The 288,358-nt window shown below is 35.8% G+C and overlaps 2 protein-coding genes across 2 annotated transcripts in view; one reads left to right on the top strand and one right to left on the bottom strand.

The window, feature by feature from the left end:
- Rim2 (replication in mitochondria 2) overlaps positions 1-101,674 on the top strand; it is a 157,414-nt gene extending 55,740 nt beyond the window's left edge. The window contains exons 4-6 of the mRNA XM_069840598.1: positions 51,994-52,118; positions 66,268-66,481; positions 96,070-101,674. Coding sequence (XP_069696699.1) covers positions 51,994-52,118; positions 66,268-66,481; positions 96,070-96,383 — 653 coding nt within the window. The 3' untranslated portion in view covers positions 96,384-101,674. The remainder of the gene's footprint in view (positions 1-51,993; positions 52,119-66,267; positions 66,482-96,069) is intronic.
- A 23,327-nt stretch (positions 101,675-125,001) lies between these two features.
- Swip-1 (EF-hand domain-containing protein D2 homolog Swip-1) lies at positions 125,002-263,083 on the bottom strand. The gene is made up of 4 exons (XM_069840597.1): positions 262,793-263,083; positions 137,808-137,955; positions 131,557-131,691; positions 125,002-125,338 (listed from the first exon to the last, which is right to left on the bottom strand). Exons 1-4 carry the CDS (start codon positions 262,966-262,968, stop codon positions 125,177-125,179), a joined length of 621 nt encoding a protein of 206 aa, XP_069696698.1. The 5' UTR covers positions 262,969-263,083; the 3' UTR covers positions 125,002-125,176.
- Between the last annotated feature and the right edge of the window lie 25,275 nt (positions 263,084-288,358).

Raw genomic sequence — 288,358 nt, 5'->3', positions numbered from 1 at the left:
TGTACTTTATCTTGCTGATAAGTGAACCTTGTTGGATTTGTATTGCTTGTAATATGAGTACGTAATTCAGGTGTTTTGACATCCATGGATTACTATATAACACGGCTTATTTGTAGCGTAATGTGTTGGCCTTCACAACAGTAAATTATGGTCAACATGCAGTATCTTACAGCATGATATATAATTATATCACAGTCTAGTATATACTGTCATGAAGCTTGAGTTTATGAGGGGGCTAGAAACAATAGACTGTGCAGGTACTATTTCGCATTGTCTGTAATGAGGCGATGGTAGTGATCCTAGTGGTTAGCAACTATCTATGGATGCATATTTACTACGTATTGAGCTTCGTGACTGTAGATGCTATTATAGACTGTGATTATATTATGTATGTTCCTAATAGTACCGCGAACCATATTTTAGGACTCTCTGTTTTGTTGTGTCATTTTGTTGCAAATTGGTAACCTCCTTTTATTAATTTTTTGTATTTATGACCATTTCTTTTTTACTTAACCGATGCTCTGTGACTCAAGTAGTAAATGTTTTGAACTACAAATCCAGCCAATCACTCGGTTTCGATTCCCGGTGGAGAAATGGAAGTTTCTCTCCCGAATTGAATATGTGTGTGAACATTGTTTTGCGTACGTCCATTGCTGTTGTTGTAATCTACAGACTTTCATGATGCCGACCACATACCCAGGAAGATCCGTTATTAGAGTTTTTGATCCTTATGGAAATTATGAAACGGACGGAAGTGTCTTGCCCAGTCCTTAATAGTGTAATACAACGAGCCTATAATGGTAGTAATTAAGACGCGAGTATGTTTATGAAACGACCGTCTTAATTCCATTGCAGGTAAGATGTATACGACTGTTTTTGTTCGATCATACGTAATTAAATGTCTAAGTTTTTAGTTTTTTTACAATATAAATATCTTGCTTTGTTACTTTACTGATAATGAAACGGGTGACCATGAGTGTATTTTCAGCGTGTTCTCGACTGTTGCAACAGATGGAAGGCACGGACCGTAAGTGTCTTTTCAGCGTGTTCCCCACTGCCATAGATGGCAGGCGTGGACCACTTTTGCGTCTACGCAGTACGGTATTTGTTTTTTTGTTTTTTTTTTTTCAAGCCTTTTGTTTGGATATTTTAATTTCAAAGCAACACACATCAAAACACAGAAAATTAACTCAATTTATTAGCATATTATATTATCGCGCCTGCCATTTTGGATGGCCGATTTCAAGGCTTGAGGGTTGTTGCGCGTACGATATTAATCAATATCGCATATATGCTTAGTTGGAAATCATAGTTGGAATAACATAATAAATAAAAATACTTTAATGTATGTTATTAAGGTACAGTTATATCACATGAAATTAGCGTATTAGTATGTTCGAATAAAGAGGAACTTGATGTGATGAATTACACAACCCAAATATTGCGGTGTTGTATTTGATTTCACTATCCGTATATATTGTTTAAAATGCAGTACGAACTCCTAATGTTATAAATTTAATGTAATAAATTTTTGAGATAGTAATAATTTTAAAATTTTCATTTTTATTTACTTTGGCCAAATATTACGCAATGTTTTTCTTCATATTTATTACATACTTTATAGTTTTCAGATACTGTATAAGCAGTAGTAATGGAATTATCTCATCTACCATTAACGCGGTCTGCTTGCCATGTTAAGTAATTTAATTTACTATAATGTGTTCACTATGTATAAGTATAGGAGTATCGTTTTAGACGAGAAAACCCTTCTTTGCTCCCGTTCTTATTGTGGATAGTTACGGAAGGGTAAGGGAACTGAGGAGTAGGCTAATAGTCGAAGACTAATGTATATCATTTCTTTGTACAAGTATGGTAAGAGAACAATTAACAATAATAACCTGTGTATTATGTGCACAACATTGTTTCATGCGTACATTAGTAGTTACGTAATCAGTTGTGTTTTCCTTAAAGCTCTCACATTCGATTAGGCTTTTAGTCACTTTATGTACTCACCAGCCTCAAAACATCAGACTGCACCCTTTATTATTTTAATACATCATTGGTTTCAAGGACGCAAACACTTACCTGCATGTAGCACGAATGGTGCTACGGTAGCATGCCACCAGACTCTCAGCGTCTTTTCTGGAAAGTCATAATTGTCACCACATTTTTTCTATTATAATTACTTAGTTATCTTATCTTCTCGTCTATCTCCAAAAATAAAATTAAGAAATGTGCATTATTCTAACCATTAAGGCTCTCCTAGATGCATTATTTTTCTATAGTTACCAGCCAAAACACATTTAATAATGTGTTCTGCATCTTCCAAAATAAACATTTTGAAACAGACAACGCCTCTCTCCTGATTGTTTTCGTATCACAGACGATAGAGCGGGCGGTTTTGTAAGCATACGGTGTTCATCTCTTCGTAATTTGGCATGTAAAAAGGAAACAAATAACCATGTTGTGTATTATATAGTATTAACGAGGTACACAAGACACGGAAGCTGCTGCCTTTGTATTCTTCTCATTAGTGTGAGAATCTGCTTGGTAAGTCTTTCACTCGCTTCCAGCTGAAACTTATATATGGCTCTCTGAAGAGCCTGAAGTAATAACGTTCTCTGGAAAAAGGAATTAACTACAAAATCTTGAATTTGTGATGCAGAGCATCAGACATTGTAGATCTAATACAACAGCATTGCTCACAACGACATTCACATGTCTGTAGAGGGCGCTGTGTTTATTGGAGAGAAATAATATTTTGTCAGGAGGGAGATGTGTTATAAAGGATTCAATATATTGTATGCTGGGAACGGAAAAACAACGTAACTTGTGTTGCTATTCCAGGGACCGCCTTAATTACATAATGGCGCGATTGTAGCCACCGGCGTAGCTCGTCGACAAAGGCGCTTGCCTACTGATCCGAAGATGCGCTCGGGCGTCGGTTCGATTCCCGCTTGGGCTGATTACCTGTTTGGGGTTTTCCGAGGTTTTCCCCAACTGTAAGGCGAATGTCAAGTAATCTGTTGCGAATCCTCGGCTTCATCTTACCTTCATCAATTCCATCGACGTTAAATAACGTAGTAGTTGATGTAGCGTCGTCAAATAACCTACTAAACGGTCTTAGTGAGATTTTAGCTTTGACGGTGATATGTTCAGAAGAAGAATTTTGGTTATATTTCCACAGTGTGTTCTGTGATTCTGAAGATGGAAGTTATATGCAGTTCCGAAACGTTTTCTATTCGAAGTTTGGAAGTTCTCTATGTGTCCTCCACCTGCTGCACGGACAACATCGAGGCGATAGATGAATTAGCCCCAAACTCTTCTCAGAGTGCCTTCTTCCACTGAATTCACTGCCGCTATGATTCTGTTTCTAAAGTCATCCATATTAGTTAGTAATGACGGCATAAAAACACAGTCTTTGACGTAACCCAACCAGAAATCGCACGGTGTAATGTCTGGAGACCTTGAAGGCCAAGAGTTCGGTGCTAAGCCTTTGAGCCCCGTGCGACATATCCAACGTGTTCTGTGCTGTTTCTGAAAGAAAGGTTTACGGCCCTTTCTTTTTCGAGGGAAACACAGTTAATGGACAAACCTACCTCGAAATGCTGAAAAAAACTGACTTTTCCCACAACTTCATGAAGAAGCTAATGACTTCATTTTCCATCAAGACGGAGCACCACCACCAGTCGGTAGATTGGACAGTTTCTAAATGACACAATGCCTCAACGACTTACGTTGCGGAGCCACCATTTTGTACACGAGACCTATCACTAAAAGACATTTAATCTCAATTCATTGAAAATTCCGATATAACGGCAATCAGTAAATTTACCGGCTGTTGCGTTCAGCTATTCGGCTGTTATTGCATTGGGAGAGACATCTAGCATTGGTCATTAGAAACTCTGTGACGTGCAGTTTCAAGTGATATGTATCTCATTCACGGGCGACTCGTGATTGAAGAGATATAGGGCATTGAAATTGGGTCCATCTTTTTCTATACACGATGTATATTCTCTTCATGTAAAATCAGTCATGCTAAAAGTACCGAATTAATGCTATATGCCATATTAAGCACACATTTTTTAGAGTTTGCTTTAATATTTGTTTTTATGTATGCAAATACATTATTTTGTATTCATTCAAAAATATACTCAGACAACATTTGTGAATTGTAGTACTACTGATAACAACACAGTTTAGTTAAAATTTCTCATTAAACAACTGTGACAATTGTTGCGGAAAATGGATAGCCAGTTAATAATATGTGCAGTTCATATTCTAGTGTGTGTGTGTGTGTGTGTGTGTGTGTGTGTGTGTGCGCATGTGATACATATATCGTTTTAGTAAAATGTAAAAAAGAAAGAGTGCGTTCGCAAATGCTTGCTATACAAATGTGTTTTTCTGTACTGAACGTAAAAATAATATATCTTGTTGCCCTATTTTCGTTGGTTATTTTCCATTTACATAGCCCAATTCCAAATGTATACTGTGCATAAATATCATAATACAAGTTCAGAGCAGCTTTGTAATATGTAGGCCGCGTATAATAAATAATTTACGTTAGGTTGCATCTGGGAGTGATTTAAACGATCTAAATGTCAGCATCATTTATTCAATGCACGTGCATCTTTTATATCGTACAATTAATCTTATAGCATTAACATGATTAATAATGAAGTATTATCAATTATCATATAGAAAAAACTATGGTAAAATAGCCCCTTCCCTTTGTATTCAAACGACTGTACTATTGTATTGTAGTTGTAATCCCCTGGTAGAGGGGGGAAAGAAGACCTGATGGCCTTATCTCTACTAGATTAAATATATATATATATATAATATATACTATACTACTATTGCTATACTGTTCTGGGAAGGGCACCAGTGTCCTGTAAAATGCTCGTTGTTTATTTTCATGAGTGTCGTAGTCACCACTGTACTGTAGCTTAGGCGCGTTTGCCTGCTGATACCCTTGAGCTAATTATCTTTTTTGGTTTTTTTCCTAAGGTTTTCCGCAATCGTAAGGCGAATGTCAGGTAGTCTATGGCAAATTGTTGGACTCATCTCGCTATCACCAGTTAGGCTACATTGAAGCTAAGTAACCTAGTAGTTGATACAGCGTCGTTAAATAAACTAAAAAAACATGAGTTTTGAAGTAGCAGCAGCAGTGGTGGTGGTAGTTTTTTTTACGACGCTTTAAACTGCAGAGGCTATTATCTTCAAATGTAGTTGTGGATGAGAAATGGTCAGTGCTTTTTTCCTGCAGTCCTCTGTTACTGACAGAGTTACGGAAGTGCTGTAAATATAAAACGGGTCTTCTAGTTTTACTTTCCTACCAGAGAGAGTCATGATAGGAATTTCGTCACTCTTTAAAACGTATCGTCCTCGGCCAGATTGAAATCCAAACCATGGATCCGACGCCTAGTGTGATAATCGTTAAATCACCGAGAATAACGCGGATAAAACTACATGAACTTACCAGTGAAGTTACTTTCAGCATTAGGAAAAATTTGTCATATTCTATTTTTAAAGCTACAAACTAAATTAATCATCAAACACCTTTAAATAACAGAGAGACTGAAGCTCAGTGCAACATAAGTAGTGAATTTAAGTTGTACCCTGTGAAATAACTCTGCAGATTTTCAGAACGAATAGCATATTTTGTATGTAAATTAATCATCAAACACCTTTAAATAACAGAGAGACTGAAGCTCAGTGCGACGTAAGTAGTGAATTTAAGTTGTACCCTGTGAAATAACTCTGCAGATTTTCAGAGCGAATAGCTAATTTTGTATGTAAAAAAGGTGTAATACCATATTGGTGAAAAGTCAATAGTTTTCTGAAGAAGAAGAAAAAAAAAAGTTAAATTCTTTTTTCAAACGTTTAACATCCTCTAATTCTGTAACTGTTGCCAGTAGGATCGTGATTTTGTTCATATGGATAACAAATCTAATAAGGAATCATTTATCCCTCTGGCGTATTTCAATAGCGTGGACGGTTTTCGTGTAAATTTAATTTACAAACCACTAATTTGAAGCGACTGATCTATGCGACCAGCTTGTAACATTGTAGCCAGAAAAGGAGATGGGAGGTAGTTCACTAAGGCAGACAAACCTGAGTTCTTTTACCTCTTACATCTGTATTACGAGAAGAAAGAGTAGTGTTTTAGCGGCGATGTTGCCAGACTACTGAAACTTTCAACTTAATTTTCTAATTCTGCGGTGCTTGGGAAAAGTGATATGTCAGTTTTCACAAACCTTTTTTGATAATTTATTGACAACATACACTGGTTTATGTCGATTTGATTTTTTTCTGTATGAATTATTGTAATGGGAGGAATACCTATGTATTTTTTTCCAAGCGAGCAGATGTTCCGTAAGTTGTCAATAAATGATCAAAAAAGGTTTGTGGAAACTGACTTGTGTCACTTTCCCGAGCACTACAGAATTAACAGTGCATTTAATCACAAAACGTAATATAGATTTTTATTCATTTAACTGTACCCTATCGTGCCTTTCAATCTACAGGATTATTTCACTTCCATCATGTAAAGGTAAGTCAACATTTGCGCTCACTAATGGATTTTCAGGTGAGGGAGTCACTCCTTGTTACCATTGTTATTATGGGCAGTGTCTGAGAACCGAAGACAAGAGTGTCGCGTATACCTTTCACTTTTAAGTTCTTGTAAGAGAACTAGTGCCGTGCAATGTTCGGACATTAGAGAGGATATCAAGATCATATTACAGACTTCGTCCTACTCCATAGGCATCCACCAATGCGTAGAAGTGAAGCATATAAACTAAAATAACAAAATCTGTTGAAAACATGTAAGAGGCATTACGTTCGGTTCATGTTTGCCGAGTCTCTGTAGAACCGATAATCGCTTTGCGTTTGTTCAATCCTTCCCCGTCCTTTAGTTCCTAATCTCCAGCACCTTTATGCTGTAGCTGCATAAGGAAGCCTGGCACATACTGTATATTTCGACTGTATATTGCGAAGTTACGCATAGTAACAATAATGAGCGTAGGTAATTTTTGTTATTAATATGACTAAACATTCACAGAAATATACGTATAAGCAAACAAACAAAATATATTTAAAAAACGCATATGTTCATAGTACCGACTACTATAGTGCAGTGTTCAGACATGAGAGAGGAAACCAAGACATTATAAACTTTGTCGTATTCCATATGAAAAACCAATCGCAGAATATGTGCTCAAATCCTTTAGCCGTTCATAACATGAAGGAATGGGAGAGGAGAACAAAATATGTTTATAATATGGTTGAACAAACATGACAGGCCTTCTCCTGCAGATCGAACATCGGCTAATATTATTGTATTTATTAAGAGGTTGGATATGATAAGCTAAAATAATGTATAGTATGAAAATGAATATTTTATTTATAATAGGTTGGATGTTATAAGTAAAAACCATTTTGTTATTCCCACAACAATTACAATTACCACACCAAGACTTGCCTCAAAATAAAAGGAGCGTACATGTCAGCTGCCATAAAGCCTATTCCACTAACTCCTGAGAAAGCTTTGCCTCTTGTTGCAAAATGTTATCTCTAACTATTGTACAAAGTTGATCAAAATCTGTTAGATAGAAGAAAACTTATTAAATTTGTGTAAATTCACCCCTATAATTGAGTAGTTTCCTTTACACAAATATAATTAGAGCTACTATACAAAAAAAAATGTTACCCTTAACTACTGTACAATTTGATGAAAATCTGTTTCGTATGAGAAAAGCTACTAATTTTATCTAAATTCAACCCTACAATGGGACAGCTTCTTTTACACAAGTGTAATGAGAGTTTGTATACAAAAATATACTACCTATAATTACTGTACAAAGTTTAATGAAAATCTGTTAGATAGGAGAAAAGTTATTAATTTCCTCTAAATGCACCCCTTATAAGGAGTATAAGAGTTTGTATACAAAACAAATATACTACCTGTAACTACTGTACAACGTTTCATGAAAATCTGTTAGATAGGAGAAAAGTTATTAATGTTTCTCTAAATACAATCCTTGTTTCCATTGTACCAACGTAATCAGAGTTTGTATACAAAACAAATATACTGCCTGAAACTTTTGTACAGAGTTTTATGAAAATCTGTTACATAGGAGAAAAGTTATTGTCTCCAGATGCACCCCATAAGGGATAGTTTTCCTTATAAAAAGTTACCAAAGTTTGTATACAAAACAAATATACTGTACTACCTGTAACTGCTGTACAAATTTTCATGAAAAACTGTTAAATAGGGAAAAAGTTATTAATTTTCTCTAAATGCAACCCTTATAGCGGGTAGTTTCGTTTATACAAACGTAATCAGAGTTTGTATAAAAAAATGTACTACTTGTATAACTACTCTACAGAGTTAAATGCTAATCTGTTAAATAGGAGAAAAGATATTATGTCCAGCTAGATTTATGTTTTGGAATACTGTGTGTCGCCGACCTTGGCGGCTAGAAGTCGTCTGTGTGTAAGCAGAAAACGCTGCCGCCGGTCGCGGGGATCGACTGCTTGACAGCGGCTGCAGTCGGTCTGCCGTCGAGTGTAAAGCAACCTGAAATTTTCAACACAAAAATACATCTAAATATTGTAATACATATTATATCAATGTAAAAGTGCTACCATTAAGTCATTATATGATGTACAATGAGTGTGCAAAATTTCAGCTCTGTAACACTAACAGTTTCTGAGATATAGGTGCACATATACAAAATGTTGTTTCAAGAAAACCGTGTTTAAAAATTAACATAAATTTCTGACTTACCTACAAATCTATACTAATTATAATATTATCACTACTGTTTAGGCCTACATCATTACTGTTATTTACAACACTATCACTACTAGTAGTTACATCCTGGGCAACGTTTTCATTTTCATGTAGGTAGGTAGAGTTTTCTCTTGGAGGAACTAGACACTGAAGGGCAGAGTTCTTTCTCTCCATGTGGATTAGCTATTACTTCTACCTATTTTAAACGCTTATTGTGATCAAAAACACGAATTATATAACACAATAACACTGAAGAACTAACTCGAACACTAAATAAACTGTTATTTACTTCAAAATGTAAACACAAGAAGCAATTACATTTATTTCAAGTAAAGCAACAGGGCTAGCAATAGCTGTGCTACAAATAAACAAACTTTCCCGAAAATTCTATCATCATAGCAAGCATAGAAATTCACACTTCAGTGTAGGGACGTGACACTACTGATTTAAAGGACGTCCGCTTCAATTAAAAACTGTTTTTTTGTAGGTTAGACACATCGCAACATTATAAAACTATATAATTATATTCTTGATCAGGAAGATTCGGAGAATTTATTTCCGTTAAAAACAAAAAATTCAATTTTTTTTTTTATGATTCTGAGTACCTTGTCCCTTTAAATTTACTCCGGATTTTTTCACTTCAAAACACAAATTCAGACAAACGCATCACAACACATCCATTCACATTTAATGAGAGATGTTACCACTCCTGACTCGAATTGCAGCTTGCATGCTTGAATATGTTTGCGGCTTGTTTTCTTTATTTCTTCAAATAACTTAATGGTATTCTATATCGTTAGCTATCTATCTCTCATCAGATAGGTTTGTGTTATCACCCTCACTCCATCATTGATCACATAAGTGATCTGACGAGCTTGCTCGTGAATAACATTGTTACGCGATCCATGGCTAATAAAGCTAATAGGTCAATGGAGAGACAGCGAGACTCTATGTACTTGTTGTGTTCGATAGAGTGGCGTCACAGACGTCAGCCTTGAAGTTCCTAGTTTGCGCCACGACTCCACTGAACTGGCAGTTTCCTGGTTATACTATTTTTGTACAGTATTTTAAGTGAGGGCGTCATGCTTTGTTTATCAGTGAGTGGACGCGGAAGAAACGTGGAGAGGCAAGGAACAATCGCATATATAATCAGAATCAGAATGTTATTACTTATTAACATGTATTAGAGACTGTAACCATAAAACAAATTGCATACTATTAATGTACTGTAAAGGTAAAATTAATTCTATTACAAGCCCTGGAACCCACAGAGTAGCAGGAAGATAAAGGTTCCTCCTTTGGAACCGATAGTCTATTAGTAGTTGTAGGGATGTTAGTCCGTGCTCACCGCTTTTACTCCCAAAGGGAATTTCAGGTACCCAAATCATAGGGCAGTTTATCTTAAAACCATGTATTTTGTTGTACAGCTCCTGGATTTGATTTCATCCTCAATATTACCAGTGAAATGAGGTAAATAGTCTGTTCAAATTACTGGCATTCTATGGCAAAACTTATTTCCATTATATTTGTAAAAAAATGTTTCTTTTTTAATACAGTAGAACCCCGATTATCTGTCACTCTATTAACCGATCGGCGGATTATCCGACTTTTTCTCTTGGTCTTTATTTTCTACAGAAAAATATACACTAAGTACCAAATTACCTTTCGTCTCGTTTCTCTTATCTATACTCTAACCACGACGTAAATACCAGATCCCTTATCTGTGGCGCGTTAAGTATACCTCTTCATAGAACATCTCGTTATTCATCATCTTTTACAGTATCCACCTCGCGACAATGGAAGTATTAGGGGCTGCAAGACAATAAACACTTTTAAAAACAGCTTAAAAGATAACCTTCTTAGCATTTCACTCCAATCATACTGACTTAAACTATGGCTGTCTACATTGTTACTCCTTCCTTTAGACATGCATCCTGATAGTGCTGTATTTTCAAAATTGTCTCATAATAATCTCTTTCTATTATCTAACATTATTTGAAATATATTAACATTCTATGTATTTTAGCTTAATTCTGCTACATAGTTTGTATTTCAGTGCTTAATTAATAGTTCATAGTATTTTGTTGTTTAATTCGTGAATAACTCTTGTATACATGTAGCTCTTATCTAAATCAAATTGTTGAATTCTTTGTAAGTTAATACATATGTATGTATACTTTTTGCTGGTTGAGTGGAAGAGAAGGCCTTACGGCCTTAACTCTGCCAGCTAAAATAAATCATTATCATTATTATTATTATTATTATTATTATTATTATGTTTGTAAGATTTTTTTTCTAGAAAGGACAATTACAAGCCTTTACCATTATCAGCATGTATTAGGAATGCTCCCACTGCTGCAATAGAAACAGACTACTTGTTGGAGGCGGTGTTTTTCCCAATTTGTAAAATAGTCTCTACCTGCCTTCAAAGAAATGATCCCAAGAACTTGCACACAATTGCAAACCCGTGCACTATTCAGTCCAAACTGTTCGAATGGCCTTACTGTATGACTTCTATGCAAAATATCTTCCACAGGTGTCAAAACATGTTATGCTAAGAATCGAAAAAAAGTGCAGTTAATTGAGCTGTTTGAGAAAGGATAAGCTGCGGCTCATCTCGCATCAGAATACGAGATTGGTATTACAAATGTGCGCGATTTAATAAAAAAACAAGGATAAAGTGTTACGTATTACTGTACTTCATTGTGTTCTTTAGTTACAAGCAGCATACTATTGCGTATTGTAGTTTGTAGCATAGACTACAGTACGGCAGGAGCTTCAAATCACGGAAATGTAAAGGCCTATGCTCTTAATTTATGAAAATATTTTATGATATGGATTATCCGATTTTTTCGATTAACCGTTCAGTCTACCCCCTTATTACCACGGATAATAGAGGTTCTACTGTATTACAAAAACAATAAGATTTTTCAGCCATCATTAAAGAGTGCAAATTCTGAAGACAGAATACTGATACAGCAAAAATGCAAAATGTCAGATCAAGATCTTCACAGAAGTTCACGTTTTCAGCATTCCTTAAACCGAAAAGTCGTTTTTTATACACAACATTAAGTAGTTTGTATTTATAACAGTGCTACGGGATAATATCGATATTAATAATTAAAAACCTCTTCCGATAGATATAAAATAAAACTACCCATCGAATGAATGTAAAATGTAATCAATTGACTTGTTCCGATAGATATGCCGGAAGCACCGTTTCTGAAAACATTCGTTTTTTACTCTCCTACCATGTGATCGAGCTTAATAATTTAATTTAATTTAGTTTAGATATGACTATTATTATTATTATTATTATTATTATTATTATTATTACATAATTATTTTATTGGTGTTGTGAAGACGAAAAGAATTGTCATTGTATTATATTAATTATGTATTATATTGTCTTGTATTTGTAGTATTGTATTGCTTTGAATTGTATTGTATTGTATTGTATTAATTTTGTTATATTCATAGCACTGTAGTAGTAATTTTTATCATACTGGTTGAGTGGAAGAGAAGGCCGAATGGCCTTAACTCTGCCAGTTAAAATAAACCATTATTATTATTATTATTATTATTATTATTATTATTATTATTATTATTATTATTATTATTATTATTATTTAATACATTTCTCGTGCTCTCTTTCATAGCTTTCAAGATTTTTTTTATATAACCCAGTTCTGTTATAAGCATCTTCTAAAAATATCTGCTAATAAATTGATGCGCACTCGAATTGCATGCGGAGATTTTTTAGTACACACTTGAATTGCATGCTTGGGCGACTCTCATAAAGGAAAGGTGGAATCCCCGAAAGTGGCGTCGCAGTATACATATGTTTGAGAGTCTACTTCAAATTAATTTTGTTCCATTTTCGGGAATTCCACCTCTCCTTTATGTGAGTCGCGCCCACGCATGCGATTCAAGTGTGTACTCAAAAATCTCTGCATGCAATTCATTGTTTACATTTTTGGACCTGTAATAATCAAGAGAGCTGACTTATTTATGTGCTTACTAAGCGTATAAATAAGTCGGCTGTGCTTACTGAGCACATAAATAAGTCGGCTCTCTTCAGTAATGCAACACGATAGAGTGAGTGAAAAAACTACTTGTTCATAGTTGTAAATTATCTACATATTTATTGTATTAACAATACCTACTTAAAACTTATATATAGATGCATTCAACTGAAGGAGATTCATACAGCCAACTGTACTACCATGATGAATGAAAAATTAAGAAATTATTTGTTATTGTTGGTTTAAAATTTTTCTTTTAAATGACACTAATTAATAAGAGAAGGTGAACGTGTTGAAGAGAACAGAAACTCGTTGAAAAGAAATTTCAATTAATAATAATATAATGGTCTTATAAAACAATGAAATAACACCATTTTATTTTATCAAAAAGATATGTCAATGTCTGCTCAAAGTTCAATGAAGTAAAATATATACATATATGTGGCTTTTTTTAAACCGTGGGCTTACCAGTCATAGCTTATTAGTCTTAGATATAAAAATGGAAAGGGAAACGTTGCATATTTTTAAATTTGTGTATACCTGTGTAATGTGATGCCACACAATAATTCGGATGCCTCTTAGAAAATTGTGGCATCAACTCGGACATTTCTTTTTCTTAAGCAAGCACCGACATTGATTATCATTTTAGCAACAATGTGAGTAAATTCAACAAACCAAGCAATGACGTCACGAGAGTATTGCAGGCTTTTATTTCAGAGTAACTGATTAGAAATTTGGTATCTTATTTACTTATTTCGTCTTTATTCATGCTGTTGTACAATATATATATATATATATATATATATATATATATATATATATATATATATACACAGGGTGCTTGAAAAATACGTGGCATAATTTCAGGTATGTATTTCCCACATGTAGACAATCAAAATAGTTCATTACAACATGTGTCCGGAAATGCTTCATTTCCGAGTTATGGCCTTCACAACATTGAAATTCACCGGAACGTTTTTCTTTCCGAAGGTCGTTGTCATTATAGAAGATGTTCAAAATGTCCACCTCCTGCTTGAATACAGACCTCACATAGATGTCTCATTGACCTGCGAACACGATCCCAAACTCCAGGAGTATTGCGTATGTCCTCAGAACATGCCACAATTCGATTCCGAAGGGATTCCAAATCAGGCACCGGAGACGAATAAACCAATGATTTTAAATGGCCCCACAAGTAGAAATCGAGAGGGTTCAGATCAGGTGAGCGTGGAGGCCAAGCAATTGGGCCACCTCTATCTATCCATCGATCAGGAAACCTTCGATCCAAGTACCGGCGAGCCGTACGACTGAAGTGTGCAGGAGCGCCATCATGCAAGAAGTGAATGTGTTGACGATTGATCAGTGGAGTGTCTTCTAAAACATGAGGTATGGTGTTTTCCAGGAAGTTTGTGTACGCCTGCCCCGTAAGTCTGTTTACAAGTACATGGGGTCCAACTAATCGATCACCAATGAATATTGGCCCACATATTGAGGGAGAACCGCACCTGGTGATGAGATGGAACAGTTGCACGTGGGTTTTCATACGCCCATACATGCTGATTGTGGAAATTTGTTATGCCATCTCGTGTGAACTGTGCTTCATCTGTAAATAATACTAAGGCAGGAAAGTTCGGATTTACACCACACTGCTGCAAGAACCACTGACAGAACCTAACTCGTGCAGGGTAATCTGCTGGTGACAGGGCCTGTACACGTTGCAAATGATAAGGATACAATTGATACTCTTTCAACAGTCTCCAGACAGTCGTATGAGGAACATTGACTTGCAACGCTACCCTTCGTGTGCTGATAGAAGGAGTCATGTTCACAGCCTCCAGAATCTCCTCCTGTACTTCTGGAGTTGTAGATCTTGGTCGTCCCCTTCCCAAACCAGGAGAGTTAAATTTTCCATACTCGCACAGACGGTAATGGAGACGTACAAATGTCTTCCGATCTGGACATTGTCGCTGTGGGTACCTCTCCTGGTACAAACGACGAGCCAGCGCAGCATTGCCGTCCGCCTTACCGTACATGAAGTGTATCTCTGCCAGCTCTTGATTTGAACACATGTCGCACAGTCTAACGCGTACACAACACTGAATGTAACCTTCGCCTCGGAATGAACTGTCAGAGTTCCCTCTTAATGTCTCCTTTGATGGCAACGACCTGCGGAAAGAAAAACGTTCCGGTGAATTTCAATGTTGTGAAGGCCATAACTCGGAAATAAAGCATTTCCGGACACATGTTGTAATGAACTATTTTGATTGTCTACATGTGGGAAATACATAGCTGAAATTATGCCGCTTATTTTTTAAACATCCTGTATATGAAACTCGTTTATAATGTTACACAGTCATTGCATTCGTAAAAATTAGGGAACGAGCTGCGCTCTTTTTCTAAACACTAACTTATGCAGTAAAGTATGACATTATAAACTTACTAATTTCATTATACTATTGCAGCATGCCGTATGTCTGTATGTACAACGGTTTCCCTAAACTATTAATGGGGAATATTAAATCCGGGAGTGATGCACGTCGAATATAATAATGTGACATTAGTAAAAAAAAAATCTTTGTTTGAAGTCAAAGTATACACAGTGATAATTTGGCCCAAATAGAATGAACCTATTTTCTTCGTGATTTTTTGTATTATGGAGAACACAGGGACAAATGAAATTACAAAGAAATTATCTCCAAAGACAAATTTCTTATATACAGAATTATTACCACATATGCTTGTGATTTTAGTCTGTGTTTACTTCCGACGAGATAACTTCACAGGTAGAAAAAGAGCTCTCTTGAAGAATTAACAATCACTAGTTGTAAGCTCCTTGTGCCTGTGTGAATTTCCACAGAATTAATTAGAGTTACAAAGGTTTTTCGAAGTGACAATAGTGCTGAATTTGAAAATAAAGGATTTTTTTCTCTTTATACGAAGGAGTTCAAATGCTAGCACTGCAGCCTTGAGTGGGTTTATCGTCCGTTACCATTCCTTTAATTAATGCGTTTGTTGAATTTCGAACTGCCGCTTTCTTTGGTTATCGTGACTTTCCAATATGGTGCCATCGGTCAATTCGGCCGTGTAGGCTTAAGGTTCCGGCGGAATCCCAAAAAAGTATCCTTTTACTCCCACTCCAAAGCTTACCATCTTACCATGCTTCCTCCGACTAATGCATTCTGTTCACCAATCACAATATTACATCATACTATCAGCGTTTTCATTAATGCTATTGTAATTCATTATAATAATACTTAAAATTTTATTATAAACAATTAAAATCTTGGATATTCAAGTCACTTTTAAATACAGATTTCTTTAAAAGTAATATTAAAATTCATTACAATATACGAAGAATAATTTATAGTAAATTTGTACAAAATGAACGATGAAGTATTGAAAACATACAATTTATAAATAGCCTACAGTCGAAATTTTTTAAATTTTGGAGAATGCCTTTTGTGTGCGTTATAGAAAACGAAATTGTATCCTCTTATTATTTTGGTGCGCTGCAAATTATTTTATTTATGTAGGCCTGTGTCTTTCAATAACAGTTCAAGGAAATTAATTATAAATAGTAGGCTTGATATTGGCAATATGATGAACTGAGTTGTTTGCGAAACTCTTTAAAGAAATGTTAGGAAGTATGCGTCATCGTCCTAACATTACTCTTGCTTGAGTTCCTGCAATCTTTTAGTTATTTCGTGCTGTCGCGTTTATGTATTCTGCCTGCCTAGCAAATTTAATTATGACTTGTGATTCATGACTTGTATTTATTTATGTGAGAACTGTGTTTTACCCATACCTAATCTTGGGCTTTCTCGAGTTAGCATTAGACGAATAGATGACAACTCCCTTGACGTGGGTTGAGCACAACGCCAGGTCTTTGTCTAAGGCAGGTCTGGGCACCTGGAGCGAATCCAGACTCTAAACGGGGACGCTTAATATTCATCCGTGACGAAATCAACGCTGCGCGGTGTTCGGTGGGGAAGAAAGGAGTTGAAGAGAAGTCGTACTGTACTTCAACCACGAGAAAGTCTGAGGGGAATGAGACGCAGCGGGGTAATGCTGTGAATGAATGTTGATGTCATAAGGTCACACACGTGGTTACACGCATCTCCATTGGCTAACTCTCACAGCGCAAACGATAACACTGATACACATACCGATACTACCCTAGTTACAAAAATCTCTTGGTCTTTTAATCCCTCCATACAGGTAATAACATATGCAGGAGAGCGCATGTTTTTTAAACTGTCGTTATAACGGTAATATTATCTATCTACTTCGCTCCAATACATGACGCAATAGTAAGCACATTCCTTTCACGGTTAATCTCCTGGTTGGAGAACAGTATGTCTTCTGTGAGAGAGTAGAATCCGCTCTTGATGCCCAGTCCTGACCTAAGGTAACACAGGCTATCACACTGACAACATGCAAATTTAAATATCCATGGTGAGATTCGAAGCCACGACTGCAACCTCCGCGCAGTGTTAATGTGCACTTTCGTTATTATGACGTACACCGAGGCCAGCCGATAACTCAGTCCTTTTATGATTATATTATATTCCTTTATTATAATATCATTGATGAATGGTGACAGTTAAAATGTTATCGCTTATAGTTGAACTTTGGAGTTTATTAATGTGACTTGCAAAATCTTCTCAACGAATCGACTATATAATGATAAAATAGTCATTGTGGCATACAGAAAAGAGACGAAGGTCCAGACATTTATTCTCAGTTCATGTATATTGTATAAGGCCACAGTTCGATACTTTTTACTAAAACTTAATGTGTGCCTATTTCAGGTGCTAAAAAGTATTATGAAATTAACCTGGTTAAATGTTTAGTTCATATGGTACGAATTCGATATAATTAAAACAAAAGAATTCAGTATTGAAATAATCGTGCTGCTATTGGAACAGTAAACAAAGGAGTCCGAAAACACGCTTTATTCACTCGTCCGCTTTGAAAGAGCCATTGTTACGTTAGCTGACCTTGTGTCATACTGTATACATTCGTAACTAAATATAGGCCATTCGTTATCCCGTGAAACCTACCTGCGCGTCAGGGGAGAAAGAAATTGGACTGTGAAGCTTTCCTCCTCGCAATGCTTCATTTGCAGTTATCTAACCCATTTACCCCACCGTAAAGTTCTTACTGTAAATTACGCCGCACGCATGCATTTGGTTACACGAGATAACTTGCTTACGTTATGCATTTAATTAGTTTCTAACACACATTGACTAAGTGTTTCTTCCCTCAACTAACCATAGTACATAGGTATCTTATACACTGTTGTCACACTTGGGAATATACTAGCTGAAGCTTCGATGGCACTAATGAAGTAATGAAAGAATTACGAATTTACTTCAAATTGGATTTAGTTTGACTTACATCCGACTATGAACTGATATTTTATTTTTATATAGCTTCTTTAAAGAGATGCAATCAGTTTTACGAAAAAATCTGTGTTGTCAAGTGACATTCCTACGTTTTACATACTTACGGCTTTTAAGGAACCCCAAGGTTCATTGGCGCTCTCACATAAGATCGCCATAGGTCCTTATCCTGTGCAAGATTAATCTAGTCTCTATTATCACATTTCACTTCTCTCAAATCCATTTTAATATTATCCTCCCATCTAGTTTTACATATTTCGCAATAACCTAATTCGGTTTTTTATTATGTTACTATCAGGACGATCGGTATAATGCAATTGAAGTCGGAAACGCTTGTCGAGAGTTCACGAAGGGATTCACATCGCCGACAAATTCCAATGTTGAATTGGGTAAAATGATTTAAAATAATAGATTTTACTTTGTAGAATAATCGTTTTTGTATTTATAGAGATTAAGTTTTGAAACAGCATTGTATAGTATAACCAAAATCGTCGTTTAAATAAAATGTTGGAAGGCATGGTGAAGGTTTCTGGAATAAAATATAATTCCTTCGGTTTGTTCTTCCTCGACTATGAATATCTGATTTCATAAATTTGTAAGCATAAGATGCCAGTTTAACCTACTTCTTTCTTCATCATTAAGCTTTTGTTTGGTTTATTTGCTCTCGAAAATATCTTTGTTATGAACTCATAATCAGAATTCTTTATTGAACAATCATAGGCCTAGAATATTTTCTTACAGTCCTATTCATCAAGAACAGAATTTGATAGATAAAAACTCTTGTAGCTGTCACATAAAGATAGTTCCAAATTGTAATAGTCACTCGAATATAAGTGGTGATAACTGATTCTGTGTTCTCAACATGACAGAATATTGCAGATAGGACTTTGTTCAGTTGTGTGGGCTACTGTTATACATTGAGTTACGTTTTGCTGTAACAATCTAAAAATAAAAATAAATGGTAGTTTGCACCTTCGAAATATGTTTGTTATTCCATAATAATGAACTTACAAAAACCATGACAAAGTCTGTCAAGATAACCGAACTAACTGTCGGAACCTTGACCTTCCGTAAACCAGTTCGGTATTTTTTCATTCTTAATATATTTATTTACGGTTGAGAAGCTTTTGTCATCTAGTCTGCTGACAAAAAATCTGAAAGTTATAATTTATAAAACAGTTATATTACCGGTTGTTCTGTATGGCTTTGAAACTTGGACTCTCACTTTCAGAGAGGAACAGAGATTGAGGGTTTTTGAGAATAAGGTTCTTAGGAAAATTTTGGGGTTAAGAGGAATGAAGTTACAGGAGAATGAAGAAAGTTACACAACGCAGAGCTGCACGCATTGCATCCTTCACCAGACATAATTAGGAACATTAAATCCAGACGTTTGAGATGGGCAGGGCATGTAGCACGTATGGGCGAATCCAGAAATGCGTATAGAGTGTTAGTTGGGAGGCCAGAGGGGAAAATACCTTTGGGGAGGCCGAGACGTAGATGGAAGGATAATATTAAAATGGATTTGAGGGAGGTGGGCTATGATGGTAGAGACTGGATTAATCTTGCTCAGGATAGGGACCAGTGGCGGGCTTATGTGAGGGCGGCGGCAATGAACCTCCGGGTTCCTTAAAAGCCAGTAAGTAAGTAATATATTTATTTAATCTAAATGTAACGCTCCTTTCACAAATAAATATATATATATATATATATATATATATATATATATATATATATATATATATATATATAATGAACATATTACTCTTTAGCTACGTTTCATTTATCATTTAATCAACTAATCAATCCACTTACATACGTACGATGGTCATTATGGTGATCTTTGTACACTGCTCAAAAAGTTAGGGAGGCGCTATTTTCAAATAGCGTATAATTTTAACACTTCTTGCTAGTAAATCTAACCTTTACGTGTATTTCAAACCAACATTAATTTTATTCGTCACTTAAAGTACTTATTGAAGTTTCGTACACTTCATAAATCAGACTGAATATGGAGTTCCTGAAAAACATTTATAGTATTCTCTGAATCTTGGAGTGGCTAAGTGGCCAGACCTCCAGCCTGTTACGCAGGCAGCTCGGGTTTAAGTCCTGTCAGGTCTGAGATTTTTCACTGAAAAATTCCCCTGTTTCAGATTTCCTCGTAATCAATTCAGAAGTTGACGAATTATTATTTTAATCAAGATTGGTAAGTTGTATTAAAATTTGCTTTTTATTTGTATATAGATATATTGCGTGGGTCTTTTTTTATTTTGACGGATTCTGACGGATTTCCAGGTGTTAAACTGACGGGATACAATTTATGTGTTGGCAACACTGAGCGAACCTTAATGTAGTCAGCCAATGAGGGTTTGAGAATGCACCTAGCTTGAGGGTTAGCGCAATAGGTCATAACAGGTCGCAGTGCTGAGCCATAGTGCCTCCTCTCGTAAATTCTATTCCATTCTAATTCCATACTATCCTCTGCATAATGCATTCTTGCGTTATCGTGGTGTTGCAGAATAATTTCTGGACCTCTACTGCGGTAGAATCAATTATCCAACACCACATCGGCAGTGGAACCCTAGACCTGTCAAATCTATCCGTTTCCCGGGCCTGCAGCTTCTGCAAGATGCTCACCAGGGCGAAGTTACTGTATGCACGCAGACGTCCTTCACTGCATGTTAGCAGAAAGTGAGATCGTGGGTGTACTTAACAACACATTGCGTCAGTGACGAAGCTGCCAGTTTCTGTACCAAGCAAGCTTTTATTGATGTCTCTCATGGTGAGGTTGAAATGGATGGATCTTGGTACCCTCAGACCCACTTTTCTAAATCTGTTCCTCGCAGTTTGGTCAATATTTTTTTCTACATCGTTTGCAAGTCCTATCGACGCCACGTCTGTAGCTCAAGCGTCAGCGCGTTGTTATTCCATCCAGGCGGCCCGCGTTCGACCCCCAGTCAGGTCATGATGGAATTTATGGTGCGCAAATCAGACATTGCAGAGGATTTTTCTTGGGGTACTCCCGTTTCCCTCTATCATTCCACTAACACACGCCACATTCCCTTATTTCATCTATCATTTTCAATACTTTGAGAGAGTCTGTGGTGAAGTTTTGGGAATAGTATGGGTTTCCGACGCTGATATAGGAAGGACTTGGAACTGCAGGCTCTGCGGCTTATCACTAGTGACCGGATTTTTATGTAATTACATATTATATTCCTTTCAATCTAACCGTATATAAATAACAAATCTTTGCGAATCTTGTAATTACCATTAATATATTAAAATTTGATACTACATATTTTTACATATGAAGACATTATTACAAAAACAGCCCTATTCATTTTAATGAAATTGAGTTAAGGACACATTTGCTACTATTTCAAATGTTTATAGACTACAGAAACTACTCATATCAGTTGCAATAGCCACAAGGATAATCACCAGTTTTACGGAAACAGCTGACATGTGTTGGTCTATTTATTTTTATTGTTCTCTTGAAAAATAGCAATTTTGACAAGGGTTGTTTTTGTAATAATGTCTTCATATTTACCCCACATTACATATTATGGCTTGGTATTACATAAATCTACATATTTAGGGGTTTTATTCATTTTTACTTCTCTAAAAGGAAAAAAAAAACTTCTGCCGGGGAAGTTTACAATTTGAAATACACAGATTTAAAAAATCCTATTTACCTACCCAAGAAAGGATATATTTCGGGACGAAACATAACATTCTTAGTTCCAGGAAGTAATAGAAGCACTCACCCCATACCACCCACTGTAAATATGAGTGAACAAAAGGCAACCTTTCTCATACAACTACCTTCTATTGTAAAAATCTCATGCGGTGGAATGGGACGAGGACGACATGATTTGTCTCGAACTATAATTGTTCTGCACACGTCTTAACAAGCCGTTCCCATGCAATTTGCAACCTTACCCACCCTCTTCCTAACCCTTCCAGGGAAAACCCGTGTCAATTCTGGCATGAGCCGCAATAAAGTAGCCGACTTTTGAAAAGAAGCTGAAGTAAAGGAACAACCTGGAAAGATGTTCAGAGATTAAAATAAATAGCTTTTCAGGTTATTGCTTACTTTAAATTTAATAGACCTATACGGAAATGAGATTTTCCGAGCAATTAGAAAGTATGGTTCTCGGCTGGAATAATCCTACCCTTCTGAATGAGACAGGAATGTTACTTTTCAAACAACAGTTTGTAAATCCAAACAACAGTTTGTAAATCCCTGTAGTTTGAGATTTTAGTAGGTACTTTGTTTCTTACAGGGAGCAGCTAAAATGCAAGTGTCCCACATCTCTTATTTTCTTCTAATCCAGTAAAGCGAAACAGTGCTTGCAGTATTGTTATGTCATTCATTTCACTCAGTTCTCTAGTTTTAGTACTTACAGTATACAGTAGACAGTAAAGTGCAAGCGAGTTTATCTACTGCTTTTAACGAACTAAAATGGCCCCTGTATCTTCAACTCTTAACGACAAAAATAAAATCATGGATTGCAATGGACGACGCTTTCACTACAGATGGAAAAATAGTAATGTGTCAAGTGTGCGGTAAAAATGTCGGATGCTGTATGAAATCACAACTGGAGAGTCTTATCTTACCTATACCTGCCAGATATTGATATTAAATATTTTAATGATTTTACATATTTTGGTACATACTCAGCTTATTTTTCTTACATATTTCACACCTTGATATTACTATCAGGTCTCATCCACTTTGGTTTTTGTCATGTCTTGATAAGGCCGAATGCTTGGTCGGCTGGTGATTTATGTAATCATACTAGGTCTACTCTAATCAGTGTGCAATAACAGATGTTGTTTGTATCTTCAAATATACTTCACGATTTTTACAGTTGAACACATCCTCCCCTCATTTGTTTGAGCATTATGTTTGAGTAGTTTCTTGACGAATTCACGCAAATATAGGAGAATTAACATTCACATGTTAAACATTGAGACACATGGCGCGACACTAATATTAAATATTTTCGTATAAATTTTGTGAACGTAATTAAGGGTTCATATAGTTTGATATGTAATATTTTATTTGCTACGGTGTATTATTATTCATTGTTCGTGACACTTGTCCAAAGATACAAATTCAGATTTATTTATTTGTTTATTTATTTAATATATTAGGTTTTCACAATTGCAGCCCGAAAGAGCAGAAGTTCGTGCTCGGGTGCAGGCCAGTTTAGATTTACGAAACTGAAGAGCGTTCATTCAGCGAAATAACATTACTATAGAGTAAAATAAAGATAGTATTTAATAAATCTATACAAATATAGAAACTACAAAAGTACACCTGTATTAAGCTTCAATTTAAACTCAGCTTAAATAATTTGTATTTAGAAAGAAACTAATTTTGCCGGGTACAGTAATCATGTGAGTCAATTTTTAATTTATTTATCTGAGTTTGGTATTATTTCTGATATCGAATTTACATTTTTCGAAATTAAAATTAAGCTTTTCGAAATTGAGGTTGAAAATTTATAATAACACAATGCAGTACTTTTCCGTTGCTTTCTGCACAGGTGCGATGGCTGATATTAATAGATGAAGGAAGATAGTGCAGATAAACGGAACTAATTAATGAAGAGAGATAATACAGATATACGGAAGTATTTCAAAGGATCAGGAATACGTGTCTACGAGTTATGAAACCAATGGACTAGCCAGTAGACCAATGATATGCCGCGTTAGTTCATGTTACACATACAAGTTTATTACACTGCATGACTGCATTGCCATAATATAGCCTAAGTAGACCTGCATGAGAATTTGAAACATTTTAATAAAATGAGTTATTCTGAATTATTAACATTATCAGATTCTTCATTGTTCTATACAGACTTTTAACCAGTGCTGGATTTAGGCCTAGGCAACCTAGGCGGTTGCCTAGGGCGGCAATTTCCAGGGGGCGGCATTTTCTCTCCTTTCTTTCTTTCTTTCTTTCTTTCCTTTTTTTTCCATTTTCATTTAGCAGTAAAATTTGTTTTATAAACACTTGTTGGTAAATATTTTCTGAAGTTTGTTCTTGACTGCCTCCGTGGTCTGTTGGTCAGCATGCTGGCTTCTAGATCAGGAGGTCCCGGGTTTGATTCCCGGGCTCGGCTCTCAGTGAATGTTTCTTGACGAAGAAGAATTCCCTGGGTATCTAGAATCTGGAAATTTGTATGAATGTGAGTGTGGTTGTGAGTGTGCCGGGTTAATATTAATTAACCAATCATCACAAATATAAAAATACATCAGGACTGTCGCTGGGCAGTAACCTGAACAGACGTTTCAGCGTCACATTGTTGATAAGTAACTCCATCTGTTAGCACAACCATAAAGCATGTAATGCTATAGAGTTACCAACAACGAAAAAAGTTTGTTCTTGAACATCTTGTGGAAGTCGGAACCGAGCAAAATTGTATTAAACATTTTTATTTGATATATCTCAAAGAATAGCCTGAAATTACTGACATTGCTTAACGGTTTGCTCTGTATCATGCTTTCTCTTCAGCTACGACATTTGCGTTATCCAGGCGGCAGGGGCAAGGTCGTGATCCTAAACATCCAACAACTCGACATATCCAGTAAGAGTGGATTCAAAAGTTACAAGAAGACATATTCGTAGAGATAACTGTTGACGTTTCGTACAAGATGCCTCAAAACAATGATAAAGATTACCGTACTTAAAAATAATCATTAAAACTTTGAATTATTGTAAATTATCCTATATTACAAAATAATAGAGAATAATTGCCATTTACACATTTTTGTTTTGTCAAAATTTGTACTTGTCAGTTTTCTCCTACACCAATACCTACATCGGGAAAACCAATTTGACATGTGTGATAACTTATGGGGAAACGTAAGTCTTGTTTTTGAGAGAAGAGACGTGTACAGAGCTACCCCTATTAACCCATTTGATCCCAAGACACTTTCAATGATTGGAATATAAATATTTCAGAATTGCCCAAATTATTTTTTATTAAAAATGTTGGTGTTTCTTATATATTCCTACTTATTGACACATAAGAAACAAAATAAGATGATTATTGGTCCTCTCAAATCATTTACGCCGTAAATAATGCATGTTCCCATTTGGGAACAGTGGGAGTAAATGGGTTAAGGCGACTAATAAAATGTGAACCTATGAAGAGCTCAAATGCAAAACAAGTTATATCCCCAGAAAAGTTTTCTCAGAAATGAGCAAAATGTGCCATACAGTATTTTATCATTCTTTTTCATCATCCAATTCCTTCTATAGTAAACAAGATTTTAGAGCAAATATTGGCCTTCGATATTTTTCCTTCATCAAATTATTTAAATTTAAAAAGTGGATATGACTTGATTTGCACAGATCTGCGTGTATAACTTGTTTTGCACTTAATCGTGATGTGAAGGTAAAGAAGAAAAAAAGGTATCCCCGTAACATGCCATGAAGGCATTTGGGGGGCATGGAGGTAGAGCCCCATACTTTCCATGACTTCGGCACTAGAATGAGGTGGTGGTACTCAATTTTATAGGAGGCTGAGTGAACCTCGGGGCCGTTCTGAAAGTTTGGCAACGAGAAAAAATCCTGTCACCACTTGGGATCGAACCCCGGACCTTCCAGTCCGTAGCCAGCTGCTCTACCAACTGAGCTACCGGTTAATTTTGAATTTACTAGTACTGTAAAATATTGAACAAAGAATATGGTTATCAGTTCAAATAATAATTATACACATTATTTTCATAATATTTTACGAAATTACTGAAAAATATGACATTTTTTTTAAGATTGTCTGCTGAAATTTTCACATGAATAAAGACTAATTTACCAATGAATATGATACACATAGTTGTTATCATTGTAAATTATACACATTATTTTCATAAAATACAAAATTACTGAAAAATTCAACATTTTTAAGACTGCCTGCTGAAATTTTCAGAAGAATACAGACCTAATTTTGGATACAGTTTTAAAATGAGTGACAAAGAAAGCCCTTTCCAGACTTTAACGAATATTCTGTTCTTTTGGGGAATTTCTACACATGCTCTACAGGAGGTTGAAGATCAACACAATTATAGTACTCTGGATTCATCATGGTCTTTCCTAGCTGCTGGCGTTGACTGTAATTTCTTGTAGAAGGTCAGTCTAGGATCTTCTATAAAATTCAGTTCACTCCTTGCAAGAAGGTTATGAATATCCTTTATGTTGGGTGCAGATACCGGCCTCGAAGCATTTGTTGTTACAGGCGGGCGCTGCAAATGACCACATCCTTTCTTAAGTAGTGAAACAGGAAAGCCACTGTCATTGAAGAAAAACGGTTATTGATAGTTTCCTGTACTGTTTCTCTGTTTACTGTTAAAGAAGCAAATGGATCACTATACCTGCCTTTCTTTCTTCTTTGCCTGTCTGTTTCATTGCGTTTCCTCTTCCTGGAACCCACGTTTCCTTCCCCAACTGTCACCATATCTTCCATATTTTTTTCATTCCCTTGCCACTCACGTAAATACAACAGGTTCAGTTTCCTCTCACCACATTGACTGTTACAACGGTAGATAACAATTATTAACATTATTTTAAAGTATCAAAATTAAAACACCTGTTGCACATTACGTTAATAAAACGAAAGAATGGATATAGCTTAAACTGAAGAAAACAGCTTTTTGGATGTAATTTATTTTGAGTCAAACGCAGATTTTCATCATCCTGTCAACAGGAGGATATATCTTTTTCTGCACAGAATATCACACGTATAAACGCAGGGGCTCCTAAAGTAGTAGTACCAGCAGCCCATATCACATATATTGCTCATTCCTATGTTAAAATCGGTTGCACTTTGAAGAGAACAACCGCTAGGATCGCCACCCGTCCGCCTGAGACGAACACGAGATGGCAGTACAGTCGCTAATGCAATTCAAATGGGAGTTATGACGTGACTCCTTGGTAACAACTAGATGGCAGCATAGTAGACCTGACAAAAGTTGTAACCGTCAAAACCTATAACGCCGAGCAATCTGGGTATATAATTATGATCTAGGGTAGCAGCAAGAACTCGATTTTTTTAAAAATGAATATAACTTGTTTTGCATTTAAGCTCTTCCTATAATACGATGAAAGAGTAATGGAACGGAGAAAAATTCTCTCCGGCGCCGGGATTTGAACCTGGGTTTTCAGCTCTACGTGCTGATGCTTTATCCACTAAGCCACACCGGACACCCACCCCGGCGTCGGACAGAATCGACTCAGTTTAAGTTCCAACTCTTGGGTTCCCTCTAGTGGCCGCCCTCTGCACTACGTCATAGATGTCTATGAACGAAGGACTGAAGTCCACACATGTGCTGAGGTGCACTCGTTATGAGTGACTAGTTGGCCGGGATCCTATAATGTTTTTTTAAGAATACATTTGTGTGATGAAATATTAATAACGAAGCTATATTACATGAGCTTCAGTACCACTCTTTATGACTTAATTATTAAATACTGCTAATTTCACAACATACCTTTCATCAATCCTTACATTTCATAAAGTCGTTATTTTTTCGCCTATATTGAGTTTCTTCTCACTTCAGTACCGTCATCAGTGACGTTACACAATTTCAGTAGTTTTTTATTATTGTTTCATATTTTATAACTTAAATAATAATAGGTGCATTATTATTTTTACATTCCTGGACATAATGTTGATATAGACATGACTAGTTCAACATTGTGAAGTCCTAAGCGACATCGGTGGTGGTGGTGGTGGTGGTGGTGGTGGTGGTGGTGGTGGTGGTGGTGGTGGTGGCGGCGGTGAAAATACGTTTCCATAAGAACCAGGTACATAAATGAAATTTTATTAAATAATGGAAAATGACAACAATTTTGTTTCTTGAATAAAATGATTTTTCTGTATCCACTGACTGCTCGGATTCATGAAGTCTTCATTTGCAACACCGTGAATCACAAACTAAACGCAGCTAAGGCGTGATTTACAAAGTTTCTGCAAGACCGGTTCATCACGCAATGGGTACGTGAATTGTACGTTGTTTTTCGGCCTTGACTATGACCCAATGAGGCAGGCGAAGGCCATTTTACAAGCCGAGTGAGTGTTCACAGGAGTTATTTTAATACATAATTACGTTTACAGTCAATCATGACTCGTTTCAACATCTCCGCAGCTTGCACATTCCAATTGCGAGTAAGGTCACGTATTAAAAATATTACGTATCCACGGATACTGTTGTCATTACATCCGCTGCTCATGAGCTTTAGTTCAAATCCCGCTTTAACTGATGTAATGGGGTGTATTACATATGTCGTATTCATGGAGAAATTGAACAATTATGTACTAGTGCGCCACAAAAAAAAAAGTATATTTTAATTTGTAAGCAATTTGTAGAAATCTTATTCTACTACAGTACAAGACTTCGGATATCAGGTTAAATGCTATTTTTTTCTATAGTCATAAACTAAAACTAAACTACTCAAAAATGAATAGGATATTGCAATCAAAATAAAAAATCTTAACCACTTGTTATTTATTCTTACATATAATTAGATAATAAACTGAGTTGAAGGTTTTCTAGTGTATTTGTTACACAATACTACCAAACAGATAGAAGAAAAAAGAACTAGGGACAAAAGTTGGGATATATCTGTGTTAAGTATTAAGTACACTGTAATGTAGCACGTATGGGCGAATCCAGAAATGCATATAGAGTGTTAGTTGGGAGACCGGAGGGAAAAAGACCTTTAGGGAGGCCGAGACGTAGATGGGAGGATAATATTAAAATGGATTTGAGGGAGGTGGGGTATGATGATAGAGACTGGATTAATCTTGCACAGGATAAGGACCGATGGCGGACTTATGTGAGGGCGGCAATGAACCTTCGGGTTCCTTAAAAGCCATTTGTAAGTAAGTAATGTGACCCGAAGTCAATCACTAGAGTAATTATAGGCCCCTCATGGTAGAAAGTTTGGGCGCCCCTGTTCTAAGGGTTGTGACCTCTGCACACGGCCTCCAGAATCTGATCATGGATTACCTGTATGATATTTTCTCTCTTCTCATTTCCTCTGGAATTGTGTAAGGTTGTTAGGAATAAAAACATGTTCAGTAAAATACGAAGTGTATTATCAAAGTGATTTATCTGGAAGAAAATTAGCGGAAAAACTAAACGTGACAAAACTCACGTTAGTTCAATCTTAAAATTGAAGGAAAAAATTACAATTTATTGTAATTCCATTGAAAGACTGTGTGACTGGAGAACATACAGTATAAATGGACTAATTAATATTTTGAATGAAACTGTTTTAAAAAGTGTAATAAAGTGAAGCAGAGTTCAATTTATGTTTTTTCTGAAGTGGAAATAATGACTTGGAGGATAAAATAAAAAAAAAAAGTTCTATACACAACTTATTATAATTAACAATAAATTCGAAGTTCTTTCATTTTATATACGTAAAGCAGTTCGTATTTATTTGTGTAAAAAACATTCCCCCTGTTAAGCAGTCACCAATTTTACAAGAAACTATCAGTGGTCGTTTAATACAGATTTCACTGCAGAACACGACAATTATCTCTTGAATAAACTTAATTAAGAATACTGTTTTTTATCATCTCATTGAAAATGACAATGTGGATTTGGTTTAGATTTTCGAGACGTAATTTGAATTTTCGTGTAAAAAATGATGAATCAGGTTTTGCCCCTAATTTAACAACTTTCGGAACGCCGGGATCTAAATACATTGGTTTTACGCTTGTCAAAATTCAGACTTTGCATTACTTCGGGTTATTAAAGTTTTAAATGAGTGTACACACTTTACAGTGTGAATGTACAGAAGCAAGACTGTAATAATTTTCCTTTCGAGCATGAACGAAATTTTTCTTCGAATCCTTTCGATATTACCACAATGCGGAAGTAACGAAATCGTCAGCAGTGAATTCCGTCCGGCAAAGAATAAGACTATAGAACGCACCTAGAATTGTACCAGTCAGATAATACTGATAACGAGGAAGATTAGAATAAGAATGATAACGATAAGAATTGAAAGACAGGAAATATATAAATACAGATTCCAACAACATTAAATACCATACTTTATGTTTTCATTGTGACGAAAATCATGTGTTGTGTGGAATGTATTAATTTATGTTAAAATTTATGGATGTAGACTCACTCTGCAGTAAACCAAAATAATTTTATGATGAAAAATGAGTGGAACGGAGAAAAATTCTCTCCGGCACCGGGATTTGAACCCGAGTTTTCAGCTCTACGTGCTGACGCTCTATCCACTAAGTCACACCGGATTTCCATCCCGATGTCGGATCGAATACTCTGTTTGTTCCACCTCTTGGGTTCCCTCTAGTGGCCTACCCTCATGCACTGCGTCATAGATGTATGACAGTAGGACAATGTCCACACATGTGCAGAGGTGCACTCGTTATGAGTGACTAAGTGGCCGGGATCCGACGGAATAAGCGCCGTCTCACGAAGTGATTATTTTTCGCATATCATATTAGGCTATATTATTATGATGTATACCGAAGTACGTACGATATTTCCGTGCAGATATTCTGCGTCATCTTTCATCATATGATGACGCAGAATATTTGCACGAAAATATCATATGTACTTCGGTACATTATAATAATATACAAAATAATTTTACATCTTGATTACAAAACTTTTAACACTATATCACTTCGGAATATGTATTATATGTCTTTCTCGTGTTAAATTCCACATTACACTACACAAACACACCCCCACAGGAAACAAAAAAAAAAAAAGGCGCCAAGACCAGCAACAGCCAGTTCTGAAGAAGGTCGATAACAGACCGAAACATATTTAACCAGGTACGATAGAATTTAACACGAGAAAAACATATTAATACATATTCCGAAAATAATTTTGTTTTTAGACATTTCGCATATCGTCGGTGTTCCTGCAATAACTCCTATGTAACATGTTTATCCATTTTCAGATTTTTGCTCTATTAAATGACTTAAATAGTGATACAGCAAATAATAAAATCTTCCTTGTATGTAGTTATATTTCTTTGTTTCGAAAATGCAAGAATTCACAATCTCCTATGTATGTTAGCCATAAGTAGAATAAATGTGTTTTTTCTTCGGTACTGAAAAATTTTATGTTTTGCACTGCAGGAACAACAACATTATTCTTATGTGCTGTTTTACTAAGTTATTTATATGCGGCATTTCTGCTTAGGTCTACGTTAAAATTCTTTTCCATGCAGTCGAAGTGTGCCAGCTTATTTGCAATGTAGGAGCGCAGAGTTACAGCTTTTATGGTTATTTTAATGATACTACTACAGTTAAACACTGTTACATGTTGAAATACTGCATGTAGGCCTATATTTAATTCTCAGAGTGATATGAATTGCATTAATTTATATATTATATGGAATATTACCATACTGCGTAATTCAAAAGGTTTCTATTTCTTAGTAGTAATGGGTTCATTGCAGATGCGCACTAAGCCTCCCCACCCCATTTAGGCCAATAAATTGTTCAGTCTCTAGACATTTTGACCTCGACGAGAAATGGTCGATATACTTTGCCTGGAGACCTCTCATACGGAAACAGAGTTCTTCCGCATTCTGTAAATCCACTCAGAAAGACCCCATGCTAAGTATTTTCATAAGAAACCTCGCCGAGGGCGATGGTTTCAGCTCGCGAACCTCGGATTCAGAGGGAAGCATGATAACTACTAGACCACCGAGAAGTACAGGTGGCGCGTTAAAGTAACCAATATCGAACACGTGACCGCGTTTTCTAGCTGTTGCTCAAGAGCATATTGATGAGGGACTGTTAAGGTGCATCTACACAGTTCAACTTTTCTTTCAACTTTAAGCATTCAAGCAATGCGTGCAAGAGTGCATTCAATTGTGCATGCTTTTTTTTTTCACAAAAAATTTGAGAGCACATGCGTCAATTGAAAGCTACCCATCGCCGGTGGGTATCTTGTGCGTATTTCGTTCAACAGTAGCATGTAGCGAGCAGCTGATTGCTTTAGGTGGCCGTGAATAAACTGAAAATTCTTTTGTTTGGTGATACTGGACCTTTGAATGACGGAAAGTACGATTTGCTTTATTGAAGATTATTGCAAATACGAGTGTCTGTGGAGTGTTCAACCACAATTTTGCGAATGAAGTAGGCCTAAGTATTGGATTGATATTTAATATTTATTAATTAGTATACTGTATATACGTAGTGAAGATGACGTTCAATACAGTGCACCGTGTAGACACAAAATCTGCATGCATCTTAATTGAACGTTCGTTTTCAATTTGATTCTTTCAATATTCTCCCCAGATTGCATGCGTAAACGCATGAAAAATTGAACAGTGTATATGGCCCTTAGGTATTATTTGTCCAGCTGAATAACTTGACATGCATTTCTTTTGGTTCGGTTCTAAATAGGCTACATGTTTTGAGTTCAGAGAAAATGACTCTTAACTACAACAGATCGAGACAGTATTTGAACTTCCACGAAAGGTAATACGTATTAAGCAGATAGATAAATAAGTTAAATTTTGGAGTAAACCTGTTCAGTTCTTTTTAAAATAAAATTCGGCATCTTACTGGTACATGTGAATGGGTGAATTATCAAATTAGTCTTATGTTGGAAATTAGCACTACCTGATCGGACTTCTGTTAAAAGTTGCTGCATTTGGAATGTTCTTTCTAACTTAATATGCTTCCGAAAGTTTTTGATAAAATCTTATTTTTTTAATCGTTGTGTATATTATGTTAGAATGCCTACTTAAGTCCATTAATTGCTTGAGATGAAAACTTAAAACTTCCGAAAATATGACATTATACCATAGATAATAGACTATACAGGGTTTTCAAATTGAATGAGGAGATTTTGGACCACCTTATAGGCCTACATTTTTTAGTATCATCTGAAAGAGTGTCTTATTTGTTTTTCTATGCATTACTTATTTGTTTTATACAGAGGCACTATTGTTATAATTTTGTTTTTAATTAATTTTGTTACTGTTTTGGAATATGAAAGAAAGTTTGATATATCTGAATTCATTATTATAAACTGTCAAATTCATTGTTTAAACTGCATAATAGTTGCACAGTTCATTAGTATTCTGAATCCTCGTGATCAATTGCAGTTCAGCAGGAAAAGAAAATTAATAAATTATATTAGTAGATGAAATCAACATAAAGCAAGAAGTTCTTAACAGGAAGTGATGGAATTATGGTCCTACGAGGATATAGTGAAAGAAAACTTACACTTATCCGTCATCATCAGGATCTCAATAAATTCTCTCATTTTCTGTTAAGGACATTTTATTTCGTGTTAATTTAATCAAAAACTGCTTTCGTAACACAATAACAACTAACAAAATGTATCAACAATAAAATTGTAAACATAATAACCATAATCATAGTGCTACCATATAAAACAAATGAAGTGTTGCACAAAGAAGGACATAATTCTGTGGTGTCTGGGTAAAGGGAGATAAGTCATAAAAATGAGTTCGGAGATAAATGAAAATTAAACTTGGAACCCTTATTACAAATAATTTTCTACACAAATAAAACACATCAACTGCTTGTATTCTTTGATTTTTGCACACCCACTTGTATAATTTAACTTGTATGTTCATCTGGGGAACAAAATTCCACCTGGACAAAAAAAAAAAAATGACTTATACCCCTTTACCCGAACACCACAGAAAACATTTAAAAAAATAGAATGTAATTTAAGAATGTTCTCTACAATGTCATAACTCGCACAATTTTATTATAGTAGCAAACGTATTTGGAATATTAATTTCTAAATACAAGGTGTCTGTGCTCTTTCTTCAAAACCTTGTATGTAATAGGCCTATCGGTCCATTTCTAATTCTGTATACATGTATGTCATTTAAATTTTGTGCAGTCTTCTTGTGGGACGATAAACGATAACTTTACTTCGTGTCGTATCGAAGCTACGATTGATTCTTACATTGTCGTAAAATTCCTTTTAATGTCATCGCGATTGTAAAATTGTAGATAATTGTACTTAAGCATCCTAATCAGTTGTAGGAATAGTGTTAATGAAACTTGCATGAGTTTACCAACGAAACACGTTTTTGCCGAGTGGTGATAAATGCTGCACTGTAATTATGTAAAATGTAACATTTACATGTGAATGCATTTTTGTTTACCAAGTGATAACTTGATAACGCAATCTGAAGTATTGTTAAGACCTACCAGTTGTCCTACGTTTCACCTAGCGCTGAAATAGGAAACTTTTTTCTTATGTTTAGTTATCTTTCTGGAAAACATAAAGCGTATGTCATAAATTTCATACCGAATGACCATATTTCTAACTTGAAATTACAGTATTCAGATGTATACATTTTATTTGTATCTGACAAGATCGGAAGTGACCTTGTTCTAGGTCGTGAATTGTGAGATGTGCGCAGACGCGAAAGTATTGATTTTTTCCGAGGAACAATAATGTCATTGACCTTGTGTAATCCCGTTAAGCTTGGTGTAACTTTGATTATTGAATTCGACATTGAAAAACGAGATGACAAATTGAATTTATTTGAATATTATTTACAATTAACGCTAATTATTATAGTAACAGAACATAACCTTCTGCGACACTATTGGATTTCCAGCCTCCGTGACTTTTCGCTAATTCTCTTTCGATTGCATATCCGAGAATAATCGATACTTGCGATTTTATAACGGTACAAAGCTGACTCCTTATTGGCTGAATACCTGTAAGCTGAGTTGTCATTGGCTGAAAACACCTGAACTTTAATGAGTAGGTGTACTTTAATGACATGCATTAAAGAACTGCTACCAGATGTATAATTACTACATTTTGGCATGGTCGAGCATAAAATTAATTGATTAATCTTTACTGTGTTGTTCGTCTTGTTTCTATAATCATATTTATTGAAAATATAAATTTGAAGCACTGTACGCAGCTTTAGTTGGTTTGGTGTGCTGTTACCTGCTCATAGTTTTTTAGTTGTATAAACAAAATGGATTCAAACATAATAGCTGTGGAGTCGTAATATTGTCCGATTGCGTGGTTATGTCGCAGGGTTGTCGAAATGGGGGAAATCACGTGACAGTTACTTAACTGGTCTCTTATCTTTGAATTATTTTAAACAGTTGTATAATATTACGTAGACATCCAATTCCGTACAGCAAATATTTTCAGGAAAGAGTCTAACAAATAACAGTCCAACCACTATCCTATATAGAGGGGCCAGCAGAAACGGGTGGGGGGGGGGGAACTCGATATGCGACCCATATCAGTAGGGCTGAAGTAAAGTGTTGGTATCAGGGTAGTAAATAATTTCTATATACATTGTTCACAAAATGCGTCGCGTTGCCGGGTATGTCTACTGTCTGTAAGGAGCAGAGAGAGTGAACATCCGACTCTCCTCAATAGTAGACCTGCTTAAGTGACGTGAGGTTGTTTCAGAATGCCGAAACAAAAGTCCAACAAAGAACAGATAATAAGAGGACTGAATTCTCAACATGGGGAAAATGTATTTGACTTAATTGATGATTATTTTTTTTGTAAATTTATTATTTGTTTCGAGTTAATCAATTTCAAACACAAATAATCCTGTAAATGTAAATTCTATTACGAGTTCATTCATACGGAGCGGACTGTACGAGCAGCGACTACCGTAACTAGTTGCGCGTGCACACAAGCATTTTGTAAACAGAGCTCTACGTACGATGCAGCGTATCCTATAACCAATACTTTTTTTTCAGCCTTACTGATCACATACAGTATATAAGAGATTGGTCATCCCATGTTTAAAACGGTAACATGTAGAGAACAACCACCAGGATCGTAACTGTCGATTAATAACGACCGCTAGATGGAATTACAGTTGCTCCATGTAATTCAACTAGGATTTATAACATGACTGCTTGTACTGTCGCTAGATGGCGTCATAGTGATATTGATAAAAGTTGTTGCCTTCAAAGCCCGTAAGAATGATCCATCTGTAATACGTGATCTGGGATGCGATATACACTCGGTCGGAGTAGAAATAGTATATACAGTGGGGTCGCGACACGCTTGATGTGAAAAACGTGGACGAGCCTGTAGAGCGCGAGGTAAAACGCGGCATTTTAGATCCGTACTCCCCGGCGTATTGCACTTGTCTAAATTTCAATAAATCAATGGCATGCACACAGTCATCATCTTATTTCACTAACCTTTGTTACAGTATTTGCTGAAAGTGGTGTCCATTAGCATTCAGATGTTCCCTACATTTTGTGATGAAATTTGAATTCACACGCAGAAGTTCTTTCGTTATTCTTCTAATTTCTGTTCTTATATTGTCTTTTAGTTCATTAATGGTGTGTGGGATATTTCTATAGACTATATTGTTTTAGTGTTTCCCGCAAATAATTGCACACGGTAAGATCTGGGGAACGTGCGGGCCATAACCCTGTAGAAATAATTCTATCGTCAAATACTTTCCTTATAGCCTTCAAAGAAGCATCTGCAGTATGGACTGTGGCAGAATCTTGTTGAAAATATTCATGTTGTCTCTCATTATCAGATAATTGAAGACATTATTACAAAAACAACCCTTGTCAAAATTGCTATTTTTGAGGAGAACAATAAAAATAAATAGAATAACACATGTCAGCTGTTTCTGTACAACTAGTGTTTATCCTTGTGGTTATTGCACCTGACAGGTGTCATTTTTGGAGTCTATTAACATTTGAAGTAGTAGCAAATGCGTCCTTAACTCAATTTCATTAAAAATGACTAGGACTGTTTTTGTAATAATGTATTCAATTGTTAAAAAAAGACTGTGCTAGTATTTACGTACGATACCTCTCTGAATTTACGGTATCTTAAAAAGTATTGGTCTTATTACTCGATTTATTGTTACGGCACACCACACCAATTTTTTCATCATGCAGGGTAACTTCGTGAATTAATCGCGGATATTCTGTGCCCCAGAATCTATTGTTTTGTGAACATACATAACCACGTAAACGAAACCATGCCTAGTCAGAGAAAATAATTAATACCGTCAACAGTATTTTGTAAAACCGAATTACAGAAATTCATTCGACTTTCGTTATGCGGCCGTAATTCTTGGACTACAGGGTAGGGTTTCAATTTTAAAAGTTTAATATACCGTATGGGCTGAAGTTTTTGATACGCCACTTCTTGTGCAATACGACGTAAAGATTTATTAGGAGAACGTTCAAGTGATGCACCAATATTAAGTTTTGCTTGTCTTAGAACCCTTCGTTTTGGCCTTCGAATTTTAGAGTTCAATGATCCTGTTTCTCTTAATCTAGGACAAAGTTTCGAACTGTACCTGTATTTGGAGATCGAATATCGGGGAATTTTTCTACAAATTTCCTACACACTTGTCGGCATGAATCTGTTTTGACATAAGTTTCGTACATAAATATTCACTGTTGCAGAGTAAACTTTTCAGCCGGAATTTCAATTATATGAACAAATAACTTAATGCACAGCACACATCTTTTATCACTAACATCTCAGACTGTACTAAGCTGTGGCAACGACCGCTAACATACAGACCCGCGCTGCCGTGAAGTATGAAGTAGACAGTGGTTGGAAGCTTTCCGCGTTCTTCGGATCAAGTGTGACGCGACCGCATTCTATAAAAGCGACTGAAATAAAGTACAGAGACATCATTTTATTTTTACTTCAATTTTATTGTACCTGAGTTTTTGAATGTACTTCACTCCCACCCCTTCTACTAAGGAAGTTCCAACTCCACACAGAACCAAGACCGCAGATAGTAAGCAGTACTGAGTTACTAAGTATAGTACGTTCCAGAAATATGTTCGCGTTTTCCAGTGACGAAAGAGCTTTCAATATTGAATCATATTTTCGCACAGGTACTGTCCGTTTGCCTACGTCGCATCCCGATTTCCCCCACCTGCTTCTGCTCGCCCCTCTGTAATAGCTGGGCTGTCTTAGCTCTTTTCTGAAAACATTAATTTCTCTCAGGAATTGGAAGTTTACGTAATATTATACAGCTGTTTAATTTAACTTAAATAAAAGGGCCTCGTTAAGTAATTAACTGTCACGTGATTTCCTCCCTTTCTACAATCCTGCGGCATAACCACTTGGACGGACAGTAGATAGCATGTCTGAGTAATTTTATATTTTCGGGTCGGGCAGAAGTGAAGATTGAATTTACAGTACGTAGAGTAGGTACAGAATTATTTCAACATGAGTTACTAGTACGAAGGACGAAACTGGCAATTGGAATTAGATGCAATAGTCTATAGTGCAATAATATGCACAAAAGAACTGAAGCCTGTATTGAAATGAACGGCCACCATTTTCAAAATTGTGTTTAAATATTCATATTATGATTATTTTTCAATTCAACTTCTTTCTCTATATTGTACGCTAATGTGCTGTAGACAGTATAATATACACTGCATAATGAATACGTTCGCATGGATAACTCACTTCGTGAGTAAAAACACTTATTCTTAATACAGTACTGTACTTTGATTAAAGAAAAACCTAATGAAAATTATCAAAATCAAAATCGCGATATTTCCTAGTTTACGTAAATGGATGAACTACTTTTCTTCCTTCCTATACCCAGTAGAGTGATTTGTGTTTTACGCCAGTATCATCGAACTCCAGTCTTGGAGGGGGGAGCAAGCGGTGTTTCCGGTTCTCTAAAGGTATAGATATGTTAATATTAAAAATGTTAGTAAAAATAAAATGATGTCCCTGTATATTAACGCTGTTATCATAAGCTATTATTGAAAAGCCATTATTATGGAATAAAAACATACACCGAGTGAAAATATGTACAGTATACTGTACTGTTGAAAGATAGTTGTCGGGAAGTAGAAGGTACAAACTTAATAAGTTCCTGATCAAAGACATGCTATAGGAACTGGTATTAAATATGGAAATAATGAAATCCAACATTTGCAGGAGTAATTACGATACATTCTTCCACAACCTCTATAGACATGCATTAAGTTACACAGAATATGAGCGTAAGTGAAACAAAAGGAGTGGAAACTACTGCAATAATGAACAAACAAAGAAAAAAAAAATCTGAGGAACAATTCATAAATTTAATTTTTTTCTTTTTTTACTCGTACGGCTCCAGATATACCGAAACATTACAGGCTGAAGATGGTGCCAGAAGCCGGTGTAATCGATCGTTAATTTTCCCGCTCCATTGCCAGTCATATCAGTATAATTTTGAATATTTTTGTTCTTACTTACATTTTGTGACATTACAGTCTCTTAAGTGTACTATTGTTTTTAATTTATTGCTATATACTGGCCGTTACTCAGGAGAAGACGAGCGGAAAGAATGTGACCTTCTTGACTATCGCTGCTGATTATTATAAACATCGCTCAGATAAGCATCCCAGTAGCCAGGTTATTACTCGTGCAGGAAACATGAGTAACAATGCGTATGGAAATTAAAGCTAAGTTGAACAGAAGGAGACCTAATGTTTCCACTTACTGCAGTACAAACATTGCACTTGTTGTCGTACGTTATCTGCTTACACCCCTTCCTCCTCAGTCCGCTCTCGTCTTCTCTTGAGTCACCGACAGTAGTTACAGTGTGTTACTGAAGTAAACTTTTATGTACGCCATTTATGTGATAAAGTCATGTAAGGAAGTGTGTGGGCGATTTTTTATAGAAATTTTACGTCCAGTCAATTTCATATAGAGGTACAGTAGATTAGGAATACGGATTTTCTAAACGATAAAATTCCAGAGTGAAATCATGTTCTAACAGAGAAAAATTCTGATCAAGTTGAAGGGATATTAGAATCTTCTGCAAAGAAATATCTACATACGTCGTCTTGAAAAATACATGAAGTTTCACTGCATTATTAAAAAAAAATTGGCGTATGGTGGTGTAATTGCAAGATAAGTGAACCTATAATTATTTTAAAATACTGTAAGTACAGAGAGATAACGGCACAGAAATGTGTCCTTTTTCTGTTGAATAGTTGTCTGAATTTAGCGTTAATGTGTCTATTTTCAGCAAGGTACTATTTCGTCATATATTGGCTGGGATTTTTTGTGGAAGTATTGAGACACTTGTTCTATGAAAGTGTCATTGCTAGAGGGTTATGCCCTGCACGTTCTCAACAAGAATAATCCGGATACCATAGAAGAACTGAAAGAAACTATCAGTACAGAAATTAGGAGAATTAAGGATGAAGAACTTCGCGAATGATTGCAAATTTAATTATAATAATACATCAGGAATGTCTGACTATAGACAGACACACTTAGAACAGCTCCTATAACACAGCTTAGTAGGGTTACTCATTAAGAAATAAAAGTAAAATTGTGTGGGTACTAGTATTGATCAAAGTTGTACGGGTAGAAATGCGCGAAGGAATTATCGATCCATAAAACCTGACGCAATCTATAGTCTATGAAGTTCCCGCGTAGTTTTGGCCAGTGTTGTCCGCGTAAATTAAAAATTTAAATTATGGTTTATTTAACGTTCGCAACTGCAGAGGCTATATCAGCGTCGCCGGTGTGTCGGAATTTTGTCCCGCAGGAGTTCTTTTACATGCCAGTAAGTATATTGACAGCCTGTCGCATTTAAACACACTTAAATGCCATCGACCTGGGGTCGAACCCGCAACTTCCAACACAGGAGGCCAAATTTGAAGAGTCCACTGCAAGAATGATGGATGTCATTTGAAATACATTTTGCAGGAGAAGCAGTTGAAAGTTTGAAATTCTTAGCGCTCAAAGCTTAACTGTAATTTTCCGATCATTGCTGGACAATGACTATCAGTGTTAATGCCATATAACTGTCTATGTACATTCTATATGTCTTAAGCTATGCATTGACGGTCTTGGTTCATTTTCGACAAGAAAGTGACATCCATCATTCTTGCAGTGGACTCTTCATTTATAATTGAAGGGTTCAGAGCCATAATGGGCCAAGCGCCATATATTAGAAACGAAGAAAACAAAGGCTAAAATTAAGTGATTACCTGATTACCATAATTTAATTAAACATATATAGTAAGTAATAAAGTATGCACATTAAAATTAAGTGACATGTCAATCTTCATTAAACTGTAATATTCAGTTAACCCTTAAATTGGAGAAACTTCATTTATCAGACTAGTTTATTAAACCGTGTCGTACTGTAAAGAAAACAACTATCGCAATGTATTTTCCTGCCATTTTTCTCTATTCTATTCAAATTATAGTATATAGCCTATTAACCTGTTGTATCCTATAGGATACTTTTCGAATTTAAGGGTTTAAAGGTTGCTTTCTCCGTTTTTAATAAATGGCGCTTGGCCCACTATGGCTCTGAACCCTTCAATTGTTTAACAATTTTACCAGCACTCACGAGAAATTATTCAACTATCGATAAACTTTTACAAGATCCAAAAGAACTACTCTTGTTTCTTATCCAGGTGTTACATATTTCCTACCAAGACAGCTGGTAAAAGGGGGCAGAAAATCATAGTTCTTTAACCATAAGACAAAAGTCCCGATCGAGTGAGTGGGCGGTTTAACAGAGGGAACTTCTTCTCGCAATTTCTAATTAAATGCACCCTTGGCGGTACCTTCACAACGTGCTTGTAATATTGAGCAGAGCTGTTATAGCCTGTAGACTTCCATAAGGGAAAGTTCGTATCCGCGTTCTATTCCTTGCTTGCTTTCTTACGATTTTTTCTCGTATTTTATCCATCTGATTCTTAATTTAATATTTGCAGTTAACATTTCTGAAGTTAGTTGATTTTAATTACAGATGATTACAAGTATTATGAACATTTGTCGTTATAACGTCAATTTGTTCTCCTATCGGATAGAATGAGTACGAATTCGGCCTCCCCAATATTTGGATGAAGGCTGGTTCACAATAAACCGGAAACGACGAGAACAATAATGTTAAAACAAATACATCTAAATGTGAGCGTTCACAGTAGTTAATTGTGTATGTTCACATTTAAATACATTTATTTTAACTATTTCCGTTCTCTTTCTCGTCGTTTCAGTTCCTGGTTTATTGTGAACCAGCTTTAAGTCGCCATCTACCAAAAATCATACTATGCATTTTGTCGTCTATCGGTATGATGGGGTATAATGGACTATAAAGTCACTTCATAAACAGTATATATATATATATATATATATATATATATATATATATATATATATATATACAGGAATAATGAATAAAACTCCGCCATTTAATTTGTCATTTGACTTGCAACCACTATGACGCTTAGAAGAAAAAGAAGGAGAGAAAGTACCACTGGTGCACCTTGTTACGGAGAGTGTGAAAGGAATCCCCTTCATACTGCTGCTGGCCACATCCAGACCGTTAGAAATGGTTTAAGAAGTGCTGGAAAAAGATCCCAAAGGGCCGTTCATACAGACATCCTTACAGATAATTGTGGGACCGTGTCCAGAAATTTCAGGAGACTATAGCCAGAAAAACATGCCAAATCCAAAATTTACCTAATATGACTTTGTGCCTGACACGTTGTGTTTTGCATAAGCTATAATAATAATAATAATAATAATAATAATAATAATAATAATAATAATAATAATAATAATCCGTGGCGCTACAGCCCGTGGAGGACCTAGACCGACCAGCCGGCTGCTGGCCTCACGCCCACTTGCCGAAGCAGAGGTGGACGATCATCCATTCAGAATGGAGGTATCGTGTGGTTAGCACGATAATCCCCCCCAGCCGTTTTAGCTGGCTTTCGCAACCGGATTTCGCTACCTACTGTAGCTCCCCAAGTGCATCACGATGCTGGGTAGGCACCAGTCACATACACTGGCCGAAATTTCATGAGAAAATTTCTTCCCCCATGAGGATTCGAACCAGCGTCCATTCCGTAACGCGAGTCCTAGGCAGGATGCCTTAGACCACGACGCCACGGCGCGGGACGCATAAGCTATCATCCTATAAAAATAATATCCCTAGTCCGACTCTAAGGGTGTTATGCATAGACATTTCGCTAGCCCGCGCTACGAGCGTACTAAACTAGCCCTGGCTATCGAGTGATTACTTGTACAGGATTCATAGCATATATCGCTAACACTGGTTTATGAATACAAAAACGTTAGTTCGCTGATCATCCACCGGAAGCCCGCGCTAAGAATATGTATGAATATGGCCCCGCCTTTGTTTTTAATCATACAAGTATTTATATCATTCTTAAATTGCAAGCCTATGTAGTTTTCTTGCTCTTCTAAACAATTTACTTCAATGGACTTGGGATGTTTGTCAGTTCAGGTCTTCAATTAATTGCTAATGTCACTTACTGGATGCGATAGCGACAGTTATGGATCACATTAAGTTCTTCCAAGCTCGGCGTTTACATTATCCATTTTCCTGTCCCCTGCAGTTCGTCCTTTGACTTTGAATTGATAAAAACCGGCAAGATTCGGTTTCTGTATCTCCGCAGTCGATTCGATTCGTAGTTTCCGCGACCCATTATGACGTTTAAGCATTTCACTCGATGTGTGTACAGTACCGTATTTCAATCACAGTTCACAGTTCTTGGGATAAGAAACGCGTGATAAAAACGTGTGCGACATGGGGGGGAATAAATGTAACAACGTGATGTCTGTTTATGTATCAGGATTCTGTAGTAAGCTGCAGTTGTTTTACAGATTTGAACCTCATGAGTGACACCAATAAAGCTTTATATTAATTTTTTTAGTGAAGGAAAGAACGGCTAGTTGATGTATTCTTGCACAATAGGAAATGGAGAAAAAATATTCTCATTAAATTAGCGTTTTATATTTGAAGTCTTGATTTAATAGTAACCCTGAAGTTACTTATTGTGTTTTGTATTCCTGTTTCTTTTTAAATCTTTTAGTCATTGAATTGAAATGTATTAGATTGTGTCGCAGACTTCTTTATCAAATTATGTTGAAATTGAAATAGGAGCATTCAAAACATGCAACAAAATGGTATGCTTACAAGATGTACATGTGTGTAAATATGCGTTACAAGAGCGGTATGTTGAAGTTTTCATGTTCGAGGAAAAGTTTGAAAAAGCGAAACGTAGTTGAGCTTTTTTAATTTCCGAGAATTGAAAGAAAACATACCGCTCGTGTATCGTACATTATTTTGTGCGAAGATCGTTTATTACATACCTGAAAGAGGAATTTCTAATTAGTTGCAATGAAATCTCCATCTTGGTTTCTGTTCAATGACGGCAAATTTGCAAAACAAAAATATCTATCTTCAACATTGTTGCTTTAAAATGTTTTCTGTGTTTACTATACTCCAGCAGGCCGTGATATACGTGTGTCTCCCCCCCCCCCAGTCTATAAATGCGAACTTAAAACAAACGGTAAGGTTATGTAATGATTTATTTTTCATTTTGATATTTTAACAATATTATTTATGTAACATATTGCAGTAATAACATCGGCAAGTTGATTTGTTGATTTTTTCACGGCTTCCTCAATGTTACTTACATCACGAATGCAGTAACTTTAGTGGAGTTGTAGAGTTTACTTAATTTTTGCAAATATTTAAAAACAATAATTAACAGTGCAATTTAGGTGAAATTGCAGTGGTAAGTTTCCAATTTATAATTATTACTATATTGAACGTCTCTAAAAATAATATGTTAAAAGCCTAAAGCAGTAAAAACCAATATGTCACTTGAGCGGTAAGAAGAGGGAAATTGTTATGTGTGTTAGGTTGGGAATACGGAATGTGGAATTTTAGACTTACCGTGGATTGGTTTTGTGCGGAAACCAAGCAAATACGCACGATCTCGCACAAATATAGTTTATGAATAATTCAATTTGTACATAATTATATTTTTACGGCCTTGACTGAAGTATATAGCCTTCTTGTGTATAAACAGCTTTTTTCTAAGCTTTCATATCTAAACGAATAACACAACAATACAATTTAAACGTACAGACCGATTATTTAGTCCTGACAGCTCGACGATGCGAAAGAGGAGAAGTAATAGGAGTAGTGGGGAGAGTTCCGGAGTAGAGGTAAGGGCGAGCGGTCAGTAAAGAAATACAGTACAGCTTAACTGTACTAGAAACATACCGCTCTACCGCACGCATGACATCCGATCACTTTGAAGGCAATAACCCAAACATCCCTTGGCGTTACTAAATGGACTCGCCTGACCCAGGCGCACATTACCGGCGACTATTATTCTATTTGGAAATGACTGCTATATTTATTTTATGATTTGTGATTTATTCGCTATATTTCTTTTATATTTATTTATTTTTGTTTTGTGATTTACTCGTGAAGTAGTCCCTGGTAAACAACACTATCAGAGTTAGTTCTTTTTTTTTTTCGTTTATTTGGGGTTATTGAGAGTTGAAGGAAAGTTCATTATTATTTTGGGTTGTAATTGATATTGATGAATGATGAGAGTTGAAGAGATCACGTTGACTCCTGAACAGCTAGTGGAGCAAGTAGGCCTACTGCTCTGTGGAGACTGTTAACGGAACAACAAGGGAAGCTGCAGACAAGTTTCATCGTCGTCATTCAGACATTCCAAAACCATCACACCAATGCATAGACAGTTTAATACACGCATTTAAAACATCGTTTAGTGTGCTCGACATGAAACTAAGTGGTCGTTCTAAATCGGCTATCGACGAACAACATTCAATGGATGCGATTGCAAAAAAGATGTCGGTCAGCCCTAAAAGATCAGTGCGGTATGTGACTCCAGAGAGTGATATTAGTAAAGAATATGCTCGCAGAATGTAAATATGGAGAAGAATGGAGCGTGTGAAATGGACAGACAGAATAAGAAATGAAGCTCTGTTGGAGAGAGTGGGTGAAAAAAGAATGATGCTGAAATTGATCAGGAAGGAAAAAAGAAATTGATTGGGTCACTGGCTGAGAACAAACTGCCCTGAAAGATGCACTGGAAGGAACGGGAGAGAGTTAGGGGCAGAAGTACCATTGTAGACGACATTAAGGTATATGGGTCATATGCGGAGACTAAGAGGAAGACAGGAAATAGGAAATATTGGAGAATACTGGGTTTGCTGTGAAAGACCTGCCATTTGGCAGAACACTATACATGTTCGCAGAATACTGAAATCGGCACGTTTCTACCCCTACAAACTGCAGCATGTAGGCTACACACAATGCAAGACGATTATCCACGGAATGCCCATTCTTTCTGGATCGGTATGCTCGTACACAAAATGCGTGATATTGATCCCAAAGAGAACTCAATTCAGTGAATTCAGTAACCCAAATGTTAAAAAAAAAAAAAAAAAAAAAAAACAGTGGTGTGGTGGTGTGGAATAAAAGGCGATATGATTGTGGGACCATTATTATCTTACGGAAATGTGAACCAGTACACATTTGGCGAATTTTTGGACGGCAGTGCAATGCACTTCCTATATGATTTACCACTGAATAAACGGATGAGAATATGGTTTCAGATAGATGGAGCCACAGCACAGCTATGACAGTTCGTGATACATTGACATGTTCAGTGTATACTGGATTGGACATTTTGGAGTTCAGTTATGACCTCCACAGTCGCCAGATATGTGGAACAACATGTTTTTCAGACGGAGCATGCTTCTACTGATGAATTCAAACAAAGGATCACGCATGTTATCAAAGATTTCACAAGCAACACTTTTAAAAGATTGACAGAGAAATGTCAGGATCGAGTGAGGCACTGACAGAGAAATGTCAGGGTCGAGTGAGGCACATAATCTTTAAGTAAATGTATCACACTGTGAACAGAACATTTACAGTAGTGTACTGTGCAACTGCACTGATAAGAATAATTTTTACGTGGAAACCTATTCATGTTTACCTGAGAGTAGTACAGTCTAAGAACTTAATTAATAATGTTGTGCTGTACGGTGTTGCATAGTAGAATGCTAAGAGATTTTGTTCCAAAGAAAATAATTTGTTGTGTCAACATTTGACATTTCAAAATATTGTTTTCCCCATTTGCCAAGTAACTTTTGTGTCACACGGTAGTTTATGTACCGCCTAGTACCGATAATGAGTAATTTTTAGTACATTATTTAACGACGCTTTATCAACATCTTAGGTTATTTAGAGTCTGAATGAGACGAAGGTGATAAAGCCGGTGAAATGAGTCTGGGGTTCAGCACCGATAGTTACCCAATAGTTACCCAGTATTTGCTCATGTTGGGTTAAGGGAAAACCCCGGAAAAACCTCAACCAGGTAACTTGCCCCCATCGGGAATCGAACCCGGGCCACCTGGTTTCGCGGCCAGACGCGCTAACCGTTACTCCACAGGTGTGGATGGTAATGCGTAATCAAATTATGTATTTTCACTACATAAGTGTACTGTCGGTAATTTTATCTTATGATTAAATACTGCAGATTCTAATATTAATTATGCATTTTGATCAGTTAGCATATGGACCAACTAGTAAGTACTCAGTTTTTTCTGTCATAATTTCACCATTTCTACATTTATCTTCTTATGTAAAATGATGCAGACGGACCATGCCATTATGATGGGCTTGGATGAAATCCAAACAAAAGTGAATGAAAGTCTACATATTGTAAAGAGAAAATTTTAGTGCTTTCGTGGTGTGAGTTCTCGTTATGACATATCTGAACAGAAATGTGAGACGTTATGCACACAGTCTTTCTAATAATTTAAATATGAAAGTACATCTGATTTTGCTTATCACAAGATAATATACATTATGCGTGACTTGGCAAGACTTTCTTGTTGATAAAGTTCCCATATGGTTATCAAGAGACAAATAGCATAAATATATTCCAGTATTTTTATGTGTGTTTTATAAACAGATAATATGTGGCAGTTCTAGATCAGAAAACCGGTTAATATTGGACCTACAGTTCACGCAGGGGTCATTCCAGTCTTGATTATGAGGAGGGGATGTTTGAAGGAGATCATTTGCGTCATTGCTGTTCATAACATCGTTCTATGATCTTAGCACTTACTCAAACTGATCATTAACATGCAAAGTAACACTTCATAAACGATAGGATAATAATCGTAGAAGTTTTGCATCTTTACTTTGATGCCTCAACTGCAGTATACTGCATTCTTTCAAGAATGCAGATTGAATACAGCTTTACTGATCTGTAATGTTTATTTGCGTCTGTTCTTTCTTTCTTTTGCCAAGGTTTGGACTTTCTGCCATTGCGCAGACTCCCGTAACGTAAGGTGAGCACAAAGTCAAGGTGTTTCAAAGACAATGCAGAACATAATTATAATTAACAGGAGAACATTCGTGTTTAAGCTTAAGATTGTATCTTCACCTTAAGACTTAATTGTTACCAAGTAATGTGAAGCGTTCATTCACAAACTAAAGTAAACTCTTTTCATTTAAATTTCCTTTGTTTCGTGCCTTAATGTTTTCGACAAGATATTGCAGGAATTTTCATCTACGACACAAGCTTGAATAAAATATGGTATTAAATGTGATGATGGTTTATGTATTCCATATTTCAAAGATGTGTGGGACTAATGAAGATGCCACACTATGCAACGATTTGAACAGTTGGCTCCGTTAGTAGGCCTACTCATAATATGAGAACCAAATTTCCACATGCAAATTGCACGGTTTTAAATACAGTATAATACAGTCGCAGAATAGTGCGATAGTTTCTACAAGAACATGAATATTTTGCTTCTATATTTGAGGAATTGTTCGAAACGTTTAGGGAGAATACGGGGCTTATAACACAGAGAAATACTGCTGTATGTAAAATATTATGTTCATGCGCGTATTCGTGAGACTGTTAAAAATATTAATATTTAATATTGTCTCATCTCTCAACGAACAATGTTGCACTTCTGCAAATGATCCATTGTGCTTGAATAAAAATATTTCATTTTGTTAGGTTCATTGCTGTTTGCTGACGATCAAGTTATCATTGCAACATCAGAAGATGAACTGCAACAAGCCGTCCACAACTTACAAATAACTGCTTCAAAATTTAATATGGAAATATCAACCGAAAAAAACCAAAAACATGGCTTTTTAGGAAAAGATCCAGTTCCATCCAAAATCATTATAAATGGCACATTAATAGAACGTGTGAATTCATTCAATTATTTAGGTTATAATCTATCATACATCACTGATGATGATATAGACAACAAAATCTCAAAATTTCTAAAAATTGCTGGAACCATCAACAGTGTATTCAAACCTTCCCAAGTACAAAGAGATACAAGGCTGAAAATCTACAGAACTCTCGCACGACCAGTTCTGGCTTATGGCAGTGAAGCATGGACACTAAGAAAATGCGACGAAAGACGACTAACAACTGCCGAAATGAGATTCATGCGAAAAACTGCTGGATACTCTCTTCTCGACCATCATCGGAACGTAGATATTCTGAAGGAATTAAAAATTGACTCTATTGTCCATTATCTGCAGCAATACCAGGCTTCAGTGGCAGACACATGTCAAGAGGATGGATCGCTCTAGATGGCCCAGACAGATTTTGTCATATGTCCCAAGAGGTCGAAGAAATTTAGGAAGACATAAGAAACGCTGGCAAGAGACCGTAACATCCACTGGGGTCTAACACTTGAAGGCTGCTGCTGCTGCTGCTGATGATGATGATGATGATGATGATGATGATGATGATGATGTTCATTGTGCAGAGTAATTAATACACTAGCTGCAAACTCCAGGAGTCAAATTGCTGACATTCTGTGAAACTGATAGCGAATGAGTGTCTGTAGGTATATTTCTGAGAGTACTTGTGTGTATGTGTGCGTGCGTGGGTCACGCGAGCACGCATGCTCGAGTTTCTTCTTCTTCTTCTTATTTGGTATTACAGCCCAGGTGGGCCTTAACCTCCTCTATGGCTCTCTTCCATCCTTCTCTATCCATCGCCAACTCCCTCCAATTCCTTATTCCTAATCTATTCACATCCACTCGTACACAGTTCCACCATCTTGTTCTCGGTCTTCCTCTTAATCTGGTTCCATCTGGGTTGTTATTGAAGACAATCTTCACTTTCCTTGTTGTTTCCATCCTTGTGACGTGTCCCAACCATCTCAGTCTTTGACATCTTATGTGCGCCTCCAAATCCGATTCCTTGTACAGTTCGTATATCTCATTATTATATCTGGCTCTCCATCCATCCACTGTTTCAATTGCTCCGAATATCCTTCTTAAGACTTTCCTCTCAAATACTGCTAGTTGTTTGCATGTATTTTTATTCAGAACCCATGTTTCTGTACCATATGTTATAATGGGTCTTATTAGGGTTTTGTAAATCTTGATTTTGATTTCTCTAGATATTATTTTATTTTTAACAATTGGTAAAAGTGAATAATATGCCCTGTTAGCCAGATTTATTCTTTTTTGTACCTCATTCCTTAGGTCATTATTTGCTGTCAATATTGATCCGAGATATGAAAATTCTTTTACTTTTTCAAACTTATATGTTCCCATTTTAACTTCCTTCACTTGATCATTTTGTCTTTTGGTGACTGACATAAATTTAGATTTCTTTGTATTTATTTTAAATCCCAGCTGCTCGAGTTTCTTAAAAATATTAAATGTGAGTCTTTTTTTTTTTGGATAGTAAGTAGCCTATATCGTGCACTGTGAGTTTGCATCTTAATCTTGCTTTAGCTTTGTCATTTTTATTCATCTTCTTTTTATATTGCTTGTATTATTTTATTTCTATTTCTCTTGTTTGTTTTGTAATTATATTCTTTATTCTGTATATTTAAATTTAAATAAAAAAATAAAATAAATAGTAGTATATGTGCGTCCACCAAACATGTCATCAAGATTTATGGAGTCTTATTGCATTAACAACCTCTAAATTTTCTTCTAAATCAGACAAAAATATTTCGCCTAATGAATGTTGTCATAGAAATTTGACTGCCTTGTCAAAACTACCCTAAATCAATTTATTCAAATACTGGATACTGTTGTTATAAAACTTGACAACGTTTTCATACGAGTAGAATAGACTACTTAATTTGCTTTTGATATTGCTTTCTTTTGATGTTTAAAGTTTTGCTGAAAATGATGCAAAAGTACGTTATTTTCTTTAATTCAGAGTAATTCTTCTGTATTAGAAATGTTAACGGATTGTAGTTTTAAAACCGTCTTATTAAGTAGTTCTAATATGCCATATATTAACATAAGATACAATCCGTTTTCTGGATTTTTAAAGCAGGTATTTCTTACGCATTTTAAAATATATTCATTTAGCATTTATGCTGCTTCCCATATTAATTCACCAAAATATAGAAGTTTTATCTAAATTCTAAATCCTCTTATCTGCACTAAAATACTTTTCACATCATTTTGAACAAATGTTTAAGAATTTCCAGTTTGAACCGTCAGCTCTAGTTCCAGTAATTAACACCGAATACTATCAGCAAAATGTATAATAATAATAATAATAATAATAATAATAATAATAATAATAATAATAATAATAATAATAACAAATTGAAAGTTTCTATGAAAATTTAAACATTCTACTAGTTTACGTTAAATAAAGAAAGTAATTAAATCTGTTCATTTTAAATTGATACCAGTACCAAATTTCACATTGTGCTGTTATATTCTATAAATTCTCTTCAGGACTCAGCCGGGGCCCTGCACTAAAGTAATGTGAAGAAAATGGGGGCCTTATCATCAAAAAGGTTGAGAAACACTGTAATACGGGATACATAATTTTCTTGTCGCAGCTGTATTTGGAAAAGATTTATACATATAACGATATCTTCTTTTTTTTTTTTTTTTTTACAGGTTTCGTAGCTTGTACTGCTACAAATCCTATATGGTTTGTGAAGACAAGACTTCAGCTGGATTACGCTAGAAATGGTCACAGGATGACGGCAGCTCAGTGTATCAAGAGTATTTATAGGACAAAAGTACGTATTTAAATCTTTATAGGCCTAATTAGTTATTATAATATGGTCAACTTGTGATCATCTGTCTATCAGTATGCTTTTCTTCTCATATCCAATTTTTATAACGATGGAGCGTATAAAACAGATGAAATACAATAGTTACTTATGATACAGGTCGACCGAATATTCTGCACTCGAACCGAGTAAAATTCCCTCGCTGCGACTGATGCAGTCTCGCTATTTACGGCGACTAACAAGATATGTCAGCAAGCAATTTCAAAAGAAAAAAAAATATTACTGCGCTATTGTTAAAAAATAAACGGACTTTAGGTTAAAAATATGTAGAATATAAGGCATTAAAATAATATTTCTATGTAAAGTGACTATGGAAACGACCTTAAAAATCAGCGAATAAATCAGCCCAGTTCAGAAGGAAAACAATTCAGAATTTATAGTTTTGATAAACTTTCATTTTAAACTTCATGTTGCTCTGAAAAATTCAAGGATCATTGAAATTGCTTCAAATTCTGCTAATAATGTTTTGAATGTACTATAAATTTCAAATTTGTGTGTGTTAATTGGATTTTTCACAGCAACATGGAGCTTCAAAATGCAGTTTTCTCAAAACTTTAAATTTCGAGTTGTTTCCCTTTTGAACTGATCGTAGATATAAAAAAGTATAACACGTTCCATATACCATATTTCGATAATTCCGCTCAAGAAACATTTCACAGAACATTATCCGTTCTGACTATATCCTGCAGAGGATTCTTGGGATGCGTATCGCAGTGCTACTGCCAATATCTGAAAAGACAAATATGTCAGTTTTCGTAAGGTTGAGGATCATTGACAGGTTAGGTTTGGTTTGTTGAGGCTTTGGTATGTCTTGCATAGGCCTATACGCTTTTTGATAGAAAGGTAAATAGATTTACCGTCGACCATATCAAAGAAAGATATTTACTCTGGATCATAACAAAGAAAGCGAAATAACATCCACCTTTCCGCGAAGTACATTGCCATGGAGATACCATTGGACTACGTCATCATTGTGTGTGAGAATATTGGACAAAGTCAGCGGTTGCGAGGTAGCATATAAGAAATGAAGATATTTGTGATGGTTTGGGTGGATTTATAGTTTTCGAAGTTATTACATGGTGTGTCTAGAGTGGTGTGTTACAATTTTGAGGTTATTTTCAATAATTTTAAGTACTTTTTTCTCTACCGTGTGTGGTGTATGAGGATGTAGAATTTTCATCAAAATTTGGTCCAAACATCACTAAACATCTGTAGACTACCATCTTGACGTATTTTTTTATGCACCTTCCTCTGTCTTCTTCAGAACAGCCTCTTTGCTATCCCTTATAGTCACCACACCACTATATTGAATATGAATTGATTGCTGAACCTGTAGTTACTCGGACGAAGTATTTACATTTGGTACTAGTAATATGTACAATCGTCGAAGAACTGCAGAGGGAGGGGGGTATATGCTTGTCCCTCCGCTCCCCGACCCTCAGCCTGTAGCCGCACATACCCGCTAACGTACTTAACACCCGTTATTCCAGTTACCTTGCTTAACACCTGTAAGGTCGAGTATACACAACTCTAGCCGACGAAACGCACGCTGAGTTACATCCACAGACGCACATCTTAAAAATGGACCCACAACAAAGGCACAATGCTCTACCGACCAGCGCTCCATTACTACTAAATGGTTTTTTTAGTTAAACAACACGTGTGCTGAAAGGCAAGCCCCCTCTCAATGGTTTCAGATATAGCAGCGTTTAAAAACCGTCAGGGATATTTGCTACATTCTTTATTTTTCATCGTAAATTAAAATGTATTTGATTTTCTGCCATTTTCATAGTTACAAAAACTTGAAATTGCACTTGTGAGATATGATTCATGAGTTGTAAAAATTGCTATGTTCAGTAATTTTAAAGAAACAATTCAAAAATTCATAAATATGTTATTTTTGCAACGCTTGGATATGTTTCTATATTTATAGTACAAGGAGAGTGATACTGAACAAATTAAGAAGTGTAAAAAACTATTGAATCACATTTGTAACCTTTGTATTATATCGTATTGTCTCATCTTTGTTTTAATTTTCTTTCAAAATGAAACCTGGAAATTCTTGGTTTTTAGCTCATGGAATCATACGTAATCAAATAGGTTGATATGTTTAGTAATCTGTATAATGTTTTATTATTTAGATATACGTGTACATTAAGGGAAAATTTATGTTTTGATCACGTGGTGTACATGCTGTTTGTTTTAACGACCGGGAGTAAATTGTTGCAGAGAAGCGACTATAAGCGTTTGAAATGTGTAAAATTAAATTATGGTTTATTTAACGACGCTCGCAACTGTCGAGGTTATATCAGCGTCGCCGGTGTGCCGGAATTTTGTCCCGCAGGAGTTCTTTTGTATGCCACTAAATCTAGTGACGTGAACCTGCTGCATTTAAACATACTTAAATGCCATCGACCTGAGGCGGGATCGAACTCGCAAGCTCGGGTACAGAAGGCGCTATACCAACTGTGCCACTCAGGACGACTTGAAATGTGGATGTGGAGAAGAATGGAATGTGTGTAGTGAACATGCAGAATAAGAAATGAAGCTGTGTTGGAAAGAGTGGGTGAAGAAAAAACAAATGCTGGAACTGATCAGGAAGAGGAAAATAAATTGGTTGGAACACTGGCTGAGAAGAAACTGCCTACTGAAGAATGCACTGGAAAAAATGATGAACGGAAGAAGAGTTCGGGGCCTAAGAAGATGATAGACGACATTAAGATATACTGTATGGATCATATGCGGAGACTAAGAGGAAGGCAGAAAATAGGAAAGATTGGAGAGCGCTAGGTTTGCATTGAAAGACGTGCTATTTGGCAAAACACTGTGGATGGATGGGTGGATGGATGGATGGATGGATGGATTGATTGATATCTGACGTTACTATTTAAGTTCACTGGGGCTATGTTATTGAGTGCATGCGCACAGATTGCAAAGGAAATATCATAGCAACAAAGATTGATGTATGCGATAATAATGATGTGTTTCATTGTTACATTATATTTCTCTCCCATAGGGAGAAATATTGTGGGACCATCGGATCTATGCCCCTTCAGCGCTGTCGTCGTTCTTGGAAAAGTTAACGCCTCTACTTACCCCATTCCACTCGTTTCTCTCCCACTACGTCAAACAGCAGGCCACGAAACTTGCCGAATAGGGATGTTGCCAAACTTCCGTCAAACAGTGTCATGTCTCTTGAATATTGCTTCTAATAATGTAAGGTTAATTATTACTTATTCATAATTTAATTTAAGTAGGTCTAATGACGCTGATTGACTTATGCAAAATGCTATTACTTGCTTAATAATACTGTTTTCACCACTCCGTGCTACAATATTCATGTTGAGTTGACAACACTGGACTGCAAGTGCAAATAAACTGTCCCGCAAGAAGGCTCAAAATTGTGAGTAGTGGGGGAGAGAAAGAGAGAGGGATGGAAAAAAGAGAAATAGGAATACAGGGGGAGAAATGAATTGCCGAGGCTGAAAAGGAATTAATGTTCAGTTCGCATATCTTACGGGGGCACAGATCCGATGGTAGGACTATACTACTTTATGTCCCTACGGAGGAAATGTTATATATTAATTCTCTCCGATTTTGGTAACCTAGAAACCGTCATTTACTCCCGGTCGTTGATCTAGTTTAGTAGAAATCTCGGTACACATAGCATGCAAGAAACCAAGAATACTGGAAATATACAGTAGATTTCCGTGGTAGCATCGAAATTCATTTTTTGTCAGTATCACAATACTGTCGTATCTCTGATGAGAAGAAAAAAAAAACACTTGTATCGTAGATTTTGTGTTTAGTATCTTCTTTGACATTATACATCGCTTAGGACTAAATTTAGATCACATATGGGCCTATTTTAAAAATAATAAACAGTAAACTTTAAGTGTTTTAAAATATTTGTCTTTCTTCTATGACACTTCTAATCTTTGAGCATTAATTGACGGAGATACACAAAGCCAGTGTTGACTGTTGGTGTTTATATTTAGAGATGATTACTTGCACATTGTCAATAAAACTCTATTGTAGTTGTCATTGTGTGTAAGAGGTTTTTCATTGATTCTTTGTGTAAGGCCATCAGCCCACATAATGAATTCAGCATTGTAAACAGCCACGCTTTTACCGCATGATAGTTGTTTGTTTACCAATTGACATGACTCCGTATTTCCCTTCTGATTTGCATTTTTAGACGCTGCGAAGAAGATACTCTAAATACATCTACAAATGAAGAGAGATTAAATTTTAGGTGTTGGCAACCAAAGCGTTCCGAGATAGAAAATGGAGTCCGAAACGAGAACAGTTGTCTTTCATATGGCGACCAAAATTTCAAGGCTTCATACCGTGATGGTTACACGTACACACACACACACACACACACACACACGCGCGCGCGCGCGCATAATTATGGTACTTTAGTGTAAAAAAAAATTCAAAGAAAATAAACTTAGAACTAGTACCAATATCTGCATTGAGCGTGTCCACGTTCATCGAACATTTTAAGTGAGAAATCTCAGGTCGTTTTGGGGGACTTACTACCCTGCAGAATCAACGAAAACAGGTTTCATGCTCGTCCAAAGAAGCAAATGGATATTTCGGTCTGAATCAACTCCGATTATCAGGAAGAAAGTACTGCTGCCATATCGCAGTTCCGGAAGATCAAAGACGCAATTGCAGAATTGGAGTGAATATTAAAAACACCTCTATCTAACTAGTACTATTTAAAAGTAATAAAAAAGTATCATATTTTGCTTTATTTCGATTATAATAGGCTATATACAGAGCGGTCTATGAGATTGTGTACGGCACTCGGCGGCAAGGATCCCGGCCTCAGAGCTTGTCATTCCTGATGAACGGAGTCCGCTACAGTCACACCACAGTCTAGCATATACAGTCACGAAGCTCAATATGAAGTAAATATCCATCCACAGATAGTTGCTAACCACTAGGATCGCTAATGTCGCCTCATTACAGACAATGCGAAATAGTACCGGCACAGTCTATTGTTTCTAGCACCCTCACAACTCAAGCTTCGTGATTGTGTAAGATCAGCTTCGTGACCTCCCTAAAACGAAACGCGATCGTTCCAGAATTTTTTTCTTCCGTTTTTACAGGTTTTCGTTTTACAAAGAGTTGAATAGACTACTGCAATATGCTCACTGTAGGAAGAACACAATGAAGAAATAATTTGAAATAAAAGTTACTACAGTAGATACAAAGTGAATTTTATTTTCATAATTATTAACTTACGTAATTTCAGACTCTCTCTCCCTCCCTCCCTCCCTCCGCGCCCTAGTTTCTTGGCTCCCACATTTCCTTTAAACTGCATTGCCGCGAATTTTCTTGAAGGGAACGTTGTAGGATTTCCTTCGCGTCCTGCATCAATTCAGAGTGTGAATTGCGTCCTGATCCATCAGTTGTGTAACTGAATTTGTGTTTGATGGAAAATAGATTAGCTTCACGTTAGACAAATCAATCCTTGGATGGCAGGTAGCATTCTCTAAAAACAGTATGATCTTACGACCTTGACGTTTCATTGCTCCATTAAAATTATGAAGCCCCTCTTCCATGATAAAACTGGTCATCTAGACTCTTTTATTAAATCGCACAGTTCTACGTTATCCCCACTGTTATTTAACACTGTATTGGCATTTTAACACAAAACTCGGAAAAAATAAACGGAAATGAGAAACTAAATTGACACTACACTACAATTATTCACAGTTTTATTCTACTCGCACTGTCCTTTATCATGGTATTGGTTTGTTAGCACAAAACTGAGAATAAATGAAAGTAAATAAAAGAGGGTTGGAAGAAGTAAGGGTGCAGGATGCCAGTAACCTGTCAGGATCCTTGACAATAAGCACAGAATAGTGACATGGTTAGAGAAGCTTCACCGCCAACGCCTGACAATGAACAGCGAAAGTCTTCCAGGTCATTGCATGTATAGTCACACAAAAAATTATGTCTTGCTTCGTACAGTATTATCGCAAAATTAAAAACAGTTTTCCGTTTTAAAGTATTATTTTACATAGGAAATCATTCCGTTCCCAAATTTATTTTCCGTTTGTGCAGGTTTCCTTTTTATAGAGGGTACGTTTTAGCAAGGTTTTGCTGTATTAGACTGTAGTCACACGGTACAGTCTTTCTCTCTCTGTCCCTGCCTTCTCTCTTTTTCCCTGCCTTCTAGGACACAGCACATGGTCACATTGCAACTGATAGCTGCTGTTCAGTTACATATGAGCTCTTTTGACGTTTGTAGTGATGTACATGTACGTCTTAGTTGAAGATTGAAGATTAATATGGCACTACAAAAGTTAACATTACAACAAAGGATTTATCTTGTCGAGTATTACTTGATAACGAAGAATTGTTGACGACGTTTTGCAACGCAATTTCCTGGTGTTCCCGTTTCACATAGGACTACCGTATATTAAACCTCGTATAAAAGTTTAGAGAAACGAGGTCATTTCTGAATAAACGTGGAAAGAGAAACCCAAGTGTACTTACTGAGGAAAAACTCGATGAGATAGAAGAAAGGTTAGAACATTCTCCTCGAAAATCTCTCTGCTCGCCGTCTCTCACAAGAAACGCGTGTTTCGAAAATCACAGCATTTCGAGCCACTAAAATTCTTAAATTTAAGCCCTATAGAGTGACAGTAGTGCATGAATTACAGCCTACAGATAATGTGAGTCGTGTAAATTTTTATAGCTGGGTTTTACAAAGTGTTGCCGATGTCGTTGTGGATCCTACAGTAATTATTTTCACAGATGAAGCATGGTTTCACTTACATGGCCATGTTATAACGCAAAACAATAGATATTGAAGTACAGAAAATCTTCATCTCATTCATAAAACTCCTTTACATGATGAGAAAGTTGCCTATGGTGCGCTATAATTGCACATAGGATTATAGGCCTTATATTTTTTTGACGATGCAATCAATGGTGACAGATAGACTTACAGAACACAAATACTCAACCCATTTTTTGAACAGTTAACCAATATCGAGTGTTAAGACTGGTTCACAATAAACTGGAAACGAGAATCGGAACGAAAACGGTAAAATTGTTAAAATGTATACATTTAAATTTGAGCATTCACAATTAACGAAAAGCTTGCCGGAGACCGAGATCGGGAACGGAGAGTTGGCCAAGTTTCAACTTTGGCGTTCACGTTTCCGATCACAGCCCACTAGATTCATTCTATTGCCATCTAAAAGCTATTTTGTCGTCGTATATTTTGTAGCAAGAAGACCGTGACATAACCTATGCATTATTTTGTTCTGTGCTGTGCATCATGGAGCAAGTTTTATTTGATGAGATTCTAATATTGAGTGTTGAGGAAAATCCTCACGTTTACGATAAGCGGCTCGCCTCGTATAAAGATGAGAAAATGAAGGAGAATACGTGGTTTTCAATAGCTGCATCTTTGAACACCGATCGGAAGCGAATCATATTTTATTACTGTATTGGTTGTATTACACACTACATATTCACGCTTCAATTCAATAACTACTGTTGTGTTCATTTTTTGTTCTATTACAAATGTTTCTTCTCTAATTATTTTACGTTATGGTAGACTTAAAATAGGTTGTGATAATAAAGATGCATGGGCATATTTATAGTACCGTACCTAATGAAATGTTTCAGTTGAAATTTCGAAGTTGGTTAACCTGTGTTTATGTTGGCTGCCTTGTACTCATGAGAGAACGCCATTGGTCAATTATACACAACTAACATCAGAATGCGTAATATCGACTTTACATATCGTTATTGACATACATATCGACATGCATAGTCGTCTACGTTCTCGGTTTATTGTGAATAAAAAATTTTCATATTCACGTCCTCTGCTTCTCGTTTTCATTTTGATTCTCGTTCCCGGTTTATTGTGAATCAGCCTTTAGAGTGCTTATTTTCAACAGGATTCAGCAACTGTCCATACAGCAGCCGAAAAATTGTATTTGATAAGCGAAATATTCAAGGACATGGTTATTAGTAGAGGATTATGGCTCTCTGGGTCCCTCGATTTGTCAGCCTGCGATTTTTATTTTGGGGAAATCTAAAAAATAAAGTATACAAAGGCAATCAGTACACAATCCGTGAGTTAAAAGACAGTATTATACGAGAAATCAGGAGAATTCAGAAGACGAACTTGCACGTGTAAATGTCAATTTCCTTCGGAGATGTCAGGAATGTATTGCAGCAGAGGGACTTTATTTTCAACACCTTCTGTAGTCAAGGTTAATAAACAAACAATATGAATACTGTAATTTTAATAGCCAATTCTAGCGACTGTAGCGGACCCCGTTCACCGGGAATGAATAGCGCTGACGCCGGGCCCGCTTGCCGCCGAGTGCCGTAGAGAATACCATAGACCGCTCTGTATATAAGATTGTATTTTTTTTTTTTTTTTTGTTCACCTGAAAAACATTCTATGTTACACTTAGGTCGTTCCTCCGTAACAGCAATATGTAAAAATCATTCAGAAGGGTGCAGAATAATAATAATAATAATAATAATAATAATAATAATAATAATAATAATAATAATAATAATGCCCCTTATTAGCCGTTAAAAATATAAATAACTCCACTAAATCTCAGTACAATAAAAAGTGATTGGAATTTTGGAAAATGGAACAAAAACAGATTTTACAATACGCATTGCTGTTCAAAATCGACACTAAAATGTACGAGCTTGACCAACTGACAAAGGAAAGAAGACATAAGGTCATAAAATTTCCTCCCACCAATGCCTATATAGTGCAATTGAGCTTGTATGGTCTCCAGTTAATTGGGTTGTTGCAAATGATAATAAGTAAAGCCCGGATGTTAGGCAAAATACCTTTTTTTAAACTGAGTGTATGTATGAAAGGCCTATTAAAGATAAACACGTTTCCACACATTTGAGGACGATAGGCCCAATTTTTATTTCGCCTTTTTTAGCTCCCGTTGCCTATTTTAAGGTTAATTGCCCTTTTTTACGTCTTATTGTACATTTTCTAAATTGTAATGCATTTAAAATAAACCGCACATAAATTATATCAAAAAAACAAAAAAGAACGGTTGTACAAATTAAAAATATATATTCACCTGACACAAATATTTGCTGAGAATCTTATTCTCCAGCAATACATATGTTTCCAAGAAGTCGTAAACTTTTCTCCTTACCGATTCCATCTTTTATGCCACTTAACAAAGATGTTTGAACAGTATAACCCTCAGTGCTGAGGTCACTTCGGGATTTACCAGCGAAAGAAAAGGGATGAGGTAAGTATTAAAAACAAGTCTCCAGGCCCCGTTACTGTTATCTCTTGCACGCAGAAGTCACTCGTACTTCGAAATCTCTAATCCCTTCTCACACCCCTCTTTTTGAGATAATACACAGTCGGTTTTTCCCGATCTCTGAAAGAAAGTAGAGACAGTCCTTCTGAAATAAGTTGTTTTAAGTTTGCTCCAATCACTTCAGTAGAAATAGAAAGATCTTTTTCCACCATTGAAAACTTTCTCTCTAACAGGCGGTTCACTATGATAGTTGACAACTTAGAAAAGGATCTTGTTGTGACATGTAACCAAGGAAAGTGACTACCGTATGGGATGGTTTATTAAGTATTTGTCTATTTTTTGTCTGTTTCCATGAATAATAAATGCCTATTTCACTTCCTATTTTTACTATTTTTAGTGCCTATATGCCTGCCTATTTTAACAATAGTAATATGCGTTACAAGAGCTGTATGTTGAAGTTTTCATGTTCGAGGAAAAGTTTGAAAAAGCGAAACGTAGTTGAGCTTTTTTAATTTTCGAGAATTGAAAGAAAACATACCGCTCGTGTATCGTACATTATTTTGTGCGAAGATCGTTTATTACATACCTGAAAGAGGAATTTCTAATTAGTTGCAATGAAATCTCCATCTTGGTTTCTGTTCAATGACGGCAAATTTGCAAAACAAAAATATCTATCTTCAACATTGTTGCTTTAAAATGTTTTCTGTGTTTACAATACTCCAGCAGGCCGTGATATACGTCTGTCTTTTTTTTTCCCCCAGTCTATAATGAGTCTGAAATCTTGTTGATTTTTTCACGGCTTCCTTAATGTTACTTGCATCACGAATGCAGTAACTTTAGTGGAGTTGTAGAGTTTACTTAATTTTTGCAAATATTTAAAAACAATAATTAACAGTGCAATTTGGGTCAAATTGCAGTGGTAAGTTTCCAATTTATAATTATTACTATATTGAACGTCTCTAAAAATAATATGTTAAAAGCCTAAAGCAGTAAAAACCAATATGTCACAAGCGGTAAGAAGAGGGAAATTGTTATGTGTGTTAGGTTGGGAATACTGAATGTGGAATTTTAGACTTTGCGCGGATTGGTTTTGTGCGGAAACCAAGCAAATACGCACGATCTCGCACAAAGATCTTTTTCCACCATGAAAAACGTTCTCTCTGACAGGCGGCTCACTATGACAGTTGACAACTTAAAAAAGCATTTGTTGTGACATGTAACCAAGGAAAGTGAGTACCGTATGGGATAGTTTATTAAGTATTTGTCTATTTTTTGTCTGTTTCCATGAATAATAAATGTCTATTTCACTTCCTATTTTTACTATTTTTAGTGCCTATATGCCTGCCTATTTTAACAAAAAAGACTCAGACGAGAATAGTGACGATGAAGGCAATGTGATAAATTGATAATGGCAATAACGAAACCGCGACGAGCCATTAGCAGTATGGATTAATTTACATTTTTTTAATAAGCCCGTGTTTAGGAAGTTATTTTTGTGACCACGTTTCACATTAAGGTTAATGTGCTTGCCGTCAATGCGAATGTCAGGGTGGGGGGGAGGGAGGGAGAGAAAAACCAAGCGACAACATTGCGTAAGCATTTACGTTTCATTGGCTGTTACGGAAACTTCTTCCCATCTAAAAAAAGAATGTAACAATGTTATCCCTTTGGCCATCCCTGACTTGGCAAACAAGTTATACTGATAGTGGCGAAGTTAAACGTAGATCACACGTCACTACCTTTGCTGCCCAACTTTTCTTAAATACATTTTGTAGTTATTTTCGCATTAGGGTTTCAGATGATGAAACTCAAGCTACAGATTACTTATCAATTACCTGTTAGAAATAAAACGGAGAACAAAACGTTAAACTACAGAAAGCGGAAGTACTGTTTCAAAGAAAGAAGAAAAATAGAGCACATTGTGAAGTTTATTATCTCCTTCGAGAACTACGATGAAGGGAGGGGAATAATGTTATAGATAGACCTCAGATTTTAGGCTAAATGCCTAGTTTTTCTTCTATAATAGTACATTATGCAACGAGCCTATAATGATAGTAATTAAGAAGCGAGTATGGATGTTTATGAAACGAGCGCAAGCGAGTTTCATAATTTTCATACGAGCTTCTTAATTACCATTATAGGCGAGTTTCATACGACTTTTTATGCTCGACCATATTTCTAACTTGAAATTATTCATTTTATTTGTATCTAACTGACCTTGAGCAATACCTCGTAAATTGTGAGATGTGCGCAGACGCGAAAGTATTGATTTTTTCCGAGGAACAGATGTCCGCATTGACCTTGATAGCCTATAAGAATCTACAGAGTAAACTAAATATTAATTTTGATATAACATTGAAATTAAATTAGACATTGAAAAACGAGATGACAAATTGAATTTATTTGAATATTATTTACAATTAACGCTAATTATTATAGTGACAGAACATAACTTCTGCGACAGTATTGGATTTCCAGCCTCCGTGACTTTTCGCTAATTCTCTTTCGATTGCATATCCGAGAATAATCGATACTTGCGGTTTTATAACGGTACAAAGCTGACTTGTCATTGGCTGAGGTTTTATAACGGTACAAAGCTGTCTTGTCATTGGCTGAACACCTGTACTTTAATGAGTAGGTGTACTTTAATGACATGCATTAAAGGACTGCTACCAGGTGTATAATTACTTCATTTCGGCATGGTCGAGCATAAATATCTTTAGGTTTTATATAAAATATGAACATTTGGAAGGGGTTTAATGGTCTCTAAAATGCCTATTTTGCCCATTATTACCTATTTTAAAGTTTTAGAGCCTAAAAATGTCTATTTATATTTTGTTAATGTGTGTTCTTAATTTTTTCGCGTAGCAATGAATGAGAAAGCTTTGAATATTATGAAGTGAGTTTGGTTCAAAGACTCTGTAAAACATATGGTTATACGAAAGAAGAAATTAATAAAAAGTAATTTGTTTTGTTGAGCGCCTGAGCAGACAATAGGAATGTGATGAATGGAGAGAATATACTTCTCCGTAAAGAAATCAGCATGCCAAATGTTGCTAGATTTAAATATGTACCCATTACGTAGATATAATTGGGTAGATTTTTTTCCACTTAAAATAAGGAATAACAAATCAAACCTACAAAGCCAAAAATAATCTAAAAATAGGAGCAAAAGAATTATATAAATAACAAATAAAAAGACAAAGGCAAAGTGTCACAACAGAAAATTTAGAGAAAAATGTTGTTTTGTATCTCAGTGCGAATTAAATAATGTGTTAAATTGTAAATTCATTCGTAAATTAATTAATTAAATTGTAATATTAACATTTCTGTATCAGCAGCCATAGAGCAATGAGGTCGATGAATTCATTAATAATAAAATTATTCATGTTTTAAGACATTACAAAAATGAAGTTTCTAATCACAATTTTTTGTTATTTTTGTCAATGTATACCGTAATGCATAGTTCTCACGAATTAATTGCATTTTTATAGTTATTGTAGTTTGAGTGGATAGAAACACGTTTTAGGTGCCTAAAACAGCATTTTCAGCGCCTATTTTGAAAAATTTAGAGCCTATTTTAGGCGCCTAAAAGTTACTTTTTAAGGGCCTAAAAGTCCGAGGTATAGTTATAAGAACTTTTTGCAAGTATCAGGAAGATTATTTTTTAACCGTTCTTTATTGCGTTGGTCCCAAAGATAGTGCAGTTTATTTTTAACGTCGTCTTCAGAACTTTGCATTGCACTAGCAATTTCTGCTACAGTCGACTGCCTTTTACTTTTTGTTATAGCAATCAGCATTTTCAAATTCCATAAGCACTGGCTTAGTTCAAGTACAGTAGTGGCAAAAAAAACCGGACCGACCCTTGTAGCTGATTTCAGAGCCTTCTTCACTCCAGAGCACGATAGACTGGTAACTATGACTTTCGTGGTTCTAATCTTGCCTGGGAAGGAAACTTTTTTTTGTTCCTTATTCAAATTTATTCCCAATACGTTTCGATTGCTGGTAAAATTCATGTTCTGGGAATAATAAGTTAATTAAGTAGTAAAATATCGCTGCAATCAAAAAGTATTGGGAATAAATTTGAATAAGGAACAAAAAAAAGTTTCCTTTCCAGACAGGATTCGAACCACGAAAGTCTTAGTTACCAGTCTATCGTGCTCTGGAGTGAACAAGGCTCTGAAATCAGCTACAAGGGTCGGTCCGATTTTTTTTTTGCCACTACTGTACATCTATTACTTTTCTGCCCTAATTAGTTTTCGAAACTGACATTTTTATTATAACGCTTTAAAAAAAACTTGCAATATACTAAAATGATAACTAATAGTACTATCCTCATAAGTATTGTTGTAAACTCTCCTGTTTATGCTATAAAAGAATTAAAAGATGACATCACATTAAACACTAAAATATATAGAAACAATGCGTAGTATTGTTGTCTACACATGGGCTGTAGCTGTGTATGATATGTTGGAGTTTACTCCTTAAATTTTACTTCTTTTGTATGGGTTTTATTCAGATATTATCACGTTTCCCATCGTTGGCGACCCTGTTTTATTGTCGACAGAATATCTAAATATGTAATAGCTTCTTGTACCATTTCTGTTTCTGAATGGAGACTTGTAAATTAACAAATTAATATTGACAAGTGAAATATATTAAATTGAGTATTAATAAATTCCACCCAATTTTGTCGTCTCATTATGCGAGTTTTGCTTCACAAGATCGTTTCGATATCTTCAAGAAGTATCTGTGTTTTAAAATTAAATTTGTCTCATTTGAATACTTTTAATTCACAGGGTCTGTTGGGTTTTTACAAAGGAATTACTGCTTCATACTTTGGAATTTCGGAGACAGTGGTCCATTTCGTTATCTATGAAGCCATCAAGGCGAAGCTGATATCATATCGATCCGGTCTGCCAACAGATGCGAAGTCATCTAGAGATTTCCTCGAGTTCATGATGGCTGGTGCGGTATCGAAGACCATTGCATCTTGCATCGCCTATCCTCATGGTAAGTAGAGAATGAAAATAGAACTGCAATAGAATTTTCATCTCGTTGCAAGGCTTCACCTGTAAACCGAGTTGAGTTTGAAAGAAAGTTGTTTCTTATTGGTCATTTGTTGATCATGTGAGATAAGATACTTGTGAACAGTAATACGACTGTAATCGTTCCATGGCACTATCGAGGATTTTTTTTAAATTTTAATCGATTATTTCAGTACTGGTAACTCTAAAACATAGTTTCCATAATGAAAATTTTGTGTTGAATTTAACGAGTTACAACAGTTACCACTTTCATAATATCAAAGAGGGAATTTCTCAATTTTAATTGTGAAGCTGGAAGTACAGAAGAGAATCTTTTGTGTGCATGCATAATATATAAAGTATTAACTTGCAATATATTGTACACAAAATGAAAAGCGAAAATGCAGGAGCTTACTTCGAAGATATTATCAAACATTCGTTGCCGTGAAAGTAGTTGAATGGGCTCTGCTTGTCTTTTTTTTTTTTTTTTTCATTCAAAGTAAATAGTTGTTTAGAATTATCATTAATTTATTAGTTTTACTTTATCGCAGATTTTGGAAATAATTGCGTATATTTCTTTATAATCTAGCCTTTCTTTAATAATAGAAAATACATGATTTATGCACACATTCCAGAAATCGCTTTCCTGACCTGATTGCTATGTTTTACGGCAATTTTAAATCATTGTTTCTGTGACGACGCATATACTACAAAATACTCATTAATTAATATCTATACTAATAATAAATCTGTAGCCGAAATTTTTCTGGTAATTTTCGATTTTCCAAAAATAATTGGTCCTAACATATATAATTAACCACCCTGAAACCGAAAATCGCATTTTTGAAATGTTTGTTTGTATGTCTGTCTGTATGTTTGTTACCTTTTCACGCGATAATGGCTGAACCGATTTATATGAAAATTGGAATATAAATTAAGTTCGTTGTAACTTAGATTTTAGGCTACATGGCATTCAAAATACTTTATTTAAAAGGGGGGTTATAAGGGGGCCTGAGTTAAATAAATCGAAATATCTTGCTTATTATTGATTTTTGTGAAAAATGTTACATAACAAAAGTTTCTTTAAAAATGATTTCCGATACGTTTTATTCTTTACAAAATTTTGATAGGACTGATATTTAATGAGATAAATGAGTTTTAAAATTAAAATAACGCCATCTAAGACGGAGCAATGAAATAACAAATGACTTCGTCTATAAGGGGCCTTGGGCAACAACAATCGAAAGCTATTAAACTATTCCTATGCACAGAAAATTTGATAGGCTTTTTTGTACATTCGTTTTCTGTATTTGTTAAAATAATATTTATGTACACACTCATTTTAATCTCAGAGAATTAATGAACAAGGAGAGTGTATTGATTTAGTATGCAGTAATAGTACGTTAGCTTAGCAATCCATTATTTTATAATCCAAATTTTAACTATGCTCAATTGAATCGTGTTAAAATACATAAATTAGACTATATATGCAATAAATGCAATGCAAAAAAAAAAAATGGGTAATGAGCCAAGCAGATTATGTTGCGCTGTTGTAAAGGTTGTTGCTTCTGAGATTCAAGAGCCCCCACAACAAATTAAAAACTTTCTTATCGGAGTACATCCGTTATCAACGCACTTCTTATATAATATAATATAATATAATATAATATAATAATAAATATGTAGCCGAAAATTTTCTGGTAATTTTCCCTTTTCCAAAAATAATTGGTGTTAACATGTATAATTATTCATCCTGAAACCGAAAATCGCTTTTTTGAAATTTTTGTTTGTGTATCTGTCTGTCTGTCTGTTTGTTTGTTACCTTTTCACGCGATAATGGCTGAACGGATTTCGATGAAAATTGAAATACTATATAAGTTAAGTTCGTTGTAATTTAGATTTTAAGCTATATGGCATTCAAAATACTTCATTTAACGAGGCCTGAATTAAATCGAAATATCTCGCTTATTACTGTTTTTTTTTTATGAAAAATGTTACATAACAAAAGTTTCTTTAAAAATGATTTCCGATAAGTTTTATTCTATGCAAAATTTGGTAGGTCTGATAGACTTTTAAAATAATAATACAATACGTTTTCACCGCTGCCTCAGATTGTAGCGTTGTTGTTCCTGCAGTAATTCCCATGTGCAAAATATAAAATTTTTGAGTAGGAAGAAAAAACACATTTATTCATTCCATGGCAATGGTACATAGGAGATCGTGAATTCTTACATTTTCGAAAGAAAGAAATATAATTACATATCATTGTTTATGCTGTATCACTATTTAAGTTATTTGAAGGTTTCAGGACCATAGTGGGCCAAGCGCCATTTACTGAAGACGTAGAAAACAAGGGTTAAAATTAAGTTATTATCATAATTCAATGGAACCATATAGCAAGTAATATAAAGTATACACAATAAAACTAAATGATATGTCAATCTTCATTAAACTATAGTTGCGTGTAATAACAAATAAGAAACATGTTAAAGGAATTGTCATTGCACCAAATGAGTGGTCTCTGGACCAAAATCATCGCAGTTTAATTATTTAAATACAATTTCAATTAAGTAACATATTAAACGATTTATCCTTCTAACAAACACGAATGTTCCCTGGATCAAACGTCCTATTTTAATTACGTAATTACTTTATATTTATTTCTAACAGGTGCAGCGGAGCGCACGGGTACGGCTAGTTACAAATAAGTATATATATGAAGGGTTCAGAGCCATAGTGGGCCAAGCACCATTTATTAAAAACTGAGAAAGCAAGATTAAAAGTTACTGAATACCATATTTTAATGAAGATTGACATATCATTTAGTTTTAATGTGTATACTTTATATTACTTGCTATATGTTTCCATTAAATTATGGTAATAACTTTATTTTAACCATTGTTTTCTACGGTTTTAGTAAATGGCACTTGGCCCACTATGGTTCTGAACCCATCATATAGCATCATTTCCTCTCAAATGGTTGCTGGCCAAGTGTAAGCAATTCAAATGGTGGGGCTACAATTCTGTATAAATATGAAGCTATTACGTAAGAACTTAAAAAGAATAATTATCACCAGCGAATTCAGAAAGGAGATGCCCGCAAATGTTAACTTCTATATTCAATGATTGGTATGATATGAAAATGTTATTATCTTATACTGTCTTCAGGTTCTTAAACATTTTTCCATTACGGCAGCGTCAGCAAATATAGTACGTTTAGAACTTGTAGAACGCGTCTTATCAACCCCCACCCTCTAATTCACCTGTACCGGCAGGATTTGTTGACATGTTTCAGTGTACTCATTCATGTTGTTACCAGCACAGCAACGTCTTAATAAGAAATAATGTATCTTTCAAAGGCAGTAGGTGAATCGAAGAAGCCAAGGAAATATTATTTTATAAGGGATGGGAAGAACAGTACTTTCTTGTCAAGAAGAGGAGAATATTAAATGTCTATTGTGCCAAAATTGTTAGTAGTTTCCTAAAATAAGAAATGTGCAGCAGCATTATGAAAATATGCACTATATGCATAGCTGTGTACATCAAACGTTAACTGTTCAATTTTTATTTAATTAAAATTTAATCCTCTTTTTTGTACAACATGTAGCTCTTTCCTTTTTTACTTATAAATGAATATATATGTATTATATTTACGCAATTTTCCATAATAATTTCGACATAAAATTCATCATAATGATAATATAAGTTGCTGTATTTACAAGCTTTGTACCTTGTCAGGTGCTGAGCGTGCTAAACAACTTTTAGAACTAAAAAACAAGTTTTGTGATATAAATAAATCAGATACAGCCAACAATAAACCAAATACAACAATAGGGCAGGAATTCATGAGACAAAACATGATTGAAGACATATAAAGTTACGTGGGAAATTGCTAAAGAAAATCGCTTACGGAGGAAGAATTGTTTAAAAAGTGCCTCATTAAAGTAGCACAAGACGAAAGAAAAGACGAATTCTTAAAAAGGTCGTCATGATGATAATGAATAATATCTAAAATTTTCTGGCGAGTTCATTGTTAAAAAAATACTCTGAATAAATTTTAGTTTTTAATTCCTGTTGTTTTTAATACATAAACTACTTTTGTTATCATTAAGGATAGCAATGAGTTTGTGGTGTTGCATATACGAGCCACTACTGAGCAGTTGCAAGGAGGATTTGAGATAATCTAGCGTATGAGGTGAAAGCTAGGTGCTTTGCTGCTACCACTGTAGAACGGCTAAATATATAAAATGTCCACCAGTCTTATGGTATAAAAAGTAAAATTATTTGCTAGAAAATGTGCTACGTTAACGCATTACTTCAAACATAAAAGTAGGCCGAAATGGCTTTTGAACAATCTGTAAATTCTAAATACAACATAAGAATACCAGATAATTTGTGAGCAGAGAGATTTCGCGTAGGAACGATGAGAAAACGAGTTTTGCCAGTACTCAGCTGTGTAATTCATTGCGTGAAGCCGGAGTAGAATGACCTTGGAATTTCGCGCCAGGAAGTCATTACACAGACGCGTCAGAAGTTAATAATGGTGACATAAAAATAGAATGTACGAGATACAAATTGGTCAAGTTTGCGCAGTTATAAAATATATATACAGGGTGTGTGTGTATATATACTTTAAAAATCAGAAAAGAATCACACAGTTCTAGTTCTCTCTTTGTCAATTAGAAAGTCGTATGCTTTAGGATTAAACTTTCTTACTGAAGCCATGACGGTATACTCAGAGATCTTTCCTCTATAGTCATTTAGACATCGCAACGAAAACACAATATTGCTTAGTACTAGACATGACAAATATAACACGCATTGCATAATAAATAATAATGAATAATGATGATGGTAATAATAATATAACATCGAAAGTTAGTTACAGTAAATGTTTAAAATTATTTAAGAGTATAGCCTAGATTCCAGAAGTAGGACATTTAAGAGAATCGGATATCTGTCTTTGCAGACCATAATAGATATACAGTTCAATAGAACGAAAACTAGACATATAGCCTAATAGTATACTTGAATTGCTAATTATTCACAACATTGAAAGGAATATTTGCAGATCTAATCATTTCACATAGCTCCCTAATAAGAAACACTGAATTTCCTTGTGACGAATTCGATACTGATAGAATTTCTGTTCTTCAGTTGATAGAAAAACTTTCAGAATATTTAAGTGCCTTCTACAGTGTCTCTTCACAAAACAAATTATTACCATCTGCATAGAAATATTTTCCCTCAGAGTCTTTTACAAAGCTGTACAAGATATTTGCTTCCTTCACGTTCGGCAAAATTAAAAATATATTCCACTTCCACTAAGGGTGTACATCAGATTGCCAAGAAAACTCCTCTTTCTATAGTCTTATTATGAAAACTACAAACCTATAAAAATGGTATCAGGTACAGAAAACGACAGATGCCAAAAGGGATCTGGAAAACTATGTTAACGGAATTATTTTATTTTATTTTACTCGTAGTTACTTCACGTAGGTTTTTTCAAAAGAGTAGTGGTTTGAATTGGTTCTTTATCGAAGAAAAATGTATGTTTTATCCATTGAAACCAAGATATACATCGAAACGTGTAATTTTCTTTCTGAAAATAAATTGAATTCCAGGTTAAAATGCACCTTTTTGTTTGGTTTCGACGTGGTCTGCAATCTAAGCAGTAATATACGTACTTTCGTAGAATTGGCTCGATACTAATTCACATTGAACAAGCAAACGAGCTTTAAATATGTCTGCAAAGTTTTGCAGTGCCTGGCAGTGTTTGGATGTTATACTTTAAATCTGCCGAGCATTTCGGGGATGGGGTTCGTCTAATGACGTGGCAGAGGGTTCTTAATGTCCTTATTTATTTCCTCTGTGGAAGACACGCACGTCCATAACGATTTGTTGATGTCGGGAAAGTGGATACAGTATTTGCTAAACATTTCTTTGTGTATACAGCGAACTATTTTCTTTGTTGTATGAATCCGTTGTTCAGAGTTATAAATTAATTTGTACATACATAGTGATTTGTAACACTGGTTTATTTTGATTATCATACATGCGCTGTATGCTTTTTACGCCTAGAATATACTTCACAATGTTTGCAATGTGTTTTGGTATAGGATAATCATTTTCAGACAGCCATGTTGTACATATCCTTTAAAACGTTTAATTCAGTATCGTATATTTGAATTGTCTCGAACATATATACAGAGTGAACACAAAGTCTTTCCCTGATTATAAACATTACTGAGAAATTACGCTAGATATAAGGATGTGGTTTTCAGAAAATGATACCTCAACTTGCAAAGTTTTAATGCGTACACTTGGACATGTGCTTCGGTTGTTGCCTGGAGAACGTCTGTTCGATACTCGATTCCATGCCATGTTTTCACGAATGTTTCTTCAGTCACCATCGCTATAGCATCCCTTATTCAGGTCTTCAGAGTTTAAACATCATAAACTGGTGATTTATCTTTGTGTACCAAAAAAGGCGAGAAGGGTTATGTCCGGTGAACGTGCTGGCTATGGTATTGGACAATCCCATACGATCCATCTGTTTAGAAAGTTTTCATCCAAGACTGATGAACATATAAGCCCCAGTGTGATGGTGCACCAGCTCATTAAAACACAATTCATGGCTGAAATTTCTCTCTTGTGCGACATGAAGCTTCAACATATACTTGTAAATTCGTGCTGTAATTGTGAACCGAGCAAAAATGAACGGTCCAATAACCTTGTGCATTAAGCCGCAACAAACATTGACTTTTGAGCTGTCCCTCACATGCTCTTAACATCTCACTATCCCAATCCGAACATTGTGCTTGTTTGCTGTTCCGGAGGTGTGAGAGGTTGCCTCATCATAAAAACAACTTTGTTAAAATACGCTTTGTACGCGTGCAACTGCAGCCATTTGTGCAAAATTTTAACAGCGTACCCCAGATACACCAAGTTGCACGACGCGTCGATTATTTTGGGTTTGTGCTCACAGCACCAACAGTCTCATTAGTCACTCCAGGTCTACCACTTCTCTAGTCTTAAACACTATTTCGGAAATGTCGCTGAACTGTAATGGACGACTTCGTTTCTTGACATCGCAAAACGTAGTGAGCTTTTTATGTTTAGACGCCATTTTGATACTGAACTTTGCTGTACCGCAGTGCTACCATTAAGGAAAGAAAACTCTATAAATCGGACTGTGTAATCCCACAACTTTCATTTTTCTATCTAAGATTGTTCGAAATCAGGGAAAGACTCTTTTTTAAGTTACAATTGTTCATAATCATTATTAATCTCTTCGTCTCTGTGTTCATTCTATGTTATTATGATGTTTTCAGTATGAATATATTTTCGTAAGTGGAGACACACGGTTGCACAGACCATGTGTATTTAGTATCGGCATGAAATATCTCGCCTAACAAAGTAGAAATCATTCTCGCTTCTCTAGAGCGGATACTATGCTATCTTTTAGATCTGAGATTTGCTGGTTCAACCTTAAGGGAGATGGATTTTAAATGGCGATGAAATCTTTAGCTAGGCTTCCCCCCGGGAGAGAAATAAAGTTGAGAGAACCGTGTTGTAGATATATGGCACGCAGAAGAACTCTGTTCATAATACGGGGTTTCAAGGAAAATATGTCGGCTGTTTCTCACCCACGTTAAATTTCGACGCCGAATATTTTACTACAAACTAAGTCTAAATACGTAACAGTAACAGAATGAATTCTCATGTTACTGTAATTTCACCGAGTTACAAATTTACACTCTGAGCTGCAGTTTGAAATGCCAAGGAAACTAACTTCGAAGCTTCAAGACGTGGATAAATTGCGTGATGTAATACTACAGTCGATATTTGATAGTACCACTGCTTAAGACCACATCATCAATTCCGTTGTAGACTATTATTTTCAAGATTTTGTCACGATAACGCTGCACAATACGTGAGAAGCTTTGACTTTACCGATTGCTGTAGCTCATATTTTGGCCAGGACAAATTAAAATTTGGTCTAGTGTGTTTAATAAAACTTACAGCAGAGTCCGTATAGGCTAGCTGCTGTCTGATGCTTTTCCAATTCACTGCGGGCTAAAGCAAGGAAATGCACTATCACCTTTACTTTTTAACTTCGCTCTAGAATATGCCAGGAAAGTTCAGGATAACACAGAGGGTTTAGAATTGAACGGCTTACTTCAGCTTCTTGTCTATGCGGATGATGTGAATATGTTAGGAGAAAATCCAGAAATGATCCGGGAAAACAGAAATTTTACTTGAAGCAAGTAAAGCGATAGGTTTGGAAGTAAATCCCGAAAAGACGAAGAATATGATTGTCTCGTGACCAGAATATTCCACGAATTGGAAATATAAAAATTGAAGATTTCTCTTTCGAAGAGGTGGAAAAATTCAAATATCTTGGAGCAACAGTAACAAATATAAATGACACTCGGGAGGAAATTAAACGCAGAATAAATATGGGAAATGCGTGTTATTATTCGGTTGAGAAGCTTTTGTCATCTAGTCTGCTGTCAAAAAATCTGAAAGTTAGAATTTATAAAACAGTTATATTACCGCTTGTTCTTTATGGTTGTGAAACTTGGACTCTCACTTTGAGAGAGAAACAGAGGTTAATGGTGTTTGAGAATAAGGTTCTTAGGAAAATATTTGGGGCTAGAAGGGATGAAGTTACAGGAGAATGGAGAAAGTTACACAACGCAGAACTGCATGCATTGTATTCTTCACCTGACATAATTAGAAACATTAAATCCAGACGTTTGAGATGGACAGGGCATATAGCACGTATGGGGAATCCAGAAATGCATATAGAGTGTTAGTTGGGAAAAAGACCTTTGGGGAGGCCGAGACGTAGATGGGAGGATAATATTAAAATGGATTTGAGGGAGGTGGGATATGATGATAGAGACTGGATTAATGTTGCACAGGAAAGGACCGATGGCGGGCTTATGTGAGGACGGCAATGAACCTGCGGGTTCCTTAAAAGCCATTTGTGTTTAATAATGTACTGAACTTTTTGACAATAGTTTGTACACAGAATATCATATAATTTATTAATTGCTGTTTAGGTATCAAAGAATCTTTTCGTATTTTCCTTTTGTGATCGGAACTAGAGTTCATATTCGGTCCTAGTCGTAACGATGATCTTTCAGAATACGGGCGTTTGCTTATAGTAATTTGAAGAACGTTTACAAAGAACAGTGTGCCAGTCGCATATCCCTGAACTGAATGGGTTCTAAGAATAGCATGCGTAGTAGCAGTCTGGACCAAATTGTTGCATCGTCCGTGGTCATACCTTACCTTTGGATCGTACACCCCCGTAGAGTAGACTTTTCGAGGTCATGAATTCTAGCGTCTTTACTGCCAGATAAACTTAAACCGCAAAGTATGCTTTAAATCACAGGTAATAATAAGATGCCTACACATATTTTCTTATTATACGTTTTACGCGTTTCACAACAATTCAGTTCATTGTCATGTTAGAGCGATATTTCTATTTTTATACTTGAGCCATAGTGTACAAATAAGACAGGTGGAAATTAAATAATTTACTTTGCACTCAAATAAGATTAACTTTCATTTCTAGCGTTTCATGCAAAAGACTTCTTATGAACCTAATGACGAATATTAATAAAGTTGCATAAGCAAAACCGTCGAGAAGAATACTATTCTACTACGAAAATCGATATATAAACGTTTGTATTGCTAATTTTTAATAGTGACGTTTTAACTACAGTACTGACTTCTTGTGTAACCAACAATACTGTGAAAGTAAACCGTCGAAAAAGAATAGTTACTTACGTAACTAGGACAGAAGTGATATTTTTGTGTAGGAGTGAGAATTTCGAAACGAGTGCGCGAAAGACACTTCATACTAGTTATGTGCAGTATTTTTTTTTTTGGCTCAACTGCATGGAAATTCTGTGTGAATTAATGAACTTATTAAATAAATTACAGACTGTTGAGATTTCTGTAAGCTAGGAGTCACGGCCTAGTAATACAACGTTGTCTTTAAGAAAGATGAAATTCCCTGTTAACCATTTTATCCAAAATAACAAAAGACTGAAGGGGTAAAGACCGCAGATTGCATCGCTTTCTCTAGTGCAGAACAGAATAAAATTTATAAGATGTATCGAAATTTCTAATATATTTATATAAAACGCAGTAGTAGTATTTATTTATTTAACCTGGTAGAGATAAGGCCATCAGGCCTTCTCTGCCCCTCTACGAGGAGATTACAACTATAATAGAATAAAATTACAATTAATATTACATTTACAATTACAATAAGAATTAAAGTACGACAAGATTACCTGATTAATGAAAGCTAGACAATTTATCATGGAAGTTAAGAACGAAGAATATTTTTGTATTTACTGAATTACAAATTAAACCTAGAATAACAAAATTCTATAGTGATGAAATTACCATATACTGAGATATTTTGTGACAGATTAAGGGAACTATTTACAAGAAACCATGTCTGAACGAGTCTCAATTACTGACCAAGTGACTAGTAAGTTTGCGTTTGAATTCGATTTTATTTCGACAGTCCCTGATGCTAGCAGGTAACGAATTCCAGAGTCTTGGTAGGGCTATTGTGAAAGAGGATGAGTATGAGGAGGTGTGATGGGATAGTATTGTTAGTATTGTTTCATAGAGAGAGCGTGTGTTCAGATTGTGGTGGGAAGAAAGGTATGTGAAGCGAGACGACAGGTACGAAGAAATAGAAGAGTTCAAGATTTCGAAGAGAAGGAGAGGTGAATGTAAATTTCTTTTCTTATCTAGTTTAAGCCAACCTATTGTTTCCAGGGATGGAGTAATATGATCATATTTACGAACATTGCTTACAAAACGTACACACAAATTATGAGCACGTTGAAGTTTCGTTTTGTTGTCGCTGGAAAGGTTAGTCAGTAAAATGTCAGCATAGACAAAGTAGGGAAATACAAGCGTCTGCACAAGGGACTTTTTTTTAAGCAAGAGGGAAGATGAACATTTATCCTTTTTAGCACATGTATAATAGAATATACTTTTCTGCAGGTTTCTGTGATTTGCATGTCCCAGTTGAGATTATTATCCATGTAGTAGTAGTAAGTATAGAAAGAAACATATTAATTGCGATTTCGATTTTTCGGTTTTTTAAGGTTCATTTGAGTTTTTTTTTTTTCTTCCCCCAACAAAATTTACATAGGCTATATGATTCTGATGATCATGATTCTGAAAGTCATCTAAGAAATTATGAATTTAGAAGTAAGAAAAGAAAATAGATAAAAACTAGTGTTGTGGGATTTAATCGATTAATCGATCAATTTCTGTTGTAAGATTAATCGATCAAAAAAATATTTAATCGAATAATCGAGTCGATTAAAATTAATCGGTTGTAGTTGATATTAATTATTATCTTGTTAATACGAACTCATACAAAAACTTCCGACAATATTTCTCTCTCGGAAATTGCTTACTTAAAAGCACAATAGTACTGTTATTTTCTAACTGTAAACCAGGTAGCGCAGGGAAAAATCTTTGCACAAATACTTCGGAAAGAAATGGAGATACAGTGACCTAGTCTACCTCTATTGAAAGTTGAAACACAATGCGAAACCCTTATTAAGTCTTATGGTTTTCCAAGAAAACTTCCAACTTGTCAGCTCATCTTCCTAGTATATGAAATACATACTTTTCTGGGATTCGTCCACATCATCCCTTATAAAACAGCCATGTCTACACTGTATGCAAGTGAGAGCGTAATTAATTACCTTCTTCTCTTTCTAAAATCTGGTAATTCGATTACAATAGTAGGTGCCAGTCTTCTGTTTCGACCGCTGTACTTTTGCAGTTGCAGTTTCTGTACTGAGTTTGTATATGAAGATTGTGTGTTTAGTTTGATAAAGAAAAAAAAATTAGTTTTCTGTGGTTTGTGAAAAGTGTAAACTCCATTATGTCATATGAGAATTTGAGATGTAAACTCGGTGAAACGTTTGGATTTAAATTGAACGATCGTAGATAAGTGTTTGACAGAAAAGAAGTTTTTTTTTCGTGTTTAGTGATGCCGGAAATATTGTTACTAAACGTAGAGCGGCACTTAATTTGGAGCATGTGAATGCACTCACATGTTTAATAAAATCATTGATGAAGCAGTATTAACTGGGTGAGTCTTCATACTTTTTGTTATTTATGTTTGTCTCAAAAATTACCTTAGAAATTGACACAATAAAGTGTAAGCCTCACAATAAATATATTAGTAAGTAATGAAAATAGTTGTTTTGTAATGTAACGATATAATATATACAGATATAGAACATTTAATACTTATGCTTATCACCGAACACAAATTAAATTTAACAATAATTGTATATTACAGTATATTAAAACATTTTTTCATTTCGATTAATCTATCGATGTTTGCTTATGGAGACAAGGGGATTAATAAGTATGAAGTGCTTCTATTAACTGAGGCTTTTGTTGTGTTAATTGCAATCAAGGGCACTCGTACATTTCACAATTTATTTTTGAAAAATAGGTTGTGGTTGAAGCATTGAAGTACAGATAATGCACGTGCTCTGTCGCAGCTAAATGTTATGAGTGTTATGACTATTGACGGCAGATTGGGTCACTTCACTTTAAGCACAAGCACAATATTTTTTTCGCCTCCGTTGACAAAAAAATGTATCTCTGGGTAGATAGATCTCATTTAAATGAAATTTAGCATGCTTATTATACACATTTGTAAGAAACTACTGAATAAATTATTTCAATCTGTTACAGAAGTAATTCTGCAACATGTTCCATATATTAATATAGAAAAACATAAAGGTAATTTTCTGTGAATGGAAACTCACGATATCACCAAACTTTGTATGTAATGTCTTATGTACATTATTAATAACCTGAATCTATAATATTTACAACTTGTGCTTTAATTAATTTTTTTTCAAGTTTTATTGAATTTTTAAGTTTTGAATTTTTTACATGCAGTATTTAGCAGAGAGGGTTAAGTTCTTAGATTCAGTATCAAAAACATAATATAATAATAACCACAAACAATTTCATACAATTCCATGCAGTAGTTCCTGAGAAAATGCACCTTTTATAAAGAAAAATTTAATTAGAGAGAGACTGAGTATAAAGAATGGAGTAATCACTTAGGAATGTCAAATTCAATGGGTTAAAACTAAAATTATAATAAAGATATCACAATAAAAGAACTTGTACATGATTTACCAATGTATTGATGACCTGAATCACAAATAATATCGAAATTTCATGTCTAAATGCATGTTAACACCACTTAAATTATGTAAGTTTACGTCTCGTAACCACGACAGTTAATACTGCAGCAGTAAGCTGTAAGTTTGGATGTTAGACCCTCAGTTTTTGTTGTTTTGTAGGCTGATGCACTTCAATCCGTTATATTGTCCTTGTGGTGTACTATAAAATTGAGTTTATAATAAATTGCTGCACTGTAATCTGGTGTAGCTACGTATTTTTGCACATTCGAACTGACTCATTCTGGATTTATGCTGGGACAAGTGATCTCTGTGCCAAGGCTTATCTGACACAGTCGACTTTGTTTGTTACTCGTGTTGGTGTTTGTTTTTCACAGATAAGACAATTTATAAACAAAGTTCCTGAGATTAGATTTGAACCTGTTCCTTGTAACAGTGATTTCTCCCTCCACCCCCCCCCCCGAAAAACGAACCGAAAAAAGCAAATCCTGTGCAGAAACATTGCCAAGATTATGCGCATTGTCAGCCGATCTTCGAATTTACTCCAAATGTAGGATTAACTGAAATGTTAGTTCTAAAGTTTTGGTAAACGTATAACTTAAATACTTACTAAGATAAATGTTTTAAAATTGTAACACTATTTTTCTCAGATTTTTCGTTTTCTAAATACCTCAATTTATTATGCAGTCACGGACATAAGTATTGGAACAATATTGACAATGAGTTATGTTTATATTTACTACAGATTGAGAGGTATTGGTTTCTTTGAATATGAAGTATTGTATTGTATATTGTAATTGATTGCCAACATTTACATCCATGTAATGTGGACTTCACAATGTTTGTATCCGGTGCCACAATTACGTTCATTACATATATACCTTATATAGACGCTCTTTAAATTGATCAATTATTTCCATCTTAAAAAAAACCTAACAACTTGATTTAGGTCATTCGACAGTTCTCACCTTTAAAAACTTAACAACTTGATTTAGATCATCCTAAATTGCCACTTTTACGACTCTGTTCTTGTTTCCGATCTCACTAATTTTCTACATATTATACTTCACCATCCTAGCTAGCCTCCACCCCCATACTCCTTACCTATTTTATTACCTCTAAAAAACCTTTGAATATGAAGTGTATTCTTCTCTTCCTGTTGTACTGGACATTAATCTAAAACGATATTCTAAAACGCTCTTCCTGTAGGACAAAAAATTATTATCCTTTTCACGTTATGCTTTCTACATCTTGATTACACAACTTTTAACACTGTATCACTTCGGAATATGTATTATATGACTTTCTTGTGTTAAATTCTATCGTACCTGGTTTACATGTTTCGACCTTTTATGAGTCATCCTCAGAACTGGTCGTTGTTGGTCTTGACTCCTCTTGTTTTGTTTCCTGTGAGGGTGTGTTCCTGTGACAACATAATACGTAAGACAAAACATAAGAATACAACACAAACACAAGAACACAAAAAATACATCACACTAACATACGAAAACAAAAACACACACAAAATTGCAACCTCATACAAGAAATTAAATTACAGCATTGCATACAGAACAAATAACACTCTACAAAAACATCTCAACATACAAACAACACAAACTAGCAAATACAACCACACAGGCGTATATAAACTCAAATGTAACACCTGCAACAACTTCTACTTAGGACAGATAGGCAGATCAATTCAAACACGTTACAAAGAACACATCACAGCCATAACAAAATTACAAAACACCTCCACATATGCAGAACACATCACAAATGCTAACCAAACCCACAGAGACATCAACACAGACATGGAAATATTACACATCCAACCAAAAAGCCAGAAACTAAACACACTAGAACAAAATGAAATATACAGACACACGAAAACACAACCCAACGAAATTCTCAACACACAACTCAATTTCAGAACACACAGACTCTTTGACTCTACATTACACCACACGAACACATCCTCACAGTAAACAAAACAAGACCAACAACGATCACTTCTGAGGATGACCCATAAAAGGTCGAAACATGTAAACCAGGTACGATAGAATTTAACACAAGAAAGTCATATAATACATATTGCTTTCTAATAGGACAAAAATATTGGACTAGCCTACACCCTTGAGTTAGTAAACAGACCCCTTAAATTAATATGCACAGTACCGGTACTTGGTAGGTCTCGTGTTGTTCAGTACGTATTCTCCTCTCCATAGAGACAAAGTGTGCTTCGTCATTACTCGATCAGTAACGATTACAGTGAACATGGAACATAAAGGAACGGAGACCAGCCCTGAAATTATAAATATAGTATTAAAGCTATTCAAACGGGGCAAAACTTACGCAGAGATCACAGAATCAGTACAAAGAAGTCGAACAACAGTGTTCAACATTGTTAAACGAAGACGGTGCAGAATCAATCCAGAACTGGCAAACCATCGAAGCTAAGCCCCAGAGAACAGAGGAAAATAGTGCAAAAAAAATCCAATGATTTCTGCAGTGGAGATTACAGCACAGCTGAAGGAAGATGTGATAAGGACGGTCATGGTAGAAGTGTTCGGAAGGTTCGAATAAGGCTGGATACAATGCTAGAATTCCCAGACGAAAACCATTTGTTTCTAAGGTGAATCAAAAGAAACGCCATCATTCTGGTAGACAGTGACGTCTCCAGGATCAGGGCAAGGGGGGTGCGGATGGGGTGCGAGTTGTAAAAATGTGGTACATAAAAAATCCAAAATGTTCTCTCATGCACTTGCGCGCATACTATACATCTGTTTATTAATATTACTATGTATTATTATTACTTACTTACTTACTTACTTACTTACTTACTTACTTACTTACTGGCTTTTAAGGAACCCGGAGGTACATTGCCGCCCTCACGTAAGCCCGCCATTGGTCCTTATCCTGAGCAAGATTAATCCATTCTCTATCATCATATCCCACCTCCCTCAAATCCATTTTAATATTATCTTCCCATCTACGCCTCGGCCTCCCTAAAGGTCTTTATTATTATTATTATTATTATTATTATTATTATTATTATTATTATTATTACACTAGTCTACAAATTTTAACTTTGAAAATTGTGCCGAAATGAAACATTGTTACTATCCACATATTTGCCATGCTGAATCCAAAAATGGAAGCCATTTTTCAGCACCACCCTCAGATTTTCAGTTATTACCCTTATTACACATCTGAAAAGTTGGATACTATCTAAGCAGTTCCACATTTTTAATATCTAATGCAGAATGTATAATCATTGTCTTCCACTGATATAGTGGTATTAGTACTAAAAAATGAAGTATCCTTTATGTTGTAATGATGTAAACGGCTACTTACATTTACGTAGTGGAAGGCAGGCATCGCTTTAAAATACTTTTTTGTGTATCTTGTAGTATTCTCTCTTTGTATGAACCAGCAGTAAACTCTCATCATAGATGGGTCCCATCTCCTTTATAACGCTGTTCCATCTGTAAAATGTCTTGATGAAAGCGTTCCCTTTATTTGTCACGCACTGCGCCCAAGTTTTTAGGAAAAATATCTAAATGAGAATGCAGGAAGTGAATTTGACAGGCATCCTGTATCCAAAATTCTTATAATTTTGAAAAAGATTCTGAACTAGTTCATCATTATTTTCTTCCTTCTTGTTGCCGAGGAACCCATTCACAACACTTTTATATGACTCCCAAGCTGCACTTTCGTTTGGAGTTAATTTTTTCTAAAAAAAAAAAATTGGTCACCCATCACTTTTTTAATCTGAGGTCCAATGAATATTCCTTCTTTTAACTTTGTATCACTCAAACCAGGGAATATTCTTCGTAGATATTTGAAACCTTCGCCTGTTGTGTCCATACCTTACATAAAGTTCATAATGAGCCCTAATTTAATGTGTAAAGGATGGAGATATATTTTTTTGTGGGTCAACTAAAGGTTTAAATTTTACATTATGTTTCCCAGGAGTGAAATCTTCTCTTCTTGGCCATTCCTTGACTCTATAGTGATGTTGAGTATCTCGGAATATTTAGTGAATCCACTCTGCATTCCATGTAGAAGACTTTAAGATCCCGCAAATATGCCAACAATGGTTTTCATATTTTAATGGCTTCAAGAATACGACACATGTTTTTGTATGTTTCTTTCATTGCTGCACTGTATGCTACAGATGTGGAGGGAAGTTTATTGCCATTGTGTAACAAAACGGCTTTCAGACTAATTTTAGAAGCATCTATAAATAACGTCACTCTTCAGCATTATGTGTAATATCTAGTTTTGATCAGTCCATTTACATCGCTGCATGCACAAACTCCAGAATCTGTGACTAATAAAAATGGTAATAGATCCTTATTTATGTTTCTAAATACTGAAACATTAGCATCTTTATCCAGCACCTTCCATTCCTGAAGACGAGATCCCAGAAACTCAGTCAGCTGTTTAGTTAAGTACAAACCACGTATACCAATCATTGAGTTCCATTTATGTTATTAAATGCAGCTTTTCTTCTCTCTCTTCATCTGTAATGTAGACGTCATCCCTTGATGTAGAGGGCTGCATATCATCAGATGACGTTATGTCAGATTCCGATTCTTCTTGCTATGTAGAAGGTGGAATGGGAACAGGTAAATTTTCTCCGTGGGGTATTGGTCTTATAGCTGACGGGAGATTAGGATACTGAATGAGTCTCTTATTTTTTTTTAAGAAAATCCAGTAACATTGATTAAGCAGAAATAACAATCATCTTAGTGGTTTTTTTGTTCACACCATACCATTGGTTCGGAAAGTTTTTGCAACTACGCCTTTGCTTCTTCATTTCATTTCACACAGAACAGCTCACACTACTAACAAAACCTCTACACTCGAACTAAACAAAGTACAGACTGTCTCAGTTTTCATTACCAGGTACCCTGTAAGTCTATCTTATATTTCAAGTATCAACAAACCATGATTCAGATGTGTCAAGTGAAGAGGGACTTGATATAATGGATAGAAACCAAAGAAGCGCTACATGTATACTAGGTATTGAAAAATGTGTATAAATTCTATATTTGCAACATTAAATTATTGAAATTTATTTCATGTGTACGTATGCATACATCAAAATTAAACATAGGCACCTGTGGCTTCCACCAATTTCCTCAAGCGGCCGGTAATGGAATCCACAGTTTTCTGGAGTAAGTTGATGATAATGCCCTGAATCTGTGCTTCCAATTCTTTATAGTCTCTGGACGGATTGTGGCATTCCTCCCTTTCTCCATATGGCACCATCTCGAACGAAAACAACGGAATTCCACACTTCATAGCGAGCAGCAATCTGCGCTCTCACTCGAACAAATAGGTGATCGACCATTTTTGCTATTGTTGCGCGAACCGCCCCTCATGGCCACCATCTATACTATGGACGAGCAAAAGTTCATACTCCATTTAATGATCTATATGTAGCCTACACATAATTTTCATTATGGTTGCATCGATATTAAAAATTCTACAGCCAATTAATTATACCTAGTTACTTCCCGCCCGCACTGTATTTATAGCTGTCCATAAAATGTAACATTGTTGCAGTGCTCAGAAACCTGACGTGATGGAAAAAATCTGATTACATATTCGTAATCAGCGCATCAGACTTGGTAATAATCAGCATTCTGTTTGTCGGCACAAAAAATGTTGTAGACTAGTGTTATTATTATTGGTCACCATATCCATAACGATATATTAAGGGACGTAGTTTTTTCACATCCAAGAAATTGTTTGTTTTTGTTCTTCAAAATAACTTATGCCTAGTAGTTTTTTTTTTTATAAATTGCCCTTTGGGGTGCGGAAAGGGGTGCTCCGATTTTTATGGGGTGGTTGCGAACCCTTTCGCACCCCCCTAGCGACGTCCCTGCTGGTAGATGTTGAATTTACTTTCATCAGACCACAAAAGCCCCGAAAGTCAGTAGTTTTGTTTATGTACTCATTTGCAAACTGAAAGCGTTTCATGTAGACCTTTAATGGTTAATATTACAAAAATTAACTGTTTGTTTCAATCGTAAATATGAATATACAATTCCGAAACTGAAAACTATGAGACCTAATATTAATTTGCATTTAAGTGGGATGTATGTAACTGAAACTAATCTGTGTTTGTTTGGAGTGGCCAAACCAGTTTACTACGCAGCAGGAACTAGTATAGCGGCAATAGCTGTCTTCGTGGCGTGTGCGTAGTACTCGCGAATGGTTGGCGGGATGTGGTGGGCTTGTCATCTGCTGTGGCGTGACGACTCCTCGGTCAGTTCATGCGCCATGCATTTCACAGGACATTTTTAGCTTTGCGTTCAATGCCATGTCATAAATACCGAAACATACTGCAGGACGTTGAGGACATAGTAGCCATTACAATAATGCACGTCTCAACACGTCCCACGTTTTCCATACCGGTACCCTGTTTGAGATTCAATAGACAATGACTAGTTTAGAACTTTTTAACATCATCATTAGACCTCGGATTTTAGGTAAAAACCTATTTTGTTCCTCATGATATATACAAAAGAAAAGTTGTATATATACGAATTATGGAAATGTATGTTCGAAAATGGTGGTCCTATACAACCTAAAAATACCTTATTTCATGTTAGAAACTATTTTTACCTAATTTTACATTTTCCAATTTCTACAGTTGATAATATGGAAACGCTGTGTAATTCTGTATGCCAGTCGTGCCTTGACAACAATCGCAGCTATTAATCTACACTGATGCAGCCCCGTACATGATTGCTGCCGTTAAATTACTTAAATTATTTTACCCTGCCTTGCTCCATATTACTTGTCTTGCCCATGCCATGAATCGCGTAGCTGAGACGATACGGCTTGAATATCCACAAGCGAATAAGCTGGTTTCCACAATTAAAAAGGTTTTTATTAAAGCACCTACGAGGATTCAATTATTTCAAGAACCACTTCCCAATGTGCCACTTCCACCAGAACCTATTCTTACCCGATGGAGAACATGGTTACAGGCCGTGGAATATTACAGCAAGCATTTGGAGGACATTAAGAACTTCGTTTTGAAACTGGAGGAGGATGCAGTGAGCATTACTTCAGCTAAAAAACTTCTACAGAACCCAACAATTGCCCGGGATATTGCATTCATCAAATCACATTATGTATTTCTGGTCCCCATTATTAATGCTCTAGAGTCTTCAGGCAAACCGGTCTACACGCAACTGGGATTGATAGAAGAGGTGACAGAAAAAATCAACTTGGTTGCTGGTTATGTTGGTGAAAAAGTTTCTGAAAAACTCAAATCAGTGCTTCAAAAAAACCCAGGACAGTTCTCCGCACAGTTGCTGACATCTTGGCTGGCAAAACACCTGAACATGAATGTGCTGTTCCCGTGCATCTAATACCAACATTTAAATATGCTCTGGTGTCATCAGTTGATGTGGAACGCTCGGCATATAAGATGGTGTTATCTGAGAAGCGATGCAGTTTCTCAATGGAAAAGGTGTTAGTTGTTTACTCTGGCTCTAATTATGGACATGTACAATGAAATAATTTGTAATGGGAAATGAAATAATGTCATTTTTTTCACGTATTTTTGTAATTTTAGAACCTATTTTAGGTATCTAATTTAAGATTTTTAGGACCTAAAAGTCCGAGGTCTAAATTCATCATCATCATCATCATCATTACTAGACAGTGGTATTTTATCACTTACGTGCACTTTCTGCGGACCTGAGGTTTTGTGGAGTTGATTTGTATGAGGCAGAAACATGGACATTACGACGAAGTGAAGAGAAACTGTTGGAAGCATTTGAAATGTGGATATGAAGAAGAATGGAACGTGTGAAATGGACAGAGAGAATAAGAAATGGAGCTGTGCTAGAAAGAGTGAGTGAAGAAAAGTGCTGAAATTGATCAGGAAGAGAAAAAGAAATTGTCTGAGTCAATGGCTAAGAAGAAGCTGCCTATTGAAGGTTGCATTGAAAGGAATGCTGAATGGGAAGGAAAAAGTTCGCAAAAAATATCAAATGATAGACTTTAAGATTCATGGATCGTATGCTGAGACTAAAAGGAAGGCGGGAAAGAGAGGAGATTGGAGAATACTGGGTTTTCAGTGAAGGACCAGCCCATAGCGGAAAACTATAAATGAATTAATATTTCAGTGCTTATAGCCTCATTTTAGTAATTTTATTGTTAAAACAGCAAGACTTTCATTTCGATCTTCCCTTTCCTAACAACGGTTACATGAAAATATTCTGTGGCTTGCAGTTAGTTTATTACGGTATGTCTTTAGTCTTTCCCAAGGTCGGATTTAACGTATATTTGTTCGGAAAAAGTTTTTTTTTGTCTTATGTTAAATTTTATATTACCCTGTTAACATGTTTCAACCTGCTATTGGCCATCATCAGAACTGATGATGGTATAGTGTTAAAAGTTGTGCAATCAAGATGTAAGTTATATGGCCTGGTGAAAATGCCGCTCATTCTATACAATTTTCTGAGCCACTTCTTCCGCATGTTAGATATTAATTACTGTATGTAATGACGAGCTTTCTTATTTCTCACACCGACAGTATCGAAGTATGGTAGGAAGAAAATTATAGGACCCCGTACAGTATGTTTACGAGGCAAAATTTGATAGCCTAAAGAAGCAGCATGTGTGACTGTGTCCTGTGCAGAATGAGCTGGGGCGTTGTCATGAAGCAAAAGGACCCCCCTTGGACAGCTTCCCGCGACGCTTCGTCTTGATAGCCTCCCGTAACCTCGTCAGGAGTATTCGGTAGTATGCTCCTGTGATGGTTTGCCCCTTCTGAGCATAATCTGTCAGCACCATACCTTGGATGTCCCAAAAAACACTCAGCATCACCTTGCCTGATGATGGTTGGGTCTTCGCCTTTTTCGGCGGCGGTGAATCCACGTGTTTCCACCTCCCGTATTCTCCTGATATGGCACCCAGTGACTTCTTTCTCTTTCCTCGGATGAAGAAACCATTGCGTGACAGGAATTTCCAGAATGACGACGAGGTGATTTTTGAGGTGGAACGTTTCCTGAACAGCCAAAATGCAGACTTCTACAACCAAGGCCTTCGTAAAATCATCCATCGTTGGGAAAAATGTGTCGCTTTGAAGGGTGAATATGTAGAAAAGGACTAACACCATCACAAAGTTTCATGGTCGCAGCTTCATTTTTTCGAGGTGATAATTAAAACTTTATGACTACCCCTCGTATTTGCCACAACAGTATTTCAAGTAAATGAGCCTGAATTTCTTACAAGAAGGGAGAAAACACTAATCCGTACCGATTTTTTTTTGTTCCAACCCGCAAAATGGAATAAGTAAAAACATGAAATTGTAAAATTAAATACAGAAGATTTCGTTTCTAATAATATTGGTTATTTCCGCATAAATAAAATTCAGTGGGCGCAGCTTCACATTTTGATTACAAATTCACAGTAACATGTTATATAGACACAAATTGAACGTTACAAAAATTTGCGAACCACTTGTTCAGTCTTGAGGTAACGATTGAGACTTATGCCCAGAAGTTGTGCCTTGACATGTTTCAATCCCGCTTGAGCTGATTACCTGGTTAGGTTTTCTCGGACATTTTCCTCAAATGTAAGGCGAATGTCAGGTAATACTACGGTGAATCCATGGACTCAACTCATCAGAATTCCTTCGCGCTATCATTAATTTAGTCGACGCTATAAAACTTCGTAGTTAATACAGCGTCATTGAATAATATTAAACATAAACAAATAAATAAGGATTTTGGACTTAAAAATGCGCAATCATTGTCCTCGTTTTAAGGTGTCAAATACGTAACATTGGAACTTGCGGCAAAAATACTGTAAGAATAGTGTTAAGCAATTTCTTAAATTCATTAAGTGAGAGAGAACGCAAGAATTTGATAACTCGTCATTTTAAACGCACTAAATCCTGGGCATATCTAACGAACATTTGAACGGAGTTACGCAATAAGAGACCAACCGATAAAAAGCTGTTTTCGAAATGTTGACCATTGAAGTAAATCTGGTTATTTATTAAACATTTTACACAAGAATTGAAGCGTCGGCTGGAACAACGTTATAAGTAATGTTACATTTGGTAAAATTTACAGGAGCAGCAAAAATGTGTACACGTACAACGTTGTTCTTATGGGGTAGCAAACTTTTGAATGGACAAATTTCACGTACTGCATTGATGGACAGTTGCAAGCCAAAGAGTATAGCAGGGTAACATGACATACAACATTATTACACGGAAACACGCCGAATAAAAATTTTGTAACTTACAACGTTGTTCTAGCCGACGCTTCAATTATTGTAACACAATACAAAAATACCTACCACAAATAATAATAAAAAAAGGCTAACCGATTTTTAATAACAGACCAGCAGTTGATTTAATATTGCGAAGAAATATAAATAAATGAATTTTATGCAATAAAAGAATTTCGCTTATAAATGTCAACAGAATGATATCGCACTCTTGATTTTTTCTGAGTTAAATAATCAAGTCCGCAACAGATTTCTGTAAATTTCTCCATTTTTTTCAAATTGTCGGTTGGTCTATCATTGCATAACTCCGTTCATTTGTAAGTCCTCAACATCTTTTAATACTAAAAACATTCTTCATACTTCCTCGTCTCTTTTTTGTCAAGAGCTTAAGAGGTTACGCCAAGTTCATGGTTGATATTAATAACATTATAACTCACTGTACACAAAAAAGTGCAAGTTATATATTCCGTAGTAAATTATAATGTGCATATAAAAATATACGACTCAGTGTTGTACACAAAATGCTAATACTCTTAATGCTTCGTAGTTACGATAACGGAAGTGGTGAAGGAACGCCCTCAAAGTGTATAATGTAAATTATGTGTGCATTCAGCCTTTAGCCTGTCTTTGGCGCAGGTAGAGAATAGTGTGATGTTTGTGTTTCTGGCACACGTACAGATCAGTACCCCAGTTACGTGTCTTTAGCATTCCTGTTTGTTGACATCATGTTTTGAAATCCGATTCTGCGCGTCGCGAGATAGTTTTTCTGCCGTTAAACTACCATCTATCTTAACTACATCTTTGTAATCTACTTTATGTGTATTATTCGTGAAAAATTGCCATATTTCTCTTTTGAGATGCCAAAGTTCGCTTTCAACGTGATCCTGTTGCTTCCTTTTTATTTTCTATTTTATTTTTATTGCATATCTTGGTAGAGTGAATAAACTGATCGGTTCAGCTTTGTACATCACCATTTTTAAAGCTTTCCGTTAGATTTTATGCGTCAAGCTTGTATAATTCATTTCGCCACTATTTATAAACGGAAGCTTTTTCGAAGTTAGTATCGATCAATGAATGCATCGGATCTGAACATAAAATATTGTGCACGACCATAGGCGCCGACTTTGGGGGGGGGGGGGTGCAAGGCACTTTCTGCCCCCTCACGTTTTGAGCCAGGGGCGTCGCCCCCAAATAAAATTAATAGGGGGCCTCGCCCCCCCCCATTTATTCATTTCTCAATGTCCATGACAACCATTGTTACATAAATTGCAAGATTTGCACTACCAAAACTAGGTACATTTATTTCTCTTCGGTGTGTGTATATATATATATATATATATATATATATATATATATATATATATATATATATAAAGTTACAGGCATTCCTTTTATTGATGTTTTAAGTGAGTGTATGTACAGGGACATCATTTTATTTTACTTCAATTTTTATTGTACCTGAGTTTTTTAATGTACTTCACTCCCACCCTTCTACTAATGAAGTTCAACCGTCCTCCACACAGAACCAAGGCCGCATATACAGTCATAGTAGCGTTACGGTCATAGTAAACAGTACGTTCCAAAAATATGTTCGCGTTTTCCAGTGACGAAAGATCTTTCAATATTGAATCATTTTCGCACAGGTACTGTCGTCCATTTGCCTACGTCGTATCCCGGTTTTCCCCACCAGCTTTTATTCGCCAGCTAGTGGCTGGGCTGTCTTAGCTCTTTTCTGAGAACATTAATTTCTGTTAGGAATTGAACGTCTACGTAATATTATACAACTGTTCAAAATAACTTAAATAAAAGGGCCTTGTTAAGTAATTAACTGTCTCGTGATTTCCTCCCTTTCTACGACCCTACGACATAACCACTTGGACGGACAGTAGATAGTATATCTGAGTAATTTTATATTTTCGGATCGGGCAGAAGTGAAGATTGAATTTACAGTACGTAAGGTACTCTTTTATAGAGTAGGTACAGAATTATTTCAACATGAGTTACTAGTACGAAGAACGAAACTGGTAATTGGGATTCGGTACAATAGTCTATAGTGCGATAATATGCACATTAGAACTGAAGCCTGTATCGAAATGAACGGCCACCATTTTCAAAAATGTGTTTAAATATCCATATTATGATTATTTTTTAATTTAACTTCATTCTCTATATTGTACGCTTATGTGCTGTAGACAGTATAATATACACTGCATAATGAATACGTCCACATGGACAACTCAGTTCGTGAGTAAAAACATTATTGTTAATACTGTACTGTACTGTATTTTGATTAAACAAAACCTAATGAAAATGATCAAACTCAAAAGCGCAATATTTCCTAGTGTACGTAAATGGATGAACTACTTTTCTTCCCCCCTATACCTAGTAAAGTGATTTGTTTGTATATTACGTCAGTATCATCGAACTCCAGTCGTGGAAGGGGGTAGCAAACGGCGTTGATCCAGAGGTATAGGGAAGTTAATATTAAAAATGTTAGTAAAAATAAAGTGATGTCCCTGTATAAAATTTACAGTATATGATGTGAAACACATTCGAATTGAACAAATACCTTTCGAATTGGGATGATCGTGATGGGGGCGGTAGTGGCAGTTGAATGAGTCTAGTGACAGAAGACGTGTTTAATTACACATGCTATATAAGACACGTGTATCTCAATTATGGTAACACTATATCATGGGTTATGAATGTCACTAACATGTTACAAAGTTTGTAGATTCATTTTCCATTAATATAAAAAAATTAATAACTGCCGAAAATAGTATGTCCCAGTCTGAATTTTTTACAATACCTATGTAGAATAATATAGGCTATTATTAGTACCTCTGGACAGTTTGGTAAGAATCAAAGAAACTGCTTTTGAAAATGTTTTAAACTTCTGCTCATATATTTAATTTTTATTAGGAACTGGACGTACATTGAAAGAAGTCTGGATATGCACTGTGGAAAAAAAAAAATTCCCTTCTTTCTTGTGAGATAAATACTTGACGAGTTATTAACGAAAAACTTGCTTAAAGCATTTTTTCTTATTTCATAATGAGTACATTTTGGAGGCTCTTATTTTCAGAACTATTGGCTACAATTGAAAGACTGTATTGAATTGGCTTGTCTTGGCAGTAATAGAAGAAGTACACAAAATGTCATTGAATGACCCTTTACTAACATCTTTTTAAACAATCCTATAACACAATGTGGTTATATCTTTGCTTACATTAAGAGTATCGACATGTGTATTGCTGCATGCAATATAACTAATAGTTACTGTAAATAATACAAAAGTGAGCAAAGAAATATTATAACAAATTTAATTTTGATCCATATCAACATTACGATAACAAATCATTGCGGTTCTGTCAGGTAATGTTTTCAAGACAGATAGTTTCAGCTGGATGTTGACCAAGTTGTGAAGATCAGCAGGAGGTCCTGTTTTGTTTGTGAGATTTAAGTTGGCAGGTCATAGCGTTTTACTATAATTAACCCTGAACTTTGTAATGTAACTGTGACTCTTTATATAGTGTAAAATTTAAATGCATATCAATTGTTTTGCAACACCTGTATGTTAACAATAAATAAATTTTAATTTTTTGCCTGATTTTGTTTTTACCGACACTTTGAATGGCATGGACTGTTGAAAGCAAGAAAAAAAACTGTAAAAAAATTGAGAAATGCTATGGTCAAAATTCTTACAGTGATCATTGATTCAATATCATCATCATCATCATCATCATCATCATCATCACCATCATCACCACCACCACCACCACCACCACCACCACCACCACCATCCTCATCCTCATCCTCTTATCATGTCCTCCTTTTGGAAGGTCGATTCCATTCGTCTGTCTTCCCAAGCTTTTTTCCTGCTTATTTCATCCCACTTCTATCCCATTCTTGTAAACCGTAGTATAACTAAAAGTCAGTAATACAGTAATATTATAAATGTGACCATACAGCTGTAATATTGACTTTTATTTATTATCATATGTAAAACAAAAGTTTGTCACAGTTCTATTGCTATTTGCCCACCTTTAGTGTTTCCACAACTGTTTTAATGGTTTTGTGCTGCTGCAGTAATATTTGTACCTATTACTCTTTCATTTGCAGGTATTGTAAATTTCGGTTTCATTTCTTCTTTAATCTATGAAATTTATTCGATTTCCATACATAAAAACACTGTACCTTTCAATTTTGTAATCGTCTATCCCTTCAGTATAAGCTCTCTTCTAAACATTTTACTGAAATCAATTACTATTTCATCATAATAACCATTACATAACATTTTTATTCTCTTCCACATTACTCATTGAGCCTCACTTACGAATTCGAATTTTCATATCCCCGGTAATAAATATTCTCATATCGTAGTTGTGATTAAAAAATAATGATGCCATATTTACTCGTATAATAAACGCACTTTTCCTCCATAATTTTTGGAACAAAAATTCAGGCATATCAAAGTAGAGAGACGTCTGATTCATTAAGTCATTCATTATTCATTCATAGTGTTCTGCCCAAGGGCAGATCTTTCACTGCAAACCCAGCTTTCTCCAGTCTTTCCCATTTTCTGCTTTCTTCTGCCCCAAACTCTTCTCCCATTCACCATTCCTTCCAGTGCATCCTTCAGTAGGCATTTTCTTCTCAGCCAGTGACCCAACCAGTTCCTTTTCCCCTTTCTGATCAGTTCCAGTATCATTTTTTCTTTACCCTCTCTTTCCAGCACAGTTTCATTTCTTATTCTGTCTGTTCACTTTACACATTCCATTCTTCTCCATATCCACATTTCAAATGCTTCTATTCGCTTCTCTTCACTTCGTCGTAATGTCCATGTTTCTGTCCCATAAATGCCACACTCCACACAAAGGACTTCACTAGACTCTTCCTTAGTTCTTTTTCCAGAGGTCTGCAGAAGATGCTCCATTTTCTATTAAAAGCTTCCTTTGCCATTGCTATCCTCCTCTTGACTTACTGACAGCAGCTCATGTTACTGCTTATAGTACACCCCAAGTATTTGAAGCTGTCCACTTGCTGTACTGCCTCATTTAGAATTCGTAAGTTTACCTTCTTTATTTTTCTTCCTATGACCAAGGTCTTCGTCTTATTTGCATTTATCTTCATCCCATACTGCTCACAGCTGTTATTTAGCTCCAATAGCATATCCCTTAGTGTAATCTCCTCTTCTGCTAACAACGCCATATAATCAGTAAATCTTATGCACTTTATTCTTCTTCCTCCTACTATCACTCCTCCCATGTTCTGAAAACAGTGTTTCTCTAAATCCTCCAAGTAGATGTTGAACAGTGTTGGTGATAAAGAGCATCCTTGTCATACGGCTCTCTCTATATCATTTCCTTCAGACATTTCTTCTCCTATCCTGACTTTGACCGTTTCATATAAAGGTTACTAAATAGCCTTCTTTCTTCAATCCACACCAATTTTCTTTAGGATCCCCTTCAGTTTATTACAATCAACTCTGTCAAACGCCTTTTCTAGGTCCAAAATACTATATACCCTTCTTTATTCTTTTCTAGGTATCGCCAATTGTTCATAGCAGTCCAGTTGAATCTCTCATACCTTTTCCCTTTCTGAAGCCAAACTGCTTTTCTTCCAACTCAGAATATAATCGTCGATTTAGTATTCGCAGGAGAATCTTTGCTAGTGTAATATCAAGCTGATAGTCCTGAACTCCTTACATTTCTTGGCATTATTTTTCTTCGGTATTGGAAGGAACACAGTCTCCGTAAAATCTTCAGGCTATTCGCCTTTCTCATATATTTCATTGCATAATGATAGAATTTCCTTCTATTAACTATTCTATTAACTTATTGTTGCCTTAAAATTTTGAATCAACATATGCAATGTATACAATATTACAATTTTATATTACTTGTACCTAAGACATTTGTAGAAAATTGGATGCCTAAATTATGTGGGCATAGCTTTTCTTAATGTTAACAGTACTGAGAAAAAATGAGGTGCATACCTCAATGGGTGATATCAGTTATGTGAGTAGAACAGTATTTTATTTAAAACGTTTTGTTCATTTTTACAGAAGTGGCACGCACAAGACTGAGAGAAGAAGGCACCAAATACCGCTCATTTTGGCAGACATTGGCTACTGTAGCTCAGGAGGAAGGATACCGTGGTGTTTATCGTGGTCTTGGGACACAGTTAATCCGCCAGATTCCTAACACTGCCATCATGATGGCCACATATGAGGCTGTGGTGTATACATTAACAAAGTACTTTGGTTCCCCTGCCTCCGAGTTCTACACTACTTCGGAAGTAGCTTCATCAAAAAATAGTACAACACGATGTGATGATGTAGTTAATAGACCTGCACAAGAACATGAGTTGGCACAATAACTTTTGTTGTAATTTGTACATATATACATACACAATAGTTGCAAAGTACAGAATTATTCTATTGAACCTCATAGTTTATACACAGTTTATAGATTTTCGATTTATTACAAACCAGAAAAGTTTATATTAATTACAAAAGTATCTTCATAGCCTATCCTTTTACTGTATTTGTTACGTAATGCATAAAAGATAATTGTAATTTGATGTGTGGCAATTTTCTGCCTATATTATTCGTCTTCCTGAAGTTCTTCCTTTGTAATTGAATTATATTATCATTTTTATAAACTTTCTTAAGTATTGAGATTTGATTATTTCCTAGTATTTTTTTTTAAGTAATCACATATAATTGTTACAGAATAAAATGCGATTCAGTGCTTTATTTAGCTTAGAAATGTTTTTAAACATAGTATTTAAAAATTTGTTAATCAGAAACTGTGAACTTAGTGGCCATTTTACGTACAGTTTCAAATTGAGCATGATTCACTGAACTATGAGAATTGATAGATGATTTTGCACATTGTTGTATTTGTTCCTGTAGTTTAGTTTAAGTTCAGTTATGATAATCAAGCACAGTATTTATTTTTAATCTGAATATATCAGATAGCTGTTGCTGATATAGAATTTAATGGTGTCATTAGGCAATAAAAATTTATCAATATGCATTTGTCTAGTGCCCTCTATTTCTCGAATTTATTTATGCAAAGTTACTTGAAATAGAATAATTTTCTGAGCTACATGTAATATTGTTTAAACTTTTTGGCAAAAAAATACATTAGGTAAGATATATGAAATTAATACAGTATTTAGGAAGACTGCACATATTTTTTTTGAAATTGCGTGATTTTGACCATCTCTGGTACAGATATATAGTATTCGTTTCAATTCCTTATTTCAAATTTAATGTATATGCTTTATAATTTCCCTTTAGTTTAATTGAGGAGATCCAAAATCCGTTAAGTCCACTTCCAATCGTAACTGAGTTGGGAATGGATTCATACTCTTGCAAGTGGAGCTTTAAGCCTGGTCTAAGGCTTTCCAAGAGTATGAATCCATTCTAAACTCAGTTACAATTGAAGGTGGAATTAGGATTTTTTTTTTTTTTTTGGAGCTCTTAAATTATGTTTATTTAGGCAACAAAAAGTACTTTTAACGTTCACCATGTTGTTAGTAAAGTGGATTACCATAATTTTATTTAAGTACCAGATAAAATCCTTCAGTAAGTAAAGAGATCAACTTAATGCCTTTATTTGCATTTTCACGTCATGAATGTACTCGAAAAAATATTATCTTTCTAAACTGCATACATTAATTTTGTCGTTACTTGAAATGAAGAGTTACCATTTATTTATGTGTGGATTAATTTATAATCGGGATATGAAACTTATCTGAATAAATGTGCTCTTCATTAATACTGTAGATGGTTCTGAATGTATTTCTATATCAGCATTCAGTTTCTGAAGTTAAGAATAACATCGTAACAGTTAACTGAGCATTATTATTATTATTTTTTTTTTTTTTTTGATCTTGTGTTGTTCTTGTACAAAGGCAGGTATTTATAAATTTATTATTTTTGTGTACATATGTAACATACTTATTGCAAAGCCCCTTAAAAGTAAATAGTGAAGGATATTTTCAACTGAAATGTTACCGTTCTTATGTGTAAATATGTCCATATACTCCAGTTTATAATGGACTCTCAGTTCTTCATTTAACACACCATCATCATTTTGATTCATAATAGTTTTTCTGTATTAGTTTTTAGTAAATGTCACCACTGGGACTTTTATTCATATCTGTATATAATTTCATAGATTTGATTATATATATATAGGAAGTGTTACTTACATATGAGCACATTTGAAAGTACCTACTTTGACTTAGTTGGGTCGCGTTTATGTATTTTTATTTCAAAAATAGATTTATAACAATTACGAGGTCCTATTCAATTGTATGGAGGATTATATATATGAGAATGTAGGATCATTAGTTCTATGCCCATTAAAAATACAGTAGCATATTAGAATGGAATTCGACAGCTAAAATGAGATTTGCATGACCTGGCTGCAAATTCGTCAACTTTATATTAATAGTAGTTTTAGGGTTATGTACTAGATTTCACTACATTTTCCTTATTGATGCAAATCAAACTTTATCTTAGTAATTGACCATAATGAGAGAAAAAACACTTTCATGTAGGAGTTACTTAAAATATTTTGACTGTAGTTTCAACAGATAATAAAGATTACGAAATTCCTTCGTTTTACTTTTGTGGAATGATTTGTAAATATAAAAAATAATGATCATACAGGACTCATTGAACAGTTTATTTGTTAGTCATATTCAAATGTCAATTCTTTCATTGCTTTCTGAAAATATAGACGATTTACATTTGGCTTCATGAAAATAATCTGGTTAATTTCTTCTAGTTGATATTAGCTCTAATAGACTTTAATTTAAATTGAGGTGGACCATATAATCTTTTGACAAATTACTTGAAATTATTCTACACTATAATGATAATGAAATGTTGAAGACTCCAGACGGAATTATTGTTCATACTTTACGAGAGTTGACAAATAAATTACATGCATCTGGCACGCTTTTGGTAGTCCTCTATAATACACGATATCTTATCATTTCTTATCATTTGACTTGTTAATCTACATTCTTTCAGCAGGTATTTTATAATCAGTACGAATGGTTTCAGTGCGTTTCTTATTATGAATTCATACTGTAATGGAACATTATATTCGCAAGCTTATCTGTAATATTTATTCTATCCTTACCTCTTTATTATAGTTCGTATTTGTCTTTAAGTTCAGTTATTTTTAAAATCTTGATGTGTTACCTGCTTATTGCACACTTGTTTTTGAAGCAAGTATCACAGTATGTTTAAATACCATGTTAAAATTGGATTCAGTATATCTCATGTTATGTTACTATAATAAGAACGAAGTCATTTTGCTTTATGTAGAGAAGAAATCAGTTTCAAGCATTGCTTGCACTGACAGATGTTTACAACTTTTGTCTCCATATATATTTTTTTATTTAGGCCTAACTTATGGAATTTAAAATTTCTTTGAAATTATAAATTGAAGACTTTTTCCCCCCCAAATCACGTTGTATTACATGTTATAAAAATTCTCTATAGGATAGACAAAGTACATGTATTGAAATCTAAAAAAAATTGTCAAGTTCTCTACTATCTATATTATATTATTATTTGTACAAATACATCATAGTATACTTTGATACTTCAGGTAGTTAGGATCTGTAATGTCTTGCATACTTCATCTATCTAGTAATTGTATAATTAAATGACCTTGCTTATCTGTTTTAGGGAACAATAATTAGTACTTGAATTTGCAGGAATTAAGGAACAATATCCACTGATAACTTTGGTATAGGCTAATCTTTTAATATGTAGGAATATGCAGGTATCAAAACTGGAGTAATGAATTCATATTCAATTTATTTTTGGTTCTTTATTGTCTCGTTTAAAAATCTACAGTACTTATAATTCGGCTAAGACTACGAGTTAAATTAAGGTTGTACAATAATAGTTTCATTAGACAACTTATAACGTCATAATTAACGTAATTTATTAATGTAATTTCACATATAATAAATTAGATTTGCCTGTGATATTGATAAGAAGTTGGAATGCTTTATATTCATAGTTGAGCTTGAACACTTGCCCATCCATGATTTTTCATAACGATGTATGGTACCACCACTTTGCTAAATTGAACAAAACATTGTGTGGGAACGTATATAACTTTGATAGACAACAGAGATATGTGTAATAGTATTTAACAAGACTGAGGCTACACTTTTAATTTTAGGGGCTCAAATATTGTACATTTTTAGATGTAATGTATGAGAATGACTGTGAGAGTAGATGGCTTGTTTTCTGTACTGTAATGGTAATGAGATCGAATCTCTGTTGCTCATTGAATCCTGTGTGATAGTGATGATGAAAAGAGTGTGTGAATTTTTCTGTGATAATTAAAGTAGTCAAATCTGTTATATGAATGGACTTGGAGGAATATTAGTTACAGTATATTTCCCGTCAAAATTATATTTTTTAAATATTTAGTTCAAATGTCAGTTTATAGAGAACATTTTTTATGCAGGAAGGTGTGAATATTATGTTCATAATACTGTAATTGATTGCGGCTTATCTGTAACTTTGGTGTCATATTACGATTCCTATGAAGCTTTGTATTGATGCAAGATTTTTCTTAATTTAGCTGTAGGAAATTAAGTACATTTTGATTTTATTTTCCATGATTTCACATACAAGCTAGACTGCACAAATTACAGTGTGATTAAAAATCTTATATATAATTGTAACATTCTCTGTTGCAGTTTTACGTAAGAACATTATTATGATGATATGATGATTGTTATTTGAAGGCTTTCATTAAGAATTTTGAGCACTTTATTTCCTGAAACTTTGCTACACTAGCCAATTGTTTGGATGACCTAAGGAATTTGCATAATTTACAAGACTACTTAATTTACTATGTTATTCTGCCGCTCAATTTTTAAATATTTTCTGGGTTATTTTACTTTCTTAAAATATTTATTTTACATTGTGGAAATTAAAAAAAAAATAATACCACAGTACAAAACATCTAATCTTTCAGTACTTCAAATCCCAAAATATTACAGATCGTCATAATTGAGCTATAAATTCCAAGAAGTTATTCTTCCAAGTCTCAGATCTCTGTAATGAAAGCCTCAGAATGTATAATTTTGGTTCTGCACAAGAAATTGCAAATATTGAATTATTTCAAAATTTTACTGAAGATTGAATATATATTTTTATATTGATTGTTGAATATTTAAAATCAAAATATATATATATGAAGCACACTGCATACTTGTTTGTACTTTCAGCAAAGTTATCGAAACAGTTCAGTGAAAGTGCCACACTTTTCTTTCAAAAACATTTTGTTAATTACATTTCAATTTGTTGTTACAACATCATAGAATATAATCAATCTTTCATGTTTACTTTAAGTCAAAGTATACACATTGTAAATATATTTTATGAAGCAATTTCTGTGCATTCAATTAGTGCATTCCTAGCATTCACAGTTGCACTATTAAACCGATATTATTATATTAGAAAGACTGAATATATATTTAATAGAGATGTGTAAACATCCGTGAAGTGAATGTAAATTGTGTTTCAGGGAATGTGATGTTATAATATAGTTGTATTATAAATAACGCTGTAAGAACCAGTTTTGAAATAAACAGAATAAATTTTAAAGCCTGAATGCCAGTTTTTTAATCTGAAATGTAGTGTCTTCATTTTTTTTTTAATATTAATTTCGTATCCAATACGTCAAACGTATTTGTTATATTTAGCTATGCTTATGAATATTTTCATGCATTCATTTTATTAGAGTTAGTAATCATACAAGAGCATGATATTTGCAACAGATTTTCATTATTTATATTGGGATCCTTAACCTCCTGCTACTCAGTGTGTCTGCATGTCCTGTAATACCGGTACTTTTACGTTATTTATTTAGTTTAGTTTTTTTTTTTTCTAGGGAAAAATATAATTTATTCGGACTTTCTCTGATTATTAGAGATAAAATAAGAAAGTTCGAGTAAATTATGGAAAAAAATCATCAACTATTGTAACCAAAAAGCTAATCACTGAGAGTTCGAATAATAAACTTATAACTTGGTATTACTACTTATCTATATTGAAGTTTGGATGCTCTGGCATTTGTTCGATTTCCACTTGGGCTGATTCACTATGTAATATGATTTTTGTGCAGGAAAGAAAGGGGTTGCTCTAGAAATACTTTGAACACTACATACAAAATGTTTATACAGCCAGTGCTGACGTACTGTGGAGAAATTTTAATTACTTCACCTTTCATAAACGAAATAGAACGTGTTCAAAACCAAGCTCTCAGGCTCATCACTGGTGGAATCAAAACAACTCCAATAGATTCTATGAGATTCCTCACTAATATTAACAGCATCAAAATGACAACAGAAGAAAAAGCACTGATTCAATATGAAAAACTTATCAGATTACCAGGAAACAATTGGCATTCATACAGTCCTCTCCGTAGATTGAAAACTCAAAAAAGTTTCATATCCATGGTTCAAGAATTAAAACAGAAAATCAACGTCCCGAATTTAAAAGGAAACTTACAAATTAAACCAAACCCTTTAACACTATTAAATACAGAGTATAATCTAAATTTAACACAAGAAATACTGAAATCAGAAATAAACACTGAAATAATGAAACAATTGTCTTTAGAGAGAATTAATATTAGGTACCCTCCACAAAATTGGCTTCATTTATACACCGATGGATCCTTGATCTCCAGGGAACAAGGTGCCGGTGCAGGTGTTACGTGCTGTCTCTTCTCACTTTATAGATCTCTTGGATATGGAACAACAAGTTTTGATGGAGAAATCACTGCAATAAGTGAAAGTCTCAGGAATCTTCTCTGCCACATCAATAAATTTAAAAATGCAGTTATATTGTCGGACTCCAAAGCAGCTATTCTATCAATAGTCTCTAGACACACACCTTCATCTCAAATAGCAGAAATAAATAAAATGCTCTCTCAACTAATAACACTCAATAAAAAAATTGTATTCCAATGGATACCATCCCATTGTGGAATCCTGGGAAACGAGAATGCAGATGCATTAGCAAAGAAGGGCAGCACTGCTACTTACAGACCTGTTACTAAATCTACGTATTCCTCTGTGAAAAGATTTATTAAATCTACATACTCAGACTTCAACAAACAAAATTTGATAACACAATCTCAAGGGAAAAAATGGAAAACACTGCATCATAATCCACAGTTGATTCCCGATTTACCACGCAAATCGTCTGTAGCTGCATTTAAATTGGCAACAGGCCATGACTGTTTGGCCAAGCATCTGCATAGAATTGGAATATATCAGTCTCCTAACTGTCCATTGTGCAACTCAAATCAAGAAATGGATTCAGAACATCTCAAAATCTGTGCGTCAGTGGCTAACCATGACAATATCTTTGAAAAAATATTGGAGTGCAAGAGGTCAAATGACTTTAGTCAAATGCCTGGCATTAGAAAACAACAACATGATTTTTGTTTCTGGGTAATGAGTGACATTTTCCAATTGTTTATGCCTAAAAAGTATAGAAGGTGTGTACTATTCATCTCAAACTTTGGTTTTGTGGCCAGGACAATGGTTTTTTGAAATTCGACTGTAAGATAAGTGATTAATGTCAGAAAAACAACATGTGAATCAAAATTAAAACGTAATTGCACTCAACTTATACAAAAACCAATACATTACATTAGAGATGAGTGGTTTTTCGAGATTTACGTTCATATACATTACTTTCACGAATTAACCCCCAAATGTCTCCTATCATGTTCTCATTGTACTGTCCTTGGTAGCAATGTTCAAAGTCCATTATATCCCAGTGGAAACGCTCATCTTACTCCTCCAAATATGCTCCCATATTCCCCTTGAATTGACCAAGGTGAGCAGCCAGGATATTAACTTAGAGGGACATCCTGCATCCCATTATGCAATACTTCTTCAACCAACTGCACGTAATTTTCGTCCTTATGATTGCCAGGAAACCCCGAACCACTGCAACAAATTATTCCAAACTGCTTTCTCCTTCCTAGAAAGCATATTTGGGAATTCTTTGCTTTCCATAATCTTCTTATCTGTGGTCCAACGAAGAGATACCGGCTCTGATCTTTGCCTCAGATAGCTGAAGGGGACAGACTGGTAAGGTAGGTACTTGAAAGCTGTCAATTCCTTATCAAGAACTTAACGAATTGTTTTATCCCCAACTGGCATTCCAAAATATGCCTTGTAGGCCTCACACATTATGGAAGGTGCTTTAATGGAGCACTTTTTTGTTCTTAGTTTGATAAATGGGCCACGAACATTGCATCTACTGGATGCTTATATCCGTTAGATGCCATCTTTTAAATATAAATTAATCTGGGTAGTGTATATTAATGCACAAGTCTGTATGTTAGTTCTAACACACTCAGCACTGGATCTATCTGAAAGTAATAAAAATAGGACATCTAAGAAATTAAAATAAATATTGGTATAAATATATCTAAAAAATCAATGTCTCAATCATAAAACCAAAGTTTGGGGGGGAATAATTAACATTGACTACCCTTTCCAGACATAATCTATTAGAAAATAATACTTAAAACCCAGAAACAAACAAAACATTAAAATTTGTTACATAGTGTTGTTACCTGATTGGACTTTTTCCGAGGTTTTCCCTAACAGTAAGGCGAATGTCAGGTAATTATGTCGAATCCTCGGCCTCATCTCACTATCACCAATTCCATAAATGCTAAATAACCTAGTAGTTGATATAGCGTCATTAAATAACCAAGTAAAGAAAAAGTTCGGAGTTAGAGAGGCATACAGCATTGTAAAGTACTGATTGGTATTGATTATGTAAATCATGCTGACAAAAACAAGTTTTATTCTAAGACTACCCTTTAAAACCCAAATGTAAAGAAGGTTAAACTTGCGAATTCGAAATGACACAGTGGTACAAGTGGATAGCTTCAAATACTTAAGGTGCACTGTAAGTAGTAACACGAGCTGCTGCCAGTAAATCAAAAGGAGGATAACAATTGTAAAGGGAGCTTTTATTAGAAAAAGAAGCATCTTCTGCGGATTTCTGAAATGAAATGTGGCATTATAAGGAGGCAGAAACATGGACATCACAACGAAGTGGAGAGAAACGACTACATCTTTTCCACATGTATTTCAGAAAGCGTCATTTATATTTCAGATTAATCAGTTTTATTTCAGAAATTGTTGCATTTCAGATTAATCAATTTAATTTCAGAAAAAGTAAATTGCATTTCAGAAGTTTGAATCCAATCTTATAACAGTTTTTTGTAACACAGACATACAACATATTCCACAGTTATCTTGAATCACCATTTAATTTGTGTAATGCAATATAAATTAAAAACTGCAGGAAAGTCACAGATCTAATGATATACACTATCACACAATATAAATAAAATGATTTACATGGCAACACTTTGTAATATAATCCCTACATACACTTTTTCCGGATGTATTTCAGATACCACCAGTATCATTGGATCACAAAAGTACCAGGTATTACAATACAGTAATTTTATGAAATCTGAAGTTTCTTTGTTTTTCTCGGATGGGATGTTATTATTAAAAAGATATTTGGAAGTGCCAGCTGGACAAATTTTAAACATCAGTGTGTTAAGAAATCTGTGCCTTTATTAAAAATGTTATTTCATTATGCAGTTAATCTGAAATACACTTGATTAAACTGATAATACAAATTATATTTTCTAAAATACATCTGACTTATCTGATATACAAATGATGCTTTTTGAAATACATGTGGAAAAAATGTAGTAGCATTTGGAATGTGGATATGGGAAAGAATGGTGCATGTGAAATGGACAGACAGAATAAGAAACGAAGCTCTGCTAGAAAGAGTGGATAAAGAAAGAATAATGCTGAAACTAATCAGGAAAAGAAAAGGGAATTTGGATGGCTTTCTGGCTAAGAAGAAATTGTCTACTGTAGGATGCACTGGAAGGAATGGTGAACGTAAAAAAAAATGTTGCAGAAGAAGATTTCAGATGATGGATCATACATGGATCATATGCTGAGATGAAGAGGAAGACAGAAAATAGAAAAGATTGGAGAATGCTGGGTTTGTAGTGAAAGACTTGTCCTTGGGCAGAACACTATGAATGAATGAATGTTTGATTTTACACTGATAGAAGTCATTTAGAACATATATCTCCAAGTTATTAGATAACGTGAAAGTTGACGAATATGTCTTTAAAAATATTATTGAGAGTTTTATCGACTTTTTTTTACCATAAGTAAGAAGATCGGCCTTGTTGTACTTGAATTAATTCCATGCAAAAACTACGAAGAGATAGTTCAGATATCAAAAACTGTAGAGAGCAGTTATTGTATGATAATAGTGAAAATATGGCTGGGAATTACTAAGGTTTTCAATCACTAGTGCTTATAGAAAAGAATCTAGCACATTTTATACTTCAGAAAACCAGGAATACATGCTACTAATGCATCATCTAATTCTGCAACATTGTTTGGTATACCTCCTGAATGGCATAATATTATTTTTTGTTGCTTCCACTTTCAGATGGGAAATATTACAAAAATATGTAGGCTAACTTGTATGCTCAAATCACAATCTAATACCAGATAGTCAACAAAACTTGAAGCTGTAAGAGAGATGTTTACATGTATTAATAAATCAGAAATGCAATAAGTATTCTAACAATCAGCTCAACAAATGCAATAACAAAGACTGACGCTGCCTCATTTTTGAAAATCATACAGGAATTTGAGTTCATCATTATGTATTGTTTCTGGTGTAAAGTTGTTGTTGTTTTCTAATGCCAGGCATTTGACAATAAAGTCATCTGACCTCTTGCACTCCAATATTTTTCAAAGATATTATCATGGTCGGCCAATGAAGCACATATTTTGAGGTGTTCCGAATCCATTCTGGTATAAAGTACTGGTAGTAAGTGTTATCAATTGTGTCAGTAAACTTTTTCAAAAACAAAATATTACAATCGATCTCTCTGTCAAACATATTCATGATCTTACGAACTTCTTGTTAAAGTCAACCAAGGAAATCAGTGAGGACAAGAATATTGCTGAAAATATAGTTTAGGATCTAGACTTCAGACATATTGGACAGTGAAAACGGAAAATAATATTTGATCAAGAGAGTGAAGGTGAGAGACCTCAACTCTCAGTCACTTTTGTAAATAATAGACAGAATTATTTCTGAACTAAACTGGTTTAAAGGAATAGAAAAACTTAATTCTAAGTTCGGTTTTCTACATGGTGCTCAATTGGATTCATTGTCGACAGAAGAGCAGAAAGCATATGCCAATGAATTATGAAATCTATACATAAAGAAGAAAAAAAGAGATTTGAGAATTCTGGGGGTTTTCAATAAAGGACTTGCTTTTGGGCAGAAAACATTAATAGAAGATTTTGTTAGAGTAAACTCATTCTAGAACTGGAAATGAAAAAGACTACACCTGCAAAACTCCCTTTTTTCATCTACAGATACTATTTTCAATATAAGAAAAGCTCTCAGAAGTTTTCTTACAATGCCAGTTTCATTTTCTTTAAATGAAAAACATACCTATGTTCGTAGCATAATAGGGTGTAGTGTAATTGAATAAAAATATTTACAAAAAGTCATAATAAAATATTGGAGTGCAAGAGGTCAAATGACTTTATTGTCAAATGCCTGGCATTAGAAAACAACAACAAAAAGTCATAAGTTTCTGGTAAGTTTCCTAATTTTCCTTGATATTAATTTAAAATGCAATTTTTCTAAGGGTGTCTTGATTTATTCTTTCGGATGGACCATGTCTATTTCGTTACTCAGCTGCAGAATAATAATAGTTAATAATAGACAGACAGATATATTCCATAATATTCTTACATTTACTTCATAGCATAGAATAAAGAACATGTCCAATTCTTATGTTTAACATATAAAAATGCAAATATGAAATATGAACAGAATTAATAGCTTAATAACAATAACATATTATACAATGCAATTTGTTTACCATAATAGTATTAAAATATTTATACAGTACTGTGAAATGTCAAGAATTCATCTACAGAATAGAAAGTGTGAGATATTAAGTAATTTTTTAGTTTTACCTCAAATAATGCAGTGTTTTGGTATGATCCCTTATGTCTTCAGGAAGACTATTGAAAATTTTTATCGCCATGTAACATACTCCCTTTTGATGGCATGATAAATTTGATGTTGGCCAATACTTGTAATAATAAAAGCAAATCTTTATTTTCCAGAATGTCATTCCGGTGCATTCCATACCACTGATAATAGGTCAAACAGCAAATTACTAATTTAAGCATTATCACTACAGAATATAAACTAACCTCTAAGCTTCATTATGATGAGTTGATAACAAAATCATTTGTAGTTTTTTACTGTAGTTTTACTTTTTCTGTGCTTAACAGTCAATTTAATATTTTTTAACTTGTGTCCTATTCATTTTATTACAATTACGACAAAAAGGCCATAGCATTATAATGGGCACCCAACTAAGTCTTTGCCTTGGTGAAAGAATGTCTAGCTTTGCCACTGGTTGCAGTTAGACTTATGTCTAAGGTTTATATCTTTGTCAAACATCTACATACAAGAACTTGAATTATGGAGCTTTTTCAGGTAAGGAGAAATATGTTGATCTATAACTCATATCAGATTACGTGTTTTAATAATTATAAATTCTTTAAAGTTTGAGATATGTCAAAAAAGTGATAAAGCAAATGATGACTCTAATAATAATAGGCCTATATGCAATACTCATATATTTTAAACGTGCTATTGTTTGAATAGTGCAGACATCTCTGGTAAAATCTAGACTCTTTATAATGACTCAAGCATTGAGCTGCTATTGCATGCACTGACTTACAGTTGATACAGCAGTTATCTGTTATAGAAACGATTAAATTATTTTGGCTTGGTTTGGTCCAGGCATTCTCAACCTGGTGCTCTTTTAATGACATTTGGTGTTCTCAACATGTGAGTAAAATAGTGCTCGAGAGGACAAACGCTGCTGAAGTCTTTTTTCAATTCAATCTTTGTTGTTTGAGTCGAAACAGTGTTCTCATCCATCCATTATAATATCTTAGAGACCTGAGAGGCCTTTCCGTATTTCATGGTGTGTAAGTATATTGTTATTAGCTTGTTTTTAGGGAAGTAAATGGATTTTACTGTGGTAGTGTTGGTTGCTATTGACGATGGGATTAAGTTACATTGCTGCTCTAAGGAAGTAAGTGAAAATATATTTCTTTCAACAGTAACATAGCAACAAATACAAGAACACTCAAAACTGGACGATCTCCCAACAGATCTGATATTAAATCATGTAAAATTAAGAAATATGTTTTTATTGCGTAAAATGTGGGAGTCGAAAAAAACATTATATACAATTCGTGAGTTAAGTAGAATTTGCTAGCCTCAGACTACTTAATTGCAGCCCTTCCTATTGCTCAGGTGTAAACTCGTCCTTCACTAGTAAAAACTACTTACTTCCTTTAATACATAAGTAACTATTAATCCAATGTGGACTAAATAAGAAAAAGCAATCTTCCTGCTACAAATCCTGTAGCAGTTCTTAAGGAAGCAGTAGAGGATCCGTCTGCAAAGTGTAAACTCAATTTTTGTAAGACAATTGGTGATGAGTGTATCTTTTTTGCAGTGTTTCCAAACATCTAAACCAGGGGTCGTCAGCACAGAGCATGCTGGGGCTAGTCTCTATTACCCGCGGAAAACGCAGTATAGCTGGTAGCGGGTATGCTCTCATCTCTCCCTGTTACACAACAGTGCACACGGGACAGCACTGCATACCCTTTGCACATTTCAGCGAGTGCTGACGACCACTGATCTAACCAATGACTCCATACCTCTTTGGGTCTGTAGAGAAACTGCTCAAAGATCTCATAACTCGTTGTGTGAAACCTGAGCTTTGAAATGTTGAGGAGTAAATTTATTGTTAGTTTATGTAAAAAAATAAAAAAAAAAAATTGATTCTGAACAAAGAAATAGACATAAAATTTGAAGCATAGCATTTGCTTGGTCAAATGGAACACACTATAAATGAATAACAAAAAGTGGAGTTTCTTAATGAGTGCTGCTGTGTCTTAACTGGTGATTCAAGAAAGAAGCCCTTTAAAGTACAAGACTGTGAGAGGTCTCTCTTCATTGGATCCGTACGTCACCCAGCTCAGCATTCATCAAAACTTGGACAGAAAAGATTTTGTTTCGTTTTAGAGGAACTTCATAGTGCCATCCTCATAAATGATGTTTGTACAGAAAGCATTAAAAAGAGATATATTTTCTTTAGCAATCTTAAGAAGACTCAGCTTCAAAACATATTCCGCATTTGTGAGCAGTCTATTGAAACAGGTCTTGACTTCAACCATCTTTGGGAAGTAATAAAAATTTTCTCTTCTGCTGTCCCATGGCAATGTAACTGCTGAAGGGGGTTTTTCAGTCAACAAATCATTGCTGATTGAAAACTTGCATGAAAAAAACAGTAATTGCGCAGTGACAAATCCATGACGGAATTCAAGTCAGGTGGAATAGAAAAAATGAACATTAACAAGTAGATGTTGGGTTATGTGAGAGATGCAAGAAAACATTACGAAGACTACTTCTTGAAAAAGGTGAAAAGTGAAGAGATGAGTAAACAGGCAGAGAAGGGAAAGTTGAATTTGAAGTGAAACAACTAGAAAAGCAAAGGAGGATCCTAATGACAAAGTGAACAAAAGAAGGAATTAATTGATAGATGAATTTTAAATACTATTATAGTCACAATCATGCCATGGTATGAAAGAAAAATTTCACAACCTCAAACGGGAATCGACCCTGCGACTTCCTGTTCTCCGGTCAGGCGCTCTACCACTGAGCTATCGAGTTCGTCTCACGCCACAGGCTTGGAATTATCCTTTCATGCTGGCGACTCTGTTATAGAGTACTGTCCATAGCGTCTGATCTAGTCAGCACTGCTTATGGGTTGAAAGAAACTTTACAAATGTAATCTTCATCATACCATGGTATGATTGTGACTATAATAGTATTTAAAATTCATTAATATGTCACATCAACGGACGTGTATACGTCACCAAACATCGTAAGATGAAGATTATAATTGATAAGAACTTAATAGAACTGAAAAAGAGGAAAGACTCACTTTTATAAAATAACAACTATGGGGAACACAGTAGGTAGAACTTAAAATGAGAAGGATTCAATCTGGCATCGGAACTTGAATCCAGTGTGGCTTAGTGGATAAGTGTCAGCATGTAAAGCTGGAAATCCTGGTTTGAGTCTTGGTACTAGAAATAATTCTTCTCCATTCTACCGATTCTTCATCATATGAACTATAGTGGCTTACGTGTATGTTATTAATTTTATAGCATTGTTAATACTGTATCAATTTTTAATTATTATGTACAGTGAAACCTCTCATTTACGGACACCGAAGGGATGTAACAATCTGTCTGCATCTGGGAGGTGTCCTTTATTGGGAGGGAGGTTCCCCAATCTAACAGTAAATTTATAATATGCATTATGTATCCCTTCACGCTTTAAATGAAATGTATTACTGTAGTTTAATTCTAAATATAGTATACTACAGTAAATTCTTTGCAATTTTGAACTACAGTAGATAAGACCGTAAAAGGAAAATACAGTATTGTGCTATGTAATTTTACGTCTAAAATTATGCAGTACTGTAATTTACAGTTTTCAACTTAACCTTTACATTAAGGTGCCATATCTCTCGAAACAGAACAACTGATTGAAGTGAAGAGAATAATCCTACTAACCCTATCATGTATCGAATTCACTATCGCAGAAACCTTGGACCTATCAGGCAGCTCAAATTTTATTACTCTGCTTATCCACCCGCTTCCAGCTAACAAGGGGTAGCCAGCTGGGCTAGTGGTAGCCTACGAGACCTTTTTTGTCTTCTTTCATGTAAAGGAATTTCTGTACAGTTCTCAAAACTAAATTTTCCATTTTTGTAACACATTAGGTCTTGAAAACCAAGTTCTGTCCGCAGTCAGAAAGTAAAGCAAGCTTTAGGACTGTTAAACAGCTGTCCATGTCCGTGTCTGAGTGTGTCCGTAAACGAGAGTTAAATTTATCATTATTTCTATATTATTTCAGTTGGGACATAAAAATGTGTCCGTACTTGAGGTGTGTCCATATCTTGGAGGTATCCGTAAGGAGAGGTTTCACTGTATTTTTATATATGTTTTTCAACATAAACTCTATTGTACACAGTAATAGGTACTGTAGTAGTGTATTTGTTACCTGTGTAGTATTTTTACTTTAGTTTGTTTTAACATATATTTTGCTTATAATTATACAGTATATTCCGAATCTCAGCTCTGATCAATCAGATAGCATCACAATGTTCTGAATTTCAGCAATGACGTCATTGGTGCTATAGCAGCACATCCATCAGCTTGCAGAGGTGGTGGCTGTGTCAGTCATCTGCCATCAGTGATTCTGATTGGTTCTCGTAAAGGACAGGAATTGGCAGACGAATGACACTTGCACTGTTTTGTCATGGTGGTGTGTTCTGCTTGTTGTTTGTAATGAGCGCTATGTAAAAAAAAGTAAGTTAAAGGTTTATGAACGAAAATGTAAACAATTAATTGATTAACTAGTGGACTTACTCGTGTTAATTATGTAAGATTTGTCCAGCTTACAGCTGTTTCAATGCTTCACGCACCATCCTCAGAGCCTACTAGATCACTAATTAACACGAGTAAGTCCACTAGTTAATCAATTAATTATAATTAATTGATGAACTAGTGGACTTACTCGTGTTAAATATGTAATATTTGTCTGGCTTACAACTGTTTCAGTGCTTCACGCACCATCATCAGAGCCTACTAGATCACGGCATCATCTCGAACTTCTCTGCCTGTTAAGAGGGTGTGTTTTATTGTTGGAAGGTGTTGAAGTGTGGAGTCGAATAGTGTGCGTGTACTGAAATTGATCTGTGTATTGAGGATTTGATCGGGGTGTGTTTTAGTGTGTTTCTATATTTCGTATTGTTCTAGTGTGTTGAGTTTTTGGTTCTTGGGTTGTGTGTGTAGGATTTCCATGTCTGTATTTATGTTATTTTATGTATGGTTAGTATTGGTTATGTGATCGGCGTATGTAGATGTATTGTGTCCTCTGGTTATAGCTTTAATGTGTTCTTTGTAGCGTGTTTGGAATGATCTGCCTGTCTGTCCTATGTAGAACTTGTCGCAACTATTACATGTGAGTTTGTATATACCTGTGTGGTCGTATTTATTTGTGTTTTTTGTGTATTGAGATGTCTTTGTAGTGTGTTTTCTATTCTGTATGTTATGTTGTATTTCTGTTTTTTGAATGAAGATGCGATCTTATGTGTGCTTTTGTTTTCATATGTTAGTGTGATGTATTTCTTGTGTTCTTGTGTTTGTGTTATGTTTTGTGTATTTTTGTGTTTGTTAAGTTTTTGTTGTGTCTTCCTTATGATGTTGTCTATTATGTTTGGATTGTACGCGGTGTACGCAAGATTCAAAATGGAATTAATTATATTCAAGTGTTAAAAGTAGTGTACACAAGATTCAAAATGGAACATGTAAACATTCCAGTTATTACTACTGGATCAAGAAATAAATTGTTTGTGCTCTCTTTTATTTGAGAGAGAGCAATTGCATGAAAATTTCGCAAAATCTTGCTAGCATAGCTCATATAACAACTCACACATGATAGCCCTTGAACCCTCAAGCAGTTTTGTTTCTATTTTGCTGAAGCATGATGTCATTGATGTCCATTGGTCTGGTAAGATTCTGAATATGCAGATCGATTGTGAAATAAAAAAAATAAGGAAAAATTTTAAAATCACATGAGGATAAAATAAGACAGGTATTTTAAGTTAATACACATTTTTTGTAATTTCTGGGGAAATTGAATAGTTAGAGAAGTAAATGATTTGTGAATCTAAAATTAATTGTCAGAAAAGTCAAGGAAAAAATTAGAAAATGCCGTAGGAACTAGTGTCCTGCAATGTCCGAACATGAGACAGTAAGCAAGATATAACAAAATTAGTCTTATTCCATATGAAAAACTAATTGCAAGATATATGCTAAAATCCACAAGTGGTTAAAACATGAAGCAGTGGAGTGGAGGACAGCGAATATTTTCATAACAAGGCCTAACAAACATGATGGCCGCCTTCTGCAGAGCAAACATCGGTGAATATCAAACTTCACCACACTCGACAAACTTGGACCGAACATAGCGCCTGTAATGCATGATGCTAGTAGGAACCATGTTAAGAAGTAATTCTAATCACACATAAATAATGTTAATAAATGGTTCGATGAAATAATAAATCCTCCTTTTTTCTCGAATAAAATTATAGGCCTATCCATTCTGCATAAAGAAAAGCATGAAATCTCTATCTGATAGCATCAACAATTTAAAAAATATCTAAGTTAATGATTTAATAGCATTGAGTAACTATAAAATGGATAAACAATTCACTTATAAAGAGTAAGATATCATATGAAATGTAAATTCTAATTATTATTATTTTATTTAATCTCGTCTTTAAGTTTACACATTATACTGGGATCACTTTTCTTTTTTCTGCATTATTGTGCTCCAAGTGGAAGCTTGAACACCTGCAGAGTTCTAACACATCAGTACAGGCTGTTACAAAAAAAACATTATAGTGATTCCATTCCTCAAATGAGGTATAGAAATTCTTAAGACCCGCTCCCATTTAGTGGAATTGAACCGAATCGAATCAAAATGAAAAGTCTGCTGCCACTCACATCTAATGGAATCGAACCGAACAGTACTTTTGTGTTTTGTCATACAAAAGGGAATAATTCTACACAAGATTTATTAATTTTTCTTCGTTGCATATTACATTGTGATTTTTGTATACGTACTATTTCAGCAATAGCTTTGAATAGTAAACAAATTTATTTTTTTCACGAAGGCTTCACGAGAACTTAGGGCCATACCCGAAGCAAGAAATTCTATTCCGGCAGTGGAATAAATATTCTCGCTCATGAATTCTGTTCTGTTCGATTTGCTTTGATTTGACGCACCGCTTTCTGCGATCTTCCATTTAAATACATTGTGAAGAGAAATTCTGTTCGATTCAATTCTGCTAAATGGGAGCAGGCCTTTATATATTCAGAAATTTAAAATAAATATTACAGTCCAGACACATGGTCTGAAGACATTAATTCGTCAATTTCAGCACAGAAACTTTTAATCATAAACAAAACAAACGTTCAGTTCAGTTAGCCTACTTTTTTTTTTTTTTGCAACACTTTGTATATGAGACTGCCTCCGTGATCTGTTGGTCAGCATGCTGGTTTCCAGATCTGGAGGTCCCGGGTTCTATTCCCGGGCTCGGCTCTCGGTGAATTTTCTTTGAAAGAAGAAAAATTCCCTGGGTGTCTAGAGTCTGGAAATTTGTATCAATGTGTGATTGTGAGTGTGCCGGGTTAACATTAATTAGCCAATTATAAAAAAAAAAACATAAAATACATCAGGACTGTCGCTGGGCAGTAACCTGAACACATGTTTCAGCATCACATTGTTGACAAGTAACTCCATCTGGCAGTACAACAATGAAGCGTTATGATGCTGTAGAGTTACCAACAAAGAAAAAAAAACTTTGTATATATCTGGGAGCAACAGTAACAAATATAAATGATACTCGGGAGGAAATTAAACACAGAATAAATATAGGAAATGCGTGTTATTACTCGGTTGAGAAGTTTTTATCATCCAGTCTGCTGTCAAAAAATCTGAAAGTTAGAATTTATAAAACAGTTATAGTACCAGTTGTTCTGTATGGTTGTGAAACTTGGACTCTCACTTTGAGAGAGGAACATAGGTTGAGGGTGTTTGAGAATAAGGTTCTTAGGATAATATTTGGGGCTAAAAGGGATGAAGTTACAGGAGAATGGAGAAAGTTACACAACGCAGAACTGCACACATTGTATTCTTCACCTGAATATAATTAGGAACATTAAATCCAGACGTTTGAGATGGGCAGGGCATGTAGCACGTATGGGTGAATATAGAAATGCATACAGAGTGTTAGTTGGGAGGCTGGAAAAAGACCTTTGGGGAGGCCGAAACATAGATGGGAAGATAATATTAAAATGGATTTGAGGGAGGTGGGATTTGATGATAGAGACTGGATTAATCTTGCTCAGGATAGGGACTAATGGCGGGCTTATGTGAGGACGGCAATGAACCTCCGGTTCCTTAAAAGCCAGTACGTAAGTAAGTATATGAAGAGTACAGGAAAAGAACGTGCTTTGTCCACTTTAGCAAATTGTTCAAGAGAGCTGGAATACTACTCTACACAGCATGTAAAACTCATTAAAAAGAATACGAAAAAGGCATGTTCTTTCTTCGTACTTTTCACATATCATACTTTTTTTTTTTGCAGCTGCTTTATCACTGAGGAATAAGGAAAACCTATTACCTTGTATTTATTATAAATAAGGAAAGCCATTGTAAGTGCTTATTCGGTTATGCATTAAGGTAGGCCATGTCTCAACTCCTTTTTTTTTTTATAGAGAGACTGGTGCCCCATGTACCACAGCACCGCCATGATGTTGATAAATTTGGCAATGCTGTGCAAAGGCTGACTAACATGCTTTGGTCTATTGTTGCGAATTACATAATTTAACAGCATTGATCAAGAAGGTACGGTATAAATTTGCGGTTGCTTAATGCTTCTGTAATGTGATAACTTACTACTTGTTGTCATCGAACTTTCAGAAATCTGTATTCTCGATTTAATAATATAGGCTATAATCTTCACTGAAAATTACAGCTGATACGATTTTTGTTCCTTTTGTAACTTGCTGTATATTTTTATCAATTTGAGATGCCTAGAAAGTGCTGTGTTCCTGGGTGCAACTCAAATTGTGACACCAATATCAGATTAAATGGCACTGTTTCTATGTTTTCCTTCAGTTGTTTGTGCCAATCACTTCGATTAAAAAGACATAATTCTATATGAAAACTGGAGAAAATAAGATTACACAATTTTAAAATTACTATTGAGATTCCCTAAAAAAAAAGAGACGATATGTGCCCTGCAAGTTCCCGAATTTGCCATCGTATTTACATAAGTAGTAGCACACCAAGTGAACAACGAGATCCTGATTCCCGGAGAGAAGATATTAGAAAAAGAAATGAACAAAAAGTGATGGAATTGGAGAAAGAATATATAGTAGGTGATTTCAGTGCGTTTGTTAGCCATTTCACTGAAAAGTTAAAACTTTGTTAGTGGTAGCACAAGCAAGGTGATCAGTGTGTATGGTTTTACATATTGAACATTGACATAAGTGAAAACGTCACTTCCATGCTTAGTGTTATATACAGTATTATGATAGATAAGAATTTGAATTTGGAGGTATTTTTAAAAGATAACGAAATTCTAGTCCTATTTCCAGGGGCTCCTATACTAAGTAAATGGACAGAACTAGACAGGTTACTTTTGAAGTATTATAACCTTAGTATACACTTTGTAGAAGTACAGACAATAGATAATGCGGTTTGAGCAAAGCAGTGGAATTAGCCGAGCTTGAGGATTTTCCTAATAAGACAACACTGCAACTTGTGAGTGACCAAGTGAAACTGATATCAGGTACCAAGAAACAATATTCGTCTGCATGTATACAGTGAATTAATTAACTATTTTTATTCAATCTTGTCAAGTACCTGTTTAGAAAATTATGAGATATCAAATAGCTGTGGAGTGCTGTACGTATGTGGTTATGTGTCACATAGTGTCTATCAGGTTTTGAATTGTGAGCTGTGTGTAGATCTGCTGAGAGAGGAAAAGTGAACTGAAGTGAATGATACATATTTTGACCATTTACAGAGAGAAGGGCTATCTGTGTCAACAGATTTGGTTGCTTGTATCTTTTTCCACGTGGCCTCCATGTTCCAGCACATTATTAACTCTCCAGAATTAGCCACCAAATTTTTTAAAGTAGGTCAGCAAAGAAATATCCTTGTTAAATTATCAAAACTGAGCTTGAAGAACAATGTTGTTTACAGTGACATAGATGAATGCAACTGTGATCAGGAAGTGAAGGACTTAATTTAATTTCGGAAGCAGTGATGAAGTTTGTGAATATTGTGTTAAAGAATTGTGTAAATAATGAAACTGAACAAAGCAGCAAGAAAAGAAAACTACAGCCCCTAGGGTATTAGAAGGTATAGTATGCAATACCTTATTTAAAATTACGTATTAATATATCTCTAAGGATTTGAGATTAAGTTTTTTTTTTTTTTTTTAAGTATTACTTCATTGCAATGTTGTGATTTATACATGGAAATATTTTGTCCTCTGATTTGTTCATTAGAATTGTCGTCTGCTGTAGGACTACCACTTGACAGCTCTGCTGTGTTGCCACATCTATGAACATGGCTTGTAAATTTTAAGATGGCAGTGACCACAGTGATAATAGTTATATTTCCTTATACTGTGGCCATACCATTGTTGAGCAACTTCCTGCTCAGTTAACGTCAGTATTTCATTGTGGGTTAACGCCAGTATTTTATTGTGGCTATTGAATATATTGTGACTTTTATTAGTAACAACAATGTAATTTATTCGTCACAACAATAATTCCTTTCTACAATTCGCCTTAAACGCTCTCGTCAACAATTGGATTTTCACTCAACACAGCATTCGTTATAGCACTCCACCGACGACAATGACAATTTACTTGGACTAGTACGAACAACAATGAACTGTTAATCTTAACTAATATGTACAAAGCACTATTTACAAATCAGAACTATCAGTTCTCAGTTCACAGTTCTTCTATCTCAGTCACTCGAGTTCACAGTATCTCGACAGTTCACTGTACTCGAACTCGGGTCCCTCCAACTGCGGTCCACTGCACTCGAACTCAGGTCCCTCCAACTGCGATCCACTGCACTCGAACTCAGGCCTTCGGATGCTGACGCAGATGCGGACGCACACTCGAGTCGAACTCCGGTTGGCTTGACTGGCTTGCTTGCTCTGGCTTACTCACTGACTAAATAACTGAAAAAACTGCTCGAGTTCGCTGGCGCTTCTTCTTTTATAGCAAAATCATAGTTGCGAGAAATTTCTACAGGTGTGTAGAGAATTATCTGGATATCTCCACTTCGACGGACTTCTCGAAGAGTCGGGAAGGTCCGTTTCCCATTCACTGCGTTAAGTAGCAGCTGCGCGCGCAGCCTCCCCTCGCGTGTAGACCCCTTTCCCCACTACTCCGCCGCGCGCCAACCCTTCGTGCTCCGCGCGATCTGCTTTCTTGCGGGACGCTGGTCGTGAGTTCGATTCTCACGTCGCTGTCACAATATGTTTAACATACATATACCTTATTTCATGTAATTATTTTACAGTGTAGAAGAGTGGTTAGGGGTGGATGGTTAATAAACCTGCCTGCAGTATTTTAGTGAACAACAAGAATTTAAATTTTTGCACCTAGATACAAATTCCAAAGACAAATCTCGTATCGTGTGTGAGATGTGCGCTAAGTTTTTCAGTGTCACACAGAAGAAATGACAACCAACATGCATTAAGACGCTGAAAATTCGAAATATAGCTTGCTCGTGTAGTTTTTTTTTTTTTTTTTTTTTTTTTTTTTTTTTTTTTTTTTTTTTAAACGAGCAAACTGCCGAAGTTTGCGCTACCGGTCACTCTCTATATACCTTGGCTACCGGTAGTGAAGGGTGTACGAGTAGCCTATTACGCTGTGATACATGGACATAGCTTCCGTACCGTTACATCAACAATAGTAAAGAAGCTATAAACCGAAGTATTCTGCAGCACGTACTGCTAAGCGCTAAGCGTGTATAACGTGTTAGCTCCGTTTTCTCTGGAGGATGTGGAGCACGATGTGCTTGTTATTACACCTAAGACTCCACACCTAAGACTCCTGGAGCTAATAGAGTGGCGTTGTTCTCTCGGTGATGATTGTCATAGTGAAATTACAGCTTTAGTATTGACTCATTTAACAAGAAATCTGAGGTGTTCCCTGCGTTAGTGGGATACTTCCTTCCCAAAAATGACAATAAGTTTCTAAAATAAATGAATTCGCTTCAGTGTCAGGTGGGACTTCTGAACTACAATGCTCATTGTAAGAAAAGGTAATCTAAACTTGCGCTTTGCAAAGTAAGATTGTAGGACTTCGTGCCAACAACACTAACACGAACTTTGAAGGGGGGGGGGGAATGTACTAGGCTATTTAACAAAGGCATCAATTTAAGTTGGATAAGAAAGTACGGCAATTGACATTGGTTATAGCGCACATAATATCTTGCACAATTGGGTAAAACTTGATAACTCCCCACACTAGGGTTACCAGATGCCCTTGAGTGAGAAACAGTACAGACTGGTTCAAAAATCAGGACAAAGGCTGAACACAAAACATTTGAATCGTGAATTACAGAAGCCCTGCATGTTCATTTGAGTAAGTTTTTCAGGAGGCACAAAAAACTGATTACGGCATCTTTAAAATCGTTTAGACCTAGTATTTTGAAGTGACTATTCTTTTTATTAAATCATAATAAGTTCTAGTGTTTGACACAGCATGACTTCAAATTTTGTGGCAAACCAACAGGTGAAAGTGGTATGATGTTTTTCAACATTTAAAAAAAAATAATTGCAACACTTTCTACATTGGACAGACAGACAGATCATTCCAAACTCGATACAAAGAACACATTAAAGCAATAACCAGAGGACACAATACATCTACATATGCCGAACACATAACTAATGCTAACCACACATACAATAATATAAATACAGACATGGAAATCCTACACATACAACCCAAAAACCAAAAAGTCAACACACTAGAACAATATGAAATATACAGACACACTAAAATATACCCTAATCAAATTCTCAACACACAGATCAGTTTCAGAACACACATTATTTGACACAACTCTTCATCACATGAACGCACCCACACAACAGGCAGCGAAGTTGAGATGGCGCCGAGACACAGAAGGCTCTGAGGATGGTGTCAAGTAGCACCAAAACAGCTGTAAGCCGCACATGCTTACATAATTAACACGAGTAAGATCGCCATTTAATCAGTTATTTATATTCAAGTGTTATAAGTAGTGTACGAAAGATTCAACATGGATTTCATACACATTACATTACAATTAATTAGAAAATTGCAAATAAACCAGAAATATTGCTTTAAAATTAGAAAAAAAAAGGCATTTATTATTGAATTAGTAACAAATACCTTAAAAAGGCAAAATAAGCAAAATAAAAATTGGCCCTATCACTTTGATTTACCCCAAATCACCCAGTAAAATAGGCATTTTGCCAAACATCTGGGCTCTACTCATGAGTATTCGGATCACTGCACATTTCGTAATGAGAGTCCTAGACATCATGCCTTAAACAAGGTATGTCAAAGCGCCTGTATTACATGCTCATACTACAAGCAATACAAGTCCAACAAGATTCACTTTTTAGCAATACAAAGTACAGTCATCACTCTTAAGGAAATGTTGTGCAGGTTCTTGAGAGCACACAGTGCAGGCGCCTTGACATCCCTGCCTTAGACAATGACGATCCCTATACAGAGTGATTCAGACCACCCTTAACAGTAATTTATTTCTGAAACTAATGCATTAAAATTTTCGAAAAAAATATTTATTACTAAACCACATGTGAACTTTCACTTGAGCTCAATTTCATCAATCAGCTCTAACAGGAAGTACGGTCAGTGGCGTATCACTTTAAAATTTCAAATGGGAGTATGGGTCAAATAGGGTGCCTTTTCGTACGTTTTCCCCTACTTCCTGTTAGAGCTGATTGATGAAATTAAGCTCAAGTGAAAGTTCAAATGTGGTTTAGTAATAAATATTTTTTTCTCGAAAATGTTAATGCATTAGTTTCCGAAATAAATTACTGTTACGGGTGGTCTGAATCACCCTGTATAGTAACTAATTTATACTCACGTGCTGGCCTTTATTCTGTAGCGTTTACTCTCTTCAGTTGCACTGGTACTTTATTTTAAAATTTTTTCATCAGCAGAAGTTATTCAGTGTTGGCAGAAAATGAGCAACATAATTATGTGACCCACAGCTTTAGGGGCCTACCTCGGAGGAATCCATTCATTATATCATTGCTCTTTAAAATCCATTGGCCTCTACTGGATTTCAGCCTATGAATTCAGGATCTGATTGCTATAGTACGGTAACCACTAGCCTAAAGTAGTGACTGTTTATTAGAATAACATGTTGAAAAAAAATGTGAGTTGTTTTGTATGAGTTTGAGGTTTTTCGTAATACATTAATTTGACTCAGAATTTACAGAATTGGATCCCGAACTGTGGCCTTCTAATGGGAACTACATTGCCACGAAAAAGTGCATCAGGTCTATCAATTGTATCAACAATACACTGAGTTGACCTGCCAGAGGAATATAACCGATTCCACATCCAAGATGAACAACAATAGCAATTTCTTCTACAAATTGCCAGCGATCAATGGGGGGAGATATCCAGACTTTACGAATGGATGATTTGCCACAAACTAGTTAATTATACCACTGTGTCACTAAATATTGTTATCTTCATAATGTGAAAATTTCGCATGGAAATTACCAACTCTAAATTTCATATGCTTGTACTCTACTACATTTTGCTTAAAGTAAAGACATCAACAAAATTTAATGTTTCAAACTTTGGTAACAACTTCTAAATTTCATCTAAATTTTACCAAATTTTGGGGATATTGTTATTTTTTTAATATGGAACAAGATAGGCTGGTACCAGTACTTCCTATTCAAAAAAAAAATTGTGCGAGATCGTGCGTATTTGCTTGGTTTCCGCACAAAACCAATCCGCGGTAAGTCTAAAATTCCACATTCAGTATTCCCAACCTAACACACATAACAATTTCCCTCTTCTTACCGCTTAAGTGATGTTTTGATTTTACTGCTTTAAGCTTTTAACATATTATTTTTAGAGACGTTCAATATAGTAATAATTATAAATTGGAAACTTACCACTGCAATTTCACCTAAATTGCACTGTTAATTATTGTTTTTAAATACAGTATATGCAAAAATTAAGTAAACTCTACAACTCCACTAAAGTTACTGCATTCGTGATGCATATAACATTAAGGAAGAGGTTTGTTTTAAGTTCGCATTTATAGACTGGGGGAAAAAAAAAGACAGACGTATGTCACGGCCTGCTGGAGTATAGTAAACACAGAAAACATTTTAAAGCAACAATGTTGAAGATAGATATTTTTGTTTTCCAAAATTGCCGTCATTGAACAGAAACCAAGATGGAGATTTCATTTCAACTAATTAGAAATTCGTCTTTCAGGTATGTAATAAACGATCTTCGCACAAAATAATGTACGATACACGAGCGGTATGTTTTCTTTCAATTCTCGGAAATTAAAAAAGCTCAACTACGTTTCGCTTTTTCAAACTTTTCCTCGAACATGAAAACTTCAACATACCGCTCTTGTAACGCATATTACTATTATAAGGACCACTCCAATATGTATTTCTTAATTAAAGTTACATTCACGTTGAGTATTCAGAAGTATATGAAATACTTTTAGTGGCTACCAGGTTAGCAGAATGTGTACTTTTTATAGTCTGAAGTGCTTTTGTGAAATTATTTATTTGAATAATACATGTTATTAATATATAGATAAAATTACATAGGTAAATTTATTAACAACATTTATTAAAAATATATGTGCAAAAACATTGTGCTATAGAAATAAGATACTCTTGTGCCTTATGAATATAAATGCTAAAATAATGGAAGAGCTCACTTTCAAAATTTAGCATGTTTTCGACACACATTTTATTTTGAAAATAATGTTATTTAAAAAAAATATTTTTATAACAAGTTATAATTTAACATTTAATAACAATTAAAAAGAAATTAAAATTATCTTAACCTTTCATCTAACTATAAACATTTTGTGGAAAAGAAAAACTGAAGAAATTTTACGTTGTTGAATATTTGCATTTTGAGAAAAGTTCTTCTATTGTATAATTTTAATTGATTTTAACTGCTAATAATTAAATAGTACGCAGCTTTATTCTTAGACAAGTTTTCAATTGAAACGAGAAACTAAGCTGTAGTATTAATTCAGTTACACATTTACTTTATCCTATTAATATCCATAAAATTCTTATTAGTTTTTTTCTGCTCTCTTCCTGATCATTTTGTTCTTACTTCTCTTTCTCCCCTCACTCTCTCCAGTATTAACACCCATCCGCTATGTCCTGAACACTCGTAAGCAATAAATTAACCTACAATCAGACTTAAAAATAGGGAAGTGAAATCACTGTTACGAGTGACATTATTTGCATGCATGAAGCACTTCTCATTTCACGAAAGTCAATTTCATTTGTATGGTACAAAAGCTGGTAACCATGTTATGTGCTGTGTTAGCACCATAAAGTTAAAAAAAAAAAAAAAAACTGTATCGCAGAACTATAAATCTTCTCATCTTCATGTTTGTACTCTCAAACCTACACTTTTTACATCTATATTTTTTTTATATCTCTTAAACATAATCCTATTTTAAGTATGAGGAGTATACAGAGGAATCCAGTTTACAAATTTAACTATGTTACCGGTACCAATTTAGATGTTGACATAAAATAATTCCTGAATACATTCTTATTTCCAAATGCTTAATGCTAATTCACATTTTTTTCATTGTTCACTTTCTGTTCCTAACAAACCAAATTTTTATTTATTTTTATGGGAGAACATTCATGTTACTTTCATAATAAGGTTGTTTTATAATAATATTTATTAAAAAATACTGACATTGAAAATATAATACTAAGAGAGTTATAGGCCTATGTACAATGAAACTTCTTATCACATTACATATATAACATTTTAAAATGATGTCTGTGATAATGGTAATAAACCTTTCTTCTATAAGCTTAAGGTACGCTGATGTATTTGGCATTAAGTCAAAATATATTATATTCTACTTCCATTTTTAATGCCACTAGCCAACTCTTTCATTCAGCACTTAATTTAAGCTTGCTGGTAATTCATCAATAGTGGTTTTTATTCAAATTGTCAGTTTTTCATGTTGATCCAATTGTTTCCTGATTGTCGCTCTGAAAGAGAGCTGCCTTCTGTTTAAAAGCTATTCTCCTTTGTGCTTTTTCTTCTTCCTCTCGTTTGCGTTCCTCCTGTTCTTGACGAATTTCATCTTCAAACTTGCTCGTCTTCTTTAGTTCCTCAATCTGAAATGTGGAATAAATAATAATTAATGTTAGAATTGAAGGTGGTTCATTATTAATCTTTTTTAAGTGTTCTGTTTTTACATTTATAAGTATGGGATGTCTCACTTGCTCTCAACCCCAGATTTTCGCTTATATTAATCACAGTAGGCCCTAATTTAATAAAACTTGCTACGGACATGCCTTGATGCGTGGGAAGTGTGGTGACAATGAGAATTAGCCACAGTCTTTCTAGGCATGCGCATGCGCGAGTTGGCCATTTTATGCTATCCTACAGTTGTTTGCTTGCTTATATGCTACAGTTTTTTGCAAGATTGTGGTCTTGTAGCCTTGTTGTGAAGCACCTGATATAGAGACAGTGTGGTATTCCCAGAATACCCGGATATGGGCTAGTAGAAATCCTTAGACCGTGCACAACACACCGCTTCATGATGTTAAAATTGGTGTACGGTTAGGCTGACCAGATGTCCCCGGTGTTGAGTTGCTGTCCCTGGGGAGCAAATGTCCCCGCTTTTGTCTCCGGAAATTAATTTTTTGATTTTGTTTCAATAACATTTTACACATAAATATTTAAGGATCCTGATGGAACTACTGCGATTCATGCACATTTCTGAATGCTTTTCAGTATCAGACAGAAGAACCAGTGAGCACAGTATGACATATTCTGCACTCTTTGAGAAGAATATTGCATTTTTGTCTTTGGTCATCCTAGCATTCGCGTTGCACGGAAGTGTTAGAACTGCCGCAGTATCCATTTGTAAGTACCAGTAGTTAAAAAAATGAGAAATTTTGTGACAAACCAACAGGTGAAAGTGGTATGATGTTTTTCAACATTAAAAAAAATAAAATAAAATAATTCTATTTGAAAATCTTCTCAAAATAATCATGTGACTTCCAGTCAGTAATTCATCAGTTGAAAGACTATTCTCCACAATGAACTCAATCTGGGCTGATGAAAAGTAAAAAAAGAAAGTTGAAACAGTTAAAGCTTTGTTAGGCCTACAACTCCTACAAGTGAAAAGAAACTTTCATTCCTCATTTGAAGAACTTAGTATGAAGCTGTGTAGGAATGAACAGATCCTTAAAAAGATACATTCTTCAGACAAGTACTTGTAAAATGTGTGTGTTAGGGTTCAGTTTGTACAATATTATGTGAAAGACTTCCATGCATGCGTCAGTACTCAAATTGAATTCTTAGTGACTGTAATTATCTTTATATAGGAGTTATGTGTTTTTATGTATTTAATTCATAATTTTAAGATACTCTACAAATTTAGTGTGTATCTAGAAGATGAAGAAAGTTAGCTTCCCTTATGAAAAGGTTGCCAGATTTGACAAAGTGTATTACATATAATTTGGAAACAGACCTAAAAGGTAAAATGATATGCATTTGAAACAATGAGGGAATCGAATATACAAAATGTCAGAAAAATTTACACCTAAGTAGCGTTTGTGCTCATTTACAGTTAAGAAAGGGGAAAAAAATATCATCAGATAGGTTAGAATGATATGAATGTCATATACTGCGAGAAAAATAATAGTACGGATTTATGTATTGGCATTGATATCTAAACCAATCAACAGCCATCGGTTAAGATAACTTGAAATTTCCATTATCACACCCATACAAATGATTTCTCAATATCTGAACCGATCCTTTGAGGGCACTAATGGCTATTTCCTTCACAATGCTGTGTGTTAGCCCCAGGTTGTTACATTTGTTGGCAAAGAAGGAGGGTATGGTACCTCGTGCTCCCACCATCAGACCTATTACATCAATGTGGGACAGGTTATATTTATCTTTACATGTATTTTCTGTAACATTTCAATGGAGAGTGTCTAGGTAAGCGTTTGTGGTTTTTCTTGAAATTGCCAATGTCCCCTGTTGGACCATAAAAAATCTGGTCAGTCTATGTATGGTGTGCTGTATCAAGACCCACATTATTAACCCCATCTTTCACGAAACGATAGTAGATACTGCAGAGGACATGAGAATCTTCACTGAATTTGTAAACCAGTTGGACGACGAGGAACTTCGTACTGGCTATTTTCAGCAGGATGGCGCCATTAGTCACACTTCCAACATCAGCATGCGAGAAATCAAGTCTTTCTTTGAAGACAGAATCATTTCAAAGGGACTTTGGCCACCAAGATCGCCTGATCTTACCCCACCACCGGACTTCTTCTTATGAGGCATGCTGAAAAGGAGAGTGTATTGCAACAAGCCACGGACTCTTATGCAAATGAAAGACAACATTTGGCAGGAAATTGCTGCTTTGACTCCCAATATGTTGGAGAAAACTTTCCGTAACATGGAGAGGCGTGTGCAGACATGCCTTGATGCTCATGGCGATCACTTCCAACATTTTCTTTGATGTTACCACGCTTCTCACACACGTGGTATGTCCGTAGCAAATTTTATTAAATTACGACCATGACTTTGATTTATATAAGCGAAAATCTGGGACCGAGAGCAAGTGAGACACCCTGTGCATCATTCCATATGTTTTAAAACTAATGCCTTTAGGTTTTTTTCATACAACTATGCCAAATTATAGTTAATAATATTATTTTTCATACATTATATAGACAACAGAATTTATATAGGTCTATTAAACATGTTAAACATGTCGTTCATGAAGAGAAATGCACACTCGTTTCTTTTATCTCATTATTAGATCTATTAGTATACCGGGTACCATATTTATAACATGCATAAAATGTCCAAGAGTCGTATATTTCCGTCTACACACTCATGAAATAATTTGGCTTCTGCTTAATTCATTTCACCAAATTGATATTCTGAAATTTTTTGGGAAAAGGAAATACATGAAGTTTAATATACCATTTCGCACATACCTCTGGGAAAAGTAACATTTTCATTTCATGTATTTCGATATAAGTGAATGAATGTTATTAAAAATCTAAAGCTATGACATTACATAATAATCTACCAATATCCCTTCACTTTAAATTATGTACACCAATTTGAAAATGAGGCACTTACGGTTTTCTGAAATAAATATTACGAGTATAATGACTCACCCAATGTACAAAGTACGGAAATGTGTAGAACATGTTATTAAAAAACTATAATCTATTTAATACATGCCTACGTTTTCGAAAATTTGGTTGAGAGGGAAGGCATTCCAAAAAATTAATTTGTGTTAAGTTTACTCTGCTACATTGTGTTCTGTAGATCTTAATCGTTCAGTTCAACTCTAATTTTGAAGTCATAATTTTCCAGCCCATTTTGCGGGGTATTATTTATAACATATCTATCCTACTATGACTCTGATGACAAGTCAAAATAATTTCTTGATTTATAATCTTTGCATTGTTGTTGTATCTCTGTATGGAGTGTGTCAGCGCTGCTAGTAACATACCGGTATTCTATGATTTCGCATTTGTGCCTTTTAAAATGAGTTTCATAGATATTTTTGCCTCGATTTTTTTTTCCCTGAATGAACCGTTTCTGGAAAAATATCTCCGTGTTTGATACCTGTCTGTCAGTGTTATGGTGATTCCTTATGGTAAAATAATACGTGCTATATAATTGTGTGTTAGCTAGTCCTTCTATTTTCTTATTGTTCCATTCGTATGCTACATATCTGCAGTGCTTGGGAAAAGTGACATAAGTCAGTTTTCACAAACCTTTTTTGATAATTTATTGATAACTTACACAGGTTTATGTCGATTTGATTTTTTTTCTGTATGGATTATTGTAATGGGAGGAATACCTATGTATTTTTTTCCAAGCGAACAGATGTTCCGTAAGTTGTCAATAAATTATCAAAAAAAGGTTTGTGGAAACTGACTTGTGTCACTTTTCCCGAGCACTACAGATATTATATACGTTATGTCTGTTATTGCTGTAACTAAATCCTATAGGTATTGAAACAAAAGTAGCAACCTGATCTGAACCTACCTCGCGTGAAGACAGAAAACTGCTGCTGTAATTACTCAAATAAGCTGAAGAACGTAAAAGGGGTGGTTATCGCAGTCGTGATTCAGGGGTGTGCAATTAAAATCTGCCGGGATCGAACCCGCAACTTCGACCATATGAGGCCAGTGCTATACCAACTACGCTACTGGGGCCGACTAAAATCTGCTTCTGTTATAATGTTGGGAAGTGTAGGCTATTATTCTCTATTTTTGACTGGAAATACTTTTTTCGGTTATGGAAAGCTGCTACTAAAAAGCACGAATCCTTGGCACATTATTATTATTATTATTATTATTATTATTATTATTATTATTATTATTATTATTACCTCTGATTGAGGTTCTGGCTGATATGTAGGGCCTACACCTATTATCAGGCAGTAAATCTCACTTGACGATAAGTTTCAGAGGAAGAACAAATTGTCTGTATGGATCTGAAGTTTGATTAGTGTAATATGTATCCAGTCAGCGATGTATGCAATGGAGGGGGGAAAGACCACCCTACCCTATTATCTCTCTATTATCGCCTCATGAGTGATGCCTTATTGATGTCATTTGTGAGATTCAAACCTGTCTTCGGACAGTTGACTAAACAACAACAACATCACCATCATCATCGTCATCATCAACAACATTATCATTACCATTATTATTACCACCAGTATTGTCATATGGGGCCATACAACGTAATTGGGTGAAGACAAGAAGAAAATTATATTATTATGCAATGAAATATATGAAAAGGCGAATGGCCTGAAAATTTCACGGACACAGTGTTCCTGCTATACCGAAGAATAGGAATAATAATAATGATAATGATAATAATAATAATAATAATAATAATAATAATAATAATTAATAATAATTAATAATAATAATAATAATAATTAATAATAATAATAATAATAATTAATAATAATAATAATTATTATTATTATTATTATTATTATTATTATTATTATTATTATTATTATTATTATTATTATTATTATTATTATTATTATTTATACTGGCAGTGTTAAGGCCATAGGGCCTTCTCTTACACTCTACCAGGTCACAAAGTATACAAGTTGTTAAAATTTAACAAAAAGTTAAAGAACAGAACACTAACATATTACAAAAATAATAATAATAATAATAATAATAATAATAATAATAATAATAATAATAATAATAATAATAGCATAATAAAATCAACACCAAACAACATGAAAATAATACCATAATAGAAAAAAAAGAAAGTAAAATACATTGGAATATAGTGAAAGCAACTTATTTAGTATAAATGGTTAATATGGAAAAACGTAAGGAAGAATATATCAAAATGGAATGTAATAAAATAATAATAAAAAAGAAAAGAAATGCGAAAATTAAATAATATTCACGATAAAAAGGCTATGATAATATATGCATCGGCTGATAAAGAGAACAAAAAGGGGAAAGGAAGGAAAAAGAAATATATAGCCTATATTTTTACAAAACTATGGCAGAGAAAAGGGCTTATAACTGAAAGGAATCTAATTCAAAAAGTGCAATTTTAATTTATTTTTGAAACTAGACAATGTCCGACAGTCTCTGACATGTTGTGGTAGAGAGTTCCAGAGATGAGCTGCAGAGATTGTGAAAGATGAAGAGTAGAAGGATGTTCTGTGTTTAGGAATGGAGAGTGTGATAAAGTGTTGTGAGCGAGTGCCATTTGACAGAAAATTATGAATGAATGAATGAATGAATGAATGAATGAATGAATGAATGAATGAATTAATGAAGCTTCTGCGGACTTCTGGAGAAAGAACTAAGAAGAGACTGGTGAAGTGCATCGTGTGGAGTGTGACATTGAGGAAGAAATCTGGACATACGACGAAGTGAAGAAAAACAACTAGAAACATTTGAAATGTGGATATGAAGAACAATGAAGTGTGTGAAATGGACAGAATAAGAAATGAAGCTGTGCTAGAAGGCGTGGATGAAGAAAGAATAACGCTTAAAATGATCAGGAAGAGAAAAGAAATTGGCTAGGTTACTGGTTAAGAAGAAACTGCCTACTGAACGATGCACTGAAGAAATGGTGAAAGGGAGAAAAAGTTCGGAGCAGATGAAGATATTAGATGATAGACAACATTAAGTATGGATAATATGCTGAGAATAACAGGAAGACGGAGAATAGGGAAGATTGGAGAATACAAGGTTTGCATTGAAAGACCTATTCTTGGGCAGAATACTATGAATGAATGAATGAGACAAGTGATACAATGAATGAATGTTATATAAAAGTTTACCTTTGCTTCAAAGAAGTTTTTGGCTCCCCCAACACCTACTTCCTCAACACTTATCTCTGTTAGCATCGCCAATTTGCTGAGTCCACTTTCTTCGGCCAATTCTCCAGCTTTAGCCTTGCGGTAGATAAGCAGAAACTGAAACAATAAAGTGTGTATGGTTATGCAACTTTAATTATCGTATTACCCCGAAAATAAGCCGCACTCGAATATAATCCGCATCCTACAAATTCGAGTGAGAGGGAGGGGGAAAAGAAAAAGGCAAATAGATAGAAAATGAAGATAAATATCAAAGGTCCTTCAATAACTGTCCATATTTTAAACCTAATGCATAATACAAAAGATTACATTAGGTTACACACATAAAACACCTATGCGACTAGCGCTTTCGCTATTAAGATAGCATCTTCAGGTCTGGTTTGCATATTATTAAGCTTTTCACATAAAGACATAGATGGAAATGTAACATAATGAAATGTAATAAAGTACACGACGTGAGGAAAATACAATATTAAAATAACAGTACAAAAAGGCAAAGTAAAATGACTTGAACAACAAGCAATGGTTGTAATAATTCAAACATCTATAAAGTCTAGAAATTAAGATAGTAAAAGACATGCCTTGAGATAAAAGTCTGCAAAACATATATGTAGCTGTCCACACCTGTGGAGTAACGGTCAGCGCGTCTGGCCGTGAAACCAGGTGGCCCGGGTTCGATTCCCGGTCGGGGCAAGTTACCTGGTTGAGGTTTTTCTGGGGTTTTCCCTCAACCCAAGATGAGCAAATGCTGGGTAACTTACGGTGCTGGACCCCGGACTCATTTCACCGGCATTATCACTTTCATCTCATTCAGACGCTAAATAACCTAAGCTGTTGATAAAGCGTCGTAAAATAACCTACTAAAATAAAAAAATTAAAAAAAAAAATATATATATATATATATGCAGCTTATAAAATGTAACAAAAACAGTTAAAAGAGTAAAAAATTTAAAATATTATTTGCACATATGTTTTGCAGACTTTTATCTCAAGGCATGTCTTTTACTATCTTAATTTCTAGACTTTATAGAGGTTTGAATTATTACAACCATTGCTTGTTGTTCAAGTCATTTTACTTTGCCCTTTTGTACTGTTGTTTTAATATTGTATTTTCCTCACGTCGTGTACTTTATTACATTTCATTATGTTACATTTCCATCTATGTCTTTATGTGAAAAGCTTAATAATATGCAAACCAGACCTGAAGATGCTATCTTAATAGCGAAAGCGCTAGTCGCATAGGTGTTTTATGTGTGTAATCTAATGTAATCTTTTGTATTATGCATTAGGTTTAAAATATAGACAATTATTGAAGGATCTTTGATATTTATCTTCATTTACTTGTTAACTTGTCGGACCAACATCCCTTTCAAATAGATAAAAGGCAAAAAAGTTAATCGCAGCAATTTTATTTCATATACCTATGTAACATTTGGGTAACAACACGCCTACCACAGGATTTTCCTTCATCAGATTTATTTCCTTGTTAGGCACGGTATCAATAGTTAACTTAAGCATTAACAAGTAAACTTATTTAACATATAGTATATCGGTATACCAGCACAGTGTTATGTGCCTAACACATTTTCATTGCCCTATTCACTATCATCACTGACTTCACTATTCACTTCATCATTTTTAAAAAGCATACGATATGCTGAAATGTTATAAAAACCAGGGTCGCGAATATAAGCCACATCTTAACTTTTCACAGTTAAAATTTTGATAAAAGTGCGGCTTATTTTCGGGCCAATACGGTATTAACGATTACTATTTTGCAGGGTCCACAATACAATACTGCGCTTGAGCATCATTTGAAACAGTTTTAATCATTACAAGTTATTATCGCGGTTTGGTAATCTATTCCTGTAACAATTTTCTATATTAATTTTATCGAGATAATTTTGGTTCATACTTGTAGATTGATGCAAACACTGACAAATGCAAATTTATTGCAATTTGGAAAGTTATCCATATATTTTGTCAAGAAAGTGATACCGTTAAAATTGCTTTAGTTTTTCTGGGTCTTGAATGTTACAAATTTTAAATTGCACAGAACGGGTTTTACTCTAGCAGAACGTGCTAGAAGAAAAAAAGAAAGCTGAAAATTACAGGCAAAAACAACGCGAAAGGCAAAAGAAACGAAAAAAATGAGCTCTTCTGAATTGAGGTGACATCGTAAAAAAATAAAATATTACGTGAAAAACATCGTGAACTGAAAAAGAGAAGTGCGGAACAGAATGAAGCTGTAAAATCTTCAAGTACTGAAATAACTGGGGTGACACAACATTGCATATAAGTACAAACACTTGGAAAAGCAGTGAAACATGTTTCAAAAGTGTTGTCTTCGGGTCCTCGGAAAAAATAAGAAGTTGTTTCGATGTTAACCGAACGGTTGGGAGTGCACACATCCTTCATGAATACGAAACCCAGTGAAAAACGGATCACACTTCCTACAGAAAAAGTTAAAGAATTCCTCCAATGAGATGATATAAACTGGTAGTCACCTCGCGCTAAAGACTTACAAAAAAAAAAAATCAGAAAAGATTCATGTCCATCATTATACTGGAGGCATATTATGAAATCTTTAAGGCAGAGCACCTATATGGAGTGGCGGCTCGTGAACTTGTGGATTGGGAGAGCTGCAGTAGATTTCGGTACATACAAATTTCACTTCTTGATACCATTACTAATAAGTATAGGGCAAAAATAAACGCACTACATATCGAAAAACCAAAACTTCCTGACTTAAGACGTCACACCACAGCAACACTCAGTCAACAATTTTCTAAAACTGGAAAAGAAGTCTCTTTCGTATTTTACGTGCTAAATCAAAAGGATTCTACTCGTGCAATCATTTTGAGTTAAGGCAAATATTAGGTGGGATATGAGGATAGAGAATGGATTAATCTTGCTCAGGATAGGGACCAATGGCGGGCTTATGTGAGGGCGGCAATGAACCTCCGGGTTCCTTAAAAAGCCAGTAAGTAAGTATTAGGTTCTGCTGGAGGCTGGATATATACGTAATAATATTAATTTTGTTATATTAACTCGATAAGATTCTACAACAATAAGTATGTGAAAAGAAAATAAAAATTTTGTCATTAAGTTTCATGGGAATAGAGAATCTATTTGACGCAGCATTACAATAGCGGTGTGGGAGGAGAGGAAAGATCCCTTGTGGTCTGGCTCTGCAAGCCACTGCAGCGAGATATGGGTTTTAAACAGCGGCAGTTTCCCTCTGCTTCCCTTCACCTCTCTACCCCCTGACCAAGCAAGACACACTCTCTATGAGCTGACCACCCTGCAGATCTCAGGACGACTTTGAATGCAGTGTTAATTCCAATACAGTCGACGCGCAAAAAGATTATGCATAAGATAATAGTACATATTCCCGGCCAGTTGAAATATAAAGCAAAATACCAATAAAAGCTGTAACAATTCTTCTACAAATTAAAATAAATATTATTTTTATTTTCCTGTCAAAGCAGGGAGTGCTGCAGCTCCGCAGCTCTTATGGACGAGCCGCCCCTGGTTGTTTTGCTGATATCGATGCGCAAGTTACTTGCCAAGTAGGAAACGCTACAAGTAGGATCGAACACTCTGCCGACTGGTTTCAGTGAGGGAGCTGGGAGTAAGTGAGGGGGTGTTGTATGGTTGTCATACATAGTGAAATCGCTACAAAGTACTGTATGACTGATAGGGCCAGGCGTGGAAGTTCGCGCTGGAGGGCGACCACTACTCGCACCCTCGTCTCTTTTTACGCATCCCTCCTCTCTCTCTCTCTCTCTCTCTCTCTCTCTCTCTCTCTCTCTCTCTCTCTCTCTCTCTCTCCCCCTCCCTCCTATAGCTACATACATACATACATACATACATACATACATACATACATACATACATACATACATACATACATAAAGTATTCTGTCCATGGGAAGGTCTTTCACTACACATCCAGAATTTTCCATTCTTTCCTATTTTCTCCCTCCCTATAGCTATACCTGTTTATTTGAAAGATGGGACATGACATAAGCGCTACGATCGGAAAAAAACAACTGAATGTCACATAGTGTAGTAGGCCTGTTGCCATGGTAACAACGGTTGAGTTGCCAAAGTTACAGTTCCCACGTGGTGAGTATTCAGTAGCTCTCTTGGCGTCATTTATTGTGCACACAATGTTAGCATTGATACATTTTGTCTTTTATTTTTTGTCGATTTTTGTATCGTTTTTTACCTTCGCGTAAATTGTCAACGAATGTTTTAACGTCAGTCATCAATCCCATCAGCTGACAGCGTGGTAGTCCATATTGGCAACATAGGGCTGTAGTTCCAAACTCAGCCGCTTAACTATCATGTCCCATCTTTAAAAGAAACAGGTTATAGGAATGTGATTTTGCGGGGATTATTTTAGCTACATTTCAGTGCTTATTTTATCATGATTTCGATTAATATTTCTTGGAAATATTAAAGTTTGTGCTCATATTTCATGTTGGTATTTTTAAATGTTACAAATTTCCTGGTACTTTCAATATTATGAATATTAAGTTACGTAAACCAATTTCTTTCTTGAGAAGTACGCTATCCTATTACTTAACATCAGTTCCACATATTTATGAGAAGTATTCATTAGTATTCTGTTCAGTTCACAAACTGGAGCGAGTTCAATGTGATCCCGAACAGCAAATCTTACATTGGTTTACAGCACTTAACTATCCTGCTCTTGAATATAAAGGCTGAGCATAGTTTTAGCATTTGAACATGAGAAACGAACTTGTCGATCAAATAAAATATCCTTAGACTATATGTCGAGAATCCTCTCTCACTATCAATGTTTGAGATAGAAAACCACAGCACTCGAAGATATGTTGAAGCGAAACTGATGTGATCCTCGTCTAATTCAAAGAGCCTGTAAATTAGAACCAGTACGATATACAAACTATTCGATCTCTGCAAAGAATAATTTTTCCGAATTATTTGAACCCCCAAGAAAGTTGGTGGTGAGCCGCCAATGCGAAAAGTTTATTATGAAAATGTCTACAAATGTAATTACGTCACGCTTGAAATTGGCCCCAAATATAAGGCGAAAGTCAGATAATCCTCTTCACTCAAAGTCTCTAAAATATCATACACGTCACCAATTCCATCGATGCTAGATAATCACGCCGTTAAATCTGTGGTGTTTGGGTAAAGGGAGATAAGTCATAAAAATGAGTTCGGAGATAAATGAAAATTAAACTTGGAACCCTTATTACAAATAATTTTCTACACAAATAAAACATATCACTGTTAGTATTCTTTGATTCTTGCACACCCACTTGTATAATTTAACTTGTGTTCATCTGGGGAACAAAATTCCACCTGGACAAAAAAATGACTTCTACTCCTTTACCCGAACACCACAGAAATGAACCATTAAAATGAAACAATCGTTATCAAGAATAAAATAGTATTAATTTGGCTATCTTTGAGTAGGTGTCAGTATTTCTTCTTATTCAGTTTAAATGTTCATTAATGTTTTGCTGAACCTGGATATGTTTTACGTGAATCATTATGACATTATGAGACTAAGAGCAAGGCGGAAAATAGGGAACATTGGAGAATGCTAGGTTTGTAGTGAAGACCCGCCTTTGTGCAAAGCTATCAAGTAAATTTCTGAAACTGAATCATACATACCGAATTTGGACAACATTCTCCCAGTAGATTAGGAGAAATCTCTGTACAGACAATATGAATAATGCAGTTTTCTGTACCGGTATCCGGGATGCTAAAACTTGTATTTGATTAATATTTTTAAATATATAATTATTTTGAATTGAAGGGCTTAGGGCAACATAATGACAAGCCACACTCAAATTTTACAGGAAAACAGCCCTTAAGTCTTAAATCTTTAAGAGTTGTTTTCCTGTAAAATTTGAGCGTGGCTTGTCACTTTGTTGTCCCAAGCCCTTCAATTGTAACAATACTTTCGCTCTGTGCTTCGTATGAAAAAAATAAAAATATTTCAGCAGACTGAGAATGAAATTTCTGAAGCAGGAATGGAAAGAACGCGTATTTAAACAAATTATTTCTAAATTAGTTTTTGTAACACTTTGATAATAAAGTTATATGACTACTCTTAAGTCCACTGACCCATAAGATGGCTTGAAAAATGTTAATATACTTCCTGTTTTTCAATTTAAACATCAAAATTCAGTAGTGATATACTGTAGGTCTACCTCTCTGAAACTGATCTTATTGTCTCCATCTTCGTCCACCTCTTTGATCATGGCTTTCAGTCCGAGGTGAGTCTGGGGTGCCTCCAACTTCTCCATCATTCTCTTGAGCTCTCCCAAATCCAGATACCCATCATGGCCTTCATCATATCTGCAACAGGAAGATCAGCGTTGTTAAAAATCACACCGACTGATTTTTCGAAAGTGTAAATGTAAGAGATTGGAAAATAAATACTGGCGTATTAATCTAATACTAATATGTATTCCAATGTGTTTATTTTTATTTTTACTGTGTACATTTTTTATTGAATTATCGACTTCTGTTTTTGTGTGATTCGTATTTGATTCTAATAATATTAATATGCAAGTTATTCCACTAGGTTTATTTTTATTTTATGAGGTAAATTTTTATGTAACTACCTATTTTGATCTCATTATGTACCTAAATCGTATCAGTATGTAATTACTTAAATCCGATCCAGCTGTATGTTCAACTATGTAAGCAAGTTTTAATCCTGGTTGAGTGTTAAGAGAAGGCCTTACGGCCTTACTCTGCCAGGTTAAATAAAGCCATTATTATTATAATATTATTATTATTATTATTATTATTATTATTATTATTATTATTATTATTATTAAATCGTCACTCCATGGATTCAGAAAACCTCATTTTGTGCAGAGCATAGAACTGGAGTGTAGTAATCTGTATCCGAAAGTTTTACCTTCTTATCGAATTTCAGTTCGTGCACTAAGAAGAGAAGTCTTATTTAGTCAAATGACCTTAGTATCAATTTTAGGTACACATGCGTTCAGGTGTAACTGTAGTTTTTTTTTTTTTTTACAGAAATACAGGAACAGAAAAATTCCAAATCAGTCGATCCTACTTAAAGATTTCTTAAAAATTACGAGGGTCATTTTATAAATACACACGTTGGTAGAGCTGTGAAGTGGATGACGCAACACTAATGAAAATTACGTCAGTTGTATAGCATACTCTTTGTATAGGTAACGAGAATTAGAAATGGAGCCTACACAGGTCTCGGACACTGTGTCGATTGAAGATCAAAGATCGTAAATTAAGATCGAATCTTCACGTGGCAAAAACTCATTTCACTGTGATTTCAACTCCGGCTCAAATGTCTAGTCCACGTTTCATCAATAGCGAGAATTACAAAAAAAATGGTTAACCTTCAATGTAGAGTCTTTGTTTCCGCAAGTTTGCAATGTTCAGGCGTTCGTGCTTCTGTTCAGCAGTCAAACAGTGAAAGACCATTCGTGCATAAATTTGTCTCTTCTTCAAATAATTTGTCAAAATACTGAATTCTAAAGTTGATAGTCCTCGTAGCTTCTGAAACTTCTTCACACGTCTCTCGACGATCTTCAAGAGCATCCGCCACAAGTTTCACACTTTGTTCATCCGTTGATGTTTTCGGCCTTCCTGATCTATGCTGACACGACCATCATGAAAACGAGTAGCCTAACGAGTAACACTACTGCGATTCACTGTAATTCACTACAAACTGCACTCAAAGCACTGTGCATTTCTGAGGAGTTTTTGCCATGTAAAGATTCGATCTTTAATCTTCAATTGTCACAATACCCAAGACACGTGTAGGCTCTATTTCTAGCTCTCGTTGCCTAAACATAGAGTATGCTATGAACGAAACGAACACACATGCTTGTTCCAGAAGCCTTCAGCTACAACAGACGTAATTTGCATTGGTATTGCTTCATTCACTTCACAGTTCTACCAACGTGTGCATTATTTATGAAATGACCCTCGCACCTTGAACCGATATACAGCATGGTTAAATTTCATAACAGCTGTCTTTATTTTAATTGCTCTTTTCGGAATTCATTCATAGATGTAAGATGATGTTAAAGTGCATCTACATTTTTCAATTAATAAAATATTTGTAGCTGAAATGTGTTTTCAGTTTTTGTTGTGGACGTTGCATAAATTCAGTTCAATTAATCATTGATTCCGTTCTGGAGCTCTACTTCTGTGCTCCCTACGCTCCTTCATGGCGTGTGATGGAGATCCTTTTACCTTTAAGTTATATTTATTGATTGTTTGATAAATGCTAAGAGATGAAACAAAAGAAATCTTACTCGCGTCTATTAAAGATTAAGTGATATATTTTTTATGAAGTATTGTAGAAGATTATGAGGCAAGATTGGCCGAATTTACAATGCCAAAATTTATAAAAATACTTTCGTTTTAACACCGTCACACATAGGCTAAATAACATTCCTGAAGACACAAAATAAATTTTATCCGAGGTAGGCCAACATAGCGTACAATTTAAAATTTGTAACATTCAGGTCTCAGAAAAATGTAAGTAATTTTAACAGTATCACAATTTTTTTGGACAAAATATTTGAGTAACTTTCGAAATTGCAAGAAATTTGCATCCTACGTTTTGTCAATATTTGCATCAACCTACAGGTGTGAATCAAAATAATTCCGATATAATTAATGTAGAACATTGTTCCAGAAATATATTATCAACTAGCTGCCTTCAAGATGCTTTGAATAATATACAGCCACGTACAGCCCTCCACCAAATTTTCTGTAAAAATCGTTCTAATTTATGCAATTCAGATGTTTTTTAGTCAACTGAAATATAAAATAGAGTAAAAATATTTTCCGACAAAATTATTGAAAAATAAAACTGCTATTTTTATATTATATTAGACATCATACAAATTGTTCAACACTTCAACTAATCCTAAATAAAAATACATCTTTTTCTTAAGTGTTTGAAATTATTTACGTTTTCTGGCCCGCGTCTGAAGTCTAAAAATTTCTCAAGATATTTCAAGAAAAATAATTGTAAGTCACTGTATTAAAATTATATAAGTTTTTTTAGTTGGTTATTTAACACTGCTCCATCAACTACTGTAGGTCTGGTTATTTGTGGTAGCGAGATTTCAGCATTAATGGAATTGGTGATGGCGTGATGGTATTTGGTGAAAAGGGACCGAGGATTAGCCATGATTATTTGACACTCCATTTACAGTTGGAGAAAACCTCTAAATAAGCCCAGTAAGGTAATCGTCCCAAGTGGAAATCAAACTCACGCCCAAGCACAGTTCCGAATTAGCAGGCAAATGCGCTACCGCTTGAGCTATGCCGGTGGCTGATGAGATGAAGACGATGATGATGATGATGATGATGATATGATGATGATGATGATGATGATGATGATGACGACGACGACGACTATAAATGTTAGTTGTTCTGTCTGATCATCATACATTGACACGAATTATACTCAATTCGTTGACATTAAACATGTATCCACGAAGCAACCCTCCCTACCACCAAAAGGAAGTGGCCAATTCAGATCACAGCACTGCCAGATACCACCACAGTAAATCACAATCTTTTATGGTGCTCTGCCAGCACCATTCCTTGTGCGGCTTGAGTAATGTTTTATGTACATCAAACATTTCTGTTAGTCTCCTCATATTTTCGTTATATTTTGTAATATTGAAAACAATACTGTATTTCTTGTGACGCCATGGAAGCTGAGATACAGACATAATGGGGAAACGGTGAAATTAAAGTTAAAAATCTAGACAAAATTATAGTTTATTTAACGACGCTCGCATCTGCCGAGGTTATGTCAGCGTCGCCGGTGTGCCCGAATTTTCTCCCGTAGGAGTTCTTTTACATGCCACTAAATCTACTGACATGAGCCGACCTGGGCCGGGATCGAACCTGCAACCTCGGGCACAGAATTCCAGCACTATCGAGTGCGCCACCCAGGTCGACTTAAAGTCTAAATACTCTAAGATGATCTACCACAGATATCACAGATTTACAATTGCAGAACATAGATGGCTTGAATGATCATTCGACTGAACTTACTGAAGGTGGCAACAAGATTATAATGGACAACTAGCGAGTTGTTACAACAAAATGGGAGTATCTGGAGGGGGGGTGGGATTTTCCAACGTCTCCTTCACGAGTCAGAAACTCCACCAGAACATGTCGGGATTTGAAACCAGATCTCTGACGTGTAAGTCGAATACAGTAAATAACGACCGTCAATAATAAAAACAAAAAATTGGATGAAGAATCTGTAAGTGGTGAATCTTTTACACCACGTTATTTATTGAAGCTGATACATTTTTAGTAATTACACTACCTTGATCCAACCATCCATGTGGACTTTCGATTACGGTATTAAACTTATTATCATTGACTTCTTTGCAGCTAAACTTATTCCATCACCACCATCTGGTTCTTCAGCTGCAAACTTGAAATTATTGCATCATTATTAGAGTCTAAATACAGTATATGCAATTCTATAAGCCTACAGTAAAACCTGTCTGAAAAACCACCCCTATTGAGAGACCACTCCTCCTAAAGACCGATTTTTAAAGAACCGAATTAAGCATCCATAAAAACCAAGTAAATCACACCCCTTTTAAGAGACCACCTCTCTCCCCGACCATCGACCAGTGATTAAATAGCCATTTTATTAATTTCCCCCCTTTTAAAAGACCATACTGTGTTTTTAAAATTTACAATTTAGTATTTTATTACATTACTGTAGCGTAAATAAATTCCAAGAAATTCGTTAGAGTACTAGAAGTTAAAATGATGTTTGGCAAATTTGTTAAGTGGTATCGTATTCACGCTGAATGTCCATCTCTGTCCTTAATCCCTTAAGGAATGTTCTTCGGTATTGCTAGGAAAAAGATACAATGACCGTTTGCTAACGGCTTCCGACGTATGACACATTATTTGCACAGCTGTTTAACAGTTTCTTGAAAGGTAAGATTTCTCATGCCGTATGACGGTTTTACTTTTCGTTTTGTACAGACAAATCAAATCGTTACTTGTTAATTACAGTACAATAATTTATTTCTTCTTCCTCCTACCTATTAGAAAAATCCGGTGATGAACCCATCGATGACGAGGTTAAAGTCAAGAGAGAATTTCAACCCGAAAAAAATGTCACTAGAAGAAGCCTTATGTAATATTCAGCTAATGCAACAATCGGCACCACTGAAGGACTGTATGAATGGAGAACATATAATGAACTTTTTTTTAACATGTTAAAGAATAGTTTTGAAAATTAGGTTGTAAAAACGAAATCTAAAAAAATTAAGCAGAGTTCAATTTATGATTTTTTGAAGCGGAGTATGTAATGAATCAAAGGAGAAAATTGTAAAAATAACGTAAAATAAGAAATAAAGTTTTTATCTCAAGCTTTTATTGTTAGCAATATGCTCCATGTTTTTTATTTGATTAATATAGAAACGTTTCAACCAATTATTTGTGTAAAAAAAACTCCTATTGAGAGACCACGCCTCTGAAAGACCAATTTTTCATGGAACCAGCAGTGGTCGTTTAACCCTTAAATTGACAAAGTATCCTATGGGATACAACGGGTTAATAGGCTATATGCTATAATTTTAATAGAATAGAAAAAAAATTGGTAGGAAAATTAAAATTTCACAATACTATAATATTGTACAACATATAAAATATGAACATTGCGATAGTTGTTTTCTTTACAGTCCGACAAGGTTTAATAAACTAGTGTGAGAAATGAAGTTTTGCCAATTTAAGGGTTAATACAAATTTTATAATAAAATAGTAACCGTTCTGAGCTTCGCTGATGATATGGTAATTGTTGGGAAAGACTCTGAAGCTGCCAAACATATTGCCGAAATAGCAACTAGAAGACTTCATGAAATTGGATTGGAGATTAACGCGAAAAAATCTAAATGCATCTCTATTGTAAACGGCAAACTTAATACGTCTTCTATTTACCTCGATTCCACTACAGAAGTGCCCGCATTAGACATCAATGAAACCGTTAAATATCTTGGAGTAACTTACAATGACGAAACCGTTTTCGACTCCGCGAGAACTATGGAAGCCCTCCGATCTGAGTTAGAACCGTCTGACCACCTCACCCTTGCTCCAGCCTTACCAAAAATACAACGTGGTTTCTTCCTTCATTTGTCCGAAGCTTGTATATCCTTTTCAAACAACCCCTCCCGATAAATTACCTGTCAAGTTCCTCAAAGATGTAGATCTTCTTATTAAAAGCTCAATTAAGGACATCCTACAACTTCCTGGAGATATTTCAGACAATATGTTGTATTCCGACAAAAAATTTAAAGGCTTAGGTATTTTCTGCGCACGTTGGGAAGCCTACTTGCAACACGTCAACTCTTGCATGAAGTTGAATATGTGTAATAATATGTACATAAACAACACTAGATGTCTAATGGAGGAAGCTAAACATTGTTTGAACAACCTTCAAATCGATGAAACTGAACACCTAACTTCTACGAGTGCAGTAATAAACACCAGAAAAATTAGGACCGAATTACGCCAGCGAGAGTACAACGCATGGTGCAACTTACCTCAAAAGGGAAAAGGCGTTATTCTGTACAGTGAATTCACTCCCTCTACCAAATGGATAACTAAGCCCGATGGAATGACTAGCGGTGAATGGAAGGAGGCTATCAAGATGACTGCCAACGTAAGCGCTGTAAGAGCCATACCCGGTAGGTCTCAGGACAACCACTGCAGGCGATGCCTCAGTGAGATAGAAACCCTTGGACATGTCCTGGGAGCCTGCCCTTATGGCGAAACATTGCGTATACATAGGCACCATGCAATTAGAACTAAATTGGCCGCTACCCTTAGAAAACTAAAATACACCGTCTATGAAGAAGTCCACGGAACCGCCGACAATGGCAGTAACAGACGAATTGACATAATCGCCATTAGCGAATCCCTGTCTCAGGGTATGATAATCGACCCCACCATCAGGTTTGAAACGTATAAAGGACAGCCCGAAGACGTACATGAGGAGAAACGAGCAATCTACGTTCCAACCATCCCGTATTATAAAGATAAATACCAACTTCACAATATCAGTGTTACGGGATTGATGTTTGGAGCAAGAGGAACGATACCCAACTTCTCTTCTCAATTCTGTAAGACTCTAGGACTGCACAAATCTTTTCTGAATGAACTGGCCCTCCTCATAGTTAGTCAGAGTCAGTCAAACTTTTACGGAACCACCTATATGGACTCTAATTCAGTGTATGGAAAAAATTGACGCACCATTATCATTTTTCTTTTTCCTTCTTAGCTTTCATTGATTCTTTACTTGAATTTTTTCTTCTTCTGTAAACTGCCATTGTTTGTTTGTGTATTTGTTTGTCTTTTTTCTTACTCTTTTAGCTCTCATCTTCTATTTGTTCTTGTATTGTTTTGTATGCTTTGTCTAATGGCAGCCTCTAATTTGAGGAAGCTTTGATTAATAAAAAAAATATATATTAACATTTTAAAATCCCTTTATAAATGAGGAGCAGAAATACAAAGCTGGTGGTGCGTTGTTCCGTTTATAATTGAATTTAATACTTTCATATAGTTACCGCTGGGCTCTAATAACTCAGTCGAGTCACTGCAGATTACCCTTAACTCCCCACTCCACCTTAAGACTTTCTGACGCTATTACGAACGCTATTGGACTTCGCGATCCTGTAAACTGTGAATATTATAAGATGTTGCTGATAAAGGCACAGACTTTTAGAAAAGCATTGGAGGGCAATGATGAAAGCGTATTGTGCTGATTGACTGAAACTGGCAAGATACAAGTCGACAAAAACCGAGAGCGCTACAGATAGTAAAAACTAAAAACTAGTTTCCATTTTGAATCTTGCGTACACTACTGACACTTGAATATATGTAATTGATTAACTAGCGGACTTACTCGTGTTAATTATGTAAGTTTGTGCGGCTTACAACTGTTTCGGTGCTTCATGCGGACATGGAAATCCTACACATACAACCCAAGAACCGAACACTCAACACACTAGAACAATACGAAATATACAAACACACTAAAACACACCCCGATCAAATTCTCAACACACAGATCAATTTCAGCGCGCGCACGCGCACACGCGCACACACACGCGCACACACGCGCACGCGCACGCACGCACGCACGCACGCACGCACACACACACACACACACACACACACACACACACACACACACACACACTATTTGACTCCACCTTTCAACAATCAACGCACCCACATAACAGGCAGAGAAGTTCGAGATGATGCCGAGATCTAGTAGGCTCTGAGGATGGTGATGAAGCACCGAAACAGCTGTAAGCCGCATAAACTTACATAATTAACACGAGTAAGTCCGCTAGTTAATCAATTACTTAAAACTAGTTTACTATGTGACTGTCGAAATTTTCCGTAATGATGGACAAGTTCTTCTTCAATCAAGCACTGGAATCCAATGAGAGGAAACTTTTAGATTTTGAGTAGACGCAGGTAATAGCCTAAAGTTTTAGAGATATCTTACAGAAGGGCCAAAGAATGCCATTTTTGTTAGTATGACTACACAAAATAGTCCCACTGAATGCTAAACCCCATTTCAGTTTGGTTGATAAGCCTTTCTCCTCTACTCACACTCTCTAGCATCAGTGAAGGGGAAGATGCTTCTGTCCATTTCACAAACATTCGACTAATTGACTTTCAACACAATGACAAATTTCATTATTTAACATTTGTACTAATAATCTTTATTTCGGAAGTCTACACGAAGCGTTTGTATTTAATTTTCATTGCTGTTAAAATCAACTGGCACATTAAAAAGCTACTGAGAGCAGAAAATAAATGCTTTATTCACCGCTAGTTGCTACTCTACGGCATTCAGAATGGGACAGTCTGCACTGTGTCGTTCCCCTCTAAATGCATACTAGAAGGTAACATTCCTTCATTTAATTAATTATTAGTTGAAAATATTGTATGAACGGCATTAAAATATACCCAAACATGTAATTGTCAAACATCTGTATGGCTGTATTTTATTATTTACTTAGTACTTTATTTAATATTTTATTTTCTCGTGTGTCCAGCTTGGAGGTTGCAGGTATAAGAGGTAACAGCTACCATCTCTGTCGCTGACGGACTAGGTGCAAGTAGAAGGGGAAAGAAATGCCTTCGCATCTTCTCAACTTGTATGAAATGTCGTTTAGTATAGAAAATAGTACAATCAGTGATTTTTTAAAATTAGTATTCTGATGAAGCCATGAAACCATGGATGTTAGTGTACAGACACAATTCATTTCTGTATTCGTTGTCTGTATATATATTTTTAATTCTTTTATGACGCTTTATCAACTGCTATGATTATCTAGCATCTGAATAGATGAAGGTGTTCATACCAGAAAAATGAATCTAGGGTCCAGCGCCGAAAGTTACCTAGCATGTACTCTCATTTTGTTGAGGTAAAACCCCGGAAAGGACCTCAATATATAGTTCCAATCCCTTGTGACTCTGAAGTTATAATGATTTATTGTCAGTTATTTTGCCACGTCCCATCAATTTGAAGATCTCATCGTTTTATTTGACTTATACATGTGGCACCTACATAATTCCGTCACCATTCCTCCATTTCGTCATCATTCTATAGCATTCCCCAATCGTCGGCTGGGACGCACGGAGGGGGCTGGCTTAGGAACGAGGGGGGGGTTTGTCTGCTCGAAACCTGGGTACGCAGTGAACCTTAGTGTAGTCAGCCGGTGTGGGTTTGGGAATGCGCCTCACTTGAGGGTTTGCGCAATAGATCGTAACAGGTCGCAGTGCTGGGCCATAGTGCCCCCCCCCTCCCGTAAATTTCATTCCATACATACAGCATGGTATGTACACATTTCAGAAACAAAGGGAAATGTGTGACAAACATTTCACAAATATATTTCAATATGCAACGTCATTGGGTAAGAAAGTAAGTGTGACTATTTCTATTACATAACGAATAAACGTCAAACTCACAAAGATAACATTCCGGTAACAGACCATGTATTTACTATCGCACAGACAATGCTCAATTCACAAGGACTTAATAGCAACATTCCTATTTATTGCAGACAGTGATATAACGTGTTCATAATATGTGCGTCCGTTTCGTCTGCAATATTCGCCGGGCTCATCACGTGCACCATCCCTCGAAATATTTTCCTGGCTCAGTCTAGAATATCGTAGAAAAATCCACTGTCTTTCTCTCCTCTTTCATATATTGCATTCCTCCACTCCTATCTCGCATCTCGTTTTCAAAATTTATCCACCCACCATAATATAGACACACGGTCACAGACTCCTAAATGCTAACCATACTCTCCCACCGAACATCCTCATATTCATCTTCTTTCACTGTAACTGTTCCTCGACTTTGGAAGTTCCTATCGAGTAATGTCAGAGACTGTCAGACATCAAACGAATGTAAGAATAAATTACGGAATTATTTAACAATTAATTCTCGTTAGCATTAGTAGTAGTTTCATTTTTTCAAATTCTTTTAATGGTTATGTATATAACAGGATATATTAAATTATCTCATCATCATAATCATCACCATCACCATCAAATAATCAAAAATATAAAGAGGAACAACACGTTTATTTTGCCAGAAGAAATTTGACATGTCCATTAGCTGAACCTAAATGTTACACAACACCACAATAGGCCTAAATCATAGCCAGAGTTACGAGCCAAGGTCTTACAACTATAAATTCTGATCTAGGTTATTTTGATTTTAATAAATTCGAGAAAAAATTAAGAAACTTATTTAGTACTTCGTCTTTCCTTTTTTCTTAATTTCGATGTACTATTTATTTATCCCAACTTATATTCTATTCTTGACTTGATTCTCTAGTTTTATCTCGTAAATAACCCTGTTTTGTAATAATTGTATTAGTTTTGTCATTTTATTGAATCTTTGTTATGTTCCATTTAGGAGTACAAAACAATTATTTATAGGAGTTTGCTCAATCGATTGTGTGCTGCGTTCATAATTTGTATTTTATATTGTATGTAGCAATAAATACTTAATAATAATAATAATAATAATAATAATAATAATAATAATAATAATAATAATAATAATAATAATAATAAATTATTATCATTATCATTATTATCATTATCATCATTATCATTATCATTATCATTATGTTTTTGGGGGTCGCGCGGCTAAAAAGTTTAAAAAACACTTGTCTACAGTGATAACGAGGAAGCCGCAGGAATACAATTCAATTCTTAACGTTTTTTTTTTTTTTTGCGACAGCTTGTACCAGCATGGTTCAAAGCTTAAAGCTTCATATTTGGGTAGGATTTTTAAATAAAATGAGACTCATTTTCCATATTTAATTCAATTTAGCTTTGGATTAATTTTTTATAAGATATGACACCGCTAGTCCCATGTTTGTAAATAATAATCAGAGGAGAATTTAAAGTTGCCGCAGCTTCCTTACGCTTCCTGTTCGCTTATAATTGTAGAAATTCAAGCTGTTATTGACGTCATTTGCGAAAATGAGCCACTAGAATTCATTAACGGATTTATTGGAGCAGCCATGATCTTGTAACACCATTTAAAATTGGCACATCATGTAGCTACAGTACATCTGACTTCCAACCTACAGACCCTCACACCAATTGGATTGTCCTAGTGCGGAACTCTTTTTACTCATTACAGCGCGATAGTGATATTTTAAAAAAAGATTTTTATAACTAAAATATAAAATTGCAATGATATAATATATATGACGAATTACATTGCAGAATTTTGACAATTACATTTCTCACTTACTCATCTCACAGTCTGTGCATGCGAAGGTCTTTACCTTTACATTTTGTTAATTTAAAAATTATGAATTCCAAAATGATTTTTGTAGCATTGTAGTGGTTTTATATGAAGTCTAGTCACCATGATAAGCCGTTATTGAGGGACAGATTAGGGCTAGGTTTTTTACGTCCTAAAAGTCGCCAAAATATGCAGTATAAATTATGCACTTAGAACCCAACAATTTCAGAAGTATGCTCTATAATATAAAAAATATGCTCTAACAAATTCTAATATTTTTTATGGTTTATTTTGGAGGTATAAATTATACCTGGAATGTCAATTAGGGGAGAAAAAATGTGAAATTTAAGGGATTTCAATGCATATAATGTTATTCAAAACAGAAAATGCTAACTTATTTTCAAAAACTTTCATTATATCTATATTAAGAGACCTGAGTTGCAATGAATACCTTGTGCAAATTTTCAAATGGAAATGATTGTCTATTGTCAGCTAACAGAGCTTTGTACAGTACATGGAAATGGTTTTTTTTTTAAACTTCTACTGATAAAATGATGGGGAGCAAATTTAAAGTGTACAATATCACTTGACTCTAATTCTCTCGCCCTAATTCATACACACCCTCCTCTTTCTAAAATTTGGTAACAAAGTGGTTGGGTCATTAACTTATTGATAGTATATTTTATTTAATTTGGTCACTTCTACCTTGGATGAATAGCATCACCGTCTAATTAAGCACATACTGCTAATCACCATAAAACAACCTATCATTGAAATATATCGTCGGACACAAAGACATCCATAATAAGTTTGAACAAGCACTCAAGACAAACCTACAAGATATACACCACGATGCACACATATCTGGACAGTGGAAAGACATGCATCAGTAAGAATATAAGAACACGAACATAAATAAATTCGCTAATATAGTTCAAATACTGTAATTGCATCTCTTCACATTTTACAATATGTAGTGTATTCTATTTTATTATTTTTTATTATTTTACTTGTGAAGACTTGCAAACACATATATAAATATTGTAATTCACACGTGTACTTTTAACTATTTGATAACAAGGGGAGTCACAAGTATGACATTTGTATCCTAATTATGTTGGTTTTTAGTATAGTTTTATTACTCTGTATGTTATTTAATATGTATTGTATTTGTAGAGACTAATGATATTGCTAGAAGAAATGTCGTATCTGATGATGTTGGCATAATCCAACGAAAACGTCCACACGATTTTTAAAACATGTAACGTAAAGGTTTTGTACCTTACATATATTGCAGTAAAGTCAGTGACTGAAAAATAAATATTCCTAATATTCATCTGAGAGGACACAGAACATGAAAATAGGCAATAAACTCGTAGAATTCTAGCCGTAGGTTTCAATTTAATAGGGCATCAACGTGAAATTTCTCCCCTAATTTTTATTTAACGACATAGTGTTAGTTATAATAAGTTTGTTACGTCTGCAAAGTCCCTATTGTAATAACGACTGGATAAATTAATGAATGATCTTGACCTCTGTAAACGTACTACATATATTTTCGTAATAGAATTGAGACATCTAAATTGAAATTAAATTTTAGGACAACCGAACTCTATGGCGAGGAAATATTGTTTTCTTTAATTTTGTTTTAAGAGTGAAGGAAATATGCTGTAACTTTACTTCATTGGAGTCACTACAGAAAAGTACAAAACCTCACAAAGCTAATAACACCAGAATCTCTCATGTCAAGTCTAGAAGTATTAACACCTATAATGCATAATTATCGATGCTAGTAACATTCATGCATTCAATCGTGCATACTGTCTTCTGTTGATTCTTTACACATAATTTGATATGAAATTCAATGTGTTTTTCAGCTCCTTACAAAAATGCATATATTTTTGTTTAAGTTACTCTGTTGCTGACGCGTATTTTTTTTTTTTTTTTTTACAATGTACTGGACTTTCTTCATAGTAATACATGGTATTTTAAGAGCACATAAAGCTGAATAAGTCTGCTGACAAGCAAACATTCTCATGGGGGGAGATAAAAAAGGTTTTTTTTTTCTTCCACAATGTTAATAATGTCAAAACAAATGCTTATACAAATATTGGCCACTCGAGCGCAATTACGAGGGCGTAAAATATGTTTCCCAGGGGCCGTTTACAGAAAGAAAACAGATTCATTAAAAAAATTATTGGAATAGATACAGCAACTGTTGAGCTATTTTTCAACATACTTCCGACCGAAATCGAGAAATTCGTCATACCATGAGATCGACAGAGAGGTGCATGCAGACTGCTGTCACACATTGGTTCCGATCCCAGGCGGCAGACTTCCACGACACAGGAATATGAAAATCGATCCCAATTCTCTCAATTCCGGTGGAGAATGTTGAAAATAGCTGAACAATTGCTGTATCTGTTCCAATAAGTCTTTCCATGAAGTTGTGTTTTCTTTCTGTAAACGGCCCCAGGGAAACTTATTTTTTACGGCCTCCGTAATTGCGCTCGAGTGGCAAAAAATTTGTGCAAGCACTTGTTTTGACATTATTAACATAGTGAAAGAAAAATAAAAATAACTTTTTTATTTGCCCCCCATGAGAATGTTTGCTTGTGAGTTCATAACCAATATGCCGTAAAAAGAAAAGAAACATGGTTCACGGTGTTTTGCTATTAAACATGATGTGTAAATTGAAAGAAAAAGCTTCGAATTTTAAACTGACAGATTCTCTATAGTTGTTGACGTCATCTGAAAAGAGACTTATTGCTGGTTCCGTACACAAGCGCTCAGGCAGAGCACAGATTCAAAGGAAAGTATCGAAACCATATCTGATACAGCTGGGCTATAAAAAGAAGTAGCACAGCAGTGCGCATTGTATTGTGTACAGTTCCCTGAAATTCTCAACTCCACCTCCAATGAGCGTTCCCTTGAATTTGAACCCCGTTACGAATTGGGTCAATCAATGGAGCTTGTCCTCGGTCGGGACTCGACCGGGTCAGAATGTGGGTCAGGCATGCTCGGAACCAGACATGTCCCCGGAAAAGTCTCGTATCCTGACCCGCTGTGCTCCTCATCGACCTAGTAGAAACACTTTCATATACTTAAGAATACAGCGAAATGAAATTCCGCGCTGGAAAGGTCAAGGTGTAATCGAGCTTGAAATACAGTATTATGGATTGAGATCCTGCAACATTGCAGTAACTTCACTTTGTATGCTCTTCAAGAATTACAGTTCTTGAATTGTTTTCGTTTTTCTTTTCGGCTCAGACATAGCTGTCAGTTTGAAGTCTTCAGTAAAAGTACCATAGTTCCATTCCTGATAGAGATACATAATAAGTGAGAGGTTTTGGAACGCGTTTCTTTCCCCCGAATATCTGGGTTTTCTGTCTTTAGACGTAGAGCTACGTTTTTCTTCTGACTAGGTATGGTGGAGGGGTAACTTGGGCCTCCTTGCATTCCCCTTGTTCGTTCTGCATTCTCCTTGGATTCTCCTCGTTTCATTTCTCGCACCACCTACACATAGTTCTACTTTACTACCACTAACTACCACCACTATAATACTACTACTATCACTACAATACTACAATACTACCACCATTACAATACTACTACAATACTACCACCACTACAATACTACTACAATACTACCACCACTACAATACTACTACTACCACTACCACCACCACTATAATACTACTACAATATTACCACCACCACCACCACCACCACCACCACCACCACGGGCCACCGGCGTGGCTCAGTCGGTTAAGGTGCTTGCCTGCCGGTCTGAAGTTGCGCTCGGGCGCGGGTTCAATCCCCGCTTGGGCTGATTACCTAGTTGGGTTTTTTCCGAGGTTTTCCCCAACTGTAAGGTGGTGGTAGGTAATCTATGGCGAATCCTCGGCCTCATCTCGCTATCACCAATCTCATCGACGCTAAATAACCTAGTAGTTGATACAGCGTCGTTAAATAACCAACTAAAAACTACTACCACTACCACTACTACCACTGCTATACTGTTAGCTGAAAGTTGGAATTTATAAAACAGTTATATTACCGGTTGTTCTGTATGGTTGTGAAACTTGAACTCTCACTTTGAGAGAAGAACAGAAGTTAAGGGTGTTTTAGAATAAAGTGCTTAGGAAAATATTTGGGGCTAAGAGGGATGAAGTTACAGGAGAATGGAGAAAGTTACATAACACAGAACTGCACGCATACCTGACATAATGGACCATTAAATCCACACGTTTGAGATGGGCAGGGCATGTAGCACATATGGGCGAATCAAGAAATGCATATAGAGTGTTAGTTGCGAGGCCGAAGGGAAAAAGACCTTTTGAGAGGCCGAGATGGGAGGATAATATTAAAATGGATTTGACGGAGGTGGGATATGATTGTAGAGACTGGATTAATCTTGCTCAGGATAGGGACCGATAGCGGGCTTATGTGAGGGCGGTAATGAACCTCCGGGTTCCTTAAAAGCCATAAGTAAGTAAGAATTTGCAGGGAGAACACTTACGATTTGAATATATAATATCTACGTTATCGATAGTCGGAAAGGTACTAAATTGGAGGACAATGGATTTTCAAGAGCGATAAAAATCTACTTCAAAATGAGAGTCTAAGTGAAAAGCCCGTGTCGTAAATGTATGGCACTAACAATTGTCTTTGAATGAGAGAACTCCAGACGAAGTTAACGATTGTACCTCACGTCAGAACTGAAATGTAGCCTATTAGTAATCTTCACATATTATTCTATCATTAAGAATTAAGAATTAGCCACGACATCCCGTGAAGGGCAAGGGCCTCCTGACTATGTAAGGTGGCAGATCAAGCAGTTCCCGGTTATCCTATCATTGGTGATATTAATTCCACTTCTTAATTTTAGGTACATACATTCCCTCAGAAATAGGAATAGTATAACATCTACAAAGATCGTTTTCGACAAAACAATGTTTATTGTCAACTGTGGTGAGAGAGACGCGCAACACTTCCTGCCCTTACTGAAGGCAGACAGACCACGTCCCTCGCCGGGAATCGAACCCTAGATGGCAGGTGGCTTCCTACAAGCAGTAGTGGACGCCCTGATAGACTTACTATTAGCTTTCATGTGTAGTCATGTATATTTTATAATGGTTAGAAAGCAACCTACATTGCTTTATATGCACACGTATACCGTACTCTGATCCTTTATAACGGAGGTCGAAATTCTTGTCCGAGATAACGTTTTAGGAACTGGTGGGGTATTGTCGTTGGCTTAAACTGTTCTTGAAGGAAAGGGAAAAGAACTGGCAGGCCATGTATTACACAGTGAAGTACTCATAGTACAGCTGAGATGATTAAGGCTTCTGTCTTTTGTATAAGAAAACAATTCGAGACGATACACTAATCGTAATCATATATGAACAGCGTTAATTTCTAAATAGTATGATTCGAAACATATTAAAGTGTCTTCCTTTTTATAGCTCGGAATGAGTAACTTATGGACTATAAAGCTAATACATATTCACATACCAAGCGTTGTGAGTGAGGTTATGCACATATTAAAATAGTAGGTAACGGTGTTACCCTCTTGTCCCTTTCAATGTGTTAAAAATTAAAATTAAACAAGAGGCTACTATTTTAGAAACTTGATACGAAGCTTAAGGAACAAGGTGTCCAAAACATTAATGTAGAAGTCGCAAAAAAAAAAAAAAAAAAAAAAAAAAAAAACTTTAAACAGTGTACCTTTAAGCATACAACATTCAGTGCGCGTTTTTTACGTGTGGAACATGGTTTCAAGTTTAGCGTCTCCGTGTGATCATAAACATGGCGTCAAATTTAAAGGCTTCAAGCTCTTGACTCCTGTAAACTATCCCCGTGTGAATCAGGCTTATGACTGGGCACTGTAGAAAAGACGAACCATGGCTATGGCAAATACTGTCCATAGCTCGCTTTGAAATGCCTGACCTAGGGAAACAGACTTGAGTTCGTTGATCTCTTACATTTGTATTACGGAAAGAAGGAAGAGGGGTGTGTTAGCGGCGATGTTGCCAGACTGCTGAAACTTCCAACTTAATTTTCTAATTAACCGTGCATTTAACCACAAAACGTAACATAGGTTTTCTATTTTTCAAACCAGTTTCATCAAAGTATGACAAAAAAAAAAAAAAAACAAAAACAAAAAATTCTGCAGTTACATCATTAGGTAACCATAACATTGTTATGGTCTCTCTGACATCTTTAATATTTTTCCTGCATGTAACAAACACTTATTTCTAAAAAGTAGACTACTCTCAGACATGTAGAGTTGTTTATTTTAATACAATTAATTTTTATTTGTCCTATATAAAATATATTAAAATGTTTTGTGACCTAATTTTTCTATTTTCAAAGAAATGGGCATTAATGTAGTGTGCCTTTTGCATAAGTGCATGTTAAATCAATGTACAACATTTCAGAATTCTACCTCTAATGGTTGTGGAGTTATGAAATAATGTGTGTGAAAATTGTCAAATGTTGTAAAATTTAACTTAAAGTAAAAAGCGAATTCTAAAAAAATATTATTAGTAACCTTTTTTATACTTTTATCAGATATTTAATTTCTAATAAGTCTTGTTGTGGTACCTTGTAATTTTTGTCCAATTGTGAGTTCATTTCCTTATAAAATTTTAGAAATTTAGAGCCTGCATTTTCTGATAATATTTGTGGTCGTTCATGTACACGTTAATAGTGAAGTAACGGACCTAACAGCGCAGCCTTTGATCGTAGATCATGATATAGCGTAACTGCTTACTTGCAAATTTTAAATCAATTGTGTTGAAAGAATAGATGTGTCAATGCCATCTAAAATTATGACATAAAAATTGACAGGGGATTGAAAAAAATCCCAATGATTGTGGGAAACATCTATACTCGAATTATGTAGGCCTATTTTTTTGTGACATTGTAGTGTATCTTATTTGATATTCGTGTAGACCTATATACATAATCCACATACTACCCAATATTTTCATAACTATATTATGAAAAACCTCAATAGCAATGACAATGAAAAAGGGGAAATGGGAGGGGATACGATTGAAAGAGAATTCTGGGCTATGAGGAACAGCGATATAAACTCCAAGCCTATTGGTGACTTGTCTCACTCCATCTTCGTCGTTCCGTTGAAGAAAGTTAGGAGAATTTTAAAGGGGAAAATCCTGAAGTGGACATAACCTAATGGCTACCACATGAGTGGGAGGAACGTCGTAGGCAAGATTTGCAGCATGTCAGGGTCACCGTTGTCCTCACTAGGCAAGGGATACGAATCTTTGCGCTAGGCTCGTGTCGATTGTGTAAGCCCGCTTAGAAGTAGAACCTGGGCCTATTCAAGTCAACGGAAAACTTCAAGATACATTAAATAGGGAATGGAGAGAGACGACCATATGGAAAACCAGGAGACATGACATTTATCCTATCATTCTGTTTCCATGTACTATGAGAGACGTAGGAGTAAACCTTTCTTGCCAAAACGTTACAATTTTTTCTTCTTTATGTCGAACATAAACGTTTCACGTAAAAAAATATGAAAATAACCAAAATGTTCTAGAATCTAATGATCTAGCTACACGGTAGCATATCAACTTCGTATTCGAGATTCAGTCCTAATAAGGGATCATAAAATATTTGTACTTGACTTCTGAAGAGGTACTTCGAAATAATAAGTTGCTAACGCTAACAGAAGTTTTCTTTTCTCAATCGTACTATCAGGGACTGGAATGCTTTACCTGCAGACTTACTAAAGGCTTTACCAATAACCAAAAATGTTTTTAAAAATAGGCTTAAGGATTTTACTAATGGACGGCAGTATATTATATACACTATTTAAATGCGTAATTTATATTTTGTTATTTGAAGTGATGTATCAGTGAGGAAGTGTGTTGTGTCAGTGAAGTGTGAAGTGTCAGTGAAGTCTATTGTGTAAGTGAAGTTCTGTAGTTCATAGTGGCTGTGCAACGTATTTGAACAATTAAATGTTTTTGAAGTGATAGTGAAATCAGGATAGAATCAGTGCAGTGAATGAGTTGACAGCGAAATAAGTGTAGTGCCGAAAGGTACTTGTGCAGGTATGACCTATCACACTCGTGGGTCTTAGTTCGAACTTAGGGTTAAGATAGAAATTAGATTTACTTTAAATGTTATTTTAAGTGATCGTGCTTCATTTAATTTAGGGTGCTCATTATTATTATTATTATTATTATTATTATTATTATTATTATTATTATTATTAATGTTTTTATTAGTTGTGTTTATTATTAATTGCCATTATTGAGTGTAATTAGTTGCCACTGCCACAGGTATATACCCATTTGCAGTGTAAATAAATACATACATACAAATTCCTTGAATTTCTCAAAATTATCCAAAAAAATTACGGATGAATGTTTTAAAAAACTTCATAAAATAAATCAGCGCAACTAAAAGAAGCAAGCGTCTTATTCGTGAACCGCGATGGAGGTAGAGACATAAGAGCCAAGCTATCCATTACTCCCGTAACACTTTCCTAGCAACGCTGCGCACAGGTCAGAGGGAAGTCATGAAATATCGCTCGGGTCAAGGCTGTAATTGAGGTGTCTGCAAGGAACCAGAAAAAAAAAAAAGAGATTGAATATTTCAGTACCGCATTGCGGTACATCAAAACTGTCTGCGTACAGTTGGCTGAACGACTAGTGTCTGTTTCTGTTTTTACACGGAGATCCGAGTTCAATCCCTGCATGTCTAAAGGATGTTTGTAATGTACAGGGACATCATTTTATTTTTACTTGCATTTTTATTGTACCTGCATTTCTGAATGTACTTCACTCTCACTCCTTCACTAATGTCCTTGCTCCCGTCAGACACACAAACTTACGGCCGCTGTTGCATTCGAAGTCTTCAAGCAGTGAAGTTAACACTGCAGTGTATGGTGTGTTTCAGAAATATGATTGCGTTTTCTATAGAAAAAAGAACCTATATTAATAATATCGTACTAAAAATTATATTCAAGAAACGATAAATTCAATTTCAGAGAATATGCTTCAAAATGTTTTTAATAATATGCGTACTGAATTGAAGCCTGCATTGTAATGAACGGCAACCATTTTCAGCAACTTGTTTAAAAATTCAGATTAGCTTTTTTTGAATTGAGGTGGCTAGAAGCAAAGGAATGCTAGTGACATTTGTAATAACATGAGTTAAGTGCATCCAGTGTAAGCTAAAGTATCTAAAATTTTAGTGGCAAAGGAATATTTTAATCGCATCACACATTAAAATTTAAATAAAAATTTCACCGATTTTACGAAAGCTTAAATATTTAAACCCCATTTTCTCAAAGTAACTTAAGTGCACTTACAGCCCTTTACTTATGACCTCCTCAATTTAAATGCACTCTCTATATTGTATGTTAACATCAATAATAAATAATGCTAAATAAAGTAGACATTACATAACGAACATAGCCGCCTGAAAAGTTGAGTTTTTGAAAAAAAAAAAAAAAAGTTACTACTCTACTGTATTTTGATAAATTCCGTAAAAGTGATGATCAAACTGAAAATCGTAATATCGTATTTCCCTACAACATAAATGGATACACTACTTTTCTCTCCTCCTATACATAGTAAAATGGTTTGTTTACATATTGCACTAGTAACATGGAACTCCTGTAATGGAAGGGGGCAACAGTGTTTCCGAGTATAGCCAGGTTAATGTTAAAAATGTTGGTAAAAATAAAGTGATGTCCCTGTACAAATACGGTATTGGGACAGATGTTAATGCACGTTCCCGTTTCCTTAAATTTTACTTTCTCATGAGAGAAAGAATTGTGATGCTGAAAGGAAATATATTGACATTTTTACGGAAATTAACTTTTTCAGCATCCCTGACACCGAAAAAGAGGTTTTTGCAAGTCGCCTGTGTGTCTGTCCATATGTGAGCCGTTCAGAGCAGAAGTGGTGTAAGTCAAAAATGGGTAATGAGGGTTAAAGTAAACATTCTGTAAAATACAGCGCAAAGTAGCAATTAATATTCACTTTATTTAAACTATTAGGGCCATATTCATAGACATTCTTAGCGCGGGCTTCCGGTGGATGATCAGCGAACTAACGTTTTTCGTATTCACAAACCAGTAAATCCTATACAAGTCATCACTGGCTAGCCGGAGCTAGTTTAGCATGCTCGTAGCGCGGGCTAGCGAAATGTGTATGCATAGCACCGTTAGTAGTCAGTGGATAGCACGAAGGACATATTAATTGCTACTTTGCGCTGCATTTTACAGAATTTTTACTTTAAACCTCATTACCCAATCTTGACTTACACCACTTCTGCTCTGAACGGCTCATGTGTTCAGTGATTTCTACTAAACTATTGGACGGTTTTTGTTCATACTGTATTCAGTACCTAGGAGTCAATTTTTCGGGGAATGATGCGCGTGAAATATAAACATCTGAGTAAAAATGGCATGTATTACAAGTAAAAAACAAGTGGCGCTAAAACTGAAGCGCAGTCAGATGACTTTCCTAGTTATTTGTACACTAATGTATGAGAGAGGTGAAGTTAATATCGTCTAAGAAACGTTTCTGGAATAAACCTATACTAATTTAATTTTATTATTAGGCCTATATGTAGAATTATTTCTAGTCTGTAAGTCAGTACTACAGAGGATGTGAAACGGAGAATGAAAGAAAGAGAGATTTTTACTTTGCGTTACAACTTCCATACTAATGAACAGGTAGAAGAAACTGCTCGTTCTGTTTTGTTAGAAGGGGTAGCAGTTAACTTACGAGTTGTAATATTTGTTACGTATGACTGAATCTCCAAGTATATTAGTAAGGTACAAACAAATTTACAGAATTCTCCCTAAATCCGCCACTGTGGCTTAGTGAATAGCGCGTGCGCTACTCAACTAAATGGTTCGTAGGCGTGAGCGGAGAGATTTATGCTATTCCTGGGCGTTTGTCCCTTGTCTTTACTTGTCACCGCGGTGGCCTTGCATCGTGTTGACCACGACCCGCCATAAGGGCGAGGCTAGTGTTGGTTTACATACAAGAAGACCACAAAATCTAGTGAATGTTTCAGCGTCTCGTAGAAAGAAGAATTCTCTTTAATGAGCCTCATTATTTAATGATAATATATTTCGTCATTCATATTAATTTTAATTACTACCAATTTTTGTAAATAGTAAAACATTATTGGAAATGATTATGGTATAACTGTTATACAGAGCGTTCTCCAGGAAATAGGTTTCGCTCAGGTAAATACATTTGCCTATTACTCTTGCAGATCGAATGCGATGCTAAAGCAAATGGTGTGTGCGTTTACCCTGGATCCAGCGTGAGGAGGTTCTGACTTGTATAGTACGCACAGGTAACAAAGGCTGAAGTTACGTCAAGGTTAGAGCATTAGTAAACAGTTGACTTCCATTCAATGCAGTTCAGTTTTATCTGTAATGTAATGCATAAGTCACGAGATTTTTATTGCCGAAGACTTACGTTCTTAAGGACCGTTAAGCGGGCTGTTACTTACCCATCTCTCTTTTCGAACGGCGACGTACTAAGCGGAACCTGTTTTCAGGTGTACACCCGTTATATGTCTAGACTAATTTTTCAAGAATTTATACAAGGTTTTAGAAGGCCGTTTACTGAGCAGCGTGGGGGGTTATTGGTACGGATCGATCGTAATTTGTTAGCTTGTTCGATGCCATTTTAGTAATTATGTAGTCTTGGAGTGCGCAGCATCGTGATTTTGTTGTCGAGACCTTTTTCAAGAATGGTGATTCTGTGACTTTAAGATCAAGTCTCCAGGAATCTTCGGTTCCAAATAATTATTATGAGCTGCGACAATATCTACCTAGACAAGATTATCAGTGTACCTAGGACTCGAGGTAGCAAGGCAAAGCCGGAGGAGGGGTTACTGTGGTGGGTGGACGGAGGGGATAGGTGTACACTACCAGCTTTGAGCATTAAAGTAAATAGAGAGGGCGTCGATACTACTCTACCGGATGAATGTGGCACCAAAATAACAGCGCTGTAAGAGCAAAACATTACCCAGTGTACTTTACAATGTATTACGAATATAATGATAGCCTATCCTAGAATGTATCAAGTTCAAAACGTTTGGTAGATCCTAATTTAACAACTCCCTTGTTTTATTGTGCATATTGCTAGAATCGTTTTATAGTAGCCTACAAAATGAAATATCCTAACTACCCGGCTGCAACGAAAAGCTTAAGGAAACAGAATGAGTTACACGCACGAGTCTTGTCTTGTTTCTGAGTATGAATCACTGAAATATTATATAGAGCTTAAATAATTTGTTATACATTCTTAAGCTTCTGGTACGAGTGCTTTGAAGTTATTCTGTCACAATTATTAACCGACATAAATCAAATTAGGTGTTTGTATCACAGGTATTGTTTAAAATTAATTAAACAGGACTTTATTAAAAACACAATAATTACAATTAAAATTATTGGCACTATTTTAGAATATAATAGTAATAATTATACTTACATGAAAAAGTTATAGGCCTACAATCCTTTATAGCCTAATATGTATTAAACAGGATGTGCACAAGATACAAAATATGATAGAAGAAAAAGTTAAATATAAATGTAGGCCCTAACGTGAAAGAAATACAGACACTCGTTAAGGATATCATAGTATCAGTAAATATATAATTAGGCCTACATGGGAAAAATTGGTTAGCCTGGGCCTGAACCTCAACTATTAGGTATTAAACTCAATGTGCACAAAGACAAAATATAATGGAGCCAAAAAGTTAAATATAAAAATAGGCTCTACTGTAAAAGAATTGCAGACATTCGTTAAGGATCTCTTAACAGGCCTGCATGGGAAAAATTGGCATAGCCTACGCCTAAACCTCGCATCTACCTATTAGGTATCAAATGCAATGAGCACAAGGGAAAAAATATAAATAGAGTAAAGGTTGGTAATGTTGTGACACGAGGAATATTGTGATAGTTCTTTTTGAGAATTTATTACAATTTTACTGAGCGAGAGGAAGTACGGTTGTTTGCGTCAACGTATTAAGGGAATGTTTGTGGACAAGTTGCTGTACAAAACTGGTTCTTCTCTCGCTCAGTAAAATTGTAATAAATTCTCAAAAAGAACTATCAAAATATTACTCGTATCACAGTATTACCAACCTTTACCCTATATGCCTAATGTAACTGAATTACAGACACTCGTGAAGGACATCATAACACATGGAAAAAATTGGTACTATAGCCTATGCCCAAAACCCACCCCACCTATTAGGTATTAAACACAGTGTGCCAAAATACAAAATATAACAGAACCAAAAAGTTAAATATAAATATAGGCCCCCACTGTGAAATATCACAGACACAGGTTAAGGACATCATAGGGTAATTTGAGGTAGGCCTAGGCCTATTTGTTTAATTTTATCTATTTGTAACATATCTTTATGTTTACCATACTTCCCGTAAAAACCGGGACAGCCCCCTTTTTGGCCTAGGTGTCCGCGTCTCCATAATGTTTTTCGGAACGCGCAAAAGTCCCATGTCTTAATCAAACTGTATTTCATAATGTAAAAATCAATAATTTCCCTAACTGTTGTTTACTGCATACATTAATGTTGAAAGTATAGTTTTGATTTGTATAAATGTTTGCAAATGTTTGATTTTTAAATCAGCAAACAGAATGAATTATGTGTGAAAGGCAGGCTACTGTGAGACAAAAAGATAAGTACAAAGTAAGTTACTATTAAGTGACGTAAATAAATCGACATGAATAAACACTGTTTAAAGGCAACAGTGTTCTTTCTTTTGTTCACTTCCTTGTTTCAATCTTACACTTAGTTAATACATTTTTCAGTAACTTTTGCCTTCAGTTTCCTTACAAAAAAAAGTCTATAGTAAAAGCGTCTCGTATTTTCATGAGGAATTTACGGCAGGCTTAATCAATAAACAACATAATAGTGCTTTACTACATTGCAGTGAGGTTATTAATATGCATCCAGAGTACCCGCCTATGAAATATTATCATGATTTCTAATTTTTTTGCTCAAAATTAAACTAAGATCTTATATTTAACTAGATGTACTGTACAGTCTTAGAAAAAAGTTTTGTCGCACAGATACTTTATAATTCCCAGAAAGGAGGCAGTGCGTACGATCAGAGGACGAACGACGTTGTTCAAAAAAGGATTAGTTGAGATAATAAAATTAATTTTGTTTCGTTGTATGTCTAATCATGCGCACTGCCTCTTTTCTGGAACTTATAAAATATCTGTGCGACAAAACTTTCTTTTCTAAGACTGTACAGTGATTTTCCCATATTCGATGTCCATACCATACCGCATCTCTGCCCGACACCAGCTGATTTATTCTGGTTCCACTAACAAGCAAGTCTTATTCCTACTTTTATGTTCGAAGAGTACCAGTATAGATGTCATCTCTTCCATAGTGAATGGTAGTGCATCGATATTAGACGGCGCATCAGTTATGTTAAAAGCAGGCAAGAAACTTCGAACAAATTGTCCTAAAATGATCCATGTCGCGTATCTGATTCATGCATTACATCGTGTAGCTGAGGTAATTCGCTCGAGCTATAGCAATGTGGGCAGTTTTAAATTAAGTGTGAAAAAATATTATTGAAGGCCCCAAGCAGGTTGGTAAAATTGAAAGAAATGGCACCCGAAGTGCCTTTACCTCCGCAGCCTGTTGTAACACGATGGGGGAGTTGACTAAACGCTGAAAATTTGAAAAGATTGTAAAATTTATCAGTGTATTTAATAGTTAAGACAGTTACGCAATAAGGCTTGCAAAATCACAGATTTCTGACTAACTTGGACAACAATATTTTACCTATCAAAAATGATTTTCAAGACTTTTCTAAAACCATCAAACATCTAGAATCGACAAATATGCCTGATGTCTGATTCCCTCAGGCTTGTAGAAGACTTGTCTACGAAAATTAGTAGAGCAATTCCAGAACTTATTGCTGATAAAGTGCAGCATAAATTGAAAATCATCGTTGAAAATAATCCTGGATATTCTGCATTGTGTAGTATTAGAAATCTTTTAAAATATTGCAAAAAGCCTACGTCTAGCCATGATGCACAATATTTTCTTTTTGCACCTACTAAGTGACGTCGAGAGAAATTTTCCAGAATATAAATATTGCGTCAATGACAGGAGACGAAGCTTAATTTTCGATACGCTTAATAAATACACGTTTATACACTGCAATACATTTGAGGATCATGGGAAATATGCAGAGAGAAACTGGCATCTGCTATATAAATTGCATTGTATTATTTTTTATATTTATGTAATTATATGATGTGTGTAGTGTAATCAATACATATTGTGTTACATAGAATCATCCACTAATAAAATATCATTTCAACCGTACTTACAATTGTTTGAATTAGATTTACAGTTCATTCAATTACTATGATGTCCAACATGATATACTACGTATTTTAGCTGTGTATCTGAATGGAGTGTCATTGTTTACACGATGTACCACAACGCCATCATTTGTTTCTAAAGAGTATGGTCGAAGTACATAAAACTTGATGCCAAAGTAGATGTCGCAGCTCTGATTATATTGTAGATCAACGCCTCAGCATCTAATGCTAAATAATAGACGAACTTCAAAGTAAAATTAAGTGTTTGGAGCTGGAAATGCGCCACTCCATTCAGATACACAGCTAAAATACGTAGTATATCATGTTGTTCAGGACGGCACTCTTGATTGTTACTGTGAATCCTAATCACATAATTATTATATCATATTGGCCATGCTGATGGAAATATAAAAATTGGAAATTTACCCTTTGAAGAGGTGGAAAAATTCAAATATCTTGGAGCACAGTAACAAAATATAAATGACACTCGGGAGAAAATTAAGCGCAGAATAAATATGGGCAATGGCTGTTATTCGGTTGAGAACTTTTGTCATCCAGTCTGCTCTCAAAAAAGCTGAAAGTTAGAATTTATAAAACAGTTATATTACCGGCTGTTCTGTATTGTTGTGAAACTTGGACTCTCACTTTAACAGAGGAACAAAGGCTAAGGTTTTTTTGAGAATAAGGTTCTCAGGAAAATATTTGGGGCTAAGAGGGATGAAGTTACAGGAGAATGGAGAAAGATACACAACGCAGCACTGCACGCATTGTATTCTTCACCTGACATAATTAGGAACATTAAATCCAGACGTTTGAGATGGGCAGGGAATGTAGCACGTATGGGCGAATCCAGAAATGCATATAGAGTGTTAGTTGGGAGGCCGAAGGGAAAAAAAACCTTTGGAGAGGCCGAGACGTAAATAGGAAGATGATATTAAAATGGATTTGAGGGAGATGGGATATGACTGTAGAGACTGGATTAATCTTGCTCAGGATAGGGACCCATGGCGGGCTTATGTGAAGGCGGCAATGAACCTTCGGGTTCCTTAAAAGCCATAAGTAAGTACTGGCTATTCTTATGAAATGTCACTATATAAAAAGGACAACCACTAGGATTTCCACAATCGAAAATTAATTTTTGATAACGACCGCTAGATGGAAATACTGCTGCAAACGATTACTCGAAGCGATTTTTTGCAGTCACTAGATGGCACCATAGTGAAATTGATAAAAGTTGTCTTGAAAGTGCATTAGGCTGATTAATCTGTTATAATGTAATCAGTGATGTGAACTAGAGATAATTAGAGATATCTGGAGTACAAGTTTTAGCGAGTGAAGACTCTGACGGCAGGAATTGTACGATTAAAGATATAGATCTAAAAATAATGTGGTCATGGGTAATCTGTACGGTACAAGTGTCATTTGACAATACACACATAAAATCACAAAGCCATTACATCATCTTTCAATGTGAAATATGAAAAAAAAAATACAAGTCAACTGTCAGAATTTTATGCCAATTCAAACATATTTAACGTGCGAAGATAATTAGGTCTACATTTCATTCTATAGCAGAGTCTGTTCGGATAATGAAATGCTGCGTATCATGTCCGTTTAATAATCTCGCAGTTGTAGCAAATCAAGACTTCGGAAGCACTTTTAGGACCTACGGATGTAGGGCAATATTTTCACTTGTTCATCAAAGATGTCTTCAGGGAATAGTGATTAAAATCTGCGAAATTCCATGAGCAAACCAGCTTTCCTCTCCCTCTCTCCGTGTCACACCTCCGGCAGACAAAGAACAGAATTACGTGTTTCATGGCGAACTGAGAGCGTGGACACACGTGACCAGCATAATAAACGTCAACAGTTGTGAATGAAAGTTGAGTTTTCTTTTATTTTCTGTTTCTAATCGTGCCAAAGATTTTTGTAGGCCTATGCGTTATTTTAATAGACTACTTCAAGCAATCGCGAATAAATTTAACGCACTTAATCCAGGACACATACTAAGTACAGTACGTCTAAAGGTTTTAGGCCCGGTCGCACGAACAAGCTTAAGGGTCCGTTCACAGGGTATGGGATTTTCTCGAAACGGGCATTTATTGGAATAGATTTTTTTCTGACAGAAATGTACAGTAGTGACAAAAAAACCGGCATTTATTGGAATAGATTTTTTTCTGACAGAAATGTACAGTAGTGACAAAAAAGCCTTGTTCACTCCAGAGCCCGATAGACTGGTAAATGAGACTTTCGTGGTTCGAATCCTGCCTGGAAAGGAAACTTTTTTTTTTTTGTTCCTTATTCAAATTTATTCCCAATACTTTTCGATTGCAGTGATATTTTACTACTTAATTAACTTATTATTCCCAGAACATGAATTTTACCAGCAATCGATTTTTTCCCGTGCACAGTAGAATTTAAGTTATATACGAGAAAAATGGAACCGTGTGTACACTGCTATCCGCACGAAATGAATTCGAATAAATATCCGTTTCGAGAAATCCCCATACCGTGTTAACGGGCCCTTACACTATCTGGAGTTCACTTTTGATCGAATATCAGGAAATGCACGAAGTGAGTTCTACCTCCATTTATGCTCTGTAACATTAGTCTTAGATTATGTGAACCTGGATTAGTGTTCGAGGTCACAGAAATACATGTAACAAAAGCGGGGGAAAATCGTTCCTGTAGTTACTTTGATATACTATTACACTGTCCAATATTCATACAGGATGTTTCTTTGGTAACATGCGTAACCAAAAATGTAATCGTGGAGGAGGAACACTAGAGAATTCGTACAAAAAAATTACAAAAATGTAGAGAAAGGGAAAGAGGAAGCGAGGGAGGAGAGAGATAGAGATAGATAGAGAGAGAGAGAGAAATTGCAAATGTTATCAAATAAACATTGCAGAGAATTAAGAAGCAGTTTCTGTTTCCACCAAATAGGAAGGCGAGAAGGGGGGAGTTGGAAATAAATTTACTGCAGACTACTGGGTGTTCATTTCAAAGTGTGTCATGACGTCACTGTTGTGAGTCAGCGATTTGAAGCGAGTTTCAGCTTTTATGTCAGAGAAGTTGCCTATTATTCAAGGTGTTCAATCTGAACTTGAGAACGTGTACGGTATAACTTGAACGTCGTAGCAACAGATGGCGGTATGTACGGTCTGTGTGCTACCATAACCTCTTTCGAACTTGTTTTGCGCGGGCAAGTCGTACGCAGGGTATATGTTATCATCGGTTGCGTACGGCAACATTCCACAACACAAATCAAATGCTCCGTGTCCATGTTGACCGTCGAAGTTAATGTCAACAAATACGTAAGTAATCGCCTTAACCCTCTCCCCATGTACAGACAGTAAGAAAAAACTCACCTCAGTACGTGTTTCCAAATAGTTCACATTCCTGCCACTACCGACGTTACCGTACGTATCGATATGAACTCTTCAGAATGAACGCCGTAATTGGTAGGCAACTTCTCTGGCACACAGGTAATACACCTTTGCGGAAGTGTAGGAAGATTGAATTCTCTAGGCTCATCGGCTAGCCACATGACGGCATACAGCGAGCCATGACACACTTTGAACTGAACACGCAGTATAATTTCGCTAATGTAATGTAATTCCAAGAGATTGGAAAAGTCTGAAGTTGTGTCAGGAAAACAGAAAAGAAACGTGAAATCTGTAAATGAAGTGTAACACAACTTATACAACAATGCATTATAGCATTTTCGCGCATAATTATATTTGGAAAAAATACGCACAGAGTGTTTCAATTATAGGTACGCTATTACTCGACCGAGGCGAGTGGAGCCGCGGGCATAATGTGAACTATAGCGATGACGCTATACGAACGGAGGAGCAGTACAAGTGGCGCTGCGGGCTGCAGGACTCCACTGGCCTCAGTCGAGTAATACAGACTGTAGGGATGAGTGGAACACAATGAAACAAGGCAAAACATTCTAATAAACATACTGTCGGTGACTAAGGAGTAGACGACAGCGGACTCAGGAGGAAGGGATGTGAACAGATAACGTACGACAACACGTGCAATATTTGTACTGCAGTAAGCGGAAACATTAGGTCTCCTTCTGTTCAACTTGGCTTTAATTTCCATACGCATTGTTACTCATGTTTCCTGCACGAGTAATAACATGGCTACTGGGATGCTTATCTGAGCGATGTTTATAATAATCAACAGCGATAGTCAAGAAGGTCACATTCTTTGCGCTCGTCTTCTCCTGAGTAACGGACAGTAGGTCCGGAAGCCAGCAGTTTCCGAAATCTATGAGGTTTTATTAAGCTACGTCTCGTCAGTAGGCCTATAGGTGCTCTGAGGCATCGTAACATCCGATATATACTGGAGCAAGAGAGCGTTATAACATGTGCTAAATATGACCACCGTCTATGATAACATTTAAAATATCCTCCCTTCCCAAGAGGATTAACGACGGCGGACATGGGAGGCCATGGTATTGGTAAGCTACTGTCGATACACCTGTTGTGGAAGCTTTTACGCGAGAAGACACGAACGTTCAAATGAAAGTGAGCTGGTGAGCATGAACAACTTTGTAACGTTTGGAAATGTACCAGGTATATTCAGTCGTTGGCCCCTAAATAGAAGTATCCATCCGACCTACGTAACATGCATTAAGAAGTATCATAACCAATACGGTAGATAGAATCATTCTTACAGATATACCTAATCACAAGTTTTCAACACCGTAATAAGTCATGGTTCTTGGTGGGAAAATGAGTCATAACTTCACTCATTGTTTTACACGCAAAGTGATAAAAAGTTAGCAAAGGAACAGGAAATTTTACATGTGTAGTCGCAAAATGACGACAGACTTTGCTAAATGATATACTAAAATGACGATATCAGCACCATGTATATCATAAACAGTTATAACAATGGCCTTCAACATTTCAAGTACAGCGCACCAAGTAACACAGTTCTCTTGAAATGAAGAAATACACAATGTCTTAAGAGTAGAACACAATTATCCGCCCCTACCAACTGTCCAATGGTCCAACGGTCCCCAACTGAAAACTACAGTGTCTCAATGCTTCTTGTAAAAATGACGAAACTCATTGTAGGCAAAACTCTTTGAAATACATGTTATGTGGAAAAACTGGAGCAAATAACGTAATCTGCGAGGCAGGAAGTGAAGGTTCTAGTTAAAGAAGCGAGCTATGTGTTGACAGGATCTCGCCTTCTAATACTAGATAAAGGTTTTATTCAATTTTAGTATGCACAATACTGAGTGAACTTGAATTTTGACAATGATGACTACCGGGCGGAATGGAGGCATTCTTATACAATGCAGCCCAGACAGACATTTTGAAAACCCGCTATGGAATAAGTGCTGCCAGGCTAAACACTCTCCACCATCCGATGCACAACGCATTTCTCTCCATCCAAGTCCGAACACTATACCTCTGGTGGTTGTCTGCCGTACCCGAGGTCCGAGTCATGAAGTTCCCGCCAGGAGACCCAAGGCTTCTCTTCTTCTCTGCAGATCTCAAAGTAGTTTAGAACTCACTATCACTTATCTACCACTATGGTCAAACCACGAGAAATACAACCAGCAGATTAACGATCAGACGCAGAATAAACACAAATAGACGCCCTGTTTCTCGAATTGGAAGTCGTATTTGGCGAGGTGAGACCGAGGATTCTCCATAGATTACCCGACATTCGCCTTGTGGTTGAGAAAACCTCGGAAAGAACACAACCAGGTAACCAGCCCAAGCGGGAATCGAACCTACGCCCGAGCGCAAGTCCGGATCATCGGCAAGCAAGCGCCTCAGCCGACTGAACTACGCCTGTAACTGGTGAATTGTGAATATTCGTAGATTGAAGAGAAAAAAATGGAGAACTCCGAGAAAAACTTTCACAAATAGCATCGCCGGGATTTTAACTCAGGCCCACAGTAGTCGTAAGGCAGTGCTCTGCCAACTGTACTACCAAGGCGGCTTGGCCTGGATTTGAACGTGATCTCTTCCAGTCCGTAATCCATCACTATCTACTTCAAATATTCTCTAATGGCCGATTTATGAAACGTCAGATATCTCTTTCATAGCACTATTTGTTCGATAAGTGTTTCTGAAACGTTGGATAGCAATTATCGACTACATAAAACTTCCCATGACTTTGAAGCTAAATGACCAGATAACTCCTTATGTATTCGATAATCATTGAATATGGCGACTGAACAGCTGATACCAGAGCCAGAAAATCTTTATATTACGCAAATTGATGATATCCAAGGGAATGTAGCTTGGAGGTTTAAAATTAATACATACTTTAGTTAAGAAGTAAAATCGAAAGCCTTTAATAGAACAGAATTTCTCAAAAGAGTAATGATTAAAATAGCTTAAATAACTTGACCATAAGAAGTTCTTAATTTTGAAAAACTACGAATTTCTCGACCAAGTATCGAGAGAAGAATTTAGAAAATTCCTGATTCTATTCAAGAGGAAGGTTAAAAAAAGTAGCAAGAAAAATCATTTATTATTCACTGGCTCTTGTTGACAGCAGTGACATTACTGATAAGCAAAGCTTGAGATTTTTATCCGAGGGATTGATCAAGATGTTAGTACAGGAACCGCCACTGGTTGTAGTTTTCATGTCAAGTACCTTTCCTTCGTCTGCTTACTTCATAGGCTGTCTTTCGCATGTAATCACTTCTGCTCGAGTTTTGGTCACCGCTGACGTATGGGGACCGTTCGCTCATGACCACATTGATCACATACCGGGTTGGTCGTTGTGTGAAGCGATAGGGGATAGGCATTGTCAAAGGGAGATTTGTCTTTACTTAACATGCGTTCTTGTTGACTGAAGAGACTTCTTTCTGCCGTGTTATTAAGAACGCAAAGTTTACAGCAGGCTGTTTCCACGGTTCACTTGCTCCGTTGGCGTCGTCCGATTATACACACGTTCAATTTAATTAGCAGCAAGTATCTCAAAGAACGCAGCGTCAATTAGGTTTAGGAACGCGTAATTACATATCCTTGCGTGGGATGCTCGAATGTTTCAGAACTATAGACTTTGATAGGTAGGAATTACTAGAAGCCCACGGGTTAATTTTGTATCTTGTTCTCGGTAGACAGACTCTGCATGCAAGCAAGCCGGATTTAGATATAGTGCCGTCCCTAGGGAGTGCTAAAATTTGTCGCCCCCAACTTCCACAAACAATTTATAAGCAGCTGTTAAACAGGTCATGTTTAGTTTAAATTAGTTTTAGATGAAATGTTACAATTCAGAAAACAGTAAATTACTGGAATCAAAATACATGCATGCATCTAACTTGTGCATTATAAAGATTCTCTTTGCACTTTGTTCACAGAGAAAGCATTGTTGATGTCATCAAAGTCGATCTGACGAGTCTGATGCTTTGAAAATCGATTTGGTAACTATGCTTGCTATGCTTGTCATCTAGAGCTCTAGGTTTCACGTAAATGGAGCGGTTATATCAAAGTAACACAGGTTTAATTTTATCAACTTCCTTGTTTGTTCGACATAGGAAGGCCTTTTTTTCATTAATGGTAATAATAATACAGTAATAATAATATTAATATAATAATAATAATAATAGTAATAATAATAAATTATATGTATGTGTATGTAGTATGGTTTTGTGTGTTTTAGTTTGGATAGTTTGACTCCGTGTGTAGTTGGTATAGTTCATGTATTTAGTTAGTATAATTTTTGTGTTCAGTTGTATGGTTTTGTGTGTTTTAGTTTCGATAGTTTGACTCCGTGTGTAGTTGGTATAGTTCAGGTATTTAGTTAGTATAATTTTTGTGTTCAATTGTATCGTTTTTTTGTGCGTTTAGTTTAGATAGTATGGCTGTTTAGGCTGTACAATTTATGTGTGCAATTGGTATTTAGTTTGTGTGTGAGTTAAGATTATGTATGTGTTCAGTTTGTGCAATTTTTTTTTCTTTTTTTTTATCGTGTGTTTAGTGTGAACAGTTGTGTTCGGATTATAATTTATGTGTTCAGTTTGCATATTTTTGGTGGATGTTTAGTTTGCATAATTTATGTGTTTAGTCTGTATTGTTTTTCGTGTTAAGTTAGTATAATTTGTTTATGTGTTTAGTTTGTAAGTGTATAGTGTAAGCTCTCTTGGACTGGCTCCCCAAGTGTAGTAGACCTTCAGCTCACCCTACACTCTCCTGTAGGAGGCCGTTGCCCTTATGGGATTTAAGGCTTTTCGTATTTCGTATTTCGTATGTGTATGTATTTATTTACACTGCAAGTGGGCAAGCACCCGGTGGCAGTGGTATAGACAATATAAACAATACACAATAAAATTTACAATAAACAAATACAATTTTACAATACACATACAATTTTATACACAATACAATAAGAATACACAATACAATTTAACACAATAATAACAACACATAGATAAAATACCTACTTTTACAATACAACCTACATAATTATGTACAGGCCCTACATAAGTTTCAATAGTCTTTCACTTTACTCTCATCTCACTCACTGTAGTGGCACTATGACGCTTTTCACTGACACTTTAGCACACATTTCACTGACACTATAGAACACATTTCATTGACGCTATAAATTATAACTGATCGGAACTATTCACTGCCACTGTAAACCATAACTTCACTGACTCACCACGCTTCACTGATACAACAGTTCAAATAAGTCAAATAATTATACCCTTATGCATACTGTACTTATAAACAGAACTACATTTAAACTAAACATTTCTAGTATATGGCCCTTTTACACGCTATTTTTAAATAATTTACAATTCAAACCAAGGGAGTAACTCGTCCGGCTAAATAAATACATGTCACCTTAAAAAATTAAATGTTAAATGTCACCTTAATTTTAATTTGCACTTTATACACAACTTTTTAAGTTATTCTTGAATCTCCTTAAGGAAGGACAGCCCTCAAAGACCGCTCCAGGTAGGTCATTCCAATCATTTATAGTTCTATTTAAAAATGAGAATTTACGTACATCCGTTTTCTGTTTCCTGTAAATACATACATACATTTGATTTTAAAATCACGATCGTTCCTACCATAGTACGTTGGCTTTTCTAACATAGCCGTTATGTCTACCCATGCTTTCTGACCTAGATGTGCTCTATACAATGATGTTATTCTAGTTTTCCTACGTCTGTTTTCCAAAGTTTCCCATTTAAGTTCTTTTATCGTATCGTTTCCATATTCTCTTTTACCTTTAACAAATTTAGCTGCTCTATACTGGATTCTTTCTAAGGAATTTATATGATATATTCTATAGGGATCCCAACATGTAGTTCCGTATTCCATTGACGGTCGCACTAACGTTAGATATGCTATTTCCCTCGATTTGGGGCTAGCCTTTCTCAAGATTCTCATAATAAAGTGAAGTGCCCTCCATGCTTTACCCGTAACATTATCAACATGCTCTCCCCAAGAAAGTTTGGAGTTTAAATACACTCCTAGGTATTTACAACATTGTTCTTGCTGAATTACACCACCACTGAATTCGTAATTAAGACTATTTTCCTCTCGGGTTTTACAAAATGTTATAGATTTACTTTTTGAACCATTTATTTTCATCCTATGGATTAACGCCCAGTTATAAATTTTATTCAAGTCTGTTTGAATAGCATCTACATCTGAATTATTTCTAATCTTTCTATAGATAATGCAGTCATCTGCAAATAGGCTCACATTTGATGTAATATTCTGGCATAGGTCATTTACGTATATTACAAAGAGTAATGGACCCAGAACGCTGCCCTGTGGCACCCCTGAACTTATATTTCCAATTTCCGATATTTCATGACCTACTCTAACTCTCTGGGTTCTACCTTTTAAGAATTCTTGGATCCATAGCACCACTCTTTTATCTATTCCTAGCCTACTTAACTTATCTATTAATATGTCATGTGGCACCAAATCAAATGTTTTCGAAAAATCAATCACAACTGCATCGATTCTTCCGCCTCTATCTACCTCTTCAGCTAGATCCTGAACCAGCGACGTAATTTGACTATCACATGAGAAGCCTTCCCTAAAACCTATAATAATAATAATAATAATAATAATAATAATAATAATAATAATAATAATAATAATAATAATAATAATAATAATAATAATAAAAAAATAGTACCGCAGTAAGATTAAGAAGCCTAAACGCGCCGACATAGAGGTGTGGGTTTCAGTCGACTGTAGACGAATTAATTTGATGTAATTTTCAGCCGCCACATTGATTGGTACTAATATATCTGCCGGCGCGCCGGCCAAAGATCAAACTTCTGCTGACTTTAAATATAACAAAATTGTTTCTACCAAGCGATGACATTGTGATGTTGATGAAATGGGTGGTGATTTGTTTCAATGCTGAATGTTATTGTGGATGTGAACAATAATTAATAGTATTCTTAATTGGAACTGAAATTTACTGGTAGACATATATAAATGACACTCGAGACAAAATTAAATACAGAATAAATATGGAAAATGCCTGTTATTATTCGGTTGATAAGCTTTTATCATCCAGTCTACTCTAAAAAAAGCTGAAAGTTAAGATTTGTAAAACAGTTATTTTACCGATTGTTCTGTATGGAATCTCACTTTGAGAAACAGAGGCTAACGGTGTTCGAGAATAAGTGCTTAGGAAAATACTTGGGCTAAGAGGATGAAGTTATAGGTTTATTTTACGATTATTTATCAACTGCGATGGTTATCTGACGTCAATGACATAAAAGTGATAATCCCAGCGAAATGACTCCAGCGCCCAAAAGTTACCCAACTTTGCTCTTGATGGGTTGAGGGAAAACCCCGAAAACAACCTCAACCATGTAAACTTGTATGAACCAGGATTTTAACCCCGGCCCTCTCGTTTTACAGTCAGACATGCTAACCATTGCTACACAGCGATTGACTAGAAAAAAAATATATTAGGAAGCTGAGAAATGTACGAGAATTTTATGGAGTATGATAATTTTCATAAGTTGGTACGACGGTTGCGATTCCTTCATCTGGCAACCCTGGCAACGTGACTATACATCAAAATGGTGGCTTCCTAGTTTCCGACGAGTTAACATTTGTTTTATCACAAATTTATACTATTTTCAACTTGTTTTGTGGCCATTTTCGTAAGTTTTTGTATTTTTTTACATATAAAATTATGTATACAGGGTGTTTAAAAAATACGGGGCATAATTTCAGGTATCTATTTCCCACATGTAGACAATCAAAATAGTTCATTACAACATGTGTCCGGAAATGCTTCATTTCCGAGTTATGGCCTTCACAACATTGAAATTCACCGGAACGTTTTTCTTTCCGCAGGTCGTTGTCATTACAGAAGATGTTCAAAATGTCCACCTCCTGCTTGAATACAGACCTCACATCGATGTCTCATTGACCGGCGAACACGATCCCAAACTCCAGGAGTATTACGTATGTCCTCAGAACATGCCACAATTCGATTCCGAAGGGATTCCAAATCAGGCACCGGAGACGAATAAACCAATGATTTTAAATGGCCCCACAAGTAGAAATCGAGAGGGTTCAGATCAGGTGAGCGTGGAGGCCAAGCAATTGGGCCACCTCTACCTATCCATCGATCAGGAAACCTTCGATCCAAGTACCGGCGAGCCGTAGGCCTCCGACTGAAGTGTGCAGGAGCGCCATCATGCAAGAAGTGAATGTGTTGACGATTGATCAGTGGAGTGTCTTCTAAAACATGAGGTATGGTGTTTTCCAGGAAGTTTGTGTACGCCTGCCCCGTATAAGTCTGTTTAAGTACATGGAGTCCAACTAATCGATCACCAATAATACCGGCCCACATGTTGAGGGTGAACCGCACCTGGTGATGAGATGGAACAGTTGCACGTGGGTTTTCATACCCCCATACATGCTGATTCTGGAAATTTGTTATGCCATCTCGTGTGAACTGTGCTTCACCTATAAATAATACTAAGGCAGGAAAGTTCGGATTTACACCACACTGCTGCAAGAACCACTGACAGAACCTAACCCGTGCAGGGTAATCTGCTGGTGACAGGGCCTGTACACGTTGCAAATGATAAGGATACAATTGATACTCTTTTAACAGTCTCCAGACAGTCCTATGAGGAACATTTACTTGCAACGCTACCCTTTGTGTGCTGATAGAAGGAGTCATGTTCACAGTCTCCAGAATCTCCTCCTGTACTTCTGGAGTTGTAGATCTTGGTCGTCCCCTTCCCAAACCAGGAGAGTTCAATTTTCCATACTCGCACAGACGGTAATGGAGACGTACAAATGTCTTCCGATCTGGACATTGTCACTGTGGGTACCTCTCCTGGTACAAACGACGAGCCAGCGCAGCATTGCCGTCCGCCTTACCGTACATGAAGTGTATCTCTGCCAGCTCTTGATTTGAATACATGTCGCACAGTCTAACGCCTACACAACACTGAATGTAACCTTCGCCTCGGAATGAACTGTCAGAGTGCCCTCTTAATGTCTCCTTTGACGGCAACGACCTGCGGAAAGAAAAATGTTCCGGTGAATTTCAATGTTCTGAAAGCCATTAACTCGGAAATAAAGCATTTCCGGACACATGTTGTAATGAACTATTTTGATTGTCTACATGTGGGAAATACATACCTGAAATTATACCCCGTATTTTTGAAACACTCTGTATATTATATACTGTTATAAAAGTACTATTGTAAAATGTGGATTGATAGGTGAAAATAATTAATGCAGTGAAATAGTTACTAATGTTTGTGTCCCTAATTTTTACTTACGTAAGTTGGCAAGCCTAAATATTGGTCACATACCAGTAGCGTGTGTTGTGAGAATGTATCAAGGAACAAGAAAAACGCCGCAGACAATAAGTGCTTTTTAACTTACGACAGATGTAATCCACAATTCAAATGTCAGATACTCGTCTTGAAACTCTAGAGCCTGATTATACTCTGCACCATGTCGAGCTATGAATCATTTACTAATCACAAAATGTGTGTGTCATAGCATGTTTGTTTTTACGACAGATCCATTTAAAGGAACTGTTTACGATACTTGTGACCTCTATTACCATAACAAAAGCAAGAGATAAAGTGAATCATTTATCTGAACTTGTTGACGGCTTTTGAATCAATGCTATTTAAGAGACATTAATCAATTAAAGTGTGATGTCTGTGAAACCACGACTCAGAAATAAAGCCCCCGCCTTGCAGCTTAATAATCCCATGTGTTCAAAGTCTTTCCTTTACGACGTTACATTTACATCACTATTACTACAAATGACTACTGCCACAAAGATGTAAATAAGCAAACGGAAGTGGAACATTTTCGCTTGGATAATTTTAACTGTAAGACCTAGAGCCACGATTAGGACAGTCCATGCACAGGAATGTTTGGTCTGCACTACTTTTTAATTTTTGAGAAGTACTGTTTTACATTAATACTGAACAATGGTATACCATGAATTCCCGACGACTGTTTTCATAAACTTTAAATAACTTTTTTGTCCAGATTTCTCAAACACGATAAAACAATACATTTACTTTACTATTAAGTCCATACTGGAAGCGGGATAGTGTTCGTTTTTCTATAGTAATTGTGCATAATGGTTTCCTTTCTTATGACTACATTACAAACCAGGTAGCAAATGCATTCGCGGAATATTTCCGAGGACAAGTATTTCTTCTTCTTCTTCATAATAATAATAATAATAATAATAATAATAATAATAATAATAATAATAATAATACAATGCTTTTACTGTTTCAGTCAAAGTTTTGATTTTCTGTTTCCAGGCATCTATACACGGCCCAGAGTGTTCGGACCAGCCACAAGATCGACAATTGTTGCTGTGACTTTTAGGTAAGGAAATAGTAACATGCGTTACAAGAGCGGTATGTTGACGTTTTCATGTTCGAGGAAAAGATTGAAAAAGCGAAACGTAGTTGAGCTTTTTTAATTTCCGAGAACATGAAAACAAACATACCGCTCGTGTATCGTGCATTATTTTGTGCGAAGATCTTTTATTACATACCTGAAAGAGGAATTTATAATTAGTTGCAATGAAATCTCCATCTTGGGTTCTGTTCAATGACGGCAACTTTGGAAAACAAATATATCTATCTTCAACATTGTTCCTATAAAATGTTTTCTGTGTTTACTATACTCCTGCAGGCCGTGATATACGTCTGTCTTTCCCCCCCACCCCCAGTCTATGATGAGTCTGGAATCTTGTTGATTTTTTCACGGCTTCCTTATTGTTACTTGCATTACAAATGCAGTAACTTTTGTGGTGTTGTAGAGTTTACTTAATTTTTGCAAATATTTAAAAACCATAATTAAGAGTGCAATTTAGGTGAAATTGCAGTGGTAAGTTTCCAATTTATAATTATTACTATATTGAACGTCTTTAAAAATAATATGTTAAAAGCCTAAAGCAGTAAAATGAATATGACGCTTAACCCTTTCTAACCCAAATTAAATTTACAAGCAATCCATGTTGAAACAAATAGCTGTATTAGGACCAATTCAGTGACCAATTTACGGGAGTGACAACATTTGAAACAAAACTATATTGATGAAAATGTATTGAAATAGAAGTTATCCAGCAAAATTTACCTTCATATGTAACACACAAGTATATATATGCTATAAAGTTAATTATTGCCATGTGGTATCTATAGGTAAGAAAGGGTTAAGCGGTAAGAATAGGGAAATTGTTATGTGTGTTACGTTGGGAATACTGAATGTGGTATTTCACACTTACCGCGTATTGGTTGTGTGCAGAAAGCAAGCAAATACGCACGATCTCGCACAAATAATATGAAATTAAAAAATATTCTCCTTTCTTTCAATATTGTAGGCTGTTCATAGCGTAATCATTACCAGTACTACTTAATGTTATGCCCATATTTAAGTGAAGCACTTGAATTTTATTCGATGACAGTTTGGAAAATCCCTGCATTTTATTTCGGATACTTCCAAATACTCCTGGGGTACGTAAGGCCTATCTGGTTGTTTCATTGGTAACATACCCAATTGTCCGGCCTGTAAAGTTAATGTTTCCAACATAATATCTGCAGTGCTTGGGAAAAGTAATACAAGTCAGTTTCCACAAACATTTTTTAATAATTTATTGACAACTTACGGAACATCTGCTCGCTTGGGAAAAGATACACTTATTTCTCCCATTACAATAATTCATACAGAAGAAAATCAAATAGACATAAACCAGTGTGCAGACAGTTTTTTCCTTCTCCTGTAAAATTAACATTTTTTACTTTTGCCACTTTTCCCGAGCACTACAGATATAGACCTTAATCATGTCAAACACACAAATTGAAATTTTTAGTGTGTGTGTGCTATAATCTATAGGAAACGCATACTGCTTACAAGCAAACATTCTCATGGGGGGGGGGGAGGACAGATAAAGAAGTTTTTTTTTTTCTTCCACCATGTTAATATTTTCAAAAGTATTTACATAAATTTTGGCCACTCAAGTGCAATTACGAGGACCGTAAAAATGTTTCCCTGAGGCCGTTTACAGAAATAAAAGAAAATTTCATGGAAAGATTTATTGTAACCGCTGGATCAACTTAGTATTCCTGTGCGCCTGGAATCGGAACCAGCGTGTGAGAGCAGTCTGCACATCCCTGTCGATCCCATGGTATGACAAATGTCTCAATTCAATTGGGGAATATGTTGAAAAATAGCACAGTAGTTGTATCTGTTTCAATAAATATTTCCATGAAATTGTGTTTTCTTCCTGTAAACGGCCCCAGGAAAACTTATTTTTATGGCCTCGTAATTGCGCTTGAGTGGCCAAAATTTGTACAAGACTTGTTTTGACATTATTAACATGGTGAGAAAAAAAATAACTTTTTTATCTCCCCCATGAGAATGTTTGCTTGTTAGCTACAGAATATGGGATTTCGGAAACATGTCCTGAAATTCATGAACTAAAAAATTCACAGAAGAGTGCTTTTAGAACCTCGCCTAAAGAATTTCCTTGAGGCTTCGTCCTTTTATTTTTGCTTGCACACCATCATGTACCGGTATTTGTCATTGTTGTGCACCCATCATACATCTATTCTACTATTTTAGTGTTTAATCTATACTGACGTGAACTACATAATATAGGATTTGCAATATTTTCAGCCTCTGGCTCATAAAGTGGAATTATTCCGAGAAATTATTGTTTGATCTTGTTCTTTTCTTTACTTTCTTTCAAATTAACAGTAGGCCTACCTATCTCACACTAATTGGTAATAGACCTAATATTAACTGTTACATTCCTCTAATAACACACGTTTTGTCTGCAAGAATTGGAAATGCACCTGATTCATTTCTGAAACTATTTCAGCAGATGGTGTGATTGCAGTTAGTTCACCACCGTCACTATTTTCACTTAATCATGCACTTGTACTATTATTTCCTATTTAAAGGGGAAACTATGACCGTACATTTGAACATTTCTACTTCTTATATGAACTTACAATATGAAAATATGTATTTTTGCAAATCCATAACATAGCAAATAATAAATAACAAACGAACTTAAAATTATCTATAACACAACCCTAACGGTTTGTCACCTAACTAGTTGACAATGTGATGTCCGGCTGGCATGATAGCTCAGTTACATCCCTGATCACATATGTATCAGGTTATTCAAAAGTAAGTTCTCATTTTGAAACAGCTGTATCTTCTGTACATATCAGCAGTTTGGTTTCATATAGGTACCATTACTGTTTAGAAGATTTGGGTTTTTTATCGATGCGTGTTTCGTTGCTACGGTAACTGTGTCACGCTTGTATAAACAATAATTATTTATTGTTGTTCAGAATACAGACGGCAGTAGGGAAGTAATGGTTTTACCTTTACATGATATCAAGGTTACTGTCTGGTGTGGTTTTACGTCACATTTCATAATAGGACCGTATTTCTATGAAGAAATTGAAAATGGACAAACAAAAACAGTGACGGTAACCGGGCAGCGATATTTTCAAATGTTGCAAGACTTTGCAATTTCAGCGTTAAAGAATCATGAAATAGAAAACATTGTTTTCATGCAAGACGGCGCTCCACTTCACATAGGCTACACAATAATGTAAAAACACTATTGCGCAACACATTTGGTGATCGTGTAATTAGTATGCATTTTCCGAACAGTTGGCCTTCTACATCACCAGACATAAATCCAGCTGACTACTGGTTATGGGGTTATCTAAAAGAAAAGGTATTTCTCAGTAGATCTACTACATGTGAGGGACTGAAACAGTCAATAACGGATGTCATTGAAAACATTACTAGAAATGTGCTTACTAATGCAGTTTATAGCATAGACGAAAGACTATTTCTTATTGAACAACACGGTGGTGGTTATATGTAATTTTTTCGTGTTTTAATAAAATACAATTTCTTTACGAACAAATTTGTGTTTTTATTTTCGTAGAATTTAAAAATTTGACAGACTTATTACATTTCAAAATGGGAATTTATTTTTGAATAACCTTATATAACAGATTGGCCATCTTCATGTTAAAAACGGTAACATGTGAAGAGAACAACCACCAAGATCGCCACTGTGGATTGTTAACGACCGCTAGATGGAAGTACAGTTGCTTCACGCAATTCAAATGAGTTATAACGTGACTTTTTCTGCAGCCGCTAGATGGCAGCATAGTGAAATTTATAAAATTTGTTGCCTTCAAAGCTCATAAGGCTGATCAATCTATTATATGTGATCTGGAGTTGCATGCAAAATTTAAGTTACCTTGCCAGTCCTGCCGTTTTCCCTAAAAGTTTAGAAGATTTTACACAGCCGATTAAATTGCAACCACCGACGTAATTTGTACGATGGCATTAGCCAGGGGAGATGTAGTACGCTCTCCGAGAGTGAAAGGGCACACCAGTGGGACATCATCGAGCTTTGGGCCTACATATTGAATCGACAGATGGCATCACATAGCTTAGTCACGATATCTACAAAGAAAGGGGACATTAAGACTCAATCATTCCTACATAAAGGCGTGGTAAGGTACAATACGCATATTCGAGAGTGAGGTACCGGTACTATCTTCGGGCAACCAGTGCTCTGCGGGAAACTCCTCCACAGAAAGAGAAAAATATGCATTTTCCTGTAAGAAATGATACGGCTGATTTTGTTAAAGGTGACTCCCAAGCTCTGACTTCATGTTGCTATGAACAGTTAACTTGGAGGCTTAAAAATACAAAAAAAAAAATAAAGCTCAAGATCTGGTGAGGGACATTTGTTTGCCTCACTGTGTCCGTCTTGTGGATGTCCTTGCTAGGCGGATGACATTTATTATTCAACAATAAGTAAATTATTTTGTTGAGAGCTGTACTATAGATAACACAAGAGATTCTCATGTGACTATGTCCGTCGTGAATGGCCTCCCAGATGCTGTACCCCACTTCGTCAAGCTTGATATCCTTGACATTTGGTCTCTGGCCTATTCATATTGCAAAGTACGTAGACAGATTTTTCTAAGACTACAGACCCAAAGGATCTGGGTTAGATTCAAAGCAGAAAAGTCTCTTGCATAGAGACTGGTATGCGTTCTTTCTCTTATTTGTCTTAAGGAATTCAGCGGTAGTTTTGCGTCATGTCGACCACATGACTAGAAGTTCTACTTTTTTTTAAATGGCTAACGTTGGTTGGAAACCCTCACAGGACTCTTTAAGGCTTTTTATGCTATTTAAGGTTGTGCCTTCAGTTGGTTGAGTTCGTGAGAGTAAGATGGTATTATTTTGGCGAGATGAAGTCTATTCGTCATGGGAGTACCATTACATTTGCTCAGAAAAAATTTAACCAGATGATCAGCCTAAGTGGGATTCGAATCCACGCCCGAACGCATCCCAGAACACCAGTTTCACTCGCTACGCGCAGACTACGCCGAAGGCCAACGTAGACTGTATTATCACAGTCTAGAATAGCTTGAGTTTTGAGGGTGCTAGGAACAATAGACTGTGCAGGTACTATTTCGCATTGTCTGTAATAGGCGATAGTAGCGATCCTAGTGGTTAGCAACTATCTATGGATGCATATTTATTACTTATTGAGCTTCGTGACTGTATATACTAGACTGTGGTATTATCATAATCATTGTCATCATTAGCAGTAGTAATCTGCTCGTGTCTGTGTACCACTAATTAGAATTTTTATCTGTAACAAGCTTATATTATAAGTAGCCTACATATTAAGAGAAATCAATATTTTCAGTCTATCTTTACATGGATATTTATATGGACGTTGGTATTTTAAAAAATTCAGTTAAACAAACTGTCGTACAAATAAATTATTAATCAAAGGCATGAATAACATACCAATAGAAAATAAGATGTTTATCGTCGTCGTCCTTGAGAGCTTCCTTTTTGTCTTGTTATGCATAAACTCGCCGTTTTATCCGACTTAAACACCACAGCGAGTAGAGGAGGAAGATTCATCTGATCGTACTAGACATCTCACAAATACAGACCTCCCCGGTCATGGAATAGGCATGACACAGGGCTACCGCAGAGAAAGCACAGGACGATCACAAGACAATGGGCGAACACGCAGTCCCGCGAACGGATGATAAATTTCTTCCATTGCTCACGCTGGGAATCCAACCTCGGACTAATTGGTTGGGAAGCTCACGCGCTATCCAGATAGCCACAATATTGGACGTCCCTGAGATATGATATAAATATAAATTAATGTAGGCATACACATTTAAACCTACAAGTATCTTCTTGTGTAGTATACGAAGTATCACGTTTTTATTAGCAGAAAGGAAAAGCATGAATGTAGAATGGCTAATCTGTATTTTGTCCAACTTTAATTTGTAAGTACAGTAAAAGTTGAGGAAGATTAGATATTATTAGAGGAGAAGGTGGTAATATAGGACAGTCTTTTTCCACAGTCTCTAATTTGAAAACAACGAAGTTAAAAATGGCATTTGAGGTGATCTCTTATAGGAATATCATTTTTATTTATGTGTGCAAAATTATCACATGATTACAATCAAGAAATCAGGTGTTATGTTTTAGAAAGTGCTCATGCCGCATAATTGGACTTCCAGAAAATAAGGTTGGAATATGGGACAAACTGCCTACGTAAATTCTAAAAATTAAGCCTGGAATCACATTCATTGTTTAAGACATGAACATTGGTAATACATTTTATTTATTTTATTGGGTTATTTTACGACGCTTTATCAACATATAGGTTATTTAGCGTCTGAATGAAATAAAGGTGATAATGGCGGTGAAATCAGTCCGGGATCCAGCACCGAAAGTTACCCAGCATTTGCTCGTATTGGGTTGAGGGAAAACCCCGGAAAAAACCTCAACCAGGTAATTTGCCCCGACCGGGATTCGAACCCGGGCCACCTGGTTTCGCGGCCAGATGCGCTGACTGTTACTCCAGAGGTGTGGATTTGGTAATACATTAGACATAGAATTCATATTGAAGTCAATGTCTTGATAGTTATATAAAAAATATTAAGTTTTCCATTTTCCACAGGTGAATGCCCTAGTTTTGTCCTCAGCACCTTTCATGCACGTTTATTAGTACCTTACACACAAATTAGAAGTTTCTAAGAGAAGTTTTGTCCTGAACATCTATTTTTCTCACAGGAATAGAAATGTTGTAATATGGGACGACCCTGTCCCATAATACCACCACTCATACTATAACATAAAACCTTGGCTAAATGTAATTTATAATGGCATTTGATGTCCATGATGGTGGGCAATTCAAATCTATACTTCTTACTTTTTTACGCATAAAGATAATACCTCTACCTTAATTTGTTACTGCGTAACAGCCGAGAAAAGCACCCTCGGCATAAACTTTAACATTGGCGTAATGAACATGATCCCTTCTCATGCACAACTCTCACTCGATGGACTTCCTGCATATCACTGCAGACAAAAGACTAACCGAGGAGAAAAATATGCCATTGTACGTAACAGATAGCGCCACTAATTTCAGACAAACAGCCGTGTCCCATTTTACAACTCCGTCTCATATTACCACCATTTCCTCTATATTAATATTCATGAAAAACTATTAAAACACGCGCATTGTTGCTTTTACGTAGCATCACTAAGATCTTGAACAAGACAACGTGAACCTGAATTCCATGACATGCAATGTCATATTCCTGACCTTGACTTGCGTCACAATGTAGCGCTTTCCTTCTGCTCATGCTATTAGGTTTACATTAGTTGGCGTTATGCAAGCTACGTCGTACAGATAAGGATGAAGCACGCAACCTGTTTTAAATAACAGTTCCAAGCGAAGTCAGGAAATTCAATCTCTTAGCTCTATTTTTGGTCCACAGCACATTTTTCTGTTCAGTATGTGTACTAGTTTTGTGTGTTCCCTCTGAGTAAGAAGGATTCTTCTTAAATAATCGTAGTGAGAAGGAATGTACTCTAGAGGTAGCAATGTTTCGACATAACATGATTTTATAAATTATCTACAAATTAGGCGCTGAACGCATAAGGAAGAAAACTTATTTTCAAGATCAGGTAAATTAATATAGATTGTGTGGTATTTATATTGTTTTAAGTACTCTGATTTTGTCAATTCGTGTTAAAATCTCTAATTTAATAATATATATTACACTCAACAACTGATACTGGGCCCCAGTATTGAGTTTCTTAAATTGTTTGTTATTTCACAATACCTAAAAAATCTCAATTTAAGGAAGACAAGCTTAGTATACATATTTACAATTCATATTCAATAGTTCAGATAAATCTTTGTTAATATTCAAATAATTACTTGTTTTATTTTCCGTAAATTATTTACCATATTGTCGACCTGGTTGGCAAGTTGGTATAGCGCTGGCCTTCTATGCCCAAAGTTGCGGGTTCGATCCCGAGCCAGGTCGATGGCATTTAAGTGTGCTTAAACGCTACAGGCTCATGTCAGTAGATTTACTGGCATGTAAAAGAACTCCTGCGGGACAAAATTTCGGCACATCCGGCGACGCTGATATAACCTCTGCAGTTGCGAGCGTCGTTAAATAAAACATAACATTTTTTTTACCATATTGATATTACAAAGTGAATTCTTTGCTAATTCTTTGTAGTATTAACGTTTTCACCATGTTTTTTTGTCATCATCAGATGCAATAATAATATGTAATAATACAAGCGTGTGAGATCACCAAGCTAAAATCTTAATATAAATTGTTTTAAAAACATAGATATAAAAGTCATAAGATTTTAAAATAATGATTTATGGTGCATTGGAATTTTAAAAAATACTATTTACGATCTTTCAGTTATGTATTTAAAAACAATTTAACTATGTTTATTCAATTTGGATATCATATGTACTGTATGTTTGTTCGAATCATATTGTATCAACGTGTATGGCATATTACTGTTACGTTTGCGTATAATAAAAATGTACCATCTTCTATGGGCTTCTGGAAAAATAACTAAGAAAGAGATTAGTTGAAATGCTTTGTGTGGAGCGTGATATTGTATGCGAAAGAAACCTGGACATACGACGATGTAAAGAGAAGCGACTAGAAACATTTGAAATGTGGATATGAAGAATAGAGCGTGTGAAATGGACAGATAAAATAAGAAATGAAGCTATGCTAGAAAGAGTGGATGAAGAAAGAATTCTGGTGAAACTAATCAGGAAGAGAAAAATAATTGGCTGGGTCAATGGCTAAGAAGAAACTCATACTGAAGGAGGCACTGGAAAGAATGATGAATGGGAGAAAAGTTTGGGCTAGGAGAAAATATCAGATGATAGAAAATATTAAGATACATGGCTTATATGCGGAGATTAAGAGGAAGGCAGAAAAGAGGGAAGATTGGAGAATGCTGGGTTTGCGGTGGAAGACCTGCCCTCGAGCAAATAACTATGAATGGAAAATGAATGGAATGAGATAAATGAAACAAAGTCCATCTACGCTCTACGGGAAAACCTTATCTCCAATGAATCGAAATAATTTTGTCCCCATACATTACTTCACAATTTGTAACATTTCTATCTTAAAGTTGCGTGTTTGTTGTCAAAGTAATAAGTAAGATATAAATAACTGAAGAGTTAAGAGGGCTAAGACCATAGTCTAATGTGCTGGTCTTTCATCCGGACTCGATCCTCGGCCAGGTCGTGATGGAATTTGTTGTGAACAAAACAGAAGATCCAGAGGACTTTTCTCGGGGTTCTCTCGTTTATCTGCACCACCCACCACTCCACCAATACACTCCACCTTGCCCTCATCTCATCTGTCATCTGTAACAGTAAAAAATAGGCTGTGGTGGAAGTTTTGGGAGCAGTATGGTTTTCTGATGCTGATGCTCCAGGCTCCAGGCCCTGGGACTTATCAGGTGCTCGTCAGGGAATGAGATCTGGATCTGTCATGGCTTTGACACACTGGCCCACCTTTCAGCATCCGATTCACGAATGCCACCCAGGGCACCTGTTGGACTTGGGCAATCATCTCATGTAAACTTAAGTGTAAGAATCCGTGCAGGGTCTAGCCCTCGAAAAGCCAAGCAGATAGCCGCTGTGATAGTTCAGTTACCACGGCGTTAGCTAACATGGACTGGACAGCGATGGAGCTGTATTTGTGGTGCGCAAATGCAATGTTGTAGGGGTTTCTCTATGAGCTTTTCCTTTCCTAGCTTCACTACACCAATATTCTCCACAATTACCCTTTCATTATCATCTCCTCTTGAACCAACCTGCTATTGGTCTTAACAATTTCCTTTGTTAATAGGCTGTCTATAATTCATTAATTTATATTCTATATCTATCTACATTGAAATTAAAAGAGTTTATAAATTGAAAACCTAACATTCTAAATGTGCTAAGTGCCAATTTTTCAAATTTCATTTTATTCAATCTAAGGGAGAAACATCTATATGAGAATATCATACTAAATTGTCTTTGTCGTAGCTCAACTCTAAGTGACTCATTCGTGTGCCAAAAGACTGTGTTGTAGGTATCTCAACATGCATTTCGCAGTGTGTTTTTCATCAATATCTCAGAAAGTTGTTTTTGGCACGTAGCACATTTAGAATGTTAGGTCCTCAATTGTTCTCAAATTAAATTACTGGACCATCTGCAAAGACCAATTTATATAGAAGTAGGTTCTATTTATATTTCCAATAAAATTATTTTTCACTCTAGTTTCCCATTTTCTCACACCTTCGTCAATACATAGGCCCTAAACTGAGGCATCCTTGTTTTACACTTGTGTAATTTATTTCGAGTTTTCATTGATTCCACATCCTGAGTTCAACCTTTATTGTGAATTTTATGATCAAACATTGGATGGCTCTTACTAGAGATGTCGGTATCCTTATTTCTAGCATTATTTCCTAAAGTTTTTCCTCTACTCACAATATAAAAAAAACTTCTCGAAAGCGTAGAGCGATAGAACATATTATTTATCAAGTAATCAAGAGCACTTTTGAAAGCGTCTTCACAAGGTTTCCCTCTGGAAAACGAACAATTTATATTATGAAAATTTGTTGATTGTATAAAGATGGCATCTTAAAAGTCTCATACAATAAATTGTTCTCAACAGTCTTTTAAAACTATCCTATCTGACTTTTAAATTGTTTGTGGCGGGAACAAATACAGATCCTAATAATATATTTGAAACTTTCCATGCAGAAAAATGTATCGCTGTATTTCAGAAAAAGGCTTTGATTACGTCAATTAAAAAAGTGATTCGTAGAGATATCGTTAAGTTAATCCCTAAGATTTGTGTTTTGGAAAAATTGTATTACGAATATAATACATTATTCTGCAAGTGATAGATAATTGCTCTGAAACAATCTCTTTTGAGAAATTGAGTTACATTACATTTGTCACTTAAACTTGTGTAAAGAAATTGAAGATGAAAATTGTTGGAGCCTATTTTGTGTATGTGCACATTGTTTATTTATATTTATTTATTTTGTAAAATGCATATACGTATTTCCTATGCATCATCTCCAGATGAACTAACTCGTAGATATTGAATTTGTAGGCAAACTCATTTCTCTTTCGAAGAAAGGCATTAAAAATCCATCGCCCTCAAGAAATTTGAATTCGCGAGCCTCTACCGTATTGCAAGGACAAACATGATAGGCCTAATTGACAACACCATCGAGTGAAATCGTAATCCATGTTTTGCTCATTGTCTCGTACGATTAGGGTGACCAAATTCACATCGATAAAAAAAAAGAGGACACAAAGCTTAAAAAAGGAGGACATTGTTCGAAAAAAGAGGACAGAAAATATGTATTTAGATTTAGGCTTATTATACTTGTAGTTTAAATTCCGTCAATATCTATTTTATTACAGAATATTTGCAATATAGATTTAGGCTCATATCATACTACTTAAAAGTATATTAATATCTATTTTATTACAAAATAATAATGAAAAACTTAATAATAATGATTTTACAGTTAGCTACATATCAAAGACAAGAGAACTATAAATAATTGAATCGATTATTTCGAAAACGTGACATGTGACATTTTCGCGCATGTTCCTTTTTAAATCAGAGTGCTCTTTACTCTTTCCTATAACATATTGTTGTTAAAAATAATAAAATAAATCACATATTTCATCTATAGAAATGGATGAGAAATGGACTTTTAGTTTGATTAATGTAATAAATGCTACTGAAGTAGTTTGCGCAGAACAGTACATGTTAGTTTTCGAAATAACAGATTCAAATGAAAAAGGACACATAATATCTAATTTATATTTAGGCTTAGGCCTATATTATACTTAAAATTATGTCAATATATATTTTATTACAGCATAGGTCTACTTATGATAAAACTTAATATAAAATGATTTTACAGTTAGCTACATGTATGAAAGCAACGACAATAAGAAATAGGAGCAAAGAAAGTTATGATCGTTGGCAAAGAGTATATTCCGTCGTTGCTGCTACCACCTACAGGCAAATTACTTGAGAAAGGCGTCAAATCAGATAATTTCAAAATATCAGGCATACAAGTTACAAAAACGAGGACATTTCTTGATTTTTTTTTTTTAAATCCGCCCGGACCCCGGACAAAGGTATAAAAAGGAGGCCATGTCCGAACAAAAGAGGACGTCTAGTCACCCTACGTACGATACCACTCTTTCGGAACAGTAGTGTTGTTTGCATTGAGCCAAATGAAACACCAACACAATACAAGATTGTCTCCAGCGCTGCCCCTAGTAGGGTTACTAAGCGACAATTCCAATGCGTGGGTCTGCCCTACATAGGCATGCTAGCGGCTGTGTTATTCTATTTCGGTGCAGGAAGAAGTTGCTTCATTCCACCTCGTCGTGTAGGCAGGAGAGATGACTCCAGGAGACCTATCGCAAAGGGGATCGAACAGTTGGGGAGGGAGGACTTTCCTACATAGCTCTATGGTGCATGAAAAATCTTAAAATGAAACTAGTCATAAAAGGATTTGCGTGTTCTCTGGAACGGAATTCCGTGTCCAGATTGATGGATATAATAAGAATTATTATGCCTGGGAAGAAATCTCTTGCTAGTATAAATCGAAAAGAATTTTTAATAATCCTGACACCAGCGTCACTTTTGCACTCAAAATTATTTTTCGTTTCCCTCTATACATTATATACTGTAGGTAACTGATTACTGAACGAGCTCCGCACCGCAGCGTTGTGTTTTAAGGAGTCATGCCTGGAATGAGAACTAGTAGCCTACGAATCCTCATGAGAAAGGAATTTTCTCGTGAAATTTCCACCAGTGTATGGAACCAGTGCCCACCCAGCATCGTGATAAATGTTGGGAACAGCGATAAATAGCAAAATTCAGTTCCGCAAACAAACTGCAGCATCTCGTGGAATAATCATCGCTAAAAATACGTTAAAAACAGCATTCCTATTACACCTCTCATACGCTAAAAACAGCAATCCTATTACACCTCTCATACGCTAAAAACGCATTCCTATTACACCGCTAATAAGCTAAAAAACAGCATTACCATTACACCTCTCATAAGCTAAAAACAGCATTCCCATTACACCTCTCATAAGCTAAAAACAGCATTCCTATTACACCTCTCATAAGCTAAAAACAGCATTTCTATTACACCACTCATAAGCTAACAATAGCATTCATACTATATCACTCATAAGCTAAAAACAGCATTCCTATTACACCACTCTTAAGCTAAAAAGAGCATTCCTATTACACCATTCTTGCTAAAAACAGCATTACTATTACACCACTCATAAGCTAAAAACAGCATTCCTATTACACCACTCTTGCTAAAACAGCATTACTATTACACATTTCATAAGCTAAAAACAGCATTCCTATTACACCACTCTTGCTAAAAACGGCATTCCTATTACACCACTCTTGCTAAAAACATAATTCCTATTACACATCTCATAAGCTACAAAACAGCATTCCTATTACACATCTCATAAGCTATAAAACAGGTATTCCTATTACACATCTCATACGTTAAAAACAGCATTCCTATTACACCTCTCATACGCTAAAAGAGCATTCCTATTACACCTCTCATAAGCTGAAAACAACATTCCTATTACACCTCTCATACGCTAAAAACAGCATTCCTATTACACCCCTCATAAGCTGAAAACAACATTCCTATTACACCTCTCATAAGCTAAAAGACAACATTCCTATTACATCTCTCATAAGCTAAAAGACAGCATTCCTATTACATCTCTCATAAGCTAAAAGACAGCATTCCTATTACATCTCTCTTAAGCTAAAAGACAGCAATCCTATCACATATCTCATAAGCTAAAAACAGCATTCCTATTACATCTCTCATAAGCTAAAAGACAGCATTCCTATTACATCTCTCATAAGCTAAAAGACAGCATTCCTATTATACATCTCATACGCTAAAAACAGCATTTCTTTTACACCTCTCATAAAATGAAAGTTGTATTCCTTTTATTCTTCTTTTAAGATAAAAGCAGCATTGATATGACTTTTTTCGTAAGATAAAGAGTGGAAGACTTATTTAGAGGGGTTGTAATGCTTAATATGATCTGATGCGGCTCTTGACGTGTCATATTAACAGAGTGCGAGAAATCTTGTAATGTTACCAGCTTGTGTCCTTTGAATATAGGTCCATCAAAGGATGGCACTATATAACGTATTATTGGCGACAACTTGATTGGCTGCATTCAGAACAAACGATCACTCCCGTAACTTCAAGAGCTTTGCCGACTAATAATGGTAACCCCTCCTTTACTGTTGTCATTCTACCTTTTGTCTGTCCTCAGTCATTGTATATGCAATTTTTTAAAAGGTAGCGCAGCTCTTTAATATGAGCGAGAACAGTCTTCAATTAGCTATTATTATAATGTATGATTTTTTTTAAGACACCGATAAGATTAGACAGACTTCGTCGCAGGAGCATGTTTTAAAAATATTAAATTTTAGTATAATTTGCTTCATTGCATTTTACAGAAATTGAAACTTTGAGAACGTATACACTCTCTTTAAGAAAGCTACATAGTTCCGAATTTCAGGAAATTTGTGCGTAACAGTGACACTGGAAATATGTTCTTTCTTTCTTTTTGAAACTTGTACCAGGAAGTATTTACAAAGACAAAGGTCTGGGTTTCCTACAATACAATTATTATTCTCAACAAGGCAAGGTCAGGAGGTGAGGCTGAAAGCAAGAATTTCATAATTGTGGGCTTGCTCATACGAGAAGCTTGCAATCCAGTTCACCTCGAATAAGACGCCACATGTTCCCGTTGCTGGTGTAATCTTCGGGTACTGCACTTCCTTTTATTGCTTCCACTTGTTGAAATATGTGGACTTTTCTTGCAGAAATGCGTTCAATTTGAATATAATATCCAAATGTCCTACTTATGTTAAATATTTGACATTTCATGAAATGATCCGATTTGTTAAAGAAGTGTTATATTAAATGCATTTCTTTATTCACTTTTGGAATTCATATATAAAATAGAGATGTAGAAGTAGTTTATCAGTTTTCAACCTCCATAATTCGAAAAATATGCGGGTATAATTGAGGGTTTAGCTGGAAGAAGGGCGTAATTCGAATTACAGCATTTATCCGTGAAACGGCTATATGCGTTCTTTGGAGGCGTTTCTACCAACCACCAGAATATTATGCCTCTACTCACAATATATTGCAATACAGAGGTATTATTGAATTGCGTCCGTCTTCCATCTCACTACTGTGGTTCGAGGACGGCGAAGGTAACAGCAAATTTGTTCGCGTTGTCTGACGGATGTTCTGATCATCTTTCGCCTAATGGAAGCAAATATAACATTTCTGATGTTGAAAGTATCACTGAAAATGAATTACATACGGAAAGGTAGAAAACGGAAACGGTTTAAGAAACTATGAAAGAATAATCTAACAAGCGACGACGAAATTACAAGAAAACTTACACAAGTAGGTCAGGAAAAATGGTGAAAGAAATATAGTATTACTATTTATTTTTGTCAATGGAGAATGAATATAAGGTACTAATAATATAGGCGTAGGGTCTATGCAGTGCTGTAAAATGTTAGATCCAGGGTAGCAGTCAGTCATTTAGGAACGACCATATTTCTGACAAGTTAGCAGCAAAACATTTAAGCTAGTTGCTGCCAGAAGTATGAGACGTCTACAGAGGAACAAGCCATTTTCCATTGAGGATTTTGGGAAACTGGAATCAAAAATCAACAGGAAACATTTCTTATGGGATATTTGGAGAGGAGGACCATTAAGCAACGTCAAACAATGTAAAACTACAATACAGAGAATGTTCTGGGATATACAGTATCATGACTGAGAAGAATTTTTATGGAAGTCCTTTATTCTGTCTTTGTTTAAAATATGTAAGAAACGAGTATAGTGTTTGTAAGCCTATATTCTAGGTACTTTTAGTTAAAATTATAACTTAAAATAAGTAGGGTTAATTGTTTTTAATGTTGTGATAACAATTTAGTAAAGGAACATATTATATAATATATATTTTTTGTAGAACATACGTTGTAATTATCTTCATTATCTAGCCTTTCCTATAGAAATATATAAAAGTTAACAGTATTGCAGTATTTTCAACCCTCTTTTATGGAAGAAGAGCGTAATTAAAAAAATTGAATGCTTCGTTCTCGTACAATATTTAAACAACCATGGAACTCGTTGTAATCACAAGAGAACGTATTATCCTACAATATATACGAATAGTGTCATATTCCAGCAAGAGATGTAGGGTACAGATAGTTTTTGTTGATTATCTCAAAACTGTGTTTTCTGAGTTACACCATTCTTCCAGCCAACCCCTCAATTTATATGAATATTGAAATTATGAAATACCTTCAATATCTTTATGCGGTGAGTAGGTAGTGAAGGAACCGCGACATTCTGGCTCTTCGTCGAGCCGCTCGCATTCCACGGCAACTCAGAGACCGTGTTATCGATGATGCAGAGCGCAGTATCGACAATTCGACACACTACAAAGTATTCATGTGAAACACTACTTAAATATAAACACCTAAAACTATCATTTACTCACCCATATTAAGAATGGGGATGCTGAAATAGTATTTTTTTTTATTTAAAAAAATTGTTCGCTTCGCGTTTAAGAAGTAGTGTAACACTGTAATTCCTGTTGAGAAATGGAGACGATGTTTTCTCGGATACTGTTTTTAAATCCGTCCAGGTCATGTGGATTATTTTTATGCAATGTCTTTTTAGAGTTCTACACAGATAAAAGAAAGAAAGTGTCAGGTATGAGGATCAAGGGGGCAATAAATTCCCAGTGGTAATTCTGCCTTCGAATGCTCTATAAAGTCCGTCTACAGTATACTGTCTGCAGAATACTCTAATGTACGTGCAGTCGTAGAATACCATTTCTGTTAACTCACAAAAAATAAATACAAAATAATGCACATACATCTCGGCATTAACAGTTCTAAAAAACTGTTCTATTATCCTCTAACCACTCAGGGTAGGCCTACTTATAGATGTTGGATTTCTCCAAAATCTGCTGATTTGGATATTTACCAAGTCTTGTCTGAAAACAGAAGATTGTGTCAATTTCGTCGCCATGCACTCCATTTAAAATCCACTGAAAAAAATCCATGCCTAATTAAAGATTACCGGGTCGTAGTTCTTGTATCACTATAAATTTGTAAGGTTTAACTTTCATAGCTTTGTAGCAATTCGCATAGAACTAAGATATGCCCGTTTTCTGCGTAAAAACAACGAAGTGATTTTTAGGAAAAATTTTCAAACTATGTCTAATGTCATACAAACTTTTCTCGGTGAGCACAGTGCGTAGTTTTCTGCGTCTTTTTTTATCTGTAACACTTTCTATCTCGTGGTATTTATTTACAAGGCCCTGGATCATTTTACGACTTCGAACGTTATCATCCTGTAATCATTCCTGAAATCGTCGTCAAACTACACTGGTCGAATTTATTAACACAATGCAATGCTATATCTGCGTGCCATTTTATGCTAATAATGATAACATGATTTCAACTGTATCAACTTAAGCCTACTTCCATAAGACTCGATATGACTCAAGTGAGCTGATCGTAGCAGGCAGTGATGTGCCATTAGCAACAGCAAGCTCTCTGCGTAAGCGGATCCTACAAAAGACTCGGGAGAAAGTCAGAATCCCGCGTTGCGGTTCTCTAATATCTACTCCTTTAGCATCTTGCATTCGTATATTAACAAACAGTACAATGTATATACGAGTATATATATGTCTGCAGCATGGAATGAAATTACGACAGACTAATATGCACATTTATGGCTACGTTGCCTAGAAGAAACCATGGACTCGATTATTGATGTGTAATAGAAATATAAACATTCTGTATTTTGCAATAAAAGAACAAGTGAAAGTCGTATTAGTTAATTAGATCAGTTTTCGAGGAAGTGCCAGCCAGAGAGAAATAATTAAAACATAATATATACAGGTCAAGAGAAATAACGAGGATTTGCCTTCCTTTATACAGAGTGGACTAAGTCTCGATCCATTTTAATGAAATAATGGTTATTCGGACACGGACTGTATATAGGGCTATAGCTATGATCCTTTCATAGGTAATTTAATATGATCGCCATCCATTTGACAGCATTATGTCCAACGTTTGAATGAAACCCTAAAGACATTCGTAGGCATTTCACCATAGTTCGCTGCAGATGCTTCTGGAATTCGATTCTTCAGATTCTGTAGATTTCTTACTTAATTTTTTACACTCCTTACTTGATAACCCCTCAAGCAAAAAAGTCTGACTTCAAATCAGGTGAACGTGATGGCCATGGCCATACTTGTGTTGAATTTTTGCCTGTTCATTAGTTGAGAAAGCGTTGGTTGAGTATGTTCTCACAACTAACGTAAAATGAGGGGGTGCTCCATCTTGCTGAAAGATACCGGTGACAACAATGTCATCCTGCCGTAGCTGTGACTCAAAAAATTATTCCCTCATGTCTAGGTAAAGTGTTACCTGTAATGATAGCTTCTACGAACATGAAAGGACCATAAACAGTGGTTTTTGTGAACCCAAGTCATACATTTACTTTTGGCCTTGGCCTCAATTAAATCATAGGACACTGCCTACGATCTGCATAATCTTCGATAAAAGCTCTACCAGAATGTGACTCATCGGCAACATTTCCTGTCCTCTGAAATTTATTGACAAGAATCGGATTTTTGCTTGTGTTGACGCCGGTTTTCGGAATTTATGCGTAAACTCTTGTTGCCCCTCTGCAATCGAGCACCGACAATAGCCACATGTTCTTCAGTATCAACGTACTAAAGATCAGTAGTCTGAAACAATAAAGAAATTTTAACGTTTACTCAAAAATAGATCGAGACTTAGTGTTCATCCTGTACATGAAGTAATAATTGTTCTCCTTATTTCATTTTGATACGTGAAACGCATCTTTGCAGTGCCTTATTTCCAAGAATATGAACAGTAAGTAGGCCTACTTCACTATTCTAACAAGAGTAACTTATGTGTAATGAGTCTAATACCTACCCACTTCACTTAACGTGATTTGGGTTCCACATATACTGCCGATAGATGGCAGGACTGTGACCCACTTTCAAGTTGCACACCACTTGGACGGGCCACTTATGCATGATGTGTATCTGTGAAGAGTTATGTACTAGGTGAGTGTATGTGTAAGCGTTCGGGTAAGTGTATTGTAGGGAATGGGTGAGGATGATGAAGGTGAGGAAGGGAGAACGGGGAACCCGGTGCCGGCATGTAGCCTACTCCTGTTGAATAGCACCAAGGGGGCCACCAGGCTTTACGTCCCCATCCGACGGATGAATCGCTATTAGCAGTGACATATGCCTTCCCTTCATATGCACTGCGGAGAGATTTGGAATTTAACCCAGGCATATTGGTGCACAATCTAGTGATTAGAAGTTGTAGAGCCGTGGATATAAAAGTTATCGTATTGTGAGCTAGGTGAAAAATTTAACTTGCTAGAAAATCACAGTTTATTGTTGGTTGTATGTGATCAGTGATCATATACTTACGATACTGGAGAGATGGTTGTTATGTGATTTGCATTGCAATTCGAATTGTCTCAATACAAGTGTGAAATACAAAATAATACATTCTTTCGAGGGCTTCTTGCACCAAACAGCATTCTTTCCCCTTCCTTAACAACTACTTGTTAATTAAGGAAAATTATCGCTGTTAATTTAACTTAAATGGCATTTAAAAGTGATTAAGACTTTAATTGTGTGACGAGTCAACTTCTCGCGCACAGGAAAAACCCGTCGTGTCAATCTTTATATTAACTAATGATTACAAAAGAACTCTACCAGTTACGAATGAGATGATGAAGAACTGGTAATAAAAGCTTTAACCTATTCAAGTTTCATTTTGCTTTCCGCGTACGTTACATGCTATATTGAGTGGATAGATGAACATACCCCGGTTTATAACCAGCGTGGTGAAGCGAGACTAAACACACACAAACAAACCGCCGGCGTTTCCAGATGTATGAAAGGCGCGGTGGTTAACTACTGTAGGCTTACTTGACGGGAAGAGGGAAGGCACTTGCCCAGATTAAAACAATTACAAAATGCAGATTATGAACAAATTTAGTAGCCACGGATATGTCTGCATACTTGAAATCAATCCCAGAGAATAGTCTGTAGCCTTATAGAATGAGAGTCTAGAAAGAGCCACCAATTTTTATTATCTATTGATATCGTTTATTCTGCGGAACTGTAAAGGCCCGCTCCCACTTAACGGAATCGAATCGAACATAATTTCTCTTCACAATGTATTTAAATGGAAAATATCAGAAATCGGCCGGTGCGTCGAATCGAACAGAACAGAATTCAAGAGCTAAAATATTTATTCCACTGCCAGAATAGAATTTCTTGTTTCGGGTATGATCGTAAGTTCTCGTGAAATCTTCGTGGAAAAAAAAAACAAACAAACAAACAAATGAAGCACATCCATTCCTGGCGGCTTAATTCATTTATTATTGAAAGTTATTGCTGAAATAGTATGCATACAAAAATCACAATATAATATGAACGAAGATAAATTAATAAATCTTGTGCAAAAGTATCCTTTTTTTTTTTCTATGACAAAACACATTAGTTGTGAGCGGCAGCAGACTTTTCGTTTGGTTTCGATTCCGTTCGATTCCGCTTAATGCTCGCAGTCCACTTCCCCCCCCCCCTCTAAAAATTGGGTTTGATCACTTCGGGAAAACAGAACGTCAGATCTCAAATAAGTAAAATAAGACAATGGACTCATCAGTGGCCTAAGAGAACGTGGACTTGTTTCAACCTCCATAGTAGAAGTCAGTCGTTTTAGCAGAATTATAATCACTAAAATTACTTGGCTCTATACATTGCTCCATCGAGTTAGTAAAAAGTCAGTGTTCACCTACTTAGCTGTAACACACGGAGCAAGTCTACTGTAATACGCAAGCATCATCTTTTGGTAGACAGCAGAACATGAAAGTCAAGGAATATAATGGACAGTAAAAAATCGATCATACGGGAATGGGTATTTAAGAGTTGTTAATTCATTATAAAAAACGAATATGATACAACGTTAATACAAATTAATTTTATTTCCTACAATATATTATAATTATATAATAATATATCATATGTATATTATAGCCTATATTAAGAAAATACAATAATAAATGAATGAATGAATAAATGTGTATAAATAAACTAACAAATCAATAAATAAGTAAAGAAAGAAAAGCGTGAATAAAGTTATGAATGAATGAATGAATGAATGGATTGATTAATTAATTAATTAAGTAATAAAAGGATTAAATAAGTTAAGAAGAAAAAATAAATATTACCTTACTCTCGCCAGCAATATCCTTAACATTTGTGCCGTTTCAAGGCGTTTAATAATATTTAATTTGTCAGAAATAGTCAGACTTGAAAGTGTTTGTAACACGAAGCCTTACCACAGCAGCCGTGGTGAAAATGTGATCGTGCGCCGAGCCACTGTGTAATCTGCAACGTGCATAGCACCTATGGACGGAGGCGAACACCCGAAGGGGAAGTGAAGCAACTGTCTGACTTATTAACAAATTTTCATTTTCCTTACGTCAAGCACTTAAATATAATTTTATACAGTATAAGGTAACAAACTAATGTTTAGTACATGTGACGAAGAAAGAAATGAATAAGAAAGCTTAGGACACATTATCACAACCTAAAATTAACTGTATTCAGAATGTCTCTGCGACAGAGTTTCAAAATCAGGAATTATGTCACTTACTGCCAGTCGTAGTTGATCACGAAGGTGTTTGTCAGTCGTGACCTAAATTTGGTTTTTACTATTTTCATTGTTGAAAATAATTTTTCACAAACGTAACTTGTAGCGCACATGGCTTCAACAGAGCAAGTGAAAGAACGAAGCTTCGGATATTTATTTTTTGGCAAAGATTTGAAAAGTTCAACATTTGTCAAGTCCTTACATCTTGCTTTCATTTAACATAACATTGTAAATCTGTGCGTTTACATTCGTACATCTGCTGAAAAAGGATCGACGTACAGGGATAATAATAATAATAATAATAATAATAATAATAATAATAATAATAATAATAATAATAATAATAATAATACTTAACCTTTTAATGTTTCACGAGTAACATGTAGTATAAGACTGTTTTATGTTATAGGCCTACAAACCTTTTTCTCATAATACTTGTGAACAAATCATATATTTAATATTCTCATCATATTGGCAGCAAAAAGATGCGTCCTCACATCCTACTTGAAACTTTCGTTTTTATAGAGGTACATGGTTTCGAGAGAGACATTGCGACGATACGCTACTCGCAGGTCAGAGACAAATACAAATGGAACGGAGTTTGACTCCAGTGAGTGAGAGGGTGGGGGTTGGGCGAGGTAGAAAGCAAGAGAAATGCATAGCTATCATTGCGAGCCACATGTGCTCGCGAGTCACATTTTCGCCACGGCTGCCTTACAGGTATGTGGGGGCTTGAATGCTCGTCACAACAGACCACCCCTTGTACCGTTTTTTGCTTTCTTTAGGCTCAAATGCATTTCACTAAATCGAAGGAGCAGTGTAATCTGATGTTTATGATTATACTTTTCGCTTACAATAGTATGTAGATACGTAACAAATGATTTAAGCGTTATTAATCAAACTTAAATATGGTATATTGCATTTATTGAACATTATTGTTTTTAACTTAATATAAACGGCATTGCTGTTGAAATTTATTATAATGTACGTACATATTATCCGACCTCGAACTAAGTCAATGTAGTCAGTGGGATCTGATTGTTTTGTATGAATCAGCAGTGAATGAATAATGATTATAACTGTACAGGATATACTTAGCACGCGTGAAATGTAAATTGGTCATTACTACATACAAATGACTAAGTGCTTTACTACATGCTCTAAGTTGCTCATCTACGTGGGTGGTGAGTCACCATTGATTACTTTACCAACCATCGCATCGTAAAGCTATTTAAAACACACCATCTCTCCTATTAGGTGACGTTTCATTGTACTCTATCATTGGGTCTCTCACAAGTTCCCCCGTCCTATAACTGCGCCTAGGTCAGTTCTTCTTCTTCTTCTTCTTCTTCTTCTTCTTCTTCATTAGCCCCTTATGTCGCTAAGCGTCGGGGTACCTCGTTTTACCCATTTCATCCACTCCTCTCGATCTTGGCTCATTCTCTTCATCTCCAATTTCGTTTTTCCACGCTTCAGTCCAACTTTCTCCATTCTATCATCACGTGTGTTTGTCGACCGTCCTCTTCCTATTCTACGATTCACCCGCATTGGTCAGTTCATATGGATATAATCGTCGAGTTTAGACAATCCCATATTGATGAAGATGGTGATAGACTGGCCTTAGAAACACCAAGACTTACTAACAATTTTATTCACTGCTACTGGCGAGCAGTGTTGCCAAGTGGACGGAAATTTCGTCAAAACTAACGGAATTTCAACGTAGCGGACGGGAAAAGAATAACTTTGACGGGTGACGGATTTTCTGGCGGAAATTATGATTTACATCGTCTTTTGACTTTTCTAGCTGGTGTCATTTTAATTGTTTAATTTTTTAGGGATTCTATTTTTTCTTTGAACAGCCCTGGCTGTGCCATACCATTTAAAGAATCCCCTGTTTCAGATTTCCTCGTAATCAAATCAGAGGTTGGTGAATTATTATTTTAATCAAAATTGGTAAGTTGTGTTAAAATTTGCTTTTTTATTTGCATATACGTACATATATTGAGTGGGTCTTTATTTTTATTTTGACGGATTCTGACGGATTTCCAGGTGTTAGACTGACGGGAATACAATCTATGTGTTGGCAACACTGCTTGCGAGTGACTGCTCTTCTAGTGCTCTTCATGAGAGGGGTTAATCTTCAAGGCTTAGGTCTCAATCACTGAATCACTTAAATTAGTTTGATGCCGTCCTAACACTGACCAGCCATCCAACTTCCACTTCACATATTTCTTTAGCTATTGATTCTGCACTCATAGTATCTTGATGACATAATATACAGTCAGGGTTGCCGTATTGGGCGAAATGTCGCGGATTGGGCTACTCCGAAGCCCTGATTGAGACTAATTTTTACTTCAGGCGATATGCGAATTTTTGGGCTACTAAAAATTTTGACGAGCGAAATTTGGGCGGATGAAAACTTCGTGTCATTTCTTAAAATCTTATCTTTTTCTTTGAGTTCATATTTGTGGAGCTTGTTTCCAAAAGATACCAAATCCACAATTTTCGAAAAATGAGTTACAGATGGCAGCACATTCTTAGCTACATCTAGAACGGAAACACTAACCATTTCTATCAAAAATACCAAATCATATCTCCAGAAATCACTGGAAACAGTGTTTTACAGCAGAAAATACCACATCCATGCTGAGTTTGATGCCAAAACATACCAAATCTCTGTGTTCCTATTGGTTCTCTACTTTGCGTCACTGATATGTCACGAGTTGTTCAGCAATTTCATTGGCTATTGTGGTGACGTATTAGTTGTTTGGGCTGCTGTGACATTAACGAACTCCCATTTTACAGTAATATTATAAATTCTGAGTCTGTTTTTAGAACAGAGGATGAGGATAACATTGTTGTTAATTATGATCATTAGAACAAACATAGCCTCTATTTTGTGAAATTTAATGAAGAATATTTAATAATATGTATTTAATTTTATAGTGTTTGAGAATAATTCCTGTACATCCCCATTCATAATAATGAGTTATTCCATGACAATATCAAAGTCATGTTAGGATGCTGAGAAAAAAGATTTGAAAGTTTTGCTAGCATCCATGTGCTATTGTGACATTAACAAACTCCCACTTTAGGCCTATAGTAATTTTATAAATTTCGAGTCTGTTGTTAGAACAGAGGATGAGGATAACACAGATGTTAATTATGATGATTATAACAGCAAACATAGCCTAAATTTGTGAAATGAAAAATATTGAATTATGTATTCACTTTTACAGTGATAGTAAATAATTCCTGTACAGTACATCCCCATTCATAATACTGAATTATTTCATGCCAATATGTATCACATCCAACTTTGTTGCCAAAATGTACCAAATCCAAACTAAAACCATTAATAACTTCTTGTAAATGTGTGAAATATCTTAAATATATGCCTAAATATGATTGAGACATGTAAAGAATAGTGACACGAAGTCATAGCAGTATATAATATTTTAAGGCTATGAGCAGTTTTTTTTCATTTCCTGTAAAATTAGGTCTGTTGGATTTAGTACCTTTTGGAAACAAGCTCCACATTTGGCATGACATCGTTTTCGATGTCTGTATTTATATTTTACTAAATTATACTTTGATTGAAACCCACGTGAATTGGGTTAAACCTATGTTAAACCATACTATTATGCCTCTACGTGTATTCGAAGGGGCTTCCCCTTCGTCACTCCATCACTTATCTGACGAAGTTCCAGTGCACAGACTAGATACAGTGCAAGTTGCAACTTTTGTTCAATTAGCAATTAGTTCGTGAGTTTTGGCAAGGAAAATTATAGTTGGTCAGCTATTTTACTGTGTTATTCGCTCTGAGTGTCATTTACAGCACTACTGATTACAAGTTACTTATTGTCCGCCGCTGTGGAGTAACGGTTAGCATGCCCGACCGTGAAACAACAGAGTCCGGGGTCGTATCTTGGTTGGGACAAGTTAACGGATTGAGATTTTTCCGGGGTTTCCCCTCATCCCATTAAGAACAAATTCTGGGCAACTTTCGGCGCTGGACTCATTTCGCTAGCATTATCACCATCTCACTCAGACGTTAGATAACCGTAGCAGTTGATAAAGTATCCTAAAATAAATCAATTAAAGAGTTATTTATTATTTTTATTGCGTGTTTAATTATTATTTAATCAGATGGCCATAAACAGTGAGTTCATTATTGCCTCTTTCATTCTGCGTATTTTAATATCTCTTTCTACGATATTACTCATATGAATATTTTGTATAATTGATTTGGAAAAGTTGAAAAAGCACCGTAAGAACTGTAGAGTGTAACTAAGGGCAAAAAAACAGACTTGAAGACAACTTCATTCATCAATATTATATTACCTACAAACCTGTGTAATTAAAATCTTTGGCGATTTTTTCCTGTAAAAGGCGACTTTTAAAGAAACAATTGCGAATATCCATCAAAACAATTTGACAACTCTGTATACAGTATGTCGAACATGGAGTATGGCCACAAAGAAGAAAGGAGAAAGATTCGGTCCGGTGCAGAATCAACAGCTAAAGAAATATGTGAAGTGGAAGTCATCAAAGGAGAAAGATTCAATCCGGTGCTGTGGATTGAACCTCGGCGTAGCTCAGTGGTAGAGCACCCAGTTCGTTGGGGGTCCTGGGTTCGATTCCCGGCATCGGAGCGAATTTTTCTCCTTCATTAACAAAAGACTTGCATTTATTTAGAATTAAGCTTCAATGTCTAACTTCTTCATTCTTGTACCAAGTGTCATAGACGAATAAAAATTATTAGAACAGGCATAAATAGCTATAGGGGCGCGTGGTTGAGTCGTGGTTAAAGTATAAGGTCGCAAGTTTGATTTCCGATGGGGTGTCGAATTTTCTACGTTGATCCTATCCTTCCGACACTGTCTGTACCCTAGCAGGAAAAAGATCGTCTGGTTTAAATGCGGCCAGTGGTGAAAGGTATGAAAATAGCGCCCAATCTCGAATCAGCCAGAGACAAAATCGCCGAGTGTTTCGCAATTATCTTTTGTTTTAATTCTGGCTACAAATTTTACTGTATTCCATCTTGCTAGGGTTCTCAAACATTTTCCAAAGTCCTTATTTTGACCTTTCGCTTTGCGGTGTGAGTCGATTATTTTAAAGATGGTTTTGTCCACGTGTATGTACAATCGTTATATCCATACATAAAAAATGAGATGCAGATAATTTCCATAACTATAGAGGTATATCATTACTAAATACTACATATAAAATTTTTTCTTCGTTAATACTGACCAAATTACGACCATAGACTGAAAAAATTATTGAGAATTATCAGAATGGTTTTCGTCAAGACCGATCTACTTCAGATAATATAGGCGTACATATCAGGTTGATTAATGAAAAAGTATGGTAATATAAACAGGAAGTGCATTATCTGTTTATTGATTTTGCTAAAGCATATGACTCAGTACATCGAGAAAATCTGTGGCATATAGTCTAATGGCAGAATTTGGAATACATTTGAAATTAATCAGATTATGCAATATATTATGGAAGATACGGTAAGCAAAGTAGTAACAAATATAATTATATCAGAAGAATTCGTAAATCAAACAGGATTAAGACAAGGTCTTTCGTCAGTCTTATTTAATGTAGCATTAGAAAAGATAATACGACAGTTAGACTTAATACCAGCTGGAGCAAAGCTGGATGAACAACAAAGATTTTGCATATGCTGATAATTTATTATTAATAGGAAGAAATGAGCTTGAACTAAGACAACTATTTATTGAATTAATGTAAAAAGCACCAAACATTGGATTAAATATTAACGAGAGTAAAACAAAATATATTGTAATTACCGGTACTAAAACAAAAAGGATCCCCAATAGGCTTAAAATAAAAAAATGTATACTTTTGAAAGAGTCAACCAGTATAATAATGTAAAAGACTTAGGGGAGAGTTGGGTAGTATCGGACATCGGGTAATATCGGACAGTGCGTCTCTTTCATCTACCACAGATGGTAGTACCTGAATGACGTGGTTACGTAACTGTATGCGACATCACAGAAACGTAACCATGTCATTCAGGTACTATCATCTGGTTGTAGATGAAAGAAACTCACTGTCCGATATTACCCGATGTCCGATACTAACCAATTCTCCCCTAATACAGGTCATCTCGTCAATTCATAGTGAAAGTTACGGTCATTAACATTAAAATTAATTTATGCTCGACCATGCCGAAATGTAGCAATTATACACCTGGTAGCAGTCCTTTAATGCATGTCATTAAAGTACACCTACTCATTAAAGTACAGGTGTTCAGCCAATGACAACTCAGCTTACAGGAATTCAGCCAATGACAAGTCAGCTTTGTACCGTTATAAAACCGCAAGTAGCCTATCGATTATTCTCGGATATGCAATCGAAAGAGAATTAGCGAAAAGTCACGGAGGCTGGAAATACAATGCTGTCGCAGAAGTTATGTTCTGTTACTATAATAATTAGCGTTAATTGTAAATAATATTCAAATAAATTCAATTTGTCATCTCGTTTTTCAATGTCGAATTCAATAATCAAGGTTATATCAAGTTTAACGGGATTACATCAAGGTCAATGACATTATTGTTCCTCGGAAAAAATCAATACTTTCGCCTCTGCGCACATCTCACAATTCACGACCTAGAACAAGGTCACTTCCGATCTTGTCAGATACAAATAAAATGTATACATCTGAATAATTTCAAGTTAGAAATATGGTCGAGCATAAAAAGTCGTATGAAACTCGCCTATAATGGTAATTAAGAAGCTCGTATGAAAATTATGAAACTCGCTTGCGCTCGTTTCATAAACATCCATACTCGCTTCTTAATTACTATCATTATAGGCTCGTTGCATAATGTACTATTAAACCATATTACTTACTTACAAATGGGTTTTAAGGAACCCGGAGGTTCATGCCGCCCTCACATAAGTCCGCCATCGGTCCTTATCCTGAGCAAGATTAATCCAGTCTCTACCATCATATCCCACCTCCCTCAAATCCATTTTAATATTATCCTTCTATCTACGTCTCGGTCTTCCCAAAGGTCTTTTTCCCTCTGGCTTCTCAATTAACATTCTATATGCATTTCTGGATTCGCCCATACGTCTGGATTTAATATTCATAATTATGTCAGGTGAAGAATACAATGCGTGCAGTTCTGCGTTGTGTAACTTTCTCTTTTCTCCTGTAACTTCATCCCTCGTAGCTCCAAATATTTTTCCAAGCACCTTATTCTCAAACACCCTTAACCTCTGTCCTCTCAAAGTGAGAGTCCAAGTTTCACAACCATATACAACAACCGGTAATATAACTGTTTTATAAATTCTAACTTTTAGCTTTTTCGAGAGGACTGGATGACAAAAGCTTCTCAACCGAATAATAATAGGCATTTCCCATATTTATTCTTATATTGTGGTTTCGTAACAAGCTGTTTTTTACGGTGATGGATTGTTAGCTCTTCGCCCAACCCCCAAGCTGGAGGACCACCCCTTATCGGCCATATTCACAATTAAAAATAGACGACTAACCTCTTCAGCCCTCTGACTATGCAGCTCTTTCTGAGCATGGTCTAAATTTGCTTTCTTATGGTGATCTGTCACGATATTTTAGGGTCATAGTTTCAGACACTCTTAGTCTATATAGGCATCGGTATCTCATTTCATTTTTCTTCCAGCAATCCATTCATTAATTTCTTGTATATCACATAGTTTTCTTTTATCCTGATGCTCGTATCTCTCATCACTAACTCACTAACTCAGTAACAGCATCCATCTTCTTTGGTTTGCAAATTTCCTGTCTGGTTTCCGGTATGTTTATTACGATCGAGCTCTGTGTAGTCTGCTTTTCATAACAATTATCATCATGACGTTGTCAGGAAGTTAAGACTCATGACCTTTTCCGGTCTCAATCTGCATCCTGAGTTTTCTTTAGGGGATCCTCTAGAGACTGCTATTTCATTATGATGTACTGTATACTAATCTGTCCTTTCGTCGTACGTGATATAACCACATTGTATGTTTTATTTCCACTTTTTCACTTCTTGTAATAAGCTTTGATTTGTCTTAATATTTTAATACAAAATTAATCGAATTCCAAATGTCATAGAAAACAGTATAGGCCTAAGCAATTTTTTTCTCCAAATTATTTATCCCACTACAGGATGGAAGTGAAATGGCCTTGCAGATTTTCAGAGCGAATAGCTCATGTTGTATGTAACGAAAAACTATAATATCACATTGGTGGAAAGTTAATAGTTTTTCAGAAAAAAAAAGTTTTTTTTTTCTCAAATGTTTAACAACTTCTTATTCCGTAACTGTTGCGAGCAGGATCGTGATATTTTTCCATTCGGTAAGAAACCTAATAAAGAATAATTTATCCCTCTGGCGTATTTCAATAATGTGGATGATTTTCGTGTAAATTTAATTTTAGAAACCTCTCATTTCAAGCCACTGCACATGCGAGTTGGTTTGCAATACAGAGCCAGAGAACAGCTCATCTAGCGAGACACACCGAGTTCGTTAACCTCTTACATCTGTATCACGAGAAGTGTTTGTTAGCGGCGATGTTGCCGGATTGCTGAAACTTCAAACTTAATTTTCTAATTAAACGTGCATTTAATCACAAAATAGAATATAGTTTTCCTATTCATTTAATGTACCCTATCGTCCTTTTCAATCTGCAAGGTTATTTCACTTCCACTCTGTATAACAAATACATCTTGAACTTAGATCTAAATGAAAAAAGAAGCTTAATATATCTACAGAAATTACTCAGCACTAATTTAAGCGATGTCTATATCAGAGATTAATCATAATTACCGCCACTCTTAGCAGTACATATATACATAGTGTTCTGCCCAAGGGCAGGTCTTTCACTGCAAACTCAACATTCTCCAATCTTTCCTGTTTTATGCCTTTCTGTTAATCTCTGCATATGATCCATATATCTTAATGTCGTCTATCATCTGACATCTTCTTCAGTCCCGAACTCTTCTTTCGTTCACCATTCCTTCCAGTGCATCCTTCAGTTTCTTCTCAGCCAGTGACCCAGCCAATTCCTTTTCCTCTTCCTGATCAGTTTCAGAATAATTCTTTCTTCACCCACTCTTTCCAATACAGCTTCATTTCTTATTCTGTGTGTACATTTCACATACTCCATCCTTCTCCATATCCACATTTCAAATATTTCGCTTCTCTTCACTTCGTTGTAATGTCGATGTTTCTGCCCCAAACAATGTCACACTCGCACAAAGCACTTCACTAGTCTCTTCCTTAGTTCTTTTTCCAGAATTTTGCGGACACTACCTACTCTGACAGCTGAGATATTTTTCAGTGGCATGTTGATCAGGTACCTCTCCCATTATACTCTTTATGTCTTTATGTTATGATATTTTATGTAAAATCGCTATGAAAATATATTATTCATTTTTTCTCCCAATTTTACATAGAAGGAATTTTATTTTACACTTAAAAAATGTGTCAAATTTAATTTAAATGCGCAGGGATAAATAATCTCTACAGAAATGACAAAGTTTGTTTCTTTAACGTCACATTCTTGTAAGTTTCTGGGAAACGTGATATTAAAGCGCTGTTTATTATGCTGACATTCACAAAATAATTCGCAGAAGAGTTTTCAAGCTGTCGTCAGCTGCCTTTGTGTTCCGGAGATGGATGGTTCAAGTTTCTGAAACTTGAGTACTTCATCTCTTCTCCTTACAATATTAACGGACTACAACAAGAGGAGAGAGGATGGGTTATAAAGTTATGAAAATTATGGCAGTCGTTACTGTTATCGTTTATAATCACTATTACCAGCACGTCATCCTCATAGTCATCATCACAATCACCACATTTTAGTTACCACTTCAGTAACAGCACACCTACAATTGCGCTACTACGAGCTAGTGCAAAAACGGGCACGTCGTTTATATTAGACAATATATTTTAACTATTCATAACGAGTAAACATAGTAGTAATCAATACATGCACGTTACCATTAAAACGTGCGTGTATTGCGTATGTATTTTAAGACTCTGATGCAAATTTGTTTTCAGCAGTATATTCATGCTATTTACACTCTGCAAATGTAAGTTAATATTTTTGCCAAATTTCCTTGTCATATAGGCAATATACAACAAACAATTTCAAATACGTAAAGTAGCATAATATAATTGAATAATTAAAAAAAATGATCATAATAAAAAATGCAAATTTCAGATATTAAGCATGTGATGAGCGTATTGTAGCATTAATCTACTGAATTATACGTCGCGACGCTGTTATTCCCGGCGTGACTTCTCCTCTTTACTTACGTGTTAGGAAGTCAAGGCTCTATAAAGTCTAGGTAGGTAGTATCGTTCACCATTTTTGTTCTTTCGTTGCCGAGCTACCAGACGAGGGATCTATTTGCCACACCGTTAAACATTATCATGTCGTAGCTCCTATGATAATAAATCAAACGCACTGTAATTCAGCAAATAATTGAGCGGCAAATAAAGTCCTCGTGTGCTTTCTGCGAATGCAAACGAAAGAGCCAAAATGGCGGGCGATTATATTAAGTATTTATCGATCCTTAGGAAATGCGTAACTTCTTCATCAGCGACTCACAAGACGCACACATTTAAATGTATCCGACCTATAACGTGATTCGCTGCCGGAAATTAGAGCGACGGGACTATAGTTGTTAGTGGGAAAAACACCATAGTCCTATGTTACAGGAGTAGAAATTTTCAATGGTTTTCATAAAACAACCATAGTCCAAAGATTTTTTTGTGAAAACAGCCATTGTTCAATACGATAGTAGCCTTTACAAATGTCCCATTCATATCACCTTTAAATATTTATCCATACAATTTTAAACTGTAGTAGATTGGCAGTACTACTTTTTATGTACGCGACAAAAGCCACCTCAGAGAAAAATACTTCAGCACGTGAATTGTTGTATTAGTTATGGAGTCATCTTCAGGTGGAAGAAACGTAAGCAATGAAAGGAAAAGAAACAGGATATAATAAAGGAAAAGAAGCTTCAAGGACAGGCACACTTCCGCCACAGCAGAATATTTTTTTCTTAAAACAACTATTATCCACAGTTACCTACATTTACATATGTATTTTTATGAGGCAATTTAAGTTAGAAATATACTTCAGTTTTTCCAAGTTTCTACAACACCTTAAGAAACGGCATGGTGAATTTCATACTTGAAGTTCAACAACACTTTTTTGTTTCTCCTGAAAATTTATATTTTTGGATTATGGTTGTTTTTCCGAAAAATACCCTTAAATTATTATCAAAAAATACAACTTGTCAACAATAAAAACCTGGTGATCAAAGTGCTAGTTCTGTTCGTAAACTGCAAATTATACAGGGAAGTGTTCAAGCAAGATTGACAACTATAGCTACATGTTAGATAAGATATGTACACTCGCCACACTGTTTATGTTTCCAAAGTTAAAGTTTTTCCGAGCAAATTCCGAAATATTATCAATATAGATTACGACCACTCCTCTCCAAATACCTTCTTATTCTATACGACACAACCAACCCATCCTCTGATCCAAGACAAATGTGTTTTCAGATGAACGCTTAATAAAAAAGATCACTAAAATAAACATGTACAAGAATGGAGTTGATATTGCTGTAATACAAGTGCATGACTATAATATTTCCTTTATAGTCCTTCACTTTCGTATTTGATTTAACAACAGAGATGGTCTCAAACAACTGTACGAATGGATTTTATTTTATTGGGTTATTTTACGACGCTGTACAACATCTAGGTTATTTAGCGTCTGAATGAAATGAAGGTGATAATGCCGGTGAAATGAGTCCGGGGCCCAGCACCGAAAGTTACCCAGCATTTGCTCGCATTGGGTTGAGGGAAAACCCCGGAAAAAACCTCAACCAGATAACTTGTTCCTACCGGGATTCGAACCCGGGCCACCTGGTTTCGCGGCCAGACGCGCTGACCGTTACTCCACAGGTGTGGACATATGAATGGAAGCTACCAGGAACAAAAAAAGAAAAAAAGACCAAAGAAGACCTAGAAAGAGAATGCTATTAAAATTATGGGTTTGAGAGGGCTTCAAGTTCAACACGCACAAGACGGACTGTTTTGCTGTTGGCTGTAATCCATTTGTAAGGAAATTAAATTAAGACAAATTCTGTGTGAATTCTGATAAGTTTACTATTGTTACCTAAGATATCCTCTACCTTAACTCCCCCTCCCCTCCCTTCTTTGCCTTATTTGTAGCGAGATACGAAAGGATCTCATATATTGATATTTAAATCGTTAAGCTGGTGACGTGCTACTTGGTTAAGACGTTAAGAGGAAAAAATTGTAGGCCTAGTTACGCACATAGCCACTTCCTCCTAAACGGGGAAACACACAAACAACTGACAAAACTATTTAGTATTCATGTAGAAACTAAAGTATTTAAGGAAAATACTGAGAATATATGTGACTACCCACTTCACTTGCGTGATTCGGGTAGATGGCAGAATTGTGATCTATTCTTCATTATTGTTTACTTTGTATTTTTCATTTATATCTGTATCTGTGTCTTTTATTTACGTAATATGTATTTGTCTGTTTTTTTTTATTTACACTTGTACCTTGCATTTGTATCTGTTTTTATGTTTTCTCCAATTTTATGATCTAGGCAAATACTTGTACTGTCTATTGTAGTTAGGGCTTTGGAGGATGCAAATGGTTTTCTGTACCATCTTTCATGACTCTAAGATTTTCCAAATCTGAATTAGTCGTAGTACATCTCACATTACTGTTCTTCCGATCAAAACATCTCCAATATTTTCTGTCTTGATGTTAATGGTACAGATTATCGTGGTGTAATAACATTGGTTTGTTTTTTTGATTAGAGATAATTTAAGCCATACTGACATTCTACATTTGAATTTGACTTTCCGCATTTCAATTCTATGGCACCGATAAAAAATTATTATTGAAAAAATTATTACATGCGATGTAATTAAGTGTGTGGGACATTTAGTTGAAAAACGTTTTAATAGTTTGACCAATTTTATTTGCTTTTGAAATAAAATTGTGATAATGGATTTTTAATTTTTAATTATATTTTATTATCTAGTTTGAATAATTATACATGAAAGTGCAATTTAACAAGAATAAGTTCATTATAGCTAATTACAGCAAGCTTATTATTCGGGGGCGGATGTTGATGAAAAGTCATCTTCTTATTTTTCACATTAGGACGATGCCTATTAATATAGAAATCCTTTCTACGTTAATATCAACGTAAAAAATAATTTTTATATCGCATTTTTTGCATTTTTTGACTTTTTGAACTAACAGGTCATTTTTATATTTTTTTCGGCATTTTTTGGTCATTTTTAATACTTTGAAGAACTTTTAGATAATTTGGAATGCATTTTACTTTCTTCTTTACTGACGGATCTGTTAAATCATTTTGTAAGCAAATAGGTCAGTAGTAATTACCCACTGAATAAGTGAATAACAGTGAAGTTTGAGTTTTATAGTTTGGAACAGACTTTAAAGTCCATCCCTCATTCCACTGAAGGCTTCACTTCACACAACGGAAGTAATATAAAATGCTTGACAGCAGCTTAGTTTAAGTGAGGGTTTGGCCCGACCACCCCTGATTGAAACACATTGTAAACCCTCATTAAAATCTATAGTTTTTCCATAAAACCTTAATTTTGTTGCATGTTCTTTTCCTTCATCTTAGCTAAATTCCAGGAAGTTACCTCCTTTCTCCGAGATTTGCAGGGCAGTCATTGAAACAAGGTGAATAATTTTAAGAAGTTGTGGTGCGAGTACGGTGAATAATATTTACATGTCATTTTATTTTAATTTCACGTAATTCTTCCATTAGTTTAAGGGCATTTTAATGAGCATTTTAAGTAGATTTTTAAGTCATCAACATCCGCCCCCTACTTATTATAAACCACGGAGTTGGCGATTGTCAGCCAGAAGTGGGCTCTACGCTGAAAGAAGCTTGGAATCCACTGATTTAGAAGTGGTTTCCTTACTTTTTGATGGTATGGAAATTCCTTCTGTCAATTTAGAAAACTAAAGTTCACTTTCTAATTTAGATTAATGGTAATTATTTCACTGTTTATGTTTCTAGTGATCGTTCAAGAGAAACTGGTGTATACCAGAATAGCATTCGCTATATAACTTGCGAAATGTGCAAGACGTATGACGAGGAAGTATGTCTTACAGCGAAGTCGATATTTTTCTGTAACCATGGCCGATGATTTTAATAAATGAAAAACAATGGCGACATTCTCGCTCGTACTAGCCCGTAGTGCTTGCTCTACATCGCACGGGCGTCAACTTGAGGTCTTAACAATCGCGCTTCTGGGGACCCTTGCTTTCATTCTAGGCAGGTACGGCTGGCGCTCCAAAGACAGCCAGCATTCCAGATGATAAGTGACAACGTGAAAGTGGTCCCCATTCCATCTCCCACAATCTCTTGAATACCTTGACCGAATTTTTTGCTCCGTTGGGGCAATACTTGCGTTCCTTATTGGTATGGCATGCCGATCTTGTTCCTTGCTTCGGCAGACACTGTTTGATTCGAGAAGAAAGAGAAACTGTAGCGACAAGAGAATGCTTTCCAAAGCCACTCGTGTCAAGATTGCTCTAACGTCTAACCATCACGTCGCTGATTAATGGTGAAAGAGTTTCCCTGGCAACGTGCAATTAGATATCTGAGAGCTGTCGCGTGGCTGTAGACGGAGTTATCGGTTTCACTCTTCTACCATTATTCATTCAGGATTTATTTATAGAATTCTGATGGAAACGCTCATGGCCGTTCCGGTTGGTTTTAAGATTTAGCCACAGTGTAGTATATATAGTCACGAAGCTTGAGTTGTGAGGGTGCTAGAAACAATATACTGTGCAGATACTATTTCACATTGTCTGTAATGAGGCGATAGTAGCGATCCTAGTGGTTAGCAACTATCTATGGATGCATATTTACTAAGTATAGAGCTTCGTGACTGTATATACTAGACTGTGGTTTAGCTCTCTCTGTCCGTAATGTGTCGCAACTTCGCGAGTATGCTACACCTACTTCGTGTTCTCGAACTGAATTTCTTACTTTTTATTCACAAAGTACTTTCATTATATCTAGTTGGTATTTATTTAGATTTGTTATGATCCGGGGTTTTAAAGTCTTGTATTACATGTGGTGCGGCAGTGGAATAGGACTATTTTTATAGCCCTGTTGTGGGACACTCAGGACGAATTAAAAGAAAGCACATATACTGGAAGTAATCTAGTACAATGCAATTTATTAATGTATGATTACTTTTTAAAAACTACATTTAGTAAGCAGCCTCCATGGCAACGAATCATTCCTGCAATCTGCTATGAAAGTTCTGCATAACTCGCCCGAACAAAACAGGTTGATGGCACTAATTTTGTTCCTTATGTTTTGTTTCAGCTGGATGATGGTGCGAGGCTTGTTGTGATACACCCTACTTTTGAGATAACCCCATAGGAAGTAATCAGCTGCAGTCAGGTCAGGAGATCTTGGCGACCAGGCAATGTCTCCAAATCGTGCAATTATTCGTCCTGGAAACATGTTTCGCAGACAGTTCATTGAACCATGAGTAGTGTGCGCTGATTACTTCCTATGGGGTTATCTCAAAAGTAGGTTGTATCGCAACAAACCTCGCATCATCATCCAGCTGAAACAAAACATAAGGAACGAAATTAGTGCCATCGAACCTGTTTTTTCTGGGGCGAGTTATGCAGAACTTTCATAGAAGATTGCAGGAATGTATTCGTTGCCATGGAGGCTACTTACAAAATTTAGTTTTTAAAAAGTAATCAAACATTAATAAATTGCATTGTACTTCCAGTATATGTGCTTTCTTTTAATTCGTCCTGAGTGTACCACAACAGGGCTATAAAAACCGTCATATTCCACTGCCGCACCCTATATAGGCTAATAATTACATTGTTTTAATAAATAATCAATTTATATCAGAAGATCACATCCTAGAACGTGTAGAATCATGGTTACAAAACAAAGATAAGTAATTGTGATGTTGAGTCTCATATCAACAGAAGTAATATTCATAATGTTCTGCTCAAGGGTATGTTTTCACTTCAGACCCAGCAGTCTCCAATTTTTCCTATTTTCTGCCTTCCTCTTTGTCTCCTCATATGATCCACGTATCTTAATGTCGTCTATCATCTGATATCTTCTTCTGCCCCGAATTCTTCTCCCGTTCATCATTCCTTCCAGTGCATCCTTCAGCAGACAGTTTCTTCTCAGCCCTTTGCATTCGTAGAACACACATGTTTAACATAAATGATATATATTCTAAAAACTCTCTGATGAAATACAGTCAAAGGTTAAGTGTGTCTTGGACGGTTGTGATTTCAAATCATAGTGCATTAAGTTTGTATTGAGTGGAACCCTAGTTATCTGCCGACTATCTCATTGAAGATTTTATCGTGTAATATAGCATTAGATTAAACAATTACGGAAAATTTATGATTACAGATACATTTTATGATAAAAATTAATTGTGAACACGGTTAAAAGCATTTTTCATCTGATAGTATGTATACCTATACAAATATTATCGAGATTAAATACATGCACATACATACACGTACACATATACACGTAGGCTACATATAAACACAAAACGTGACTTTTTTTTTAAAGACATTTCATTACATTATTTTTGTCAGATTTTGAACTTACTTTATTGAAAGTGGATAAATTTTAATAACACCTGAAATAAATTTTATGTAATACTTCGGTGTATTCTCATAAAACGTTATTTCACATTTCAACGCTTGTAGCTTTTAACAGAGAAACTCCTTTTTAACCGACAATAAGTATTAGGTATTAATTGTTGCATTAATTCACTGTCCTAGCTCTAAAGTCTTCCCTTCTTCCCTGAAGTGCTCTATGTGCCATTCATTTCTCTGACTTGCTAAGTAATTAAGCAATGGACGATTTATTTACATCCAATGATGGTATACTGTTAAAGCAAACTTCAGTTGGCATTTAAGTACAATAAGGTCCGAAAATCTTATTTGTATATTGATGTGCATCCATTTTGAATAGCAGATGTGTGACAATGGTTGATACTTTACGTTTCAGCTTGTTTAGTGATCCAGAACATCAGTATGGGCACCATCATTGTCGCGGCAGAAAATGATACGGCGCTATGTCCTGTGTGAAATTTTCAGCAGGAAAGGCGGTGTGATTTTCCTGAATACCTCCGTAACAGCGTGCTTTAAATCTTCAATTGTCTGGTATCGATGTTTCGAGACATGCTGCTTAATTATTCCCCAAAGGGAAATCACACCGCCTTTGCTGCGGAAAATTTCACACAGGACATGGCGCCGCATCATTTTATGCCGCGACAATGACGGTGCCCATACTGATGTTCTGGATCACTAAACAAGCTGGAACGTGAAGTATCAACCACTGTCACACATCTGCTGTGACATGTTCGAAATGGATGCACATCAACATACAAATAAGGGGGGGGTGACAAGACTTTCGGACCTTACTGTACATTTATATTTGTGTGCGTATTAAAATATCTGTAGTCTCATCGACAACATAAGACGGCAAAATAGCAATTCAAGTACCTTTCTGCGTTACTTTTGGGAAATAGGTAACTATGAAATTAATATCTGGAGAAATACAAGGTAAGCCAATGAAACGGGCGATTTTCAGATTTGTGTCTTTTCGGCTGTTATCGGATATTTTAATTGTTACATGCAATAATCTATTCTTCATTCGATAGCATTTGTTTATAATGGATTGTTGGACGGGTGAACAACGTGCTTTTGCTATTAAGGCATATTGCAAAAATAATGGTAGTTTCATTGCTGCAAAACGGCTATCTCTACGTCATTACAATATCGATCCATCATTACAATATCCACACAATAAAAATCTGGATTCAGAACTTTGATATAACTGGTTCTGCGTTAAAGAAGAAGTCTCCAAGTAAGTAAAGATCTGTACGTACTCCGGAAAACTCAACGCCGTAAGAGTTGCTATGATCCGTAGTCGCAAACGTTCTGCCCGTCGTCATGCAATTTCACTTGGCTTGTCAAACACCAGTATACCAAGAATTCTTCACAAAAATTTACACATGCATCCATACAAAATTCAAGTAGTGCAGAAATTAAAAGATGCTGATAAAGTAAACCACGTGACGTTTTGCCAACAATTCTTGACTCTAAATGTTAATGAAGACATTGTCCACACTATGCTGATGAGTGATGAAGTTCCTTTTCATCTCTCTGGATACCTAAATAAACAAAACTTTCGATACTGGTCACCAACTAACCCCTAAGAAATGCATGAGGAACCATTATACAGTGTCAAGTCACAGTCTGGTGTGCAATAGCGTCATTTGGAATTATTGATCCTTATTTCTTTGAGGACGATAATGTGACATCTGTTACTGTAACATTACAGCGATAGACTATGTCCGAACGATTCAAGAGTTTTTGTGTCCACAAATTGCCAATAATATTCTCATCAATAGACACACCTGGTTTCAACAGAATGGTGCGACTAGTCACACGGCTATAGCCTATTTAGATTTGAAGAATGTGTGCAACGAAATGGGTCCCACCTGCGGGATGTAGTGTTCAGAAAATTAGAATTTCATGAGGTACAGGTAAATGTTATTGTGTATATTTTAAATGTAAAGTGAAAGTTTTATTTCAAAATAATCAGGGCAATAATTATTAAAATTTTAAAATCGTCCGTTTCATTGGCTCACCTTGTATATGACTCTGAAGATGCAGAGGTAGTCATTACTTCGGAGATATCAAACCGAAGATTCAATGATACCAATATGAATCGTTAAAAATAAATCTTACTCAGGACGAACATTTCTTACAGAGAATGCGGCTCTAACAACCAGGTTGGAAAAGTAGCCACTTTCCAGCACCCGTGAATTGCCAAATCTTCGATCTCCCAAGATACAGTAAATTGTCACTTTAACCAATTTCGGATAGTGTGAAAACAGCGAGAAGTAGACCCTTATGCCCTGGGCACTGCGACGAGTCTGAAAATTTCGCGAAAATATTAAAGACTAGGTGTTTTGGAAGCAGATTATAACGTGCAATTAAATTGTCATTTTAACCAATTTCGGGTAGTATGAAAATAGCGAGAAGTAGGCTCTTATGCCCTGGGCACAACGACGAGTCTGGAAACTTCGCGAAAATAGTAAAGGCGAGGTCTTTTGGAAGCAGATTATGACGTGCAATTAAAAACAAGTCTTTGCATAATTCCGACAAACCAAGACAATCGGTAGACCATGCTGAAGAATATCAACAAAGTGAGACTAACTCTGTACTTCACACTTGTCCCATTGGTCGTGCCATAGCTGCCAAATTCTACGGGACAACTGAATCAATTACACAGAGTTTTGAAGCGTAGCTACTCAGCTTTAAGAGGAAAGGTGTACTCCTACAGCAAACAATGCTCCAGCACACAGGGAAGGACCGACTCAAACAAAAATTTAGAAATTAAACGGTATCTAAGTGCTGCGTCATCCAGCATCCACTTCGGTTGTTGTGTATCCGATTACGTTTTGTTCCGGCCCATGGCAACATATCTACAAGGACAGTGCTTAACACACTTGAAGCCTGAAGCGCCTGAAGAGTTTTTCGCCTCTAAATGCATGGATTAGTATTGCTGACAAATTACAATATTGACAGAGAGATGGGTAAAAGTCGTTAAAAATAACAGACTAATCTGCAGATCCATTGATTTTGTAGTTTTGCTCAAGTACAGAATTAAACAAAATTATGCTGTGGTGTACGCGCAATATTGAAAAACTCAGTAATGTCCCAAATTATGCACATAATTTTTCCTGAATTAAAATAAAATAGGTGAAAGGTGGCATAACGTAACTTAAATATTATTTGTGTTATAGAAAAAAACTCATGTCGCTGAATATTATCTTTGACAATATAAGGTACAGCTAGATTATCAGAATACAGGAGAAGAGATGTCCAGTTATATATTTACATCAGTGACTGATGAGCCCGGAATCAAATGTGTTTAAAGGGAGATGGTTTTGTAGCAAGAGTTTATTAATCCGTGGCGCTACAGCCCGTGAAGGGCCTAGACCGACCAGCCGGCTGCTGGCCTCACGCCCATATGCCGAAGCAGAGGTGGATCCAACCAGAATGGAGGTATCGTGTGGTTAGCACGATGATCCCCCTAGCCGTTATAGCTGGCATTCGCAACCGGATTTCGCTACCTATCGTAGTTCCCCAAGTGCATCACGATGCTGGGTGGGCACCGGTCCCATACACTGGCCGAAATTTCATGAGAAAATGTCTTCCCCCATGAGGACTCGAACCAGCGCGCATTCCGTAACGCGAGTCCTAAGCAGAATGCCTTAGACCACGACGCCACGGCGCGGGACAAGAGTTTATTGCTTAGTGAAATACACAACGAAATGAGAAATTCATGTTTACATAATTACATTTTACATATATTTTCGAAGGCTTTGCGCACACGCATTATAAGTACAAATTCCTTAATTTTTGGTAAATCTGATTTTAATCTTTATCGTCTAATTAAACAGCAATGATTCGTCGGTTTACAAGCAAAATTCATTAAATCAAAAATATTACTTCTGAGAAAAAGCCGTTTGAAAGGTCTCGACAAAACTGGATCCTCAAAATATTATTTTTAGCAAGTTATTTCTCTTTATGTGTATTTAACTTTGCAATTCTAAGTTTATACAAATTTATTATGTAGGCCTATATACGCTTTTTCTCAGAAGTAATATTTTTGACTTAATGTGTTTTGCTTGTAAACCGACGTATCAACTAATCTCAATGAGTAAACATGAGAGTGAAATTGAGGGACTGGGTGCAAGAAGGGCATTTTAGAGAATGTGCCCTTTTTGAGTAAAACGCTTTATTGTGTTCTCTCATCTGTTATGCATATGATCACCAACTTGTAGTTCAATACTGTGATTACAGAGGTCAGGAGTACCCAAAATGAAAGGCGTGCATAGATCACATTTATTACGGTTTGAATTTTCAACATAAATTTTCTCAAAACTTGCATTTGAAAGAAGTGCCTTTCTTGCACCCAACCCCTCAATTATACATAGATTGAATTTTTAGCTCTGACAACTACTTTTTCCGATCTGTTGCAAAGAGTGGGTGAAGAAAGAATGATGCTGAAACTGATCAGAAAGAGAAAAAGAAATTCATTGGGTTACTGGCTGAGAAGAAACTGCCTACTGAAGGATGCACTGGAAGAAATGATGAACGGGAGAAGAGTTCGGGGCAGAAGAAGATATCAGATGATAGACGACATTAAGATATGTGGATCATATGCGGAGATTAAGAGGAAGGCAGAAAATAGGAAAGATTGGAGAATGCTGAGTTTGCAGTGAAAGATCTGCTCATGGGCAGAACTCTTATATATTATGTACTATAACAGCTTCCAACACCATCATACCTGTATATGATAAACATTGCACAATGGCATTTACTTACGATGAGCCGAAACAAAGTTTTCATATTTAACCTGGAATTAAAATTGAAATAGTTAAGCAGCTTTCGTACTTAGTATAAAATTTCATTGATGTTTACTCACGCCCCCACCCCCAGTTCTTTCATGCATACAAATGCAGTGACGTTCATAGACGCTCTTAGCAGGGATGTGGATAAGTTGACTAGAGTAGACAGGCATAGGGCTCGCTGCAAGAAGTGATCACAGCAAGAGCGCTGGATTACAGCTATGCAAACGAGAGAATGGGGGCTATGATTTTAACCAAGTTTTGATTGACATGTTGGTTTCATATTTAGTTCGAATAAGAGTAAGAATCTAGTATGCATATCTGACGTTTACTTGCAACCAGCCTCTACTCTTACGCTGGTCACCGAACAAGGCATAGAAAATAATTTTTAAAAAATTTAACTGATAGGTACGTCAAATACTATATTCACTTTATCTCTCACGACTCTCGCGAAACTGTGTTATATAAGGTGATTCATGACGATTTACCGTCACTTACGGAGCTTATTTCCAAAGACATTCTGAGCAAAAAAATGTCATATAAACTTGTGTCCTAATCTCAATATTTTCAGAGTTACATTAATTTGAAATTGTTTGTAAAATACCATTATTCTGTAGATTTAAGGGTAAAAGAATATTACAGATAAAGAATTTAACTATTCAGGAATATCATTTCTTTAATTAGCTAGTATTCTGAATCTAAAAATGTGTTGTGAAGTCCATAGTCGCTTCGTACAGATTTTTTTATGTCGACTACAAAATTACATTTTTATTACGCATTTATTACAAACATTATTACAAATCACGCCACTCTTGTAAATTCTTTAAGACTATATTTTCGGATGCATAATTAAACTGTAAAGATGAAAGAGGTAAGTCACTGCCATGAACATGAACATCGTGGTTATTTTATAAAAACTCCAATCAAAATGACATCTTTCTAGCATTGGAATTATCTCACTGAATACAATTCGTGCTTGAAATTTTCTCTGTGATAATTTAATTGAGCTTCCAAACTCATATAAACTCGGTCTCGAAAAAAGTATCATGACAACATACATTCGTTAGGCTCAATTAAATGATCGAGAAACTATCAGCAAACTATAGAAGACAATACACGTATAATGTCTTCGTTGCGCCTCCAAAATCCGCTATGTGCATTTAAACAGATTTGTAAGGAAAAAGAAAAAATATTACCAGTTTTAATTACCTAGATTTTAAAGCTACTTACGGCATAATTTCATTATTTTTCTTATAATGATTGAAATTATACCGAAAGTAGCTTTGAAAATCAAGGGAATTTAAAGTGCCAGTGCTTTCTTTCTTTCTCCTGAAAAATCGTTTAAAAGCACACAGCGGATTTTGGAGGCTGAGACGATATACTTCGAGGGAACCATAGTGAAAAAATTGTCGCTGGCTAGAAAATTCCGGAATGTCGCTTCATATGAAGAGAAAATATTGTGGCGCCAGAGCGGAATATTCTGGTAGCGTCAGGGAGCTGCGCACGCAGCCAGCAAGAAGGAAGGCGCGGGGAAACGAAACTCGAGCTTCGGTAGGCGCTGTAGCGCGGCACGGAGCGAGGGGAAGGAAAACTACGTGACGGCCGGCGTGGAGCGGACAGAGCAAGGGGGAAGAAAAAGCGAATGTGACTATGCGGAAGTAAGGAAGCATCTGGAAACGGATTGTTGTGATGGTCCAGAAGCTTCACGGTGCAGAACATTCTAGACGTTCGTGGTAAATAAATAACACCGTGAGTTTCTGACGGAAGTCAGTCGGTAGCGAGAGAGTCAGTTAGTCTTCAGTCAACCTTCAAGTCTTGTCTTGGACAGCGGCGATGTATCCAGAGGACCTGAGTTCGACGTGCAGTGAAATTGAGTGGGTCCGTAACTGTGGCAGCGTTCAGGCGAGTGCGACGTATCCGGAAGACCGGAGTTCGATGTGCAGTGAACTTGAACAGTGAGCTAGAAGAGCTAGTCAAGGCGAGCGAACTGAGAACTGACAGTTTTGTTGTGCACATAGTGCATTGTGAACATTAATTGAAATTAGGAGTACATTGTTGTTCTTTCTTGACGTGTACTTTCATTGTCATCGTGTGAAGTGCAATTACGCCTATTGTGTTGCTGTGTTGAGTGGAATACCCATTGTTGTAGGGTGAATTATTAAGAATAAAAGTCACATTGTTGACAGGTGTGGTGGTTAAAAGTAGAATAAAACGTTACAATAATTATATTACATGTCCTTCATTAATAAAATTGCTTCTCTTATCATAGAGACATACTCTCTATTTAAAAACCGAAACAAAAATAAAAGATTCAGAGTAACATAACTGTAGTTTCAGTCACGTATTCTGACTGAAACTATTCAGAATTTTTTTTTAATTTTTGGTTCTTCAAATGCTTAATTGAATATGAATGCAAGAGAAATCTGCACAAGTTCTAGTACAAATGTTTCATATTTCCTCCTGTGCTAGTCAAACTATATAACAACTTCGATATCTGCAAAATGTCTTGAATATTATTACAACTAGGTAGTTTCATTATCTCATTTCCCTATATATTGAATGCAAACATTACGCAAGCAGCGTTCGGTTCAACACGGTATCTCTTCACGATTCCAGAGTACATATTATCAGAGTGTAAAACAGCCGTAAAGCACTCGACACTCCCTCCTTACCTTGCAAGATGTTCACTTCTGGACTAGAGGGATTCACATTGCACAACGACTATTCAAATCAGCTAGCGGATACTCATCAACGAATGCTGCCAGATTTATGGTATACTTTGATTGCATCTGTGGGAGTACTTCGGTTTGATCTGCAATTCTTACTTCAGAATTGCTCTATTCCCATCGGTACATACTTGTATTGCAGATTTGGAAACATGTATCCACCACCGTATTTACGTAATCGGGCTTCCTGTGCCGTCGAAAAACGGTCACTCCCTGATACATTACTAATTAGATACTGTATTTAAAGTTACAGTTGCATGATACATTGACTGAATCAACTGCGCCTTTTTAATAAGAAGTTTTGCAATCCCGTAGATTAGCTGTGGATTCCGTAAACACAGAACCCATAACTGCAAGTGGTCGTTATTTGCCAGTACTCGAAATTCGAAACAAAGTTTGTAAAAGAAAATTCAACCTGATATCTAGAAAGTCACTATGATCCACTAGCGTATGTAGTAATAGGGAGAAAATGGTTAGGTTTCACTCTTAGAATATTAAGTACCGCTGATCCGGTCTATAGTTTGCTATTGTTGTACCCAACGACTCGGGCGTAGACACTTCTGTAGTGGTTCTCTATGGGTTACACGTTCCATGGAAAGTTTTAATGTAGGAATTCCACGCGGTTAAGGCTGGTTCACAATAAACCGAGAACAGAAACGACAACGAGAACGAGAACGGAAATAATAAAATAAATGTATTTAAATGTGAACATTCACAATAGTTAATTGTGAATGGTCACATTTAAATACATTTATTTTAACAACATTTCCGTTCTCGTTCTCGTTGTAGTTTCCGCTCTCTGTTTATTGTGAACCAGCCTTTATTCGTTGTACTAGTGATAGGACTGAGTATGAATAAGAGCTGGGGTGGCAGGAACGCAGTGCTATCTGGCGGAAACCTATCAAACAAAATGTTACCTACAAACAAATTCCACCGACTTACTTTGTATGGAATACGAACCTTTGAAATATTGTGTAAAAGCGATATTCGAGTTTTAATCTCATCCGTTTTTTCATAAAGCATCGCGCACTGGTTGTATAATACGAAACATCTAATTATTGGAAGCAGAGCTCGCATTCATTTGCAACTCTAGATCACAATCCTTCCCCCTCTTAACTTCGCAATAAAATGATTCTGTATTGTATCGGTCTAACAATAAGCGTGCTACAAGTTTCATTTGTACAACTATGCCAGCTAGCTCAGTCTGAGAATCTCAGCTTAAAGAGAATTTGATCACGTTGCATCGAGTATGAACGAAATACAAAATTAAATTTATGCTATTTATGTTTTCAAAATCTTAATTAAAAACATTAATGTAATACCGAATAATTTAATATGATGAACTATTTAAAACGTTAACCCCGCAACTGCAGTCTGTTCATGCAAATCAAAATTGTGGTCATCACTTGTTATACTACTATCTTCATGACCGGCTAATTTTATTGGCTGATACGGTTCCAAAAAAAATAAATGTTGAATGTCCTTTTTTCATATTCCACTCATAATCATTGGACGAATTCACTAGAAATATTATGCACCACAATATGCAATTAAATCTGCTATTCTCAGATTCCTATAATCTATACTGTACAGGATATTCATAAGTATCTGTACAAACTTTGTGGGTGCATGTAGAGGCAAAAATAAAACTAAATGTTCTGTACAACTTTTCCCGCATATCTTTAGTTTCAGAGTTATAATGCATAATGTCCTTATCTTGCTATGCATAAAAAACATGGGTCAGTAAAGTCTTCAGGTATGTCACGTTCGCCTAAATATCGACTGAGCTAGATATTTGTTATTCCTACACCCACTATAGTTGATGCCGACCTGATAGAACTTTCTTTACTGAACGTACAACTGTAGGTATGTTTAGTTGTAGTTCCTACAGTCACCACGTTTCGTAAGTACACATTCATTCTGTCCTTAGTTCAGTAGACTTCAGGTTGTGTACGGTACGGTAGATCGTGCAGGACTAGTTGCTTGGTCACCCAGATCACCGAACCCGCTGGACTTCGACCTTTGGGACCGTCCGAAGGCGCTCGTTTATGTCACTCAAATTCCGAACGTATAACTAAAACAGCGAAATGAAAATGGCTGTAAAACTATTCGGAATAATATATATATTTTTGATGTACCGAAGTACATATGATATTTCCATGCAGATATTCTGCGTCATCACATGATGAAAAAGTGATGGAACGGAGAAAAATTCTCTCCGGCGCCGGGATTTGAACCCGGGTTTTAGCTCTACGTGCTGATGCTTTATCCACTAAGCCACGCCGGATACAACCCCGACGCCGTTTAGAATCGTCTCAGATTAAGCTCCATCTCTTGGGTTCCCTCTAGTGGCCGCCCTCTGCACTACGTCATAGATGTCTATGAACGCAGGACCGAAGTCCATACATGTGTTGAGGTGCACTCAGATGAGTGACTGTTTGGCCGGGATCCGACGGTATAGGCGCCGTCTTAAATCACAAAGTGATTTATTACGCATATCATATATATATTTTGATGTACCGAAGTACATATGATATTTCCATGCAGATATTCTGCGTCATCACATATTCGGAATAAGTTAAACGGAGTCTGTAGCATTCCAAGACCATTACACACCTACGTACAATGAACGAAGTCCTATCAAGTCGGAATCAACTATAGTGAGGTGCACTAATAACGAACATCTACCGCAGTCGCTATGTAGGCGAACATGACACATCCGAAGACTTTATTAGTCCATTTTTTTATTCCTAGCTAGATAGAATATTCTGCATCATAACTCTGAAACTAAGGATTTGCGGAAAAAGTTGTATAAACTATTTTAGTCTTATTTTTACCTCTTCAGTACACCCAGGTACTTATGAATCACTCTGTATATTCAATATGAAAACAACATCCTTACTCGTACAGATCTATCATATCGAATCAGCCATCCCCATTGATTTGAGGTAGAAACTAGAATAGTGGTAGCAAAATATAGGCCTAACATTAAACTATCTTGCAACACGAAATTCGTAAAATTTGGGTCGATAATTTATTAGGAGACTTAAGTTTTTAGCGATAAATTAGCGCTTCCTAAGCAAGAGTGCCTGCAATATTTACAATGTCATCATCTCACACCTTCGTATTATACAGCCGACAAACATAGTAATAACATTTACTTATTTTAAAACTGCTTTATTATAAAAAAGAAGTGATTACAGTGGCGTAGAAATAAATCTGACGATGCAGGTTTAGATTCAACGTCAGTGCTTTCGTTCAGAATCAATAGAAATAAGTGGCTATTCTTGTACAATGGTGACGCCCTGGCGCGAGGATCGTAGAGATAATACAGGCACTTATTCGTATATGAAGTCTCGAATGTTTTGTTCGCAAGGAGCCTGTGCTATTTTGTACGCAAAGCATAGAATTACAACTGTTATAATATTCGGAAACATGACGAATTTGTTCATTACAAATCTTGAAGTAAAACCTACTACATATATCTATAGAAGAGTATTATAGATATCAACTACAAAATATATTTACTACTAATGTTAACGTATAATATGCAAATATAGATTTCAACAATTTGAGCCACGGTTGTACGTAGTATAGTGAGGATCACGTAATAGTAGTTCCTAAAAGGCTCATTCGACCATCTCTTCAGTGTTGCCAACCAATACGAGATATCACCAAAGAGAGTAAAGTCACAATGCCATGTACTGAAATAATAATAATAATAATAATAATAATAATAATAATAATAATAATAATAATAATAATAATAATAATAATAATAATAATAATAATAACAATAACAACAATATCTTGTTTATTTTTTTGCCAAATCTCATGTTTATGTTGAGAGGTGTTTTCTAAATCCTTCAATAATAATTTGCGAAAGAGTAGATTTCCCTCCTGGATCTCTTATGTTATGTTGGTAATTAGTAAATTAGTATGATCTAATATTAAAATGTATTTTGTCTGATAACATGGAATTCATTGCTTTGACTAAACAGTTTACGATTCACGAAACCTAACCTAAAAATGTATTTTGTTTGATCACGTGAAATGATTAGTATGAATTCCGGAATTCCAAAAACAGAATACCACTTTGAAATGTATAAGTTACCTTACTTAAAATACATACTCATAAGTCGCTACCATGCTATTTCCTTTCTTGGACATTTTAATAAAAATATTAACACTTAGAAATAAATTACATTTCTGTCCATTAGCCACGTGCACGTTTCATTCATACCAAGTAGGTGTGTAAGTTACACTTACTTACTTACTTACAAATGGCTTTTAAGGAACCCGAAGGTTCATTGCCGCCCTCACATAAGCCCGCCAGCGGTCCCTATCCTGTGCAAGATTAATCCAGTCTCTATCATCATACCCCACCTCCCTCAAATCCATTTTAATATTATCCTCCCATCTACGTCTCGGCTTCCCTAAAGGTCTTTTTCCCTCCGGTCTCCCAATTAACACTCTATATGCATTTCTGGATTCGCCCATACGTGCTACATGCCCTGCCCATCTCAAACGTCTCGATTTTATGTTCCTAATTATGTCAGGTGAAGAATACAATGCGTGCAGTTCTGTGTTGTGTAACTTTCTCCATTCTCCTGTAACTTCATCCCGCTTAGCCCCAAATATTTTCCTTAGCACCTTATTCTCAAACACCCTGAACCTATGTTCCTCTCTCAGAGTGAGAGTCCAAGTTTCACAACCATACAGAACAACAGGTAATATAACTGTTTTATAAATTCCAACTTTCAGATTTTTGGACAGCAGACTGGATGATAAGAGCTTCTCAACCGAATAATAACACGCATTTCCCATATTTATTCTGCGTTTAATTTCCTCCCGAGTGTCATTTATATTTGTTACTGTTGCTCCAAGATATTTGAATTTTTCCACCTCTTCGAAGGATAAATCTCCAATTTTTATATTTCCATTTCGTACAATATTCTGGTCACGAGACATAATCATATACTTTGTCTTTTCGGGATTTACTTCCAAACCGATCGCTGTACTTGCTTCAAGTAAAATTTCCGTGTTTTCCCTAATCGTTTGTGTATTTTCTCCTAACATATTCACGTCATCCGCATAGACAAGAAGCTGATGTAACCCGTTCAATTCCAAACCCTGCCTGTTATCCTGAACTTTCCTAATGGCATATTCTAGAGAGAAGTTAAAAAGTAAAGGTGATAGTGCATCTCCCTGCTTTAGCCCGCAGTGAATTGGAAAAGCATCAGATAGAAACTGACCTATACGGACTCTGCTGTATGTTTCACTGAGACACATTTTAATTAATCGAACTAGTTTCTTGGGAATACCAAATTCAATAAGAATATCATATAATACTTCCCTCTTAACCGAGTCATAAGCCTTTTTGAAATCTATGAATAACTGATGTACTGTATCCTTATACTCCCATTTTTTTCTCCATTATCTGTCGAATACAAAAAATCTGATCAATAGTCGATCTATTACGCCGAAAACCGCACTGATGATCCCCAATAATTTCATCTACGTACGGAGTTAATCTTCTCAAAAGAATATTGGACAAAATTTTGTACGACGTCAACAAAAGTGATATTCCTCGAAAGTTACCACAGTTGGTTTTGTCCCCCTTTTAAAAATAGGTACAATTATGGACTCCTTCCATTGTTCTGGCACAATTTCCTTTTCCCAAATAGCAAGTACAAGTTTATAAATTTCGCTATATAATGCACTCCCACCCTCTTGTATTAATTCTGCTGGAATTTGATCGATACCTGGAGACTTGTACTTTTTCAGATTTTCTATCGCAATTTCGACTTCTGAAAGCGTGGGTTCGGGTATAAATGGCTCAGCAGTTTGTATTTCAATTTCGTCCCGATCATTTCTATTTGGCCTATGTACATTTAGTAGTTGCGCAAAATAGTTTTTCCATCTGTTTAGGATTGATGGAGAGTCTGCAAGCAAGTCACCATTCTCATCCTTGATCACGTTTACCCTTGGCTGATATCCGTTCTTAAATTCCTTTATACCCTTATATAAATCTCGAATGTTTTTATTCTTACTATTTGTTTCTACCTCATTCAGTTTTTCCTTCAAGTAACCTCTCTTTTTAATCCTAAGTGTACGACTTGCTTCCCGTCTTTCATTGAAATAATTATCTCTCTTCTCCTCAACTGGATCCTGTAAGAATTTCAATTTTGCCTGTTTCCTTCTTTCTACTACCATGCAACAATCTTCATCAAACCACGGTTTCTTTTTCTTAGTTTCATAATAACCTATGCTCTGCTCAGTTGCAATTTTGATACTATCTCTGATATTTTCCCACACGCTATTAACATCTAATTCTTTCTCAACTTCGTCGGAACTTTCTAAAGTGGCAAACCTATTCGAAATTTCGACCTGATAATTTTGCTTAGCTTCCTCGTCCTTTAATTTCAAAATATTGAATTTAGTAATATTAACTTGTTGCTCTACTCGCTTGGCTACTGATAATCTTTCTCTTAATTCTCCAATCACCAAATAATGGTCAGAATTACAGTCTGCACCCCTGAAAGTTCGAATATCTACTATACTAGTATGTCTCCATTTATCTATCAAGATGTGATCTATTTGGTTGTGTGTCAATCCATCTGGAGAAGTCCAAGTATATTTATGTATATCCTTATGGGGGAATGTTGTACTTTTGACAATTAAATTTTTCGATGTGGCAAAGTTGACTAATCTAACTCCATTGTCACTACTAATTGCGTGTAGGCTCTCTTTTCCAATAGTTGGTCTAAAAATATCCTCCCGTCCTACTTTAGCATTGAAATCCCCCAATAAAATTTTCATGTGATATCTAGGGAACTGATCAAAAGTATGTTCCAATTCCTCATAGAAGCTATTCTTTATATGGTCGTCTTTCTCTTCTGTAGGGGCGTGAGCATTTATAACTATGATGTCGCACCATCTACCCTTAAGTACTAAATATGATAACCTGTCATTGATAAATTCGACCTTTTTTACTGCTGATTTTATTCTTTTATGAACAAAGAATCCTGTTCCTAATTGGTGATTATTGTTTCCTTCCCCATAATACAACAAGTAATCTCCTATTTGTGATATGCCATTCCCATCTAACCTAACCTCTTGTACTCCTACGAAGTCTATTCTATATCTAGCTAGTTCTTTTGCTACTAATGTTACCCCTCCTGTTCTATAAAGACTAGTTACGTTCCAAGTGCCGAATCTCAAATCCTTATTCCTTTGCTGTGGTCGTGCCAGAGAATCAGTCCTATTCCGAGGCTTATTATAGGGATACGTAACAAGCTGTTTTTTACGGTGATGGGTTGTTAGCCCTTCGCCCAACCCCCAAGCTGGAGGACCACCCCTTATCGGCTGTCCACGACTGCTTATTCAATATATTCGCAGCTACCCTCCATATCTGGAGGCCGTCTCCTCTATCCGCAACCTGAGGACGCGCCATGCCGTGGTGATAGGGACCCACAATACATGGAGGTGTATAAGTTATACCTTATTTAATTACAATTACCTGAATATAGTGTTGAATTGGAATCACAACGCAACACAACTGAATTATGTTCGCGTAGGCTTCCGCGGCTGGTGTACATGGTCTGTGGATAAGCTTCGGGACTTCTACCGCGTTGTCTTGGTGTTAGTGGCTGACGTTTCGACCGCTGTGTTGTGGTCATCTTCAGAGCAGTTGGATAAGGAAATAGTCTGTGAGCTCGTTTATATCTAGACTATATATACGAGCTCACAGACTATTTCCTTATCCACCTGCTCTGAAGATGACCACAACACAGCGGTCGAAACGTCAGCCACCAACACCAAGACAACGCGGTAGAAGCCCCGAAGCTTATCCACAGACCACAACTGAATTATGTATTGATATTAATATTAATATTGGTATTACTAATTGATTTATTAATTACATTTAAATTTCACAAGCTTAGACTCTTCCATTTCATCAGTTCCTTTTACTGCAAACCAAAATTATTGCTGCCAACATAACAGTTAGATAATAACTGCAAGTTGTATTTGTCACTACTAGAAATTCGAAACAAAGTTGGTAAAAGAAAACAACCTGACATCTAGAAAATCACTATAATCCACTAGCATATGTAGTAATAGGGCAAACATGGTTAGGTGTCATCTTTAGAGTATTAAGTAAGCTGATCCGGACTATATACCGTGAAAAGATAACGATGCGTCTAACGATATTTTCTCCACAAAGGTAAAACGCTAAAACATGTTCCTTGCTCACTTACATCTCACTTAAGTCGTGTGCAGTAGGAGGATGAGGAGCGGAGAGAATCTCTGATTCAGAACCAGTTCTCAGTTCGAAACCTTGTTAATGTCTACCTTATAAGTATGCGAAGTGGAGTGTAGCATGTCCCGTTCTATTTCGCTCCAGCTCCAATGCACACCAATGTGCAGCTCTCCTGGCGCAATGCAGTGAATTAGTGGTTATTCGGAGTATTGAACGTCTATTTCTGGTTTCCGATAACGTGTTAGGACCTCCTTCGTACCAACATAGCTAGTTATCCTGCGAGATATTCACGGTGACTTAACGTAGATTTAATATGTTCATGCAGTGTTAAATTAAATTTACTGTAATCAGAAGTCGATACATGCGAATGTAGTATTTTGATAAGATAACCCAATATATCGTTTTAAACGAGCCGTGGCGAAAATGTGATTGTGCGCCGAGTCACTCTGTAATCTGCAATGTGCATAGCACCTATGAAGGGAGGCGAACACTCGAAGGGGAAGTGAAGCAACTGTCTCACTTATTAACGGATTTTCATTTTCCTTACGTCAAGCACTTAAATATAATTTTATACAATACAAGGCTACAAACTAATGTTTAGTACGTGTAACGAAGAAAGAAATGAACAATAAATTAACAATATCACAACCTAAAATTAACTGTCTTCAGAATGCCTCTGCGACAGAGTTTCAAAATCAGAAATTATGTCACTTACTGCCAGTCGTAGTTAATCACGAAGGTATTTGTCTGCCAGTCGTGATCTAAATTTTGTTTTTACTATTTTCATTGTTGAAAATATTTTTTTCACAAACGTAAGTTGTAGCGAACATATCTTCAACAGATCAAGCGAAAGAACGAAGCTTCGGATATTTATTATTTTGGCAAAGATTTGAAAAGTTCAACATTTGCCAAGTCCTTACATCTAGCTTTCATTTAACATCACATTGTAAATCAGTGAGTTCAAATTGAAGAGCTAACCGCATTATTCGTACATCTGCTGAAAAAGGATCGACGTACAGAGGTGATGTGGTGGTGGTGATGGTGATGGTGATGACACTTAACCTTTTAATGTTACATGAGTGACATATAGTATAATGCCATTTTATGTTATACAACAGTTTTGCTGGTAATACTTATGAACAAATCATACATTTAATATTCTCATCATATTGGCAGCAAAAAAATTCGTCCTCCCATCCTACTTGAAACTTTCGGTTTTGTAGAGGTACATGGTTTCGAGAGAGATATTGCGACGATACGCTACTCGCAGGTGAGACAAATACAAATGGAACGGAGTTTGACTCCAGTGAGTGAGAAGGTGGGTGTTGAGGGAGATAGGAAGCAAGAGAAATGCACAGCTATCATTATGAGCCACATGTGCTCGCGAGTCACATTTTCGTCACGGCTGTTTTAAACAATACCTATTCCTGTACTATTTTTATAGTTTTCAAAAACCGTAGAATTAACAATGCGACGTAAGCTATAGGCTACATCGTACAGCTGCCATTTTGCATTCTGAAAAATAGTTTTAAATTAATGTTTTTATTTAAATTCATATGCTGTGCTAAGTAATTAATTTTGGTATTGTAGATCTTTTAATGTCACAGATGTTTTAAATGTTTAGTAAATATTGGTCGTTCATTTTGCAAATGCTGATCACGGTCTATAAAAAAAACTACGAAATCATCCCATAAAATGATATTGCTGTATACAGACAAGAACAAATGTGTCACAGGCAGGGAAAGATTTCTCACAGATGTTCAGACCCAGAAACAAAATTTGGACCATCTGAATTTTCAAAGTTCCAGTTGTAATATACTGCGCATGCTCAGTAAGCGAATTTTCCAGTTCCAGTGATAACTCAGTAAGCACTGAGCATGCGTAATATGTTATAACTGGAACTTGGAAAACTTATGTGTTCCAAATTTTGTTTTTGGATCTGTACATGTTTAGCTGATTTCCTAAGAATTTTTTTCATGTTCTTCAAATAAATCTGTCTTAGATTCCACAAACGATTTGAGATTTAATTGGTGCTGCTGCAGAATGAAGAACCAATTTTGGGTACTAGACTATTTTGTTTGTGGCATTGAACCTTTATGTCATTACAGAATGGCGTTTATTGTAGCTACTGTATGTTGCTTTGTGTACTTATTTGAACATGAACTTCTGCAGGTTAACCCTCCAGTACTCGCGCGGCATACATTTGTAATCCACTGCTGTTTGATACGTCATCACATCTCCGCTTTGAATGATGATAGCGTGAAATTTTAAGTACTTTCTTATTACAGTTTAGCCCTGGAGGCTGGAGTGTTTGGATGTAATTGACTTTTTTCTGTGTAGCAATATACAGGGTGTTAAAAAGTATCCAATATTTTAGGAGGTGATAGTATGCATCAAAACAAGAAAATTATGTCTAATAAACATGGCTCCTACAACACACACTTTCTGAGATCTGAACACTTATTCATAGGAGATACTCAATGTGACGTCCATTCATGGCAATGCATTTTTCTGCCCTACAATACAGCAGACCACTAATAACCATACCGTAGTTGACACCCCTGGCATGGAATACTGATGCGTCGCAAGGGATACTGAAAACAAAAATCTGGTTGCGGATATGAGCAGGGTTCAGCAGAGATGTTGTTGTGAATTTTGGTAATCAGCATGTGTAGGCTGATGAAAATCCCCATGCAGTTGAAGAAACGAAGCATCAGCACCGATTCTCAATCAACTTATGGGCAGGCGTCCTTGGTGATTGATTAATAGGGCCATACGTGCTACCACAGAGATTAACTGGGGATCGTTATCAGGACTTTATTAATGTATTAAAACAAATTTCGAAGAGTGTGTGATTCCTTACGCCGAAGGGCAGATGAATGCATTGCAATGAATGGACGTCACATTGAGCATCTCCTGTGAACAAATGTTCAGATCTCAGAAAGTATGTGTTGTAGAACTCATGTTTATTAGACATTATTTTCTTGTTTTTATGCACCTTGCACCTCCTAAAATATTGGACACTTTTTTAACGCCCTGTATATGTTTTTTGAGTGGGTTACAATTGTAATTCGCGCGAGTGGTAACTCCAGTGTTTTTAACAGCAGAGAATACAAGAGCACTAGTGGCTTGTGCAGCAAATGCTGCAAACTAAGTTCATTAGACGTTCAAATAAACATTTTTCAGATTTATTTTCAGTGAAGAATACCAGACATTCGGAAAGTTATTTGCTTCCATAACAATGAAAGATACTCTCTCTCGAGCCAATACTGAAGAGAACCACGCATATAAATATCTACACCACACCGCCATTAAATATATGAAAAAGACCCAACCCCACTTGATTAATAATTATAAAAATATTTGATTTTTAATAATATTATTATCTTACGTAAGTTTTATAGCTTTCAGTAACATATATTATATATACTTTATAGCCGCTACTCAGTAAAATATAGAAATCAAAATCTAATTTAAGTTATTCATTACATCTACTTATATAACCCCAAAACGTTTCACTTTCATATCATCAATAGAGCATTAATATGTATAATTAATGAAAAATAGTCACATCATGGCATTAACTACAATAATATTTCATTTCTAATGGTAATAATGTCATCAAACCACCTCAAGCTTTGTAGTTTTTAATATCCAATACACAGCTATATCCAGAAAATTACACACCACAGAATCAAACCTGTAAATTATTTTTAGTAAGTTAAGTTTTTAATAACCAATTTAATTTGAGCTCTAAATATGTCAGCATTCTTGCAGATCATGGCCTTCGTGTAATATTGTTTACTGTAGTATGTGTTTTGTTTTATTCTGGGATGCAACACGGCTGACTTGATGCTCGCTTCGCTTCTCCTTTACGAAAAACCGAAGGTAATATCAAGTCGACCGTGAATGCTATTAGATAGTTCTCAAAACTGACGACAGATGGATTTTGGAAAATAGGAAAATTATGTTTAAAAATTGACATTTCACTGAAAACTACTATTTTTCCGACAAACTTTGAGTTCCAAGCTTCAAAATGAGGGGTCATTTATTAAAATCCGTCCAGCCGTTTTCCCGTAATTTCCATTACCAGTTCAAATTATGTATATACTAGTGGCTTGTGCAGCAAATGCTGCAAACTAAGTTCATTAGACGTTCAAATAAACATTTTTCAGATGTATTTTCAATGAAGAATACCAGACATTCTGAAAGTTATTTGCTTCCGTAATAATGAAAGATGCTCTCTCTCGAGCCAATACTGAAGAGAACCTCGCATATAAATATCTACACCACACCGCCATTAAATATAAGAAAAAGACCCAACCCTACTTGATTAATAACTATAAAAATATTTTATTTTTAATAATATTATTATCTTACGTAAGTTTTATAGCTTTCAGTAACATATACTATATATACTATATAGCCGCCACTCAGTAAAATATAGAAATCAAAATCTAATTTAAGTTATTCTTAACATCTACTTATATAACCCCAAAACGTTTCACTTCCATATCATCAATATAGCATTAATATGTATAACACTAGAGGACAACTGTTCTGCGGTAAAAAATAAAGTTGGTAATTCTTATGGAACCGATGCCCTGAGTCCGAAAATGATTTCATTTTTTATGTATCACGTCTAGTTTTGTCGCAATTTCAATTTTTCGATATTTATTGCCGCGCAGTATTCACTATACGTTAAGCCGAGGTGCCCCCTAGCTGATGGCACTAAATTTCCACAACTAAATATTTTTGTTCTAATATTTATTTCAGAATGATGTTTCATCATCCCATGCCTTATCACCCCATGCCCTATCACCCCATACCCTTCTCACTTTGCCGGGAAGTTGTTCTTTACAGAAAACCCTAATATACAGTTCTTAAATCTTGTCAGTTGAGCAGCTGCCTTACTTCTGTGAACACGTGTGAATTTTGTTACAGTGGAGTCCCTAGAATCGTAGTGCAAAAGCGTTATTTTAAAAACTGAATACGGCGAGTACATCAGGATTGCATAGAAGACAGTGTATAAAAAGTCCTTAGAAGGTTTTCTATATTTGTGGGTGTTATATGTTCGATGGAAAAGTCCGTAAAATAGATTCGTTTGTAAAAAAGCTATATTTTGCTTACTTCAAAGTAAAAGTTGGTGACAAATGTTTTGCTTGTACAGTATATAGGCTTAATGTTTCTGTGAATTCTTAACTGTTTATTTTATTGTTATACATCGTAGAAAAAAATAGATGAACGTGTTAACGAATCAGATACACAAAATAATTATATGATTTCTACGAACACGCTGTAACTTATAATTTTATTTTGTGGCAAAATAACGTTTTGCTACATTGCCAAAAAACCTGACGTGGTACGACAAAACAAAATGCATTTTTGAATTCAGCGCAACGAAATTAGTAAAAGTTGCATATTTATATTTATACCGCAGAAAAAAAGTTCTCATTTGTTCCCTAGTGTAATTAATGAAAAATAGTCACATCATGGCATTAACTACAAATAATATTTCATTTCTAATTGTAATAATGTCATCAAACCACCTCAAGTTTTGTAGTTTTTAATATCCAATACACAGCTATACCCAGAAAATTACACACCACAGAATCGAACCTGTAAATTATTTTAATAAGTTAAGTTTTTAATAACCAATTTAATTTGAGCTCTAAATATGTCAGCATTCTTGCAGATCATGGCCTTCGTGTAATATTGTTTAGAGATAAGATAATAACTGCCTCCCATTGGAGGTAGCCCAGAAGGACTCAGTATACTCTCCTACATGAATTTTACAATATTAAATGTTTACATAAATTTTGTAGAAGAAAATTAAAATAAACATATATGAATTATAAAGTGAAGAAAAAAAAAATTAAACAGAGTGAATATGATGACTCAGAATTTGGCAAGAGCGTTTCAAAACTGAAGTTATGATGTCAGCAGTAAGTGTCTGTGGTAGTTCAAAAGTCTTCCTGAAGCTTTCAAAGAACTTGTGTGTGTTTTGTTTTATTCTGAAATGCAACACGGCCGACTTGATGCTTGCGAAGTTAACATCAAGTCGGCTGTGAATGCAATTAGCTAGTTCTCAAAACTGACGACAGATGGATTTTGGAAAATAGAAAAATTATGTTGAAAAATTGACATTTCACTGAAAACTACTATTTTTCCGAAAAACTTTGAATTCCAAGCTTCAAAATGAGGGGTCATTTATTAAAATCCGTTCAGCCGTTTTCTCGTAATTTCCATTACCAGTTCAAATTATTGCCTTATTTGTTATTCGATTTAATCCTAGAAGCCGTTCATAAGACATTTTACACGTATTTTCTAATGTTGCAGTGGTTATTTATCATGCAATATAAATGATGTGGACATATTTGGTAATACAGAACAATGACTTCTCTTGTGAAACAGACATGTACTTGAAGCCAATGGTGACTTAAGTTTTAGTAGTAGAAGATAATAACTCTAGAGTGTAGTTTATAATAACTAACAATTAAGTCTATTTAATAATAACAATAGTTTTTAATTACATTTTTTGCATCATAATACTACTCATTACATTATATTGATTTAAATATTAAATTTTAAACAGAGTTACACTGTTATATCACAAATAGTTTAATAGAATCAGCAAAGTAATGTTACAAATGTAATCCGCGCGAGTACTGGTGTTACAAATTATGGCGCGCGCAGTGAAGGGTAGGATTAATATTTGAAACAAAGCAAGTTCTCGCAACAATAACAAGTTCTAGAAAGTACTGTTGTCAATTCTCTTATATATCGTCAACTACCACACGATAATCTGGGAGAGATTTCATAACCAAGGGTCTCCCGGTTCTTGGAAATACTTTGAGGGGAACCGCCATAGCACGACGGGGAAAAAAAAAAAGCAGTGCATCGACTTAGCGTGAGAACTTGTAAACAGACAACAGGGATTTTTCTCATAAATACTTGAATTATTGTCAGCAGAATTTTCAATTTAAATTGAACATCCGTCAATTTGCTGTTAAACCTACCTAATTATATCATTCAGAAAGAATATTATTGTAGGAACAAGACAAAAAAAAAATCTAAAATAGAAAATTGACGTTTCCTTTCTTATGAGGAAATTGTGGGGACCCCTGTCTGTAGTGGCCCTGGGGCAAGCGATCGTCCCTCTCTTGAATCTGACCCTGATTAAGAGTGTGTCAGCCCTATACGTGCTGGCCGCCTTTGCTTCCAAGGTTAAGACCCTGATACTCATTTCTATGTATTAGAGGGTGAATAAATCTAAGGGCATAGTGAGGCCGAAAAGATTAGATCAACAAGAAAAACCCATGGCCTCATCGGATATCGATCTTGCGACCTTTCGATTTGTAGCGCAACGTTCTAACAGCGACGCTACTGTGCGCCCACATCTCCAGTAACTTTTGTTTACAACAAGGGTTCTTAACCTCTTGTGGCCAAGACCCAAAGTAAAGAATACGATCAACTTCCGCGACTCATTTGTCTAGGCTATTTTGAAGTTAAACAGTGCTAATGCAATAACACTATTACAAATCAGCGTAGAAATAATTTATTATTTACTTACTTACATATGGCTTTAAGGAACCCGCAGGTTCATTGCCACCCTCACATAAGATCGCCATCGGTCCCTATCCTATGCAAGATTAATTTATTATTATTATTATTATTATTATTATTATTATTATTATTATTATTATTAGGCGGCCGAGTAGCTCAGTTGGTAGAGCAGCTGGCTACGGACTGGAAGGTCCGGGGTTCGATCCCAGGTGGTAACAGGATTTTTTCTCGTTGCCAAACTTTCAGAACGGCCCCCGAGGTTCACTCAGCCTCCTATAAAATTGAGTACCGGGTCTTTCCCGGGAGTAAAAGGCGGTCAGAGCGTGGTGCCGACCACACCATCTCATTCTAGTGCCGAGGTCACGGAAAGCATGGGGCTCCACCTCCATGCCCCCCCCCCTCCAAGTGCCTTCATGGCATGTTACGGGGATACCTTTACCTTTACCTTTACCTTTACCTTTACCTTTTATTATTATTATTATTATTATTATTATTATTATTATTATTATTATTATTATTATTATTATATAGATGTCGCGTTTTCCTTATTGTTCGTAAAAAGCTACACTAAAGCTTTCAAATTAAGTACTTTAATTAAAATGTTTTAAATTAATTTTTTTAGAGAAGCTATGGTAACCCATCCGAAAGCCACGGTAACCCATAGGTTAAGAACACCTGCTATACAATGTTTTAGGGTAACACTAAAAATATAAAGTGACTATTATTAAATAATCCATACCTCATTGAACACACTGTTTATTCGTCCTGTATAAAAATGGAATTTTGCTCTGAATTTCTTGGTGTTCTGTGCCTGATCTTCGGCAATATATCACCACCATCACTGTCATCAGCATCACCACAGTCATCAACATCACCACCATCTAGTCATTAACCTTTCAAATTTTTGCAGTACTCCTCTTAGCTATTACACTTTCCATCTTACTCGAAATTGAAGACCTAAGAAGCATCCAATTTGCTGGAGTTGACTTCTTATAAGAACAGAATACAGATATCATTGTCATGAACAAATTTTCGTCCCTGCCTATCATTGTCCATTTTGAATTTTATATTCCGAGTTATCTTACGTGAAGACTGCATTATGCTGACCCCTGTGATCCACCATGTGTCCGCATCGTATGTCGAAAGACAAAAAGTGAAATGTGGACTACAAGTGAAACTCAGTAGGCCAATGATTAGGTCTATATAGATAATTAAGTTATACATCGATATTTGACATCATAATTGAAGGGTTCAGAACCATAGTAGGCCAAGCGCCATTTACTAAGACCGTAGAAAACATGGGTTAAAATGAAGTGACTACCATACTTCAATGGAAACATATAGCAAGTAATATAAAGTATACATATTAAAACTAAATGATATGTCAATCTTCATTAAACTATGGCATTCACTTAACTTTAACCCTTGCTTTCTCCGTTTTTAATAAATGGCGCTTGGCCCACTATGGCTCTGAACCCTTTAATTATACTCTGCTTCACATAATCTCAAATCTTGTGGAACAAGCTTCCTCTAAACTCATATAAAACGATTTAGATTACAATTACACGTCTTTTTTTTTTTCTTTTTATTTAATTGAGGGTATTTAGCTTCGAGTAATTCCACTCAAGAGTCCATATCCATGACCGATGCGCAGAAATTGTAGTTCTTTTTTCCTCCGTAAGCATTGACCTTGTGCGTCATAGGAGACAAATCATAGCACCGCAGGATGATAATGATTAGAGTCCGAAGTTCATGAAAAATCATATTTTTTATAGTTGGTTTCATCCATCCAATGCTCGTTAGAATATGTGCACGAATTATGACTTCGAGTGTCTAAAAATTACTTGATGTGGCATATTAGTGCATATTTTTTACACATTTTTTCCCCGCAGAATCATATGTTCGATGTTTCTGAATTGGTGGGTATATTTTCACAATATTTTCCATTAATCTTGTATGTTTTTGTCATTTTTTAAAATATCTTTTGTGTTATCTACATTCTGAAAAAGACGATACGTGTACAAAAATCATTTTTAATAATTTTCAATAAGAATGCATATGGTTAATTTAGAGATTGGCAACGATCAGATCGGCCAACCCGAGCACCCTTTGTCATTTTGTCTAATGTTGGTGCATTTTCTGAAAATAAACTTCCGGAATTTATAAAGATTTGTGTCAGGTATTCATTGGAGTAGATTTTTTCGTGGAAAATAAACAATCCATATTTACGGGAGTTCCTCAGAAAGTAGGCCTACTGCGATAGAGACATACTTGAGGAATCAACTCTCAGGAAAACGTATGTTGAAAATATTTACAAAGATACGTACAATTGAAAAAATCCGAGAAAAAAAATAAAGGATAAGAATCTTTGGTTTCTATCTATGAAACGACAGACGCTTGTGTCCATTATATTGTGAATGTGACTGTTTGTATTTCAGAGACAGGGAAAGCTGGGGAGATGTTTTTAGTGAATGTTGAAGATGTAGAAAGAGCAAATCATTTCACCATTGGCCAGAGTTTTTTTTTATTTTTTAATATCTTATTTCCAAAAGGTGAAAACGCGAGAATATTTTGTATTTAGCTGTTACAGATGAAGCGTATTATATGGTCAAAGAAGGATCGGGATTTGAAGTTCTTACCAAGAAATGATTCACTTAACATTTCTGACACATGCATTTCATAGAATTTGTGAAGAAATACGTGTCTAATACTCAAATGTGAATGTACTTATTTCGAACATGAAAGAAGTGTTCCTAAAATCACCATCACCATTACCACCACCATCTCGTTGCAAGAAATTCAAAGAAATTGCTGCAGGTATTCCTCTACCACTAAGCCAGTAGTATCTACAGCCTTAGTCAGTACTAACTCATGGAGGAATATGGCTGGAAACCGTCGATTATTATAGTGAATATTTTTCTGTTGAAAAAGTGATTGAAATTTTTCCTTCAGAAAGTAGTATAGCTGTAAGAGTAGTTAAGGACTCCATAAAAGACACTAAGATCAGGGAAGACTTTAGCGTATATGTATTTCCTCAGATTTTGGAATGATTGTTTCAAGCATCACTAAATCAGAGAAGAAATTATCAGTGACGAGTGGTCCAACTAGTAGGTATCATTGCAAAGTTAAAATTGCAGGATGTTTTGAAGAAAAACATCTCGGGTATAGAACACTGAAAGAAATTGATGGAGTTTTAAGTGAAAACATATTAATATAGAAGAAAAATTAATGCCACAAGATGTAGCTGCTTTGTTTATTACCCAGCAACTTTTACAGACATGGAATGTCCTTTTCCAAATAAAAGACAATGCTTGCAGACAATAGACGCAGGCTAAGTATCAATAAATAATCTGAAGACAATTTTCGTCGCACAATGCAATCCATAAGGCATGTTCATACTTATTTCCCGGAATTGCAGTCATTTATTTACAAATCTCGTTTCAGTTAATTTTGCTTTCTCATTTAAAAATTTTTCTATGATCATGGCTGCATTAGGTAGAACTATATTATGAAAATTGTTGCTGCATATTTTAACGATGTTTCATATTTTAACATTTGCATTCACATTATGTAATTTGATTCAGCATTAACTTCCGGCCCCTAATAATGTTTAAGCAACCGTGGACCTCTACGGTTGCTGAATGGTCAGACTTTCAAACTGTCACATAGGCGGCCCGGGTTCGATTTCCGGTCAGGTCAAAATCTATAGTGACACTTGTGACGGACAAGGTCGCAGTTGGGTCTTTTCCCGGGGTTCTCCCGTTTTTCCCCAAATTAGGCATTTATATCATTCCGTCACCATTTCTCCATTTCGTCACCATTCCGTAGCATTCCCCGAACGCCGACTGGCGACGCATGAAGGGTGCTGGTCTATGGACGAGTGGGGTTGCCTGCTCGACACCTGGGCACACAGAAAACTTAGTGTGGTCAGCCGGTGTGGGTTTGGGAATGTGTCACCAGAGGGTCAGCGCAATAGATCTTAACAGGTCGCAGTGCTGGGCCATAGTGCTCCCCTCCGTTAAATTCAATTCAAGCAACAGTAGGATGTTGGTAGGGGAAACGGGAGCAACCACTGAAACCTACCACCAAGGATCGTCTTTGTCCACCGCAAATTCCACTTGGACTCGCTGGATTCGAACTTTGATTACCAGCGTATTACACGTCTGTTATGATGTTTAAAATATGCGTCATTATAGTGTATGTTGATTTGTTATAATTATATTAGTGAACTTTGTTCTACAACCATTAATTTTTTTTTTTTACATATTTCTCAAGACTTTTTATACCTCAAAAAATTTATCATCGATCTTGGTAGAGACCCGACAATGACGAACACGCAGTGGGATTCCCGTGACGTAGCAAACAAGACGCAAGGTCTCCACCTGAACAACACATTGGCAAAGGGCAAATTACAGTCGTCATGTAGTATTCCAAAGTTACGACCGCGAATTACTGAACGTTAAAACCCCTGAGGTGGTTGAGTGATCAGATCTCTGACCTGTCACGCAAGCGGCCCGAGTTCGAGTCCCGGTCAGGTCTGGGATTTTTCATTGAAAAATCCAGTGACACTTGTGGCGGACAAGGTCGCAGTTGGGGTTTTTCTCGGAGTTCTCCCGTTTTTCTCCCTATTAGGCACTTATATCATTCCGTCACCATTTCACCATTCTCATCATCATTCCATAGCATTCCCCGATCGCCAGCTGGCGACGCACGGAGGGGGCTGGCCTAGGGACGAGGGGAGTTGCCTGCTCGACACCTGAGTACGCAGCGAACCTTAGTGTAGTCAGCCAATGTGGGTTTGGGAATGCGCCTAGCTTGAGGGTTAGCGCAATAGACAGTAACAGGTCGCAGTGCTGGTCTCTCTCCCCTAAATTCAATACTAAACGTTAAAGTTGCAAACCTTTGCCGTTGCCAACACTACAGACAAACATTTATCTATGTACAAATTATTGTATACATAACGATAAACAGTACCTGCAATAATGAGAAGTAGCCTAAGGCAGTGATATTCAACCGGGGATACGCGAAGCCATCTTAGAGGGTATGTAAACTTTAAAATAACTGTACTCCTAAACGTTTCATGAAAGTTTCATTTTGGACTGAGTTAATAAAGTGAATACTGAAATTTTCCCAACTCTGTTTGAACATAGTGGACAAACTGAAGTTAGTATTGCTGATGGAATTTTGGAAATAATCAAATGCCACTTAGAAAATATCAGGATACAGTTTTTGAAATACTATCCAGAAATCGAGAAAGAAGATAACATACAAGACTGGATTACAAATCCGTTTTTCACCACAGCCATCGATTCCTCTGAACTTCCCTTACAACTGAAATAAAGTCTTCTAGAAATGTCCGTTGATAGTTCGTTGCAAAAAATGATCAATTTGTGACAGAGTAGCCTATATGAAATTTAGTGACAATGTGCCATTCCCCTCTACTTATTTGTGTGAGCAGGGTTTCTCTGCATTGACATCAATCAAAACGAAACGCAGAAATCTTTTGAATCCAAATTCATCTCTTGCAATCGCATTCACGAAGATTCGGCCAAGAATAGAGGTGGTGGAGTGCAGAAAAAACTTCAAGCATCTCACCAACAGATCGGGATCACTTAAGTTAATAATCCAAGATAATTTTTCTCTTCTGTGATCTGTAACGTTGTTCCTTCAATTATGAGTAATAGTATGATTATCTTTTGTAATTTAGAACTGGGCGATTTAATAATTGACGAATTGTTGAGTTTAATTTAGTTTATATACAGTTATGCATAATTTGAATTAAACATAACTTCGGGGGTACAAGCTTGAGTGGAAACGTGTTTCTAGGGTTACAGGGAGAAAAAAAAGGTTGAATACCACTGGTCTAAGAAGACATAATGCACATATACAGAGTGCAGAGACGCGTATGAAGAAAATACATTTAATCGTCTGTGCGCAGGCCTTTCAACTTAGCCTACGTTTTCTAAGAATAACGTTTTGTTTGGAAATGCTGAACCTGTCCAGTTCTTGAAACACGCAAGACCATGGTGTGATTTACGTGTTATTTCTCATTTTCTTGTAGTAACAGAGAAAACGACGTAACCATGTCCATTAAGAAGAATTTGTTACAAAACTTTTCTTGAAATTAACAGGCTGGAAATGAACAAATATGCCGCGGCCGACGCTTGGTTGAACGATCGCTCATCGTAACACTGACCACACGCAACGTTGCGTAACTGCAATTTTCATGGTCACTGACTTTCCTAGATACAGTTGTCAAATTAATGCGAGCGAGCACGCTTTTCTCACTTCATATTAAGGCGAAGTGATTCTTCTTAAATTAAAACTAAAGCTTACGCCACGATATCATAGCATGACCAGTTCCTCAAATTCAGAAACTTTTATTGGACCGTTCCTCATATTTCGCAACTAAGCTTAGTTCTCAATCAGGGACAAACAGCCGGAGAATGACTAATTGTCGAATATTTCAAAAGCTCGAACATGGTAACTCGTTTTAACCGTCTATCCTTCAGGAAGAATCGCGAAGACATTATGACAATCGCTTATGACTACTCAAAAACTAACAACGAACTATTATCGTGAAAGATTCAAATCACCCATTTTTTATCCACGGAGGTTTGAATAAGTAGTTTTATGGAATGTTTTAATGATGACAGAGTTGTGAAGGTGAATATTGTTTTCCAGTCATGTTTTCAGATTAATACAACACAGGTAGGCCAACTTTCGTAAGTAAAAATTAGGGACACAAACATTACTAACAATTTTATTGCACTAATTACTTCCACCTATCAATCCAAATGTTCAACAGTAGTACTTTTATAACAGTATATATGTATATCTCATTTCATATTAAAAAAAAAACCAAACTTACCAAAATGACCACAAAACAAGTTGAAAAGAGTATAAATTTGTGATAAAAGAAATGGTAACTCATTGGAAACTAGGAATCAATCATTTTGATGTAATTAATAACCTAACTTAACGTAACCAGAACTAACCCGAACTAACCTAAACTGCCTACACTAAAAGTTCCAGCCACTCTTCTCGGAAAACACAGACGCATACGTGATTTATCATCAAGCTCTCAGGTGCTATTACACTTGAGGGGCTACAGTATTTTACAGGTCTTTGTTGTTGTCCTCGTTGATATCTATATCTATCGTAGAAGTGGTCGTAAAAATGTTATTTTCTTTTTTAAATTTTTTCCGTCGAACAATAAATGATGCATCAAGTGGAACAAAGTGGACTTAATACTGAATGGCGCAAACTAAAATCAAAATGCATAAAATGAGCTCAGAGGATAGGTGATTCAATAAGTACCCTATAGGCTGTGATCAAACCTGCCCTAACTTGTGTATTATGATCATTGCACCTGTCACTCTGTTGACACATCAGCGAAAATTAAATTCCTGCCTTGAACATTTGTACTGGAGTCATTTCTCTATTTCGTCACATATTGCAAGAACGTGCCTGTACGAGACTGAGATCCATACTAAATCCAACAACATGATAGGAACGAAAATCAGGGTTGGCAAGCCTAAACATAGGTTATCACACGTTTCGTAATTTCCAACAGATTCTCATAGTTCCATCTGGTATTGTATGACGTTATGACTAAGATATCTATTGTTAAATGTTTTTATTTATAAAATCAGACCATAACTGACCGAGTAGATCAGGTCTTGCGCTCAAGGCCTGAAAGGTTATCTATCAAATATAACGAATGCTCTGGAGCACGCGTTCCTTCCAGGTCTTGGGTGATACAACTCTGCTGATGGAACCTTGAAGTAGTTACGAAAGTCCATGCTCGATTAGTTAGCCTTTCTTTCTGCGACCTCGGTTCGATCCTCATCTGGGTCATGAAGGAATTTGTGGTGAACAAAACGGGAGCGAGGGGTTTTTCTCAGGATTCTCCGTTTCCCCTCACCATTATTGTCATCTCATCAATACTCCACAATCACCCTCACTCTGCGAGGTCTCGAGCCAGGTCTCCAGAAAAAATAAAAAAATGGCTGAAAGATGTATGCATTCGTGTTTAATAAAGATTAATTTAAAAAATTCGCAGATAACTTTCTACATACCACTTCGAGAGAGGAACAGACGTTAAGGATGTTTGAGAATAAGGTGCTTAGGAAAATATTTGGGGTAAGAGGGATGAAGTTACAGGAAAATGGAGAAAGTCACATAACGCAGAACTGCACGCAATTTATTCTTCATCTGACGTAATTAGAAACATTAAATCCAGACGTTTGAAATGGGCAGGGCATGTAGCACATATACGCATTTAGAGTGTTAGTTGGGAGGCCGGAGGGAAAAAGACCTTTGGGGAGACCGAGACGTAGATGGTAGGATAATATAAAAATGGATTTGAGGGAGGTGGGATATGATGGTAGAGACTGGATTTATCTTGCTCAGGATATCACAATTAATTTGTCGGCTATTTTTTAGACACTCTGTATATCCGTGTCTAAATTTCTTCACAAAAAAAGTTTCAGAAGCTTTTAAATATTACACATATTTATTTCTTAATTATTTCTTTATAATGAAAAGCATCGCAACAGTTCACTCTAAAACATGTTTAGATATTGAAATGTATTACCAATTACTTTCGCAATGTTGTTTTGGCAGACTATATCTCCATCTATCCGCCCATCAGTTTGTCTGCAGTCGTTTTACTCAAAATGTGTTTAGACTTGTTTATTGTAGCAAACAGAGACTTGCTAATTTGGAGGGGTATAGTAACACGTGATAATTTAGAATGTTGACTGAACTGTTTATGTACTTTGTGAGAGCTTCAGGCAAGTGTAACGAAGTAAGTAACGTATAAAATTTCACTTCTATAAACTGCTTAATAAATTCTCCGTAGAAAATTCCAAAAATTCAGATTCTGATTTTCTTACTATATATAGCTCAATTGTAAGAATTTTAAGCTCCACAAATTAAATAAAAATGCGTAAATTGTAGCAAAAATAAAACTAATATTTGTTTGTAGGAGATTTCACGTTAATTATATAGGCCTATGTTCAAAGTGGGAATTTGAAAATGCTGAAATTAAAGCGTTGTATGTTAGCCTATTTGTTACATAACTGTAGCGAAGTTTATTCTTTACTACAATACAGTAGGGTTGCCAACTCTGATAAATAATATTACCGGTCATATTATATATGCGCGCGCGCGCGCACGCACGCACACGCACACGCACACGCACACGCACACGCACACGCACACACACACACACACTAAATGCAGGATCTTCTAAGGAAGCAGCTTTTTTTTAATGAACAGTGGGCCTATAAATAGGCCACATATACTGATGATGTCTGATATGAACAATAAAATTTAGAAACAACAAACTTGCTTCGCTATTCCAAATTCACTTTTTTATATTTGTATTTGGAGCTTAATGTCACAGTTTTAAGACATTCTTTTTCTTCTGCTATAAAGAGATAAAATTCTGCACAGCTAAATTTAAGGTTTTTCCCGATACGAAGTTCAGCTTCTATTATTTCCTCTTGCCATTACGTAAGTTTTCCGTGATACTGAATACAGGGTCCACAAAAGTACGGTCCTACCTGCAGGAATAGCAAACACATGTTCAAATACCATCATTCTTATTTGTGGAGATTTCTCCAAGGCATCCTTATCCTGGAAATATTTACACCGTTTTCCAACACTTGTCAAATATTCATTTTTCACAAAGGAAGAAGCCACTTCGAGCGGGCTAGCGGCGTGGTGAGGGTTGGCCTTGCATTCGGGAGGTCCGGGGTTCGATCCCAGGGGCCGGCAATCCTAACTTAGGTTTTTCATCGTTTCCTCAGTTATTTCCAGGCAAATGCCGGGATTGTACCTCTTGAAAGTCCGGCCATGGACGGCGATCCTTCCCTTAATCCTTTCATATGTGTGAGTGAATGATGTGTAATGTCTTAAATGTTTGTGTTGTATCGGAGGTGGCCCTGGCATTGAGCTGATCCTCATCCGGGGAGGCCCTGCATGTCCTTGTGTGGTCAAAAAAGTATGTATGTGATCCAATAGATTAATTCCTCTCCCGACAGGTCGCGGCCCTGTAAGGCCCGGGTGGTGTGGGTAGTGTAAATGAACCTAAAAGGGAGAGGTTAAACTAAGGGAAAAAAAGAAAGAAAGAAAGAAAGAAAGAAAGAAAGAAAGAAAGAAAGAAAGAAAGAAAGGAGCCACTTCATTTAATAAGCACAGTTCGCCATAGAATGTATCTTCATTTAGTTGAAACTCTAGTTTTAGTCCAACACATAATATTATTTATGCTCGACCATGCCGAAATGTAGTAATTACACACCTGGTAGCAGTCCTTTAATGCATATCATTAAAGTACACCTATTCATTAAAGTTCAGGTTTTCGATTATTCTCGGATATGCAATCGAAAGACAACTAGGGAAACGTCACGAAGGCTGGAAATCCAATACTGTCGCAGAAGGTTATGTTCTGTTACTATAATAATTAGCGTTAATTGTAAATAATATTCAAATAAATTCAATTTGTCATCTCGTTTTTCAATGTCGAATTCAATTTCAAGGTTATATGAAGATTAATTTTTATCTTACTCTCTAGATCAGTGGTCGTCAGCACTCGCTGAAATGTGCAAAGGGTACGCGGTGCCGTCCCGTGCGCACTGTCGTGCAACAGGGAGAGATAGAGAGCATACCCGCTAGCAGCTACGAGAGCACTATAGTGCACTGCGTTTTCCGCGGGTAAGAGAGGCTAGCCCCAGCGTGCTCTGTGCTGACGACCCTGCTCTAGATTATATCAAGGTCGTCGACATTCGTTTCGCGGAAAAAATCAATACTTTCGCGTCTGCGCACATCTCACAATTTATGAGGTAGGGTATTGCACTCACTCACATAACAATAACATGAATACTTATGAATAATTTCAAGTTAGAAATATGGTCGAGCATATAAAGTCGTATGAAACTTGTCTATAATGGTAATTAAGACGCTCGTATGAAAATTATGAAACTCGCTTGCGCTCGTTTCATAAACATCCTCGCGTCTTAATTACCACCATTATAGGCTCGTTGCATAATGTACTATTCCTTCACGTTTGGTGTTGAACCCATGCAGTTTTAAGGCTGAAAAATACTTTGAAATTCCCATACCTTAAGCTGTTGTCAGTTAAATGTTACGATATTCCACAAAATAGAGGAAAATCCCTTTTATCCTATTTTATAAAAGCTTTCTTATCACAAGTTCTCAAACTCATTTGATAAAATTACAGGCCACAAACAGAGCTGGTAAGGGGTTGATACAGGTCACAGGCCATATCTTGAGATCCGACAAAATTTCCGGCCGGGCCGGTGAAATACCGGCTAGTTGGCAACCCTAAAGTACAGCCAACTACGCAGCGAGACTGACCAGTGCCAGACGTCAGCTTATTAACGAGGATAAAATGTGAAGAACGCCACGATATGAATAATACATTAACTCCATTCAATGAGGTGGCAATGAGGCTGTCCTCTGGGTATATTCAATGATATTCTGTGATCACTCTGCAATGCGTTCATTTACAAATACAGATATATCGTTCTGTGTTCATAAGTCAGTACATCAACCTCATTTTCAAGCAGGCCAATTTTATGTTTTCTTTCTTTAAATTTTTTCAAATTATGTCTGAATTGCGACATGAAATGTTTCTTCTGGCGATGGTAATTACACAATTTTTATTCAAGTTTATTACTGAAATTCCATTATCCATTATGAACGAAATGTTTAAGAAGTAACTTTACAACTGAACGAGTCTACAATAATTGTTACGAATCGAGTTTATAAAATTGTTTGTTCCTATATTACGAGACTCGCTGTGTTGTTCTAAATAGGTGTTTACTGTCGCGCAAATGCACGTCCTTGGAAGAAACTTGCATTGTGCCCTTACATTAGTTTATTTTGAAGTCTGAAAAATAATTTGAAGAAAAAAAACAGCAACAAGCATAATCGTCCCAAAGAGAAAAGGTCTAATTTCTCAAAAATACAAAAACGATTTATCACAGGAAAAATTATCATTCTTGACAGACCCATCTTCCACATTGAAAGGGCTTATCTCCTACTAACATTAAAGGCGGCGCGAGCTTGCCTGTGTTCTTGTTCCAATGACAGAGTTCTGTGTCCAGGGACCTGAGACCTTTTTTTCTGTTTTGTAATTTGGCATTCCAGGTTTAACACTTCTTACGTAGAAGACTGTGATGTAAACTATTCTGCGGCCGTTTCTTTTTGTTTTTCAGATGTTTATTGCGGCTTCATGTCTTAACTGGTTAATTTAATATTTAGTGAAAAAATCCCTTTACTGAAAATGGAGAGAAAGGTTCCAAGGCCAGAATTTATTAAACTCTCTCAAGTAGTACAAACGGATTTAAAAAATAACTTAGCCATGAGAAAGTTTACCACTTTTACAGAAGAAAAGGCAAGACCTGTCCTGTGACCTCATGCGCCGTGGCTATATCATCAATGGGTATGGAGGGGGAAGATGGGTTTTAGCTTAGATCATATGTACCCAGATTGCTCGGCCTTATAGGCTTTGACGGTAACAACTTTTGTCAGGTTTACTATGCTGCCATCTAGTTGTTACATAAGGAGTCACGTCACAACTCCCATTGGAATTGCATCAGCGACTGTACTGCCATCTCGTGTTCGTTTACGGCGAACGGGTGGCGATCCTGGCGATTGTTCTCTTCAAAATGCTACCGATTTTAACATAGGGATGACCTGGAGCTTTAGAATGAGATGAACTTCTGTGTCTGTAGATTCGTATGATATTAACAATCATGAAACGAACTCTTTTTCTGATAGCTCATTCTTTCCCCTCTCGCACAACTCACATGCCAGGTCTCACCTCTTCATCTATACTAGTCATAATAATGGTTTTTAGATAATTTCAGGAATTTAGTAATCAGTAAATACCGTTTTCTTCGTCCAACAACATTAGAATGAGTATAAGTGTGCACGGAGTATACATTACGTCACATGTCCTTCAATAAACACCCAGCTCACAAACAAATGTAGTAAAACAAATTATAAATGTACAAAATATAATATTATATAACAAAAAATGGAGAGTGGCGGAATCGCAAACGTTCACATAAAAAGTAAACAGTAGTTTTTTTTTAACGATCTTCCACATTCCTATATGAGGAAGGATATTTAAGAACTTGTGATCAATGATGCAGTCCATATACTTGTGACGAAAAGTCCTCTCACTCATGCAATGCACATGGTCAATGTCCGTTTACAGATCAGACTACACAGAACTCCCCTAATACTGAAAAATTTGAGTGATATTAATTCGCTCAAGAGGTCAGATCCTTGACGTCACCGGTCACCAAAAAATAACTAAAATCTTTCAACATCCACCTAGTATACGGTAACAGACCAGCAAGATAGTGACTTGCTTGAACTGTATTGGGTTTACGTTACGCTATTGGAAGGAGTGCACACCCAGAAATAAACACCTTTATCTGGGTCGATAACAAGAATATCGGTAGCTCCACACGAGGTGGGGCAAGTATAACAACATTCCTTCAAAGAGTTCGAGATACTGTGCCTCTGAAACGATAACTCACTGCTGTTAGTGCAGGTTATAATTTAACAAAATGAAGTATGGAAAAAGACTTGGTTATATCCGATCTCTGTACACAGACCTTCGCTTACAGATAACAGATAACATTCCAAATTTCTATATGATTCCCAGCAACTGCTATAATATTTTAATACAGATATTAGTAGTAGTATTTATTTAGTAGTATTTATTTATTTAACCTGGTCAGGCCTTCTCTGCCCCTCTACCAGGGGATTACAACTATAATATGAACAATAAAATTACAATTAACATTAAATTTACAATTACAATTACAATAAAAATTAAAGTACGACAAGGTTACCTGATTAATGAAAGCTAGACATTTTATCATAGAAGTTAAGAACAAAGAATATTTTTGTATTTACTGAATTACAAATTAAACCTACAATAACAAAAATCTATAGTAATGAAATTACCGGATATTGAAATATTTTGTGACAGATTAAGAGAAGTATTTACAAGAAACCATGTCTGAACGAGTCTCAATTACTGACCAAGTGCCTAGTAAGTTTGCGTTTGAATTCAATTTTATTTCGACATTCCCTGATGCTAGCAGGTAACGAGTTCCAGAGTCTTGGCAGGGCTATTGTGAAAGAGGATGAGTATGAGGAGGTGCGATGGGATGGTTTTGTTAGTATTGTTTCATGGCGAGAGCGTGTGTTCAGATTGTGGTGGGAAAAAAGGTAAGTGAAGCGAAACGACAGGTACGAAGGAATAGAAGAGTTCAAGATTTCGAAGAGAAGGAGAAGTGAATGTAAATTTCTTTTCTTATCTAGTTTAAGCCAACCTATTGTTTCCAGGGATGGGGTAATGTGATCATATTTACGAACATTGCTTACAAAACGTACACACAAGTTATGAGCACGTTGAAGTTTCGTCTTGTTGTCGCTGGAAAGGTCAGTCAGTAAAATGTCAGCATAGTCAAAATAGGGAAATACAAGCGTCTGCACAAGGGACTTTTTTAAGCAAGAGGGAAGATGAACATTTATACTTTTTAGCACATGGATAATGATATGATGGATATACTTTTCTGCAGGTTTCTGTGATTTGCATGTCCCAGTTGACATTATTATCCATGTGAATGCCAAGATTTTTTACCGAAGAACTGAAAGGGATATGCACTGTACTTACTTTAACGGGGGAAATGTCGAGGTGCTTTACAGCGTCGGTTTGCCGTTTGTTTCCTAATATAATTGCTTGTGTCTTTCCAGGATTGATATTAAGATGGAATTTCTTTGTCCATGTCACAATCGAGTCAATGTCTTCGTTCAATTTATCTATAGCGTCATTTATTCGGTCTAAGCGGGAAGAGATGTAGCATTGAAGATCGTCAGCATACAAGTGATAGTTACAATGCCTTACAAGAGATGTACATCATTGTAATATCATTGACATATATTGTGAACTACATAAGAAACCTTTTCGAACACGTTTTCTAGTGTAGGTCTTGTTCGAGACAAACTTTGAATACGGTTTCAAATGTAATCTTGAAAATTTCAATTGGAAGAGACTAAAAACAGAATAAACATGACCTTAATTCCATTCTGCTGTTAGCTTTTCTCTTATCAAAGTCCGCCTTAGTATGAGTCATGAGCTTGGAAGAAGAACACGAATATTCCGCGATATACGCGCAAGCAGCGAAAAGGTTTATTTTCCGCACTAACTTGCGCAATCACAAGGGAGAATTCGATACAATTTGAATAAATTCTGACATCGGTGGGCGTACTTTTTCGCATGTAGAATTCTAAAAATATCGATTACTTGAGAATTGTGCAGAGTTTGTTCGATTTAATGCACCGATTCTTTCAAACTTCCAATTCGCTAGGAACAAATTTGCTCTTATCCTTTCAATAGCAGGCATGTGAGAAAGGTAATAGAGTACAGTACGATTATTTAGTCCTGACAGTCGCCGGCGATGTGTGCCCTGGTCAGGCGAGTCCATTTAGTTACGCCAAGGGGTGTTTGGGTTATTCACTCGCTTGCCTTCGGAATGATCGGATGTCATGCGTGCGGTAGAGCGGTATGTTTCCAGTACAATTAAGCTGTACTGCATTCCTTTACCGAACCGCTCGCCCTTATCTCTACTCCGGAACTCTCCCCACTCCTCCTATTACTTCCCCTCTTTCGCGTCGTTGAGCTGTCAGGACTAAATAATCGGTCTGTACAATTTACACGAAAGTTAGCATTTTTTTTTTACTACACATAATTATTTTTTCTAAGAATCTTTATTGCTTCCCTGGCCGCATAATCCCAAACTGTAGCCTAATTATAATAATATTTGGAGACTATAAGCACAGTCTAGTATATACAGTCACGAAGCTCAATACGTGGTAAATATGCATCCGTAGATAGTTGCTAACCACTAGGATCGCTACTATCGCCTCATTATAGACAATGCGAAATAGTACTGGCACAGTCTATTGTTCCTAGCACCCTCACAACTCAAGCTTCGTAACTGTATTATACTAGACTGTACTATAAGTTTGTCGTTTGATTTCGCGTATTGCGGATATGACATTCCTGATTTACGCCATCAGCAAGAATCTTAATAAAGTATCAACTAAAATTTAAAAAAAAGCAAACACCTATAGTATAAGGATTAATTATTATTATTACAGCAAAAAGGAGAGGATGGATAAGTTGACACACAACAGTTCCACATTGAGCAGTGGCAATATTGTAAGGAAAACAATTAATAAAATTCGCCATACAAAGATAAATGATGACAAATATTTTCTTTGCTTTTATTTTAGCACAAGTAATTTTCTTTTACACTTCGACAAAAGTATTTTGTTATATTATACGATACCAGGGACTTACGCAACGGGGGTGGGAAGGGTTTACTGGATTTGAACCGCCCCTTGAACTTTAAAAAAATTGCATATATTTCAATATACCCGATTGTTTTCATGAATTTTCCTGTTATATAGAGTATCTTAGCCCGTACTTTTCTTCTGGAGAAAAAGGTAGTGGAACTCTGTGTGCAATATATTATAGTGTCCAGTGCACGGACATTTTATCCTTTTAACCTCCTGTTCATCAAACTTTAAGACTTCCATGGCCTAGGAGGAGTTAAAGAAAAATTATGTTAAAAACATAATTGACACATTTCTCAGTGTATATATATATATATATATATATCATATCAACTATCAGTATAATTCACAGTCTCTGTTGTTGTAAACATGATTGTTTACATCTTCTAGTATATTTTTCCAGTGGCTAAGTATATTTTTTTCTGGCTATGTTAGTACTACTGGTGTTTTAATTATATACTGCAGAAGATATTCTCCCATGGCCTGCAAGAAAACCGGACATGAAAGAAATTGAAAATCTGTGAATTATACTGAGGAAGAAAGTGAACAAAAAGAGGCTTACAACAAAACATGGATTCATTTAAGCACTGTCTGATATCTGGCTAAATGATGCTAATATTCAAAGAAAGTGTCAAACTTTGGTTTCCAGCATCCCTGACAAAATCAGCGTGTTAATAAAGAATAAGGGAATATTGAGAAAATATTATTAACTTCAAGACAATTTTCTGTTCATTATATCTGTGCAAAATACATTTTTGTTCACTATTTCTACCGATAAATACAGTTTCGTTGCACATATAATGAATTTAGTCTAATAATTTGGCCTCGTCTGTATATATACACAAAATTAACACAAATTAAAATTTGTTATTAAAAATTGGATGTCTGTGAAGAAATTACGTTTCAAAGATTTTATAGCGATATTCATGAATATGTTCTATTAGAACATAGTATTATATTAATAAATATGCCGCAACATAATAATAATAATAATAATAATAATAATAATAATAATAATAATAATAATAATAATAATAATACACAAAATTTAAAATACTGATAATGTAAATTGCAAACAGTCTTAATAACGACCTTTACAAAATTCTGCGTACGCCACTGTATGATGCAGTTCACTTAGTATTACGCTATACAACTCTCCGAGTCCATTAGTAAAATTATAATCGACAAAATTTACTCTTACTTTAATTTTAGGGAATGTATAGCAATTTCGCAATACGGTTATAAAATATGCATTGAGCTTTACTAAGAAGCGAGGTCATTGCCGTTCCATTGTAATTACACCACTCCCGCTGTTATCAGCTCAGTTAAACAATCGACTATACTATGACTTCACTCTACAAACATTCTAGAAGCCTATTTTTAATTTTCATTTCAATGTTATTTCGACGAAGCGCATGAATATTGTTTGTGATATTCGTTTAACAATAATGTTTTTCTTTTTACTTGTCATTATAGGCGGAATCAAATAATCAGTAAATTACAACTTTTCTTTTCTTCCTGCTTTTTCCAGAATTCGGGAGAAATATTGCCACGCCTATGTATGCACCGAGTGTTGTTCATGAAGGGACAGTCATATTTAACTTCTACTGTATAATCACGAGACACTCTTTCGTCATGAAAATTGTTAGGAATAACAATAAAAGAAACCAGCTCATTTATTAGCAATAAGTGAAGCTGCCCCATTGTGGAGATGCAATACATGGACAGTACACTAAACAATTAATTTAAATTTAATAATACTGTTTATGAAAGACTAAATTAAAGTTATTTACAAGAAGCTATCTTATTATTTTAGAATTAAGGGGAGGTTGTAAGCCCTATCCTCGCAGTGTTAAATTTAGCAACTTCAGGTACACGTATCTCAGAAACTATTCAATCTACATCTATGAAAACTTGCACATCTGTAGTTGTGATCTCCCTTAACCTACCGACTTTTTCTTAATTTATTAGTTCAGCTAAAAACCAAAAAATGTTAATTTTGATCCAAATCAGCTTACAACCTCCCCTTAAATAGTAGTGGGGTGTTTATTGTACACATATGTGAAAATTTATGGAACTGATTAATATGTTTTTACAAATAGAATTTAACTCTACTTCATCTAAACCAAAGGCGGCGATGATGATGATAATGATGAGGATAATAATAATAATAATAATAATAATAATAATAATAATAATTTCATAATAGAGACAGCAAACTTCGAGAAGTAAAGCTTAGAATCGTCTAATCAGGCGCCTAGGAAGACATGTACAATCACACAAGCGTGCTGATGCAAGTGCCATTAATTATTTTATTACGATTCGATTCATGTGTCGTGAATACAACCAAAATTACAACAGTATCGTTGTTGGAAACTCTATTTAAGCAAGAATCAGACGATTATTCGGTAATTTCCCAGAATATGTCGCTGCACATAGACCAGTTTTGCACTAAACCTAAACTTAGTGTATGCAAGGTATACTAAAACTCTAAACTAACCTAACAGGTTTGTCATAGATTCAGGTTAGGTTAGGTTAGGTTAGTTTAGGGTTTTAATATACTTTGCGTATACTAAGTTTAAGTTTATTGTGTCTATGTGCAGCGACACATTCTGGGAAATTACCGATTATTCTAATAGCTGCTCATCGTCTTTGACAGGCAAATTACTGCTGTCACCGGTAATTTCCAAGATTTCTCCTCAACTAACCCACTAACATTGTCACATACCTCGGGATATCTAATTGTAAGTGCCGCTACCTCCGTGTAACGAATTATGGAAATTACACGTCATTAAGAAGGAATTTTTCTTCCAGAGAAGGTATTCCCTTAATTTTAATGTTAATGAACTAACTCTTTTTTATTTTCAACGATATCCGACAAGATATCATCATTTGTTGCTAGAAAATCATTGAGAGTGAGAAATGAATGGAATACCTACTAGATAACTCGTTAAGACCACCAACTCAATTTCTGTATCTTAGTTTCAGGCTTATCCGGATGGTGAACACTGTTAAAGTTGGGCCCTGAGGACTTGAATTCAGAGAAACTTAAAAACTAAAAATAGCTATAGGCAGGCAAAACATACAAGCCAAAGTGAAGTTCATCAGGCTATTTCATTCCTGTTAAACTCTGAGTCTGAAAAGTCTGAGAAAAGCGAAACACATTCCAACAATGTGAGAAAAACCAGAGAAAATCATAAAATTAAGCTTAATTGAAATATCTTCGGATACATATCTTCGCTTCCGCGGACCCCAAGTTAGAAACCGCTGCATTAGAATATAGGTATACAGTAAGCATAAAACTATACGTAGTTGCACAGTAAAACCACGTGTTTGTCACTACACATCTCACAGAAACCACCCGGGGGGGGGGATCTCCTTCTGTGTAGTTCTTCTGAAGAAATGCCATAATTGGTTGTTAAAATATACTAACGCTTTTTCATTAAAAAAATCGTTTGAAGTTTTCCTTCAATGTTTCACTTACGCATAACAAATGTGATTACAAGTGATTGTAAAATCTTGGACAATCAACCAGCTCCCTTCTGTTCTCCGATTTTACCTGCCTTCGTGTATGGTCTCCGATTTTCATAGCTAAGAAAAGTCATAACAAGCAGAAATACTTCTGTATGTTAATTTATCTCGGCCAAACTTTTTTCCGTCAATCTTTAAGTTGATTACCATTGCATGTTTTTGTTTTTATTTGAAACTTTCACAAAAGTATTTTATTTTATGCGCATAATTCCCGAAAAAATTGACTTTTGAATATTGAATATGACAATTTCGTCCAATAGTGTACGAGAAATCGCTACATAGACACAGAGGACATGCCCAAAACCATTTTTTTTTATTTCCACGAAAATATCGAAATTATTATTATTATTATTATTATTATTATTTTTTTTTTTTATTTTTATTTTTTTTTTGCAGCATTACAATACCTTCTCCAATGACAACGTTAAAAGTTACTTCGAATGTTCTGTCAATCTCGAGAACAGAGAGATAACCAAAAACAGTTGATTGTGCCACAACTTAGCAGTCCAGGAAATTTAATAGATTGCCCGTACCAAGAAGTATTGTAAATGGATATTCGGGTAATATTTCGAAATACCAGAATTAGTAGATACCTTCTCCAATGACGTTAAAAGTTACTTCAAATGTTCTATCAATCCTGAGAGCAGAGAGATAAGCAAAAACAATTGATTGTGCCAAAACTTATCAGTCCAGGAAATTTAATAGATTACCTGTACCAGGAAGTATTGGAAATTAATATTCAGGCAATGTTTCTAAGTACCAGAAATGCGTAGAAATTTACGGTCAAAACTTTATTTTCTGTTATATGAGGAATTATTACAAATATATTACTGACATGACTAATGCTTCATTTGCCTTTTCATCAGTGGCGAAGCTCTTAAGAGGTTTTTGAGGCTTAGCTACATAAAAAATTTGCATTATTCCTAGTAACAGCAGTCCTGTAAGTTCTTAGCACTTGGTTACACTACGATCCTTCCATATAATAATTCACTGTTGGAATCGTTGCAGTGTGGAGAGAGCAGTGCGAGCAGCGAGGCTCAAGGCAAAAGCCTTGAAAGGCATGGCTACGACCTTGACTCGCAAGCTTGAGGAGGTGGGTATCGATTCGCTACATCTCCGTACGGGACGAGGCTAGCCTTCCGCCACAATATTACGTCGCGCTATATTGGTGTTCTCTGCAAGTGCTGCGCTGTTGAGTTTAGTTTAATCAAAAGTGCATGTGTGCGCGCGCGTGTATGTGCGTGTGTAATACTGTAATGGCTCATACTGAGAGAACATTGAGGTCAGTATTTATAGAATTAACAGAGAAACCGTTATCAAGTTGGACGTATGAAACAAAATGTGCTCACAAAGATAGGAGACCGACAACACATTTACATATTATTGAAATAGCGGACGGAGGAAGACAAAATACAAATTGTTTATTTTCATGGTAAAGAAATATTCTTGGCTAACAGGGTGCTCTGAGACAAATAAGTTATATTGTTTTACCTGTATCCTGTTTGGGGGTGAACATGAATGTCATCATCATCATCATCTTGTGGAGTTCGTGTCACAAAAAAATTTTCATAGAAAAGCCGATAAACATCTGCTCTATAAAAAGATACAAAGTAAGCAATTTTTTTTTCAGCCTACCAGTATTTACATTTTAGCTTCGCCATTGAATTTCATCATATCCTCTGTAGCGTAATTGGTATATTGCTGGCCTTCTATGCATGAGATTGCGGGTTCGATCCCGGCCCAGGTCTATGGCATTTAAGTGTGTTTAAATGCGACAGATTCATGTCAGTCGATTTACTGGCATGTAAAAGAACTCCTGTGGGACAAAATTCCGGCACACCGGCGACGCTGATATAACCTCTACAGTTGCGAGCGTCGTTAAATAAACCACATTTATTTATTTATTTATTTATTTATTTATTTATTCATCGTATTCCAGATTATCGTTACTCTGTAATAACAATAACGTATCGGACCAGAGAGTTACGCAATTGTTTGTGTACACATCCAAGCGGTTCACTTTATAAAAGTTATATCTTATACATCTTTATGCACACCCTAATATCGTTTTTATTATTAATGAAGTCTGAAGTTAGTGTTACATGATTCATATACTTGCCTGTTGAATGTCTTCTCATATTCCTTTATCTCTCGGCGTGAAAACTCGTGGAACTCGCTGAAAATGTTCTTCTTAACAGCTTTGAATTGAGGAGAGACTTCTTTGCCCTCGTCCAGTGCTTCGTTTATCGCCTGGCGCCTGGTAAGAATTGAACTCAGTTCTTGGTCCGCGGGCATTGTTCGTTCTACTTTCGTGTTCTGTTAGTCACCAGCTGTCAGATCGCACCACACTACACCGCACTGCGTTCCTAACAACAGACGCACGATAACTGAAGACAACTTACCCAGCTGATAAATTGGCAGCTCGTTCTAGCAGACTACAGAGCGACGGCGCTGGTTGAACGGCGGGAACCACTCTACGCATGCGCGAAGGTGAAAGTTATAACATTGTATTTTACGATCATGACAACCAAAATGAATCAGATACTTTTTAGAATCGATGTTATGGATGATTCTTAGGCCGGTTTCTTCAAGTATTGTTAGAACATTTAACTAATGTTAGTTAAACTCTAAACAGTTTGTTAAATATAGTTTTTTCATGTCTTCAACACTAGTTTGGCTGAACAGATTGTTAAGTGTTTGTTAACTTCAAATGTAGGATTTTAGGCAGTTAACTCATTTGACAGATAGTTAAATATGGCAGATGACACCACAGCTGTTCAAACAGAAGTTTTGAAAATAATGTTTTATGTCTCTCGTTAAGGAATGTTTCGTGAATGACTGATAATATAACATTTAAAAGACACTTTGGAAAGCTAATATAGGGAAGATAATCTTCAAAAGTGAACTGATTATCATATTGACTGCTTATTTTGATACTGAGCTATTATATATTGAATATTTAGAAAATGTGGGAATCTCAGCGTGACAAGAACTAGGAATGATGATTTATATACTATACATGATACTCAATTTGTGACAATATAGATTTTCAAAACAAGTAGACCTAAAAATTTTACAAGATATGTAAACCAGACTTGAATATCCTACAAACAGAAACAAACCACTTACTTCAATTCAGCATCTACTATTTACTCCTGATTCTATGATACTAGCTCTTTTCAACAACCTATAGCCAATGTCAAAGAAGTTTCAAAATACACAGTGAATATTATATTGAAAATGTTTCAGCAAAAATGAGAAGTTATATGTTAGCATTAGTACTATAACCTTACTTTATAATAATATTATTTTTCAATAGTAGTCTCCTACAACTTTCATTTGTCTTCTTTATCGATCATGGCCTACTGTACCAGGTTATGATTTTATACATGTTTCATGACTTACTCTACAATACAGAATTTAAAGAATAATATCAGCCAATAAAAAATTGCCTTACATGCGCAAAATCATTACCAACTGCTATTGAATGGTTAAAATAGTGTTAACGACTGTTATAGTTAAGTGTTGGTTGTTTTAAACAAAATGATGTTGAAGAAATGGAAAATCGATTAACAAAACGTTGAAAATAAACAGGCTGTTAATTTAATACTAGTTAAGCCAAATTAAACATTTGCTGGAAGGCTCAAATCTGAGACAGTCGAAGGTGACGTCATGTTTAAGATGGGATTAATGAGGTGTAAGTCCTTCCTTGATAGCTGCCTTATCAGAGTATTAGACCTACTCAGATTCAAGATTTGAATAAACATGATTTCGTTTCGTACTCGAATCACTGCATGTCACAAGTAGAGTAGCAATTTCATTAGTATAACAAAATTGGCCGCTTGACGGAGGGAGATATGTTCATGCATATGTAAATGTATATCGCCGGTAATGTAATAGTTGTGTTCTGAAACTAGTACATTAATAACGGCTGAAGTACGTGCGCTCTCATGTGCGTATCGTCCCTTAACGGTGTTTGATTCAGTGGTCCGAGTTAATTGTGTTTTGTACGCAGGCATGAAAGCAAAAGGTGAGCAATAATTTGCAATAACTTGGTTCCAGTACATAAGCATGCTTAGCTTTACACCATGCTATAACCAGATGCTTAAGATCAGTGGTTCCCAAACTGGGAATCTGAGGGTCGTGTAAAGAGCTGAAGGGATCTCGAGATGATTTACAAAATAAAACAAAACACGCCTTATTAACATAAACTTACGGTGTGTTCAGAAACATATTCAACATTCAACACAAAAAAATCAGTAGTTGTGGAGTAAAGTAAAATATAATTTTACTAATGCGATATAATGTATGTGTCTGTTTTTAAGAAAGTATTTCTCAGATCTGGACTCTGTATTTGATAAAGAAATAATTATATTACTTTCACGTCCAGTGAGATTTCTAGTCTTTGTTTTGATGAAGCTTATTTTGCATAAATATGATGTTGTAAATGTTAAGTCTAGTTTCATTACAGCAAATTTTTGTTGTTCAATGTTTAATAAATTGCAACAGTAGTAGTAGTAGTAGTAGTAGTAGTAGTAGTAGTAGTAGTAGTAGTAGTAGTAGTAGTAGTAGTTTTATTTTGCCTGGCAGAGTTAAGGTCATGAGGCCTTCTCTTCCACTCAACCAGGTTTCAACATACATGAAATACAAAATTAGGTTACAGAACAACACAAAAGAAGATACCTTAGAAATTATATAAAATATAATAGAAAATTACAAATAGTCAAGATCAATTACATAATATAAAATTATAAATAGTCAAGATCGGTTACATAATATAAGGAAAATCAGGCTAAACAATGAAAATCTAAGTTTACTAAAATAATCCATGTACTATCAACAACAAAATTAAAATTTCCCGTTTCTTTGCCCAAACTTGTGTATAATCTGCCGATCTGTACGGCTGCCGCGTGTACACAGTTGTGTAATCTGCGGTTAATCTCCTGAAGAGCGGATAGCATATAACATTCTATTTATATTTTATAGTGAAACGTCATTTTTTTTCATAATATTTTGTATTTTCAATAAAAGTAATAAATAGCTTACTTATTTCCTTTTCAGTTTTCAAAACTGCATAAACAATTAATTACTATTATCGGGAATTATTCGACTTAACTCGAGAGATTTAGAAATATATTTTCTGAAATATTTCAAATATACTAGTGTCTAACAGGCGTAGAAAATGTCATGATGATCTTACACAAGGGGCTAAGTCCGGAGAGCGTAGAGGCCATGATAGTTCGTGATCACAATTTCTGATGCGACCAATCTATCGGTTTTACAGCTTGGTGTTTAAGAAGTCATGAACGTGGACTCGAAACTGGCCCGTATGCGCTCAACTGTTTCTTCAGGCACAGGAGGACCCCTTGATTTGCCTTTATCGAGGCATATAAGCTTAGTATACTCTTTTTTGTGAAGAAATGTCTGGTTACCCTAATTAAGTATATGATTTCAACGTATTATTGTTATGTGAAAAAAAATACAAGTATTAATTTTTCAGTCTGTATTTTATAAGGTAAGTTCTCAAGGTCAGCTGCAACTGGTTATAACCGAAATCATCATACATATACTCAATACGAACCGAAGGGCATATAACACCATATTTTATTATGTCGTGAGATATTAATTGCATAGTTAAAGAATGTTTAATATCTACCTTAATATCACTATTTAATAACATAAAACTTTCGATAATGTCATTTCGGTAACAAAATGGTGAGCTAGGTTATTCAGTCTGTTTGTATCTGACCGTGTACGATGTCGAGGGACAAAAAACTCGAAGTTTTTTATTTAATGATGCTGTGCCAACTAATCCAGGCTATTGGCGAGGTGAAGCCGAGAATTCACCAAAGGCTACCTGACATTCACCTTACCGTTGGAAAAACTTCGGAGAAACCCGAACTAGGTAATTGGCCCAAGCGTGAATCGAACCCACGCTCGAGTGCAGCTCCGGATCAAAAGGCAAACCCGAAGCTCGACGATGATCCAGTTGCATTAAAAAGAAAATTGGTGTGAAGAAAGATCGTGACTTTTTGCACTTCATATATTGTTTTAAACTTATTTCTTATTTATATACCTAGCTTACTTACTTACTTACTTACTTACTTACTTACTTACTTACTTACTTACTTACTTACTTACTTACTTACTTACTTACTGGCTTTTAAGGAACCCGTACGTTCATTGCCGCCCTCACATAAGCCCGCCATTGGTCCCTATCCTGAGCAAGATTAATCCAGTCTCTACCATCATATCCTACCTCCCTCAAATCCATTTTAATATTATCTTCCCATCTACGTCTCGGCCTCTCCAAAGGTCTTTTTCCCTCCGGCCTCCCAACTAACACTCTATATACATTTCTGGATTCGCCCTTACGTGCTACATGTCCTGCCCATCTCAAACGTCTGGATTTTATGTTCCTAATTATGTCAGGTGAAATATACAATGCGTGCAGCTCTTCGTTGTGTAACTTTCTCCATTCTCCTGTAACTTCATCCCTCTTAGCCCCAAATATTTTCCTAAGAACCTTATTCTCAATCACCCTTAATCTCTGTTGCTCTCTCAAAGTGAGAGTCCAAGTTTCACAACGATACAGAACAACTGGTAATATAACTGTTTTATAAATTCTAACTTTCAGATTTTTTGACAGAAGACTAGATGACAAAAGCTTCTCAACCGAATAATAACAGGCATTTCCCATATTTATTCTGCGTTTAATTTCCTCCCGAGTGTCATTTATTAATGTTATTATATATCATATTTGTGAAATTGTTTCTAAACAAATTAATACCATTCGTGCTGTTAGGCTAACTTATCGTCGAATGAACAGTGCTCGTGATATATATGAAAATATTCGAATTTGCCGCCAACGTCTTTTTTATCGGAAAATACATTCAAAAGATTAAAATAATATTCCATGCAAAACGTTTCAGATTAATAGCAATGTATGAATTGGCTTTACAAACATACGCAAATGCAATATAACTATACGTCGTTTCCACCCACTCGAATAGGAAATCTTTAATTGCAACATAGCGAGTCCCCCGGGAAGGGAGCCACATTGGAAAGGGGTAAATGTGCCAACGCATACTGTGAAATCGATGCACACGTTTGTATTACGAATTCATATGTGTGTGCAATGTGAATAACGCGAAATGACGACCGATGATGACTCATGCGAGCCTTTTCCTTGATTTATGTATACAAAACTCACCAATTGTGCATTTGTCATGCAACAACGTTCTGAATCTTAATATTAACTTTCAAACCACATTTCATTTCAACATGTGTAGCCTACTTTTTGAAATAGATTGCTTTATTTATTTAATTATAAATAGTGGTTCATTTACCAATGCTCTTCCTGTATCGCAGATTTACTTCGTGTGAATAATAAACCCTGTCCCTAATAGAAGTCGTAAATTCGTTGGCCGTTTCTGGCCCTCATTGAGTTTCGATGCTGAATTACCTACGCAATTGAAAGAGTCGTTAAATGAAATACTAACACTGCCAACGTTGGCAAATGCTTAGATTAATTATTAATGTCAGAGAGATAGTTTATTATGCACTGAGAAACAGAAAAATATTTGCGATATCTAATTTGAAGGTATTATAGCAGCGTTTGGAATGAAATACACTGTTCCGCCTAATTAGTGGAATGCTTTTGAGTCCAAAGAAAGCAGAAAACAGTACAACGTGGGCTGTTGTGACGAGAATCCAAGCCCCTGCATACTGGTAAGTATCATGTCACAAACACGTTAACGTCTGAGTAAGTAAGTATTTCTTAACGCCTTGAAAACTGCACAAATACAGTATTATGTGTATTGCTGGAGAGAGTAAGGTAACATTTATTTATTTATCTCTTTATTTAATCCTTTCCTTATGTAATCCTTTCTTTATTAATTTACTGATTAATTAATTAATTCATTCATTAATTCATTCATTCATACATTCATTCACTCACTCAGTCACTCACTCACTCACTCACTCACTCACTCACTCAGTCTTTTCATTTATTCATTGAATCGGCCTCGGTAGCGTAGTCGGTATAGCGCTGGTCTTCTGTGCTCGAGGTTGCGGGTTCGATCCCGGCCCAGGTCAATGGCATTTAAGTGTGTTTAAATGCGACAGAGTCATGTCAGTAGATTTACTGGTATGTAAAAGAACTTCTGCGGGACAAAATTCCGGAACACTTGCGACGCTGATATAACCTCTTCAGTTGTATGCCTACTGCCATCAATGTTCATGACCAAAGAACATTAATAGCACTGATAACATTAATTTTTCTTTATTTTTAACTTTTTTCTAATTCCAGCCAAACTTTAATTTACATGGTTTCGAAAGATAGCAAGGTACTTAGCTCTGGTTAATATAAATATCAGGTCGCAATTAGGTTTTTTCCAAATATCTAAATTTCAAATATTTTTGTGAAGTGTATGAGTAATTATAATCCGAAAACACACGTGTAGTCAATAAAGCATGATTCAAAGTATGTTAATAATTTTTTGCTACATGTTATATTAAAACTCTGAAGCATGAATCAGTTTTTACTTATTTCCTAAAAACACACAATTTTATTACTCAGCTCTTTTGGGTTTGCAAGGTCTCATTTAACTGAAGAAGAAAGGCGTAATATCATGAGGATTGAAGCGTTTTTTGAGAGAGTTGAAGATTCAGAAAATTTTCATTACCGGTACTATGATACTAAGGCATTCGAAAAGTAATAGCAACATGGTTACTGTTTCACACTAAATTTCTTTAGATTACTTTTATCATTATGTAATTCAAGTATAGTCCCCTGCCATTTCAACAATACGTTGCCAAATCCTTGGAAGATGGCGGAATTCATCTGCAGCATCATTTCTGGATATCTGTCACTAATCGAACTAAAGCTCTTTGGATGCCAACTCGCTTACACCCATCTTACAGTAGTTCTTTATGGTAGAACTTCTCTCCCACAACCTTCTTGAAATGCCCTAAAGCACTGAGTTGCACTTTTTCCTCTTGCAACTTGGTTTTTATAAAACACCTTTGTTTGTACCTACAGAACAATTACGTATTACGTACTACAAATCATAGATAGTAATAGCATTTACAAAATATGGTTACTTCGAGGCTTTCAATATTTCAGGTTTATGAAAGAATCGCTACTCTCTTACATACTACAAGATTCCATTGGTCACCGCTAAGAGCACTGATTTACAGCATTGTTGCCATTACTTATCAAATACTCTGGTGTATGGATAAAATAAACTATTGTACTTCAAAATCTTGTAGTAACCAAACAATTTTTCAATTTGGTTGCTTATATTTAAACCAGTGATATGTTGAAATGACACCGACATGACAATACAATGAAATTCCGCGAAGCAATGTAATATAAATACTGTGACAAAGATGATGCACTTCTTTGGGAATGAATGTGATTTTACGATTATTGGTTCTGGTAGCTACAGACAGCGTTGTTATGTTATGTCCATATCGCTAGGAGGAAGAACATGACATACTGTATGTTGCCAAGCGAAGGGAGAAGCTAATGTTGATGGATGGCTGACTCCTGCTTTCCTTTTGCACGTTTATAACAAATGTAACATTCCATTCTCTTGTTTAACGTCGCAGTAAAAGAGAAATTTAGTAAATTACAGAATGTACCGATTTCTAAAGTGACTAAAGTCACATTGACTACCTCATCCTTTATAAACTTGTGAATTCGAAAGAATGAAGTAAAAACAATGGGCCTCTAATAATTTCTTAGAAATACTAATTGAAAGACCTACAATTAGCAAGCATGGAATATTTTTAGCCTTACTTGCAGTATCTATGCATCTCTTTTTGATAAAATACAGCATGTAACAATATTTGTTGCACAGATATTTAAATAAAATTAAATACAGTATTGGTTTTGCATAGTTTTTCAGTGTAGTGAAAGAAAAAACTGGCCAGGGTGGCGTGGGTCGTGTAATAAGAACCTAAAAGGGAGAGGTTAAACTAAGGGAAAGAAGAAGAAGAAAGAAAAAACTTCATTATATACAACCTAATCACGTTGAGGACCCCAACAATCATAAGTAGCTCTAAAGATACTACATCTTACTAGTCTGTCGTCAACTTTTGAAATAGTTAAGCATCTAAAAAATATTCCAGGTTTATAGAGCAACTGTTTACGGACTGGAAGATCAAGAGGTCAATCCTAGGTGGTGACGGAATTTTTTATAATTGAAAAAACTTTCAGATAACAGTATCATCAAAAGATGTCGGAAATTTGTGAATTTGGACGGACACCACACAACTCCTAAGTCACAGACGCAGTTCAGGTGGTAGTGTCTTTGTCTGAGGGTACAGAGTTGCGCTTGGATGTTGGATCGATTCCTGCTTGATTACCTGGCTGGAGTTTTCCCGAGGTTTTCCCAATTGTAAAGCGAATCTCAGGTAATCACATGGTTAATTCTCGGTCTCATCTCGCCAAATACAATCTCGCTATCACAAACGACGCTAAGTAATCTAATGATTGATACAGCGTCGTTAAGTAAAAAAAATTCTATAAGACCGTACAGGACACATTGTGAAATGAAAATGTAATTGTGTGCAAGCTACAGTATGACACTGATAATAGTTACTTAGACAACTAGTTACAAAAGTGGAGCTTTATTAACGAGAGTCCGGTCGTGTTTAATACCCGCGAGTTACTAAAGCCAGTTTTGTAATGTGTTGACTACAATATTTTATCTACGTTTAGTCTGTTTAACGAAAATTATTTTTTAAATGTAGAAAATAAATGTCTAATAATTTGTAGTTCATTTGAGTCTGTCGAAGCCTATTTGATTGTGTACAGAGTCGTTTCCAAGGAACAATATTGTGTACGTAGCGATCAACAAAATATATTGTTGGTTAAGTTGCCATTTTCAGCGTGATAATTGCAACTAACTGAATTGAAAATATGGAGGAAGAGATTGAAATAGAAGAGTTTGCTAGTACTCCGCCAGACATCCTAGAAGCTGTACAGAAAATAATTGCAGTAATTGTAACATTTCATTAATATTTTTCCTTAAAGAGCTACATTTTTTATTGTAAATAGAAAAGTGTGTTATAAAAGTATGGTATAAAATACTCCATAACATGTTACAATGGAATCTTACTATAGAAAATAAAGTCAAAGTTTTGCAATATGAAAGTGTCAACTGAAGTTCTTCTTTTGCAACATTAGTAGATAAACAAAATTTAACTTCAATTTTTTTTGCGTAAATTATATTTCTTATGTTTTCTATGTGCTGAACTCAAATAGCCTCGACACTTAGAGATTCTTTGAGAATTGAGTTTAAATTTTTAAAGATTAAAAACCCATTTTAAATATTATAATGGCAATATTATCTTAAGAAAGTGCAATTGTTATGTAATTTATCTCGAGTAATACTTTTAAATATTACAAAAAGTAAGAAAAAGCATAACTATAACTTGCGAATAAAGTCAACTCCCGTATAGATTCACTTTATTTTACTCCATTTATATATCGTTATGTTCCTCTCTCGTTTCCAAGTGTCTAGCAATAATCCGCGAGCACGTTAAGTTTCCACTTCCCTGGGAAAGTTTTTCAATTAGAACAAGGCTTGGTGAACACTAATTCGTCGGTAACATGCTCAAGATTTGGAGGAAAGTCTATGTGTGAATGCAAGAAAGGAATTTTTAGAGACATACCGTACCTATTAGATCTAAGATTTCTGTACGCTTCTGACAGTTTTTAACTAATTTCCTATAATTTTCTGATTTGTTATTGCCTAAAATGTTCACACAGATAATTTTAAAAGCTAGCTACGTTTCTAATTGTCATAGTGTCAAAATTCTGTCGCGCTGCTAATCTTAAGCCTTGGTTTTTCTGAACCGACGCATGCGACGTGCGAGGTGCGAGGCCCGCCTCGCACAAATCTGGTCTACATGAGAGATAGTGAGTGGTTTCTATGGCTGCGAAGTGCGCAATCTGCAGAGGTTCGTCTCGGACCGAATCGCGCGGCCGGATTTGTGCGAAGCGCGCACTGCGAGGCCTCAGCAAATAGCTTTGGTTCTAGAGGGAAGAAACAACCCCCTTCTTCTTAGTTGGTTATTTAACGACGCTGTATCAACTACTAGGTTATTTAGCGTCGATGAGATTGGTGATAGCGAGATGATATTTGGCGAGATGAGGCCGAGGATTCGCCATAGATTACCTTGCATTCACATTACGGTTGGAGAAAACCTCGGAAAAAAACCAACCAGGTAATCAGCCCAAGCGGGGATCGAACCCGCGCCCGAACGCAACTTCAGACCGGCAGGCAAGCGCCTTAACCGACTGAGCCACGCCGGTGGCAGGAAGAAACAATGGTGGGTGGTAAAGAAAAGTTGTAAATTCACATTTCTTTCACTCCTTAAATTTAAAGGAATTCACAACTTTTCGATTATTGGTTCTATCTCCCTATTCAGGTGAGAAAATAAGAGGTAAGAAGGGTAGCCTACTCGTCGGAGTCGTTACAAATACCTGTTCTACTTGACTAACCAACGATAGATTGCAAAGAGGGGAATATAAAATACCTAAGAGATGAAAAACAGGCATGAGGGTTCACAAGAACGGATATATGAAGAAAATACTGACGTATCTAGAAAAAAAATTGAAATTAGATAGCCTAGATAGAGTAGAAAAAGACAGTCTACTGATCATAAATACTGTGCATGTAGCAGTAAAACCGTATTAATTCATTGACAGTGTTCGTCCCAACGACAGATCCTTCACTGCAAATCTAGCATTATTCAATCTTCCATATTTTATGCCTTCTTCTTAGTCTCCACATAGGCTACGTTTCAAATATCTTATATTGTGTAACATCTGATAATTATTTCTGCTCCGAACTTCTTTTCCCGTTCACAATTCCTTCCAGCGCATCTTTCAGTAGGTAGCTTCTTCTCAGCCAGTGAACCAACCAATCTGTTATCTATTCACAGCAGGGATGATAAATCGCCTGTATTGTGTGCTCATACTACAAGCATTACAAATCCAACAAGATTCACTTTTCAGCAAGATAAAGTGCAATTATCGCTCTTAAGGAAATGTTGTGCGGGTTCTTGAGAGCACGCAGTGCAGGCGCTTTGATAGCCTTGGTTTACAGCTTTTTAAAATGAGTCCAGTACTCATTATTATTTTCAGGTGTGGATTCTAATTCAATGCCTTTCTCTTGAAAACTTGCTTCAAATTTTCTTCTTTCTCTTCGTTCTTCAGTTTATATATATCCAATTTCGTCACAAGAAAAATATTAGAATTAGATACATATAGCGTTGACAAATAGTCTGATGAAGATATCACTGTCTTCTCCACTAACAATGCAGGATAATTTTGGCTTATTCTTTCAAAATTAGCAAGTCGGTGAAATCCATTGGACATAACAAGCGCTCACCAACTGATTCACGCGAACTCGCAGGATGAGAAACCACAAGCTTTTCAGCGTCATTGCGAAAATGGTACGCAGGGTCGGGGTTGGTTTTTCTGAACCGACGCATGCGAGGTGCGAGGTGCAAGGCCCGCGTCGCACAAATCTGGACTACACTAGAGATAGTGAGTGGTTTCTACAGATGCGAGATGCGCGGTCTGCTCAGCGTCGCAGAGAGGTCTCGCTGCGTCACCTCGGACAGATTCGTCCGGCCGAATTTGTGCGGGGCGCGCACTGCGAGGCTTCAGAAAATAGCTTTGCATCTAGAGGGAAGAAACAATGGCGGGTTGTATAGGAGAGATGTAGATTGGATTATTTTTACATTGCTTAATTGTAAATGAATTCACAGCGTTTCGAAGAATGGTTTTATCTTCGTCATAGGCGAAAAAAGGGGAGTGAGAAGTTGAAGATCAATATGAGAGTTCACATAAACAGATAAATAAAGAAAATAATGAAGTACATGGGAAAATAAAATTATTATAATTTAGATATGTTGAGTAGGGAAAACCTCCATTCACGTCCACGTCGTGGTCCCCGGGGCAGTGTAATCTGTGGTTACACTGAACGAATTTTTATATTTTATCTTGCTCCGAAACAAAAATAGGTGAATATTACTAATAATTATGTGTACCCTAAATCTGAATTTAAAATCCAAATTGCCCCATCACGTACCATTTTCCGCGGAAAATGAATTTAATTTTTAATGAAAAACTTGTTTTTAATTTTTCACTGCTTCTGGCAAAATGACAACACACTTGGGATTCAAAACGCCTCATAATATTTGAAAAATGTTTACTGGATACAAACATGATGTTATATAGTTTAAAACAGAACAACAATAAAAATATTTCATGCATATAATGAGAAAAATTTTGAAATTTTAACTTACATTAAACGAATTTTCTGGATCACTTCTGTTTATAACTAGACCCGATACTTTCTTCTACAACGAACCAACAATAGTTTCCAAGCATCCTGGATGATGATCTTCCTTTATATCGTCTTTCCACTTCAGATATTTCTTGATGAACTCCTTTCCCATGCTCCTCGCTTACCGCTCCAAGGTTGGGAGAAAAGAAATTCAGATGAGAATGTAAAAAGGGTATTTTGAGAGACATATTACACCCCATTTTCTCATATGCACGTGACATGGCTTCCACACCAAGTTTTATGTAGTTGTCTGCCATGGTATTTCCAAGGAAATTTCAGCATACATCTTTGAAAGCACGTCATGCCATTTTTCTGTAATGGAAAGTTTTTCCTCAAACAAAGAGTCAGCCATAAATTTGTGAATTTGTGAACCTATGAAAATGCCTTCTTTTAATTTACCTTCACTCAAACTGGTAAACTTTTCTTTTAAATACTGAAAACCACACCCTTGTTTATTCATTGCGTATACCTCACGTTGAACTGTTCTGAAATTTACTAAATAGAAGGGACCAATATCTGTTAATTTATTACGGATACAAAATAAAATGCCAACAACCATAAGAAACCGGAAATAAGTTATAAACTCATAAAATGCATTAGCTTTAGTTTTTTTTTACAACCTTCAACACGCGCCAGACGTTTCCTGGGGGAGCGCTTATCGAAAAATGAAATCATAGTATCTCTTAAAACCCTTATGTGATACGAAGGAAAGAGATGCATTTTCAGATTCAGCGCACACAAAACCATAAGGAACACATTGTTTTAAGTCGGAGCAAAATTCTTATTGTTCAGTGTTATAGAAAACGGGAGAGAATGAGAGCGTGGGTCCGTTCCTTACAAACCGGAATCCTCTGGCTATGGGGTCATAACTAGATAGAAAAGCAGACAGGTTTAGAGGTTTTAAAGTAACAGTCCCACCACGAAACTCACTCATTGAGGGACTAATGCCCTAGTCTGAGGATATTTTCAAATACTCGAAATTTTCAGGCAAAAAGTCGGAAGCGGTGGAGAGACCGGCTTTTAATCAGCGTTCAGTCTGAAGCGGAACAGACGAGAAGGCCTAATTCAAGATAATTAATGATGAGGATAGTGATGATAATGACGATGATGATGGAATAGGGAGATAGTGTCTACTGGATGGAAATAACCGTAAATCTAGTAGTAGAATAGCATAGGGAAGCGTAAATCTGTAGAAAATGTGTAAAAAAACCGGCACTCATATCTCAGGAAGGTTTAAACTAGGTCGAAGTTTTCAGATGTCCCCATCAAGCAACCGAGTTTAAACCTCCCTGACGTGTGCTGAGTTATCATACAGCAATATTAAAGCTAAATAGAAAATATTACAACGCCCTTTCACGTGATTCGTTTCGCAGCCGGAAGATGTAGGTTAGTTTATTTTACGGCTCTTTATCAATATATTATGGTTATTAAGCATCTGAATGAAGGTGATAATGCCGGTGAAATGAGTCCGGGGTCCAGCACCGACAGTTACCCACCATTTGCTCATATTTGGTTGAGGGAAAACCCCGGAAAAACCTTAACCAGGTAACTTGCCCCGACCGGGAATAGAATCTGGGCCACCTGGTTTCGCTGCCAGACGCGCTAACCTTTACTCCACAGGTGTGGACCACAGATCATAGAGAACTCTAGTAAGTACATGGGTTGATTGGAGCATGATAACTGGTTAGCAGGCAAATATGCCACTTCAATCCGTGGGAAAGAGTGGTCAGAAAGTTGGTTATGGATATAGTAAATGGTTGGATTATCTATAGAGAAATACATGGACGAGACTCCCTGGACCTACTTAGAATCCGATGATACTTGGCTGTTGAATATCTCAAGATGTTTTCGAATTGCAAGAGAATGGGGTGCCCTATTTCATCACCTCGAGGAGTGAAATTTGATATGAGGTTTGATAATAGAGGTCATTTCATGGCAAATCGACCCTCTCAGAAACACTGCCGGATGGAATGGTGTAAATGGAGACCAGTAACATTTCGCAAGAAGTGTGATGTAACACTTTGTCAAAGATGCTTTGAGCCTTACCACACTTGGTAAAGACAGATATTACTAAAATAAGTGTGTTTCATTATTGCTGCAGCATTGTATTGTTGCATTAATTACTAAAACCGTCGTAAATAAATTTATTTATATTGGTGTAAATATTTCTGGTTATAATACATTAAATATACAAAAAATATATTTACTTTATTGCAAATGAATACGCAGATATCATAAGTGCCCAGAGGTCTATTTATAGACAGGGTGATATTCAACTACTTGATGCACGGCAGAACAAACCAAATATATTCTTGACATCTTATGGATTAAATTTTTGAAATAGATACATTGTTCTAGTTTTTTAAATAAAAATAATTTGGGCTTTAATGGGTTAATTAAATACAAAATTCTATAGAAGAGATCCCTTGAGACTCCAAAAAAACTTTTAAATTTTGTTTCACTATCAATCAGATGGCGGTTTACAAGAATATTGTAAGCACCCTCGCTTTTCCTATTCTTGAAGATATCACTGTCTTCACCAAAATGAATACAGGATCATTTCCTCTTCATCATTATCTTCCTCTTTCATCATTAGCAAACAGGTGACGAGATCCACCATGCGCTCAGCGACTGATCCACGCGATCTCGCAGCCTGAGAAACCACAAGCCTCGCAGCGTCATTGCGAAGATGGTTCGCAGCGGCGGCCTCGCATCTCGCACGTCGCATGCGTCGGTTCAGAGAAACCAAGGCTTTACATTAACTCTGTAATTTGATGTCTAAAAATACACATTCTTTTATATTGTTTTCATTGATCCGATTAAATGTATTAATTAAATAGTTGAACCCTTTCCCACCTACATCAAGTGCTTTTATGAAGATTTTTATTAGTTCTAGCTTCCTTTGACTTGGGGCTTTCAATCAGTGAGTTGTATATCATAATTTTTTCTGTCATGGCACAAGTTTCGTTCGAGGGGGCCAGTACTTACTAATATAGTGCAAAACTATCCCATTCTTACAGGATGCAACAGTATTTTGTATATCCACTTGTAACCCCATAACAATCCCTATCACTTTGAAATATACACATATTTGCCACTTGTGTGCATTATAATTAACCTTTGTTAAGAGCAACTGTACAGAGTGGAAGTGAAATAATCTTGCAGATTTTCAGAATGAATAACTCATGTTGTATGTAACAAAAAAGTGTAATACCATATTGGTGGAAAGCTCGTAGTTTTCTCAGAAAAAATGCTTTTCTCAAATGTTTAACATCCTCTTATTCGGTAACTATTGAAAATAGAATCGTGATGTTTGTCCATATCGATAGAAAATCAAATAAAGAATAATTTATCCGTCTGACGTATTTCAATAGCTTGAAAGGTTTTCGTGTGAATTTAATTTAAAAACCACTAATTTCAAGTCGCTGAACGATGCGACCAGATTGAAACGTCGTAGCGAGAGAGGGAGGTTCGCGTACAGAGGCAGACCTAAGCTCGTTGACCTCTTACATCTGTATCACGAGAAGAAAGACGACTGTGTTAGCGGCGATATTGCCAGATTGCTGAAATTTCCAACTTAATTTTATAATTAACCGTGCATTTAATCACGAAACGTAATGTAGGTTTTCTATTTCTTTAAGTATACCCTATCGTCCCTTTCAATCTGCAGGGTTATTTCACTTTGTTGTATGCTCCTTTCATTTAGGCTACACTGCAAGACCAACTGGTGTTGATGGTTGTATTTTTCATTTAATTAGTAATACTGATTTTAAGCTCAATGTTGTAGAGTCTAGACGGTCTCCATTCTTCTGGAACGTACGCGTATGTAATACCTATTGCTTTAATCAACCCAACAATACTGTTATAATAAGATAGCAACCCATCCATCTTAAAATAACAACTGCTGTTCTCGTGAACCATTTATCTGACATTTTAGTGTCTTCATTTAATAAATTCCATTCATTCAGCTTCCATCCTAACAATTTTGCTTTGGCTTTTAAGAGCTCTAGATCACGCACTAAATCATTTAATTGTCCTTGTTTTAGAAGGTGGGGTATATTCTGACCCAAATCTTTGAATTCATACCCAGAGCTGAATGCAAAACTGATTCTAATTTTTAAATGCTTTCTTTTTTTAGTATCCACGTATCGGAAGGAACAGGAATAGTAAATCACTACTAAACGCCACCGGTCTAATTACTAATGGAATTTTCGGATACACAATTTTCTTTATATACGTATTTACTTTTAGGCCTTCAATTTTGGTCAGGAAAAATAACATTCATTTAGATTATACAACTGCTAGTCAGCAACTGACAGATGGAGGCATAACTAGAAGAAGGAGAGGCTCGCTTGACGGGAAAAGTAGTGAGGATCAATTGTTTACTCATTATACGTCAAAATTACATACGATAGCATTCTAGAGTTAAGATAAGATGCACAATTAACACAACACGAATGAGGAGCCTGCTTTTTCTGTTGGTCTCCTACCCCGCAGTCAAAATATAGCGAATAAAACCCTTTCTATTAAAGGTGTTATAGTTTGTCTGTTTGATTTTATTGTATATTTCTCGCATATACAGGGTGTATCTAAATTCTTGTAACAAATTTCGGGAGGTGATTCCTACAATCACAACAAATGAAAAATATCCTATGAACATATATGTCATAAAATGCATTGTTACTGAGTTACATGCTAAAGCGATACAGAACGTACTGTGACCATAAGCAGGAAATGCTACGATATTACAGTACGCAGATGCCACCGGTGGCCAAACACGTCAATAACAACATGTGGTATACAGGAGGGATGACACAGTTCTGTACGTGCAGCGAGTAGTGAAAGGTAAACAGAGCAAGTAGCTGGCTGTGTAAATATGGTGCATTATTCCAACGAAGAACAAGGCTACATGGTGTTCATGAATTCGCCGGTCCATGTTAAGGCATTGCCACGCATGCATTGCTGCTCATGGTGGACATTTTCAGCATCTCCTGTGATGTGTTGTGGCCAGTGTATGTCCTAATATCGCTTTAGCATGTAACTCAGTAACAATGCATTGTATGACATATTATGTTCATAGGACATTTTTTTCATTTGTTATGATCGTAGGAATCACCTCCCGAAGTTTGTTACAACAATTTAGATACACTCTGTATAACGAGAATTACATACTGACGAGGTATTTTCAAATCATTCGTAATTTGTTGTTGAATGAAATACCATATTCTACTACACTAACTATGAACACCAAAGTTAAAACGCGACAGGTAATAAGCATTTCTTCATAGAATCAAATACCAGTGCAACTAAATTTGTTACTGAAGTAAATCCCACACAGATATTCTTATTTCTAAAAGTGCCAACTGCAGAAATGTGAATTTTATAAATTAATGCAAAAGTAAGCCGGCTTAATTGCAGCTTAAACTGTACATAATTCGGTACAATATATGACACCTAAACGTGTAATTTTAAGAGAAAATAGACCCAGACGTGACTTCTAAGCTATTAGGTAGGTTTATAATAAAATTATAAAATAGGATACTGACATTATGTTAATATAATATGGGTGAGCTGAGAATGGCTACTCTGAACGCTATGTAGTCAAAACTTAAATGACAATTTTTCCTAAATCTGAAGGTACTAGAGAAAAACAGATTTCATCATCGATTTCAACACGAAAAAATACATAAGATGCACCATTTCATTTGCAAAAAAAAGTTCACAGTTTTTAGTGTTATTAATCGAAATTATATTAGTATATATACGCAGGGCTTACAGATTGCTAACGAAGCATTGTACACCGGCCATGCAAGCATGTTAGATGCGCTTGTTTCTGACCGGGAGTCAAGCTCAACGTTCTATATTTTTCTTTCTTCAGTGTTTTAACATTAAAATGATTTGTCACTTGTTCATTTGTTGATGCAGAACTTAAGGCTAGGCCCACATTGCAACAAACAAACTGTTTTCGGCTACTCGAAACAAAATATTTGTTACTGTTTCAAACATATGCATTACACACTGCGGCAAATAACTCATTACCAAACACACTGTTGCTGTGAACCTTCAAGTTAAAACTGTAAATAGCTGGGCGTTTTCTATTCACAGAAGGAGCTTCTGAGCATCACACTTCCTCTAGAAATTAATTTAGTTTACTTTACACATTAAATCTCAACTTGTCAGAGTTTTGTTTTTCGTACATGAATGTAAAAATTGTATTTTATTGGTCTATATAATAAACAGTATATTTTTCAATACTGTAATTGTTATTTCAGATTTCGAATCATGATGTGCCAAAAATAATAATCAATTTGCAAAATATACGTAACTGGTAGTAAGAATGTAAATAACGAATCGATAAATAAATGAAAAAATTGATATAGAGAAAACCATTTTCCTTACCTTTGAATTACTTCCTACAGAGTGTTTCAAACAACTTCAATATACATTGTGGCAAACAAATTACACAGTCAGCTGGAAAGATGTTTCTGGAAACAAGTATAGTCCGAATCAACTTACTTAATACCCTAAGGGTGAAGCCTAACCATTTTTCCCGCATTACTACATATGCTAGTAGATTATGGTGATTTTATAGTTTGAAGGTTGAATTTTCTTTTGCCAACTTCATTTCGAATTTCGGTACTGAGAAATACTACAATTGGTAGTGATTTTCTGTTACGCTGACAGCAATAACAGCCGTTGATAGTAGTGAAATTTTATAAAATTAAAATTGTTCTAGATTTCTGAGCCGATTACTGAAAGGTAGTGAAATTTGAACATACAAATAATTAATTAATATCAGTATTAATATTAATACGTGAGAGTTATTTTATGTGTTGCGTTGCGTTGTGGTTACAATTCAAGATTACAGTCGGATAAGGGTAAATAAATGTAACATACGGTGTGATACATGCACTTGGATGATTGATAGAAATGCCATTTCATATTTTAATTAATTCCTTTCGTATTTAGAGTTTTATTACAAGAATGTCAAAGAGAGGAAATAGCATGGCAGTGACTCTTCGAAGAAAGAAAGCGTGTGCCATTCAGAGTACCTTTAAGAAATCTCTAGATCTATATACTGTATAATGAAGTGAAGAAAGACGATAATTAAAAATGAATTATGCGCACAGAGACAACAATTATAACTAGAATAGAAAAATTAATAGGAGTAAATATTCTTAAGCATATAAGTGGCATTCGGTTTTCAGAGTTTGTAGACCTACTAATCATTTCACGTGATCAAACAAAATACATTTTTAGGTTAGGTCTCGTGAATCGTAAACTGTTTAGTCAAAGCAATGAATTTCATGTTGTCAGCAAAATAAATTTTAATATTAGATCATACTAATCTACTAGGTAATTACCAACATATGCGAGAGGTTCAGGAGGAAAATATAGATCTACTCTTTCACAAATTATTGAACCATTTAGAAAACACCTTCCAACATAAAGGCGAGATGTGGTAAATAAGTAAATAAACAAGACATCGTTATTGTTAATACTATATTATTATTATTGTTATTATTATTATTATTATTATTATTATTATTATTATTATTATTATTATTATTATTACTATTATTATTACACTATATCTTTCATGTGGGACCTCGCCTGTAGAGTCGCTGTTAACGCGTAACGCTACAAAGTCGTTGGATTTCCGATGGTTTCATGGATTTTATTCATTGCTTTAATCCTATTTCCTTTGGACTAAAGGTACGTAGGACTGACATCCTTACAGTCATTAATGCCGATTGTCTGTAAAGATGGAAGTCTTAACTTCCCGCCACACCTGGGGCTATTTGGTTGTAATAGGTTGACAAAAAAAATATTTTTCTTGTAACTCAGTGAGTAACCATTGGAATTATCTGTCCACAAGCTTCTGGCCCTCAGTACGATATTAGTTTTATTTTTATCCGTGTTGACCAAAATATATCTCTCATTTAGCTCTGAGGTACTGATTTTTGAGAACAGTAATTCTGGTGTATAAAAAATCGATCGTTCAATATTATAGGCCTGTTCATTGAAACTGATTTGTTTTCACTATAAAGTATAAATGTGCCTGTATTTTTCTATAGAGGACTATTACAGAAATATACACGATGGACCGCTCGAATGTACATAATTTCAATTGTATGTGACTGGTAAACGGTTGAAGATAGAAACCTACAGTAACGTTTATATGAAAGAAAACTGAACAAGTTTCAATATGCACATCACCATATCTCTACGTGAGCTCCAGCTGTCACTGTGACGATATCGAGGCGATGAACTATTTCTTGCCAAGCACGTTGGAGCATGTCTTCTGGAATGCTCTCAATAGCCTTCATGATGCGCTCCCGAAGATCACCTCTGACTGAGGTGGCGTACACTTTATCTTTGACGTAGCCCCAGAGAAAGAAATCGAGCGGTGTTAAATCCGGAGATCTCGGGGGCCAAGCGATCGGTCCTCCCCTACCAATCCAACGGCCAGGGAACACGTTGTCTAAAGTCGTACGAACGTCATTGAACCAGTGTGGAGGAGCGCCATCTTGCTGGAAAAGGATGTTAGGCTACTGGTGTTCAATTTGTGGAAAGAAGAACTGCTCCAGCATGTCAAGATATGTGGTACCACACACAGTTTTCTCGGCAAAGAAAAACGATCCAATGACCTGCTGCTGTGACAAACCGCACCACACATTTAACTTGGGACTATCACGAACGTGCTCTTGTATAGCGTGTTGGATTCTGCGATCCCCAGATCCGCACATTATGCCGGTTTACTTTGCATCGTATTGGAAAATTCCACTCGTTTGGGTTTGTCATCCGGCTCCAGACGTTGCATTAACTCCACTTTATGGGTATATGTGTACAGTTTGAGACGTTTGTGGACATTTCGTTGCAATATTGATTTTGGTACTTGAAGTTCCCGTGAAGCTCTTCTTAATGACTTCCGCGGGCTTCGCTCATACGCGGCTTGAACATTTGCAACCATTTCATCGGATGTTCTACGACCACCACCATGCTTCTTCAACACCGATCCTGTAGCTAAAAATGTATCGTGCCGCTTCTTAATGCTTTTAGCAGTTGGAGCATCATGGTTAAGCACTTGCCGATACTCCCTTTGAACTATAACAATTGATTTCAACTCCTCATACCACAACACAGTTTGCACTTTCATCTGCGGTGTCGCCATTTTGACAATCGATACAATCTACGAAAAGAAACCGTGTCTACATACCATCTACCGACAGGATTCGAAACTTGTTGAGTTTTTCTTTCATATAAACGTTACCGTAAGGTTCTATCTTCAACCGTTCACCAGTCACATACAATTGAAAGTAGGTAGGCCTACATTCGAGCGGTCCAGCCTGTAGTTTCGGCGTATATTTGAATTATTGTGACCGTAAGATTGTCTCACACACATAGATACGTAATGAGGGCAAATCGCAATACAGCGAACGTAGAAGATCCGCCCACGATCCCTTCCACTTTTACCCTACTAGCTTAACAAACACTCTACGTGATAGGCGAGTGTTGTGTCGAATGCACATTTCATGTGGGTGGGGATAATTTCCCCTACTGGCGTTCGCTATATTGCGATTTATCACGTAATGAAGACGAATCTAGGGGATCTCCGATGAATTTTCATTGATACATCATTTGAAATATTTTATTTTAATAAACATTTGCAAATACAGTAGAACCCCGATTATCCTTCGTCCTATTAACCGATCGGTGGATTATGCGACTGTCTTTCTCTCGCTCTATTTTTTTTTTTTTGCAGACAAAACATGCAGTATACTGTATCTTATATTAGTACACATTTTTCTAGAGAGTGTTATTACTTAACCCTTACAGAATACTGCTGTCGCTGCCGGTAACAGGAATAGTTATTTATGGGTGTTTTTCCAACTTGTAAAATAATCTCTCTTACTTGCTTTCAAACAAATGACCCAAGAACTTCCACACACTTTATAAGCAAACCCGTGCACCGTTCAGTCCTTGTCCTACTATTCCTGATGCCGTACCGTATAACTTCTATGCAAAATGTATTCCATGGATGTCGGAAGAAAATGTGTTTTGCTAAGTACCGGTATATAAAAAAAAGTTCAAATAATTGAGCGGTTTGGGAAAATAGAAACTGTGGCTCATCTCGCATCAGAATACGAGATTAGTGTTACAACTGTGCGTGATTTAATAAAAAATAAGGATAAAGTGTATCAAATATGTAAATTTGCAATACGAGACCTCTACTAATTCAATCTTTCCGCAGACAGCCAGCACAAGGAATTCCCATGACCCTTAAAAACCGCAGACAGACAGCACAACCCGTCGTTGGCAACCGAAATTAAATTAGTGAACTTCTATTCTAATAGCATATTAAGATCACGGCGGAAATTGCGAAACTGTATGTATTTTCACAGTCTAGTATATACAGTCACGAAGTTTGAGTTTATGAGGGTACTAAGAACAATAGACTGTGCAGGTACTATTTCGCATTGTCTGTAATGAGGCGATAGTAGCGATCCTAGTGTTTGCAACTATCTATGGATGCATATTTTCTACGTATTGAACTTCATGACTGTAAATACCAGACTGTGGTATTATGCACTTAATGTAGGAAAATATGTTATGGTACGAATTATTCGATTTTTTTTATTAACGGTTCAGTCCACTCCTTCATTACCATGGGTAATAGGGGTTCTACTATACGTTCTCCTAAAATCTACAGTACGAAATGAGGACAGAGTAACTGGGACTTCTATATCTAATTGCAATATTGAAATGATTTTACAAACTCGTGCAAGTAACTGCGGGGCTACTGTAAAACAACGTGATCTTTTTATTTATTTTATTAATGTTTCCGAGGACTTATCCTGCACAGAGGATCAAGACAGTCTTCTACACTTTCTACAGTATCCCGGTTCACTCGAAGAAGGAAGAGGCTGTGACCTTCGACTTCTCCTTATTTTATGTGCAACGGGTTTCTTTACAACACATTCCTGCCATGGGCGAGCTGTCAGGTGTGCGAGTGCTTTTAAAACAACTCTCATTCTTCAAACTGGTTCTCGGAATACTTGGCTTCCAGAAACGACAAATCAATTATACGAGCTAAGGTGTGGAATATAATACTGCTATGTAGAACAGTGTTACACTATTGCAAGTGAATGGCATGTAATGTGCAGCCAGCCTGTGCCAGAAGAGCAAGTAGGTGTAATTTCCTAGCTTCACGATGTCTCCTCATAGGAAAGGTATTTCAGCTCAGAGACATTACTCGTGAAATGTAAGGTTCTTTAGTTGCAGTATTACTTATCAATATTTCCAGCCATCAGTTGAGTTCTTTTTACCATGCCAGCCTTCTTTTCGCTAGATGCTTATTTCAATCCAATTTGTCGATTAAGGTTAGTTACTACAGTTTTTTCTTCTTTGTTGGATACACTGTTTTAACACTTGTATAATCACTGATTAACTTTATAACTTCTCCACAGTGTTAATATTAGAAAAAATACCTGGCTGACTAATTCAACGTGGTATTCGTCACTGTCGCAAACATTGACGAGCACCCATGCTCATGACAGTAATGATTCATCCTGAAGACTTTAACTGGAAAGAATAACATACCGTAGCAGATGATGCTACATTGGCATACACTGGTCAAATTGTGATCAAGTGTAAATATTATACTGTATATCAGACGTCTCAATAGGGCCTTCTCGGAGCACTTCCTCCTCTCTCTATTTTTTATGTAAGAGTGGAACAAAATGCAGGAGCAGTTCGTGTATCTCCGGATGACGTCATCGATCGCGTCGTTTGAATAGACATCTGCAACCGCTACGATGTTGTCTCCATCTCCGAGGAAAGAATGTCCTTATTATCGCATATGTATGAAGAAATAAAAGCTTTCATAGGGAAAGTGGGAATTACAAGTTTCAGTGGGTAACTGTTACCACTTCATTAAGCTAAAATTGTTACATAATTTGAATCAAGATCAGTGTAACAAATATAATGAAGTACTGAAGGACTTGAAAAAAGAATTTGAGACCAGACTTAAGATTTGAATAATTCTAATTTAAAATAATTGTGAATTTCTAAGATGTTTTGGTTATTGTAATTAATATATTAATATCAACGTATCGTAAGAATACGTACCTTAACAACAAACAAGTTTAATTGTAATTTTATTATTATTATTATTATTTAATTGAATTTTATTTTATTAAGTATAGTATAAAATTAAAACAAAGAGAGATACCAAAAACCACTTACTAGAAATGAAGTATTGTTGTCGTCTAGTCAACTGTCCGAAGACAGGTCTGAACCTCACAAATGATACCAACAAGGCACCACTTATGAGACAACTAGGCCAGGAGATAATGGGGTAGAGTGGCCAGTTCCTTGTGCTTAAATAATTACCTAACGTGTATGGTTCTTCATGCTTCAGATGTCTTCTTTTTACTCATTAATACATAACTAAAAAATACATTTATTTTTACTACTACTACTACTACTACTACTACTACTACTACTACTACTACTACTACTACTACTACTACTACTACTACTACTTACGAAATTTTATTCCTTCCGAAAACAACCGTCTATTGTGACAGTACAACTCAAAAGTTCAGCTTTGTGAAATTTCTCCCGCGACAGTTGCAACTTAGCTCACTAATGCGTGTGACATGAATCAGCGATCGGCTATCTTCGGGTATTGCGCTTATCTCTTCAGCTGACTACGCTATCTACATTTGCTCTCTGTAACAACTTTTATGCGTTGGCCTTGAGATGCCTGCTGTATATACTTTATGCTGTTGGATAGTGTGCACATTGTTGAGAACGCGCCCAATCATGCTTGCATGCAAGAGGAGGATATTTTGAGCGGCAGTATTTTAGTATAATATTGAAGTATGTGTGAGGCACCATATTTTCGGAGTTCCCTATGTATAGTACGCAGTACTGAACAAATGTCGGGTGATGTTACACGGAGGTTGTTTTCTTACACAGCAGGTGCCACCCAGTACCAGCAAAGGAGAGAGTCGGAATGACGACCCGTTTTCTGGACAATGCGGTACGGTGCCAGACATGTTGACTGCCGTGATTCATTCGTCTGGCAGCTTGGGTATTACTTTTTCATTACCTGTGGTCAATGTCTCCAGTGAATCATCAGTGTCGTGTATGTGAACTATCGCGCTTCACGTAATTGCGGAAACTGTACTTGTAACATGCAACAGAACGATGTTTGTTTCAACTTAATCAGGACAACATTGCGTCTAACATGTATCGATAGTCGATATTACCATCCAACTACTCGACCAGAATTTTACACTTTT

This window comes from Periplaneta americana, chromosome 11 (assembly GCF_040183065.1).
Source record: "Periplaneta americana isolate PAMFEO1 chromosome 11, P.americana_PAMFEO1_priV1, whole genome shotgun sequence".
NCBI classification, from domain to species: Eukaryota; Metazoa; Arthropoda; class Insecta; order Blattodea; family Blattidae; genus Periplaneta; species Periplaneta americana.
This window is presented reverse-complemented; position numbering and strand designations above follow the sequence as displayed.

Excerpts from the sequence above, each read along its gene's own strand:
- Swip-1 (XM_069840597.1), bottom strand. The coding sequence starts at position 262,968 with ATGCCCGCGGACCAAGAACTGAGTTCAATTCTTACCAGGCGCCAGGCG. Across the intron at positions 137,956-262,792 it reads TATGAGAAGACATTCAACAG|ATATGATGAAGGCCATGATG; the intron begins GCAAGTATATGA and ends TTCCTGTTGCAG. Across the intron at positions 131,692-137,807 it reads ATAAGATCAGTTTCAGAGAG|TTTCTGCTTATCTACCGCAA; the intron begins GTAGACCTACAG and ends TTATTGTTTCAG.